The sequence below is a fragment of the Psittacula echo genome, assembly GCF_963264785.1.
Source record: "Psittacula echo genome assembly, chromosome: 4".
Taxonomy (NCBI): Eukaryota; Metazoa; Chordata; class Aves; order Psittaciformes; family Psittacidae; genus Psittacula; species Psittacula echo.
This window is the reverse complement of record NC_137738.1, coordinates 9,965,563-10,253,920: the sequence shown is the minus strand read 5'-3', so window position 1 is coordinate 10,253,920 and position 288,358 is coordinate 9,965,563. Positions and strand designations below refer to the sequence as shown.

The following is a 288,358-nucleotide window of genomic DNA, read 5'->3' as shown; positions in this document are numbered from 1 at the left end:
TGTTTTATAAATCTACAACAAATCAGACTAATACTGACATCTTCAGAATGATGAAGCTATCATGATACTTGGCTCAGCATGGCAATAGTGAGATGCATGGTTATGAACTAATTGTTACAAGTTTCTGTTTGGAAGGTAAGATAAAGTTAGGAGAGCAATGAGGAGAATAGCACTATGTCACAGAGGAAAAATTAATCAGTGCTTTCTTAGTAACGATGTTGCAAAAATGATGTACTGCCTTAATTCAAACCCATCCTTTTTGCAATCTTAGAAGTACTCTCACATAGTTTTGGAAATAATATTATGAATATAATGTGGTAAGACTACAATTAACAGCAGTTATTCACACCAGATTAACAGAATTGCTCCATATAAAATAGCAGATGCTGTGACTCAATATACATAGGCAAGAATTCTTGTTTAACAGTTAGATGGTATTTTTGCCGTGTGCGGTGGTGCTGAAATCCAGAGGAGGGAAAATTACAGGAAAAGCAGCATCTACCTAGCGAAACTGAAGGCTGAACTAAGCAAGAAAGAAATAAAAATCATATTAGGGAGAAATTTTTACTTTCTTTCAAGTTATTCTTTTCCTTATAGCCTCTTTCTTCCGCAGATAATATGCCAATGACAGCTGAACGTTTTTTCAATAATAAAATAACATCCAGTAAGACAACAAATTACTTTTCTCCCTGTCTCTCAAGCATTCATTTTCTCTAGAGATCTCTCAGACTTCACGCAAGAGGCCGCTTGTATGAGTTGTCAAAACATGACAGTTCATCCAACCACTATTTTGTGCCAACTGAAGCATGTTTTCTAACAATCGCTGTTAGTCAGTGCTTCAGTCTTTTGGCCAGGACTGGCATTAGAAATGCTCTTTCATTTATTGTTTTTGCTGCATGCATGGGAGACTTGGTGGACAAATATTTCTTGTGTGGAGGATGAGCCCTGTCACTTCTTAGAGCAGGAGGCATGAAGATGAGAGTTACTGCTGGTTGCTCTCCCAACACTCCCTCCTCACACCTCTCTTTGTAGCTGTCTTGAAAGAGTGTGCTTATAATTGATTGATAAAGGAGTCCTGGCCATCTTCTTTGTAGCTTGATTTCTACTGAACAAAGCAGCTGTCAAAGATTTTGGTGATTCAGTCCCTGGTGCACACTGAGGAGCTGGGTAGATATAAAGTATATGCTGTCACTTTACAGATTCTCTTAACACATAAATGAATGGTTGCATTATTGTCATTCTCTCTAAGTGGCACATCCAGCTGTGGCTCACTCCCCAGAGGATTAATTTAAACTCTTGTGGCACAGGGAGAGCCCTGCACTTAGTATTGAGGCCTGAGCACTCTTCCCCGGGGGTGATTCCTGCTGAAATGATGCCTCCTCTGGGGTACTGCTCCTCTAAAACATCTCTTCCCAGTGCAATCTAATAGCCCCTTCTGAGGGAAACCCAGGCTGGGCCTGTTCAGCCTGGAGAAGAGAAGGCTTGGGGCGGTCTAATCCATGTGTGTATTTGAAGGGAGGGTGTTGAGGATGAGGCTAGACTCCTCCCGCTGGTGCCAGGCAATGGGAGGAGAGGCACAGGAAGTTCCACTGGAGCGTGAGGAAGAACTTCTTTACTGTGAGGGTGACCAAGCATTGGAATTGGTTGTGGAGTCTCCTTCCCCGGAGATACTCAAGAGCGGTGCGGACACAATCCTGAGTGTTGTGCGTTAGGCGATCCTGTTTGAGCAGGGAGGTTGCACTAGATGATTCCAGCGGTCCCTTCCAGCCTCAGCCATCCTGCGGTACCGCCGAGCGCCGCGTTAAAACCTCTCAGGCCCGCAGCGAGCTCTGAGGGAGGAGTGCTGGCGGCCCGCCTCTTGCCGCCATGCGCTTCCCAGCCCACGCCCGGGGGCGATCCCAGCCCCGCTGGAGCTGGAGGGTTTCCAGGAAGCGAGGAGGTAGGGAAGAGGTTCTGGGCAGCGGTAGCAGATACAGGACAGGACGCTACCTTGAACGGGGCTTTTAGGCAAGCGGGGCCTTCCGGGGGTCAGCCTTCACCTGTGAGCCCCACCGGCACACCTCCCGCCCTCCTCCATAGCCTGGCTGGCCGAAAGGGCACGTCCCCATCTCCCAGAGGAGGGCTTGGCTGCCTCAGCCCGTTCGGGGGTTTGGCCGGGGGCTCGCCCGCCCTGCAGGGTCACAAAGTGGTCGCTGAGGCGGCCTGAGGGGAAGCGGCTCATCGGCTTTGTGAGGGAACGGCGGCGCTGCCGTCAGTAACTCGAGGCTGGGTGAGTGTACACGGAGCCTGCTGGTGAGGAGGAAGGGTGCAGAGCAGTAAGGTAACATGTGCTAAGTAGCTTTAAATTAAAAGGTGAACACAGGCTGTGTTTCAGAGCAGCAGAGGGGTTCGTCTGCTGCCTGTCTGTTCTCCTCGCTGCCTCACTTGCAGGTGGATGAGGTGCGTCAGGCAGGATGGACCCCAAAGCCATGGGACACTTCAGTGCCTCCCGAGTTCCTCGCCTGCCCTACCACGCCATGCTGCTGCTGTCGTGTTTGTCACCTCCCAAAGCAGCAACCCAAAGACCAGGCAGTTATGTCTGTGCAGGTATTTGCTAGGGGTAGTAAGGCCTGGGGTGCCTGGCAGGGGTATATGTGTCATACTATCCCTTAAAATGTAGCTTAGTGCTGGATAATGGAAGAGAGTAGATGGAAATGTCTCTTCAGGCTTGCTTTTGCTGCAGGAACAAGGCAGTTAAACCTTGCAGTTGTTTTTCCTCTTTGGTTTTCATGACCGTTGACACCTTTTCCATTTTCCCTTGGGATTTTTGGGCTTTTTCTGTGGGGTTCATTTTTGGTGCCCTTCCATCCTGTGATGGATTTGCTCATTTTATATTGCTGCTGCATGTTGAGCTGCATGGAGGAAAGGTGGCACTAGGGATGCATTTGCAGAGGGTTTCACCTTGTCTTTGTGGGTGCAGTGCTCACTTCCAAGGGTCTGGCCTGTATTTGGTGTCCTCCGGGGTATAGAGCAGGCTGTTAAGCTGACAGGCAGGGAGCACGGTTTCCTATTTATGTTCCGTTGTCGCAGAGAAATACTTAATCACTGCAGGCTTCCATGTATCACCCCACATGTACCCCCGTACTGGTGGGCAGAAGTTCAGAAGGGCCTGATGAGGCAATTGAAACGCTTAGATTGAATGCCCTGTGCCCTTTTCTACCCAGAGAGAATGGGGAAGGCTTTAGGAACTGGCTCTGTCGCTAGGATTAATAACTGGAAAATCAATTTGTCATTTCCCTGTCATAAATTAAAAGCTTATAGGCCTTATAACATGAGTATAATAGAGGTTAGTGCGTATTGATGGAGGTCTCAAAGCTCACTCAGCAGAGCACATCTCTACTATACAATTTAAATTATGTCTCCTCCACAAGGAATATCTGTCAATATTTGTATGAAAAAAGGGCATCCTGTGCAAGAATATCGTACACTGCTGCTGCGATTGCTGCCACTGGAGGAGGTGTGTGCTCGAGGGAGGTTGTGGTCCTGTTTTGATTGGTGTAAGTGACCTCTATATTGTGCATTTGTGTCTCCAGATGTCATACAAATTAGTTATGTTTAAGCTGATGAGCTGCCAGTTAGGAGGTCTCTAAGATGGTTGTTCTGAGAACAGAGAACCTGTACTTGCTCCCTTGCCTGTTGCAGTGAGGTAAGAAAGATACCACACCAGGGTGACCAGCTGAGAGTAATGGAGGAGGAGTGATTTGTACAAGTTGGTAGACAAGGAGTGCAAAGGACCCTTTTAAGTCAGCCACATGCAGAGTTAGGAAGGATCAGTCTAAGAGTAAATTACCTGCTGGTGAGATTCTTGCGGTTGAAAGGAGATGTGCTTCAAAACAAACCTAGTTTGTTGTCAGGCTGCTGAAGAAAGGATAATCAGAATAGTTTCTTAACAAGAACAGGCTTTTTATAGCTCTCTTTAAATTTGATTATTTTTGTTCTGAATAAGGCATCTTTCTGTGATATGTGGTTACACAAATGATCTAAGAGGATCCAAAGAGCGAATGATCCGTAATCTGACCCTGCAGCAACGTTAAAGCAGATTACTGTGTTGTGGTGTATTATTTATACTACTATTTTAAGTAATTTGTTTATTAGGAAACTCTAATCAGTTTAATTGAAACAGATGGAGTTGCCAGATATTTCAGTTGTTTGTGCACAAATCATTGCTGTTAGACATGTTGATTAAAAAGAAATAAATTGAAGCACTCACAAGACTCTACTGTCATCAGACATGCACAGATCCCACTGTCTTTTCAATTGGATAGTAGCTTAATTTACTTTCCAGTCTATGTTTGGTTTCCTGTATCTTCATATGTACCGGAAACTGAAATGATTGATTTCTACAGCCTTTCTTAAACTGGTGTTTATATTAATTTGATTATAAGCATCACTTTTGTTTCCTCTTTAAAGGTGTAATGATGAAAAAATAGATTTCTAATAAATAAGCTGTTCTGCCTCTCTGGAGTCCAGTGGTTGCAAGTGCTAAAGATTGTTGGAAAAGTAGTTGGTTTTTTTTTTTTTCAATATATTTAAAAACAGACTTCGCAATTTACTGGCACTTAAATTCCTTATACAGAGGAATTAAGCCTTTTGGATCTATAATGTCAATACAGTTGTGGCATAAATGCATATGCTGGATATAAATCTCTGTGACAGCTCTTTAAAGAAACCCACCAGAAATCGCAAATCTCTTCGCTCCCCCCCACCTTTACTGACAGGGCACACTATTGAAGTCCTGAAGCTTTATATCTAGTCAATTTATATTTGTAGTAGGTTTAAAAAACAATCACTAGAAGTTTTGTTAGATTTAATTACTTTTCTTGCAGTGTTTGCTGTTTTTCAGGAAATGCAGAATGGCTTTTATTCAGCTTCCAAAGGCACTTTGGCTGCTTCTTTATGTGCTTAGCTGGGCAAGGACAAAGTAAAGTGGGTGTTGCATTTAAGCATGTAAGACCAAGGTAAAAAAGGAAGGCAAAAGACCTTTTGGGGATTTTTTTTAATGCAAAGGCATAAAAAATGGCTGGTGATTTATGTCAGCAGTTCAAATATTGTGTAGGATCTGACTTTGCAAATCTGGTTTATATGGTCTTGTAGCAGCTGCCACACGAAGAACAGCTTATCTCTGAAAAAATGTATGTGTTCCATATAATTTTTTTTTATAAAGATGTTACATTGTCAGTAGTGAAGGACATTGTGAAAGAAGGAAAGCCTGAGGGTGGAAGTTAACATTAGGCTTGGAAGACTGGATGCTGTTTGCGTAGATTTTGCTGTGTTGCATCAGATAGCATTTCTTTGTCATCCTTTCTTTGTACTGAATAGGATAATAGCATTGAAATAGCCTGATGCGAGACTAATTTAAATAAGAGTTCATAGAGATACGTGCAGATATTCTGTTGATGTGGAGGCATTATCAAGTTCTGTTAAAGATGCAAGTATGTTTTCATTAAATCACAGACACTTTCAGATGTATGGGCCACACAGTCTTCTCTTCTTGCAAGGATTAACTTGTTGTAAAGGCCGTTCAGCTTGACCACAACAGGCATGTTAGATCATGTCCACTTCTCTGTAGGCTATTCATTGGAAGGGAAGGAAATGGTATTGCTACTTGCCTTTTTCTTTTACTTTTTCCCCTTCAGGCAGAGGCTTTAGTTGTCTGCAGGGGTCATAATGCTAAATGTGGAGGCTGTTATTTAATCACATATCCCAATTAAGTTGTCCCAATTGTAGGTCAGAGGCCTGCTGCGTTAAGAGCTCCACAACTGATAGCTCTCTTTTGACGAGGAGGTTCTGGAAAGTGAGACTGAATGGAGGAGCTGAGCTGGCTATTGAGTGCTTGTAGGCATTGTAATCAGGCTGTCAGGGTGGAGGAGGAAAATGAGAGTGCCTTGTGGATATCCCCCTGCTTGGGGGCAAGAGGGTAAGGGAATACAAAGGCTTCTGTTCCCAGCAGCTGGATGGGAGAGGAGTGGAAGCAAGCAGCAACTGCTGGAAAGCTCATGAAAATACAAGACTGATGGGAAGAGAAGCCCATGAAGAATTAAATAGTTGATTTGAAATGACTGCTCTTGCCACGTGTTGATCTTGGCCTAGGTCTTCCCTTCTGTTGTCCTTGTGTGAGCTGTATTTCACAGAATCATAGAATGGTTAGGGTTGGAAAGGACCTTAAGATCATCTAGTTAGTGCCCTAAAGCACATGCTACTCAAGGTGTTCCCCATAACTAAACTATGCAGTAATGATGTTGTGTCTTCTGCAGTTGAGAGTTTGGTTGTTCTTTTGTCCATTTAGGCTTTGACACAAAGTTTAAGAGACTCTTAACACTTTATAGGGTTAAAAAAAAGTGTGGTTTATTTTTCTTTTTTTTAATAGATCATCTAAGGGACTAGAAATAAGTGGTCTAAGGTTTTTATGATATTGCAGAAGAAAACTGTATAGCATGGCTATATCCACTGTTCCCTGCTGTCTAAATTAAAGTGTGCTTCATGTATTGTGAAATTTATATTGATAACATAGAGGCCTGGAGAGGGTATTTTAAAATTTAAAGAAATATGTAGAATCTTTATTACTGCTTGTGCTTGTGGTGTGTATGGATTCCTTGCATTACATGGTTCCCATTGTGTTGTGAAGCATTCAAAATGCTGACTGAATGATAAAGCACCTGATTAAGAAAATCAAATATAAATTGGAAAAATAGACTCTGCTCTTTCCAGCTTGCTTTTAGAAAGGCAAATTAGCTGGGAAAATTATAGTGGGAGGGTAACAGTATTAACCTTCAGATTAGCAAATGTTATATCACCAGGAGAATAGGCTGAACTACATAAATCTGTGCACACTAAGAAGAAATCGGATGCTTAATAGAGAATGTAATTGAAGTTTAAAAAAAATCAGTTAATTCCACTGATGTCAATTCAGATTATTTGTTCCACTTGGATACCTACGGCAGGACAGTAGAAAATTCCAAGGAAGAGATGGATTTTTTTGCTGGGCTTTTTCAAATTGATATTGCCTTTTCATAAACATCAAGTTAGTTCCGAAATAGTTTCTTTCTGTTACTGAATATTGTTATTGAGTGCTGACTGTGGTGACAAAAGCAAATGTATACTGGACATTCCAGAAAATTTAGCAATCCTGCCAATTACAAGTAAAATCCGTGCAGGTTATCACTGCATGTTGTGTTAAACAACTTGAGTTATGATGCGGTAGTAAATTGGACACTGAGAAGTGAATCATAGCAGCACCAGCAGGGTAATTGGTTTCTGAAAGAGAAACATCTCAAAAAGAAAGGTCTGTGTTGGAGGCAGATGCTGCCTGTGCTGCCTGGAGGCAGAACCTTTGCAGGAGCAGATCAAGCTTCTGCTGCTTCTTCTGGCTTGGTGAAGCATTTCAAACCCCAGGGGTCAGAAGGTTGCCTCGCAGGGTCCAGTCCCTATGGCTACCAGCATGTCCGATATGCCCAGGATTCATAACTTGCTTTGCAGAGTCCTGTGCTCACTCAGATGGAACATGCTGTGAAGCATGTTAGTAGTCTTTGCACTATAATGGTTCTGGTAGAATCTGAACCAGCATCCCCAAGGAGATTGGCTTTCTGTGCCATTTTATCAACAAAGCTATTTCCCTTTCAGTCGAGATGATGCCTTTCCCCGCTTCAGCCTGTGCTGCCCTTTTAATCTATCCTGAAGGGGAACTGCTGCCTCTTGGGCCTTCCTCTTGATTTGCTGCTACCTCCATAACAAACCTCTCTCTGCAGTCCATTTCAGACATGCTATTGCCTGTCTGTTTACGGACTTCCTCCATTTCTTCCTACCTCATTATGGAGAAAAACTTGCTAAAGTATAAAATGAATATGTATACACACCTTCGAGCACAGAGGAAGCTGGTTTTGATTAACTTGGTATGTTCTATGTCGGTTTTCTTTTTTCCAGTATTTGACTGCAATTTTGAATCTCCTTGTGAGCTGGAATACTCGTTTACCTCAGAAGATCAGGAAACCTCCAACCATGCCTGGATCAGACTGAGTGCAGAGGAAATCTCACAGCTAAACATCCTGGATGGGCCGGAGAGAGATCACTCTGAGAATACACCTAGAGGTAAGATGAGTACAACTATGTAATGCCTTCAGTGTAGTGGTTAATTTTTAAAACAAAACACCCTCACTCCACCCCCAAAGAAATCCCTGACAAAACCCCCACAAACCACAAAACCCCACCCAAACAAAAATGTCCTCCGAAAATACCCAAGACAGCTATAATCCTTCTTTTACTGCAGCACACAATGAATGCAAGCGGTGTGAAAAACAAAAGGAATCGTTCTGCACATGAAAGATCTGGTTTTTGTCTAAAAGCAATCTGCATCATGTATATGGGAAGCAAAATACCAAACACAGTATTCTGGAAAATCTGAATCAGGCGGACTCATGCTATGGATAGTGTTTGGTTAAGAATAGTACTATGGTGCCTGAAGGTCATTCAGTATTTGGAAGAGATGAATAAAATAGCCTGGGTTTACCTCTCCTCTAGATCCTGTTTATTGCTTACTATATATGCAGACCGCTGTAGGCAATATCCTTTTGTCCAGGGATTAGGTTTTCTGTTTGGTAAGGGAACAAAAAATGAGCTTTGCCCTAAGAAGAAAAAAGTTCCTGTCTCTCAAGAGACCTTGAAAAGAGTGGAGTAAACAGACTTTGCTCCTACCTTGGGAGAAAATTTGGGTTGTTGGAATTATTTTTCCTGCTTATGATCATATCTGTGAATAGTAGCATATTTATTAAGATTACAAGTTCTAAAAAGATTTTTAGATGCATTTGTGCTCTGCTAAACCTGGGAAAGCACAAAATTTCTTAACATCCTTCCTGATGTTAGTGATACCTGCTTGAAACTTCTCATGGGGGTCAGGTGGTGTTGATGAGAATGGAGCTACAAAATGGAAATGGGGGAGTTAGGGCTACAAGCTTTATCCAGGCAAACAAGGAGATACAGGGAAGGCCAGCAAAGATTATCAGGAATATGGAACAGTTTCTGTACTAGGAAAAACTAAACAGACAAAGATTCTCTGTGATGGTAGAACTTCTATAAAAATGCACATTGAAGAGCAGTGTGAAGCAGCTGTGAAGTTAATGGGTGCTGGGTATAGAACAAGCAAGAGGAGGTATTTTTTATGTAGTACCTGAATAAATGGTGGTAATAAGATGCATGCATGAATGAATGTTATGGAGGCCAAGAGTATGCATAAGGTTAAAGAAAGATCAGATGAATTCTTGCAGAATGCATTGATCACTGGTTCTTTAATGCAGTTGTCTGTTTACAGTCCTGATTCAAGAATTCTCTTATACAGTAAGCTGCAAGTGGAAGAATCCTTTCTTTAGTAGCAAGTGTCAAAAGATGGCGTTTGACTTTTCAAACCTGCAGTCTGACTGCTTGTAACAATTCTTATGGTCACACAGATACTGGGGCAAAGTTTCGGTGATGCTACATTCATACTCTTTAATTCTGTTTTCTCATTCATATCAATAGTAGAATCATAGAATGGTTTGGGTTGGAAAGGACCTTAAGACCATCCAGTTCCATCCCCCTGCCATGGGCAGGTTGCTCCAAGCCCCGTCCAACCTGACGTTGAACACTGCCAGGGATGGGGCATTCAGAACTTCTTTGAGCAGCTTGTTCCAGTGCATCACCACCCTCACAGTAAAGAACAACTTCCTTACATCTAAACTAAATCTCCTGTGTGTAAATGTGAACCAATTACCCCTTGTCCTATCACTACAGTTCTGATGAAGATTCCCTCCTCCCCTCCTAGTGTAGTACTTTTCCCAAGTAGCCATTATAATTTAACTTCTAAGACCCATTGTTTGAGTACTGCAAAACAAATCCTTTTGGTGGGATCTGTGTTGTGTGTAAAGCAGGTGGACCACGTTTGTAATGCATGCAAATACCTTCTAATATTCACATCAAAGAACATACATGTACAACTGCTACAAAGGTGCAGTTAAGCAAAAATTTAAGGTAAATCAAAATGTCTGTGGTTGTTCTCTTTTTTCTTAAATTCTAGTGCAAGCTAGCTGCTGCTGAAATTTAGGAATTAAAATGAGCTTTTTTTGATGTTAAGAAGGGTTGCTGTCTCCTTCCTGGAGAGGAGAAAACCCTTGACAGAATAAATGTACTGCTCCAGGTGAAGAGCCTGGCTGGGTTGCTGCAGTGCTGCATGTTATTGATGTATGTTTCTTATGGATTCTTTTTTGTAAAGTTATACCTTTGTCAGTATCCGGTTTTATATGTCTGTCAAAGCAGAAGGGGAGACTGTTGCCTGGCTCCATAGCCCAAAACAAATGGTAGTATTGGTTGATGATTTCTAGTTGCTTGTTGGGATAAAATTCCATTTCTAAGCCCAAAGCTTTGGGTTTTTTTTTTTCGTGTGGAAGATGAGCAGTTTAGGCTGAAGCTTCTGTTCTGCTGTTTTCTCCTGTTCCGAGGCACAAGTACCTAGAGTCACACTGTGTGGGTTTAGATTTGTGGGTTGCCAGGGTGGGGGTTTTTGGGGTGTTTCATTTGCTTGTTTGTTTGTTTAAATTATCAGGCATGTTTGACATTGTCAGTGGTAATTTTCCCTTAAGCCCCTCCATAGAGCTGTAGGTCTGCAGCTCATAGATGACTGTAACTCGTGTGTGCATAAAGACTCATTTGAAAAATCAGCACTTGGAGCTAGCATCTCTCTATTTTAAATCACTTTAATTACAGCTGCTTGGCACAGATAGTTGTGTGGTCTGTTTCAATCTGAAATAATTAAGCACAGTAGATCCAACCCCCACTGTTTCCTGCAAATTGTACTTCCAATTATCTCAATCTCATTTCATCTCTTTTGCAGACAGTAATGCACAGAGATAAACAGAGAGCATAACTTGATTTTGGGATGGTTTAAGCTTATCCTTGTCATTTGGCTATCATGTCGAGACATTGATAGAGACAAATGCCTTGGGTATGATACATTGTGCTTCATATACTTTTCTGTAAAAGCTTTAGTAGGAAATCACTGGGATGTATTGGATGATGTATTGAGATGTACTGGGAGAACTTCTGTGTTTTTGCCTCTGTTCCCACAACATGATAGAGCTCAGTCTCAACGAATCAGAACAAATCAGCATTGATCAAGCTACCTAGAGGAAGAACTAGTTTTAGGTGTCTCAGCGTTAGTTACAGTCACATCTGACTTCTTCACTCACTTGGCATATTCAGCATGCTTTGTCACACAAATCATTGATCTTCTGAATAGGTTTAGATGGTGGAGTGTCAGTTTGATATTAAATTATTCAGGGTAAAAGACTGGAGGTCTGGTTGGCAAGGAATTGAAGAATGATGCTTTAACGGGATAGTAGTGGCAGGTGAAATTTAGTGTAGGTAAGCTGAATTGAGGTGTTGGGAGAAACGGAGTTTGGCATATATAAGGACAGATTCTGAGCTGGTTGTAATTACTTAAGCTGATTTTAGGGTAAGAATAGAGCTGTGAAAACATCAACTCAGTAGCAGTCACAAAGTAAATGTGTTGTTGGAACTTAACTGGAAAGGCAGTAGAGAATAGGAAATGGTGTAGAATAAAGGTGTGGGGCAGCTGTACCTAGAATACATTATTCTGTTCTGGTTCCTGTGCATCACAAATCATTTAGTACAGCTGGGGAACTTATTAAAAGGAGGAAAACAAGAATGATCCAAAGTATGTAATGACTGTCTTTTATGAACACTTAAATTAACTAAGGCTGCCCTGCCTGCAAGAGACATCTAAAGGAATACATGGCAGAGTTTTGTAAAAATCACAGACTTTTATAAAATCTTTATATACGATGTATAAAGCTTTATAAATGTCTAAGACTTTATGAAACTCTGAAAAGATTATACAGAAGGAATATTTGATGCTACTTCTAATACAGAATTGGATGGTATCAGATAAAGTTAGTAGATGTCAGGTTCAAAACAAAAGGAGATCCTTCAGTATGTAACAAACAGTAAAACTGTGGAACCTTTTTTTGGTTCTGAAAGCTTCTATGGGTGTGCAAATTGACAGGATTCGTGCAGGGAAGAAAAATGCAGCTACTAAATTCTCAAAATCACCTTTTCTGGCTCAGGAAGTCTTTGTGCAATGGATCCCTGAAGGCCAGAAGTGGGGAAGTACATCTGTTTGCTCTCCCTATTCATATATTCTTTCCTATGTATCTGTAACTGTCTGTTTTCAGAGCCAATATGGCTGAAGTGAATGGATCTTTGGTCTGTGCTGCTGGGGTTGGTGTGCTGCTGTGTCTGCCCCTCGCATCCCAGCCCAGATTTTTTTTTCCTCCCTTTGAAAAAGGAGAGAAATGCACTATGAGTTTCAGAGCAATTTAGAGAGAAGATGTGCTATTTAAACACTTAATACTATTTGCTATCCTGTTAAAGCCTTGTGAATGATATCAAACCATGCAAAAATCAACTGGGCTGGAAAAGACTTTAAAGATCATCAAGTCCAACCATTCCCCTAGCACTGCCAAGACCACCACTAAACCAAGTCACTACACGTGTTCATGTAGGGCCTCATTTATATGGTTTGTGAACACTTCTAAGGACAGTGATTACACTACTTCCCTGGGAAACCTGTTCCCCCCCCTCTTGTGAGTGGACCAGTGGGTAATAAAATCACTAGTGTATCTGCCAGCTTGGCCCTTCACAGTGTGTAAGTCTGCTGGAGCTACCAGAATTTCCAAGTCACACTTGCATAACTTTCTGCAGCATCAGGGATTTAATGTTAAAATTCCACTGATATGCTGAAGATTGAAAGGGAAGTCTCCAGTGTTAGGATCTGAACCAGGCCTTTATGTGCTGTAATGAGTGGGCAATCCATTGTGAATTACTAGACTTCATTTAATTCATGAATAATCAAAAAGATGCTATAAAAAATTCAAGCATTCTGCATCATTGACTGCCTTTATTTATTTTGACAAGTGTGATTAATTCTTAATTATTTATGATCCTTCGTAATCTATCATACCAGCAAATGTACTGCAGTCTATTGTAATGAAATATGAGGAATTGCAGATCTTGCAACTGTGGCAGTATTTCCAAAGGAGGCAGGTTAGACAACCCAGTTTGTGGTTAGAATGACAGAGTTTGTGGAACAAGGAAGTTCCACTTCACAGCTGTGTGGATGTATGTGTTTGTCATGCTGAAGTGAAAGAGTCATTTGCTTCTTTGATAAACCTGAAATGGGTCAAACCAGCCATAAATACTGTGCCTCTCAAGTCTTGATTCAAACACAGAGGTTTCTGTACTATGAGGGCCAGAGTTAGCAGAGTGGTTTAGCAGCCATCAGAAAGTGTGCCTTTCCAGAATTCATCTCTCCTGCTACCTCACTGCAATGCCTATATTTTCCTTCTTCCTGAGAGGCAGTGGCCCAGCTTCCTGTCAGCAACACTGTTGCTGTGTTGCCCATGGACTTGTGGAGAGCAGTAATTGTGGTCCCAGATCTGGGAGCACAGTTGTGGCTTCCTTCAGAGTCATTTTACAAGGAAGAGGAAGAGAGGAATCACTAGTACACAGTTAATTTTGTGTATTTAAGGAAGAAGGACCAGCAGCAACTGGACCCAAAACAAGTACACAAAAAGTGGATCTAGATGTGTGCTCCATCAAATGTCAAATTAATCCCTTTCCAACCATTAATGAAGTTTTAAATTTAAAGGATTTGGGGCTTGACCACTCCTGACTGTAGTGATATGATTCTAGATAAAGTGAATTTCTGCTTCTGTGATCTAAAGATTTCAGGACCGTGAAAATATGCAGCTACTTGATAAAAATTTCAGATGAAGAGATAAGTTGGGGAGGTGTGACCACCATTTCAAATCAGAATTGAAAAAGTAATAAGCCACCCTGGAAGTGCGAACACCAGTTGAGACAACTCCTTAATGGAAAATGTGGATTAAAGTTTCATGAAGGATGGCAGGGGAAGTGAGAGATGAATGAGGACAATGTCCTGACCAGCACTGAGTAGTTGAAAAGTTCTTATGTAAGTTCTAACCCAAGAAGTATCTCCATGTTATGCTAATGTGGTTTTGATTTTTGTAGTTATTACTAAAGAGAAGGAGCAAGGCTCAGGCACCGAGCATATTAGCAAATGGGAGATAATGAACTGCAGGACTATAAAATGCTGTTGATTTTAATTTATGATTCCTCAGACAAAGAAGAATGAGGCAGATAATACAAGATAATAAATAATATTTTGTCTCAGATTATCACTTTATTAACAAAACAGTAGAGAATAAATCAATGTGGGCTTGCAAGAAGTAAGCAGTTGAGAAGTTATTTTTCATGTAGGACTCTTTAAGCAGAAAAAAGACTTGTAACACTTAGAATTCCACTAAAAATAGGGGAAAAAGATTCTCTCTGAAAAAGATAGCTCTTTACCAGGGTAAAAGATTAAGAACTCATGCTGGACAGACAGAAGTTTTCCCTTTGCATTAATCCTTAAGACTGGTTTGTGGATATGCCTTTATCTCACAGAAGTCCTCTATCTTATGTGTCTGTTAAACAAGGATGTATTCTTTTCTATAGTGATCATTATGTGGAGTTGGAGGATTTGACAGGGTGGGTCTGAAAAGCCCCAGAATTATCTTCTTGGGATATTTTCTGTTTTAGGGGGAAAATAGTTTTGGACCTATTGCAAATTTTGACAAAAATCTTGCAAACCTGAATGTTTATTGCCCACTTCTTTTTAATGCTGGAGAAGAATGTGGATCATCCTCATCTGCATAGATTCAGCCCAGATGGCTGAATAGTCCTCAGAAAGATACTGATGTGGTACGACGCCACCCTGGATTTAGTATTTATAAGCATTTGGATAAGCTACAGGTATTCTATGAAGATTTGTAAACTTTTGCACTTTCGTTTAGTAAAAGGAGGGTTCAGTTTTCTCTTAGTTATTTTCCTTTTTAAGATTTAGCCATTGAATTGGTAGGAATAACTGATGTGAGTTGAAGGATCAGCTATAAACCACAAGTGAAACAATAGAAGGATTAAGTGAGATCTGGAGCAACACATGGGCTGAAAATTACTCATCTCTGTTACTGCAAATGAGATTTATGAATTTTTAGGGATGACTCTCAAATTCTTTGCAAACAGAGAGGGTTTTAAAATCAGAAATTCTATTTACAGTGAATAGTTCTGGCTCTTCTAGTTGAGATTGAAATTTTGATACTCAAGTTGGCAACGTACACATATCAAGCATTACAGCACAGCTCCATAGGAACTTACGCAGCATTAATACAGCAAATACAAACCAAACTGGCTTCCAGAGCCTGTTGGGCTGTGAAGAAGGAGGAAGGGGGGTGGGAAATGCAGCCTTTTTCTGATGGTCAGATTCTAGCTCATGTTCTGTCAGTGCAAGGAATGGACCAGGTGTTCTTAGCATTTTGCAGCTTGCTCTTCTCATTAGTACTACACTTGTGCTTTGTTATTACAAAATGATTTCCCTTTAATGAGCCTGCTCTAAAGAGGCAAATTATTGTCTGGATGTAGGACAGAGTGTTTGTTTATAGAGTAGCTCTGTATTTATAGGGACTATGGGTGAGCACGTGGGTTTGTTGATTGTAGAAATCCTGTTTGTTCATTCCTTAATTCAGTGAAGACTTGCGTGCAGCTCGACATGAAGCATTCTGCTCCACAAGCTGAAAAAGAGAAATTAATTTCAGTGTACAACAGATGATAGCATGCTCTGATGGCTTGCTGCATACCTGTGACTAAGGTACTTTAACAAGTATATCCAAAAAAAGTACAGACAATAAAGAAGAAATGGGTTGTAAAACGGTCTCTTTCTCAGCCTTAATGATTCTTTCTCCTTGGCAAGATGAGAGGCACATTAAAAGGACAGCTGGAGGGAAGTGTATCCTGCTCTTGGCTCTGTTTGACCTTTTTTATAGGGAAAGACTACTGGATTAACACACATCTGTAATTATTTTTCCCCCCTCTGTCATGTAGAGGCATTATTCTTTATCCCCAAATGCTCATGTACATCCATGAGTACGTTGTGTTTGTTGTTTTAGTTTAGTTTTTTAATTGAACTTTTCAAGTCTGAAAAAATCATTCTTCTGGAAAGAATATGCAGTGAATTAAGAAATTGTTATTTGATAGCAGGCAGGCTAGAGAGAAAACTCCCTCTATTTTCTGTATACTTATGTTTTAACCATACTAGGGACAGCTTACATATGCAGCTGTGTACGTAGCAAAACATAGTGCATGAAAAAGGACTATAGACAAGACCCCGTAAGCCTTGCAGCCACTTGGCTGCATGCTGCCCCTCCTTCCCAGCCACAGCCTAATTATATCCATTGCCAGTTACTACAATAACCGATGCTGCTTTAGCACTTTACCTCTGAGGCTCTGAGTACTAAATAGGGCCCTTCATTTAAAGAATTGGGAGAAACGTTTCTCCATGTCATCAAAGAGAAATTAAATCACAGTGTGGTTAATCAGTAATCCAAGGTGAGTTGTGTTCTTAGATGTGCCAAACTTGTATCTCCTGCACCCTAACTAGTTCTAATAGTTAGATGCCTGTTGCTCTACAGTAATTCTGTGATGAAGTTGGTTTTGTCCACATCATCATATGGATCTTCTACAGATCTATTCTGTGAGACTGTATTAAAAGCATCAGTAAATTGACAAAAACTGAAATATATTTATTTTCACTGTTATTCTTCACATCAGTGATAATGGGTTTGTGTTGCAGTAACTAGCTTACCTATGCTTGGATGAATACATTAAAGAGAGTCACAGAACTCTGAAAGCGGAGACATTTTACTGCTGTGACTCTCGCCAAGAAACAAATCCAACTAATTAAACAGAAGTAAAAAGCTCTTAATTTGGAACTATGTTGGAGAAAATACCATGATTCAGTCAGGATCTTAGGGCAGGCTGAGCTAAACCCCAGTATCCCCCTAGACATGCCTTCAGAGGTTAAATCTTACAAGAATTGTTAATGCAAGAGCTGACCAGAAGTTGTTTAATTTACTGTTACCTTCAAGGGGAGGGAGACCTATGAGCATCGCTGTTTTATCTTAGAGCAGCTTAAACTGAATATGCTTATTATATCCTACTCAAAGTAACCAGAGAAGGTCACAGTGTTAAAGATGCTGAGGGAGAATTCTGGTTTGTATTTCTAAAACTAAATTTTTGTTAATACTGTGCATTGTCTGTTTAGCTGGCCCCAAGCAACTTGCCTGGATTCTGATGAATAATCATTTATTCAATTATGAGTGAGAAGCTATCCCTGAAGTTTCATCTGTTTTCTTTGTTTGCTTGTTTTGAGAGCACAGTAATTAAACAGATGGTATAATGTGGGAACATGAGAATGGCCATGTTGGGAGAGCAGGAGAGGGAAGCAAACACAGTCAGACTTCTCAGAATATTTTCTCATTCTACAGACTTGTGTGTCTCTGCTTGTTGTCACAGACTGTGCACTGAGGGGAACAATAGAATATAGCCCTCCATGTTACGTTTGAAGTCTGCTGGGATACGTACTACAGTATCGAGTTGTTGATTTGGGATCTCTAGTCTTCATTCCTCATCCCCCTTCCTATTTTGAGCCATGCTGCCATTCTGTGCAGTCAGTTACATTATGCATCTCTGTCTTTTCAAAGAAGGTACTTTCTCTAAGTTTCCTTAACTCCATTTAGTCCAGATGGCAGAGTCTTTCTTGTCTATCAAAAGCAAGCGATGTAGAAATGCTTGACCCTTGCATTTTACCTTCCCTGAATAACCAGAATTTAAAAGAAGGTAAATACAAGTGACTGTCTTTTGTTAAAATGAAAAGACTATCTTAAAGTTATTTTGACTTGATATTTATGGTTCATATCCCTTGTAAACCTAGATGAAAGTCAGCTTTGTTAGCTGAATGCTCCAGTGTCACAACAGAGATGAGAGAAGCAAGCACCACTTAATTCTGAATGGCATTTCCTTAAGAATTCAAGAAATGTAATAGTAAGCTTTTGTTTTGGCCATTGTTCTGTGTTTTCTCTTCTTATTCTATGACTGTGAGATCTTCCCACTCTTCTGTGTCAGGCTTTCTAAATGACCTGATGTAAACACAAGTAAACAAGATGATGAGTAGACTTCTGCAGATTTGAAGAGGTGTTCAAACATCAGAACCAGAAGGTTTGTTGCTTGCGTTGCCTGAGTTCAAAGAATAAATCTTACATAGGACAGAACTGCAATAACTCGCTTTGTTTGTTGCTTTTTGTGTGGGCCATCTTGCTGCTTTCCTGTGCTTCCAGTGGGGAAGTGGAAAGGTCAGGCAGTCATTTGGAGCCTTGCAATGCACATAAACAGCATAATAAAGGTTAGAACACAACTCTCTTTCACCTGGTGCAGTAATTCTGTTTGTCAAAGAAAAGCACAAGCTGCGGAATTCTGGTATTGATTTTGAGCTGCTGAAGTTTCAATTATGTTCTGGTTTCAAGGTGTTTATTCAGAACATTGAAGAAATAAAAAGGCCGCATTAAAACAACATTATCAGAAAGGTTTAATTCCACTCTGTGTTTTTCCTGAACGTGTGGAAGTATTTGAGGAGGAGGCAGAGGATGGTTTATGTTTGACTGTCCTAAAAAAAAATCACAGGTTTCTCAGGCTGGCAGCTGTGGATCAGGCATGCTCTGCCTGCCTTAGTTGATCCTGCATGTCAGCAAGGTCACTTTCACTGGAGGTGAAACTTTACTATGACATACAGATCTTTGAATTTTACATACTGAACTTCCTTAGATTGGGGTAAAGGAAAGATCTTTGTGGTAGCCTCACTGCCTAATTACAGAGTAGTGTAAAACCATCTTAATTCTGTAGTTGGTTTATTTATCCAGCTGATGCAGGGCAATATATTTAGTGTTACGTCACTGTCAAATCAAGATTCCTGAGGAATTAATAGTTTAGATAATTAATCTTTTTTATCATCAATTAGGGGTTAAAAGCAAGAGTCCTAGAATAAGATATTATTACATATTATGTGTCTTAGTTCAGAAGCAGTGGCTTCTACCCAAAATGACTTTTCCAATGACTAACCAAGCCAGAGGAGTACCTGTTAAGCAAGAGTAGATTCTAAAACTACTTTGTAAAGATGCCAAGCCATTTCCTTGTAGTGGCAGCAGCTGAATGAACAGCAATAATAAACATTTTTAATAGCAATTTTCTTAAAGGACATTTTCTTATGTATGAATAATAGTGTAGGATATGCAGCTGATTGTCTTACCCATCCACGGAGAGAGGTGAATAGAGGTGTGGAAGGAGTTACAGCTTTTCTGGAGTTGAGCACCTAATCAGAGAACAGAAAATCTGAATGCCAGTTACCTGTAACCTTCCTGGAAGACATAGTGATAATGGTAATGGCTTTGAAGCATTTGAATGGCTGAAAGGTACTCCAGGCCTTTTCAAGGTTGCTGTTTGACCTGCTGCAGGGAGTGGTCAGTGTGCAGAATGACTGGGTAATGGTGGGTGTTTGCTGTCCATGATTTTTATCATATGTAAAGCTGAATTGAATATGGACTATGAATAATAGAATGTTTGAGTGCTTGAGATCAGCAGTATTATTCCTGATTGCTTTAAAATCAAGGGAAACTGAAGAACTTAAAAGTCAAAATGTTGACTATATAGAAATTGAATTTGGGCTTCCATTAACTCCTTTGTTGTACAATGGTGTTTGCCAGGACTTGGGGACAGGGGTAAGGATATTTCACTGCAGATGAAGCTTTGGGGATGAGCATTCAAGATCTCCTTGTAGTGACGAGAAATGACTGCAAAGTCATAGGAGAGCTAATATGCTTTCTGTAGTATTGGTGTTGTGCATTTGCTTTATGTGCTTAGCTGTTTGGAGAATTTGTGTCATGGGTGACTGCTGTGTGAAGCTGAGCACTTCCAATTTGTTCCACTGAACTGGTGCAAAGGTCAGCCTAGACAAGGTGAGGGGAACTTGCTGGAGTAGGGGCAGTGCTTGAGTGATCTTTGTCTTGTGTTTTCATTGCAGCGTGACTGACAAAATGTAATTGAAATAACTGAGCTCCAACCAGGTGAGGTACCTCACCTGATGTAAAGCACTGCTTACCTCAGTGGAAAAGGCTTTTTGCATGGAGGAGTTTGGCTGGGGTAGCCCTGAATTAAGGCTTGGGAATTAACTCTGTGTAAAATATGCACATTACAGACAGTGTCTTTAACTGCTCTCTACATACTTATCTGTATGAAATGACATATTTCTGTGTGATTTGTGGGTGGGCAGGTGAAGTGTACTGCATTAGAACCACACATTGATTGCTGTGTGTTATTTAATGTTACAGCCATTAACTTGGTGAGGCACCAAAGACCAGCCTTGAGTGTGAAGCTGTTCATGGGCATTGCAGCAAGAATGACCTAAACGACTTGTAAAAATTAACTGACCTGTTGGTTTCTTGGTTGGTTACTTGGTTGTTACTTGGTATGCTACTCTTAGAAGCAAACCAGACTGTTATTTTTAATGAAACTGAGTTGCTGAGCAATTCTTTGTTGCTAAAATAGCTAATCATAATACCAACTGCAGGCACTTAGTGAACTGCAGATTACTCTTTCACTTGTGCAATGTAATCAAAGCCTTGTTGTTTTTATTTTTTCTTTCTTTGTTTTCTGAAAAGCACCTTCTTATTCCCTCCTCCTCCCCTGATCTTTAACAGGTAATGTCCTCTTGTTCTCCTCTGAAACCATCTTGGGCTTGCTGGATGACCACAAGAAGTGACATTTTGCTAGCCCTGATGTATTTGCAATGGGCCTGTTTGTGAAATTGCAGAAGTAGCTTCCAGTCTCTCATCACCTGGCTAAAAGAACATGTTAGGCTGAAGTTTGGGATGTTCCTTAAAGTCTGGCACTGTCAGAGGTGATAAAGATATGCACTGTGTCACTGCTGCAGGTATGAGAGCAAGCATAGTGACAGCTCTATTTTTTGTTACCATGGGTGCAATGCCTTTCTTACCTTGGAGATTTCAGCTGGGGTGGTAGTGTAAGGAAGTAATGTGGTGCCACTTTTCCTCACCTCTGTATACTTGAGGGAAATCAGTGCTTGCTATGTATGTGGATGTTCTGCGCTTCCTGCCTGGAATGTGGGACAGCCAAAAGACCAGAGTGGGGTTTGCCCCTGCAACAGGGCATGTCTGAGTGTGAGCCAGTTCATCATCTTTGGTGCCTGACAGAGTTGGCATTAGACCAGTGACTTAGACCAGCAGCAGCTTGCCAACCTGTACTGCAAGCTTGTGAAACAAACTGAAAAGGGAAGAAACATTATATTTTGGGAGCTCTTTTGCAATCTGAAAAATTATACTAAGGGTGGTGGTGGTACTCAGCATTTTATTTCTCTTCAGAATAAAAACCTAAACTAATAGCGTGTAGCTCAGGGAGAGGAAAACTAGGGGAACAGCAGGTGAGTTGTGTAGAAACATCAGCATATTTGGTTACTGCTGTAGGGCTCAGTCCTGCTAAGGACCAGTATCTGCTGTGTGACAGTAAAATATACAAAGAAGTTCTCTGTACTTCCCTACATTTTTTTTTTCTTACAATTATTTCTACTCAAATTCTTACAGCATATGTTTAAGGGCTTTGTTAGATTGAAATACAAGGCTTGCCTCTTTGCAGTACTGGGATCACAGAATGTGTTAAGTGTTTGATAGCAGGTCATCTCTCCTACTGAGACCTGCACTTTGGTCACCACAGAACATACAGAAGGAGAATGACTTATCACTGGCCACAGCACAATGGTGTTTCCACTCCTTTTCAGGTGGAGATAACAACCATAAGGATTTCTCCCCTGGAACACCTTTGGTCTACAAAGTACTAGCGCTGAGAAGAGGAGATCGTTTATCACCTTCTCCATATTCCCAGATGTCTCTTTAATTGATGGCAATCTTTTTACAATCACTTTAAAAAAAAGAAAAAATTGCTTTTGAGGAATTTCCCCCCCAATTGACAGCAACTTAATGAGGGGTTGTGACTTTGTAATCAATTTTAATTATCGTGTAGTTAATAGTGCTAAATATAACAACTTCAAGATTGGATGATTGATTTTGAAGCCACTTGTAAATAATTGATCTTTTGTTCCCTAAAGGTTTTTCTGTTAATGCTTTGTAAAGTAGAGAACATTTCAGTAGCTAAAGCAGAGATAATATAATGTGTCATAGAAACCACTGCTGGAACTGGCTTTCTGTAAACTGAGCTCTGTATTTTAATAGTTAAACCAGGAAACTGGAAATGTTTTCCCCTTTCCCTCACTGGCTCAGTAGGTATATGATCCCATATAGCAGCCATTTTGTCACTCATTTTGCCAGTGAGCAAGACCCCTTAAAATACTCAGCAGACTCTGTCAAACGTTGTAATGCTAATAAGGATCATTTCTAGTAAGTCTATTTTACAAAGAGAGAACAGAAAACTGCTTCATCCTGTTATTTCAAGGATACATGTGCTCAGTTTATTGATGACAGAATGGCATTTGTTTTTGCATTGGCAACTGTCAATCCAAAAGACCAGTTTTTCCTGTAATTCTCCCTGTTGTCAGCAGTTCTAGAAGGTCTCTGACTAGATGTGCAGTCTTTTTGGGCAAAGGGTGCTCTCTGTTGTTGAAACATAGCTGAGAACATTACTTTTAATATCTGAGGTGGAGGAGCACCCTTCTTCATTGCTATAAGTTGTGAGCCTTGTGGCATCAGAGATTTAAATGACGTGCTAGAACAAGGCTCTTTGGTTGCCTGTGTATTAAGTGAGGTGAGAAAGAACAAACCCTTTTTGGATCACTGTTTAAAAGTAGGGCCACATTCTGTATGTTTGCAAAGTACTTTGAGTTCCTTCAGAGGAAAGGTGCTATAAGTTGATATTACTGTTCTGTGTGTGATAGTGGGTCATTGGCAGTAATGGGACAGTGAAAATGGATTATCATTAATGTCAGCAAATACAGTTTTAACAATGTTAAACCCATATCTTTGTGAAGCTAAATGAGATTTCTCCTAGCACAGCTACTTATCTGTATTCACTATGCATTGTGCAGACTACCTCACTATTCTTAAAGCAGTTACCAATCACCACAAGGAGTCAAGCAGACGCTGCATTCTCCATAATTACTAGCAATTTTCCAATTGAATTATCCCATGATTTAATTCCTTACCTTGCATCTGGAGAGCTTCAGCAATGTGCAGCTGTTTTGGCTTTGAGAATTAATTGCTGCTAAATGCATTAAGAGTGGTCTTGGTGCAGTGATTTCAGAAGAGTTAAATCCAGCTCCTTCTAAGGTAAACTTTTACTTATTTTCTGTTCTCTTGACTCAATATGGTGATACAAGCCATGGGTTTAGTAGCATTTGTCCTGGGTAGTCATGAATATTAATTCAAAGTAAGTATGGTTAATCACTGAATTGAAATCATATTACAAGGAAACATGAAGTTTAATACAACCATGCCAGAATCTGTAAAGGCTGGAGATTAATGATGCATGATGTTAGTTTATACTGCTGGTATGATTGCTCAGCTGTGGTTTGCAAAGGAAAGAGACTGTAACTTTGCAAAGTACAAAGTACCCAGTGAAACAGGTATGACCTTTCACATCATAGGGGTCTTTAGGCAGGCCAAACACTGCAAATATAGGAAGAGCATCTTAGTTGTTTGTCCTTATGGGAAGGCTGGACAAGTATTCAGACTGGGAGCAGCATGAATTTTATTTCTGAAATTAGAAAAGGAAATAGAAGGAATATTGAGAGCTTTGTGAGGCTGAGATTATCATCAGGGCTTTCCAGAGTCTTCTGGATTCCAGTGAGAACAGTTTGTTTTACCTAAAGTCCCAAATTCTCTTATTTTCTTTTTTCGCCATTAAGTATAAAGAGTGTAGCTAGAGTCTTAAGAATCCTCAAATACGCTTTTGTGTTTTCATACTCCTGCAGGTTAATGAGGACATTCTTGAGCTGCAGTTATAAATAATGATATGAAGAAGATGTGGAACTTGTAAAGCTTGCATTAAGTTTCTAGTTTTGACCTGTGTGACCTTTAGATTGATTATTTAATGTCTAGGCCACTGTTGTAGACAAATACAGTTTGTGAAGTGTTATAAAGTAAGGTTGATACAAAGTATTCTCTTTGTTGACTGGTTTGTTGCATTAATTCAGTTAACAAAAAAAGTTAGATTTTTAGCAAGAAAATGTTATTGTTAAATCAATATGGTTTATGGGATGTCCATCCCTGTTCAGTAAAGGTTATTTATCCAATGCTCTGGAACATGATTATGTGGCTAAATGTAAAAAAAAAGGCTGGTTTAAGAATTCTGAGATCCTGCAAGTCCTGTTCATGTCAAATATGCAATGTGTATAGTTTGGCTGGTTTTACCCAGGTACTTGGACAAGTTTGGGCCATCCCATACTAAGTCAAATTAGCTTTTGGGTAACATCCTAAGCTACCTTAAGTTAATATAGCCATGTTGAAATTCCATGTTTTTTCGATTTACTAAGAGGCAGATCCTGCATTAGTATAGCTGCTTATGAAGAACATTAATTTAAGGAGATTATTTACTTAATACCAGCAGGATATTTGTTCTTATGCTATGATATAAAGCTTCTAATTATACTAATGATGGTGGACTTCAATGAACCTGAAATAGGAAGTAAGTTCTCTTTCAATGGAGAATGGAATGAAGTCCCAAAGGCAAAAACTGTAGTAAAAAATAAAGAGTCTTGTACATGGAACATAGTAAAAATTTCTGTTCCAAGAAGAGGCTTTATTGGCTGGAAAGGGTAAGAGCAGCTTGAAAGTTTCTTTTAGTTGCCACAGCAGACAGGTAAAGGTCTTCCGGGGGAAAGGAGAATATGCTGTTGCCATTGCATATAAAACAGTAATAGTGCCAAATGCAGACTGCACACCCACCAGTCTGGCCAGCTGTGTTTGAGAAAGGAAATCTAAAATGGGAATAGATCTAGAAAACGGCTCTCAGAATGGTGCTTAGAGAGCAGAGATTGTGCCATACCAGATGAGATTACAAAATGGCCCTTTTTAGCCTACTGACATGAGGAGTAGATATGGATATTTTAAATATCTTTGAAGAAAGGAAGGCAGATGTTGAATTACAGAAAAGTAAGGGTTGCTCTTCCCAGCAACATGCATACAGAAACATGGTGTGCTGAAAACTTCTGTACCTCAGACCATGCAGGTGCTGTAATAAATACCCAGCCTGCAACTGCACCCTGTGCCACACGGTAGCGCTCTCAATTTTGGCGAGGATGCTGTTTTGTAGGCATTGGAGCCAAGTATATTGTCATTGTTGTCAGCATGCTGGGTTTTCTCTGCTTGTCAGAAATCCTGCCTTTATTATTTTATTCTCATGTGGATTTGGATGCCCTGAAATATACAGCCAGTTTGCTGAATTTCTTTTACATCCCAGAATGATAGGACTTCCACCACCCCACAGCAGAACAGGGTGGCAGTAAGCCACTGGCGCTGTTTACTTACCTACAACGTGAAGAAGTAAAAGTGGGCACTTGGCAGCTGCACTGTTTCCCCCAGGCCCTCCACCAGTCAAGCACTGTGCCGTTTACATTTGGTAACGGAGCAGTTAAGGATGTTGTATTCTAATTACCTGGCCAATTATGTGCAGTGCAGAATTCCCTGCTAGTACTGCTGTGATAGCCTGAACTGCAGACAGTCTTTGTGATTAAACTGTCCCTTGGTGATGAAGTCGATAATTAACAAGAAGACATTTTGCTGAGTAGTGAGCAAAGTCAAAGAAAGAACAGCACTGAGTTTTCAGTGCTGTAATACGGTTTTAGTGGTGCTCTTCTCAGGGAGAATTGTCTCTATCCTCCCCTGAAATTAAAAATGCATACCCATGTGCAAAAATGTGGGCCTGATTTCTTTATACGGAACATAATTTTGATGATCAAAGGGCTGGAGAACCTGCTGTGTGAGGAAACGCTGAGGGAGTTAGGTCTTTTCTCCCTGGAGAAAAGAGGGCTTGGGGGGGACCTCATCACAGTATTCCAATACTTAAAGGGCAGCTACAAAGAGGACAGAGGCTTTCTCTTTACAAAGAGCCACATGGAGATGACAAGGAGTAACAAATACAAGTTGCACTAGAAGAGGTTTCGTCTCAATAAAAGAAAGACATTTCTTTTTTTACAATAAGAACAGTCATTCACTGGAAGAACTTCCCCATTGCTGGAGGTTTCCCAGATACGATTGGACACGGTGCTGGATAATCTCACCTAGGCTCCCTTTCCCCACAAAAGATTGGACCTGATGATCTTTTGAGGTCCCTTCCAACTTGGATCATTCTACGATTTGAATTTTCACTGGGTAAAGCACCTCAACAACATGTTTCCTCTGTGACAGCTTAAATCCTAATAAAAACCTGGGCAACCCATGCACCCCTCTTAAAGAGCATTCATAGTTGAATGTCTTTTGTGCCAATATGTGGAGCTTGCAGCCCTGAAAGTTTGAGTCTTGCTGTCCAGTGATAACTGAAGATGAAATTTTTATTACTTACTCATCCTACAGTCCCAAAGTAGGAATTAGACATTTACTCCTCACAGTCTTAAGTGTTGTGTGGGCATGCAGTAAACTGAACAGAAAGCCCCACAGCTCATCCGTGTCAGCCTATCATGAACCGGGAGTCAGGCAGACAGAAAAAACTGTCCTACATCACAGCATTTTACTTGAACTGCTTTTTCTGAATGTCTGCTTGAGCTGTACTCTTTGGAATTGATTAACTTTTATTGAGGGCTGCCCACTTAGAAAATGTAGTCCTTGCGAAGATGTCGGCTGAAACAAGTTAACCTCTAGAGACTGTGTTTTTCTCCCTTGGCAAATTCAAAATATTAACAGAAGCCATTATCCTAAATGAGCAAATGTTACAAGTTATCCTCAACACTGTGAACGGAATTAAATGATTGTAACTGGTTTAAATGAACTAAACCTAGAATTTTGTTATTCTTGCTCGAAGTTGTAGCAAGACAACTTAGAAATATACATGAACTTGTATAAGCATCCTTTGGCCTACTAAAAATTGGTTTTGTACATAGAACAAACCATTTTCCTTACATAAAAGGAAAATATATTTCAGAAAAAGATTAATTTCAGTCTAAAATTAAAATTCTGGTAAAGATCTTTTGAAGACAAGAAATCAGGGGCTCTATGTTCCAGCTAATGTGGTTCGTAAAACCAGCAATCATCATTTGGTAAATTAGTGCCTGAAAATGAGTTGACAAACATGGTATACACTATAATCCAGTAATTGTGATCTGTGGGTACCAGGTTATTATAGCATTGAGCTTATCAGCTAAATGAAATCTGATTAGTTTTAGATGGTTTTTAAATTCTCTGCGTAGAGTCTGAAAATTATGCTTATGGTTGAACATGATACCATCTTCTGTAAGAAAGGAACGCATCCTCCTCTGATTTTTTTGAGCGGCATTTGTCCTTAGAACATATACTTTGAGTTCTCGTGTGTAGCAGCTTCTATTTTGATGGCTTTTAATGGCCTTAAAGGCTGGGAGATCTGCGTCTGATCTCACTGTGGTAATTCTTACTATGCTGTTAATCGCCTTAATAAAATTAGTGGAAGCAGAGAGAACTTTGACTTACACGAAATACACTGATAAGCTCAACTTTCCTTTAAGCAAAAGCAAATAGACATCAAAACTTGGCTGGACTTTCGAAAATAATACTTTTCACTATTAAATCTGGCTACAAGTCCTGAAATGTGATGATACATAGTTGTTCTGAAATGTGGTAATACATAGTTGTTCAATTTCGTTTTCCTTTCCTATCTTTAACTTGGGTCAGAAACATGTGAATGTAAAGCATATAAGCTCAATTCAGGCTTTTCCCTAGAGGCGTGTGAAATGTGGGGGAGATTAACATTTCTTAGATTGTAGGAAATTTCTCTAATTATCCTACAGAATTTCATCAAAGCACAAAAAAATCTGTAGGCCCTTAGATTGTTTTTATGCTTTGGTTGTTAAAAGTATATATGTTTAGGTGTCTGTGGATGGTATTTTTAGAGAAGCTTCATAAAATGACATGTCTGACCCTGAAAATTGTTTGAAATGAAACCAGAATCTCCTACAAGTGCTAATTTTGAAGAGGCTAAAAGTTAGTGGTGTGACCTTTAGTGAACTAACCCATGGGGAGGCCCTAATTTGGCAACAATAAAGATAACATGTCTAATATTGTTTGAGACTGAAAGTGAGTGCTCTCATGCCACGAAATGAGCATTTCATCATGTCTAAGATACTATTGCAGACACTAGTAGTCTACCACACTCTTTGAGAGACAAGAAGCACTCTAACATGTAGGTATGGAATAAGCACCTAAACACAACTTCCAGCTGTATCCAGCAGGGATGGCTTACATTGTCATAACCAAGCATTCGTATCTCCCCAGAGCTGTGGATATTTTTATCCCTAGAAAAAACTAGTTCTTTTTCTCTTTTTCTTTTCTTTTTGTTTTTAATGCTCTTGGCTTCAATACTTTGTTGCAGTGAGCACCAGAAGCCAGTAGTGTGTTTTATAAAAGAGTTTTTCCTTTATCAGTTTTCAAACTGATACATTTCAATGACTAGACTTGTATTCATCCTAATGTTGGTAGAGATCTATTTAACATACAGGAAATTATATTCTTGATTAAAAAATAAAAAAGACTAGATCTATTGAATTCTATTTAAAAAAACCTTTCAGAATTTGACTCCTTTATCTTCAGGGGATTGAGATACCTGAGCACTGTTAGGTTCTTAACAGTCTGTAAAAAAACCCCTGTGTGTAGCAGATGTGTGCTCTTTATTTGAGCTTTTTCTTTAAGCCTTGCCAGACTATAATTAGAATGTTTCATACAAATGTTTCTTTATCTGGACAAAGCATTGCATTTATTTGGTGGACTTCTTCCATAGTTTGCAAAGTGATTTGTGCTTCCCTGTAGAGTGAGGTTTAACAAAGAAAGTGCATGATTGTAATAGTTTAATGTGTATGAGTTTTTCAGATCTGTGGTGCTTCAGAAGCTCGCTATTGAAGTAGTGTGGCTTAATTAACTTCTCAGGTAAAATAATATATTGCTCTTAGATCATTCTTTATTAACCAGTTTTCAAAGAATATAGATAAAGGGTGTTAATTGGTTTTTATTAAGAGCGGGCTTGTAGCTGGTCATACCAGTATGTGACTGGGACATCATTTTATAATTGACAGTATGTTTCTAACTACTACGCAAAACTCTGATTTATGAAAATCAGGAGCAAAGTAAGGAGTTTTCATGTTGCAAAACTGCCTTGGAGAGCTGTAGCTTCTAGGAAATTACCTAAGTTAAACCTGAGGGTTTCTCCATGGTTTTTCAAAATGGGGAGATGAGAGGAAGACTGAAAACATTGTAGACTCATAGACAGGTTTGGGTTGGAAAGGACCTTAAAGATCATCTAGTTCCAAGATAAGTAATGATTTTGGTCTGCACATCTTACTGTGAACTTAATGATTAAAAGGGCATGTACAAATGTTGAGGGATGATGCTCCTAGAGCTGAAAGCTTAGAGCTCTGGTGACATCAAGATAAAACCAAGTCCTGTGCTCAGGTATACTCCAACTTTTCAGAGTATCAGAACTCGTAAAACTTGGTATTCAGTTGCTATAATTTTATCTGGTGTTTAGGAATAGACTCATTACACTGGGACCACAGAGAGAAATGAATCAACATATGAGCCTTGTAAGAGACAAGTAACTAAGTTGCTGGGGAAACTGGGAATTGTTCCTAGTAATCTTGTTTACTAGTAAGTGCTGTAGACTGTAAAAGCAGAGACATTTTCCTCTGCCAATACAAATTCATTAGTTTGCAATTTACAGTGTAAGTTGATCCAAAGCCAAATTCTACAAGAACAAAGTTGATTTGCAAAGAGATTGTGCCATCAGAATGGTAGCTAACTGTCTGGAAAGCATATTCTCTCTTTTCTGGAAATTCTATTTAAAAACATAAATAAATGCATGTGGATTTGTACCTGTCGTGGTTTAAGCCCAGCTGGTAACTCAGAACCAATGCAGCTGCTCGCTCACTCCCCCTTTCTTCCTCTCCCTGCACCCAGAGGGATGGGGAGGAGAATCGAAAGAATGTAGCTCCCATGGATTGAGATAAGAACAGTCCAGTAACTAAGGTGTAACACAAACCACTACTGCTACCACCAATAATAATAATGATAAGGGAAATAACAAGGGAAGAGAATACAGCCGCTCACCACCCACCGACCGATACCCAGCCCAATCTGAGCAGCGATCTAGCCCTTCCGGGTAACTGCCCCCCAGTTTATGTAGTGGGCATGATGTGCTGTGGTATGGAAATACCTCTTTGGCTAGTTTGGGTCAGGTGTCCTGTCTTTGCTTCTTCCCGGCTTCCCCTCCTCCCTAGCAGAGTGTGAGGCTCACAAAGTCCTTGATCAGAGTAAACATTACTGAGCAACAACTAAAACATTGGTGTTATCAGTGTTGTTCCCAGTCTGAAAGTCAAAAACACAGCAGTGCACCAGCTACTAAGACGGAGAAAAATGACTGCTACTGCTGAACCCAGGACAGTACCTAAACAAGAAGTTTCATAAACAGTAGGAAATAGTGAAAGTGGCAACAGATTTCACACTCTAATGTGAGACCAAACTGTGTTTCTCAAGATCTGTTCAAGGGAAAGGAGGAAGCTTAGAGAGACAGAGGGGAGAGAGGTTGGTTGAAATCACAAACTGTGGCCTGTTGTGTCTGCTGCCACTGCATGGAGCAGCATTGTCAGGGGACTGAGCAGATGTTGTGACAGTGAGATTTACTGCAAAGGAAATGGCCTTTAGCATAAGAGCTCTGGATTTGCAAAGGTTAGGGCATTGCAAATGGAAAAGGGAGCAAGCCGTCAGTGACATAAAATGAGCATACTGACTGCAAATGAACTCCTGTAACTGCTCCTTTGTGGGAACCTTCACTGGCATACTCTGCAACATATACAAAGGCACAGAACATTGGACCCTTTATATATCTAAAATGTTCTAGGAAATAAGTTTGGGTTGGTTTTTTTGTTTGGTTGAGTTTTTGTTTGTTTGTTTGTTTTTTAAGGAAAAAATACGCCAGGTTTGAGTTAGGGTGAAGAGACCCAGAAAACCTTCGATTCTAAAATCTGGATCATTAACTTTTCAGGAAATAAACATAAAAAGCAATTGGCATGAACAATTGAGAGTGCTTAGAGTCTATACTTGGAACAGAAGTGTTTAAAAACTCTGCCTGTAACTATTCATAGCTTTCATGTCCTTGTTATCTCTTTAATACAAAAACCCCATTCAACTTCTGTGTACGATGTATTGTCTCATGCTAGAGAAACAGAAAGTTTCTAAATGACTTCATATGAAATCCGTATAAATGCAGAAATGTAATTATTTGTTGGACATGCAAGAAGAGTACAGTCAGTCACTGATTTATTTTTGATGGAGGCAAAACATGTTGAGGTAACACAGTCTGCAGACTGGAGGGATTTTTAATTATTCCACAAAATGTTCTTGTTCTTTTCATGGACATGGCTTTAAGTAGCAAAGAGCTCATGTAATATTTTCTTCCCCCCACCCCCTGAATATAATTGCATTGTTCAGACCCTCACTGTCTTTGTGTTCTTATCAAATCTGGGCAGTACTGCTTCAAAACGTTCTTGTCCTGGATGTGGGGATTTACTCCCAAACCATTGCCAGGCAGTGTCCAGGAGCGCTTCACAGGATTGATGGTACTGCACAGCATTTTAAATGATTGATTGAGGTTCTGGGCTTTTCCCCTATGCCATGCTGTGGCAGGTGTGATCCTATAAAGAAATCAAGCCACTACTGTGGCTTAAAAGCCTTTTGGGATGTAGGCTTTTCATAGAATCATAGAATGGTTTGGGTTGGAAGGGACGTTCAAATGGCCTGGGAGGCTTCCTCCTAATAGGAACCTTACTTGTTGTTAGGAAGAGTAATTGCAGTATGTTCAAGTCAGCCTCCAGAGAGATTGCATCTGCAGGCTGTTGTTTTAAGCTTGGGAAAAGCTTTTGAGTGACATGATTGTCATGATATTTGATTTAATGCATGAAGTTCTTAAAACCACTGGAAGTAGTTAAAGATGATAGATACAGTAAAACTAAATGAATGTCATCATGTACAGGGTAGTTTATATAGTAACAAAGCATTAAAATGGGTGAATAAGTTCAGATGAAAGGCTAGGCCTTGCATATCTTAATTGAAGTTCACATTCTCTTTAAACCTTTTGCTGTTCCTTTTAGTAGTAGTGTATCATAGTAGCTTCCAGCTTTCTGGGGAAAGCTGGTATATCACAGTTAAGAGATTATTTCCCATGGCTAGTGAGCTACTGTTGAATTGCACACAAGACACACACTTTGCTTTTTATGGTCTGCCACAGATCATACCCAAAGGGAGGTAGACTAGTGATCACATTATGCATTTTAAATCCAAGTTCCCATATTAATCACATTTACTTTGGACTTCTCTGAGGTTTTTGGTGCATCTTTACTATTTTTCATTTGGTCAGCCTCTGCCATGGATATACTGAGAGACTTCAGGGTTTTCTAATTGTATTTGCCATAGCTTTTCATGTTGGAAAGGACAAAACATTTAAGCTAAGATTCAGTACTGGCAGTATGCTTGTCTGGGAGTACCTCACAGACATCTAGAGCATCAGTGCAGGTCAGTCCTCTCAGATACCACATTTATATCCCAATTTATACCTCCACTGAATGGCATGAGTTGAAAATTAACACATTCTAATAAAAAGCATTTCCCTACGAAGGTGGCTTCTCCCTTTCCTTGTCCAGGGTGGTATAGACTGTCAAGACGATTCTTGGAGTCGTGTTTGGTTATCTGTTGAAAACAAATTAGCCAATAGATTTTAAGGCCAAAGAGGACACCATTAGATCATCTGACCTCCTGTGTACATAGTGTGTAGGAGTTGATCTGGTAATCTCTGGTATTGATTGCAGTATGTTATTTATTAAAAACATACCTTGGTGAGTGATGGTTAGCATTTGCTTTGCTTCTGGTGTTGAGTGGCAGTGTGCAAAGCACACTGAACATTGTCAAAGTCTTGCATTGTTTCAGTTGTTAGAAGAGGAAGGGTGAAAATACCACCTTTCTGATAATGGCAGTGCATTGCACTTGTCATTTATGTGGGGATATCAGCAAGTTGACAGATAGTAAAAGGGTTTTGGGGGTAGAAGGGTAATGCGCAGATTATCCTTTATACAGCAGTTGTCCTGAAAAGAAATTAATTACTTGGCTAAAAGTGTTTATTTTTGCCTTTTATAAAAAACAGTTTTAAAAGATGCCAAGTTCAGGACCTCTCTGTTTAAAAGGGTTTAGTTGGCTACAGTCAAATTTCTTCCAGGCTCTGCTTCCTCTTGCTGCTTGGCCCAAAACCCTTTTGCTGATCCCGAGAGCTGTACCAGCTTCATGAAACTTCAGCATGACTGTAAGCCCAGTGCAGTCATAGTGTCAGAGCAACAAAGATTGGGCGCTATTGCCAGGTCTGTCTTCCTGCATGTCATTTGGCGCTGAACTTTGATAAAATATAGGTTGCTTGTACTGGTTTTCTTTTTAATCAATGATTTGACCTTTTATTTATGATTACCCTCCCTTTATGTCAGTTGCAGACTTTATTGCCTGTTGTAATCTTCTTGATGTATATTATATAGCAGGACCTGTTCCCCTTTCCCTTATGAAAATATGTTCACTTTGTAATCATCTCCTGCCTATCGTGTTGTAAGACTCGTCAATCAGTTCTGAAGCCATTTAACCAGTCACTGTTGACTCTCTGGTTTTCAGAATGCAAGGATAACCTCTCCAAACCTTTTAAAAATACTGGTGTAATGCTGAGTTTCTCTTGGGAATTCCCTGCTAGATTTTATGTTTAGTAACTCCTGATATTTTAAACAACTCTTCTAGCCATGTCTTCCACAACATGTGAGTATTATCCCTGAGTAGATTGACTGTGTTCAGAGGAAAAAAAAGGGGGTGGGGTGGGGTGGAAAAAGTGCTTGAATTCACTAGTAAAATATCTGTGAATGAGAAGAAGCCCCTGCTGAAATGTTAAAACTGTTGCAATTAGCAAGCAGTCTTCTTACACTTCACACTTTCTTTGGCACCTGAGAAAAAAGCCAAGCTGTAACTGCTGTTGCTGAAGACTACTTCTGAATCAGGCCTTGAGTATGTTGGTTTAACTGTAGCAAAGTGCTCAGAAGATGAACTGTGGCTGAACAAGCTTTTCAAGGCAGTCAGCTGACCAGTGTCTTGGCAAGAGGCTTCCATTTTGAATGTATTCAAGATTATGATCAAGTAGTCTAGCTGCAACAAGGTGAAATGGGATCTCTGAAACAGAAATAGCTCAACTGCTCGCTTAAATTTGTTTTAATAATATATTTGCTTTTAAAACGCATGCCAGCAGTTGGACAGTCAGAACAGGAAAGGTATTTATACAGTGCTCAGCAGAACCTGAGTGGCACACACGCTCGTGGATCTTTTCTGATAGCAAAACCTCACAGTTTTAAGTGACTGCACAATGCTTGGATAGACATCAAGAAGGTGGGTCTTCTCCTTAATTTCAGTTTAAGGGCATTAGAGTTACAGATACAATTGCAGAGTAAATTTAGAGTTTGGAGTCTTTTGGGGGTTGGTTTGTTTAAATATTGTGCGTATGTTTGTATGAAGCTTATGTATGTTCCTAAAAGTAAATTACAATAATTTATACATTGTTGAAGCATCAGAGCAGAATTTTAATATTTTTTCAAATATTTTATGCTATTTCTAGATTTAATTAAACATCTCCTTCACAAAATATTAGTGTTAAATTCTTGTAGTATTTGTCTAGGGGTTTCACACACCACACTTAACAGGCATGTTGCTAAGCCAGTGGGTGTTCTTGTATGTATTATGATACAGTTCTTCCTTTCTTCTTTGCGTTCTCACTTTCTCCTACTGCTTCCAGATCCATGGTGAAGGATTGGATACTTCACTATTTCATCTGATGGAGTGAAATGAACGCTTTCTGGAAGCTTTCAGCATTTTAATTAAACATGCAGATAGCTGAGGAGCAGTATATATTGAATTTTTTATTAAAAACATGGATAAGGTACAACGTTAATCAGTGAAAAAGATTTTGCCCTTGCTTTTCTTAATGGATTATATTAGTCATTATATCATTAGAATGAGTTCAAAGCGCTCCCTCTTTGTCTCATACTGTCACTTTGCTAATTCCACTCTCTTATGAGTCACCTTCCCTTTTAGGCAGTAATAAATTTTACCTCTCTTCTCCTTCTTTTCTTCCCAGCACCCACTTACTTGATTTGTTGTGTAACTTTCAAGGAAAGGCCATGTTACCTGGCTGAGGAGATGGAGAAAGATGCAACTGAAATGAAACAGCTAGGCAGTGAATTAGCTTTGCTGGTTCATATTCTGCTTTGATTTATATTCTTTTAGATGCTTTTGAAGCACAAAAGATGTTCTGGTCTCTGGAAATGAACACTTAATCTCCTTCCCACCACTTCCCCCAAGGTTGACATTAGCTACTTAGGTGAAATCTGATTTATGCAATTGGCCAAGGCCTCTATTTAACATCTCTATTGCTTTCCAAGTGGGGAACTCAAAACAAAGTGTTTGCAGAAGTGCTCTTTGCCTCCTTGCGGGTACTGGTGTGTGCTTGAGTGCAGAATGGCGAACTGGTAGGACTAGCTTTCTGTCTTCACAACTATAAAAATACCAGTAAGACAGGAGACTGGTAATGGGTTTGGGACCTTTTCAGACCTGGGTCACTGGTTCAAATGCAGCCAGTCACAAGATGCTGGAAGTCATTGCCATCAGCAGGGTGTTTGGTAGTGGGAAATGTGTTAAAGAGTTCTGTCTTTTCCATCAAAGAACTGTCTGCAGGAGCTGGCATTAATTGGCTATCCCTGTTGATAGCTTCGGCAGTGAGGCCAAAGATTCTGAGCTGTTCTGTCAGTCAGCCTCTAGAGCGGATTCATGTCATGGTAGCAAGGTAGTACGTGGGGGACGCTTTCTTAAATTTTGACCTATACACTTGTCATAAGGAAAACAGTGATTTTCATACTTGGAGCTGGGAGTTTGGCCACAAACACTGCATTTATTCCAAACTCTTTTCAAGAAATACAGGACAGTTCTCAGAAACTGTGTTTTCCTTTGATGCAGCTGAAGAAGGCACATCCCCACACCCGGGCAACTGTGGGAGTAACACAAACTTGTACCTGCATAGCTGGCTAGTGGCACTAAATCAGTAGTAGATGATGGAGTGACTTATAGGATAGGATCATGGTAACGAGGATTTTTGAGGAAAGCCTGCAGTCCAGGTTCGAATGATATTCTGCACCCTGACTATTAAAAAAGAGATCTCCAGTAGTAAGATGACCATCATGTAGTGAGCAATCTCTTTCCTGGAGATTGTCGAATGGAATGCTTTACCAAACAACATCGTAGTAAGCCTGCTGCTTACTCATCTAAAGAGTTCTATTTGAAATGGGTCATTTGTATTGTGGCTTATTCTTCTCCTCCTGTCTGACTTTTCTTAGGTGTGAGCTGTGTCCCTTATATTTTCTTGCTTTGCACAGCAATGGTGCATTCAGTCAGTCTGTCCTAGAAAGGAGCCTTGCCTCTAAGAGTTAATTCAGTCAGAGGGTGTATTTGCACTACAGTGCAAACATAAAAGTTCAAGCAGTGAATTAAGCACACTGAATTTGCTAAGACGTATCCTTCCTGAGCAGTGGAAGAGCAATCTGTATTGCACACAAAACATTCATCAAATAATTTCCAGTACACAGCATGTTTGTAAAAACTTTCCATCTGTTTGCAGATAATTCAGGGCTAAATTAATAGAATATTACTACGTTACTCACTTATGGCAACGTGCACCTTAGAAATGCCTTGATAAGATGCACTACAAAGGCCAGCTGTATTTAAAACAAAACAAGACGCACCAGATCTAGTGATGCACCAGAGGTACATTTCATAATACATATTATTTGTAGTGCAGTAATTTCCAGGATCTGTATTCTTGTGGAAGAGAAGGCCTAAATTCACTCAAAACCCACTCCTATTGTAGAAGAAGATTACATGAAAAAGGTTATTTCAGAGCTCCCTGAAACTCATTTTTGTCATATAAAGTTCTTTGAAGAAAGTCTAGTTCTGATTTTTACAAATTAAGTGTGGTGAGGAAAATGCTTTTTGAACACTCCTGCTTTGCAACTGTTGTTGCGATACCACCACCTTCCTAAGGAGATTCTGTAGTAGAGAAACCTGCTTGTTTCGGCACGCCAGTAGATCTGCACGTGATGATTGTCTGTGCACCAAATTCTAAGGTTCAAATGTAGCTGGGAATAAGGACTCCTTTCTGCCAGGGTAGGACAGAGGACTGAGGCAATATTGTGAGATCCAAAGTATACTGAAAAACTTGTAACAGAAATTGATCTGAAGGATTTGGGGCATATGAGTGGTCAGCGGGCATTAGCAGCCTGCTGAAGTGCTGCACAGACCCAGCATCATTTTAACTTTCTCACTCTGTTACTGCATTCCTTAGGATTCCTTCCTCAGTTGCTTTTAGAAACAAGCAAACAGAAAAGCCTCACCAAAGACCACAAAGTGTGCTTCAGAAGTGGGATTTGAACTGCATGGTAGCTGTACTTCCTCAAAGGCAGCATTTGCTGCTGGGTGTCTGCTGTGCCAGAAGCTAGATTGCATTTGGTTATGGCCTTGTCTTCTATACACTTTATTATGCATTTATTAGGCTGTGTACCCCTTCTAGCGTAGCTTGTTCACAGAGAGAAACTGGGTGGTTGTCAGAGGTTTCATGTTTTCTCTTTTTCCTTCAGCTTCCCTCATTACAGGCAATGGAACATGCAGCTGTGATAAATCTAATCTGATAGTAATGTGTATGTCTGATATTTGATTTACTTTTGATTCTTTTATTTTTGATTTCATGGCTGAATCCCAAGGAAGGGAGCAAGAAAGATGTTAGGCGAAGGTCATGGTGGGAAGCAGGATTTAAAAGCTGGTAGAGATTATGGAGTATCAGTAAGAATGCAGCAGAGGTGTTAGCTAAAGAGAAACCAGCATGCGCAGACGGAAAAATAGCAAAACTGGAGATAAGACACATGCAAAATTATTTCAGGTGAAGAGTGTGAGACCACAAAAGCGCTGCTGTGTGTGAGCAGCTAGAGCAGGGAGAGGGACATGTACAAGAAGTGATATTGATTGCAGGAATTTGCTCTGTGAAACCAGTCCAGTTGCACCAACCAAGTTCGTTGGGTTACCCCCTTTACCTCTCCTAGATCACTTCAGAGAGTACGAATACCTTTGCTGCTGCCATTGTACGAATGGTACAAATACCATTGCTGCTGCTTTGCATTGCCATCATGCTAAATAAATAAGTTAATCCTCTAATAAAATTTAGACATGAAATAAATAGGTCAATCCATTTAGTCTCTAACCAGAGTTCAGGAAGATAATGAGGTTTGGCTGAGGGTGGCATGGTGTGCTGAAAGCACATTGCTGTTTAGCCTGTTAATGATCTGGTGTGTTTAGCGCTAATTCATTTTAAGCCATTCTTTTGTTTAGGTTTCTAAAAATTAATGTTAGGAAAATACTAAAGAAATATTTTGAGACAAGCCCACCAGCAGCCAAACCTTCAGTGTCCTTCTGCTTAGAATAAATTAAAGCTTCTGTGAGTGTGGTTGTTTTGTTCTGTAGGTACCCACCTTGCATTCTATTACTGTTGCTCTGCTACCTTTGTAATTTAGCTGTGGCAGGTCCTCAGGCAGATTACATCTTCCTGTCTGTGCGCTATGACAGTTACGTGGCTTTTAGCCCCTCCATTCGTTTTGTGGGTGGGCACATTGCTGTAGAACGTCTCTATGAGGTGTGCTGGCAGTCAGAGTAATGCTCTCTGAATGACCAATCACAATCACATCAGTAACATTTTGTTTCATTTCCATCTTTCTCCCTGGGGCAAAATAAGTCAGCCTGTAAGTCAGTGTATTATGTACTTGCCACGGCGAGGACATGAGTCAAGGAGGTGGGCTGCCTTTAGCAGCAAAATGGCAAAGTGTAATCCTCGTGTTTGAGGATTTGTAGTCTAACGTTTATGAGAGTGTAAGAAAGTCTTACTTCTCCTGCCTAAGCAGCAGACAACCGTCTTTCAGTAAAAGGTGGTTGGGGGTAATAGCTGAGGTCTTGACATGGGAGGTATGTTCCCCTCTCTATATCTCACTTGGTTGGATAAAAGCATCTTCATTTCTTACCCCATTTCCTAGTTTTACTTGACACCATTAAAGGCTTGCTGGCTTCTTCTCAAACCTTGATGCTTTTCCAGGCAAGCAAATTAAATCCCTATATGACATTTGCTTACATGAGGTAGGTACTAAGAATTAATGTATTATGAATCACATTTTTAAGGTTCAGATAAAAAGTCCTACAGGAATGCAAAATATTTATTACCGTTTTTATGTACAATTCTGTTGTAATGTATGCATACTCACTGCAAATTCATATTGACATTTATTATCCACAAATTTTCAGACTCTTTTTTTGCTGTTAGTGTTGTAGGATTGATTTCAGTTCAGTCTAGTTTTTGAAAAGCTTTCTTTTTAGAACTGTAACATGCAAATCACAGCAGTAGCAGAATCTCCAACTTCTTTTTCCTTCAATTGAATTTAGCAATTACAAAGTCATGGCACCTATGTGAACTACTATATGTTATTCATCTTTCTTATTGCTCTCAATTAGAGTGTTGTCTGCTATGGGTTTTTTGGGTTTTTTTTGTCTGCTGCTTCTGCAGTGATTAATATAATAGAGTTGTAATCTCACTTATAATCAAACTTTCAGGAAAGCTTATTGGATTTGAGGTGACTTGTATGCAAGCAATTTCCCGACAGCCAAACTGGATGCTTGCAATTTATGGATGTCAAACCTTTATCATTTCATGACCAGATTACTACTACATCTAGTAGTCAGGCTTCTGGATTGGTGGGGTTTGGTTTTGGTGTTCTCTTCCATTTTAGGTGCAGTATCTGTGCTTCATTAGCTACAGAGTAATTTTATAGGAAGAGATTTTTTTTTTTTTTCCAGATACTTTATAATTGACTTGTTATCAAGGTAGCACAAAGCAGTTGTCTGTCAACATGAGTGTTCCAGGCACGGTGAGCTAAGGAGAGCTGACTGGAAGAAATGATTTGCTTTAATGAAAAACCACAGATTTCTTTTTTTTCATATATCCTTTCAGTGTACCTGGAGGATTACATTTATAGAAATACATATTTAGAAACTACCTCTGCATGCAATGGGAAGAGCAATGCTAAGTTATGGGTCAACACAGTATACAAGTTGTGTTTATTTCAACCTTTTAGGCAAATCCAGGAGATAGATGAAATGTCCCCAGATAGTTGGGATGTCAGAATTTTGTCTTTTAAGTAATTTTACCGCATCAGCAGGTATCAGCCTGGTGCTGGAAATTCTTTATAGAAATACAACTTTTATTATATAACTTTTTTTCTTATATACATTTATAATACAGCTTTTATTTATATTGTATATTATATACAAATATAATTTCTTTGTAGAAATAACTTTGTCCAGTTACACACTGTCATGGTTTAAACCTGGTGGGCAGCTAAGGACCACATAGCTACTCCTTCTTCTCCCATGGGGGAAGAGAATCAGAAGGGGAAAACACACGGGTTGCGATAAAGGCAGTTTAATGGGTAAAGCAAAATCTCCATGCACAAGCAAAGCAAAACAGGGAGTTAATTCACCACTTCCCATGGTCAGGCAGGTGTTCCACCACTCCGGGACAGCAGGGCTCCATCACATGTAACCATTCTTGGGAAGACAGACACCATCACTCTGAACATCCCGTCTTCCTCCTTCTTCCCCCAGCTTTGTATGCTGAGCAGAACATCATATGGTCGACCTGGCTGTGTCCTCTCCCAACTCCTCGTGCACCCTCGGCCTGCTCACTGGTAGAGTGGGGTGAGGAGCAGAAAAGGCCTTGACTCTGTGTAAGCACTGCTCAGCCGTAACAAAAACATCCCTGTGTTACCAGCACAATTCAAAACATAGCCCCTTACTCGCTACTGTGAACAAATTTAACTCCATCCCAGTCAAAATCAGTACACACGCAATCTCTGCATTTGCTGATCTTCCTTGTTCTTCCCTGAACACTGGGTGGTGGTGTAGTTAGTAGGCGTGGTACTTTGTATATGAAAGTGTATGCTAAAAAAGGGAGAGAAAAAGTGTGGATTGTTCCTTTGCTTATAAAAGCTTAAGATGAATTTGATTCAGGAAAGAAGTAGGGTAGTTTGCTAACTGTAGAAGAGGAAAAGTAGGATAAATGTATCTCTGTTTTCTCAATATGTAAAGGTTTTAGTTTCAAGTGGACCCTGATACTGAGGATACCCACCTGGGTCGGAGCAATCCCAGGCACAGCTACAGGATGGGCAGAGAAGAAATCCAGAGCAGCCCTGCAGAGAAGGACTTGGGGGTGTTGGTCAATGAAAAAATGAACATGAGCCGGCTTCAGTGTGCACTCACAGCCCAGAAAGCAACCGTATCCTGGGCTGCATCAAAAGGAGCGTGACCAGCAGGTCGAAGGAGGTGATCCTGCCCCTCTACTCTGCTCTCGTGAGACCTCACTTGGAGTATTGTGTGCAGTTCTGGTGTCCTCAACATAAAAAGGACATGGAACTGTTGGAACAAGTCCAGAGGAGGCCACGAGGATGATCAGGAGACTGGAGCACCTCTCATATGAAGACGGGCTGAGAAAGTTGGGGCTGTTCAGCCTGGAGAAGAGAGGGCTGCATGGAGACCTCATAGCAGCCTTCCAGTATCTGAAGGGGGCCTATAGGGATGCTGGGGAGGGACTCTTCATTAGGGACTGCAGTGACAGGACAAGGGGTAACGGGTTAAAACTTAAACAGAGGAAGTTTAGATTGGATATAAGGAAGAAATTCTTTACTGAGAGGGTGGTGAGGCACTGAAATGGATTGCCCAGGGAGGTTGTGAGTGCTCCATCACTGGCAGTGTTCAAGGCCAAGTTGGACAGAGCCTTGGGTGCCCTGGTTTAGTGTGAGGTGTCCCTGCCCATGGCAGGGGGGTTGGAACTAGATGATCTTAAGGTCCTTTCCAACCCTAACTATTCTATGATTCTATGAACTCTGATAGGACATTAGTGTGTTTTTTCCCCTACACCCAACAATTATCTTAAATTGAAAATCTGTTAAGTCTCACCTGATAATGCTGAGTGATAAGGCAGGAGGGATCTTCCTAATCTATCTGAAATAGTAACTGAAAAGTTGAGGATGGTGTCAGCTCCTGTGAGTGAGTGCATCACTGACAAAACAGAAAGGCAGATCTGATTTGATTTTTTTCTTTTCGAAGCAGCTGGCTGGGGAGGAAAGGTACTACATTAAAAGTAGCTGAATTATATAGGCCAAAATTTACCAGCTGTGAAGGTTTTAGGATGATCTACATGAAATAAACAGCAGCTGCAACTCAGTTTCCAACTGAGTAAGTATCCACATGGCAGAAACCTTCCGTCATAAATTGATAGCCCTGCTGGAAGTCTAGAGGCCAAGGAACAAATTGTCGCTGTTATTTCCATAAACCCAAGATTATTCTGTATGCGGCAGTGTAGGTGGTGCTAGCTTTACCCAGTATTTATGTTCCCTAGAAAATATGAAATATTTTGATTCTTTTGAGTGCTGTTATATTTCAGAATGGTTTATATTCTGAGTGTTTATGAACAGTGATCCTTCATCAGCGTCCATCTCCCCCACACGACATATTACAACCTGCAAATAGCAGGCTGATGTCAAACCCTTGAACACCCTTCAGTATTTCCAGCAATAGCATCAAACTGAGTTTGCTGTATATTGCCCTCTTAATTTTGAGGACTGCAGACTGAACTATATAGGACTATGAAGGTTGTCTTTTATGGCTTTGTATATCATTCCTCACCACCCTGTTTGGTGTGGTTTGGATCTTGTGTGCTTCGTTTAGTACAAACCTGGTGCTTTGCTGTAATACAAGGTGTCATCTGATTTCCGTCTAGCTGTACCAGGTTAGTGTTTTCTCAAGAGAACATTTTCTTGGCTCTGTGGGCTGTGTGGTGATGTAAAATGGCTGCCAAGTTCGAGGTGTCTGCTGTTTCCAATAAAGAAAGACATTCCTCCATTTAAAGGCATTCTGCAATTTGTGTTTGAAGCCTTCAGAAGTGGTAAAGCTGATACAATATTTTAAGGAATAAAAAAATATATGCAACATAATTCATGATTAGGCTCCAGGAAGATATTAGAGTAACCTTCCAGTACTTAAAGGGGGCCTATGAGAAATCTGGAAGGGGACTTTTTTCGAGGGTATGTAATGACAGGACAAGGGGGGAATGGCTTTAAACTGACAGAGGGGAGATTTAGATTCCATACAAGGAAGAAATTCTTCTGTGTGAGGGTGGTGAGGCACTGGCTGTGGCTGTCCCATCCAGTTTTAATAAGGCTGCTTCTAAAAGCCTGTACTGTAAATCACCATATTATTAAGAGAGGAAGGAAATGCTCAAAGCCAGTTTGGATGGGGCTTCAAGCAACTGGTGTCCCTGCCTGTGGCAGGGGGTTGGAAGTGGATGAGCTTTGAAGTCCCTTGCAACCCAAACCATTCTATGATAATTTGTTTCAGGGTGACCCTGGAAGTGTTTGTGGATTTTCAGTAGTTTGCTTGCAAAGTAAGTTGAATGTACTGCATTGGTATTTTTGCAAATAATGCCTCTCACATTCACCAGACAAGTTTCATTCCTGAAACAGCAGTGACAACTTAATTTACTGTTGTGCTTCAAACTTGACCTCAGAAACTGTCCTTAGAGTCTCTACAGTGTGTGAAGGCCTTTGTCTTTGAAACAGAAGGCTAGAAAGTGATCCCAGGTAAGAGCCACTGCAAAAAGAACTGTTGGAATAGTTTTATTTAAACTTCCTAAGTCTGAGGCCCAGTGCTCGTACTGCCCTTAATACTGTTTTCTATGCAAATTTTAAAAATGAATGAAGATTTACTGACGCATGTATTAATGTTCTGTTTGGTTGCAGTCTAGAAGGTGCCGGTGTCTATAGGATAGCAAGAGATGGTCACTCTAATGGTGGCTGCCATTTTTGACTGTCATGTATCACAGGTGCTTAGCTTCTGGGAGAGGCTTTGAATATCATGTATCTCAAACCACAAAGGTCCCAAGATTTCACATCTCATCTGAATGCTTGAACCCTCAATTATAGTCCTGAAGAGAGCATGCTGGTGTCATGCATCTCATCAACCTTGTTCTTGTCTCTATCTCCCTGTGTAAAGAGTTCCCATTCAGTTGATTTTTCCTACAAGAACGCCAAGAGCTAAAAATAGGAACTGTACATGTTCTCTTGATGAAGGTCATGTTGGGGGGCAGTTGTTCAGTGTTGAAGGCTGCCAAAAGAAGGGAGTTTTTTTCTGTTTCAGCAGTTGTTTCTTTCTTTCAACACATCTGTCCTAAAGGAAAAATCTACCAACTGTATATAGACCAAGAGATACAGCCATACTGAGACTTAACTACATAAAGTACCTTGATAGCTCATCTTCAAAGATAGAAATGGTTTGAAAGCCTCCTTGGTCTGAAAGTCTCTGCAGTGTTCCCTTCAGGATCAGTTCTGCATTTGTAATGAACGGAAAAAACCATGTTATTCCCGTCTTCTAAAAAACTGTTTAATAAAAGCCATTAAAACCTTGCCAGTTAGGATGAAAAATACTGCCTGCAGGAACTGTAAAAGTGCATGCTGTCAGATATGACATATGTGCACAAATACCTGTGGGCTTATTAGTGCCTCCATAGTGGTTGCTGTCAGCAGTGTATTTCTACTGCATATGACCTTGTGATATTTACCTTTATCTAAAAGGAGAAGAGAGAGGGAGAGTTATTCGGTCAAGCTTGGGTATCTCCTGTAACCTTTGTGGAGTGGCTGCCAAGCCCTTCATACAGTCCATTGGCACATTGGCTCTGTGTAGGACTCAGGTTATTGAAAAGCCATAGCAGTAAATCCTGTGTGGCTGCATGTCACAAGAAATAGGAGAACTCTCTGTTTGCTCTTCAGTGTTGTATTACAGCTTACATGTCTGCTGCATCCACTTATTCCTAAGGGAGTTTATATTCTGTCCTTAAAAGAAGGCTGCCGGACTGATTTAAGGCCAGAAGCGATGCTTTAAAATAAACATGGGTTTATTGAACCTTGGATCATTTGACAGATGGTCATAAGGTTTTGTTTGAAGTCAAAGAAAGCAGGATCTTGTCTTGAGTTTAAATAACGTATCCCTTGCCACAAGTTTTGGCAGCTTTGTGCTAGTGCTTCCAATTAGGAAAAGGAGGCAGCATAGTCATGCAAAGAAGGCTGACCTGCACGTGAAATGCAGAATGTAGGTAAATTATGTGGATGGGGTAAAAGTGAATTAACAGGTAGGATCTTTCCTCTCTTAATAATACAGTGATTTACAGTACATGTTTTTAGAAGCAGCCTTATTAAAAGTAAGTCGTAAGCATCTTGCCTTGTCGCTCTGTAGAACATCAGTGACCTTTGTGAATTTAAAGACAACATGGGTGGTTTCCCAGAAGTAACTTAAATTCACTCTGCTTAATTTTGACTTTCATCTGTACCATAATGGGTAAAACACTGCACCAGTTTGTGAAATGAGGTGTGCTTCACCTCACTGAAGCTAGTGCTTCACTAGCAGGTAACTCATCTGTTGTCAGAGTGAAAGGCTGAGGGCAAAGACAGTTGTGTTAAGGTAAGCAGTCCCTAGTGATGGGTCTGATCTCTTTGGACCCCTAGATCACTTCTCTACCTCTTGCAGTTGCTATCTGATGTACTTGTCAATTTCAAAAGTAACATTCACTGTGGTTTTGCTCCATAGGGGTAAGTGCTGGGAGGCATTTGGGGCTTAGTGCAGATAGAATGAGACAGCACTGAGGTCAAAATCCACTGTGCATCTGCAGTACAGGAACTACATGGGTTTCCCACCACCTCACCAAAATGTCTCGCTTCAGTACTGCTAATGGTAATGGCTTTGAGACGAGGACTCACTGAAACCATTAGCTGGAATCACTCTGTCAGGCAGAGCCAACTCCTAAACTCGAGTGCTGTCCTGGGCTGTGTAAAACCCACGTTATGAGCCACAATCCATTTCCAATTCACCCTGCCATCCAGTCCTTGTTCTGTTGTTTTAAGGCTAAAACTAGACTAGGGAGGTAGTCTTTTAATAAGGCAGTGGTTCTCTCAGTTTACAGCCAACAGCAAACAAATAGAAGTGAATTTCTCATTTATGCTGTATCTTAGGGAAGTGAAAAGGGGATGGAATAATTGTAACCAAGATTGATACACAAGTCATAACCTTCTTAGCATAACTATGCCTCTTTCTGGAAAATTAGAATGTCAGTGAGCTAAAGGTAATTTGTTCAGGATGCCAACAGAATGTTAAGTCTGACTATTTGATATTTTTTTTCTCTCTCATTAAGTAGCTTCAGTAAGACTGAAAAAGTGAATATAGTTGGTCAAAAGAGCCGTGTACCCTTTTGCAGATTTGTCTCCCAGCAATAATGTGTGTGACTTTCTCAGTTTGATTTTGAGGCAGAAATCCTTGGTAGGGCTGTGATGACATTTTGGAGATGCGTAAATGTTCTTTTTCAACTGCCCCATGAAGAAGAAAACTCCTATGGTGTATAATGGTTAGTGCTGTTTAATTGAATTGCATGTAAAAATTACCCATTATTGCTGGGCTTTGTGGTGTCCGAAGTTGTTATTTTTGTAAGATGAACATATCTTAAGGATTGATGTAAAAGCCATACTGAAGGTAGGATTACAACCTGTGAGATGATTGGCATGTCCTGTTCAGTGGGCAGATCCTAGTGGCTGTGGTTTTTGTTTTTGAAGCAAGAGCTGCACTTTCATCCGTTATGTTCATTGAAAGCTTGAACTTCTGCAGTCTGTACTCATGCAAAACCAACATCAAAGCCCCATGGGTATTTGCCTGCAAGAAGAGTGAAGGGCTTGGTTGTCTGTGCTGGAAAAAAGCAGTGGCCTTATTACATTCAGTTCATTGTATTCAGATCCCAAAAGAGTGATAGATAGTTTGCAGAATAAGTAAAGAAGAAATGACTCTTCCTCAGCAGAAATGTAATTTCTAAGTGACTCGCAGTGCAATCACAGGAAGAATAGCAAACTGAAGAGAAAAGACAAGGCACAGGAATTATGGTTTGGTCTTGTAGTGGAAATACTGAGATACGTGTGCTTTAATGGTCACTGTTGACATGATTGAAGCTCCTCTTTGTTTTCTTGTGTGCCATTGTCACTGCCTGTCCATTCATAGCTGCCAGCTGTCTTGTCCCTTATTCTCTTGGACTCTTTTGTGCAATGACTTTCTAAGGTATTATCTGCAAAGAGGTCTGGCCTTCAGTAGCACTCCTAGGCCCTGTAAAAAGTAGTAAATACTATCCACTGGTCTTCCTTGGTACCTATTAAAGCTTTTTTAGAAGAAGATGATAACACAACCTAGTGGCAGGTGGTACTGGGAAGGTGGAAATAGTGACTTTCTTCTGCATTTACACAGGCCAAGGCAGTCCCCAGACCTTGACATGTAACAGCGCTGGTTTCAAGAAAGCGGCAGCCAGGATGGGGAGAGCACAAAGTTAGGGACTACTTAGAGAAGCTAGATACATTCCAGTCCCTGGGACATTTGGGTACACCATGGTCAGGTAGAAGGAGCTGGGCTTGCTTAGTCTGGAAATAGCTGTTTGAGAGGTGCCCTAGTGCTGCCTACAACCACCCGATGGAGAGGTACAAAGAAGGCAGAGCCAAATACTTCTCAGCTATAGCAGACGATACAAGAAGTGGTGGTGACAACTTGCTGTTTAGGAGGTCCGAGTTGGATTTTAGGGAAGACATTTTCACAAGGAGGGGGTGCACTGCTGGATCAGGTTGCCCAGAGAGGCTGTCAGATCACCATGGCCAGAAGGTTTTGAGACTTGGATGGACAAAGCTCCGGCCACCCTCATCTAGTGTTTGTGATGGTCCTGCTTGGAGCAGAGCATTGAGCAGACACCTATGAAGGGGACTTCCAGTTTGTGGTTCAGTGATCTTGTTTTAAAACAGTGACAGCAGTGGACAGGCCATCCCCTTGTGTTGCAAGGCCCTCCAGAGGCCAGAACCGAGACCAGATAGTTGGAGTCCGGATCATTGAGGTCGGACCTCACCAGGACATGTAGCTTTCATCTGAACCATCTGCTGTCCTTCACCTGTGCCACTATCTCTAGAATAGAAAGGAGAATCTGTTTTAATTTGTGAAGAAGGCAGATTAGGTAGAGCTTTTAATTAAAGAGCAAACCTCAAGAAGCAGATGAAACCATCTTTTTCACATGAATGTTGCCATCATAAATAGTATTGTTGGCACTTAAGCAGTTCAAATTACAAATTCTGTGTGGTGCCTGATTTTGCTGCATTAAGGAGGCAAGCCCCTCACTTCCATGCAGTTTTTTCCAGTTGGAAAAATGGAGTTTTAGAGTCCTGAGGTTTAATGAATTAATGTTTGTGCAATGTTTTGGGTTTATAAAATGCTATCAAAATGTGAAGTTTAACTGTGGTGTTGAACACTTTTTATAAACTAACTGAAGGCTCAGGGAAGAGTCATTCTGTGTAAGCTCCTGGACTCCTGTTTTCTTCCACTGATTGCCACATCATTTTTCAGTATGTCTGTCAATGTTCAAAGGAGTTCTAACCTATTATTAGACCTAGGGGAAAGGGTTGTTGCCCCCTCACTTGTTTGCTTCTTGAAGAGTGGTGTGTGGATGAAGCTTGCTTTTATCTTATACATGGATGTCAAGTGGGTTTTTTGAATCAGCATAAGGAAAAACAGCAGCCAGTGCAGTTTTCACAGAAGAGCAGAGTGGTCCTCAAAAGCTTTCTACCATTTGCATTTCTTTCCATCCTATATTTAGTGTGCCAAGGCACTCTTCTCCCTTTTCATCCTTGCAACAATGATTTAGGAAAGCACAGGATGAGCGGAAAGGGGTCTGCCAAACAAAACTGGCATATAGAATTGATAGTGCTGAACTGGTACTGAAAGGCAGATTTGGGATGGAAGGTGGTGTGGAGGGTAGAGGCAGAAAGGATGGCTGGGCCTCAGGATGGGCAGGGATTTGGCAACAGATGCTATATCCTGTCAGGCATTTATCAAGCTCTGGGTGCGATTGTTGCCTTTCCCAGTACTTCTGGGGAGAGTTGGGCAGGTAATTGTCTCCTTGCTCTGTGTGTGTGGATGTACATGTATGTGTGTAAAGGAGAGGCTGACAAGGACAGATTAAAATGTACAAGACATTTAAATACATCATCTCCTCAAGATTTATCTTATTTATATTATCTGTGGACCAATTTGATGATTCTCTGACGCTCTGAGTTACGACTCTTGTGTGCTTAAAGCTGACATAATGGCAGCCCCTATGTGATGAGTTTAATCCTGGCACAGAATAAAAAAGGTGGAGGACTTAGATTTAATTATGAGCCTTCTCTTGTGGCTTTTGTAGCTCTTCAGGGGAATAGCTCGCAGCACTCTCTACTTGCTTAGTGTGGTTTCTGATGTTACTGAGCTGTGAGTTGTTGCAATACCCGTTCTGTCCCAGTCGTTTCTATTCAGGTACTTGTGTGTCAGAGTATTGTCAAACTTCTTAATTTTTAAGCTTCTAGCCTCCTGAGTGCAACTGAATAAGCACACTTGAGAGCAAAGTGGCAGCTAGAAGTGTTAGGCTTCCTTTCACCTCCTCCCCTTAACTACTGCACACACTGTGAGGTGCTGAACAGGCATCTGCCTCTCTGTTCTTATTGACGCTCCCAGCTTCCTCTTAGCTTTCCCTTTAGGTCTGTCTGTCTTGCTCACAGTGACAGAAAATTCTCCCATCCTCTAGTCTCAGAGCAGAGATCTCAAAAGTAACTTGCCATTCGCCTCTGTCAGCAGCAAAAGAGAAGATGCATATTGGTTAATCAGCTGTGCAAGTCTGAATTATTTAAATGCTCTTCTGTCATTCTGTAGGAAAGATTTTAATTTCAGCATTGAATTTGAAGTTTTTAATTAACTGACTACTTTTTTCAGTTCAGTGCTTTGCATCTGGGAGCAAACACTGCTGAGTCATTTAGGAATTGGACTGTAAGAGCATCTGGCTCTAGCTCCCATTACAGGAGGCAATACCTGGAGCTTTTGTTTTCTTCATTTTCTTTCTCACTTCCTTTGGAAAAACTGGATGCAAGAAGCTTTGTAAGAAAAACATCCTTTATTGGTTTTCTATCTAAAGTAAGTAGCATGATGGGATTCAGGTTTTCATACAGAATATGCTAGGGATTGCTGGAATTAAAACTGATAAATAGGAATAACATTTTCTAATAGTGTTCCTTTGCACTTCACACACACACACTACACCAGGATTCAGGGAAGCAACAGGGAAGAACTGTAAAAGAGCTGTGTGAAGGTCGCTGCTGGGAGACTGCTCCCTCTGCATGTAAGGATTCAGGGCTGCCTCTATGAGAAGAAGTAAATTAATAAAGAAAATTTCAAGGACTGGAGTATGAAAAGAGGGAAGACTCCTGCCTTTTCTAACTGCTGGTTATGTTTCTGTAGCACTGCTTCTGCTCCCAAGGGTCACAGTGAATGCAGGTTATTTGAGGGAGAAAGTTTTGTAGGAGTGAAGTCTTTGAATTGAAAACAAATCCTATGGGGCAAATCAAATTTGCCTGATGCCTTAGGAGGAGGACGAAAACTGTCTTTATTTTGCTTTAATGGATTATTGGCCTTCCCCTTTGTACTTAGGAAGTGAAAAATGCTTGAATGGGAGGTAATTTTCGAGACCTTTGACTTGCATATCTGCTCTGATACCAATCTTGGCCACATGCTGTTTGCAGTTGTTTAATGTCTGCCTTAACTTGTCCATTTGTGAAATGTATTACATGCCCACAAGAGTAAGTATGAATTCATTAGCACTTCTGAATTGCTCTTACATCATCTAGAGAAACGTGCTCACATACCTGCTAGGTATTAGCAGTGAAATCCTGGTTCTATTTAAGCTAATAGCAAGAACTCTGATCAACTTCAAAAGAGGGAAGTTCTCATTCAATTACCATAATTACATTGTTAAGAATGTTTCAGCTCCAAATTTTGTAATGATTCAAAGGCTTCGTGAATTTAAAGTCAGATGCAAGTATAGCATGTTGCAAATCTTCTGATGCTTATGCAGTCACATTGCACTCAGCACTGGAGACTATTCACATTCTTAGCATTCAGCACATTTCAGAGCCTTCATGAGGCAATTAGAAAAGCCATATAAATAAGCCTAGAAAAAGTAGAGCAGTATCTTTTCCTAATGTTGTCACTCAGGTAGTGCCCAGTTTTACCAGCTGCTGAGCTCCTGATATAAGAGTTTTGCTTGAATAGTTAATTTGGGAGTTAAGTGTAAAATGAAGGCTCCAAAGACCAGCTCTGTGGGGTGTTTTGTGACACCAGTGGAAACGTTCTCTCCAGTCAGCATCTCCAAAGCCCATAAAACTTGATTTAAATTTTTTTTTCTACTGTACAGTCCCCAACAGACGTTAACTGTTAATACTTTTTACAACTCTAATTTAATCTGGGAGAGTATTGAACTTGGCCGTGAAAGGTAATAAAACCCTTTTAGTAGGAAGATGGAGTTTATGCTCAGAATAACAATCTATCAGTTTTGCAAAGGATTGTTAAATTGCTGCTGCTTTATAACTGTGATCAGATTGAGGCAGCCAAACTGTGTTTTGAGCCTTGCTTTTCAAGAAAGTAAGTTAAAATTACTAAACTAAGGTCTTTAGTTATCCGGGAAGAAATCTACTTGAATTGGCATGGGGATGCTTTAATTTCCATCAGGTAGCCGAGTGGCTGCTCTGTGTGTATTACTGGCTTGGCTGTGTTGCTAAATATTATTTTTAAATAATGTGAACTTCCCTCTTCATGAATCCTAATGCATGCCACCTTTGTAACTGAATTGTATGTTCCATTGCACTGCTTGATGTCATGTCTTTAGGATCTTATTTGATGGTGCGATATCAGGTGTACAAGAACATCTCATGCTGGAAATCCTAGACCTCGGGTGCAGGTTGAGGAGTTGCCTCCATGTGTTTGTTCCAGAGAAGCTGGTTGCTGTTTTCTGCAACGAACACTCTTCTGGACAACCTTATTTCCCAGTGTAACTTATCAGGCTGTCACCTTTTTGGGCTGCAGCCATCTTTCCTACACTGCTGCCTTAGGAAGGTGAAAGGATGCAATAGGATGCATTGCCCTCACTGAGCATCATGAGGCTGTTTAGCAGAAGAATCTGACCTGGCTCTGAACTGTGTTTGCCCCAAGACTGATGACGAAGAAGGATTTAGGGTATAAGCAGGTAGCAGGGTGCCTTCAAAGCTATTGGGCAGCTATCAGTGACCAGCTTTTAAAGGGGCTAGCAATAAGACACTGAGTTTGGCCAGTTCCTGGGGCGTCATTCACTGACATGGAGTTTTAGATGTTTCATGCATCTGTATTAGACAAGGATGTTGGGCCACAGATTGTAGCAATGGGCTTCGTTGTCAGTGTAGTTTTGATTTGTAGCCTTACCAATGTATAGCCCTTCATTTGAAAACTTTTTTGGACAGGTGATTTATTCATAATGTGTCTGTACATGCATAGTACATTAGCATCAGTTTTCTTGTTTACAAATATCTCTGTCATCTCATTAGTCCTGAACAGTGCAACTTGAAGCTGTCTTCATCATCTCAAAAACATCTTGCTGCTAAGCTGATAAGCCATCCTTCCCTTCTTGTGACATGAATTTTAAATGTGGTAAACAAGTTTTCAAAGGATCAACAGCAATTTTTCATGTAGGGTATATTAATTTGTCTTGTAATATTCCTTTTATGTCAACTGCAATAATTCCCCGTGCTTAAGCATAAGCATTAGAAGCTGAGTAGTATTGATAGGTTTCTTCCACAGTTTGTGAGTGTGGAATTTTGAGAATGTGGAAAAGAAGTATTTTCATTTAGACCAACAGTTTCTGAGACACCACAGAGCAATACCAGCTAGTGGAGTGTCTGTCATACAATGCAGAAGTGTATTTGGTGCAAAATACTGAGTAGTCTTCCTACTTCAACCACAGAGTTCTATGCAATGCCGATGGATGAGCTCAGGACTCAGAAACTGCTAAGTGCCAGGGTCTGTGGCTGCGTATCTAGTTACAATCTCATTATTTTAACTGTGCCTCTTTAATATCAGCATTGGGCTGTGTAGCTAGAGTCCAATATAAAACCTGCAGCAGAGACTCCTGAAATGGCTCACTGGTGAATATCTTTATGAAAAGCAAATAGACCCTTCAGAGTCCTGAGCAGTAAAACATGACACTGGCAACATGTACCATGAAGGGGCCTTTCATCTCTCCTTATGTCCCTTGATATCTAAATAGAAGCAGAAGTTTGTTTGAAGCTACAGTGCTTTTTCTAGCTATTTATCTGGGAAGATCCAAGAGCCTTATTAGAGCTGTGAGTTAATAGGAGAAAAAAAGTGCAAGGAAATTACAGCTGGAAGCTTGAGTCTTCTGGGTCTACACAGTAATGTCAGGTAGAGCATGCCACAAGGATTTCCTCCCACTTGTGGGGCATACCAGTGAACAGGTAGCTTTTAATTTTGTCCAGAGGGTCCATTGGAGTGAAACAATATTATTCTGTCCCTCAGTGTGTTTCGGGAATTGATACCTATGTGATCTTTTAACTCTAAGTAATCATCTCTAATCTGACCCTGGAAAGAGTGCCCCTGTTGGTTCCATGGCAAGCCACTACTTGAAGCAGTGGCAAGCAGTGACTGGGAGATTGTGCCCTTGAGGGAAGGGAAAAGTATAAGGATTTGTGTTCAAACTGTGTAACTCTTCACTTCAGACTCATTAGTTAAACACATTAATTATTCCTTTGTGGGTGTCATGGTTTAACCCCAGCCATCAACTAAGCACCATACAGCTGCTTGTTCACTCTCCCCCAGTGGGATGGGGAACAGAATAACAAAAGTAAAAGTGATAAAACTCGTGAGTTGAGATAAAGACAGTTTAATGGGTAAAGCAAAATCTCTGTGCACAAGCAAATCAAAACATGGAATTCATTCACCACTTTTCATGGTCAGGCAGGTGTTCAGCCACTCCAGGACAACAGAGCTCCATCACATGTAACCATTACTTGGGAAGACAAACGCTGTCACTCTGAACATCCCATCTTCCCCCACCTTTATTTGCTGAGCATGCCATATGGTATATGGGGTCAGCTGTCCTGGCTGTGTCCCCTCCTAAATTCTTGTGCTCTCCTAGACTGCTCACAGCAGCAAGTGTGGGGCTGTTCCTCCCATCCTCCTGGGATGTGTGCTGGGGTAGCCCCCACCATGGCAATTGTATTCCTTTTAGCAGTGTGATTTAGCAGGGAAAACTGGCCATAGGATGGGTAATAAGCCACAACTGCAAAGTGTGAGCCTTGTAAACAGAGTAGGAATATAAAAGCCAAAACAAAGGGCTTAGTGACTGTCTCTCAAATGTGCTGTAGCATCTAGCCTTGTCTACTACTAGACTTTACTCATGTTTCAAACCTGGCCCCAAGTCAGGGCATACGCATAAGAGGGACTACCCTTGGAAGCTGTCTTTATTTAGAGCCACTGGAAGAAAATGAGTGCTGCCTTTATTTATTTGTTACTTCAAAATCTGACTCCCTGTTGCAAGGCAGTAAGATAAGCAAATGGCTCTTGCACCTGGCAAGTTACCATCAGCAGTTATTGCGATGCTTAGTGTCTTTGTGCCTCCAGCAGAAGTCTCTACACTCCCCTTCATGTCACAGATTTCAGTGTTCTTATGGGGATGGTACAATTAAAGCCACAAGATTTAGTGCTCTAATTCTCTTTTGTTTGCAACAGAAGGGGCAGACAGGGAAAGATGATACATGTGGCTGGGGTTTTGTTTTTACTTTACTGACCAGCAAAAATACTGTATATATGTAACCAGTGACAATAACAGAGTTTATTTAAACTCATCAAACCATTCCATTAGTGACTGGATTAAAGGCTATTGTTACACATAAAGAAATCCTGTTATTAAAAAAACCCAAATGCTGTGACTGCATGTCACTCCTCTGTTTACAAACCTCGAGCTAAGCAGACTGTACCTCATGTATTTCTGTGTGTTTCTTTCGGTACAAATGTTTTCTAGTTTTAGATATGCCAGGGTCAAGAACACTGTTTTTTGACAAGTATGTCAAAAATGCTGCCTATGAGAAATGTGTGTATAGGAGGGAAATGCAGTTGGCAGGAATCCAGGATTCATTTTTAGCCCTTCCAATATTACCCTGAGATGAGTTGCCAAATTAGACTTTTTCAGAGGGAACCTCTGTGAGCATGAGCACGAGCATAATTCCCCTGTTCTAAACTGGCATCTGGCAGGGAGACATTCCAGTCTGTGCTCTTGACGCTCAGTTCAGTGGAGAGAAGTGGGAACAACCAAAGGACAAGTCACCAGATCTGTTTTAGGTTGAGGTGAATTACCATAGGAGCTCAGAGTGGCTGGTTTATACCTTATGGCCCACAACTTAGACACCAAGGTGAACGTGAGCAGGATCCATTTGTGGCCCTGCCATAGGATTTCTTAGACGCCCTGGATCTCAGCTGAGCCATGCTCAGTGATTTGTAAGATCATTTTCCTGAAGATTCAACTTTGGTATTTTCAAAAACAAGCTGCTCCCCCTGCTAAAATGTATGCACAGCACACTGTTACAAAGAGGTTTAAATTACAGCCCTGATAAGCCTTAGTTTCTCCCTCTATGAAATTAAACTGTTCATCAGATCTTCATGTTTTAAGTGTTAATGGAAAGGCTTTATTAATGGAGGCTCCAGGAAATGAAATCTCGTTGTCCTGATTATCTGACAGGTCTTGCTAATATCTGTGGGATATCACAATTTTTCTTGCTTCAGGAGTTGGTCCCTTTCATTTGCCTAACTGCACCTTACACTTACCAACTAAGTACCCAGCCCAGTGTGCTTGCTCTGTGAATGAACTGGTAAATGAGTCAGATGCCAAAAGGGAGCATTTTGACTTACCTGAAAATGAGCAACGGTGTGATGAAAATGCATTATCTCTGTCCCAGTGGATAAGCCTCAGATTGTATTGAAATAGAATTAGGCCAAGGGAGTCAATGTACTGGATAATAATGAAATGTGTAATGTGGATTAGTTACATATAAAATTAATACTTTAGAATGAATTGCTGAAGAAATAAAACTGTGTCAGGCCTTTATCCTGGCTCTAATGACTTAAAAATGCTGCACTTCTCTGTTTATAGAAGAGCAAAAGTAAAGCTATTGAATTTGTTCTCTTTATTTGGGTAAGAGAAATGGATATAAAATGTCATCATATCAGAACTATCAAATCAGGATCCCGCTGACCCAAGGCCATAATATTTGGGCCTGGACCACACCTGAGAAGTTAGAGACTTGGATGAAGTGCAGGAAGAATAGGCACATGAAAGTAAGAATCTGAACCTAAAACTCCTTAATCACCTGCCTGGATTTAACTTTGGAAGTCTCTTGGTCGATTGACTTTTATTGTTACTGTTTGTTACTTTTCCCTGCCCTTGATATTTATGGCTTTTCCCATTTCATGCCTTTTCTTCTGGGAGGTAAATCTAAATGTAATCGTTCAAAGGTGAGTTGAAACGTTGCCTGCCTGGGAGGATCTCAATGGGCTTAATATAAAACGGGCAAACTTTCCAAACCAGTTGACAAAGATAATCTTTGAGTGGGAGGTATGAAAGGGTTGCAGAGTGAGCTGTGGCATAAAAATTACAAGTGTTCATCTGCACTCTGTGAAGATTGTGTTTTGGTTTTCTGTGTTCTTAAGGCTTTCTTGTTGCCTCATCTGTTTAGGTTCGTTTCTGTTTCTCAATGCATCAGAGAGGCCAAGCCCTGTCATCCTGAGCCCTTGGCTGAGAAGCAGTGGTGACCAATGCACAGTTCAGGTGGCTGTTTATAAGTTCTACCAGCAGAGTGGAGAATATATTGCTCGTGTCGTTCCCATTGATGAAAGCAGTGGTGAAATCTTATCGGTGGAGAGTCCAGAGAAACATGGGTAAGTCTCATCTTCTCATTTGACTCACAGCTTGACTGAGAAGAATCACGACTGTGTAGCAGTACAGCCACAAAATGCATGCTGCACATACTACTAAGGGGAGCAAGACACCACACTGAGTAGATGCTTGTCTTGCATGTGTCTAAATTATTGTAGAAGCTGGAGATTGGTACTTACTACACAAAGCATCAGCAAAGTACTGGATCCATGTAACAGTGAGTCTCTAAGTCAGCATCATCTTTGTTCTCAGTGCTTGCAAGTACAGATGTAGTGTGGATACTCATCCAAGTTTAAAGCTTTTCTGTCTAATTTGCTTCAATTTCTTTTTACTACTTCTTTACCCGTGTATACATTTGGCCTTAAAATATCTCCCGAGCCTTTGCAGTTTCACCTGTCTGCATACATTTTAAGTATTGTCTTGCACTTGTGATTTTTTTTTTTTAAATGCTGTGGTTTGTGGTTTGTCTATAAAGCAGCTCGGAGCTACTGAAAAGCTTTTGCTCTTTCAAGGGTGCAGCTGTTTGAAATGATCTTTCAAGGCTACAACTGTTTGAAATGTTTTATCCCCTTTGTGCAGTTCATTTTAATTGTTGACGGTGTCTTAATTTGTCAGACTTCCTGTGCATTCTTGAAAGTTTTGGTGAGCAGCAAACCAGCAGGAGCTGAACACTGTAAATGCTATAGTAGCAGGCTAACAGAGAATTGAATTTGGATGTATGTGAGGCTGATGTTCTACCTGTTCTATATACTGGTTTTTTTCTTTTTGTATTTTACTTCTGCTGTGAAATGTGTGCTAAGAAGCATAATTCTTGCCGAGCATCTCAAATGTTCTTTGTTTTGATGTGATAGAATAGAGTTGCTAACAGCAAGTCCTGCTGGCTTGTGCTTGTAACAAGATGTGATTATGTGATTACTGTCTGCAGCAAATTCTGTCTTTTCCAGTAGCAAAAGGAAAATGCACAATAAAAAAACCTTACAGGAGATAATCTAATTCACAGGAACAGTTTGAATAGTTCTAATTTTCATGTAACACATGGCCTGTAAAAGTGAGGAGGGGAGCTTGTGTGTGGATCTAGATCATACTTAGTTCCAGCAGCATTGTACAAATTGTAAATTCCGGTTGCTGTCTGGGGAAAGGTAATTAGAGGAGTTGCAGCAGCTGTCTTCTTCCTTAGCAACTTGCAAATGTTGTGCTCTGTGTCACAGCTAATAAACATGCTTTGTGCAAAGTGCCTCCTGCATTGGCAGTGCCACTGTTCCTTGGCACTTGCAGGGAATACTGCTGTGTGCAAAATGCTTTGCTGTGCTGCGTGGAGTAGCTCAAGCTTGGATCTGTGGGCAGGCAGAACTCATAAGGAGCACAGGCAAGTGCCAAATGTAAGGAGCCTTGAAGGGAAAGCAAAGATGACTTTAACTACTATAACAAATGCCTACCTTTGCCATCTGCTGGAGATAACACTACTCAGCTGTGTGTTGCAGATGGAGATCGTCACAATAGTAAAGAGGGACTGTGCTTCTAAAGAAGGTGGTTTTGGTTATAGCTTGGCTGTCCCATGCACTTGCAAGAAATGTAGCTTGCTCCCCAACAGCATTTATGTGGCTTGTAGGGTAGTAAGGTTGTGTCTGTGGCTTTCATTGTTTTGTATGGCTCCTTGGTACTCTGTGTGCTATAAAACTGCAGTTGGAGCAACTTGTTGGTTAAGTTTCTCCCCTCTGGTCTTCTCTCTTCACTGGGAGAGGTAGTAGCTCTTTCCCCAGCCCAGCAATGCAGAAAGGCTCTGCTGTTGGGCTTCATAAATGTCACACAGGGATAGTTAAGTATCTACCCCCAAAGTGTTTGGAGCAATAATATTGGATTATCCCAGCTCTGATAACAAAACCTGCACTTTTGTAAAAACCTTTTCTTTAGATGGGAATCAAGAATAGCTGATCAGAAGCCAAGAATAATTCAGTAAAATTCTTAAATGGGCTAGAATTTCCTACAGTGGAAATCTGTTCTGTTGAATATTTTATTTTGTCTTGGAAATTGCAAAGGATTGTATTGTTTTGTAATGAATTCTTTGACCCTGCTATAACCAGATGATTCCTAAAATGCTATAAGGATTTTAGCTCAGAGCACAAGGTAATTGAATTCCCCAGTGATGAGCCTAGTGATGTGCTAGAAATAAAACCACTTTAAAGTTTCACAAGTGGCTTCTCTGATTCTATGCACTTTAGGTATTGTTTTGCAAACAAGAGGTGTAATGTGCGTGTAGTTGCCAGTGACTTGTATGTGCAGTAGTAAGTCCATGCCATTGCTTCAAATCAAGCTCCTAGCAGGAAGAGGATGTTGTATTGAAACAAATGCACCTGAAGGGTGGTAAAGCAATAACTTAATTCCAGGGTGGATTTTTTTGTATCTTGACCTTTGCACATGGTCAGTGTCATTTTTATTCTTTTTCTTTTTTTAACTGCATAACCTGAATTATATAAATTAATATCTTTCAAGGTCTTCACAGTTCACCTACATTTACAAGAGAAAAAAAAGTAGATGCCAACAGGTATTGCTATTTCACTCATGATGAAACTAGGCAAGAAAGGTTTTGTTTGACAGCACTTGGTGCTGATTTTAAGTAGAACATACGTAAAGCTATGAAATGTCATTACTCAGGTAGACACAGCATAGAACCCACTATTTATTTGTTACCAGGGTTCAGCCCTGATGTGTTTGTGTGCAGAATACCAGGTGTGATTTCTGCAGACACTCGGCAAGCATAAAGCCTCAAAGGTAGCCTCAAAACTAATGATGTTCTGTTTGGTCCTCTGGTATCATTCTCTCTAGAAAAGAATAGCCCAAGCCTGTGGACTAGAGTTGTACAAATTCCATAATGAGCCATAGTCGCTACAGAGATTGCTGTCTGGAAGATGTGTATTTGTTTTATTTTCTTACTTGACATATTTCACTGCAGCTGAGCTATTGCATGTAGGAAGAAAGCTAACTGATTTAAGATGCTTTACATAGCAGCAGGATAGGGCAGATGGAACAGACTCCAGGAAGGATATGCCAGAAGTGATAGCTGCAAATGGTTCTTCAGTGGTGAAACACCAGAGAAAGGCAAAGGAATGCTTGTTTTTGTATTATACAGAAGCATTGCAAAGTACAGTAATAACTTTCCTACAAAATATTTACAACAATGCTTGCTACTTGGAAGATAATTATGTCTTTGTTTTTCAGTTCAACACGATTGTATACGTATTTTTTTAAAGAGCAGAAAGATCTTACTCTGTATATTTAACCTATGGGGTTTGGAACACCTTTAGGTAGACCTTCTCTAATGTAATTCGTAAACAATCAGTAGGACTCCTCTACGAGGAACAACAGATCACTGTATTCTCTTAGAATCGGATTTGTTGCATGATAGAGCCTCCAGATGATCTGACATTGTGGATGTGGTTTTGATATGGCTAATCTCTTCTGGCATCTCTTGCAATTCTGTTGAGTTTTACAAGCACTTGCAGAAGACACAGGGAGGGAATCAGTGCAGTGCTGTTGATCCTTTGTAATGGCACAGAGTTGCTGGAATTCCTCTGAGGGAGCACAGCACTTTATGATTTATCTCAAATGCTACAAGATGTGGGATACTGTCTTTAGCTGTTTTCCCACTCCCATGGTGTGTATATAATCCTTTCTTGTTGCTACTTAGTGTAATTCCTTTCCTGTGTTACTGGAGGTGAGAAGGCAGCAAATATGTTTACGTAGCATATTGGTTGTTTATCAAAGCAGTTACTTCCACAATTAAAATGTTGAATTCTGGGTGCTTGTTCGCCTGTCACTGTGGCCACTGATCTCATTTCACCTCTTATTTGTTTTCCCATCTGTTAAATTTATAATTGTAAAGTCGTTATACAATCACATCTCTACCTGCACTATTAATAGCAAGTTGCATTTTTCTATACTGTATATGAAACCAGCCTTTTTAGTAAATCCATAACAAATGACAGCATAACTTCAATTTGGTCTTTCAGTTTAGTCCTCCCTCATCAGTAACTGTTATATTCTTGCCCCAAAAAATAATGTAACACTCTTCACATGACTGAAGGTAATTGAGGCCTTTCTAAAGAGGGCAGGTGGGGAATATCCTCAGATCAGCTGCTTCAGCAGGAATATGAGGATGATGGCATTTTTCAGATTTAGGTTCAAAAGATAAGGTTTGAAATGCTGGATTGAGTTCACTTCTGACATCTATCCCACATTTCCTGCTTGATTTTAGAATTCCTTTTATAGAATTGTTGGTACTAACTATACATCTTTTGTCTTAAGTATAACTACACAACTACATATAGGATTTTGCAAGCTATATGTGATTTTTGAACTATGAGTAGGACCTCTAGACTAGTCTAGAACCTTAACAAAACCTGGAATTCATCTGAAGACTTATGTGTAAACAGGTGAATTAAAAGGTCTCTCTTAAATAAAATCTGAGATCTGAACATGCATGCATGAGCAAGGATGCCATAAAACACTACTACTACAAATAGCCAGTACTTTAGTAGGTACATGTATATTTCTGCACAGGGCACTCCCAACAGAGAAAGAGCACCTGGTTTTGAAGGTTACTACAAATCATGATAGGCTATTCCCTTTCTGGCATCTACAACTTCACCTGAGATTGATTGCATTGATAGATGTCAAGAAAAATATATGAAGGAACCACTAGCTTCTGTCACATTTGACCTTAGGGCTTGAAGTCTGAAGGTTATTTCTTGTACTAGTGTACTAGTGTTGTTCCTTCCCCCCTCTTTCTCTGCTCTTCTCCTCTCTTTTTCCTCCTTTTTTCTCCTTTTTGATAGCTTTACTAGTTTGTCTCGCAGACCATGGGCTTAGTAGAAGGCATTTACTTTCTTGGAGCCCTTTAACCTTAAAAATACCTTCCTCAAGTTAGTGGTAACATGAATTTGCTTGGCGTTTCTTTACCTTCTCCTCCTTGGAAAAATGCTTTACTATGTTCAAGCCTTTGTTTTGAACATACCTGGGCTACAACATAGTCCAAATTGTCCAACAACAAAGACCAAATTGTGTGTATTTGGGGTACTTCTTATGGGCACTTGAGCTCATTTTTATGCATCAAAATGTCACAAAAAATTTATAGCACGTTTTACTCTCAGAGGATTCTAGATAAGGAGTTTAAGTCGTTCAGTCTATACATTAAAGAAATTCAAGTAATCCAGGAAAATTATCTCTATTTATGGATTCATTAGAAACTAAGCTCTCCTGTCTTGGTGGCCAGGCACCACTAATCCTTACTTTTAGAGAGGAAACTTCAGTTCTAGATAGAAAATTAGCATTTACTCTTTTCCCTTGCTGTTATCCACTAGGCAGCTTTCAGTCCATTTCAGTCTGTCAAATTATATGCAAAGAAAGAAAAAGGGAAGGAGAGGCAGATGTTGGTGTTTCTTTTCCCCCTTCGCCTTTCAAAAGGTACTGTCCTTAATACCTGTGAAGAATCAGTCCTTTCCGTAGCAGATGCTTGTATTTGGAAAGAAGTTTTTCCTATCCACCTGCAAAACCTTGGGTTTGTATCTCAAGTCTAGATCTGAAGAAAGCTTTAACACTGTTGGTTGTGGCACCTTGAGGAGTTCATTGCTAGTTTGTTTTCAGTAGATGAAGAGATTTAAATCAAAATCCTTCAGAATGCGTAAGGTAAAATGGAGCCTTTCAAAGCTTTATGCAGAAGTATGAACCTGATAGACAAAAGTCTGCAGATGTGGAAAGATTGTTTTCCCATTCCACTTGAGTGCTAGATTATGTAGATGAAGTTGTTACTTTAGGACTAGAGGTAAATACACTTCTGCTTTAAACTTCTTAGTGGTTTTGCTGCTGATGAAGTGTTGTATCATTGGATCCTTTTTGCAGATTTTATGCAGCACTGGTTTGCTTTAGAGTGTGCCTTAATTCAGCATGTAACCTCCAGTACAACAAAACAGGAGCTTCAACCTGCTCCAGAAGAATTTACTGTGTTGTCAATAGAGATTGGACTGTAGCAGTTTATTTCCTCTTACAGACATGCATATGGAAGTGAACTATTTATTACAAAGAATAATGTATTAATATTTCCAGAAACTGACTTTTGAGTGACATTCGCTATTGTGGTATATTATATTGTGAAGCAACAGTATTGTACAGTCTCTTGAACGAACTGAAGCCAAACAATGTAATTTCAGTAATGAGTAATTGCAGTTACTTTTTGGGGGTTTTAGCAGTTGATTACAGTCCCAATCAAACTGATTTGAAATCAGTTTGGGGCATTAGGGGAGGGAGGAAGTGTTCTTTCTTGCCTTGTAATACATATTATCAGACAGTTATTATGTGGCAGTGCTGTCTTTTATTATGTTTGCCGGATTCAAATGCAAATGGGAAGGCCAAAGTTGTGTGGTCTGCTTCCAATTACAATGATAAAAAAGGACAGGGGAAAAAAAGCCATTTTAAAGTTGCAATGAAAGTAGCAAATGAGGAAAATTTTTGTCAAACATCAAAATTTGCCTTACTACAGAAGCAAATTACTTAATGTGTAAAGAATGGAACAGTAGAAGAAAGATAAACTTGAGGGTGAAATTCAGGTTTGTGGTTACATAGTGGAGTAGCCTTTTCTGTCTCTTTAACGTATTGTTGAACATGCTGTCATGGAGGAGGGTGAGCTGGGTGCCCAGTGTGCATTGGCACAAGGATCCTTGTGGCTTACCAAACAAGCACAGCAGCTGTTGGTAACCTCCTTGGGCTCTGGGAGCTGCTTCAGTGCATGAAACCCCAGAGGGTGGAACATCTGACCCTGTAGAAATGGTGCCAGAGTCACCATGGTGAGAGTTGAGGCATCCGTAAAAGTGGCTGGTTTGGGTATTTGTTCTTTTGAAACCAAAGATTCCTTCAGGCTACTCTGAGCACCCTAGTCCAGCTTTTATACTGTCCAAATCCTGGGCACAACAATCTTAAGTTTTTATATGTTGTGCCCTTCAGAATTGTTTGCAGGCTCCTCTTTTCTGCTTGTTCTGCTATTCTTACTTTCCAAAGTCTGGATTTCTCACTCTCCCCCCTTCTCTCATTCCTTTAACTTGTTTCCCATGTTTTATAGATCTCTTGTTTTCTTCTCTACCTGAGGCTTCTACTTCAATTTTTAACAGTCATCCCAAACTAATCTTTACAGCCCTGTGTTGATGCTAGTCCATGTTGCACTCCTGTCAGTGTAGCCATGCCAGGGTGAATTTCAGCTTCTTAAAACCTGAGCAAGTAACCAGCCTGCCACACATACAAACACCACTCATCCTCCTCTTCCCAAGTGTGCGCACGTGCACGCACACTTTGTCATCTTTCTTTTCTGTTCTTCATTTAGGTGTCCCCTCTTACTATACAGCATTGCAAGCAGTCTTTTCAGGACCCTTTTACTATCTAGCATCCAACAGCCAAAAGGCTTCCAACATTTGTTTCCAGAAACTAGGCAACATGCCTCATTAATATTGCCAGTCTTGTTTCTAGTTATTTTTCTTTTCTCCTCAAGCTAAGCTCTCTGTCATTATGCTGTTGGCAAAGCTTTGTAACTAGCCTGCGGTATAATTGCTTTCTGTATCTCCTACTTATTTTTGACCTTAAAAACCTCTGGAGTTCTGTGCAACCTTCTCTGTGGCTGTCCCACATTGCAGCAATTTCCTTGGGGCTTTCCTTGCTAATGCTTCAGAAATCTCCTCCTTATCCAAGGCAAATCTACTCTGCTGTAGTACGTACTATAAAAGATTTACAAGATAGTATTCCTCCCTTCAAATTCAGAGAGAAATTATGAACTAGGTGCTGATAACCTTGCAAAACTTAAAAATGATGTCCTTGAACCATCCAGCTGCTAAGAGTCTCTGTGTAGTGGTAATGCAGTTGTGTCTGCATTCTAGACCAGGTTCTCTGGTATCGCTCTTAAATTCTCTCAGTTTTGTTTCTTGACTCGCACCACAGGGTTACAGAGTCACACAAGCATAGAATGGTTTGAGTTGGAAGGGACCGCAAAGCTCTTCCAGTTCCACTGGGATACCTTCCATTAGACTGCGTTGCTCCATCCAAGCCCCATCCAGCCTGGCTTTGAATGCTGCCAGGGGTGGGGCAGCAGGGAACGGCTTTAACCTGACAGAGGGGAGATTTAGATGAGACATTAGGAAGAAATTCTTCCCTGTGAGGGTGCTGAGGCGCTGGCACAGGGTGCCCAGAGAAGCTGTGGCTGCCCCATCCCTGGCAGTGTTCAAGGCCAGGCTTGACGTGGCTTGGAGCAAGCTGCTCCAGTGGAAGGTGTCCGTGCCTGTGGCAGGGGGTCAAAACTGTACAATCTCTAAGGTCCCTTCCAACCCAAACCAGTGTAGAATTTGTTGAGTTTATGAAAAAAAGAAAGCAAAGATTTATTCAACAGAAATTTGCAAGCTAATTCTCAGTAAATTCTTAGGTGGAAATCAAAGGAAATAAAGGCTAAGTAACTATTTAGATTCTGATGTCTCTGAGGTGGCAGAGGAGGACGTTTTGGGGTTCTTTTCAGTGGTTGAGGAAAGTACTGAACAGGCTTACTTTCTGCAGGAATACAGTAAGGACTGTGGTGTTTGACACCAGTGTGAAGGTGAGGCATTTTCCAGGGTTTTTTGTTGTACCATATTGGTTAGAGTACTGCTAATGCCTGAAAGCATTTTTCTGTCATTTTTCTGTCAAACAGCTACCTTTGCTTTGCAGTTTTGTTGTTTTCCATGACACATGTCTGGTATACAGTAGAAATTAGATTCCTGTGACAAAATACTGTCTCAAGGGCTCTTTTGTACTGGCAGTGGCAAACCCTTAATGTCAGTGGCTGGTCTGGCAAAAACCAGCCAGGGTTGTCAGATCTGCTTTATACACTGCTTTATACAGCTTATTTCTTGACTTGTGCACTCTGGCACAAGGTTTTTCCACATACTGTGCTGGATAATGCTTTTTCTTAAAATGAATCAACATAGTGAAGCCGTGAACATTCATGGCTTGCATAGTAACATTTTGGTTTCTTATATACTGAAATGAGCAGTCCTCCCTATCACATTTGGAAGTACTTGCCTTTTCTTTACCTGTTTGCAGGGCTTGTGTTCATCTGGTTTTCTTTATAGACATTGAGTTGTCTGAATTGCCAAGTGCAGTTGCCAGCTCTTCATAAACGTCAGTCCGTAACCTTATGATATTTATTGCCTTCTCTATCAGGCTGACTAAATATGATTTTCTACTGGAAACAGCAGCAGTGAAGTTTGTTTACTGAATGTAATTGGAGCTTTTCCTGCTCACCCCTGGCTTGGTGTGCTGTTCATGCTGATGGATTGAGGCCACAAAGACACATATTAAAGTTCCTTTTGACAAGGCAAAGCTATTCTAAACTGGGACTTGAACCAGCAGCACAGTCTGCCATCCTTGATGAACTTCTCATGAGGATGAGACTGCAGAAGATTGGCTCAAGTTGAAATCTTTCACAAGGCACTAAAGGTTTTAGGACTTCACTTCATCTAGCAAAGAATACGAGCAGCGGAGTAAATGAGACCAGCTCGGCTGTCTCTTGTATTCACATCAGTGGCCAGTTATTATGATGCCTTTATAATAGAACAAAATTACACAAATGGGAAGATTTTATCAAAATATGTAGATTGAAATACTTTTTAATAAGTCAAATAATCTGATTTTTCTTCAATAGAAGAGATACAAAGTGCAGAAGAGCTTTCTCTGTGTAATGTTCTTGCTCAGATATGAGGATAACTTTAGTTAGAAAATTGCTGAGTGTTAAGTGCAGTGGATGACCTGATCATTTTTAGGATGTTAAACATCCTAAGGGTGTCTAGCAAAATGTACTACCACACCAGAGAATAAAACCATGGGATAATACATCTGGGTATTGCTGTAGTTTGAATGGAGGCAGTCTTTTTGACTCTAGCAATTGTTTTCTGCATCTCTGCTCCTTTCTTTTTCTAAATGCCTGGCTTTCCAGAGGCCGTGGTATGGGAAGTATGGGCTAATGCTTTTGACAATTCAGATCCATATCAAACCCATGATGATTGCAATTTGTTATTATTTCTTGCCAGATGAGCTATTCAGAGGCTCATTTCTTAGAGGTCTGGAGATAACATCTGACACAGGTTCATTCCTTTATTTTTTTTTTAAGCTAGCTGTCAGGAAACTTGGGCTCCTTTCATTCCTTTACAATTTCTTCAGGTCAAGGCTGGGGCATGTATCTGGGCCGTTGAAAGGGAATTGACTCTGTTCTTACTATTTCTGCTTTAGATAGGGGATTTTGATTGCCAGTATCAAGTCAGTGCCTAGTAAAACAGGCCCTCTCAAAAAGAGAGATACCATCAACTTCAGTGTTTACCAACAATCAGACCACTATCAGTTACTATCTTATCAAGAACATCTTGTTTTCTTTTCACTTATTGCTTACTGCCCGTATTCTGTTACAAAAGGGGGGAAAAACCTATACAATTGTACTGACTTCTTTCCCTAATAATTTGGAAACTTAGACAACAGAATTTCTGTCTTTCCATCAGCTCTTTTATATCTTCACACTTGTTCCCTGCTCCCTCTTTTTCAACATATTCTTCCTTTCCAGTTTTGTCTTCCAAGCTTTTCTTCTAAACAGGCTTTCCAGCTCCTCAGTAAGTCTCATTCTCTCTCTCATCTTCACTCCCTGTCTCTTAGAATCATAGAATCATAGAATAGTTAGGGTTGGAAAGGACCTTAAGATCATCTAGTTCCAACCCCCCTGCCATGGGCAGGGACACCTCACACTAAACCAGGGCACCCAAGGCTCTGTCCAACTTGGCCTTGAACACTGCCAGTGATGGAGCACTCACAACCTCCCTGGGCAACCCATTCCAATGCCTCACAACCCTAACAGTAAAGAATTTCTTCCCTATATCCAATCTAAACTTCCCCTGTTTAGGTTTTTACCCGTCACCCCTTGTCCTGTCACTGCAGTCCCTAATGAAGAGTCTCTCCCCAGCATCCCTATAGCTCCCCTTCAGATACTGGAAGGCTGCTATGAGGTCTCCACGCAGCCTTCTCTTCTCCAGGCTGAACAGCCCCAACTTTCTCAGCCCGTCTTCATATGGGAGGTGCTCCAGTCCCCTGATCATCCTCGTGGCCTCCTTTGGACTTGTTCCAACAGTTCCATGTCCTTTTTATGTTGAGGACACCAGAACTGCACACAATACTCCAAGTGAGGTCTCACAAGAGCAGAGTAGAGGGGCAGGATCACCTCCTTCGACCTGCTGGTCACGCTCCTTTTGATGCAGCCCAGGATACGGTTGGCTTTCTGGGCTGTGAGCACACACTGAAGCCGGCTCATGTTCATTTTCTCATTGACCAACACCCCCAAGTCCTTCTCTGCAGGGCTGCTCTGAATCTCTTCTTTGCCCAACCTGTAGCCGTGCCTGGGATTGCTCCGACCCAAGTGTAGGACCTTGCACTTGGCATGGTTAAACTTCATCAGGTTGGCATCAGCCCACCTCACAAGTGTGTCGAGGTCCCTCTGGATGGCATCCCTTCCCTCCAGGATATCAACCGAACCACACAGCTTGGTGTCATCGGCAAACTTGCTGAGGGCGCATTCAATCCCCCTGTCCATGTCACTGACAAAGATGTTGAACAAGAACAGTCCCAACACCGATCCCTGAGGGACACCACTCGTTACTGGTCTCCAGCCAGATACTGAGCCATTGACCACAACTCTTTGCATGCAGCCATCCAGCCAGTTCTTTATCCACCGAGTGGTCCACCCGTCAAATTGATGTCTCTCCACTTTAGAGACAAGGATGTCATGTGGGACAGTGTCGAAGGCTTTGCACAAGTCCAGGTAGATGACGTCAGCTGCTCTACCCCTGTCCATCAGTTCCATAGCCCCATCATAGAAGGCCATCCAATTGGTCAGGCAGGATTTCCCCTTAGTGAAGCCATGCTGGCTGTCACCAACCACCTCCTTGTTTTTCATGTGCCTTAGCATGCCTTCCAGGAGAATCTGCTCCAAGATTTTGCCAGGTACAGAGGTGGGACTGGCTGGTCTGTAGTTCCCTGGGTCATCCATTTTCCCCTTCTTGAAAATGGGGGTTATATTTCCCTTTTTCCAGTCATTGGGAACTTCACCTGACTGCCATGATTTTTCAGATATGATGGCCAGTGGCTTAGCAACTTCATTTGCCAGCTCCTTCAGGACCCACGGATGGATTTCGTCAGGTCCCATGGACTTATGTACGTTTAGGTTCTTAAGATGGTCTCAAACCAGATCCTCTCCTACAGTGGGCCTAGGGTCTTCATTCTCACAGTCCCTGCATCTGCCTTCCAAGACTTGGGTGGTGCTTTCAGAGTCTTTGCCAGTGAAGACCAAGGCAAAGAAGTCATTAAGAACCTCAGCCTTCTCCAAATCCAGGGTAGCCAGTTCTCCCAATATCTTCCGGAGGGGGCCTGCATCATCCCTAGTCTGTCTTTTATTCACAACATGCCTATAGAATCCCTTCCTGTTATCTTTCACATCCCTAGCCAAGTTTAATTCTAACTGGTCCTTAGCTTTCCTAACCTGGTCCCTAGCTTCCTGGACAACATCCCTGTATTCTTCCCAGGCTGCCTGTCCCTGCTTCCACCTTCTATAAGCCTCTTTTGTCCTTTGAATTTTCCTGAGCAGCTCCTTATCCATCCAAGGAGGTCTCCTGGCCCTCCTGCTGCACTTCCTTCTAGTTGGGATGCAACACTCCTGAGCTTGTAGCAGGTGATCCTTGAGTAACAACCAACAGTCTTGGGCCCCCCTGCCCTCTAGGGCTATATCCCATGGAACTTTGCTAAGCAGGTTCCTGAAGAGGCCAAAGTCTGCTCTCTTGAAGTCCAGGGCAGTGAGCTTGCTGCACGCTCTTCTCACTGTCCTGAGGATGTGGAATTTGACCATCTTGTGATCGCTGCATCCCTTGCTCCTGTCTTGCTTGCCCTTGACTCAGGTATGTTTCTTCTTCACATATTCTGGGTCCAGAGGCTGCAGGAAGCACAGAGCAGGTTCTTCTGTGTACCCAAGTCTGGTAGTGACTGCTGCAGTCCAGGGTGAGCACTGGACAATGAGAATTCCCTTGTGCAATTCTGGAGGAACATCTCTGCCAAGAGAACGCAAATATCAGCTCATTAGAGGCTTGGAACCTGTCCTCATTGAAGTGAATTTTCACAGAAAGGCCCACGCAAATGAGGCAAGTGATGCTATTGCTCTCCAGCACTGCTTTCATCAAGTGTTCTGAAGGACTCTTAAAAACATGAAGACCCTGCTGAAGTAGGTGGTACTATACAGATGGACAAAATCCAGCATTAAAGAGATATTCTAGCAGATCATTAGTGAGGTTGGTATTCAGTAGAAGTGCAGCTGAGCAGCACTGCTTTTATGGCATTATTTTGAGTAGAAAGAGTGCAGGTTTTAATGGGGAGAAATCATGTTTATGTCTGGGTTTTCAGAGTCAGAGGAACTGATTCCAGCAGAGATGTTAATGTGTATCTACTTCACCTCAGATGAGTTCTCATCATGAGCAGCACATGAGATACATTGCTACCCGTGCAGGGGACAGTCATTGCACACACTCTTCCTATGTTCTCTTCCCCATGCCCTTGCCAGCTCTTCTTACTGCATTGATGCTCTGCATTCCTAGGACAGGGATGCCTGAATTGGGTCTAACTGAACTGTGAACATTTCTTTCTCAAATTAATCACTACCCAATTCCAATTACATGTGCCTTTGATGCTTGGTTTTAATTGCCTTAAAGTAGAAAGCTTCAATGAGCAGAGAAATTAAAATTGCAAAATCCTGATGGCTTTTTTTTCCTTTTAGTTATTTGCCTCTGCAGTCAACTTGAATATTATGGGTTTGAGTTGAGTTTCTTTCTGTCTCTTAAAGCAAGTGAATGTCTTGCTAGCTTTCTGTTTCTGACATTTCTGCAGGCTTAACTGCAATGGATAAGCTACATTTTAGTTCCAGAATGGAGAATGTGTTCTGCGTTGCCTACATTCTGGGAGAGATGCTGGAGGTCAGTGGAAAGAGCTCTCCCTTTTGAAGTGTGACATCAAAGCTAGGGTGGAAACTGTCATTTGGGAAGATTGAAACCCCTAATATGTAATGGAGTCTCAGGGATGTCATGGAGGGGGCAAAAGCATGAATGAAGCATGTTGTATCCACCTGAAAAGCCAGAAGTAATTTAGGAAAACAGAACTATTTCTTTTATCTAGAAATTGCATCTTCTATGAAATCAGAACTTTTAATTGTAGAAATTCAATTTTGATTAAGTGTTTTCCCTTAGGGCAGGCTAGATGAAACATTGGTTTCTTGGACTGACCCCAAATACCTTCTTTCCTATCTGTTCAGTATGGCGTTTTGCTGCCTTAGTTCATGAACAACCATGTTTGTATGTCCTTTTTCACAGGGATTGTTCTTTATCCCTCTGATGGCACAGCATGTCTTCTTCAGCTGTGGAAGTTGCATGTCTTGAGAAGCATCTTCATGAGTGCTCATAGGAAACCCTTTGTACAAGGAATAACACCACTATTTGGGTGTCCGTGTATGGCTGTGCCATACATGAGTATGGCTTCATAAGAGGGTGCAACTGAATGGTGAACTGACTCTGAGGGAAATACTGTAGATCAGCTATATAAAGCATAAGGAAAACATGCTGATAAATCAATAGCCATATTTTGCTTTAAAATGCAACTGTGATGCGACTTTACAAATTGTTTTTTGAGCTTAATGAAGTGTAATTAATATCAAAGCCAAAGGGTCCCATATAAAGTAAAGTTAATTTGTGGAGAAAAAACACCCTAGTATAGGACAAATGTATTAATTTTTGCATGAGAAAGAAGTTGTCTGTCAAATTGCTAGATTTCAAACCTGAAATTTGTTGTCTTTTACTGACTTGTTTTCTTTCTAGGACTGATTTGACTGCTTTTTCCCAGTTTTGACTTTTTCTTAATGACTTCTGCTTGTAGTCTTCTATAATAATTTATGCCATGGTCATGCTCAGTTATTATCTACTGACTGATATAGAGTTTGTTTTACAAATAACATTCATTGTAATGTGACTGTTCAGCACTGGCACCGCAAACTGTGGTAATAAATTCTGCAGGTTAATGTGATTCTTTACTCAGCTGTTGTTCAGTTATCCATCAGGAAGTCTCTTGTTTTCTGTTCCTTGCCTGCAACAGCCCTAGGGAGAGTGGTTTGGGTTTGTGGTTTGTTTTCAGTGTTTAGATGTTAAAATGGATTTAGATGCCTTTTTGCCACAGAAAAGTGTTTTAAACATCCTCTTGGAAGTTTCAGGATGTTCTTGAGGGGCAAAGACATAGCCTTTATCGGTGGTCTTTTTATACAGTTACCCTTTTTGACCAGAGTAGTTACTCAGAGCTGAAGATCCACAGGTTGTCTTTGTAAGTAAGAAAAGTTGGCAATGAGGCCAGTGGTTTTGGTCATCCTGTTGATTTGAAAGCCTTGTGTTCCTGAAGACTGGAGACATCAAACATGATGAAAATGTGGTATTCATAGCTCATGTAGCTGAGAAGCCTCTCTAGTCTTATTCCTGGGCCACTCAGTACTTACTGAGCTATGTTTGATGTTTGCTCTTTTCAGTATACGATATTCCTGATTTTCTTCCTTGTTGTGTGTCTCCCTCATATATGCATTATACTAGACACAGTGTGTGTGTGTGTACGTGTACATGTGCCTCATCCCTGGCAGTGTTCAAGGCCAGGTTGGACGGGGCTTGGAGCAACCTGGTCTAGTGGAAGGTGTCCCTGCCCATGGCAGGGGGTTGGAACTGAATGAGCTTTACGGTACCTTCCAACCCAAACCATTCACTGACTCTGTATGTATGTGGCCTTTCCTCTTTCACTTCCTATAAAGTTACTGTTTTCTCTCTCTTTTTTTGGTTGACTTTTTATGGAGTGAGGGATTTTTCATTTATGGGCTGGTCATAGCTCATGCACCTGATTTGCATATGTGCGTGTGCTTGACACACTCATGTATACATACTTTTTTGCTTTCTGACTGTTTCAACAGTCTGGTACTGTATCTCCTTACATCCTTCACCCTGGAATGACTGCTGAAGGGTGACTTTGCTGATCCTTATTCCCTTTTGGAAAAGCCATCAGTGTTACAAAAGTCCCATCAATCTACTAGGGAATGCGGTTGTATGGTATAGAAGAAGCATAAGCTCAATATGTTTTCAACCACAGAAGGAGGAGGAAGTGAGGGAGTGTTCCTCTAGCTCATTAATCAGAATGCGAATGAGAAATGGAAACAGTTTCCTAGTCATTTACTATTGGCTCTAAAGTAAATCTATCTAAATATTAGTGCAGTGATGATAGTAAAAAAGGGGGGTGGCGGGGGAGGAAAGAAAAAAGCCTTGTCATTAGCTTGTCATGCTCTGTAGCAAGTTACACTGGAGACCAAAGATATATGTACTATGGCATTTCTGTAATGAAAACTTGAGCAATAAAAGTAGTTTCTGCTACGTTCTGGAAAAGGAACTCCCAGAGGAAACACATTAACAGTATTTCACATTGCAAATTATTATTGCATATTCAGCTATTGTTTCAAATGAGAATTCTGTGTATTAAAGGGCAAGGAAAAAAGATACAGTTAGTATTTCTTCTGTAAGCAGAATTAACATTTTATGCATATGACTATATCAGTTCTACCATATGAATTTAAGTTAATACTTTCACAGAATGAGGCAGCAGTTGTCCCTAGGATGCTTGATGGATTTACATACGTAGTTTGGGTTACGCTAATAGTAGCTGAATATGTGAATATCTTCGCTTTCACTGTGCTTAAGTGGAAGAAGGTATTCCACTGTGAAAATGATACTTGTGGGATGTATCTAGTAAAGGATGGTTTCCCACACTGAATTTACAAACCTTATGTTTTAAAGTTGGATATTACTAAATAACAGTATTTGTGCTCTGAGTGCAAATTGCATTTTCCCCACCATGCCTAAACATTTTGAATTGTTTAAATGCTTTGTTTCACCCACTCCCCTCTCTCCACGCAGGAGGGGTGTGTGTTTGGAACGCTGGTTATTTTCATTATCTTCTTACACTGTAATTAATTTTATGACCTTGCACAAGAGGTCATGGTTGTCTTCAACAATTTAGAAGAAAGTTTAAAATGTCATTGAGAGTTTCTGTATTAACTTGTTGCTGCTGGAAAGCTATTTCTGTGTTAGACTGTTTTTGCTTGTTCTTCCTCTAGCCTCCTTCACAGAGGAAAAAATGCCTCTTCATCTTCATCTACTGTCCTTCCTTTAGTGGAGACCCAAGTGGTCCACCACTTGGCTCCCTTTATGCTCCTAAGAAACAGCTTCCAGCTCGTCTGTGAGAGGTGTTTTGTTGGCTCTGACTGCATACCTCAGTTTCCATCTTCTGATTCCTGAATGAAATTATTGATACATACTTGCACTTTGCAATTTGGCTTCAGATATGTGTGAAATACGTTTGTTTCAAATATGTGCAGAAGGGAGAGAGGGAAATTATTATTTCTTTTTTTTTTTTTTTTTTTTTAGTGTGTTAGTTTCTGATTGTATAAACTGAAAAATCTTGGAGATAACAATTGTTCCAGAAGTGATGTGCCACCAAGTTCCTGGCTATTTGTTTGCCCCATTAAGCTGCCAGAAACCGAGTCAAGGGGCAATTGGGTCCTATTTCTGATTTTTGCATTAGCTTATGTAAAAGGCAGGAGGAAGAAATGGTGTTTTATTTTAAGGTTCTTCAGTTTGGCAGACGGTCAAGCTGGCTTAAGATGGGGTCAAAGTAACACCTTAATACTTTCTGAACTTAGAGAAGACCTAGGCTGATGTTAGCAGAAATCAAGAAATGCAGTTAGCACTGGTTTCATTCTGCTCTTACAATTGCTGCTTTTGTAGCCTGGCAGAATGGGAAGCTGGACATTGTTGCCTTGGAGAAGTCTCCAAAGAACCATTGTGCAATGCTTGCCTTTTAAATCTTGCGTACTACTTAGGTTTGTGCCTTAATGATGTTGCATCAAGACAGTAGGATGTCTAATCAGTGTCAGCAATACTATTCCTGTATTTATATTTACATGAAACTTACCTTACCAGTATCATTAACATCCTAGTGATATTATAGTGTAGCCTTATCAGTGTGTTTTCAAAATGCTTCTTGTTGAAAGAGATACGAGAAGTACTTTATTGCTAGTCAGAAATGGTTCTAGCGAAGCAGTGAAACACTCTAATTAAGTGAAAGTTAACTTCCCTTTTTCTTCCACTGAAGTTGCAAGTCACAGTGGCATCCCCACATATTCTGCCTTTGTACTCAAAATGGGTGTTTTTTTCCTCTTCACAATTGTCTGGCAGAGGATCTAAGCCACTATTTCTTTGCAGTCCCATGCTGTTGAGATGCAAGCCCTGAAAGTTCTGGGGTGAGAGTGAAGCTCTGTTGTGGAATGAGTAACTCAAGTGTTCATTTGCCATGAGACTGCCCATCTGAGGCAGGCTAATGTTGGAGCTCAGGTGTGAATGAGGACATCTTAGTTAGCACTGCACTGAAGACATACTGGGACAAAACTATGCCGTTTTGTAGAGGAAATGTGACTGCCCAATCTGTGATCCAAGTACAGTATTATTACATGGTGCTGTCAGTATCCAGCTGACTGGAAATAAAGCAGCTTAACTCAGAAACTGATCTAAGAAAGGTCTTTGTATTTCCCCCTTTATTTCCTTCAGCATTCCTGATTTTTGAAATTAGATTTTTCCCATTGTGTTCATCATTCCCGAAAAAGAGAGACCAAAACAGGCTTGCTACAAATACTGTTTCTTTTAAAATTGCTCTTCCATGACCATTTATTAGCAGTAAAGATGTTAATAATGATATTTGTAGGAAGCACATAGGGAGCAGGTACAATTTGAATTAAACCAAAGTGATTTTAAAAGATGAAATAGCTGTTGAAAAGATACTTGTTGCTTTCTTCCATAGATAATAACCTGTCAAGTATGGTACTGTAAGGCTAAATTCAGCAATGTGTGTAAAACACTTGAAGTACTGACAACTGGAAGAGTGTCATCAGGTGTGTGTAGCACCAGTTAATTGGAGCCTGAGGGTTTCAGTGTTTAGAAAAATGGGCGTCTTATGGTGTATGCCTTCAACAGCCAGCATGAGGTCTTTTCAGTGCCAATTTCAAGCCCTCTTGATTATGAATCTGTCCATAGAGTTTACTAGTCTTTCAGTCAAGTCTTAAATAATCAGCCAGGAGTGCAGCCACATTTTAGATGTATTTTGCTCTCTTAATATGCTTATTTTGCTTTCCTAATATGCTTTGAGATATGTAGAATCAGGGGCTGCATCTATGAAGTATTTTTACATCTTTCTTTTTTAACCTATGCAACATGTGGCAGTTAAGTTCAGTGAAAGAGAGGAAATATCTCACCTGTCTAAATGTCACATGCAGAAAGACAAATGGCTACAGGAACAAAGAAGTTATGCTGATTTATTAAGTTATAATTTAGTGCTTTGCACTTCAGCAACACCCTTCAGGCAAAAATCTGCAGAACTTTACCAAATAATAAGTTTTTTGATGACATCTTTTCTGCTGTCTTACAAATAACTAATTAGAAGAGTAGTTATGTTAAGCGACTGTTCCCAATTCAATTCAGAGCCCAGTAGTCCTGTGTGTGGTGGTGGTGGTAGATAACTTCATTTTTGAGCTGTTGTCCTGCTGAACACTTGCTCTGAACCTTTTTGTCATCACATTGCTCATACTGCTTTTTTTTTTGTTCTCTGGGATTGCTGCTTCATCATCACGGAGTGGGAATGATCCCAATTCTTCAGCCATAATTGGGATCCCAGCCTTCAGCTTTCCAAGTGCTAAAAGCAAATTTTGTAATGAGAGATTTTATGGCTTCTGTCTGATAAAATATTGCAACAGATGGAACCTCTTCACTGTTCAGGATAAACTGTTGCCCAGAGCAGGTATCGTATCTTAAAGTATCTTCCAGAGTTCATTGGGAAACACTAACAGAGACAGTTGTCTGCATGAAGTGAAACCTGCCCTAGTTCCAAAATTGGGCAAGCGTGGTGTTTATAGCCGTAGTTGATTCCTAGAGAGAGAGTTCCATACTCTGTACCACCACCACCACCACCACTGAGGCTGGAGGTGTTTTGTGCCTTCAGACAGACTAGAAGAGGCCGGAAGACATGCCTGTGCCAGTTTCATACTTCATTATTATTATAATCCATCTATCTTGCTATAGTGAGTGTAATCCCTTCAACAAACTATCAGTGGTGGTGGTGTTCTCTTGCCAAGTCTGGATACAGGTTGCCAGCACTATGGTGACATGGATATAATATTTTTCTATTAGCTGAAAATGCTCACTTGACTTGCTGGGATATGCTCTTCCCAGCATTGCTCATAACCTTTGCTGTTGCCTTGCATGAGAAGGTGGTAGTCTTCAGATGTAAATACCTGACAGTTGTACAGCATAGGGAGGATTAGATCAGAATGGAACAACTGGCTCTGTTGTTCCATTTTGTACTCCTCTTTCTCCTAGCATAGGGAATCTTCCCCCCAAGCCAGAATAACAAATAAAACTCAGTAATTAAACTTGAGACCAATCCTGAACAGTCTGTGTGTGATCTCTGCTGCCATAGACTGGAAGATTAATCCAAATCTCTAATTATAACAGCTATTGACATCCATCTCTGAGTTGTGGTTGATAAAAGTGCCAGATCAATCCAGGTTTCCCTGAGCAAAACAAGTGGCAGGCAAGCTGTGTTCTGGAGAGAAAGGCAATACCAGTGGTGCAGAGGTGCAGTTGCAAAGAGTTAAATTTTGAAGTTGTCTGAGCTCTCTTTTTATTCTTTAGCTCTTTTTCACCCACTTATTATTACCAGCTTTCTAGTTCAGCATGATACGGAAGTGTAAGGTGATGCTTCATAGCACAGAGTGCTGGTGTTGAAAACTTTCATGTCCTTAAGTTACATACGGTTTCTTCAAATCTCAAGTTGTCTCTGGAAAAATCATTCATTCGTTGCTCTTGACTGAATCAGTGGAGATGTGACCACTTGAAATCAGCTAAATTAGGTATCCTTCCTTTCTACCATTCCCTTTCTTGTTTCTAGTGTATAGAGTACAAATCTCCCACATGGCATTCAATCAGAAATGCATACAGCAATTTTGGAGGGCATTTAGCCTTCTGTATTGCATTCTGCAGGCTGCCAAGATCTTATGAGCGATCCAAACACACAGGTGGTAGGACTGTGCTGATGTGCCACATGGCTTGCCCTGTTTTCCCATGTGGACTGAGAGAGTTGGCCAAACATGGGAATTGGCCCAAATGCGAAAGCTGAGATTAGGCTTTGAGGGTAACTGGGAACAGGCTGGATCAAATCTTTCTCGGTCTAATATTGTGTTTCCAGGAGTGGAATAGGCTTTTCAAAAAACTGCATTAAGTTGATGCTGGATTATCTGCTTTTCTGTATCTTTCCATTTATCCTGGTTTTTAACCCTAGTATTTTCTATAGCTAGAAACTGCTTTCAGCTTTGAAAGACTTAAGTTAAAAAGCATCTTGGGAAAGGTTTTGTTTGTCATTGGTTCATTTTTTTACCCGCAATGGTTTTATGTTGTAATAAAGCCAATACCTTTTCAAGTGTTAGGTGTGTGTTTCCTTGTCAGGCCCTTCTCTTCTGCCCTGCAGAACAGCCTGGGATATATCCTTTCACACACAGTAGGCCCACAGCCCAGACCACTCACTTTCCCATAAGTTTCAGCCTTGTAATAGTATTTTGTCTGGCACATGGCTGGGATTTGTCTATTCTAGTGGTGTTTGGGGTGAGGTGAGTATTGATCCTTCTTTCTGCTAAAAGAAATTCCACCATGAAATAAAAAACACTTTAGAGATAGAGATATAATTGAGATATGTAGATTTCTATCAAAAGGTTTGTTCTGTTACATTTCCATTTTCAGATGAAAATGTCTTTAGCCAGAAAATTCCCAACAGTGTATCCTTAATAAATTCTTCTTAATAATTTTAATGTTAGATACTATTATGAAGATCTAGTCCTTTTCTGACCTGGTAGTTTTAATGCCATGTATTACAACTGACAGCTCGTTTGTTAACATTACTTATCTCCCAGCTTGTAATGTTTGAAAGTATGAATAATTGTCATTACTGTGGAAGGAGGCTTTGAGTTGTGACAACTGTTATAGCTGTGTGTTGGTTTTATGGGGAATGAGTAAATGTCTATGCAAGTGAGTTAACAGCTTAGTCTGCTTCCTTTCTCCCAACATGACTCACTGGAGCATTTCTGTATGCACTGCTGCCATCTCTGTCCCCAGTTGCTGCTTGATTGACAGTAGTCTGAGCTGTCCATGCATGTGTTACCCTTTATGTACCATGCAACTTTTGTCACGATGCTGATGCCAGTGGCTTGAAGGTTCTCATGTGGAATTGCCCTGCGAGAGGGTCTGACTCAGACCCCTCCTGAGATCCATTTAATTAAATTCAAGTAGCTTTTAATGCTTGTTAGCATCTTCTATCTGACTGACTGGGATCTTACTACTTAGTCTGGGGATAGTTTGTAACATTTGATGTGTACACGGTATATCACAGATTTATGCCACTCCAGGGTCCCAGTTGCTTTTTGGGTTGGTTTTTCTCACTGTGTCTCCATGAAAAGCTACAGAATATGTGGTGTACCAGAATATGTGGTGTACCCTTTACAGTATATCTTTAGTGTACAAACATTTCTCTGCTTGCTTTCTTAACTATTCATGCTTTTGTAATAACATATTGTGCTCTCAGTTTGGCATACAAGCAGTGCATTCCGGCATCATTGACTGAGCTGGGAAGAAAACAAAGGTCTGGGGCCAGCTTGGCTGTTGACCTGCTGGATGATCCTTAGCGAGGCTTTTTGTCTGTATTTCCTCAGCCTTTATGAGTTTAGGACCTTGTTAAAGAATATGTGGTGTTGGGACACCCAAAGCATCAACTGCAATGTCTTCTGGAAATGTTTGAGCACTCCCATGTAGTTTTGAAATGAGGCCCTAGTTAGGAGTTACTTTCTTTGTTTCACAGAAATCATGGTCATGAGGTGTAAAGCACACCTTTATCGGCTAAGTCTACCTAACTTTTTGGTTGGCCAGCAATGCCTTTGGGGATTTTCACACCACTTCCACAAGCTCCAACCTCACTGTCTGTTTATGGTTTTGAGGGTTTGGGTTCCTTACGTACATCCCCAAGTTAAGTTATAGCCTAAGCTTGTGTCAGTTCTTGCCTTCAAGTCAAATTGTGAATGCTCACAAAATAATGAGCATTTGTGAAAATGTTGACCTAAGTAATTCATCCAAACTCATATCAAACCTGATTTGTAGAAAAACTCTAAGAACTCGCCAACAAAGTGTAAGTTGACAAGCACGTATTCTTTACTGCGGTGCTGAGAGACATGGGGGATAGCTCCTCCGAGCATGTCTCACTTGAGCACCAAACAAGCCGTGATTATATTGTCATTAATCATACATATTCATTACATTGCATACAAATTCATTAAGCTACTTATACATTGCATCATACTTCTAGACAATTCTTCCCGCATGTGCACTAAAATGTGGTAGTGAGCTTTGGGACCCCTGGTGATTGTTTCTTCATCATCTTCCTCTTCATCACTTCATTCTTTGGCTGAACTTTGGAGTTGTTGTCTGTTTGCCAGCTCCTTAGTTGATTCTAACTGGTTTGCCTAAACATTAACTGAAGAGTTCTCTTTCTTATCATTGTTACAGAGTCCATCTGGGGTCCAGGTCACTTAGTTACAAGCAAAAGGTTTATTCTATATACTATGAGCTAGCCTTCATTCTGTCTTTCTTGTTCTTTCCCCATCTCAAACCCCAGCTGGAGATGAATGAGTAGCAAACGTGAATGCTAACAAGTAGTTACTTTAGTAGTACAAGGAAATTCAGCAAGAGTGTTTGTCCACTGGTAAGAGGAAAAGGCAAGAGTAATGAATGTGTTTTTTGTAACTTGAGTCTTTATAAGCAAAACCTGATTTGATGCCTGTGTGCATGTTAGTACAGCCTGGAAAGGAGAAGTGCAGCCAGCATCAGAGGAGCAATAAGTCAGGGACTGCTTACAGAATATGGATGTATTCAAATCTGTGGAGCTGGATGTACCCAAGGGTCCTGAAATAGTAGGATGATGTGTTTGTGAGGCTGGTGTATAATGTCTGTGTGACAAATTACGGTAATTGGGAAGGAGACTGGCAAATTCCTGGTGATGAAAATAACAAGTGTTACACCATTTTTTTCAGAAAGGCAAGAAAGTGGAGGAGAGGGGAACTCATCAACTCCACTCCCATCCCTGGACAGGGCATGGTGCCCATCATCTTAGAGTCCGTTGGACTAGATGAATTCCAACCAGCATTTTTATGATTGTCTTGACTGAAAAGGGAGCCCTGATCTCTGATTTTTGTCTCTTCATTTCAGCTAAAGCTCTGTTTTGTATCCTCAACTGTGTTCTCCTTAAACGTTGTGTACTTGTGATGGCCTCAAATTGATGTTGTTCACAGTCAGAATTTCTGTGAACTCTCAGAAAATTAAGTCAGATCTGAAGCTACACATTACAGCTTTGGTAGTTTGTATTTGGTCTTTATTATCCTTAGCAAATCCATATTCAAAAGGGAAATTCCTCTTGGTATGAGGCTGTTGAGTTTGAGTTCATCCAGTACCTGGGAAGAGAATAAATGCAGGGAACTTCATGTCTTGCAGAGGTCAGAAAAGGTTGATATCTTTTCAGTTTATCATGCTGTAGCAATTACTTAATGTGGTTTTTATCTGTTTCCAGAGTATTGTGTAGTAGCTGTGTTTTAGAGGCAGACTGCAGAACTACTGAGATCAATAGCCTGGCACATCTAATGTTCAGGTGATAGCAAGCAGATAACCACATATTGCACTTCTAGAGCACAAAGTAAGCTTATTTACTGCTATTTTTGGTGTAAAAATATGAAGTTTGATTTTGCCAATTACATATTACAGTTTCATATTGTTAAATGTTTCAATGTATACTTAAGCTCTAGGAGCTCTGAAATGAGGAGAGGCTTCTCAGTTTAATGAGAAGGACATTTTTACTGCTGTTTGTGCACTTTGATTAAACAGAAAATATGGAAGTTTCAGACTGATGATTATATTTTCAGGATTACATAATTAAAAAATAATTTGCTGTTTTCCTAATCTGGTGAATACATTTAAGAGAGAATATTTGTGAAATGCCAGAGTTCTCAGTGAAATGAAGTCAGTGTAATCACGCCAAAAAGTTAATTTCACATTCCAGGCCTGTTTCCATTAACCCTAAACAACTGCCCCAGCAATCTCTCATTGTAGCTCCTGAGCCCCTGTCTTTTCCACACATCTTTTACTGTGTTGTGGAATGTCAGAGGACACAGCAAAGTTAGGGCTCCTGTCATCTATGTCAGAGCTAACCAGTCTTGGATGAATCAGCCTGCATGTGAAATGGAAGCAATTAGTACTGTAGAGATGTAGAGATTAGTAATGTAGAGATTCACTGGAGAAGTTGGTGTGGGGGTGGTTTTCATTCTTACACTTCACTCCTCTTAAGCTCTTTCAGGTGCCTTCTTTGTCTTCTGCTTTAATACAGGCCCTGGTATGAACTGGGCAGGCAGACAGTCCATGGTGGTGTTTGCCACTGCTGCGGACCTGCAGGCCTCGGTCTGGGTGGGGGCATGGCACTGAGTCTTACTAGCAAGCTCAGCTGAGGGCAGGATTTTGCAGTGAGTAGGAGTAGGAGTTTACATGTGCTGTGGCTGAGGGTGGATGAAAGGATGGTGAAACAGTTTGTGCCTGAACGTGAAGGTGTGCTTGTTCTCTGAGAGTGCAACTCAAGACATGACTCTCCCAGGAGTTATTGTACAAGATCATAGAATCATGGAATGGTTTGGGTTGGAAAGGACCTTAAGGTCATCTAGTTCCAACCCCCCTGCTATGCGCAGGGACACGTTCCGCTAGACCAGGTTTCTCAAAGCCCTGTCCAGCCTGGCCTTGAACACTGACACCTCTAGATCAGTGCCACCTCTTGGCTGGGAATCACCCAAACTGTCCAATTCCATAAACGTCCTTGCTGCAGGAGAGGACGGGTACTGTTTTCCTGCCTTGTGTGCAACTTCACTGAGAGTGTCTTCATTTTTTGAAAATAATAAAAACTAAAGACAAAAAAAGAAAGCAGCAAAACAAAACACAACCCCGAGGAGCTCTCTGCCGTTATTGATCAGCTTCAGAGTGATACTGCTGCTGCTGGCTCTGATTTATGTTCCCTCCTACCCCATATATTCTATCAACAAGAGTGGTTTGTGAGGGTGGAGACATGGGCAAAAATACCTATAGGGTCAGCATGTCATTGTGGAGGAGAAGGAATCATTGTCTTTTATCAAATCGTCAACAGGTTGGTCTGCTGAGGATAAATGTTTTTCCTGTACTGCTCTCTGGAATCCTGGTATTCTTCATCCAGCATAATCCCGTGGTGTGCAATTGTACTGAGATTCATACGCTGTGGATTGCCATCACAAAGGCTTCTTTGAGGAGAATTGCCTGAAAAACTTGACATCTGAGGGGAGGCATTCACAGGATAAATGTTTTCTCCAGCCTCAATGACCTTCAAAGCTAAGTCAAAGGTTGCCAGACCAAATGCACCAAACTCTGTCAGGGAAGTACCAGCGCACCTGTGGTATTGTTGCCCCTACAGGCAGGAGTCTGGCCTCACCAGCCGTGACTTTGGGAAGCCCTGGCTTGATTTAGTCATGCTTTTTCCTAGAGAAGACTTGGGAAAATGCTTTAGGTGCTCTAGAGCTGTACATCAGTGCCCTTAGCACTGAGTTGTGCTAAAATGATCTTTTGAGAGTTTGTGGCAGAAATCTGGTTTCCTTCTTGCATCATTACAGCAGTGGTCAGAATTGGGACATTTGATGAAAGCAAAGTTAATTCTCACAGTGGGAATTGTGCAGCAGTATATTATTTTTCACTTATTTCACTACCACAATTCAATTTGCAGCTCTGGAAGAAGGAGGGGCAGGAGCTACCCAGGCATCTGCAGCTAACGCCTGCTGGTGTTGGAGGTTAATTGTCAGATTGCCTTAAAAATATCTGTGATTTATAATGATTATTAATGGACAGTGAGGCTCTGGTTTGGGTTCTTCTATATGATTATCTGCTCAAATTATTTGGTGTACCTAGTACTCTTAATTAGACCATGAGCTTTATAAAGCATACACTTTTGTACTACATTTCTCTCTTGTTTCTTTTTATTAGTAATATTTCCACTCCCTGGTGTTCATAAATCATGCATCTGGCTTGAAAATAATACTGTTGGCAAGTTCTGTTAATTTGCCTCAAGCTTTTAAAACCGTTCCTCACATTTTTAAACATTTTTTGCCCCAAAGCAATGATGACTAGAAACTTTTAGACATAAATAGTTATTTGACATTGAGAAAGACGTCAAATATTGCAAGGCTTGTAATGAATTCACCAGGGATGGCAAGGCAGAGCATTTTGAAGACGTAGATGACTACGTACCTATTACATCCACTTTTCTAAATTATTAGTAAGTAGCTGTGTACAGAAAGTGTCACTCAGTAGTTGCTCATTTTCACATCGAAGTATCTGTCTTGGTTGTAGCCTGAGGGATCTGTTTTGGTTACAAATGAGGCTTCCACATTTGAAAGCCTGACTGAAATCTATCATGCGATCAAGATTTTTTCCTTATCGCAACAGAAACCATTTGTACTTAGTGCCAACACTGTTGCTTGGGCTTTTCTGATGGAAGACCAACATACTACATGATCAGCAAAGTGACGTTCTTATCCTCTAACTGCTAAATTCCTCGTGGACTGCAGCCCAGCACGGTGTTCAAGCACTGTATCAGATGTCACTGCCACTGTGCAGCCTAGCATTTCATCTCTGCTGCTGTCAACACATGACTGCATCTGGAAAGACACAACATGTAGCTTCAACAAAGGGAGCTTCACTTCTGCGTTAGCACACAAATGTATATTTATATATAAATATACATATATATATAAATGTATATAAATGTATATGGACATGCATATAAAGTGTTGAACCTTCTGGATCTCAATCCCAGAGTTCCGGGATAATGTGAGAGGAGCAGGAGTGCCTTAATACAGTCCTTGTAGGTGCTATGGCAGTACAAATATTAGTAAGTAATAATTTGAATGTTTCAGGGATTAGACTGAGGTTTACAGTCATGTGCTTTGTAAGGAATTAAGGACAACTTGCATTTCGTTTTACAGCTGTCTGTTCATTTATGTGGTTCCAAGTTCAAGGATAAGTTAAACTCTAACCATGAGATGAAGCCATTTGTGACACTGTGCTTTTTGTGTTTCGTTTTGTTTTTAACAAAGACATGAAAAATGCGATTCTTTGATCAGAACTGACTTAAACTTATTTTCTATTAACAGCAAAGGAAAGCAAAGTTAGGCTCCTTCTCTTATTCTTTGCACTTTGCAGCTCTTAGTGTTTAGTTTCCAATTGCACGACGTTTTACACTTCCTGTATTTAATTCTCACTTTAACAAAAATACCCTAACTTCTGGGAAAAGAAAATTGAGTGTAAATATCTGTAATAAGGCAGATATGGTACTAAACATGATTATGTGAAATACATCATTCTGGTATACTTTTAAGTCTTTGCTTACTGATTTTAATATAGTATTAGACTACACCATCAGCAAAATGTTTGTTCATTCTGTGCAGTATCTTGTGTCTCAGCGCAGCCTGGTTCAAGCTGCAGTGATTTAGCAGGCTATCTAAAAGTGTGCCGACTCTGGTCATAAACACAAAAGACATGCGATTTAAAACTACTAGTAAGTGTTTGACTTTCTGTCCTTCCAAATAACTATTGAAATGGTAAGATTTTGGCCTGGATACCAAAACAGAATAAAGCTGATAAGCATTTTAGTCACCTTCTGCAGCTACCAGAAATCAAGGCATGAAAAGCAGAGAATTTTCTAAGGTCTCACATGCTTGAATGGCCACAATGTAATTGATACTGGGTTTTTTTCTAGTTCTCCTTTCATATGTCTCTGCTTTATCTTTTAATCTTTATCATAGAATCATAGAATCATAGAATAGTTTGTCTTTGTTTTATTTAATCTTTTCTTCAATAGCATTTTTTTTTTCTTCTTCAGAAATTGCTGAAGGTTAGTGGTAGGGTCTCAAAATCTTGGATCCAATCGCTTGAACACTTCCATATCCTGACATCAAATGCCTCTGAACTTCCTTTTAGTGAGCCCAGTCTGCATGTTCAATGTGAACATCTCAAACTCGTTGACTGTATTCAGTTTGCATTCAGAGCAGATTGCTGACCGTTTGAATTCATCTACAGTTAAAGCTGATTTGAAAGAAACATCAAGTACACATGTCCAATTAAACTGAAGGTATCGTGTAGCATATAAATTGCAATCCATCATTCACTGCCCGTATTTAATTCAAAGCAGCTATCTTTGTAGTTAGTAGGGCAGAGGAGAAGTGAGCACAGATCTCTGTGGTGCTTCACTTTTGGTCTCAAAATGAGGGGGTCTTAATGTACTTGTGGTTAGCTTAACAGTAGAATGGGTAGCATATCAGTTCTTTTCTCTGCTGTCCTGCTATAACCACATCCTCTCAGCTTGGGGCTCTGATGGACAGGTCTCTCTCTTATCTGCATTATATTCTTTTACCTTTATAGATGCATTTGTATACATCCTGGAGATGAAGCAAAATTGGTCTCTAATGTGAAATGTCATTTCAACAGCCTCTTTGTGCTGCTTGTTCATGGTCGTGAGCCCCAAGCAGCTGCTCAAATAAGCATTCCAAAACCAGAATTTCATGCTTTTTTTCATAAATCTTCTGTGTGAAATGAGGATGAAGAGGAGATGATGTGAATCAAGTCATGTTAATGTGAGCAAAGTGTCTAGCTGGAGGGGAGGGCTATGAACTTCTATGATCCATGCTCACCTGAAAGGGTGATGGAGAAAACTTAAGTATCATAGAGTCATAGAAGGGTTTTGGGTTGGAAGGGACCTTAAAGCTCATCCAGTTCCAACCCCCCGCCATGGGCAGGGACACCTTCCGCTAGACCAGGTTGCACCAAGCCCTGTCCAGCCTGTCTTTGAACACTACCAGGGATGGGGCAGCCACAGCTTCTCGGGGCACCCCATGCCAGGTCCTCAGCACCCTCACAGGAAAGAATTTCTGCCAAATGTCTGATCTAAATCTTCCTCTGTCAGGTTAAAGCCGTTCCCCTTTGTCCTGTCACTACAGGCCCTTGTCAGAAGTCCCACACCAGATTTCTTGCTGGCCCCTTTAGGCACTGGAAGCAGCTCTAAGGTCTCCCCTTAAGGAGCCTTCTCTTCTCCAGGCTGAACAAGCCCAGCTCTCTCAGCCTATCTTCAGAGCAGAGCTGCTCCAGCCCTCAGAGCATCTTCATGGCCTCCTCTGAACTCATTTCGGCAGATGCACATCCTTCTTGTGTTTGGGACCCCATAACTGAACACAGTACTTAATGTAGGGTGTCAGTGCATGATGTAAGCCCTTTACCGCATGCAGCATTCTACTGCACTTTCATATTACTTGTTTATTTGCATATCCCAGATGTCTCTACCATCCTATTTCGTTTAGTGTAACTGCATCATATTAATCATGCAGAAAAGTACAGATTTCAAAGAAGATCTAATCCAAATTGCTGGAGTCAAGAGGCTGGGCTGTGAATCACTATAGAGTTGAATCTGTCCCCTGTTAAGAGAGGGAGGTTAATAGGAACAAAGCTGAAGTTTTTTCTCTTGGCCTGTTGCTAGTGTTTCTCTAGCTTGCAGTGACTGAGTATTTCCAACCCCAGAGCAAACTTCTCTGAAACAGAAGTATTATAGGGCTTGCCTTGAAGAGAACTGTAAGTAGAAACTACTCCCCAGTCTGTGAGTGAAAAGGTCTGGCTCTAGTGGCCTGATTCATTGTAATCTTTCTAAACAGTAATTTAAGCAAAGTAAAGAAACAGAAGGAGGAATTTTAGCCATCTTTAATTTTTTTCCCCAGCATGTTTAAGACAACAAACTGGGGCTGAGAAATATGTAAACTGCATTCTAATTAAAGTAGTTCAATATACAAAGGCTTCCTGGTGCTGTAACTTTAAGGTACAATATGTATTTAATTATCCCCAAGGCAAAAATGACTTTTGGAGTGGTGTAATTCTCCCCATCCACAGGATAATACGGTTTACTGAACTGGACCAGGCTGTAGAAAGGCCTGCAGCAGCAGTAATTTTAGTGGCTCCTTGGAGATTACAGAGTAAACATTTTAAAATCTTATTTACAGGAAATGCATCATTATGGTTTTGGTCAAGCCTAAATTATTGTTAACCGGATTATTAAAGTGATGTAAACTGAGGATTGTTCCTGCTGGGTGTTACTCACCCTCTGCTCCCAGTATGGTTGACCAAATTCAGCATTGTCATTTCACAACCTTATACAGAGGTGTAAGACTCTTACGAGAATACACTTAATTCTTTAACTCTTCTATAAATACAATACCTTATCCCAAAGTACCCCATGTCTTGTTTGCTGTAATGTCTTTTGCCTTGAAATTAGAACTAAACGAGGTGTGAAAGGTGTATAACTATCTAATAACAATTATTACTGCATGCGCTGTTATGGCTACCCTTTTAACATCTATTGGATTTTTTAATGTATTCAGCATTTAATAATCGCAGATCTTAAGATTTTTCAGGAACAGGGTCTAAGTTGCTTTGAAACTTCAGAGCAGACATAGGTTTAGGTTTTAGTTGAACTGTCAAAATCCAGACATAATATTTGTTCTTTCAAATTCCATTTGTACTGTTAAAGCATGTCTCTTTTAAGGCAAAGAGTCTGAATCTGGTTACAAGTTTGACTCCTGCTGTATATTTCTGGGTTTAGTCCTTCTGTTAAAATGGCCTACAAAGCCATATTGAATAAAATGTAAAGAGCCTGGAGCAAATACCCTATTTTAAAGTATCTTAGTGCTGTTTGAAAATAACCAGTAGATTTACTGAGGGACATCAAAACATTCCATGTGCTGTGTTTCTTATTTACTCATTTCAATTAAGGAAAGGGGAAGATTTCTGAAGCTACGATTCCCCCGGGCTTTGGGAAGTGAGGGTGTATAGAATCATAGGGATTGGAAAGGACCTTAAGATCATCTAGTTCCAACCCCCCTGCCATGGGCAGGGACACCTCACACTAATCATAGAAGGGTTTGGGTTGGGAGAGACCTTAAAGCTCATCCAGTTCCAACTCCCTGCCATGGGCAGGGACACCTTCCACTAGAGCAGGTAGCTCCAAGCCCCGCTCAACCTGGCCTTGAACACTGGCAGGGATGGAGCAGCCACAGCTTCTCTGGGCACCCTGTGCCTCACACCCTCACAGGGAAGAGCTTCTTCCTAATGTCTAATCTAAATCTCCCCTCTGTCAATTTAAAGTCATTCCCTCTTGTAACAAGTCATTCTCCGTATTTCCTGGAACCCCCTTCAGGGACTGGAAGACTGTTACAAGGTCTCACTTGAACCTTCCATAGCAGCTGCTAAAGTCACTAACCCATTGAGGTGTTTGATTTCTGGCTCTTGTCTCCTTTATGCCTGGTTCTTCCTGAACTCTGTTTAGTATTGTATTTGTTCTTGCCAGCTGATGATGGGAGAAGTAAGTTACCCAGTTACTTCTAGTAAGGTACGTCTAGTAACGTACCTTATAGTACATTAATAGTAACTGTGACCTGTCGTGGCTGAAGAGGGTCACACAGGGTCAGGTCATTCATTTTCCAGCTCACTGTCTCTTAAGTCAGCTAATAATCACCTGTGGAAAATTGTCTTTAGCTCTTTGGTGTCTTTATGTTCTGGGTGGACAGTTATCACCCTTTCCTCCTGCATCAAGAAGAATGCATATGCACACACATGCATACAAGCAAAACTAAGGAGTGATTGTGGGGTTTTGTTTTCTTGTTTTGTTTCTGTGAAATGTTCAGAACTGTGTAGTATCAGTCTATTGTGGGAGAAATAAAATATCTAACAAAAGTTCCCAAGTGCTCTAGATATAAATAACATATGCACTAAAGTCTCCCTGGGTTTGCATTGTCTCAGTGTATTTTGAGATTTATTCCCTTGTTTTATGCAGTGGTTATTAGAACCTCAATGCAATTGGTAATGTTACTGGTCTAATGAGAATAGGTGTTAACCTTGAGAATGCAGGAAATGAACTGGTCAGGCAAAAACAGAGTCCCCAGTTTTTAATGTCATTTCTGTAGTAACATTTAATTTGAAGCATGTCTTAGACATTTCATTCTCTGATTATCTGTACCAGGTATTTACCCCTCTCTGACTTTGCTGCTTCTGGAACTGGAGATATATCTGAAGTTTTCTTCTGGATGCTTCTTAGCCTGTTATAAAGGAATGCAGAAGCATCTACTACACTGATTTTAGGCTGTTGCCACCAGCAGGCCTCTAGATACAGCTCCCAGTGCAGGTCGTTGCATCTGATGCTCTCCTAAATCAAGGGTATTCTGTAGCCAAATGCTTAACCTTTGACCAAGGGCTGTCTCTTCAAGTTTCTCAAAGAATGGGCATAATTCACAGCATACTGTTGATTCAACCACTTTCTGAAAAGAAAGAGTCTCTAATGCGCACAGAAATAACCTCCAAGCAGGGGTTCTGAACATGAGTGTCCTCTAAGAAGTAAAACAGGAGCGTGCCAGAGATCGAAACATGACTGTGAACCTGACAGCCCTTTATTCAGCACCTGGGAATCAGTGCATTGTCCATCTCTGTTGCCTCCAACTGTTTTGCCTTCTGATGACTCATATCCCTCTGTGAGTTGTGTGGTATCCTACTGACGGGTCGGTTCTGTTTGGCAGGAGTCAGGCTTTGATTCACAAAAGGCAACCCCTGCTTTGTACCACTAAATACCTGAACAAACAGAACATAAAATCCTCTTAAACTATCTGCTGAAAGAAAGGGATCACGGTGAAGGTTTCATCTTAGTGCATGTGTTTTGGAAGGAGACAAACATATTCTTGAGAGCTAAAAGTCTGAGTTTTCATTAGAGCTGCTCGGAGACTTTTGGCCTCCAAGTCACTGCGAAAGACTGGATTTGGACAGAAAAAGAAAGGGGCTTGTGGAAGCTTTCGAAAAACCTGCATTACTATTTTTTTGATAAGCTGTAGTTCCTATATAGACTAATACAGTCCATCTTTATTCACTTTTGGGTCACTTTCTGAAGCCCAAAGCATTTAGGAACAGTAAGTGATAAGATTTTGAAAAGCATGCCTAGCAGAGACAGGGGCTGTATTTCAAATCAGATTTGAGCAGATGTAGGAAAGTAACGAGGTGTGGCTGTATTAGACCTGTTCCTGACAACAAACCAGAGAAAATAATTTACCTGAGAATATTTGTTTCTTTTTGTTCTTCACTTGAGGCAAGTGGTTATTGTGGAAAACCTCAGACTGGATGGGAATCTACCCCCAAGATTCCCCAAAATTGAAATTCACATTTATGAGAGATGTTGGAAAATGTGAATAAGTCATTCTAGTATCTCCAATCATAGTTATTGTAAACTTTTTAATAGTTCCTGCTGAATACAGGCATTACAAAAGTGCAGCTTATCTTAGCCCTTATCCAATAGCTTTGTCATTCCAAAGTTTCATTTTTACGATGTCTTTTTTGTGTGGGGAGAAGGAGGATTTCTCCTTCAAATAAGATTCTGCTGGCATTTTAATTTCCCAGCTGAACAGTATGTTCATAGGAAAAGCTCTCGCTTCAACAGAACAGCACTTCTTGTAAAGGAATTATTTCTTAACTGGATCTTGGCTGGCTGTATTGTGCAGTTCGTTTGAACTGCTCAGTAGATGAGGCTTGAGGAAGCACCAGTGACACACCTCTTACGCCTCTGTCTTTTCCCTTTTATCTTTCAATGGACTGATTGAAATTGCACCCATGAGCTGTTCCACTGTAATGTTGGCATTGTAACTCATGTTTTGACTTCCTGAAAATGGTTTCTTACTTTTTCCTTCACATAACATTGACTGCTAGTTTGGTGAGTGCTTAATTCTTTGTCCCTGTCAGCATGAAAATTGTACTGGCCTGATTGTGATCATTCTGCTTTAAACAAAAGTATGAAGTCATTAAATACCTTGAAAGCAAAGATATTCAGAACTACGTGATGTTGTTCTCTGAGGTGATACTGGCTTTCCCTAGAGCTGCATGGTAGGAGTTTCTGTTTCTGACCTATGCTAAATGCAACAGTTTCTGCAAAGGCAAAAACACCCACTAAGCTGCTTGGAATCCCTCCTGGCACAGAAGAGTTTTGCTTGAAAAAACAGAATTAGGTTTGTCTTGTGTGATCTGATCTTATCTTTCTCACTTAAATGAGAGAAAAAAGTAAATCTCACTTTAAATGATGGGGAGAGCAAATTATGTTAATAATTTAAAGTCTATTTACATAGTGTGATTTTTTCACCTTAGGTGTGCTACATTTTTAAGTACAGCCATTCTGTCATTGCTCTGTCTGTTGTTAAACAGGTCTAAACCCAGGCTGAATCAGTTAATGTGGTCCTTCTTTTTATGATAGCATGATTGAAAACAGAACCTGCCATGTTTAATGCACAGTAAGGCCTAACTGGAAGCTTTATTTCAATGTCTAAGATTTCAACAGTGGAAACAGAAGACATGTTAAACTGAAGTTTAGATTAGATTACATCTTTCCCTATATAGCTTTTCCCTATACATTTAGGACTGCAAAAATTGAGTAATTTTGGAGATGTCTCTAATTCTTCTCCAATTAGGACACTTTTTTTTCATTCTGTGTTGCTGCCATTCGCTTGCAGTCTTCCAAAATAGGAATTGTCAATGTTGTAGCACCAAGATCTTCAGCCAAGTTTTGTCTAAGGACTGTCAGGGAAATTGCCCCATGCTTTTTACCCCACGTGCATGTTGCTAACCCTATTATGAACTGATTTGTACTGCTCTAAGTTCTGTCTTACCCACAATCCTTCATCTGGAATTTTTCTAGACTAACAAATGTAGTTTTAAAAAGATTGAAACAGATCTTCATTAAGAGTTTTTGAAAATGAGTGATAAATCTGAACACCCAAATGCCGATCTAAGTGTTTCCTCTATATCCTCATCTTTTCAGAACTCTTGGCAGGGGGCGTGACAACTCTCAGCAGCTTTCCAGAATTCTCGCTCTCCCTACATGTCAGTAGGGAAAACCCAATGTTAGAGACAATGCAGTCCACCTCAGTGGAGTCCCTCAGTGTATGCAACTGGGTATAAATTGTTTGTGTAGGTGCAAAGCAGCAGAGGTTTACAAAGGTGTAACCTGTGGCAGAGGGCAGACTACTTTGACATACAACCACAGCAATCCCCTAGTCTGTGTTCCTTGTTGTATTGCTCTGCTTTTTGTTATGCTTCTCTTACCAGTTGGTGACATTTGCTTAGTTTTCAAGTCAGTGATGATACCGAAGAATCCCAAGGTGGTAGGGTAGAACACTCCACCTTGGAGAATTCTATCAATTTAGGTTTTGTTAATATGTTCAAGGAGAAGGTCAAGTGATGCTGTAAATCGCAGTGGTTTCAACACCCTCTGGACTTTCTTTGTTTATAAATCAATTTCTGAATTTCCCTGTGCTGCCCATGGAATCTGGTCTTCCTTAGTACTGAAGTTCATCATGCAAAAGGAGCTTAACCTTAATGATATCCTAAGAGGGACGCATCTATCAACCACTGTCTCCTAAACAGCATGGCACTGTTTTCAAAGCAGCTGAGACACTTCTGTTTAGGCTAGATGCAGAATCATTTTTTTGGGGAGTTGAAAAGTTCAGGAGGAGAATGAATAAGATCATTTTCCCTCTGTACTTTACAAAACCCCTACATAATAGGCTAGACCTTCTTGCTCTTGCATCATTATGAACAGAGAAATGTTAGCCTTTCATTGCAGCCTTGCTCAAGGCACATTATGTGAACTCCAGAAGAATGCAGGCTTGAAATAGTCCAGCATGATTTTCAGGAGAGAACAGCAAGAGCAACAAGAAAATAATATAGACTTGAGGAGACGCTGAAATAATGAGTGGTATTCTGTGTTTCAAAGCCCTGAAGCAGATTGAAGTCATCAGTCTCTGCCTCACAGCCCCCATATCCATAGTCTTCTTGTTTTACCTGCATCTGCAGTGACCTGTGGTACTTGAGGAAAGGATATTATGAGAGACCTGAGAACCCTGACAAAATAGGTGGGGTATGTTCTTGAGCTGACTCTCTTCAGAGCTACAGAACTGTAACTGGACCCAAAAAGAGAGGAGAACAAGCAATTGGTATCATCTGTGAACCATGCAAAATCAGATACGCTACAGGGACAAGCAGTGTGAAGACAAGCTGAAGAGCTTCCTGAAAGCTGTTCTTCCTTCCCAGGGCATCCGCATGCTTACCTACAGCTCCTGTGGGTAACAGAGCCGCCCTTCCATCAGCCAGTTTGAAAGCAGGCTGCCTCGTTCCTGTTGTGCCAGCAGCAACTCCCTCCAAATCTCTTCAGCCTCCTCTGTTTTTATCACATGTTGCCTCAGGAGCACTTGGATTGTGGTGGGCGCCCTGTATTAGTTCAGTTTAAAGGCAATGAGTGGAGAGAATCACAGAACAGTTTGGGCTGTAAGTTTGGGTTGGAAGGGACCTTCAAAGCTCATCTAGTCCAACCCCCCCCTGCAATGAGCAGGGCATCTTCAACTAGATCAGGTTTCCCAGAACTGCATCCAGCCTGGCCTTGAATGTGTCCAGGAGTGGCACATCCACCACCTCTCTGGGCAGCCTGTGCCAGGATTTTACTACCTTCATTATAAAAAATGTGTTACATTCACTACTTTTAAAGAGCATTTACTTTCCAGTCCTTCCCTCCTGACACTTTATAAAGGGAGGGGTAGGGTTGTATTTCTGAGGTAGCAGAAAAGCAAAACCAAGTCTTTATTTCTTTATCTTTTGGTCTGGAGAAACCCTGTTATGACAGTTGCCACAGCTGCAGGTTCTTCAGCTGAGTGGTAAGACAGCTTTTGCAATTTTTTTCCCCTAAACCTTGTTTCTCAAGAGTTGAAAATAAACCTTGTGTCTTCTTGACTTAATATTCCCTCAGGGCTGCTTCTGCAGCAAGGTTGGAGCTTTTGTGGAGTCATAACCTACTACCCAATGAGCCTTCCAGCACAAGGGAAGGCCTGATCTTGTAATGAAAGATGGGAGAGAAGAAACAAACAAAACCCCTGAATAAAAACCTTCTGGAGTTTCTCTGTTCCTTACAGAGAGATGAGTCACTGACCAAACATTTCTTCTGTTTTCAACCTTTTGGCTGTTGTAAAAAGAGCGTGACAAAAACAATGTCATAATTAGCTTTTAATTAAAAAAGAAAGTTGGAAGACAGTTTTATTGCCTGATCCTACTGAAGTGCTGATCTACTTCTCTTCCTCCTTACACCAGCAACACTGGAGAAAGAAAAGAGGAGGAAGAGAAAGAAAATGCTGAAGAGGAAAAAGAAAGAACTGCTTCTGACAGCCAGTAGCATTTTCCTAAGTTATAATCTATGAAGTTTGGATAGGGCAAAACTTAACTTGTATTTTAGAGAAGGTCTTGCCACCACTGCCAGTGTGTGTTGGACCTACAGCTCTGATTTCTCCTGGCAGCAGTATCAGTTTGAATAACCAATATTGGGCACTTGCTGAACCAGGGAATGAATATTCTAACCAGAAGAACCCTTGTCACTGTCATGCTTGCTTTCTCCTTGCAGGTATTCAGTATGTTATGGAAACTGAAGCAGGTACCCCAGAGGGGTGCATTTCAAAATGCTCTCATGCTGATGATTGGTTTTATTTGACCTTCTAAGCCAAAAAAAAAAAGGGTTTCAATTATCATTGTAGCCACTGTCCTTAGCACTGTCCAGCAGTGTTCCAGAGTTCTGGGCAAGAACGTTGTTTAAGAAACACTTTACTATCAGCATTTTTGAGATCTTAAGCAGCCTCAGTGTAGTTGCATGGAACAGACTTATTGAGGACCACAAATCAGAGTAGCTTAATTCTGTGTCTGTGTTGAAAGGGACATGGGCAAAATAGCTCCCATCTTCCCCTGCCTCAGTGTGTTCAAGTTCAAAGTCACTCAAAAAGTGGAATGATGTGGTAGAACTATGTGTAATTATTGTTCATTTTGCTTTTCTTCTTACTTTCTGTTTGTCCTAAGACTGAGAGGTTAAATTCACAAACAATAGGTAGAAGTGTATCTGATAACATTATTAATCTAAGGATTTACTTGCAAACTAAGGTCTTTTCTTCTAGGGTAACCTCCCTTAGGTATTTAATTTGTACAGAACATTTTTTTCCAGCCTTTCTTTGTTAGAACATGAAATACCAACTGAGCATTTGGCTTTAGCTTCTGGCACACTTGGGAAAAGATGGTCAAAATTCTGTCCCATCCTCTTGCTCCCAACACCTAAAAATACAGTAACTGTGTTATGTTCTTGCTGTACTGTGGGAAATTTTGCCATTAAAGCCACAGCACACCTCCTACACAGAATTTCTCAGATCTTTATTTTCCTATTTTAGAATGAAACCGAAGGTAACAGTGCATGTTTACTAGAGGGAAAACTGTTTCCTTCCCTCAGGAAAGGTGATTTTTTTATTTGAAGAATTTTTCAACATACAACTTTTATTCTGAGGCAAGAAAAGATGTAAAGGTTTTATGAAGCAATGAAAACTTGGAAAGAGTAGAGCATTATTGGATTGATGGCTTCGAGAGCTGTGTTTGCCAGCACATTCACTCACTAACCAAGTTTGACACTGGCAGCATAAAACTTCTGGTCTTAGGACACTGCCTTGAGGAAGAAATTCTTCCCTGTGAGAGTGCTGAGGCCCTGGCACAGGGTGCCCAGAGAAGCTGTGGCTGCCCCATCCCTGGCAGTGTTCAAGGCCAGGTTGGAGGGGGCTTGGAGCAACCTGGTCTAGTGGAAGGTGTCCCTGCCTGTGGCAGGGTGTTGGAACTGGATGGGCTTTAAGGTCCCTTGCAAACCATTCCATGATTCTATGATTTAAGCAAGATGTGTTACAGAAAGACATGTTCTAAAGCCTCGTAAAGCAACAAAATTTGCTTTCCTTCTGTCACATGACAGTATTGTGAGCATTAACTAACTATTGCGGTGCTGGAATGGATCCTTGTGGATCAGAAACAGGGATTATGGTTCATGCCCTTTATTGAAACTTCATATGTCTCCCTGAGCTGTGGTTTGCAGCATGATACACCGATTACCACCAGAGAGATTGGTAATCAGTGCTGATTAACGACAGAAGGCTTCCTGAACACTGAATTGTACAGAGGGAAACATGCCCAGCAGGTGCCCCCTGTAATCTTTAATTATAAGAGAATCAGATGGAGAGAGGTGTTCACAGGGCTGGCTCTGGATTGCCTGCAAGGGGGTTTCTCACAGAAAGGGTTTAGGAGAAAATGCACACCTGTATCAAATGAAGGGTAGGCCCCCAGCTCAATTAGAGCTAACTAACATCCAGTGTGTGCTTTGCCATTTCAGCCATGCTGCAGAACATCAGTTATAGTGCTTCACTGCATGAGAACTTTTTGCTGTGTGCTGAAAGAGTCTGATTCTTAAGTGCCTTGAGTCAAAGAACTCCAAGATACTGCCTACTGTAAGTCATAGTTTGTAAATGATCTTTGAGAGATTTAGAAGGTGTTAAGGCTCTGACTAATGTTGGTTTTCTGGGGTGTGTATGTTCACTTAAGTGCCATATAGATGCAAGAGGTATTGCAGTTAATGGATTGATTTGGTTCATTGTAGGTGTTTTGTTGAAGTTCAGGATCAGGTTGTGAGCTGTTCCCTGATGAGCTAGGTTAGAGTTAACTGGGAGTTGTCCTGGTTTTGGCTGGGATAGAGTTATATTTCTTCTTAGTAGCTGGTGCTGTGTTTTGGCTTCAGTCTGAGAACAATGTTGTTAATGCACCAGTGTTTCAGTTGTTGGTAAGTTATGCTTACTCTGATGAAGGACTTTTCAGTCTCTCATGCTCTGCAGTGAGGAGAGGCGCAAGAAGCCAGGAGGGAGCAGAGACAGGACAGGTGACCCAAAGTAGCCAAAGGGGTATTCCATACCACAGCACATCATGCCCAGTATAGAAACTGGGGGTGGGGGGAAGTCACCCAGATGCGACCAATCAGTGCTCTGGTCAAGCTGGGTATCAGTTCATGGGCAGTGAACAATTTTATTGTTGTTTTTTGTTTGTCCTTTCACCTTCTAGTTTTATATTCTCTCCTGTTGTTATTTCTCTTATTATCACTATTAGTAGTACTATTATATTGTACTTCACTTACTGGACTGTACATATCTCAACCTGTGGGGTTTACAGTCTTTCTGTTCTCCTCCCCATCCCACCCAAGGAGGGGGGGAGTGTGAGCAAATGGCTGTGTGGTGCTGAGTTACCAACTGGGCTTAAACCATGACAGAGTTAAATAGAAAATGGAAATACTGTATTATTTATGTGAGGAAAATGGAGAGGTTTTGAACACTTGGTTATTTGTTGTGCAGAATGAAAATTGGTTTTCTCCAAAGGCTCTTCAGTTTGTTTTGAAATGAGTTGGTGAACTTGGCATATCTCTTAATGAACCCAGGTGGGATTCTCCGAAGTATGATTATTTGTTTGATTCTTGTCCCAGTGAAGCAGGTGTGTTTATGGCTGGCTTCATCTGGGGTGAAGTTCAACCACATCTCACTTCCTGCTTTTGAGAAGCCTATGGCTTGGTGCCCAGATCACAGCAATCTCCCTTACACCTGACATAACCTGGCAGTCTTGTTAGCAGTGCAGGTGGGTAGGTCAAGGAATAAAGAGTTGCTGGATGCCAACCCTGCTTTCTGCTTCTTCATAAAAAGATGCTGTTAAGGTCATAGCTGGATCAGGCTGGTGGGCAATGCGCAAATACTTGGTAGTGCTGCCTCTACTCCATAATTGCTCTAAAGATAATGGCCAGGCTTATCAGTGAAACACAACCAAGCTAAAAATGATCGAGGGGGGCCGAGGGAATTGTACTAGAGGTTACACATAAAGCTTTCTCAGAGTGAAACTTTGCAAAGTATTTTCTCCTTTCAAATAAAAGCTGGGGAAGTAGGAGCATCAGTTTGAATAGATTTCCAATTGAAACAGGATAGCTGATGAAAATGTGAGAGGTAGCAATGGCAATACAGTGCTGGATTGTGAGAGAAAGGAGACCTGCAGCCTCCTAGTTCAAGTACTTGGGCAAGTGTTATCCTCACAGTGTCTTTACCATGTTTTCCACACCGAGGTGACTCAGACTTGATTAGAACATCAAGGTATTGCAATGCTGTTAGTGGAAATGAATTATTCCCACCCTCTTTTTCTCTCTCCTTATTTTGAAGATCATTTAAGATGTCTTTTGAGTCACACAGAAGGATAGGACACAAACACTTGAATTACTGAAATATCTGTGTGTCTGTGCAGTGGTCTTGATGTGTACATTTTTATGTATAAGGCAAAAAATAAAGCATCTTAAACCAAAGTTTCATTTCAAGATTTTGGTCAATTAAATCATTGCTTGAACATGTAATGAGTATTTGATTTTCACTAGAGAAATGTTAAGAGGATCTCTGATCCAAAGGTAATGACTTTGAACTCAAGCTGCATTTTGCAGTTTGTTTCACTTGTCACCAGATTTGCTTGTACTTTACTGGCTACCTTCACTGAACCGAATCTGTTAAAGTTAGAAATGAGCTTGTTTTGAGATAGATACAGTTTGTTTTTTCTAATACTCCTTTAAGCAAAAAGAATGAGGATTACCATTGAGCAAGCTGAGTAACAGTGAGGAAAATGAAGCATATTAAATAAGAACAACGAACATGTGAGGAGTTACTATGCACCTTGCCTGAGAGACAGGTGAACCAGGGACAGCCTAGGGAGTGATGCCTTTATCAGCTGCATCTATCTCAGAGCTGTTTGAGTAGCTCGTAGTGCCCGTAGCCTAACACCTCCTGCTGAGCTCATGCCAAACACAGGGCAGTTCACCCATCCAGGTGCCTGCTCATATATGAAGTCCACCAGCCTGTTGTTTTGACTGCATCTAGTCAGGTACGTGAAGGTGAGAGGTTGTCTGCTGGAGAGTGTGAAAGGTGGAACTTTTTCCTAGCCCACCAGTACACTCATAACCAGCACCTGTTTGGAATGAGCCTTTGTAACTCTGGATGAAAAGCACCAAACAAATGTTGGAAAGGACTATCTTGGCACGCTACAAATGATACTGAAGCTTTCCACATTAGTTTTTTGTTAAAGAAGAAGTCAGTGATGTGAAGCCTGAAGTTATGCTCAGGAAATCGCTTTTCATCCTACAGCATGGGTTCTTGAGCAGAGGCGGGATCAAACAATATGTTGAAAAGTATCTTTTCACAGAATTTTGATCAAAGTACAAATGTCCTTGCCTGAGGAAGCAGTTTGTTTTCTGCTGAGAAGTGATGCTGGGAAAAGCAAAATGAGCAACGTCTGCTTGCTGACCAGAATTCACTTACGAATAAATTGCATCACAATGCTACCAACAACATCATGTTTTCAAAGACCATATTGTGCTGTTGCTATAAGAACAGGGATTTGTAAAACTCAGCATTGTGTGTGGATTCTTGCCATATTATTAGAAACTATTGTTGTTTATAATGCAATAGGGTATAGATATCTAATAACATTTGGTCTGATTTAGTGGAATCTGGACCTAAGCCAAGTTGTGCTAGTTTCATGGTTTGCCTGGTTTGGAAGTTTCTTTTAATTTTTTTCTCTGGAATGATGTTGAAGCCTTTTGTAGGCACATACCTATATTTAGTCATCTGTTTAGAAGAATTGTATTTACTAGTATGTGTTTGAATCCTGAAGCATCCAAAATGAATTATCCAAATAATGCTAAATGCCCACTGATGTGTCATTTTACTACCTTTAATTTTGCTTGTTTGTCACAATGCTAAGGTCAAGGCTTCTTTTTTGCTCCTTAAGACAAAGTTTTTCGTAGTCGGGAATCCTCATGTGTCAAGTGCCTCTTAGTAGGTATAAATAATTGTGATGTTATTTTTCTTTTCTCTTAGAATTTCCCTTATATTGAAAATACCTGGTTCTCACTGACACAGTTCTAAATAGCAAAGCTGTGGTGAAGAACAATTGTGACTGTTTAGTAATTCTGGGTTTGTATCCAGCTTAATTTTGATGCGTTTTAACATGTTTTGGAGTGTCTTAACCCATCCCAACTCTATCTGTAAAGGGACACCCTCACTGCCAGAAGAGTTTCAAGGAGTTGAAACTCAAGTTCAACTTTCATTTGTCATCCCCTGAAAAGAAGGCTGCATCTGCAGCTGAGAACTTTAATGTGTTTGGCTGAAGGAATAAATCTGTTGATAGTGGTGACTTCATCCCTAATTCCACACCAGATTGTAATTTTAAGTGATACTGTTGGAGTCCTTTTCCCAGCAGATGGTGAGTGGAATCCCTAGTGAGTTACTGGTGGGTTTGTTGAAGGAAAACTTCTCCCATGTGTGTTAAGTTTGGTGCTGGCAGGTTTTGCTGAGTGTTTAGAGTTGTAGCGTCTGCCACAGGCTGGGCACAGCTGCTCCACGCTGTCAGTTTGCACTTTCTTATCAGGCTTTCCTGAAAGAAGATCTTAAAGTGCTTTTCTGGCCACCTGTTGCTTTCATACATCATTCCTGCAGAAACCCACCTCTGCAGAATAGAAATGATTCAGCTGTAGTTCTCTGCTCTATCCAAGTGAAGAGAATATGCATAAGAAAAACAACTTAGGAGAAAACTCTGTTACAGCGCTCCAAAGGCCCTGTCAAGAAACTTGGTTTGGATTAGGGCTGGGGATAGGTAAATCTATTCATATGAGAAAGAAGGATTTAGATGGGAATCTGAACTTTATGGGAAACTTGTACAAATATTTGCTGAGTTTGTCATTGCCCCACTTGTGATGGTTGGCACAATAGAGCATAGCTGGTGGTAATCCTAGAGCTGGCCAGCAGAGTCATGCCCCTTTTCATCATTCTTCATGCATGACCCTAAAGGCTGCAGACATTCAGTATGCTTCTGGCACTTTTTAGCTGGTTTTAATGCATTAAGTGGAACTACCCTCTTTGAAGACTTAAGTGTTCCATTTATTCAGAGATGTCTTGCTGCAATGCCATTGTGTTTTAGTGCTAAAATGCAGGAATAATTTTTAGTGGCAAGGAAAGGATTTAGTCTTTACAGTCTGCACAGATGCCCGGCATAATTTTCAAGATGACTTCGCCCTGAAATGGGGGAGGAATAGCTTGGGTGAGAATGTGAATCTTCATCTTTTGTACTTCAAGCATCACATAAATATGAATACATCATCCTTGTTTGTTGTGGTTAGGTCTGTGTGTGTCACTTGTTCCTGTCTTTGAGCCTCGCCTAACTTCTTTTGACTGTCACCTCAGCTACTCTGGCCCTGTACCTACCTTTCTGTTGACACCTTGACTTTGTTGCTGATGCATAATCCACAAATGCTCGCTACTTTTTCTTTAGGATGCTTAGAAATGAGAGATTATTGAACTCAAGTGAATTTTGTAGTTCTTTTGCATAAAACCAGGATTTACTTCTTTTTTCTTCATATTTAGAATTAATTTAGAGACCTGGTGTCGTGGTTTAAACCCAACCAGGCAGCTCGTTCGCTCACTCCCCCCCTTCCTCCCCCCACTCCTGGAGAGATGGGAAGGAGAATCAAAAGAATGTAACTCCCACGGGTTGAGATAAGAACAGTTTAGTAACTAAAGTATAACACAAATCACTACTGCTACCACCAATAATAATAATGATAAAGGAAATAACAAGGGAATAGAATAGAACACTTCACGACCCGTCAACCGATGCCTCACCCCCACCCTGCAGCGAACCAGCCCTTCCAGGTAACTCTCAGTTCTACATCCTGGGCATGTCGTGCTGTGGTATGGAATACCTCTTTGGCTAGTTTGGGTCAGGTGTCCTGTCCCGGCTTCCTCCCAGCTTCCCCTCCTCCCTGGCAGACCATGAGACTCACAAAGTCCTTGGTCAGACCAAACATCGGTGTTATCAGCACTGTTCCCAGGCTGAAAGTCAAAAGCACAGCACTGCACCAGCTACTTAGAAAAAATGACTGCTACTTCTGAACCCAGGACACCTGGCTGAAACAGTAGTGCAACATATAGGTCCATTTTGTCCTCAGAGGATGAAAACCTGTATCAGGGTTAGTAATATAGAGACATGACAGTTAAGAAAAAGAAATAAAAAGGAGGGGGGGTAGAAGGCTTTGGCTGTGCTGAACTCTTTGACCCTAAAAAGCTGTTAGAAGCAAGCAGCTTTTGATCACCATCAGCTTTTGGCCGAGTTAAAACGTATGACTTAAAGTTAGGAACATAAGACTGGGAACAATCACTAGGACTGCAGGAGCTGGAGCATTAGTCTGTGCCTTTCTGGTCTGTAATGGAATTTTTTTTTCCCTCTTCAAATGAACTGAAGCTCACTAGTCTCACCCATTTCTACCCAGATTGCTTATTTCAGGAGGCTATGTCCTGTCTTTAATCTGCTGCCTTCACCTTGTCTCCATTCTTTTTTCTTTTCCTTTCTCGTGGGTCCCCGTCTCCATCCCCCCATTTCCCAGAAAATGATTGTGTCGAAATTCACTATTAAACCTCCGTTTGGTATAGTATTTTTTTCTTCAGGCATTTTTAGATGGGATTTCTGATTCACACCGCTAAGTTTCAGGTCCGTGCTCTTCCAGATATCAACAGACATTTCTGGGAAGGTTGTAAGTACAGCATTATTCAGAAAGATTATCTCAGGAAAAGTACAGCAACTGAGGTCTCCTCTGCACTGTAATTTGTGCCGGTCGGTTTTCCACCTTAGAAAGATCACTCTGTTTTTCAGTCGCTGTCTTCCTCAAATGTTTCATGGGTTTCCTGGTGCCCTTTAGAGAATGCTAAACAGAACAGAGAGTGATGTTCTGCTCTTGACTCATGGCTGTGCCCTGGCATCCCAAGGGCTAAAGAAAAGGGAAAACAATGCAAGGCTGAGGCAGGAGTTTACATAGAGCAAGAGTCAGTCCATGCTGTTCTTCAAGGATTTAAATACACTGTTTAGTTTGTCTTGCGCTGGGCTGTTGTTTTCATCCAGAAGTGTTCAGCGAGCACCTGGTTTCCCATCTTGTGTGGACCACAGGCTACAATCACAGTGTGAGTGTGGTCACAGGCTTGGCTGCCTCTGGGGCACTGTGTTTGAGGAAGTGCTACTGACTGGATTTTGTCCATCTTGCTCTTACCATGTGCTTGTCTATACTCTGATACATTGCTTGCCAATGCTGTGGTTCTCCACCTCCCCCTTTGTCCTTCTCGCTGGTTCCTGCTCTTTGAGATCTGACCAGCAGATGAGCTTTTTGTCTTGGATGTGATCTGCCCATGTTCTCCAGGGGCCTGTTTCCAAATTAATTTCAGAGGGGACGAAGGTTTGCAACATTTAATGACAAGTAATGACGAGAAACAACCTTTTCTCCTTTCTTTCTTCCCTACTAATAGAGAATAGTGGCCAGAAAAACAAAGTGCAAGGTGAACGAAGCACAGAGCAGAATGTCTAATAGCGTCTGAAGTGTTTCCCTCCAGGGAGTAGCTGCTTGAGACTTATTAACTTTTGCACATTTAACAGGAAAATGCTTCTTTCACTCTGCAATTAATTTCAGAGGGAAGCAAGGTGTGGAACATCTGACAGAAGCTTCATTGATAACTTTTGATGATTTTCTAGCTCTTTGCATTTTCAAGGTCTACATCAGCAGGAGCAAAGCACAGATTACTTCAATAAACTGATAATAATATGCATTTTCTTATACATGCGTCCTGTTTCAGTGCAAGTTAGGTTCATTCAACCAAAGCTCTGAGTCTATAGCTGAAAAAGAAAACTTGAAGATATGGCTGCTATTGAGCCTCCAGTACCATTGATCAGGGAGCACCAGTAATTCAGCAGGCTTTGCTAAAGAAAACAGCAGAGAAGACAGATCTTTGCGGAGCATCTTCTGCTTTTGCAGGGTCACAGAGTAATTGAGATTGAAGGGTACTTCTGGAAATCATATAGTCCAGCCCAAAGCAGGTCGTTTGTACATATTGGCAAGATGATACCTGAGCCTTCTCTTCTCCAGGCTAAACAGTCTCAACTCTCTCAGCCTCGACTTGTCAGATGCTCCAATCCGTACTGTTATTACCTAAGCTATTCATCTAACATCTCCTTATCAAAGTATCCGGAAGCTATTCCTCCTTGTGTGGCTGCAGAGTTGAGAAATCTTTATTCTACTGGCAGAACTCATGTCTGAGTTAACTGGAGGTGTGGGGTGTTTATGGAGACAGTTCAGGGCTTCTAGCAGAAAAGAGACTGCCCCATCCGTCCTAGGAAGTGTTGCTGTTCAGCTTGCCACATCCACTGCTTTAACCTCAGGCTGTAATTTGTGTGAGCCTTTAGCAGAGTCTTATAACGGACTCCTATGTGTTGCATCTCTGCTTCCCCACTTTCATAGTAAGTGGATATCTGAAGCTTTTTTTAGTAGTATGTTGAGGACTTCAGAGGGCCTTTCCCTGACACCTCCAGTTGAGGCTCAGGAGGTTACATAACACGGTAGTGCTACACTGACAGGTCTCCTTCCAGAAGTAGCTACATTATGCTGGTGTATCAGTAGGGTCAGAGGAATAAAACTGACTTTTTTTGTTTAGTCAGAATTTAGTAAAATTGAATTTGGTTTGTCTGCTCAGTTATGTGTGGTTGAACAGAAATTCCCTCAAGGGAGGAATCTTTGTGTGTGCTTTTGAGCCAATTCCATTATTTTCTGTATAACCATTGTTGCCTGAGAACTTAGATGTCTGACTAAGAAAAGCTCTAACACAAGTTCTTGAATTTACATGGTTTGCATCAGCAGGCATGAAATGTAATGCATAGATTCACCGTTTCTCTTGTTGTGATGAAGCAATGATTTAGGTGGGACATTACCTGCTTAGAAATGAACTGTTTGCATCCACTAAGTGCCTCGGGATACAAACTTGTCTCTGTGAAAGTAGGACAGGAGAGGAGAAGGCACTTAATTTTTTTCCTTTTTTCATGAAGTACGCCTTGCAAAACATGTAAAAGAGCAGGGTGGGAATGCTGGAGTTGCTCGTACTTGGCATACTCTGCAAGGAGTTTGCTCACATTTGCAAAGCAAACCCAAAAATCTGGAAAGCTGAAACAGAAAATGACCAACTGCAGCCAGAGCGTTTGCTGCCTGCTTGCTCAGAATGTGCAATTGGCCTTCATCTTTTAATTAGAATCCATAGAGATGGCTCTGTTCCTTACCCACCTCTGGGCTTCCAGAAGCACTGAGTGCTTAGGGCTCGGGCTGCTAATGCTATAATTGAAACAGCTGCTCTGCTCTCTGAGTACTTTATTCATTCACCTTTGAAAATGTTGATGGATCTGTGGCATGTTCTGGGCCTTTTCTGTAGATGTGAATCTCAAACACAGCCACTTGTAGATAGAGCTAATGAAGAGAATTTGCTGTGACTTTTAGTGTGTTGTCTCAGTTTTCAAAGGAAGAGAAAGGGAGGGGGTGAAGGAAAGGCTGCTCTTAGGCCGTAATGCTCTTTGGACTAAATTCACTTTACCTACAAGACCAGACATCCTAATTCTCTATTATTCTCAATGACTTAAACTACAAGTGAATATAAAATATGACTAGGCCGAAAGGTCATTATTCTTACATTCTGCACTGTTTTTTAAAGTAGCACATAGAGGCAAGAGCCTCTTGGAATTGTGCTGTAATTGAACAGTGTTCGGAGGGGTCTGCACTAATTCAGAAGGCCCCAGGCCAGTGGTTGCTCTGCAGCCTCATATTTCTCTCTTGCCTTGGAACTGCAGTGAAAAGGCTAAATTGCTGTTGCAGTCCTTGTTAAAGCCTGAAAACCTCATGCAGTCAACAGAAACTCCAGTATACCCATAGCCTTTCTTGATAGACCTTCCTGTACCCATTGTTTGTCCTTATCCTTGTATTCAGCTGATTTCTGAACTACTGTCCAGGAGAGAAGAGTTTGACACTGTGTCAGATGAATGCATTTAACCAACAGAAAGTCATTCTAGTGTGGGCTAATGGCAAAGCTGGGATGTAGCTGGCAGTGGCTAACATGGATGTATTTGGTAGGGTTGTGGTGGAGGTGGAGTTACTGATTAAAACACAATTGCTGCCAGCCCATTGCTCATCCCTTCATATCCCACAGACTCAGGCAGCTTTAACCTCCTAGTGTCTAGAGTTTGGTATATCCTGAGGCAGTTTACCCATAAAAACAGGAGCACCTGAAGTGCTAATTACCCAGGAGCTGGTTCATCCAAGAATAAGCTGAAACTGCACAAAACCTTTGAGCAAGGCAGAGGCAAGGGCCGCTATGGTCCACAGGCTGCTTTTTATTCAACAGTATTGATTGTTCTTGGCAGATATGGAGCCTGAGAGCTTTGTGGCTATGTTTGTTAGGGAAAATAGAGGTCATTGTGAGACTTGGAGGGTCAATAAATCTGAATTTTGATGAAAAAGGCAAAATCCTTCTCTGAAGCAAGCACTCAGGCAGCCCTTGTGGCAAAGCAGGGAGGGAGGAAAGAAAGGGCTGGAAAGTTTGCTGTCTTTCCTATCAGCCTGTAGCACTCTGATTATGTTGTAGTCTTTTCAGGAGATGAGGAACAGCAAGGAAACAGTCCTAGAAGATATTACATTGAAAAAGCCTCTTGATGTGATATGAAAGAGATTATTAGTGTCAGGAAACGCAGCCTTGGTGTTGCTAGCCAGTTTATGCTACCAGTAGGTGAGTCAGCAATAAGTACCCTGCATGGATGCTTGGCATACCTGCAGCCTTTGCTGAAATGCTCAAAGGTTGTTGTGGGTTCAGATAACAAACCCATCCTTTTTCAGTTTCATTTTCATGTTCAAAATAGGGTTTAAGTCAGACCTTAGGAATGGGGCCTGGATTAATCTGGGCTTTTTCACTGAGCTGGGTGTTGTTAACTTAACGAAGCCTTATGGTATCCTTGGGCACCAAATACACTTTTTTACACCTAGATTTACAGAAATTTCACAATGTTTCTAGAGTCACACTGGAATATCATAGCAGGGACTGTTCTCCCCGTTTCTTCCTTGCCAGGGAATCATGGAATGATTTTCTTTCCAGCCTCTGCCTAATGTGGGCGAGCTTGCAAGTGAGACTTGCTCTTTGAGGCCAAGCTCATGTTTTTGAGCATTCCAGGCTGCTGCAGCGCATGGGCTCCTTCCCAGAATGGTGTCTAGAGGCAAGAGCTATCCCACCAAATGGTATTGAATTTCAGTTGATGACTACTTGAATTTAAAAAACAGTTTAATGTGATGCTGAGACAAACAGCATTGGCAGGACTGCTGTGGTTTGCAAATGCATGAAAAGGTCTAGGTATTTTCTTTATCAGTAAACGCTAAAAATACTCATCATGTTTTCATGCTATTTTAAAATCACTGTTCAAAGCCACCTTCAATTTCATTGACAATATTAAGACAAGGAAATAAGTTTCTTGGTTTAGATACCTCTTTCTTTAACTGTGAGGAGCCAGTAAATTATACTAGAGCACCTTGTGGAGTATGTTCTCTATGTGTGTTCCCTGTCAAGGCTTGTCTTATTTGTGCTCAAAGGAAGTGTGTATACCGAGTGTTGAGACTACCAGGCATATGTATGTGGAGCTAAATCAAACATCTCTGTGCTCAAAGTTCTGGGGAGTTTTGATCCTGGAGAGTGGCTTAAACTTGTGTTTCCAGAGAGCAGCAGATGTGGTTGGCTACTCTCAGATTCCCTTCTGGATGTCCAGCATGGCCTGCTGTGATTCTGTTTCTGAAGAATATCCAATACCAAATGAGGGATAAGATCAGTGGCTCAGTATGCGTGACAAAAATTGGACTTTGAGTGTAGGCAGCATTTCTTTTATTTGGACATACACAGCAGATTTTATTGTCATACATGTTCCAGACAAGGTAAGATAGTGAGGACATTGTTATCAACTGAGAGCATTGCTGTGGCTGCTGCTATGCTGAAAGCTGTGCAGACTTCACTTTCATGGTGTTTCTCTTGCTAAAGGTAACATTTCAGTTGTGAAGTGATGTGGTCTTTCTGACTTCGGACGTCCCATTTGCTCTGACAAGTAGATGCTAGCCTCCCAAGTTCCAGTTCTTTGAGCACACCAACCAGGTGATGGTTTTGTTAAGAACCGAGAGAGTGACTATCTTTCTTCATTCAAAGTTGAGCCATACAACTCAAAGGCCCTTTCCCCAACAGAGTAACTCTTAGAATACCTGCTATGTAAGCAGTAATGGACACAACCTTTCCGCATTCCAAGCCTCATCTTTCCCCATTCAGGTGCTTCCTAAATGTTTGAAGGAAGCAAATTAAATTGGAAGTTGTTCATTGGAAAGTTCATTTTTCTTCTTCATCCTTGCAATTTCCTTTCATGTCACCACTCACTTATGTATAGACACCCCTTGCTTATGTACAGACATCTTCTGTATTGTACAGTTTTATGGGAGACATTTATTTTTTTTTATTTTTCATTATGTTTCATTTAGAGAGGGGAGATTGAGATGAGACATTAGGAAGAAATTCTTCCCCATGAGAGTGGTGAGGCTCTGGCACAGGGTGCCTGGAGAAGCTGTGGCTGCCCCATCCCTGGCAGTGTTCAAGGCCAGGCTGGACAGGGCTTGGTGCAACCTGGTCTAGTGGAAGGTGTCCCTGCCTGTGGCAGCAGGTTGGAACTGAGAGAGCTTTAAGGTTCCTTCCAACCCAAACGATTCCGCGATTCTGATTTTGCGCTGCCTATAGCACACCCCATACCCAATGCAATCATAGGCTTACCGCTGTGCTGCAGGCAAACACTGTGAACAGCTGTAGTTATGGTGATATTTGCTGAGGATTATTTGCCACCCTTTTTGGTTTCTGGGAATCTTTGAAATCCAGTCAGGCAATTTTTTTTTTCTAGCCGGACAGCTTTATATGGGGTTTGATTTTAGGAACCACTTAAAGGAGGTTTGGGACTGTCTTATAGTGGGCAGGAATTCCTGAAGTAGATGTCCTGTAAATCCTTCTGAACCTTATGATCCAGACAGTCCTTTATCTAGTCCTTAATTTTCCTTTGAATATACTGATACTTTATTTTGAAGTCTAGATTATTAAAGCTGCTAGATAATTGCAATATATCCCTAAAGAATACAGAGTTATCCTTAAAGAGAACAGCTGTTCTCTTAAGTAAAACCTTCCCTCTTATATGCTCTTTCAGCCTTTGAACCTAAAATACTTCATGGGGGTTTTTTTTCCACCATGTAGATGGTGAGCAGCACAATAGTTGTACTTCCCTTTAGCCGTGCTGTGAAGAGCCATTGCTGAGGGCTGAGGTAAAAATCCCACTTTAATTGGTCTCCAGACATGGCTATAAAGAACTCAGTTCCTAGAGAACACATTGCAACTACTCTTCCTTTTGAAAAGGCAGCCTGTGTTTCTGAAGCCTTCCCTGTACTTGCCTGTAATTAAGATTAGAGTTTTTACTTTCAGTATTCAAATAAAAAATGAAAGCTACTCTTGGGCACACCTAAGCAGTGCTGCATGTTGGGTTGAAAAGATGAAATTTCCTTTTGAACCTCAAAGACAATTAAATTACTCCCAAAGCATAAAATTTAATTACCCTCATCAGAAGCAGCATGATGCAGTGGATTAGGACATAGGAATAAGAATCAGGAAACTTTATCCTTGATCCTAGTTCTACCATCTAGTTATTGACTAGATGAGTCATACAACCTTCCTGTGCCTCCTTTTGACCCACCTGAAAAATGAGGTGTTTGATTTCTTTGCTAAAGGGCTTGAGGTCTGTAGAAGCATCTAAAGATGTCATGGTTTCTGTGGATGTGAAGCATTCATGGGATTGCCTTGGCTTACATGCTGCCAGCAGTTACTGCAATTTGGTTTCATACAGTGAAACCTCATTTTTTGGCAGTGCTAGTTCCATTAAAGGAAGTGTAACCAAGCTTATCTGCAAATAGGGAGAGGACTACAAGAGGAGGTGACAGTAAAGGACCATTGTGCATCAGAAAAGTATGCTGAGCTATTCTTTTCACATCAGTTTTGATGCCACATCGTGGATAAGATTACTAATTGTAGCATCCCAGGAGTGCCTCTAACATTAACTTTCTCAAGAGGTGGAAGAAAGTTCCACTTTGCATGGTTTAACTGGGGAACAGAAAGGAAAGTTCAGTGCTAGGTGAACATATTCCTCTGTGGAAATTGTTTAGCTCTACTTTATTTTCATTTGCAGTAGTCTCCTAACCCTGCCATTTTTAGTGGGTTATGTTCTAGCGCAAAGGTGCCAGATTACTCTGTTGGAAAGACTCTTGCCTTCCACCATAATACATAATTTTATTGTCTTTGAATCCCTCTGCAGTTCTGTGCTCTTTCTTCCAGGGTGTCTGTCTGCATTAAATTTCATTAAAAGATTCTCATTTGTAATCACAAGAACTAGATTTAATTGCTGATTCAGTTCTTTACAGCACTCAAATGTAAGTCTTCACATTTTCAAAGGAGGGAATTTACTTTAACCAGGTTAGTAAAGCAAACTCTTTGTAACAGTGACTTTTCAAAGTGACACTCAGGAAGCAGTTGCAAAAAAAAAGTTAATATTTTAAACTCTGTGAACGTTAACAGGAAAAATAGGTATTTGGTTTTTTCTTGGTAGGTTTTATCTTCTGCCGTTTTAATAAATTTGCCCATGTAGAGTAGTTGTGTTGTGGCCTTATAGTATGCTCTAAATATAGGAGGAGATTCTATTACCAATGCAAACTTTCATTGTTATCTAAGAGTAAGCGTAACAGAATAATATCCTTTGTGGGCTACTTGCGTCTCACTGAAGCCTAAAGCAATTTCTGCCATATTATGATATAGAATCATAGGATCAACAAGGTTGGAAAAGACTTATAATATCATCAAGTCCAACCATTGCCCAGCACTGCCAAGGCCACCAAGCCATGTCACTGAGGGCCTCATCTACACGGTTTGTGAACACTTCCAGGGACAGTGACTCCACCACTGCCTGGGCAGCCTGTTCCAATGCCTGACTGCCCTTTCGGGGAAGAAATTGTTCCTAATATCCAGTCGAAAACTCCCCTGGCGCAGCTTGAGGCAGTTTCCTCTTGTCCTATCACTTGTTCCTTGAGACAAGATACCTGCCACCTTCTGGCTCCATCTCCCCAGCTGTCCAGTTCTCAGTAGAGCAGCTGCACAGAAGAGCCCAGTATTGCAATCTTAAAAGACGGGTAGAGTTAGCTTCCTTCCCAGCACATGTGAGGCTGTGTCATTGCAGCCTGAAGCCCAGATTTTGTTGGTCTCCTGTTGCAGGGAAGGAACAGACACACCGTGTCTGATTCATTGGTCAAACCTAGCAGAATTACGGAGTACTTTCTATGAGCATTGGTGGTGTTATTAGTTTTATGTTGGAAGCATTAAAGAGTAAAAGGAAAGAAAATAATTACAATTATTTAATCTTTGTAGTCTGAAGGAAGGGCAGAGAAGCGTTCTTGGAACCAGTGACAGGAATGTTAAAGGTCTGCTCCAATAAAGGTCTTAACTGTATTTAACCTATCACTAACTGTTCTGTCTTGCTTACGCAAAAGGCCATAGAGAAGGGTACAAAGACCACTGGCATTAAATCAATAGGAGAAAATGTATACCATTTTTCTTTCTCTTATTAACTAGAATGAGGCATGAGCAAGAGAGTTTGCACTGCAGGCTTGCACATCAAGAATTATCCCCTTAATGCTAAGTAATCTCTTGCATTAAAATACAGTACCTTTATTTGTTGCTATTTTAGAAGGTAGATCTTTCTGAAGACTGCTTCGTCATGTGTCAAGTTCAGGCTCTGATGTCTTTTAAGTAATTTTAAGATCAGTAAATGGAAATTAATTCAAAGTTGATGATTAAAATTAATGACAAGACAGTGTATTGTATTGTTTAAACTAATGAGAAGAATTTACACAGCCTCATGGGTCATTTTGTTTTCTCCTTCTGTCTCTTAGAATTGTATGGGCTTCTTCTTGAAAGCATTTTGTCATTTGCTTTATGTTGCAGCCTGAAAAGGTGTAGTCTGGTTCTTCCTTTTTGCAGTGCCCATTGATTGCTGAAGGAAAAGAAAGTCTGGAGCAGTATGGAGGCAAGATTAAAACCTGTTATAAACTCTTATATAACAGTGCAATGGCATGTGAGAGGGAGAAAGTTACATTCTTTCACCAATTCATCTAGTAAAGGGGAAAATTCTCTTTTGGATTCCTACTGATAGTTTTTAATTCCACCCTTAACAAGGTTTCATTCTCAAAAATCAGCTTCTAATTTTTTCCCTACCTTTATCGGGTCACAGGTGGATTTTGATGTGAAATACTCTGATGCAGCTGCTGTTATTGCTATTTAAGTTTATTATTCCTCAAAGACTGCTAAATCTTTTACCAAAGAGATAAAACTAAGTTCTTGTCAAGATAGATTGTGCTTTCCTCCCAGGCATACCATGATAAGTTTTGGTAACAATAGGAGCGTTTTAGGTGGGAGAGAGCCTAGACCTGGAGAAATAAAATTACACAGTAACTCAAGTTAGGTATGAGAAGTCTATTAAATTCCACAGGGGTTTTTTTCTGTGGTAAGTGGAGATGAGAGAGAAAAATGCAGCCTGTATTTGGAGAGCTTTTTTCTTAAGGAGAGGCAATAGTTTGAGGTTCTTTTCTTCCCTCAGCCTCCTATTAATAGCTGCTGAGAGCGCATGTGCTGAATTGTGACCCAGATAGGGCCATGCAGCTCTCCATTTCCCACACCACAGCTCAAATGCATTTTGGCCTCATTTACTATATCCAAGACAACAGAATTTAAGGTTTACTTCTTTGGTTTTTAATAATTGTTTCCATACTCTTCTCATACATCAAAGATTTTTGCTTTCAAATTGGCCTCTAAATGTGAGAAAGCAGTGGCTTGATCCAAGCTAGGCTGGGATAATGTTCTGGGTGAAACTTAACTTATGCCTAGGGGCTGGTGCAAACCGACAGTGCACTGTACTGAAGGTGGCAACAGAGGTGATGAGGCTGGCTGACAGCAAGGAAATTAATTCTACCTTCCAGATGTAGATGGATGTCACAAAGATGGTTGCTGTACGTGGAATGTCAAGTCCCAAATCTTGCTGGAATTGAACACTTTGAAACCTCTCTTTAGCAGGATGAAAGAGCACCCAGTGAGTATGTGTGTGTTAATTGGATTCAAAATCCCTTATCCATGAAGACAGCCAAATGTAGGGTGCAAATGTTCTGAGTTGAGATTTTACTTGTGAGTTCTAGCAGTTAATTAGTGCTGGCATTACCCAGAGGAGCATGCAAAATGGCATCTAAAGCATTAGTGTATTGATTAGAATTAATCAGGAATGTGTTCCTCCTAGAGCTACACATTGCAGGAACAACTGAAGAGTGTCTGAACTAGAAATATCTCTTGGAAATTAAATTTCCATGGGAACTGGATTATGACTTCTGAAACTGGGTAGCTACATGTGAAATAGAAGCCAGGGAGCAAAACCTGGTACCTGGCAAATTGAGTCATGGCAGGAGGTTTAAGAAAGGTTAAGTTACAGAGAAGTGCTCTGGTTTGTTCGGGATCTAACACGTAACCCTTGCAGGGCTGTGCGAGATCCAGTGTGGAGAATAACGAACTGTGTTCAGGTCTGTCAGACACATTTTCTATTTTTGAGAAAACCAACACAGCCTTGAAAGAGAAACTCTGGGTGTCGCTTAGGCTTTCTTTTAAGCAATAAATTCTCTCTAGATAATATACCCAGGTCTGAACTTTTCTAAAGTTTGTAAATACTTGAATCTAGGATTTTAAGCTGCTCTGTCACTGAAGACCACACTGCTATTAGCTTCTGTCCAAATCTCATTATAGTGCAGATTAAAGACATCTGAGCCGACTTTCTTACTGTAACTTCAGTTACCTGTTGGGTGGATCTGGCTTGCTGTATCAAGACACTGAGCAGTGCCTAAACAATGCAGTATAATGTGTTGCTGTACAGCATAAGGGCTTAAATTAAAATGTTAAACTGTGGTCTTTTTTATTGCTTGAGGCAGTATCTAGAGTGATTATCATGGTCATTATAGCTAGTGTTGTGGTAAAAAAAGGTTTTGCTGTTGAAGGCTGTGTCAAGATGATAGCTATGTGCGCAGTAACTGGTGCCTTTGCCCTTGCAGTTGTCAGCTTACCAGGCTGATTCATCACTGTGTAGAGCGCTTGGAGGTTATGCAGAGGATAACAGGAGCAATCTGTTATCTGCTGTAATTTGCTTTTGGGACCCACATTTCACAGAATTACAAAATGGTCGAGATTTGAAGGAACCTCTGAGATTGACTAGGCCAACTTCCCTGCTCAGTGCAGGGTGAGCTAAAACAGGTTACCCAGGACCATATCAGGTTTTGAATATCTCCAGGCACTCCAGATGTCTCCTGAGTGCTGAATGGAGAGGAAGAATCATCCCGGTGCAGCCCAGGAAGCTATTTTCCTTCCTTGCCACTGCAGACATATTACTAGCTCATGTTCAGCATGGACCCATGAGTCTTGCAAAGGCACTTTCCAGGCTATGCTGGTGCATGGGGTGGTTCCTTCCCAGAGGCAGCACTTTGCATTTCCCTTTGTTGAACTTTCTGACGTTCCTGTCAGCCCAGATTTCCAGCCTGTCAAGGCCCCTCTCAGTGGCAGCCCAACCATTCTGTGTATCAAACACTCCTCCCAGGTTGTCTGGAAGCTTGCTGATGGTGCAGTCTGTGCCGTTATCTAGGTCATTAATGAGGACAGAAGACATTACTGGCCCCACTTTTGGCCCAGAGATCTACCACTAGTGATTGTCAGAGGTATACCACTAGTGACTGGCCTTCAGCTGGACTTTGTAGCACTGATGATAACCCTCTAAGCCTGGTAGTTCAGCCAGTTTTCAGTTCACCTCACTGTCCACTCCCATAGTCTGCACTTCCATCATTTTCTCACTGAGGACAGGATGGGAGACAGCACTGAAAATGTTGCTAAAGTCAAGATAAGCAACATCCACTGCTCCCCTCATTAACCAAGCTGATCTTCTTGGCATAGAAAGCTATCAGGTTGGTTAAGTATGATTTATGAAGAGGTTCTACATGTCATATTTCCCCGAATATCTCAAAAGATAAAAAAAAAAAAAAAAGACTGAAGTAATTGCTAAAACGCTTTCTAAAATTAGATTTGTAACATGTAGGCCTCTAGTACAAATTTAATAAAGCTACTACTACTTAACATCTAATGTGTATCTGTTGTGCTGAAGTAGATCTTGCTGCTGCCAGGTAGCCTTTACTAAGAGTCTGTTAAATATTATATGTATTATATGGAAAGGTCTGGAGGTCAGAGACCCTGTTCTGCCACGGAGTGACAGCAGGGTCGACTCCCATCCAGATTTGCCTGTGGGTCTCTACTACCCAGTGGCTATTTTTAATGTCCCTGATAAATCCACCAGTTAGCATAATCTTTAGTTTATTTATTTTTGTGTCTCTGAAGAAAGAGGCTGATAGTTGGGATTTCTTTTCACATGAATCTTTGACTCTCAGACAGCCTATTGTAGGAATTTGTACCACAAAATGTGAGTGTATTTTGTAATGAATCTGGACTTGAGTGAGTCTGCCTTTTCCAATCATGCATTGTGGTGATATAAAATACCTGCCTGGCAACCACTCTGGGAGTTAATAAAGTTTCTGTGGTAAACTATGAGAGGCCTGAGAATTTCAAACTAAAGTTATTGCACCAGTAACTCAGAAAAGCAATTCCTAAAACTCCTGGCACATTTATCCAGAGGGTTAACAGTAGCACAGAAATGGAAATCATTGTTGAGAGCCACAGCGCACTTGGAATTAAAATCCATCAGTCTTCTGAAGCTGAGGAGAACGATTTTCATGACATACAGATGCTTCTGTATTTCATAATCAAAATTAAATCTAGGGTGGATTTCTACTCTATTTGTAGGGAAATTCAAATCCTCTAATCCCTATAATGTGCCTAACTTGAGATGACATGAAAAGAAATAACACACACAGAAGCGAGGCCTTTATAGTACTCTTAATGCTTTACTTAATTTCATTCCCGTTAACAGCAGATTTATCTAATGGGGAAGGAGGACAGAAAGAGAGTGAGGATGCCAACAGCCCCTTCCATAAGCAGGAACCTTGAGCATAGAAGTCAGAAGATGAGATGTGAGAATGAAAATAACTGTAAACAAAAAATGAAATTTAGCAGCCTAGTTTCACTTTTCTTGCCAAAAAAGGAGGGAGGTAGAAACCAAGTAAATCATTAAAAAGCAGTGTTTGTTTTCAAGTTGCAAGTTGAACTGTGTTAGGTGTTGGCAGGGTCTTTATGCAGCTCCTGCTGAGGACTTTTCTGCAGGTCCTTAACATACCTGTTGGCAGCTTCCTTGCCTACTGGGAAATTTGGCCTGTTCAGCAGAGTATAACGACACTGTTGTGTCCCTGATGAGATATGGAGCAAAGTATTCTAGCAGGTAGCAGTATAGGATCTGCGATTTGGGGGTTGATTCATGCTTGTAGCACACACAAGTGATGGTTGGTTGGTGCAGATGTCATTCACATATGTTGTTGTAGATTCTTTCAGAAGTGTGTCTTAACCTGATAACATCCAGATTTTGACATACTTTTGGAAAAAGAGGTTCTTGTAATGGATGCCAGATAAACTGTGTAGTTTCTTGTATTCAGAACATCTGTTCCAGTGGGTTCCCTTCCCCAAGAAAAATGTGTTCTTGTGCACAGCCCATGTATAAGCACAAACCCATAAAGCACGGGATGATGTCTTCTTGTGTCTCAGAGTAAATTACGCTGTTACAGACTGCTTGTTCTCATTTACTCTTGGCAGCAAGCAGACTAAGTTGAAACACTTGGAGCGTTGATGTCAATCTCCAGGGTTGCTAATGCTAATCCAGTTCCTTAGGTCCTTAATTAACTTGGTAGGACTTTGTTTGTTTGGGAGCCATGGGGGAGAGGAAGAAACGAAAGGAGGAGAAATGGCATGTTTTAGTTGTAGTGCTTCATGCAGGTGTGGACGTTCCAGCCAGCTGCATGAGAAGCAAAGCATGTTACTTCAACCAGCCACACGGTGGTGGGAATTACAGCTATTGTGTAAGCCCTGGAGGCTGGTTTATTGCCTGAGTGATTAAGAAACTTTACCGGTGAGAAGCAGGAGGAGTGATACTTAGAGGGGATGTGTGTGTACAGTGCAGATTCCACAGCTTGCTTAGCAAAGAAAGTTAGGCTTCTTTTAAACAGCAGGCAGACATCTGTGAAATCTGAGAGCATGGAAGTGTGAAAGAAGAAAGCAATAAGCTACTATTTAGCTGGGTTTTCCACACCTTAACTGAGTGAAAATCTTGGTGCTTAGAAGCTTGCTGTTGCAAAATCCATGGGAGGTTAAGGCCCTGACCATGGAGCACCTTGAGGGGAGCAAGGGTTGTGGTAGGAGGCACGCTATGCCTAGTTCTGTGCCGAGCTGCTGCTCTGGGGGATGTGGTCCCTGTAAAGTAGCCTTTCTTACCGCTCTTCTTTGTTTTTCCCTCTCACGGCATGGCGAGACCAGATGGGTGCTGCTTCAAAGGAGAGTTGGACATCTAGAGAAACCATTTCGGATCTCAGTGGAGTATGTTGCTCATGGGAACAAGAGCATAGCGGCTGTAGATTCCTTTGCAATGAAGAACTGCAGTACAGGTAACGTAGAGTATTTTATTGCTTCTAGCTCACAGTCTTTTGTTGCCTTTCTGGAGAGGAGCATGATTCCTGGCTGTTAGAGAACCTTCACAGAATTGAGGCTTCTTGTCAGATCAGCTATTTGATTGTGATGGCTTTTGACCTTCCTAATAACAAATTTCAGGGTTGTGTTTTTAAACAATGGTGGAAAGCATGATTCTAATAAATGTTTCTTTGGCCATGTTCCAAAGCAGTTATTGCTGAGTAACCCCTAATAGCTCAATGTAGTGCATAGAATTTTAATAATAGGCAACCTTAGTGGGGGTTACTTCTTTAAATACAAGCTCCATTATCAATTCAAGTACGTAAATTTAGTGCTTCATGCCAGAAACAGCTGCATTTTAGTTTTGCCAGCTTTATGGAGCTTGTGAATCATACTGAAATCTTTAGGTGGAGTGTCAGTGAAGAATATTATTACTTACAGCACATTACATTTTGTCCATTTTATTTGTTTGGAGTTCTGCTGAGCCGAGATGTATACCCTCCTTTTCAGTCTGTGTGGGACAGGGAAATATGCTGGAGAATGTGTTATTTTGGTTCTTTACGTTGCTCTCCACAAAGGTCAGTGGTATTAAGGGGTTCGTTGCACTGTCCATATATAAAAGTGATCCCTAAGTTCCAGCAAGGAATAGCCTGACATTGTGTTGAAAGCACAAGGCGTGTCAGACAGGAAGAACCTGTTCTGCTGCTGATGTACAGAACACATCTTGGTAGCTCTCTGAGGCTGACAAGAAAGTATTTCAGCTCCCCGGAACAAAAAAGTGAATGAGACAGAAATCATTCAAATCCACAGTGCTTTGGAAATTCATTGCAACAAATTTTATGGCAGACTGTGGGAGATATTCAGCTCCCATGAAAGTACAGGAATTATTCTCTTGGGAACACTGGAAGGAGAGCTGTAAGTGATGGACAGCTGAGTGACAGGATAATGTTAGCTGAGTGAGCTCGTACCAATACTGGGCACTGCTCTGCAGATGACAGATGTCAGTTGCTGAGGCTATTAAGACATATTGTGAGCAAAAGAACAAATCTCCGATTTTGTCTACAGATTTGTAGCAATTGGCTACTCCCCTGCTCTGCGCACAGGACACAGTATATGGCTAACATCACCAGGGAATAAAACCACTTGTTCCTTTTTCAGTGGGTTGATACCACTAAGCGTTCTACACCCGGCTGAAGATGTGGTGCTGTGTCATTCTACAAGAACAAAAGTGGTGATGAGCAGCCAATGGCAGTGCCTTAGGCTTAGAGAAAATAAGAAAAGCAATAAGAAAAGATTAATTTAAATCTAATTTTTCTGTGGCTATTAGAAGCTTTCAGGCAGCTTAGCTATTTTGATACCTTAATGTCAGTAAAACACCTAATGCATGGGTGAACTTTGGAAAGAAACATGTGAGAAACAGTAAGAAGCCTGCAGCCTAATTTTTCTAAGCCTTTTGAAGACCACAGACACAATTTAAAAATAAATTAAGGTACCTAGACAGGAAAATAGGCTGCCATTTCCATAGTGAATACAGGTTTGGATCTAAATTAGATGCCAACAGGGGCTTGAAGAAGGTAGAAGTTTGATGTTGGGATTTGCTTTTGTGCATTGGAAATTCCATTTTTTGAGTTCTTTAATCATGGAAAGGTGAGATTTTTATTGCACTTGAAGTGGAAAAAAAATTCAGGTACTGATAAAATTCTGAATTCTAAATCTAAGAATTCTAGATTCATATCTCATCTAACTGAAAATTGTTGAGTTGAAATATAACTGTCATTTCAGTGTCTTAATTGTGCTCCATATTTCCCTTTCTTCATTCAGTTGTGCAGCAGATGAGAAAATCAAAGTGATCTGTCGTTTGGATATCTTCATTTTTTCCAATTCCCATTATATAATGCTCCTTGATTGGCTTAGCTTGATAGAAAAAAGAAAAACACGTACAGATTGTGGGGTTTCCTTTGGTTTTGGTTGCTTATGTGGGTTGGGGGTTTTTGGTTAGGGTTTTTTGGGGCTTTTTTTGGAGGAGTGGTGAGGGTTGTTTTTTGGTTTGGTTCTGTTGGGTTTTTTTCTGCTCAGGTTAGGCCAAAAGTTTATTTGGTGCATCTTTTATCATTGCTGTAGCTCATCACCACCATTCTTGTCATGCTGTCCATCCTCTGGCTTTAATTCTTTTAGAGCTTGTTAGCCCTTGACACATGTAAGTGCTTTTGGTTTTATTACAGAAAGTTCCTGAGCCCTAGGATTAGATTCTGATCAGAAAGCCCCTTCAGTCAATAGAAAGGCTGCTTGGAACTTTATAGGTTTTGGATCAGGACAGCTGAACAGGTAGCATTACCCAGCATCCTACAGCCAATTGACTTTCAATTACTCTCTTAAATGTGAAACAGATCGTGTTTGTCAGTGTGTAAAACCTAAACTATTGATTATCTAATTTTCTTTCTTACAACTTATTATTAAATAAGTGCCATATCCAAAGCAAAAAAGAATAAATAAAAAATAGTAATTGCAGAGAAGTAATATATTAATTTAATAATGCAAGTTAAGAATTTGTTCCTTCTGCAAGTGAAGTAATTATTACAGTGGCATTTGATGGTAATTTCTAGTAATAAAAATAGAGTTAATTTCCTAAGTAATGTATTGACTTATTAATTATATTTAATGGGTTTCCTACTGATTTTTTTACTGCGGTTGTAAATGAATTAATTTGCTAACTTATTTCCAAAAGTCTTATTTAAAGTACTTAGTAGTAAGCACAAGTAAATGACAAGACATTGTTTTACTTAGCAGTGTTTGATTTACCAGTTCGAAGTAACTTTTAAAATAAGGGGCATGGAGATCAAATGTTTCTAAAATGTGTTAAAGGTTTAATGATGCTCTGAGGCTGTTAAAAGCAGTTATTTCAGACATTCAGCCTGTCCAAGAGGAAGCACTTAGCTTTCAAGTTTTCAACCTCAGTAAGCAACATAAAAAACATATTTATTTTGGAGAGGAAGAGACGGTGTAGTGTTGATTATGTTAATGGTTCTGTCTACTCAGCAATAGCATTTTTCAGTAGCTATTGAAAGTACATAGAAACGCACTCATCGCCTTCAGAGTTGGTAAATAGTTAGTAATGATCTCATGGTTGTACATATGCAGATTCCTGAAAGTTGAAGTTAAGGTTGTACTAAAAGCAAAATCCTTGATCCAAAGCAGAGGACCTCTCAAGAAAGGAAGAATTTTGAAGAATTGAAGGTGATTTTGCTGGAAAAAGATAGTGAGGGAAGAGTATAAATATGGACTTGCAACATATATGGAGAAATATGAGCAACTGTTAGGTAGAATTTTTCATGATTCTGTTTGATAAATCATGTAGCAACAGATTTATGAATCAACTGCAGGAAATCAATAAGGGCTTTCTCCGGGCGGGATTACTTACGTATGTGAATCATTACAGAAATCATGTTTTTGTGTATTCGGACAAAACCTGAATATATATCATTTTGGTTTTCCCACATAGGCTCACTTTCTGCAGTTTGTCTTATAAATTAATTTGCTGACAGGATGTTGTGGTTAGCTGAACTTAACAAAATACCAGTGAGGCCCTTTTCAAAATGAATTCTTGATGCTTCCTACTGGAAGATTGCCTGGAAAAGTTAGTCTTTGGAACTGAGAGCAGAAATAATATCAGAGTATCTAACAGAAACATAGAAGACCCCAGGTTGGAAAGGAGCTCAAATGATCTGCTTGTGGGATAGAGAGCCTAAGTGAGATTATCTGGCACTCTGACCTGCTGCATCTTGAAAACCTCCAGTAATGGGGACTCTACCACATCACTGGGGACGTTGTTCTAGTGATTGTTCTCACAGGTTTCTAATTGAAGTCCCACATGACACAAAGCTAATTTAGATGTTAATAATTAATAGTTCACAAAGAATTTTGTGTAACTTTTAAGAAAGCTTTACTTGAGTAAAATTGCAAGATGTTTCCAGAAGATTTATGAAGCAACTAACTTAATGGTGTTGATAATTTTTAATTATTAATTATTTGCTTAGTTGTAATTATGGGACATTGGGAGAAGACATATCCCTTCACAGTGGAACCAACAGTGTCATCTTGTGTGGTCTGGAGATCCACCACTGCCCAGAAATTCAGGGGACCAGGTGAACACAACAATGAACACAGTCAGTATTGTGCCTTTCTTATAAAACTGAAAAATGGACATGATTAACAGAAAGAAGGTAGTCTTAAATTACAGAAGTAGTTGTCTCTATTTGAGGTTTTGGACCAACATTTACCATAATACTTACTTGGTCTATCCAGGTCATTTCTGTGTATAGGAAGCTGGAAAACTTCCTTGGCCATTCCTGCCATGGTAAAAGAGCTTACGAAACCAGAGGATAGATCCAGAATTAACTGAAGTCAGTGAGAGTTATTCAGTATGTTTGGATTAAATCCTTATTATCCTTCATTTGAAAAAAATAAATATATAAATGAGGCAGATTGGCAGCATTTTCCTTGGAGTGGCCTGTGCTATTTATACAGTTCCACTGAGCTGGTTTTCCTGTGGAGTTAATTTCAGTAAGTAGGCATTTGGAAAAGCCTTACTATTTTAAGAATATTTGCCTCCAAATTCTTTGGCAACCACCTTTCTCCCCATTCACCTCTGCTCTCCCATGAAGTATGACTGATTACTCTGACTTCAGGTTGTGTGCCAGAAAACCATCCCTAACTGGTAGTGTTTTAATCCTCTAGGTATCTCGTGTTGGAGGAAAAAAAGCTGCTTCACAGATGAGTGTGGTGGCTGTAGGGAAGTTAAATCATTTTAAGATAGTTCCGAAGTGAAAATTAGTTCACTTGTGGTTTGTGCCCATTTAAGTAGAATAAATTTAATGCACTTGTTATGGGGCTTATCTTTGTTTTCATTTTTCATTTCATCTTTTTTAAATTAAGTTATAGTAACGCTAGGAATAAAAAATTAAGCAAATTTAGTCTTAATATTGCTTCTAGAAAAGGCACGGTAACTCAATTAGTGGTGGAGTAGCTTCTTACAGTAATGAATTAGTGATTATGCATTTCTGTTGCTGACTGTGAACGCCTGCTTTTTGCGGAGCCAAATTTAGACAGTTATGATTATGTTAAATAATCTATTTAGAACATTAGTGTACTCACTAAAAGCAGGGGGAGGGGGAAAATGAACCCAAATATCTAGAGCATTTGGTTTTCATAGGTCTGTCATGTATGTTGGTGAGTGGGACCTAGCATTCTGTTGTTTTATGTAGTAATCTACTGATGGCATATGTGGGGTTTTTAAGATATGAGGAGGGGAGTTACAAAGAAATCTTTTAGACAGTGGAACAGCGCTTATAATTTGGTCTTTGAAACTGATGCCTTTATACAGAAGGTGGAAGGGCTGGATGGAATCTGCCACAGCAGGACCCAGTGTGGGTGGTTCTTAGACAATCTTGCCAGAGTGGGCAGGTTCATCTAACTCTAATTTAAAAAAGGTTAGGTGATTTGGGTTAAGAAACAGCATTGAGAAATCTGAGCCTTGAAAATCCAAAGCTTTAATAACCAGAAGAGAAGGGCCTGCTCAAAGGAGGTACTGGAAACTGTTGAGAGACACTGAAAATCCCTCAGTTGCCCTGCAAACGTTGTCAGTTGTGGGTCTTAAGTACTTTTTAACACCTTGAAGAATTGGCCAATACATTATCTTTTTAATGCTTTATATGATTTTTATCCTGACCTTCTCCCTTAATTAAGGCTTATTTCAACAGGGGAACCATTGATTCAGTGAAAGAAAATGAACTCTGTAATCTGCTTTCCCCAAATTGAACTTATTTTTATTACTATTAATTGCTGCCACTTAGTTCTTGTGATGTTTTAACTGCTTTGATTTATTGAAACAATCATAACATTCACTATTATCACTTGAGAAATGGGGAGGACAATGATGATTTGCAGATGACCCAATGATTTTAAACCAGTATTACTCCAGATTCAAAGATTTATGCAAGCTGATTCCATTGTGTAAGTAGATGACAGTCTTATCTCTCCCTTTTTCTTTCCATAATAAACCCCTACATTTCAAAAGACTTCTGGCCTGTAACAAAGGGTGTGCAGAACCTTGATTTTGCTCAGAGTTTTGTTTTATATAGATCCATGAAGGTCCGTGTTAGCTGTAGGAAAGGATTTTAATTTAAACAGGACTTATGTTTGAAGATGTTAAGACCTGGCTGTGCAACTTGATTCATGCTTGTGAAGAATGACAGTGGTCTTTGAGAAGAGGTGAAAGACAGCAGGGAAGCTTGGAAAGTCAGAACAGAAGAGGGAGATGATCAAGCAAAAAGTGTAGGAGTCAGACTGCACGAGCAAAGGGATAAATCAAGAGGGAGAGATGAGGAAAGGAGAGACGGTGCTAAACCAGTAACACTGGAAACAAATGACAGGATATCAGGCAGGAATAATTGGTCTAGATAGTAGAAGTGATTAAAGCATTTGACAAGTTAGAAAGGAATTGGAATAAATGTTTACAATCCAATTAATTAACTAGAGCAATCAAACTTTATCAGATAGCCACTCAGTCACTGAGACTATCAACTACCAACTATCTAGAGGGATAATCTGTTGAACTGGCAAAGAAACCAAGTAGGACTGAGGGCAATTCAGTGAATTGTGAAAACTGAATGAAATGCAAAAGGATTGATAATTAACATCTAAAATTATCAAATGCAAAGGTAAATATGTGGGATGTTCAGGTGGAAGCTAGTCCCTTTTTCTGGCATGACTCAGCAGAGCCTGAGGGGGCACTGATGGGCAAAGTAGAAGATGAACAACAAGAATAAAATGATAGGACAAGGAGGAGAGAAAATTTCCTCTGTGTGCTTCCAGGTTGTAGAAGATTAAATAATGTCAGAAGCAAGAATCTTATTTTTCTAAAAGCCTGCATAAGTGTCATACATACCCACACTGGTTCTGAGGTATCACTGCTCTTCAGTGGTGCAACACATGAAAGATTGAGGACAGGCAGAACTCCTCTTTCTTTACCACAGTGAAGTGTTCTTTAGAGTTTGGCTCAGGGCATTTCTATACCTCAGGGCTTATCTTGTGCAGTATTCAGGTTCAACTTGTTCTCTGTGTCTGAGAGGTCTCATTGCACATCTGCCCCAGTCTTGGTATAAGACCCAGTCCTGTTCTTCTCTTTCCTTGTCCCAGACCTTCCTCTTTCTGCCTCAGGGAGCTCTGCTTGCCTTGTCATGCTGTTCTGTTTGTGCATGGTTTCCTGCAGCCTTGCTTAGCAAACCAATCACTGCAGCAAACCACAGGCATTCTGCACTGTGTACCATGGGAGAGGTGTGGTGCGTTGCCATCAGCAGGGATGGACACAGTGAAGTAGATGCGCTACAATAGAACAACTGAAACCAAAAAGCCTTGACCTTGTAATTCCAAATCAAATACATAATACACAAATAGAAATACCATAAACCCGATGCACTGATTTTTCCCTGAAAAATTTAAGAATCTGTAACAGGGGACCAAAGTTTTTTGAGAAGGAGTGCATGCCTTTTCAACAAATGAGACTTTTTTTGTGCTGTATTTGGAAACTCACAACCAGTAGCTGCGCATCAGAATCTCAGCCGGGATCATTAAACCTGTATGTGGAGATCCTTATACTTTGAAGTCATGAAAAACATGGGGAAAGAGAGGAACTTTGAAAAGCTGCCAGGGGACTTAGGAGCACAAATTAATGGGAACCATGCTCCTTAGTCCCCCAGGAGTTTTCAAAAATGCTATCATTACAGAATTGCACTGAGGATGTGAGGATGAGAAAGGGCAGACTGTGCACCGTGCTTCCACAGAGGCAGTTTTATGGAGTACCTCCATAAATGAGGCATACAGGGCTTTTATGAATCGAGCCTTTGAAAGCCCTGCTAGTAACGCACATTGATCCCGAAGTCAGACACGGATGACAAGGTATTAAATTACAGTCGGGTTTTATTGCATGAAAGAAATTTTAAGAATACCTTTTCCCCCCATTTCTTTAAATGATTGCAAGCTGAAGTGCTGAAGTTTTGTACAACTGGGAGATTGCAAGCACTTAAATGAGTCAGCTGGATTCTGGGTCCAGTCCCACACTGAAGTGTATTGTTCATGGGGCATGATTGATGAAGCATCAGCAGATTTGTAAGCAAAATAAGAGGTTTGAAAATGTTTTTCAGATCTACAAGGAAATATAATTTAGTCAACTCTCACGGAGAGATTTATCATGTTCCAAAAATAATATCAGTGCTGGATTTCTTATTTGATGTGAATAACGATGAACAAACCTATTATTTTGATACATAAAAACTTTGAGGGTTGAGAGGCAATCTGTCTGTTTCTGTGAGATGATGGGTTGTGGCATACTGGAATCTAAGCTGTTTTGATTGATTTATGTGAGCCATAATCTAGAGTAAATGATTCTGTGGAGACTACAGCAGAATATTCCATGCACTTATGCCTAATTTATGTACTGGATTTTTAAGATGTCATTTAGAGCTGTAAGCAACAACTGCATAAATCCAGCATCATGTTACACAGTACCAAAAAAAACCTGTTAATGTGAAAAGGAGCTCAATATTTCTGTAATATTATCAGACTATAGAAATTCAATGTTGACTCTTTAAGCATCTCATGGCATAACAGTGTATGTACATGTGGTTATGAACATATATGTTAATGAAACCATAACAAAAATAAAGTAAGCAGTCCAAGATCAGAAACACTAAGTGTAAAGTTTGGGCAATCGTATTAATTCATGAGGCACTTTTATTGTACACATCCATAACAAAACAGCAGTAAAGTGACTCACCTGTCTAAAACAATTGCCAAGTGGCTTAGACAGCAAAGTAATGGAAGTATTTACTGAATGCAAGCTATTTCCCTAATTAGAGGAAGTGAGTAACACTGAAGTTACTTGAGCGGAGCTTCTGGTAGTAAAACTTGTAAAGCACATTGCACATCATCCTGTTTATTGTTGGAGCTTGAACTACTTGGATCAGTTGAAGATCTGCCCCTATATATTTATCAAAGCTTTTGAAAAAGGAGGAGGCAAACAAGACAAATCACTGATTTGGACTTCACTTTGTGTCATTGGTGGGCTCTTCAGAGCCAACAGAAGAGTTTGGTTTGAAAAACAGAGGAGTTGGGTTTAAGTTAGAGCTTTTCTTTCATTGTAGGTAAAGGAGGCTGGAGCTGATGCTTAGTGTTTGCAATGATACATGTTACTATAAAGCTACATTGATATTTTTTTTTTTTTTTAAATTGGATTACAAAGTACACTTTGTACAAAGTATGTTTTCTAAAAATATAACTTACAACTGATTAAGAAAAATTAGAAATGAAAATAAGCTTCCTTATTGTTATGCTGGAAAAAAGTTCGCTCCAGGAGATGTTTGAACTGGTCGTCTTTGCACAGAGTGCTTTGTAGCGGTCTTCTGTGCTTATGGTGGTTTTCTTCTATTTCCTTCTAATCTCATCTTTGGAGTACCTCCAACTTCCTCTGCTCCCAAGTGAAATCAGGCAATTTCTCTCATTTGGACAAGCCTGTTTCCTAAAGGAAAAGCCCTTTAGTCGTAAAACATTCCTCCCTATCTAATCTCACCCTGAAATCTTTAGGGCAATTATTTCTCCGTTGTAAGTTTAGGTTGTAACAAATAGGCTTCGTTTTAGTTGTTGATTTGTGGAATGTGGGCTAATTTGTGACTTCACATGGCTCCCCTTAAATGATAATAAATGTGCTTCTATTTGCTGCTTCTGTTACTAGCAGTTCCAGACATCAGGAGTGTCTATAATGCATTACAGTTGCCTTTCTCAAGTACAATAGCAGTTAGAGCATTTTCTGGTTCATATTATTTTTCTTTTGACTTTTTGAGTAAGCAGTGTATTTCTTTCCTGGACAATTAAGGTAATTGCTGAAATGAAACTAAAGTGTCATGACCAGGCAGGATGCCACCAAATGGAAGTCAGTCAAGCAAAATAACTCCTCCCGTCCTGCAAGCCCAGAGTGACACTGTTCTGTAAATACTACAGAGGAGTTTATTACTGCTTCCACTTACTCATATTGCTATATCCCCTCAGAGCAGTCCTCACAGAGGAGTCTGGTCTGTGCTGTGTGCTAGGTACAGGCAAAGGAGAAAGAAATGAGATGGTGAATTCCTTACCACAGAGGCAAGCAGCAACAGAAGAGTTAAGATGAGCAAGACCCTTTGGCTGGGCTGTAGTGAATGAGCATTAGATTAGCTGACATGTGGGGTAGAATTAGTTGGGAGGACATGGGAACAATTTTAAGTAGCCCTTTCATCAATCCTAGAAACAAGAGAGAAGTAGTGAGTGAACAGAAGGTGGCCATTTGTGGCAGCAGCAATAACCAGCAGGTTACTGGTGCATCTCTGACATGTTTAAGTTGAGGGATTTGACTGATGAAACAGAAAAGCGTAACCTTGCTGTCAGCTTTGAATTTTTAGTTAATGCTGGACATTTCCAAAGCTGGGACCATGTTGGTATAGTTGTCTGCTGTCCCTGGAGACTCCTCTTTAGGAAATTGCACTCATTCCAAAAGTTACTTGGGCAGAGAGCTTGGTCAGGGGAGAGCTGCTATGTTTGCCTAAGGAATCTTGCTATACTGTTGTGGGTTTTGCTAAGTGCCAAGTGTTCATAAAGAGTGCGTAGGAAAGGCATTAGGTAAAATGAAGACAGTTTCTTTTCCAGTTTACAAAGCCAAGCACTAGACCTGTCCCTTTATTTCTTTATTGTAATAGTGTATAGGAGACTTCTTTTTTTGACACATCTGTGTTCTGATGATGCTGGCTGCTTTTCTTAGTATTTGAGCAAAGGCCAGAAAACACTTTCCATGGATAGGAGACAAACTCCAACTTGCAGAGCTAATTCCCAAGCAGTTCAGCACGATTCTCAGTCTTGACCTCAACTGGACTGTCAGGGAATAAAATCTGTATAAAAAAAGTAGTCATCTAATTCACAACATCATGGGATTCAGTCTCCCTAGGCAAGATTTAGTTCAGACATTTCATGTGGCTTTGTTGTATGAAGTTAGACAAGGTGGTATTCATCTCTCATGACTTCAGCTATCTGAAAGTTAGGCATCATGTCAAAGCTAGTCTCTGAGGTCCCTTTTTAGTCAACAGAAAGAAAAAGAGACACTTCAGAGAGCAATTAATTCCACCTTTAACATCATAGCAGCATCAGAGTGTCAGAACAAGGACAATGCTTTGCTTGAAGAATTGTAGACTGGAATTTCTAACAGAACTATCCTTTTAAAGCCAGTGGGTGCTTTAATACCTGTATTCAATAAAGTCTGCTCACCAATTCCTCACTTTCAAATGAATAGTGTCAGGCAAGGAAGCTTTAGCAGACGGGTTCTCTATTGAACATCTTCCATGCTTACTGGTTAGCATGCTAGATAAATCATTTTATAGTAATTATTTTGCAGGAGTTTATTCAGTCTGTTAGGATAAACCCTGAAAAAAATTAAATGGCTGTTTAGTGCAAGATTAATAGTGCTATCCAGGAATACTTTCCAATATCAGCATTACCAAAACAAGCTTCATTCCTGCAGCTTTGACAGGATGCTTCCAGTCTAAACCTAGACACCTGCCTGCACTAAAACTAAAACCACCTGCTGTTCTTGGAACCCTGTATACATTATAAACCAGAAATTAGCCTTAGGTTTTTACCCTCTGTATTTTATGAGTGGGTCTAGAAAAGAAGGTATATTTCTAGGAAAAACCCCACAGTTCTTTCACACAGAACATTCAGATACAGGAGTGGTTTATCAAAAGTAAAGTGGCTGTTGGCAGAAGAAGAGCTACATCAGAGAGTCTTCTAATGGAGCCCTGTAGATCATGTTGCTTCTCTGCATCCTCACAAAATCACTTATATGTAAAAGCTTTGAATTTTTTTTTTATTTATTTTTTTATTTTTTGCTGTTGTTGTTGACCACATTCGTTTATGGGAGACCTCAATGAAGGCATTTTGGAAAATCTGCTTAAATTGAGTTGTGTTTGGACACTGGATCCCATGCCACTTTCCAGAGGGCGGTAATAGAAGACCTGCATTATTATAGCAGTAGGTGCAATTTGCTCTCTTGCATTATCTTGTTTATTTTTATTACCCTTGTGAGTGACTCTGTCACTTCTGTTTAAGCAGAAGTGGTAACTCAATCCCTTAATAAAGCCTTAAACAGCATTGCTTCTAAATGAGGTTAAGATCTGTATTATGTGCAGCATTTGTCTTGAACCTTAATTCATCCTACTTATGCAAGGCTATCTGGTTACATTGAGGAGTTAGTAATTTTAAGTCCAGTTCCTGGAGATCATTGAGTTCTAGCCTAGATTTTAACTGACAGAACTTCTTAAGCATGATATGCCATTAAGAATTATGTCAGGGTATTGCTTTTCCATTATGTTAGCATAATCAGTGTTTCTTCTTTGCCAGGAAAATTTAAAGCAATTGTTTTTTCTGAGCAGAAAACTGTATCGGGTGGGTTTTGGGGGGTTTATATGTGCATTGTGTTTTAATAATTTTAAATACTGTTCTGCAGAAAAAGCTGCTGTAATTTCCTGTACATAAACATACCCTTTTATCTCCATCTTTGATTAAAGAAAGGTCCTTCTTGTGTAGTTGTACATTGAGACAGAATTTCCTCTGGACTTGAGCATACTTGCAGATGCTTTTTCCATTCTCCTTGTTTTAGAGGCAGATTGGAGCTGAGTATCTCAGATAAAGACCAAACTGTGTTCACAAGTTTTCCCACAGCTGCAGAGGTAGTGGGATTTAGCAGCCTGATGTTCCACAGAATGCCCTATATCTTCTTTAGAAAAGAGAAAGGGAAATACTCCCTTTTCCAGAAATTGCTTTGCATGGAATAGTAAGAATATTCTCACGTATCAGAATTATCTCACATATTAGAATGGCATTTTTTAAAAGGGACTAGAGCACAGGCACTGAGTTGCTCCCCTGCCTTGTAGCACCACTGTATTGTGGCTTTGCTCCTCTGGTCTTCAGGCAGGTCACAACAGTCTGTAGATGTGTTCGTGCAGCCTAGAGAGCAGCTGCCACTTGAAAATGAGAGGTTGACAGCAGATCCTGGAGTAGGTAAGAACTGTTGTTTTGGTCTCACTTGACTGACTTTGCCTGGAATAAATTAGAGAGTACTTGCACATGCTTCTTCACCAGATGACTGAGAGGAAAAGTGGTTCTGAACAGATGGAGGCAATAACCTCTTCTGCCAATTCAGCTGGGAAGGATGTCTACCTGCAACCAAAGGGACTTACCTGTACCACAGCTACAAATAACTCCAGAATCTCATTACAGTCCAGTTTAACTCATTAGTGTTGACACCCATGAGATGAATTGTTGCTAAGGCTAGAGCCTCACATTGCCTGGGATTTGTGGAGGGGAATACCTTCACCTTGTGAATTTATGACTGTGTAGTTGAAAGTAGTCAGGGTCTGTTGACTCGCAGAGTAATACCCGTTGAAAAACAGGAGGGGGGGGAGACTCTACCTTGTTTGCGTAGTTATGCAAACTACTTACAAGAGATCTCAGGGCCTCTCTGTGACATTTCTTGCTGCAGTTTCTTCAAGCAGCAGATCTGAATTGCATTGAGTGTATGCAGAATTCAGAGATAGATATTTCTTGAAAGCACCTTTTTGGGAAAATAAATCACATGTCTGAAGCATCTCTCCACCTTCAGATGCATGTCCATGAAATGGACCTTGGATCCAGACTTGGTGCTGGTAGGCTTCTATTACTATTTTCCACTACAATGAAAAGCAATTTCTACTTGAATTCTGGAAATCTGAGCAGTTAGAATAGTATCAAGTACCCCAGTGACCAAGTCTGGAAGTAATTTTGGTCAGAAATTGAAAGTCTCTGTTCATAATCTCATCCTACAACTGAACTAGATACTCAGTTTTGCCTGTGGAAAATTTAATAACTTCCACAGCATCAAAAATGTTTGACACCACATATACATTGCTGAGTGAAGTTTGTGATATATGATATCGCATGTGAGTTAGTATCTCATTTACTTCATTAATCAATGAATGCCATATCAGTTTGCAGATTGCATGCAGATCAGTTTAATCTGTCATCTTAATTGCCAGTGAAATTGTTAATGTTGAGTTTACCTTAACTGTTTTTCATGCTGCTTCTCACTGAGAAAGCAGTAGCAGTAGAATACCTCGATAGTGCTCATGCGAAAATCCTGGAGTAGGTGAGGTCATGCTGCTTCTCACTGAGAAAGCAGTAGCAGTATAATTACCTCGATAGTGCTCACATGAACCTATGCAGGCTTTATGGTTGTTTTTCCCTGCTCTCAAAATCTGAGGTTCCTCCAGTTAAATCTGTGTTTTGCTAGTATCTGCATGTTTTAATACATGCTAAGTGCAGAGAATGCTGTCAGTCTTGTCAGTGCTAACATGGTAAAAAGGTGTCTCTTTAATGCGCTATCTTGAGTGAGTGGATTTCAGGGGACAGGACCAAGCCAAAATGACCCAGGGCTTCCTCAGACCAATGCTGCATTAGCATCTGGTGATGGCTCAAGTGATTCTGTCATCCTCTGTGCTTCATGTTTAGTGATGCACTCAGCATAGCATTTCACTTGAGAGCCTCTATGTGTACACAAGGATAAGCTGCATCTCCATTTTTATTTTGAACAATAGCAAGTTTCCTGGAGCTCACCAGGGTTTTATTTCAGGTCAGACAGAGTCTTTTGGAGTAATGCTGAGCAAACATTTTTCTTTGCAGGGGACATTTTCATTTTAGATAGGTCTTAAAAATAAGTTGTCTCTTTTCTGTGCAAACACAAATACGCTATTCACACAGTGCTAGTCTTAAACAATAACAAGGCCACATTTTCCCCACAAAGTGTTATTTCCTTCTGTCATGAGAGATGGAAGCTTGAAGAAGTTAAGAGACTTATCCAAGGTCACAGTGGAAGAGCCGATTTGGAAATCCTGACCGTCAGATTCCTGATTTGGTAGGCAGAATTTCCAAAGGTGATTTGCTAGCAATTCAAGGTCCTTGCACACACAAATGGAGTGCTGGTTTAAAGTACCTCAAAATTTATGCTGGGCTGCTCTGTTTTGGCTGTTTGTGCTCAGTCCCTGGTTGTTTATTTTTTTTCTTTCTTTCGTTGGGTATTGGGAAAAGGATGCCAGGTTTTTTATTTCTGAAAACACGCTGGATGAGCTGGCAACTTAGTCGTGGTCTACCTGGAAAAGACCAAGTGACTGCTGTGAGATACCTTTCACTTCTACTTTTTGCTAGCAGAGGCAGAGTTGTCCAGAGCTCCTCCCGGCAGGATTATCATTGGACTGGACAGGAGAGAGAGAGATGAAAAATAGGATGGATGAGTTCTTGCAGTGTGGAGAAGACTTGAACTGCTACATCTGTACTGAAACTACTTCACACATGTCTTTGTCAGATCTTGGTTTGCTTAGCTGTCCTATCGTTCTGCTGAAAACCTTGCAGTGGCATTGCCCATAAAGACCTGGCTGCGGTGGATGCAGAGGCTTCTGAGCTTTCTGACTATGTTGCCACTTGTGGGACAGCAGATCATTGATTTTTATCCACATTAGATAGGGCAAGGCACTTTTATCATCTCTGTGATACCTCATTGACAGACTGTTTAAAGTTATATTGCTCACTAAAAAGCAGCAGTAATTACCTGTGGGACGGGAAGTAAGGGCATGGTCAAATTAGAGTTGAGAGCCTTTACTGTAACTACTGCCACATGCAAGTCCTACTGCTGATTGTCAAGAAATCCTGGAAAAAGAGGCAAGGCATTTTTCCTGGTTTAAGTACAGATTCCAGTGCAGTTGATTTTGTTGATAGTATTTTACTAAACCTCCTGAACACAGGCTGAGAGAGCTGGGCTTGTTCAGCCTTGGGAAGAGAAGAATCAGGGGAGACCTTAGAGCAGCTTCCAGTGCCTCAAGGGGCTACAAGAAATCTGGAGAGGGGCTTCTGACAAGGGCCTGTAGGGACAGGACAGGAAGGAATGGCTTTAACCTGACAGAGGGGAGATTGAGATGAGACATTAGGAAGAAATTCTTCCCTGTGAGGGTGCTGAGGCGCTGGCACAGGTTGCCCAGAGAAGCTGTGGCTGCCCCATCCCTGGCAGTGTTCAAGGCCAGGTTGGACGGGGCTTGGAGCAACCTGGTCTGGTGGAAGGTGTCCCTGCCCATGGCAGGGGGTTGGAACTGGGTAAGCTTTAAGGTTTTATAATCCCTTCCAACTCAAGCCATTCTGTGATGCTATGATAGATTCCCCATGTACTATGGGCTACATCCCAGGCTCTGAGGTACTACAATGATGTGAGTAGCTGGCCAGTGACAAACGTTATAACTGGTGAACTGTATACACATCCCATTAAGTTAAAGCCTCGGGAGGGCTGGAAGTCAGGAATTTCAACTATTCTCTTTGTAAAACATATATAGCAGATAGCTAAAACCTCTGCACTCGGTATAACTTAAGTATACCACAGAGAGGACCATGTGCAGCTTAACGTGAATGGAATTACAAATGCAGACCAATGGATTACAGTAAAAAACAGGAGGAGTTTGTGCTCCCCAAGATGGCCCCCGCGCTGAGGGAAGACTTGGTGAAAGGCGTAAGAAAATCCATGTTAATCATTATTTGGTCTTTTGAATTGATACTTCAAGACCAAATGTAGACACAGGTATGTATAGAGTACCTTTTAGGTCTCCCTTCGTCCATTTTATGGCCAAAAGAAAGTTTGCTGGTTCTTTTTCATTGTTCAGTGTGTTTGTGGAGTTTGTGCTTTCGAGTGAGTCCTGTCCAGTGCAGCTTAACTGGAACCCTCCCCTAACCTGATGGGGTTTTTCCAAAATCTCCTTGGAAACTGCACCACAGTCCAGTAGATCTTTGGTGCAGAGTATACAGGATTTCATTATTTCTTAAAATTGGTTTATTTTCCTTGGTTCCATATATGCCTAATTATTTTTTGATTCCAGGCCAGTCAGGATACGATGCATGCATGGCTAGGCTGGGTTCTGTATGTCCTTTCCATGTGCTCCACTCCTCCTTCTGGAACAATTATTAATGGATAGAATACTACACCTGTTTGCCTCAAAACCAGACTGGCCTCATTTACTTTGCAGTGGGGCTAGAACACCCTGTTTCATATTCTCTTTTTATTACTTGTTTTGTACCCAAATGTTTGTTTGCTAGGCCTTGATGAAGAATGAGCAGTAAGCTGTGTGTCCTCCTACTTCTGTATTTTGTATAATGAATTGTTCTGCAGTTATAAAGGATTTACTTATAAAGGATTAGTCTGTCAGGAAGAGGTATATTTGCACTGAATAAATAGATTTATCTAGAGTCAACAAGGTGTTACGCTTTGCTGAGATCTGTGCAGCTGGGAGGAGCACTTTGCATAATAACTGCAGTAGCAGATTTGTGAGAATTTAATACTATGGCTGAGGATAGGTGAGAGATTAACTAAAAGCCTAATGAATCAGTCAGCAAAAATGGAGGGAAAAGGGTTTGGAAGAAGTTGGAAGGGGAGCTTGCACTCAACAGGAAGCCTATTCACAAAGTGGATATAAAGGACTGTTTTGTGGTGGCATACAAATTATGGTGCCAAATTTGAAGATAAGAACTGTAAAAGAAGTAACTGTCAGTTCTGAGTAATTGTGCAAAATCTTTTGAGAGTTTGGTTGCACAGTCTACTCACTGAAGAGTAAAGATCTTAAAGAAAAGCTGGAGAGAGGGACATAAGTTATGTTCTGTCTCCTTGATCTGTCTTTACACAGAACAACGGTTTTAAGATTCCTATCACACTAGTAAAAAATTAAAAGCCATTTTAATATTATTTAACATTTGCCTGGCTGTTCTGTGGCTAGCAACCTACAGGCATCTCATCCTCAGGGTGTGGTAATTCTGAATAATGATATTGGTCAAGTCATACAATTGTCTCTGCACCTCAGTATATGTTTGGGAGAGAGATCGTGCATGGAAAGTGTTAACCAAAGTGTCTTCTAGTCCTGTCTTCTGCAGAACAGTAGAGAGACTGTCTGAAACCTGGGTAGCTTTCTTGGAATTGTTTTATCATCCCTTCTTGTGTTTTTTCCCTGTAACTTCAGCACATACCTTAGCTTACACAGAGCTATGCAGTGCATTTATTCACTGACATTTGGTTTTTTTTCTGTAGTGTTCCCAGTTCATAAGTCTTCCACATGTTCAAGGGTCAGCTGAGATCCTCTGCGAAGACATGTACTGCAGAAAGGAGTCTTTCTGCAGGCTTTTTTTTTTTTGATGTTGAGGGCCATTGACCTTCAGCAGTTTTCCTCCTGGAATAATTTCATTCAAATGTAGGAAGGCCTTGAAGCACAGCCTGGTACACAAGAGCAAGGATAGGCTACTTTTCCATCCCTTTGGACTGGCTTCAGAGAACTGAGATGTAGGCGTTTTCAGTGCATTCATCTGGAAGAGTCACCAGTGAGTCATAGCATTCACCAACATACTGATGTTCAGGGTTGAGTGGAGGTGGGGTAGCACTGCAGTGGTTCCTTTTGTTTTCCTTGAATTGAAAGCTGGATAGAAACCATCCACATTAAGTTCCTTCCAGTGGCAAACCTTTTAGTGTCACCAGTGTCTCCCTTGCAGCAAGTCGTCATGTGCCAATTTCATTTTGCTTATGCTTTGAGTTTTTGAGGTATTGTTGCTCAGTTTCCTAACAAAGTGGAAATTGGCTCCTTGACAACAATTTGTTGCACTTACATAACTGCAGAGTTACGCAGAGGCTGGCACAGTGGAGAGGGGCACAACATGAACCTTCTTTCCCCACCAAGCTGCTGCTTCTACCTGGAACAGCTGTTACTCTTGCCTGTGGGCCCACTGCTTTGCCCAGTAAAGCACTTGGCTGTGATGTGAGGATGCATTACTGCATCCACTGAAAGAGACCACCACATGCTCGTGTGATTGTGCTGATTTGTGACATTCCACCCACCTCCTCCACTAACTGATCTGCAGTAAGGACATAAATCTTCATTTAATACTGCAGACAGCGAAAGGAGAGATACTGCTTTAAACAGCTATAGAAGCAGAATTCCATTTTAGAAATGAAAAATATGATTCCCATCTAAAATGGTGATGTTAAGGGTCATGCATCTATTTGTGTTTTTCATGACAAAGCATACAAATATACCTCTGTTGACTGGCTTGGCAAAGCTGAAAGTGCATGATTGAGAGATTACTGAGATGCTACTTCTGTAGAGTTCAGAGAGAGGTTATGTCTGACCTGGGTGGAATCAGCTTTTGAGCCAAACAATCTTCTCCAGTCTCTGCTTTCTGTGGCTTTTTTTAGTGGACCTGGGCAACTTCAGTCCAAGTGATAGAGGTTGCAACAAAGTGGGTGAGTCTGGTTGGAGCAATTTACAGTCTCATTTAAGCAATGATAATCAGGTGATGTGTACCTCAGTTTCCTCATCTTTAAAATACTGTTAGTGGGGTTTTGTTGGTTGTGGTTTGGTTTGGTTTTTGGTTGGGTTTTTTGGTTGGTTGGTTGGTTTTTGGTTTGTTGGGTTTTTTTTTTTTTGAGGGGGTGTTAAGAACCAAGAATTGGAAAAAAAAAAATCTTCTGTGTATAGTGTCAGTGTTGGCTGTGCTTGGAACTGAGGAACTTGAGCAGGCAAATGTAAAACTTACCTTACTAATTGAAATTGGATATGAACCAAGCCTTCTAAGAAGCAAAATGTGGAAAATTGCAAGTGTTTCCTATTTAATCAGCTCTTTAGTATACCCAAGAGGCACACATGAAGTTTGGAAGCACTATTTTCATGGCCTTTCTCCAGTAGCCTTGTTTCATTTCATATTCAGTTCCATGTCTGATGTTGAGAGTGGCCCTGCATTAAATCTACTCCTGTTTTCTATAAATAAGCTTAGAGATCTTAACCACTTCATGATTCTGCCAGCATCCATCATATGTGGCAAGCAGCATTCATCTTCCAGTGAGCTAGCAATCAGTCTGGCCAGTGTTTCCTGTGGGTGAGAGCTGGTCTCCAAGCCTACAAGGGGGATGACAGAGCTAATAATAGAAGTTGGAGCTTTTTATTTTCCCTCTCCAAGGTTTGTATTTTGAAGATTTCACAGAAAATCACAGAAAAGGGGTTTTTGGTCTTTTTTCTTAACCAGTTGCTTACTGTTGCAAATATAGTGATCACTGCTTTTAGGAGAGGTATGACAGCTGGAGGCAGGGAGGTCTGTTGTTTTGTTGGGTTTTTTTAATCTCATAAATCTGCAGTGGTACCTTAGAAAAAAAGGGAGTCAAATGCAGTCTGATACTGAAACAAGAACAGCAAAAAGCAACCGAAAGAAATGAGATTTGGAATTTTAACAAAATTCCTCTATCCCATTGTATTGTTCTAAGTCAGGATGTTCATATTTGGGGATGGAAAACTTAAAGATGTGCTGTGTAAGATAAAATTACAAAGTCCAAAGTCTTTGCATACACAGTGTTCCATAGGTATGTGGGAATAAGTATTTTCCATCTCTTTTGGCCTTTTTCAATTTTCTAGCTACCACAGAATATGTAGGGATCACTGCATGCTGGAAAACCACACTTCCTTTATAGAACTTGCTGCTGCTGTTTACTTGCTTAGTGTTAATTTTTGCATATGGTGTTGGAGCTGCTTATTCATTAGTAAGCAAGTAACAGGAAAGAATATGTATGTTACCATGAGCCCTAGCAAAAAAAAAACGGAAAAGCATTGAGATTTTGTGCAAGATTAATAGGGAAAAACATTATCATGTCATTTATTGCTCTCAGCAATTATCTGCTGTCTCAGGAGCCATGAATATAAATATTAGATCCTCAGTCAACTTCCCTAATTGAAAAATAAGAATGTGTGAAATACAGCTAACTTTTTTTATTCCAAATTCGTACTTCATTGTAGTCTTAAGGAAGCTAGTTATTGCTGTAAATTCATTAAAAATACATCACGCCAACATTAACGTTGGGAAGTTATTCAGTCAAAAGGTACGACAAGTAAGTATACCTGGTCAAAAAGGTTTCCAAGAGGGGGGCCTGGCTAGTCTGAATGCTGCATGGCTCTGGAGAAAGTTCATGCTGCTGAAACATGCCAGTGAACAAGTGCTGGCTCCTCAGGTGTGCTGTGAAGCTTTCTTCAGTGTAAGCAATCATACTGGCACTAGTCAAAGCTGAAGGAGCAGATGTTTTCAAATCTGTACACTGAGCATTGCATCCCTACTTTGAAATGGCAGCAGCACAGAGGCAGAGCACTTTAGCACTGAGCTGGCTGAACTGTCGACAAGAGTGAGTTGCAGACCAGTGAGTTTCCACTTGAGTTTCCTGCCTCACATTTTATCTTTGTCTGAATTCACATCTTTTCAAATTTCCTGGGTTTATGACAATATTTAGTTATGTGTTGAAACCTCTTTAGTCAGTATTTTCAACCCAGAATTGTTTTGAAACTTTCTGAGAAAATTGGGCATTTTTATTTTAGAGGTAGATGCATTTTGAAATGTTGACATTTCCTGTGAAATGAAAATCCTGTTTCTACGTGGCTCTAATGAGCAAGATTTCTGGTGTTAGGGTAGCTCACTGTGGGAATGCTGCACCCATAAGCATGCAGTGTAGGGGGAATGCTCCCTCAATGGGAAGTTATTTACAATCCTCTGTCCTGCTTTCATCAAATGCATGATCCTGTTCATTTTATACCAGAAATTATTCAATCTGTACTGTGAAGATATATAATAAAGATAAATAATTTCCTTACAGATTTTTTTCATGGCTCTGTTACCATAACATCTTAGTTCCTTACAAATGTTAATGAAATGAGCATCACAGAGCTCTTGAGAGGAGCTTATTCCCATTTTATGTATAGGAAGTGAAATAAGATTAAAGCCAATTTATCTAACTGAAAAAAAAATGGGCAAGCTTTCAGGCATATCTAAACGTGGGCTGCTTTTTCTGGCTGATATAGGCAGTCTAATAAAAAGAGATCACTTCCTCCTACAAATGTGGCTTCACTTGCATCCTTAGGCAATGACAGCAACAGTAACAATGCTGTTGCAAAGATTAAAGTCAGAAATTATGAAGTGTTGAGTAATTTTGCTTCCTTGGTGTAAGAAACCTGGAGTCCTATCTTTATTCAAAGTGTTTTTTGAGGACATTCTGTTTTCCAAGTCTCTTTCTTACTGGTCTCATTTGCAGCTGTGACCGCTTGGCTTCTTTGCAGATCTGAATACAGGTGTCCTGGGGTGGGTGCCTGGAAATGAGGGTAGTGTAGCTCACTGTGCAAGTTTTGATTTATGTGATCTGCCCTATATCATGTTGGAGTTCAATAGCCATTTGCCAAGGATGGCTTCAGTTCTCTTAAACATGAACTCGTTTTTCTCTTCTTTCACTTTCCTACCTCTTTTGTTTCATACCTTCCAACTTCTCTAATGGCGAAAGCAAGGCTATTAATGACTCGTAGTACTAGAAAATGGTCTTTGTCCTGGAGCAGGGCTATCCTCAGCGCCAAGTGAGCCATCAGCCTTCAAACCTCTGTGCGGCAGTAAGGCTGGAGGGATGGAGATGCTGAATGAGGAAATTATGTGCCTGGGAGAAAAATCAATTATCAGAAACTCACCAGAATTCTCACTGTCTTTTTCTAGCTAGACAGCAGCTTTTCTGTGTTTTGCACAACCTTTAAATCTCCCAAATACTCTCTTGATCTGAGTCGAAGCCTTAAACCAAAGAAGAAGGAGAGGAAAGTTAGTGACAAATACTTGTGACAGATAAGCATTGTCAGTAAGGTTGCACAATCCCTTGTTTTTGGTGGAGGAATGTTAGACTAGCAGTGCTAGCCCATTAGAAAATAGTTTTAAGAGCTGTAATTAAGTAGTAGGAAAATTTCTCTTTTTTGAGAGGTAGCACACATGGTAAGGCAGATGTGGTGGATTTCCATGGATAGATATTTCTTAACTACATATATGCACTTAAGAATGGAAGTTTTTCACCTTGTGTGCATACAGAGTCTTGCCCCAAGAACCACTGGAATCAATTCAGCTGTGTCCAACCAGGCTTCTCAGGGATAGCCTAGAGATTGTTGGTAAAACATGCTCATTCACCCCAGGTCTTTGCAATTCTCTTCACCTTTTATTGCAGAATACAAATGACAGGGTTTTTGAACAACCAAATACTGTCCTATTAAGATCTCTTGTTTTAATGTGTGCTGAGTGGGAAGGCTTTACTTGACTGTGTTGGTCCCAAGAGCTTTCGGTAGCATTATAAATTATGGCGTTGAATGTAACATGTGAAGGTATAGTTATGTTCAGCTTGACTAGTCCTGCATAATAATTAGCATTGTAGCCATGTTGCAAGATAAGGGATATCTTTGTGAATGACTATAAAAATTTTGGTCTTCCATCCCACCTGGCCAAGTGTAGTGGCAGTAAGCTGAAGGTTCCTATTTTGTAGTGATCAAACATCACAATTTTCTGGCCACATTCCTCAGGAAAGGATCCTCCAGAGTTTGCCAGCTCCTCTCAAGGGAAAGGGGAGGAAAGAAGAGGCAACTCAAGACAGAGAGAATCTGCTGAGGAGTGAAATACATCCCCTGTGGCTCCACAGTCTGAGCAGTAAGTTGTTTACCCTGCGTTAGGGTAAGCCACATGATTTTCCCCTTTCCATACTGCTATATGGAAACTAAGTTCAAAAGCGTGGGCAGTAAAGAGCCCAGGCTGTCAGTTGTGTCCAGAGTCTGGTACTGGATTTAAACACTGCCAAGGCTGGACTGTGTTCAGAAGCAGAACCTGTGAGGTATAGTCAACACGTGTTCCCCAAGGAGTTGTTTGTTTCTCCTTCCAATTTAGAGCTTGAAATGCCATTTGTTTAATGCTGCTGTTTAAATAATGATTTATAAGACTCCAAGCCAGCCGTGGTACAGCTTAATGACTGCTATAATTTATGGATGCCACTGGCTACGTAAACACTGCTGTAAATATAAAGGATGTCTCCCACAAATTTTACTTTGATACTTACTTGATACCATTCATTTCCTTTCTTTACACATCTTCTGTGTGTGAGTAGAGGCCACTTCACTCAGCAATCCAGGTCATTCTGGCTCGCCTTGCCAAGAGCAGTTTGGGCTGGGAAATGAAAAGATCAGATTTCTATTTTTGTTGCAAAATATTTTAATTAAAAATTAAATTTCCTTGAGCTTGGATGCAAACAGCTGCATCAAGTGGCCCATTAAAAGGGTCATTTGTGTTTGGGTGCTTTTTTGCTATCTATTTGTTTTACTAGTTAATCATCTCCTTTATCCTATTCATTTTGCCTTTTGTGCACATGGTAAGCAAGCAAACAGGAGGCAGGAATGAATCACGTACTGTCACAGAGCCCAGCCACTCCCTGGGCTGCAGCTTTGCTATTTGTGTTCTCTGTCCTATACAAGGAGCATGTGTATATGGGTCTAATGCAAATCTGAGCTAATTCAAGCCCGTCTCCACAGGGATGAATGAGCATGTAAATCTGCTCTTTGTTTTGGAGGAAAAGCTCCTGGACTTTTAAACAGTACAGTCGGTTGACTTTAGGAGATCTGTGCTCCTGGGCTGTAACAAAGACATCTGGGAAGACAGTAGGTGCTCTTGAATGCCTTGGTTCCATTATAATTCATAATAATGCAGTCATGTGCTTGGAAAACTGAATTCCTTTACAAGGTTATAATGAACTGAGTAAACAGAACAACTCCATTGTCTACAATAACCCCTCCTCTGAATCTCTGCATATCTTATCCCAGCAGCTGCTGGGATAAAACACAGACATTGCGGAAAAGATTGCAGATAAACAGAGTGGGACATGAGAGCTGGTAATAAATGTGGGATTCAATCTGTGAGGTAATTCAGAGAGACAGAAGTACTTTGGAATTTGACTAGGACTTAAAGGTATTTTTTTTTCAAGAATGTCATGATGTTACTAACCTCATAGAAGTGCCCTGGGACTTGTCTCTTAACTTTTCTTTAGGGGTCCTTCCAGCAACATGGTGCTGCGCAGGTTCATTGCATATGCCCAGGAGAAGGGGACATCTCCTGAGTTACCAGAGTGACTTCTGACAGCTCTCTAGCATCCATTTGCACACTGGCCTGAGCCTGATGCATCCAGCTTCTGACATGCGAAGAGCTTTGCATGTAACATAAGGAAGGCTCTCAGCAGTGTCTGTAGGAGTGCATTTTTAGAAGGAGCACAGCAAAGCCAAGGAAGATAGATACCCTCTCATTGCCTTAAAGCCTTGCCCAGAGGCCTGCAGAAATTGTCAGCAACCAGCTCTGAGTTACTTGGTCTATTTTTCCTGCAAAGCTATCCTCTGTAGTCATGCCTTGACCCTGCCTGAAATACAAGGGCACTGTGCCGCCTGTATGCAGCAAGCCAGAGTTGCTCTGAGGCACTCAAAAACATTGAGCTGACAGCCACATAGAGCACCCTTTTCAGGAGCTGGGGTCCTTTATTGAAAAGGTTTGGCATGTATTCCCCCCACTCCTGAATTGATTTGCACCATAAAATAAGCTTGAAGAGAAATAGTGGTTGCTTTCCTACATGCTTCATTAATTTTTACTTTTGGCAGGCAATATAAATAAAAGTATCAAGTGCACATCTAATTGAATTGCCAGTGATTCCCAACTCCCTGTAGTACCAGAGAACATGATGTAGCTGTGCTGTTCAGCAAGCACAGATGAGTTAGGCAAACAATGGCTCACTCTGCCCAGAGGCTTTGGTTTAATCTTGAGCATTTACCCATCTAATATGAGACATGGCAGGAGGTGTTGCAGTGGGGAATTTGCAGCACAGGCCTCTTTGAACTTCTGGGTTTGCCTTCTAGGAGTAGTGACTGGAAGCAGATCTCTCTGCAGAAAGTCAGGAAGGTTTTGGTGAATTGCATCTACACCCAAATTCTTGTGGAAGGGGCTCTGCTGCTTTTTGAGTTTATCCTCTTCAATATGTACTGGCTATAGGATGTTGTTGAACTACTTACTGCCTCTTGAGGTGGCTGATCTACAGTATGGGTCTCTTAAAAAAAAAAAAAAAAAAAAGAAGGCCTTATTCTTAGTATCTCAGCCACTGGGGATGAGTGAATTCATAAAATCACAGAATGATTTGGGTTGGAGGGGACCTGAAAGCTCCTCTTGTTTCAACCCCCTGCCACAGGCAGGGACACTTTCCACTAGACCAGGTTGCTCCAAGCCCCATGCAACCTGGCCTTGAACACTGCCAGGGATGGGGCAGGCACAGCTTCTCTGGGCACCCTGTGCCAGTGCCTCATGACTCTCATGGGGAAGAGCTTCTTCCTAATGTCTAATCTACCCTCTTCCAGTTTAAAACCATTCCCCCTTGTCCTATCCCTGCGTGCCCTTGTAAGAACTGCTACGGTAAGGAAAATCGTACCCATCAGGCTGGATGATCTCTGACTTCTCAGCTATCAAAGGAATCAGGTGCCTCCAGTAAAGGACAGTGCTAAGCGACAAGTACTCAGGATCATTTCTGAATGGATGATACTGGCCTCTAATTGTAATGTTCAGTGACCTTGTTTTGTAAGAGTTGGCTCCTTTCCACATTGCTGACTGCCTTTTGGTGCTTAGCATAGGTAAAATTAATTAGTGATTTTATCTTGGTAAATGTAGTCTGCTGTGAGCTCCCTGACTTGAGAGGAAGGGATAAAGGAGTGGGTGCAGAAGAGAAAGAAAACTACGAGCAGAAATCAGACTGTTTTCTGTCTTGCAGAGAGATGGCAATGTTATACACCCAAGTCATAGGTAATACATGTTGACAGGAGAGCATGATGAAAGCTTGTATTCTTTCCAGATCCTGCAGCTATGTTATTCCTGAGCTAGACAGAGAGGGTATACATCTTCAGGACTGTCAGTCTAGCAGTAAATTCATACACAATTAAGAGTCTGTCATACATATTGTGTTGTTCTTGGGAAGTACCATGAAGCAGGCTGAAGGATTTCAGCCCTCTTTTCAAGGGTCAGAGATGCCTTCCAAGTTAAAACACTAGAAATGCCTGGGGAACTGAAATTCTCTGTTAGGTGTACCATTAGATATTTGACAAGATCAAACAGGTCAAACAAAGTAAGTACTTTATCAAGTAATTATTGGAAGGAGGGGATTTCACAAGGTGTTTTCCAGGATCCGATGACCTGTTGGTTAAGAAGAAGGTAATTCAGTAATCTGAAGTGGGTTTTGTTTCCTTTTTCTCTAGGGTCTGCTTCTGGCTCAAAAATGGCTCTGGAGGGTTCCTTCAGCTGCTGGAATGGAACAGAGATCAGGCTGGGGCAGGTGTGTGACTTCACCAAGGACTGCATCGAGGGAGAAGATGAGGCAGATATATGCAGTGAGTAAATCCAGCCCCCAGGCTGCACCCTGCTTTTGCAAAAGCATTGACTGTTTTGAATTTTAATGCTCAAATTTAGCATTAATAGACTAATTTGGTGCTATCAAAAGACTGGTATCCTCCATAGTACATGCAGTTACTCTGAATGTCTGCCTAGAGCAGATAGACTGTTTGATATGCTGGATGTGGTTCTGAGCAACCCGATCTGACTGAAGATGTCCCTGCTTGTTGCAGAAGGGTTGAACTAGATGATCTTTGAAGGTCTCTTCCAACGCAAACTATTCTATGATTCTATGTTCCTGTTTATGCCCACATTACTACTTCAGCAGTTTCTTAAGATGCTCTTAGTGCTTCATCTCTTCCAAAGTCTTGATCAAAAATGCAAAGGAAGTACAGCCTGAATAGCTAGATGCCTTACAGAATGTGAAGTTTATTAGAGCCTTTAATCAAAATGTAGCACTGCATGTGGCAGAAGGGAGCAAAAGGGAGAGAAACGAGAGAACTTTCAAAATGAAAAATTAGTAGAGCCAGTAGCTAGTCTTTGGCCATCTCCAGTGTCTTTGTGATTCCTCTTGTTTTCTATCCTCTCCTCAGCAGTCAGTAGTCTAATAAAATACAGCAGAAGATAGATAGCAGCCTGAGTTTTCCGAGAGCTTGCTGTGCCTGAATACTTTGTTATTGTGCTGCATAGTCTAGATACTTTAGGACCTTCCATTAACCATCTTAAACATGCCTTACTGCTTTTTCTATACCTCCACATGTTCTACTTCCAGAATCTTCCCCTTTGTCAGTCTACAGAGAGTTAGGAGTGGTGGATTGTCAGCCATGTGGTTATCCACAGGGCAAATATATCAAGAAAAATAGCCTTTGAGAGTTCATAATTTACCAATTTGAAGTGTATGTGTCACAGCTGATTTGGCCTATGGACTTTCTTGACAGAGCTGTGTTCATTTGGTATGCAAAAAATGTATTCCCTGACCGAAATATCTTTACCAGAAAAAGCCTCTGGAATAGAAGAGGCAATTATTCTCAGTTTAGCTTTCATATGTGACAGATAGAGCAGGGGAGAATCTGAGTAAGGTAATTCAGACAAGCTCTGTTGATACAGGTAATGTCAAGGCTTAGCAGACTTTTGCAGTTTCTAGCATAAACTTAACATAAGTGTGATACACAACTTCTAGCAAATTCCAGTTCTTTGCTGCTAGTAAATATAAATTAACAGATTTTATTGGTGTGGAGAAGAGTGGTTTGACCTGAGATCATCTAATAAACTAGTTAGAAGTTAGAAGCTTGAACTGATTTGCTACTCCATCATGCTAGATAGATGTTGTTACAATTTGGAATTATGTTTGTTAATGACAAACTCTGAACATTAGATTCATTTTCTTAGAGAGGGTGTTATCACTGCAGAGTTGCAGCTCCTTAGAACCAGTAATGCTTCATATTGGTAGTGCTGAAACCTTTTTGTCTAAGCGCTTTTAAACAGAGCTCTGAAGCCTCATAATGGTATTTCCATTGTGCTCTAGACTTTAATAAGAAAAACCTTGGTATATTATGATAATCAGTAGGTTGAATGCATTTCCATTTCATTGGAAGGAGGAAAACATGCTATTTACCATCCAGATACTGTTGTGTCTGTCTGCTATAAATGGCTCTGCCTTGGGAGGGTAATCCTGTCTATACAAGTGGGAACAGCAGAGCTCACAAGGTGGAGTTGTACCAATCATGGATGCAAACTAAATACCACCATACGGTGGGGTAAGCCTAGAGGACCATGCTTACCTGTTAAACATGTTATTTTCAAACACTGGGTGCACATGTGGCTGGTGTCTCATCCACATTCATGTATCAGGAGGCCCTTGTATCAGGTAAGCCAGCTGGTAAAGTGACTGATCCCTCTCACACACACACATTATCCACAGAGGCTGATTTGGTTGCCTTTTCCCTCTCCATGCAGCATTCATCTGTAGCTATTTGCATAAAGCAGTATAGCACTTACAGATGTGTCAGCAAAGAACGTACACAGAATGTAAATGAGAAAATGTAAAAATCAGAAGATATTTTAACTGCCTATTTAGGGGATCATCAGTCCCTAGCTTGAGGAGAAGAGCACATGGCTTGTATTCCCACAGGTACTGGGAATGAGGGTTCTTAGTCCCAGCCAAAAGGCCCCAAAAGCACCATTTTCCACCCAAGCAACACAAAAAGACAGGCGTGCCTTAGCAAGAGCTCAGGTTGGGTGCATGTCTGTGTATCCACCGACAAGCCTACTCAGCCCTATGGCTAATTTCTCTTTTTACCTTTTACTGTGTTGAATATTGTTGGCGTAAGAATTCTTATGCAAAACAGAGAAAGGATCTAATGTTTTATATGTTACATCTGCATGGCAGACTAACACAAAGCATATGTCAACTTCCAGCGTTTAAGTTGTTATTTTAGTCCTGAGCAACATTGATGTTTTCATCAGCTTTTGCAAGTGTGGCAAAAAGTGATTCAGATACTTAAAGCAGAGAAAGGGGGTTCCCAAATGCTTCTGCTTGCACAGAAGAGCTGTCAGAAAAAGATGTAGCTGTGCTCAAACCTGAGGAGAGAGCTCCTAAGATTACTTTTAACCAAAGGCTTCTATCTTTGAGTTTCAAGGAGATATTTGGGGGTTTTTATCTTTCACAGTCGTTTTGTTGTGCAGGTACTGATTTTTTTTTTTTCCCCAGTTTTTTGCTTTTTTTCTTTCTTTCTTCCTATTAATTTGATTTTTGTTCCTTTCTTAGCTGGAAAAAATCTCCCTAAAGCCTGCTGTTTGTTAACATCTCTTTATTTATTAATGGCCAAGGAAGTGTCATGGTGCTTGTTCTGCATGCAACCAATTAGTCTGTGTAGAGAGTGTAAAATCAGAGAGGGATGACCCCTAGAGAAAAACATGTTGCTATTTGAGTCATAATCAAATAATCTTGCAAGAGCAAACGACAGCTTCAAAGAGGCAGATGTGGAATTAGATGACAAACTGCGTTGATTTGGGATCAGACATACAGATTTAACAGACTGATGGAAGCATGGCCCTGGAAACGACTTTGCAGAAGCACACTTTGCAAACATGCATTAAAACTTAAGATAGTGGCTGTCTTATGTCTTTGCTAGTAACTTCATGCTTTTACGTGTATGGAATTTATACATGCAAGCCACAATAACAGGGTTTAACTCTAGGTTTCTACTGAATTGATAAGCCAAAAGATCATAAAATCATAGAATCCCAGGCTGGGAAGGACCATAGAATCGCAGGGTTGGAAAGGACCTTAAGATCATCCAGTTCCAACCCCCCTGCCATGGGCAGGGACACCTCACACCATGCCACCACCCAAGGCCTCATCCAGCCTGACCTTGAACACTGCCAAGGATGGAGCATTCACAACCTCCCTGGGCAACCCATTCCAGTGCCTCACCACCCTTACAGTAAAAAATTTCTTCCTTATATCCAATCTAAACTTCCCCTGTTTAAGTTTGAACCCGTTACCCCTTGTCCTGTCACTACAGTCCCTGATGAATAGTCCATCCCCAGCATCCTTGTAGGCCCCCTTCAGGTACTGGAAGGCTGCTCTGAGGTCTCCACGCAGCCTTCTCTTCTCCAGGCTGAACAGCCCCAGTTTTCTCAGCCTGTCTTCATACGGGAGGTGCTCCAGCAACTCTGAAAAAAGTGCTTTTTATTAATAGCTCAAGTAGGGTGCCTCTGACAAAGAACCTCGAGCAAAAAAATCTACGGGCAATTATTCCCTGACAATCTAAATTCCTACCCTTCATTTAACAGAACAGGCCAGTATTATTATTATTAGGGCCTGAGGTCTTCCCATTCCACATTGGGTCTTCTCATTGTCTCTAGGGCATTTTTTATCTCAAAGGTTGCAGCTTCTGTTAATGAAGGCAGCTTCTTTATCTGGTGGCTAGAACTGGCTCTTTTACTTAACTAGCTAAAAGTTCAGTATATCTAGGTAAAAGTCCACAGTTTGCAGCTTAAGACTTCAGCAAGTTTAATTACTTACGCTAAGCAAGTTATGCTAAACGAGTTCTATATGTAGTATAGGAAATCCTACAATGTATGGATTATGTTAGGAAAGTAATGGATATATATATATGAAAAAAGAAATAAAAAATAGAAGTGCTGATAAGAATATTTATTATGTAGGGACCCAGAATTTAGAGGATTCACTTAGGATATTACCAACCCAGGACTGCTGCTTCTTCTGCCTAAGTGAATTTGAATCCATATTTCCTCTTTCCATGCAGAGTTTCCAACACTGTGGTCTGAAATTTTGGTCTAGTTCAGAAGAAAATGATTATTCAAGTCTCTCCTGGGATTGCTCTTCCACATTTTATAAGTTATACCTGGAATAGGGATTGAAAGTGATGTCCTCCATCTTTCAGATAAATCTCATAACCACTGGGTTATAGAGTAATTTTCACTCTTTGCCTCAATGAATATTTAAGGATGTTAAACACATCACCAGGTGAGATAAGGAAGACTAGTATCTGATTCATGAAAGGAGTGACTCAGTCTGTGCTATGTGGTTGGAAGAGTGCATGCACACATCTGTCAGAAGACCAGATGACAGCTAGAATAGGAACCTGTAAAGTTTGAATTTGTGGTAACATGAGCAAGTGACCAAAAAAGCATAGATAATTAATTCTACAGGGGCCAGTTTAATTTCCAGGCAAAAATGCATGAAGAAACCACTGGATTAATTTATATGCTAGTGATAGATACAGCCCAGCAGAGTGTCCCTGATGAAGCAGCAACCTGTTTCTGTTCTCTGCTCTCTTAAGGTTCCTATCTTGCATACACTAATCCTTGTGCTTCTTTCTTGATCAACAGCTTACTTCTAGTAACAAATTCTAACCTCTGGCAGTTCTGAACTCAGCAAAGCCTTCTGGCAGTAAAGGATAACTCTTTGTTGACTGTTGAAAAGTATTTTGCCTTCTTATGCTTCATTTCTGGTAGAATTTAGCTGCCCAACTTTGCTAGCATGGAGGCAGCCACTGAAACAAACTCATGTTTAAGATTCATGTGCTCATTTGAATTGTTTGAGTAGCTGATCTATTTGGTTGCTGAGATTTCATCCAAAATTTGGTATAGGTCCACACGTACCAGAGTAGTCTTTTATGCTTTTGTCCTTTATCATATCGGTCTGGAATCTCACCCAAAAGTTTAAACTGTAGTAGCTGGTTCATTTACACCTAGTTTTGAATCAAGAACCTACTCCATCTGCTTTATAAATTATTCCAGTTAGTTGCTAATTTTTCTTGCTATTAATGGATGAAAAATCTGAGATGACAAAAAAAAATGAACTTATTTAGGTGTTGCTTAAAAGGTAATTCATTCTGAAGGCTTGAAAATATTTACTTAGGAACAAGTTTAACACCCTACAGGTTTTCTCTAATTAATCACTCAAAAGCAGAGACTCTCACATTCTCACAGTGCTCCAGTCTCACTGGATGACTCTGTCCTCCAGCCCATATCCACAAGCTGCATCTTAATCTTACTGAAGTCTAAATCTTTTAAGGTTTCTGTCACTAATGATAATATCTAACATGGCAGGTTTCAATAGATGTAACTCCTGCCCCCTCACTTACTTGATTTTGCAATGAAGTCAGTTAGCTTTCCCTGATCAGCCCCATGTCTGCACTAATGTGAGTATGAATTGTAAATATGCAGAAAATTGAGAAGCACATGTCGACAGAGAAGTGCTGGCCAAAGAGGTCTTCGTGGAAGGTGCTGTATGTATTCAAAGTGAGAAAGAGCAGCAAAGAAAATGCATCCAGTGCACAAGACATCTGAAAACCCATAAAAAATAATTTGTGGAAGGGGAAGGAAATTTTCTGGGAAAGTAATAGCTTCTTACTTATGTCCTTACTTGTTCATCAGCAGTGAACTTTTTCTGCTCTCCAGGCAGGGATTGCTACTTAAATGACTCCTCCTGCTGCTCTGACTTATTTACATCATCCTAGACAGCGTATGGCCATGAAATTAATTCAGTTGGACACCAAGCCAAGCTGTTGCAGTAGGAATTCAGGACATATTCTAATTTGTCATTTCCATTGGATCCCAGCCTCAGGCTGCGCTATGAAATATAATAAAGTTCTGTTGAAGGGTAAAACACAAGGAAGCAACTCTCTGCTTAACAGCTTCACATTTAAAGCCCAGGCTGAATGAGTTGGGAGATTTTTAAACGGAAAAACTTGAAAAAGCTGTAACTGCTGTCAAGGTTTTGATCTTTTCGCAGCAGATTTGCATGCTTGTAGAAAATAACAGTAAAGTATGGTTCTCGCCTCCATGTCAGGTTCCAGGTTTAGATTTGGCCCTACTAAAAAGCCAAAAATGTAAGATTTGTTTCAGTTTCCTCTGTGAAGTCAGTTGTGATTCAGTCTCCTAGAATATTAAATATTGCTGGTCTAGACGCTGCAGTTGGGATGTGTCTTCTCAGGGTATACTAAGGAGCACATGCATGTGTCACTGACAGTGAATTGCCTTTTGAGATGTGTGAGTCAAAGCTAAGCTTTGCGAGTAGGTATTTAATTGATCTGCAAACTCAGCCAGTGAGTTCTGCAGATATTTACATTTTCTGAATTATCTGGAGTTTGAATACTGTTGCCTCAGTGTCTTAACAGCTATAAATTTGTATATATAAATTTTCCATATAGATAGAAGATTTCAGAGGGAAAATTTCTTAATAATCACAGCAAAATCTGAGTTCAGGACCATCCTATTCTCACAGAGAAGCTAGTGAAATTGCTGGTATCATCTGATGGGCAAATTCTCTTGCTTTAGGAGTTTGTAGTCTATCCTACATTTTGTAAATGAAGACATTTTTACTCTAAATTTAACAACTGATTGAAAGAAAAAATTGATTTCCTGGCTATGGAGTTTCATAATGTGTTCACATATGAAATTTATTTTTAATCTTACAATTTTAAATATATTCCTTGTATCATTTACCTTTCTTTAAAAAAAAAAAAAAAAAAACCCAAACAAAAAGCCCCCAGAAAAGAAAACCCACACACAAAAAGACCAAAGATAGGTTTAGGAGAAGTTCAGGGGAACAGGGAAGGAAAAAACCAAATACCAAATATAGACTGAAGGCTAAACTGGTTTTAGTACAGAGTTGAGTACACAGTGGTGTAAAAGCAGTGAGAAGTCAAGAATATCATCATCATGTTTGTTGCTACATCTGTTCATCACAGGAGTTTTTCTAGTTTGTTGGAAGAAAGACCAACTCCACTGAGCAAGTGTGTTCAGGGGCTTTGTATTGCCAGCCCCAAGGACTGGTTAGTCTGTATAGCAGGATATATAATGACTGGTCACTTTGCTTTACTTCTGGTATCTCTAATGCCTAATGTTAACTATGTTAAAAGGGACATCTTTTTCACCCAGGCTAGCTTTGTGCTCTACCTCTTTTCCCATAAACCCCAGTTTGTTCCCTTTTATTACCTGGCTCACCCTTTTATTACCTCAGCTGCACCCTGGGTGCAGAATATGTGGTAAGAATCATTAGTGATTCACCAGAAGTGAAAATCATGTTATAGTGGTAGTGATTTTACATGGCATTTTACAATGTACTTAATAAGTACAGAATCTGGCCTCATGTTGAAGAAGAGAAATGCAAAGGTGGAACGAGACAACAGAAGATATTAGGGAGGAGGCAGTGAGGGTTTATTGAGATTGATGGGAAAAAATATTTTATGAGCTTTGAAGGAAGTGGGTGATTCACGGCCAAGCAGATGATGTCCACATATGGCAATATAAGCGTATGGTGCAGGGCAAAGGGAACAGTACTTTGCACCCTTTGTAAGAAGAATTTGCAATGTAGGTATTTTGTATGAAAGTTACCTTCTACTTTGAATGAGATGACTGTTACTTTAAAACCGATTAATTTAAAGGCAAAAAGCTGGTGTATCTTTATTGTTTCGAGCTGGAAACTTGCCTGAAATCTTAAGCCAGTGACAGAATGAGTGGGCTTCAAAGCCTGAAAATATGGCTTAAAATAAAGTATCTTTTTTTTCATCCATTTATCTCACCAAACAGATCCTCAGGTGCAAAAACTGAGGCACAAAAGGACCTCACAGAGAAGAGATCACATTGCTGAGCTGGGCTGACTCGAGACCTAGACTGTAAGAAAGGGGAATCATGTTAGGAACTTACCCCTCTCCAAGATTTCCTTCTGTGAGGCTGGAGAATCAGTGGTTAAGAAATCATCTCCAAGATGTAACCTTGAGTAGGCTCATACCTGTGGAGCTGTAGAGGCCGGGTACTTTAGGAGACCCTACAATGTACACTGAGATGTCCTCTCACTTGGGGTTGTCAAAGTGTGGGAGGAGTCAGTCACAGTTTGGGGGCTGTTTCCCTTGCCACCACCTTCTTCATGGTCAGGCATGAGCATGATTCCACATGAAAAGACTGAGTAGCTGTGGAGGTGCCCACATGCCCTGAACAAACTGGGTCAGAATAGTCACTGCAGCTTCTCTGTATGCCCAGAAGTCTCCTCCTCAGCTCCCCTGCGTTGTTCTAGTGTGTGTGTCTGTCTCTCTGTTCCACTTGCAGAAAAGCTTCCCTCTGGCTTTTACTGTTCATTTGAAGAAGGGGACTGTGGCTGGATGCAAGGCTCCTCTGTGTCCCATCCTTCTCCATGGCGGATTGGAAGCCCAGAGCACAACCGTTTTCCTTTAGTACAAAAGCCACCTTTCTACTGTAAGTGCTTTGAGCAAAAGACTATCCTACTCACTTCCTTTATTGAGAGTACAGAATGCTACCTCAGGTCTCCACAACTGACACTAGATACGAATGCTGACCCCTCCTAAGCAACTTCACACAAAGTGTTCATCTGCATGATCCTTCTCCATCCTGATCTGCCTTTTTTCTTTCCGATTTTCTCATTTACTTCCTCTGTTTCTCTGTACTGCACCTTTTTACCCTCTCACATCCTAATTTTCTTTCTCTTTGCTCCATTGTCCATTGAATTCCACTTCTATGTATGAATACTGTATGTTTAGTTGCCCTACCCAATCCCAGTAGTTCATTTCTAATCCTTCTTGTACAAACCATTGAAGGTTTATACTTCAGGCACTGAACTGTTTCTGGTTGAGTTTTGGCAAATGGGCTACCTGCCAGGATAAGCTTTTTCCCACTGCAGTAGTGTAAATCATTGAAGGCATTTACTGCTGGGACACAGAAGCATCTAAAGGGATACAATAATAACAGTAATGGTGTATAATCCCAACATTGCTTTAGAAAGTTAGATCCAGAGTTAAACATGAAGAACAAGATTCTTTGCTGTTGTGTGAGCTGGTGTAGGCTACAGTGCAGTTAATCTGATCTAGGCCATCTGGTGGTTTAGTCCACAGTATTACAGACCACAAAGCGATGGGAACATAGGTAAACACAAAGGCAAAGAGACACAAAGAGGATAATGTGGGGAGCTGGCAAGTGCTGCTCATTTATGATTTGTCTATGCTGTAGAAACAATTTCAATGAAAGCCCAAATGGGCTGTAAGTAGTGGTACCCTCCTAAGCTGGAGAGCAGAGCTGCAGCAGTGCTGCAGCTCATGTAAAGCTGCCAAGGAAAAACCCTAGTGTTACTACTGCCTTTGTTTTTCTTGTTACAACAAATGATTAAAGAAGCAAGAGGCTTCTTTAATGCAGCTGCATTAATGCTACTCTGGTGGTGTTTTGCCATAGCTGTATTTTGTTTTGGTTTTGGCAAAGATAAATATTCTCTTCCAGGTTACCTTTTGTTCATAAAATAAACATTTTGTTATTCAGTCTTGCAAGGAGGATGAACCTGAAGTCATGAAGCAATAAAAGATAGCTGTAGGGGGAAAGTAAACATGTTTCCTGAGTGTATTTGTTGGGTAGGTGGAGTAGCATCCCTAACGTATTGAAAAAGTCTCTGCTCTCTGGCGTTTTGCTGTAGTGGGAGCCAGGTAACATGGATTCTGAAGAGGTTTCACAAACCCTGAAACCAAAAGGTGAGTGCTGCAGTTTGACCTTCTTCCTGTTCTTTTATGCAGGTTGTGCACTCCTCCTTAACACCAGCAGAGCACCAGCTGTAGCAAACACTGTCATGACCAGCAGTGCATTTCCTGCTCCTTTGAGGAACTCCCCCTGTGAGGCAAGTTGTGATACTTCCTTTTCTTTTGCATTCACATATCTTTTTTTCTGTGTTTGACTCTGGTTTTCAAATATAGGCACTAGGTCAGTAGCACAGCAACTGCTTTCCAATGGATTATCTATAAAATGCACTTATTTAATGTCCTTCTGTGCAAGGGAAAGATATGATTATCTGCTTGAAATGCCACAAAAATATGCTCTGAAAAGCTTGGCATATCTTGTTCTTATTGTATGGCCTCACATGATGTGTTGCAATCTTCATAATTAGGTGTATATGCCGTAAGGGTAGGGCAGCCAGTGTTAAATAAACACGAAGATGCTGGCTGCATCAGCAAGCATTGTATTTGCAAGATCTAAGAAAGAATAGGCTTCAGGACTGCCCCTGAGCTGCTCAGGAAATATGGTGCATGCTTTCTCTAACACAGCTGGGATTTTTGCTGGCAGGTCCTCATCACGCTGTACTTCAAACCTACCAATCTTCAGGTAGGCCTTGTTCAGAAGAGTGCTGAAGTTAGCAGCAACAGAGATAAACTCATGTAGAATTGAATCAGGTTCATAGAAAAGCTATTGACAATCATAAAACATCAATTGAAGCACGTACATCATGGCTTGCCAGGCAATCCTGCACATGATTGTCATTTCTGAGTCAGTTGTAGTTAACCCTTAAACTGCAGCTTTCAGAAAGATGACCTGTCTGCATCTTTTTACTCCAGGCTATGGCTTCACAGATTATATTATCGCTGATAGGATTTATTTATGGCTTACAACTTTGAACCATGGCTGGTGACTTTGAGCATTTCACATCTTGAGTGGTCAGCCTGAAATGTCGCATATGCTCTCAGATCCTGGAGCCAAAGGGATTTGGGAAAATCGATCCTAACAAAGCACAGTTTGTTGTCTGCTGGTTGAGTACTGAACAGACAAAAGAATCGGATTCTCTCTATTCCAGTGATCTTAAAATCCAGAAAGGACGAGAACAGATGTGTTAGAAAATCCTCTGGAATGAGAGTATGTAAAGATGATGTTTCTTTGGCTTAAAATTTGGTTTGATTCACCTCTGATGTATATCTGGGTTCATATAGCAAAGCGCATCTGGTTTTGCTCTCTTGATATATTCGTGTCCTTGTTCTCTAGGAAATGCATTCTACCTTGTTTTTCTTCCCTTCTGTGACAAAGGTATATGCAGGTTCTGAATATTTTAAGACCTTGTTCTGCCACAGACCAGCAAGAGCAAGTGTTTTTCATAATCCACCTGACACAGGAATCAGTGAATGATTCCCCAATATGTGTATATTTTTTTTCTTGTGTATACAACAGTGCAAATAATTAAACTTGCCGTTGGGGGAGAAGCTGCCATGTATTTCATCTGCTCACATGCCATCCCACCTCCGTCACTCCCCTTGGCACTTAGAAGGCATCCGGACGCATCCAGCATTGCAGCTGTCGGTAATAAAGAGTGAAGGAGTTTGGCAAGGGTTTTGTCTCTTGCCTTTTCATATAGTGTAAAAGCTTCTCTTCTCAGTGAGCCCCTTGTGGCTTCAAATTCTATTTTACTGGAACAATCTGTCTGTGAGCAGAATAATTTAATTCCACTTTTCAGCACAACAAGAAGAGAAAGGAAATATTCTCCCCTACGCACTTATTCCTTCAATAGGTGCCAACAAACTTCCTTACATTGAAATTACAGTCAGAAAAGAGGTTGTGAAAATACCATAATGCTGTTCTGTATTTATTCATTCTCAATCATTTCCTGACTGAACTGGCTCAAGTTCAGGCACTAAAAAATGAGTTTTCTTCTACCTGTTGCTGCTGACAGCTCCACCTGGCGTGTCACAACCAGGACAGATTCTCTGGCACCTGAAATCCCACTGACAAAACTCATGATTCATGTGGCAAAGGGATCTCAGCAAGTGTGTGCAAATTAGACACATTTATTCTTCTGTAGCCATTAACCTGCCCTCCCTCTTGTATTTGATCGAGCTCACATGATTCTTTGTATATCTGTTTGGTCTCCTTGTGTGTTCGCTTACATAGTGGCTTTCTCAGCTGGTTCCAATACCCCAGAGAGATTTAGATTCACATCTTGCACCAATATGTATTATAATAGAGGCTGTCCTTAAGCCTGTCGTTTGACGTCCTTCCTCTTCCTTGTATGCCATGTCTGCCCCAATAGCAACATGCCCAGTTCAGCTGAACTCCACACCCAAGTTCAGCTGCTCTGTGCACAGGACTGTCACAGGGCTGTCACAGGCCGTATGCTGCAAGCCCCGAGAGTGACAAGCAGGCTAGCAGATGTCCCCAGTTTGTTCATTTGACTCCCCTCTCTTATTTCCCTGCTACGCGGAAGCTCTGGGGCGCTACTAGACCCCCTGTTTACTGAAGCTACTGTTTATTCCTTTATTTCTTAATGCACTTTTATCCAGTCATATTTGACAATTACACCCACCACAGCAAATGCCTTTTAGCCTGAGGTGTTCATAGGAATTAATCACTTCAACCTGAGCATCAGGAGCATTAACTGCTGCAGTGCTGTTTACCAGGCTGGAGGATTCTGGTTTTTGGACAGAATGTCCATGAAACCAGGACTCAAATGCTGATAAGGTAGCAGTCAAGCAGTCCACAGTGGGTGCCAGCACAAGAGTTTGCTAACGCTTCAAGCTTGTTTTTTCTCCTTCAGCCTGGTTGTTTAATCTTCCACTGTGATAGACTGGCAAGAGACAATTGGACAGTCTGAGAAAATGACTGCTAACACCCTGGTGACTTGTGGGGTATCCTGGCCAAATGCCATCCCTGCTGACCTCTGGGCAGCTGTGTGCAGCAGGGCTACTGTGGGCATTTGGACCCTTCAGAGCCTGGATTATCTTTGGCACATGGATTGCCACTGAGTGCAGGACACGTACAACTATCCGTCTTTGTGGAGCTTGAGGTGGTCACCAGGAGCATGCTGGGCTGCCTTCCAGGCCGTGTTCCCCTCATGTTTCCCATGCCTTGCAGGAGGCTTCTCATTAACTGAGAAAGGGAAAAATCAGCCTGACATACTCTGTGCTGCCCCACATGCATCAGAAGATGAGAAGAGGGTAAAAATGCATGCAGGAGATATCATAATAAGCACAGCCTGTTCTTCTCCACACATTTGGGATTGGCCTTGCGCTTTGTGTATAGCTTTGTATTGCATTTTGCTCCCGTTTGTTTTGAGCAGCTTTATATTTTCATTTTCTTTGTTCTTCAGTGCTTTTGGCAGGTCAGAGTGGTTAGTTTGTGATGCTGCCCTTTGTTCTTGGTTCAGTTAGTTTTTCTCTTTCTTTTTCTTGTTTTATTAAATCTTGGCTGAAGTATTCTGGCTTCAAAGAATCTCTTTTGTTTGCAGTCCAGACAGTCTTTGTTACCTTTTTCATGTTGCACATTCAGTAGAGTCTTTTGCCTTCTGACCCCATTAACTCTGTGTTTAAAACTCAATTTGTATGAAAGAGGGAAAATGTAGCACTTTTAGTAAATCTTGAGGGAAAGCAGGAAGTGGTACACAGAGTCTATGAAGAGATGCTCCATTACCCTGAAGTAGCCAGAAAAGGGAGATGCAATAAAAAGCTCAGGAAATGCTTCAGGAACTGAACTGAATCACAGTAATCAAGAGTGAAAATCTTTAAACCTGTATGTAAAAGTTCACTGGAAACAAAGCAAGTGTAATTGAGCATAGGAATGCACATAAAGTGTGAAGAATTAATCCAAACAGTGGCCTGATTTAAAGGCAGAATTTATAGAGCTTGGACAGTAAAGCACAGCATTATTCACCACTTCTCTTCGCACTCAGAATCAGTTGGCCTACACAAGGTGAACAGGGCAGAAGATCGTGGGGTGGTTAGACATTTACCCATTTTGAAGAAGAAATTCGTATGCATATCATTAGTAGCTGTGCTGCTGTTTGGGAATCTGGGAAATCACATTACAGTTAAAGTCCAAGTGCTGTCATCTCAGACACCACCTATGCAAAACTGAATTTCTTTGCTGCAGTTGAGAGCCCCTAGGTGTGCCCAGTTTCCAGAATGTGATGGGCACCTACTTCTCAGTTCTTTGCAAAGATGTCAGAGAGCTGACACAAGTGTTGCAGATGGGCAGGGAGCGCTTGTTTTCATGTGGAAACTGGAGACTCAGTTCTGGTCCCCTCGTCCGGATAGTTAGGCTATCCTGTCTCCCTCAGTCCCAGCACTGTTGCTTTAAAGTGCAGAGTCAGGTAAATGGACTTGCTTTTCATTCTGTTTTTCGGAGATGCTCCCTGCTGTCTGCATCCTCAGGCTTTAAGGGATGCTGTGGTTCCTGTAGGTCATAAGAGTCATACTTGTGTCTCTCCAAAAGTGTTCAGGCTTGTGTCGTAAAAAGATGTAAGATCAGGTCCAGGACTATTGTGAGTGCTTGGTATCGTGTACCTCTTGGGCAGCAGTAGTTGTATCTATCCTGTGAGATTTTGAGTTGTGGTGGATTATGACTATGACTTCTGTTTGGAAGTCACTGCAGAAACAGCAGTCTGGACACTGGTTTTTAGAAAGGTTGTGGTTTGCTCAGCTCAAGAGAATCTGTGATAGGCCTTCATGCCGTATCTGAGAAGTAAATGCCATGGAAGCAATTTTCGTGTAGGCTATAATAGAGGAGAGTAACAACAGGGTGGTGTTGCCTGGATGGTAGTGAATTTGGAATTAGCCTTAAATGTTATCACATCTCTACAGAAGAATGTGACTCTGCAAGAGGGACTACATTGTGATTTGGAACCAGATTATTTCAATTTTATGTTAGATTCTGGGTCAAACATTGTAAAGGGTTTAGTTGCGCTGAAAACCAATGAGAACAGATCCCTGTGAAAGTAACAGGGCTTTGTGCTTTGGCCATTTTTAATATGATGAAAATCTTTTTCTGATGCTGTTTTGACATTTCAACTGGCTATTTCCTGAAAGGCACCATTATGTTATATAAATAAGCACTGAACTGAGCCTGGCTTCTTTTAGGCCTGAAATTACTTTCTGAATGTAAACACACTCTCTCTAGAAAATAAATATGTCGATGTAAAAGAGCACAGTTGAAGCTTGCCCTCTCTTTTGGGTTTATAGATGTAAAGATGCTTTCATCCTCTGTGGTTATTAATTCACTTCTCTCTTCTATGCAAGGGTGTTGTGTTATTTTAATGCATGTAAATCAATAATATAAATCATTCCTTGAGTGCATTCTGGGCTCCACGCTGACACCTGCAGAGCGTGTCTCTCTCCTCTATTCCTTCAGTTTTAAATAACTTAGAAAGGTACATGGTAATAACATTGACTCAGAACATTTCTGAGTATGAAAAATGCAACATAGATCCGCCTCTAGCACAACCTTTCATGTGCTGTATTTTGCAGAATGTTGTTAGCATCCTGTTTTATTTTAAAGTGTTGTTTTTAAAATCTGGAGTTTATTCACTGTTACCAGGCTTTTATCTTGTTTCCTTTGCCACTTGGCTTCCATGTCATTGGATTAGAGGATCTATAATAGCTGAAATTTCTGGAAGGCCTGGTCACTCCACAGTATTCTGGCAGCAAAATTGGGAACTCTTTCTCTTTTGTTGTTGTCTTTATTTTCATGTTTGCTTGTTTCCTGAAATGAAGGTGCTTTTATTAGGTTCTTGATTTTATAGAAGTAAGAAATAATGTGGGAATAAATAGCATGAGAATCTGTTCATATAAAACACAAGCTTCTCTTCCCTGCCTGGGTATTTTAAAGCTCTGTGATCAGACAAGTTAATTATCGTTTTAGCTTTTACATGAGGTGTTTGCTTGTACATCTGAGTCCTGAGCAAATACAGAAGTGTCAGCAGACTCCAAGTGTACTGAAGTGCCGGCAACCGCTTCAGGCTGAACAAGCCCACCTCTCCCAGCAGGCTGAGAGAGCTGGGCTTGTTCAGCCTGGAGAAGAGAAGGCTCAAGGGAGATCTTAGAACAGTCTTCCAATACCTAAAAGGGGCTACAAGAAATGTGGAGAGGGGCTTTTGATAATGTAGGGACAGAACAAGGGGGAATGGCTTTAAACTGACAGAGAGGAGATTTGGATTAGATATTAGGCAGAAATTCTTCCCTGTGAGGGTGCTGAGGTGCTGGCACAGAGTGCCCAGAGAAGCTGTGGCTGCCCCATCCCTGGCAGTGTTCAAGGCCAGATTGGACGGGGCTTGGAGCAACCTGGTCTAGTGGAAGGTGTCCCTGCCTGTGGCAGGGGATTGGACCTGGGTGGACTTTAAGGTCCCTTCCACCTCTAACCATTCTATGCTGCTGTGATTCTACAAGACAGACTGATCATGTGCAGTGGGTGATCTGGCCGAAGACCAGGTACAAGACCTTTTGGTCATCTTTCTTTATAAATAAGAATCCAAGTCTAAATTGCTGAGCAGGTTTAATAGATGTCTTTTTGTATTCTGTTTTGTAAAACCATTTCTCATTTCTAGAAGAAAAACAATATTGCCAATGTGATAAACTCCATGCTTCAAACGTTGTTCATGTACAAAACTTAGAGACTTGGCAAAGGTTTCTGCAGCTGTTGTCTAATTCTGTGTAAACTGTATTCCAACTTGTGGCTTCAGTTTCTGTGCTATCATGAGGTGTTTTCCAAGCTTCTTTAACACTTGACTGACATTTACCAGGTCAGTGCATTCCCGTCTGAAAACAACTTCTACTGTTTCCTGCCCAGAAATTTCTGGACAGGGAATTCCAAGACAAGAGTTAGTTTTTTCAGAAAAATAAATGTCTATTTCAATAATACAGAGTTCTGGGTCAGGAAATTTTTGAGCAATTCCTTTGAGCAAGTATTATAGACGGGGAGCAATGATTTTGGGCAGGAATGCCAATTGGTATGCTCTCTCACAAGATGTAAGCCTGTGCTGCAGAGTTGGGTGTGAGCAGCAAGATAGCCATCAGTGGGCTTCAACTTCTACAGTTCCTTGGGAGTGGATGCCTGTTGGCCCTTCTCCATAAAAATATCTTACTCCAAGCTCTAGAATGTGTTCATTGTTCCCCTTTTCTTTAGTTACTTCTGCTGAGAATGGACAACCAGTGTTTCCTGCCAGGTAGGACCATAATGTTAATAGTCAGGGGCATTGCCACTTAGAAAAGGAGGAAAAAGAAACAGCAGCTCTCTGGAGCGCCACTGAGGAATGTTGATATTTATGTTTGTCACTGGTCCTCAGTCAGACATCTAGACACTAGTTCATACTGGAATGCTTCTAGTCATTAAATTAGATTCACAGGTGTAAGCCAAAAGTCACTCAGAAGGTTCTTGGTATTTTGGTTCTTTTTTACATAGGGACAAAAAAAGCAAGTCTCAGTTATCAGGTGGTCTTGAAATTAATGCAGTTTGTGCTGGCAAATCTACCATCCTTGTTTATCTTCACCTCTCTGTTAAATTGCCAAACCTTGTTTATACTCATAAGGATTAGGTTTTTATTCTTTTTGGATTGAGTCTCCTGTTTGTTAGTTCAGAAATTCCACAAACTCAGTGGCTAAGGAGAAACTTGGATGCTAAGGTGGTGTTTGCAGTACAGTGCATGTGGACGTCTGACCCGAGGTTTGCCTCAATATGCTGTGTATTTACCACGGGCAATCTCTCCTTTTAATTTTCCCCAAATCAGATTAGAGTGTTTCATTTACTGAGTCAGTGCATCTGAACAGCTAATCACCAGCTCTGGTGGGTTCTAAAGCCAGAAAGCAAGGTGCTGTTGAGCCAGTGCCTACCTGCAATGCTTAATTAATTTCTCAGTGATGTTTCTAGCTTCTGAATATTTTGCTGCTGATTTAACAGAGAGAGATGTTTGATACATAATGTTAGGGGTCTGCCACCCACAGCCCGCATTCAGATTTTTCCAAATATGCCACTGCACTGCTTAAAGGAGGCATCGTGTGTGTAGTACCATCTGCCATCATTGATGCTGTATTGTGCAGAATGAATGCCAGCCCCATTCAGATTTCTCTGCTATGGTATCCAGCCCATCATCTGCTGTGGTTCACTTCAGCAGGTGTGAAAAGGCCTGGACTGCCCTGCTGTGAAGCTTAGAAACCCTGGAAATCACAGCCAAAAATGCCCATTTGGACACAGTGCCAGTCGATTCACTCAGAGCCAGTCCATTAGAGTCTGCACGTTGCACTTTGCCAATGAGCTGATCTCCACATCTAATGCCAGCTACTTTTTTCCTTTGAACAGCTGACATGTGTGCAAAGGCATCCATTCCAATTTATCAATTGCTTCAGCTTTTGCTCTGGTGTTATGTTAATAACTATGAAAGTCTCACTCTTTTCTCCCTTCCGACCATGTAGATGTTGCCTCTTGCAGTCTGGCACTTTTCCAGAAGAGAAGAGGTCTGAAAGCTCCTGTGTGGTAGGAGCTTCAGGGCTTTACCTCTCAAATTTTGAACAGTCAGAAGGGCACAGTGAAGTTGCTCCAACTTACCTGTGTTAGAAATTTCACCTAGTGTGTTATAGTAGAGTTGGCATTAGGGTCCTAAAAGTGCTTCACATGTAGACTCTGAGTAAGAAGAGTTGCTTTCCCTGCTGTAGAGTGCTTTAAATGTCTGCTGTTATTGCAAAGTTATTTAAAAATCTCAACAAACTTTAGTCCTGATGTTTTCTCAAGGGAAATGACTTAAGTGGGTCTGAAAGGTATTGCAGTACTGTTTAGGGGAGAGCAATTTTCACTGTGATTTCAATAGCCTCACTTCATAGGCACTTGAAATATAAAATGCCCAACAAGTTCTTTCATCTTCATTGTCACCTGTCATTAAGACTGTGCATGCACTAAGAGTTAAGAGTAGCCTTGTAGATAGCAAGTTTGAAGGCATCAGCCTCCTACACCATAAACATTTGTCAGCAGCCTTTTCCACCAGTGTTGGTTCTGGTGAACTTGCAGGCATAAACTCAGTCCTCCTCAGCTGCTTCCCCAGCCATTGCTGTGTTATATCTGAAGCGTTCTTTGCAATCCTGCTCAACTCTGCTTTTTCTTTCTGGTGTCTGTGAGGTGAAAATCCTCAATTCATCCCATGTTTCCACTGTCATTATGGAAATGGACATGGGACTCTGTCAGTGCTTTTCCAAAGATGAGAGTGAGCTGGTAGTCAGACTTGAGCAGTGGCTTGTCACCAGAAGGGCTATGCTTTGGAAGGCCCCTGTGATGGTTTGCTGAACCACTCAAAACCTTACCCATCAGTCTTGAATGTCTGGTCATAATGTAGCAAAATGGATTCATGGATCCATACTTGCATATCAGTTTGTACATCTTATCAATGCTTGTGTCATACACACTAACAGTGCAACAGGCCCAGGAATTACTCCAGGCAAGTGCAGTGATTTTTGGACTGGAGAGAGAGAACTACCACATTTAGATTTTTCAGTCTCTGTGATAGTTTTGCAGTGTAGTCAAAGTCACTGCTGTCTTTGTAGCTTTGGAGACAGAGGGGTGAACTACATTTTTTACCTACAGTCAGTACTGATAATTATTACAGTGGATATCCAGGATGTTGTAAGCATCAGCTAGGAATAATAGCAACGCTTCTGTCTTCTCAATGCCTAAATCTGTCTTGACTGCCAGGACAGACTTACACCATGAGATAGGAACAGCAAACAAAATCTAGAGAACTAGAGAAATGGATACAAATAGTCTGTGCTGTCAAAGCAAGAAAGTAAATACTGTTACCAGCCATTCCTGTGTGAAATATAAATTCAGTTCCTAGCCTCCTGACTGAAGAGTTTGCTTTAAAGTGTTAAAAACCAGAGGGCTGTTTTTTAACATGCATGGATGCTGGCTACTGTGTTGAATACTTTCTTACGTCCAAAAAAGTCAATTTTAATGTACTTTTGACAAACGTGTCCCTTCAGGATTCTCACCTCTACTGTTTAATTGAGATGAGACCCAGCTCCTGCATGTAATATATTATGTATATTTTACTTATGCTCATTATCAACAAAGAGCTAGGTCATCTTCCCAAGAAAATTAGAAGACTATGTTAATATAATATGGATTCTGACACTAGCCTGATGTCTGAAGGATTGGTGTTTTTTTTTTTTTTTCATACAATGAGGGAGAGAAAGTCATAAAATGAGAAAACTACATGAAATAATTTTACATACAGGGATAAATGCATAGAAATGGACTCAATTACATTAAATGTAACAAAAATGTTAGGGGAAACCAGTTCCCTCAGGTATTTTAATTGATAAAAAATGCTAATTATTACTGAACTTTAATTGGAAAGGCTGTAGAAACTTGGAAAGAGGTAAGGAAAAGATGATTTTTGAAAAGAGTATCTGGGGAATGAGGATGTGATTATTAATAGTACCTGCTTATTGCAGCTATTATTCCTTGTGGTTTGGCTGCTGCCAGAATATAAATGTTTATTGCTGAAAAAATTGTTAGTCTTAACTTGAAACTCTTAAGTGGCATCTTAGGGGGGAGTGTGATCTTCATACTGCACATCATAGAAGTATTAGCTTACCCTTTCAAAATTACAGACACATATGTGAAAGATGGTTTGGACTCAACTTTACCAAAGAGAAAGGCCAGTAGCTCCAATATGAAATAGCATATACTAATTATTACAGGGTTCCACATCTATGGGGTTTTCTAAGAGGATTACATGAGATAAGGGAGAGAGAACCAACTTTTTGGTGATTAGAAAAAGAAGAAATGAAAGAAGAGTTGGGAATTTTATTAACTTTTGAATAATGCTTATGTGATGTTTAATTTTATATGTTCTCTTTCTTCTAGCTACGAATGTCATGGCTCATCCAAGGTGTGTTGCTGGGAAATATATCCCTGGTGCTGGTTGAGAACAAGACAGGAAAGGAACAGAGCCGGACATTCTGGCATTCAGATAACAGCCAAGGTTTGGGAATATGGCAGTGGATGATCTTACCTCTCCCAGATATACTGGATAGGTATGAGTCTTTTCATCATTCTCCTTCATGGTGATCAGTCCTTTCACTGCTAGCTACCTGGCAAAGAAAATAGCCAACATCATTCCTGGAAGTTGTTTCCTCAGGGAGAGGAAGCTCTTGTATCTCCTGTTAGAGGCGGGGAATGAGAATAATCGAGTAGTTAAGTTAGAGCAACGCACCCAATTTTAGAACTCCTGAGTGGTGGTCTTGGTTTGCAAACTGGGTCAATGGGTAGTCTACAGCAAGGTGCTTAAACTTTTGTGTCTCCACACATACTAATTTATGTAACGTGTTTGAGCCTCTTATGTGGTTTGCTAGAACTGGATGTGAGCTTCATGTTTGATTTTTCTTCTGGGTATCACAGTCCCCAGTGTTCAGTGAGTCTAGATGTGAGGATGAAGGAGATGGGAGAACTTGCTGCAAAATCAAACAAGGATGCATCCGAACACCTTTGTGTTAGCTATAGCGGGAGGCTTAGCTTAATAAAGGTCTGTCTGAGTTGTGACTGTATTCTGGCTTTAAGCATAAAAGGTTTATCTGACAGCATATGCTTATTTATAGTGTTGTTTTAGCTGTGTCTTACAAGTCAGCTTTAGGGGAGCACTCTTGTTCATGGTTTGCTTTTTGTGTGTGTTCAGGCTTATGGGGTTTATAGAGAAGAGAGAGACAATACTTCACCTCCTGCTGCCCTGGCCCTTAGGCTGTAAGATGGATCTACAAACTATGTCATCACCACGGGTGACCTTTGTCTTTTTGGAAATTTGTGCCCTAGAAATAATGGATTTCATTAAGGGATAGTTTGCCTCATAAGAAGTTTGAACAAATATTATATGAGTATGTCTTTTATCTTCCAGCTCTTGGGGATGCATGTAGGCTACAGATACAACAAGGACACTGCCAATACTTCAGTTCTGAATGTATAATTAATATGTACACTTAAAATATTTAAAAAATACCAGCATTAGGCTTATTGTGCAGCCACTGTTGAAATACCATTTGTAAAAATACCTGATTGCTTCTTTCCCTTCAGCTGTGTTTCCTTTGAAGAATGGTATATTCTGCCATTATTATTTATGTGATTTCTTTCCTGATGTTGCCAGAGAAATGTTTTGTGCCTGAATTATTCTGTACTCATACTACTGCTTTCGTTTAAATTCTCTCTGGTTGCACAGTAAGGCAGAGAATACTTTGATCTTAGGAGCCAGGCTAGGAGTGGTTCATGTGGAATCATAGATTCAACTGATAACATGGTGCTGACTATATGTATGAGGTGCTGCCACCCTTAATTCCCATTACTTACAGAGAAAGCCAGCTGGGTTCACTGAGGGAAGGGAGCTTGTTGGAGGTTAAGACATAAGCAAGAAAATCTTTGAAGTCTTGGTGTCTCTTGCAAAGTTTTTCTCCTTATTTATTCACAAAAAATGCACTGTTTAATGTTGGGTTTTTTTTTTTTAAGATTAATTTAGTTGAAACCACTCTTTCCTGAGTAGCAAGAAATCTCCTGTGAGACTTGGAAATGCTGCAGATGTCTTTTTCACTATCTCAAAACCTGCTTCTTAGGAAATATGGACTGATGTATAAATTAGGAGGGAACTCTGGAGGTGTACACTGAAATGGTGCTGGGGAGGCTGCAGTGATAACTTTGGAGATAAATGGCAGTTTTGCTGAACCATAAAAAGTATTTAATTGATGTGAACACGGTGCTGGTGCTGCTAAAAGCTTGCTGTGTCTCTCTTCCTAATCAGTTCCTGTGTCAGTAGCTGTGAGGGTCTGTGTTAGGAGAAGCATGATATTGCAGATATTCCTGCAGGAGGAGCTGAATGTTTAAATCACCTCACAGGAGTAAAGCTCTTGAATAAAGCACAGTGCACCAGTTCCACAAAAATTAAAGCATGTTCCATTGTGATTGGGAAGCTGAATGAAAAGTTTTATTAATAACAAGATAATATGCTTTAAAACGGCTTAAAAGCTTGCTTGTTCAGAAGCTGCTTAGCCATAATTTCCATGTTTGGCTTATAGCACTTCAAAGAATCATTAGGAAGACTTCCAAGAAATTAAATCAGCTCTATCTTTAGAAACAGGTATTTCTTAAATATTTTATATCCCTTGGGCTGTTGGGGGAAAATTATATTTTGGCAGAAAACCACAGCTAAAACATTTCAGGTGAATTGGCAGGAACAGAAAGGAGGGAGAAGTATGACGAAGAAGCAAAATTGGTGCTGAGGGATGTTAGATGTCTAGCACTGCAGTAGCCTGGGCAACCCTGGACACATGCTTAATTTCCAAGAGTAAAATGAGGAGAGGATTGTCTTCTTTCCTCCCATTTGATCCATAGCAAAGAATCCAGTTGCAATTTCATCCTGCGTGAGGTCTCACCTTTTCTGTGTGAACTTAAAAAAGGCTGAAGTTCTGGCTTTATACATCTTCCCAAAGTTAGCTATCCTTCCTTTCTCTGGAAGGTGTTGTCAAAATGGTCTGGAGAATCAGCTCATGTGGTATGGGTCACCAGAGCTGTAACCCAATTCCAAATGCTCTGTCTTTTGTGGGTGGGTGAGGGTGGGCAAAGGCTGGTAAAGGATATGCCATCAAAGCAGCTACAATTAAAGAAGCCACTCTGGGGCAAGAGCTCCTTGAACTGCTGGATTGTGCCTACCAGAGACAAAAGGTGAAGTCTCCAGAGGTGCTGTATTTTAACTTGCCACTTAAATGCACTCAGCATAAGCTAACAATCCTTGCTGTGCTTTGTTTGGCAGATGATAATCTGTACAGAGAATTGGTCTTCTTACTTACTGGAATTTACACATTAATGCAGTGCTAAAATATTTGGGTTGAGAGTAGTGTAAAGAACCCCATTATGGTAAAATGGTTGTACTTGATGAAAAATTACTGTTTGTTTTCCAGTTATAAGTGATGAGCCTGTTGAGGGTTGTTCTTTTTCAGCTTCACAGAAATGTAAGTAAGAAATGGAGTCTTGAAAGCTCTGTTGTAGTTGGTAGTTTGGGCTTGCTTTTTTTATACATATGTTTTTAGGTAGTAAGTAATGTGAGTTTAAATTTTAGTAATTATATAGTCATGGGGATGTGACAGCAAGAGCAAACAGAACCCTGATGTAGGTGAAGATGAGTGATTTGTGTAGCTAATAATTAGACATCCTGTTAGTTTAACAGTATGGTTAACGTATAGCACATAGATAAGATACAAGCACATGTAACAAAGTGAGTCTCTGGAGCTTACTGTAGGCAGATGCTTGTCACCAATCCGCCTAGATACTCTTTGCTATGCAGTGTGAAAGGTGGAGAAGAATTAGCTCTAATAGGCTGAAGCTGCACTGAAAAGTTAATGCTTTAAGACACAGGTCCCAATTCTCTTGAATTAACTGCTCTCTTGGTGAAGCTGAGGCCAGCCACCTGGAGCAGTGTGTAGACCGAATGTTCTGTGCATCCATCTACAGCCTGGCTGGAGTTGCCTGGAAGTGGACTCAACATGAGCCAGCCCAGCCAGTCTCTGGCCTTTTAAGACCTGTACTCTCTACTAAACCTGTCCTTTCCTTTAAAGATTTCACTGTAACTTCTGTGAGAGAAACAAGTCAAAATTCATGTCCAGGTGATTATACTTCCTTTCTTTAATCTGGCTTCTCTAGCTGTTCCAGTCATGCTGGATTTTTATGAACTACACTGCTGGTACTCATCAGTTCTTCATCTGCCTATCAAAGTGGGATTCTCTTTCAGTCCTCAGGAGTGAGATCCTTTGTTCTGTCTGGCTTCTACAGCAGCTCCTATCCAAATGGCAGCCAAAGCAGCTGGGGACCCTCTAGCTCATTGCTGCAGTAACAAGAGCAGTAGAAAGTAGTTGTCTCATAATTGTACCCCTCTGCTGTGTTCCTACCAGCTGTGGCTAAGAACTCTTCTTTTCTAGTAATTTCTTCTTGCATTGCTCTGTCTCTTCCTGAACAGCTCCTTTCAGATTTTCTTTCTAATAAGAAATAACTAGTAAGTTTCTGGGCATCATGTTTTCCATGAAGGAAGAAAACGAAAGGAAATGTTCTTGGCAACATTTTATAAGCAGAGGCTTGTTTGACTCCTGTTATTCCTGACCTTTCGTCTCATTCTGCCATGAAGGAACCGGGACCCTCCATACAAGCTAGATATGTGTCTCCATACATGGGTATATATTAAGTGGTCATATCTACACCCAGATCTCTTTATTCTTTCTTCTTATACTCATCCTACAAGCCTAGCCTGCGTTGCTCTTGACGTGGTCCCACATTTGTTAAAAGCAAGTGAGACTTTGATGCCCATATCACTCCTCTTCTGCTGTGTAGTATTAACTGTGTCTGCCACTGTCCTCCTGAAATATTCTGCTGTTGGCTGTTCTGTTCATCTGAAAAAGGGGGTTTTGGTGACAGCGTATTCAGAGTACTTTGGTGACTGTGTGCAGAGTACCTGTGACAGGTTTTGTACGTGTATCTATTCTGCATGGTTGCCTTTAATAACACCTTTAAAACACCTTTGAATCTCATCCTTTGTTACTAGCTATTAAGTAACTTCCTGCATAGCAATTCTGTCACTGTGAGTTAACATGCTTATATTGCTACAAATAATCTCATTCCAACTAAGTATGCCTTTTATCCCAAATAGTAAGTTTTCCTTTGTGAAGTGACGCTTACAATGCGTCATTTGTAACAGAAAAGTTAATGGGAACCTGCATGAAATAAGGGTTAGTGACCTGAAACTTCTCCATTTGGTAAGTGCCTCAGTCTCAAGCAGGTTCAGTCATAATTATCTTAGCTAGGTAGACAGAGAAATCAGTTCCATCAGAGGCAAAACATTACAAGTTAGGAAATGGGATCTGTACATACAGGCACGCTGTGATTGTGTCACTGCATGGGGGATTGAATACAGAGGAGATTACGTTCAATCTTGGTTAATAATCCCTATCTTTATGATAAAACGGGAAAAAAATTATTATATAAGCCTTTCTAAAATAATGGCATGAAGACAGCTGCCTGAGTGGTTAATGGAAACCTGAACTGTCTGTATGAGCCAGGGACAATATTTGAGGTGGAATTTAGAGTTGTTACTGAAGGGAGGGAGCTGCAGAATTTGCACAAAATTGGCCTTCTGAGGTCTTCAGGAATGGTTTCTATTTCCCTTTAGAGGAGGATATAATACACCTAAAAGCTAATATTTCTGTTCAGTGAAAACCTAAGGATAGGTGACATAAGTAAACCAGTTTGTCCTCATGGAGGCTATACTAACATAACTGTAGATGTATTTTCATATTTTTAGCTCTATAATTTCCCTGTATCAATAAGCCCCAGACACTGGGGGGAGAACCAGTCTTCTGTTAGGAACAAGAAAAAAATTAATAAGCAAAAAGACCCAACTGAACAGAAAACCCAGGATGATGTGATGAAGCTCAAATACTGACTGGTCTGAAATACAGCGATCCTGAGGAATGGGGAAGATTATAGCCCAGAAGCTTTGATGTATCCTACTTCTGTCAGCTCTGAGTTGGAATATGCTTGGTCCTACCTTTCAAGGAACTGTTTATCTGGATTTAAATTTCACAAAGAAATTTAAAGAAACAAACCCCGAAAAGCTCATTTGTTGTGCCTTTGATACCACTTCTTATCTGTGACTCTGAAATAATTTGATCAGTAATCACCCTTGAGAGGTTTTTGGATTTCTCTAAAACTTGTATCCTTCAGACAGCTGAGCTGATGTTCTCCAAAGGGGAGGTTGGAATGAGGTGGGGGGGGGGGTGTCGGGGTCCACCTGGTAGAGCATTTTCCATCTGCCTCAAACAGATTTGCAAAGCAAAAAAAAAGGCCTTTTTTATATGAGCTGCATTCAAAGCTCGGCTGACACTCAACCCTGTGGGATGTAACTTGTACTTCCCAATTGTCATACATCTAAGGAAATTTTTTCTACCTGTGCTCCTGGGGTCAAGCAGTGCAAAGGAAGAAACAGATAAGAAGTAATTCCCACCAGTCCTCAAGTAATGATTTTTTTGACTAGCCAAGCCATTAAAGCCTTTCACCGCTGTATTTTCATTCTTGTGAAGAAATGTAGCTTACAAATGCAGGCCCACCTGATGAGGATTTGGATTCCATGTAAAGAAGTTGCTGAGATTTATTAAGCAACAAGTTCATGACAGACTTGCCAGCACCAAGTTTGCTGCTTCTATAGAATTACCTTCAGAAATACTCTTCCATGGCCATCCACTAACATGGATCATCTACAGAACATTTGTGTTTGTAGTGAATATTTTCCAAAGTGCTGTAGACAAGTATCTGTGCTGAACAGGTGCAATTTGAAGTCCTAGATGTGCAGTTAGCACACCCTGCTTTGATGGAGACCTCATAGCAGCCTTCCAGTATCTGAAGAGGCCCTACAAGGATGCCAAGAGGGACTCTTTATTAGGGACTGTAGTGATAGGACAAGGGGAGTAATAGGTTCAAACATAAACAGGGGAGATTTAGGTTAGCTATAAGGCAGAAATTCTTCACTGTTAGGATAGTAGGCACTGGCACAGGTTGCCCAGGGAAGCTGTGGCTGCTCCATCCCTAGCAGTGTTCAAGGCCAGGTTGGACGGGGCTTAGAGCAGCCTGGTCTAGTGGAAGGTGTCCCTGCCTGTGGCAGGGGATGGAATTCAATGATATTAAGGTCTCTTCCAACCCAAACTATTCTATGTTTGTATTTGTGCAAAAATATATGTGAGACTGTCATCTTCAGCATTACACCAAATCACTGCAGTGAGGTGCTTCTAGTGTTTCACTATCACCTTCCACCGAAGTCAGTGGGAGTTGGTTCACTGATTTCAGGGATCAAGCAGAAAAAAAGGTAATGGAGGGGGCAAGGGGATGAGATCGTGGGGCTCTTTTCCATATCACTGATGTGTGACATTTCCATCTTCAGTTTTGATTAAATTTCCCTTAATTAGCCCATTAAGCTAAAACCACCAAAGCTAATGATTAAAATGTTGGCTAACTCATGATCTGGTTTCAATGGGATTTGAAAGACATTATATTTCTAAATGAATAGTGGCATTAAACTGGAGAAGGGAAAATGATTTGTTGAAGAAATGCTGGTCTCAAGAGAATGTTTGTACTAAAACTGCATTCATGTTAGGAAAAAAAATCAGATCAATAGGCAACCAGGGCAGCACTGATGGTCCTAACAGTGTTTAACATTACTTTGGGTTTTGTATTTTGGAAGCATTTCTGTCATTTTTTTCATCCCTGGTGAACTTCAGGCAACTTCTCAACTGTTCTGGTCCCAGTGTTCCTGCAGGTGAAATCAGCAAGGCTGTCTTTTAACTTGATTGAACTGAAATAAAAGTAAAAAGCAATTTATTGTGTTCTTATATGGACATGTTAGATAGCACTCCCTTCAGTGACAGAAATCCTGGTTTGTATCATGCCTGTCTGTTCTCAGGGGCTGGTAATTCCCATAAGAACAATCCTTTATTGTCTGAAGAGGCATGACAGGAACAGTGCATCAAAGGATAACACATTGGGACACGAAGCTTAGGTTCTGCCAAGGAAATTGCCTGAAGCTGTTTTCAGAAGTGTTTAGTTGCCTGAAGGTACAAAGGTGCACAGTAGTCTTTGAAGAAGTATGTCTCTTTTATGCAACCTGAGGTAAGAGTCTGCAGAAATGGAGGGAAAAGCTGATGTGGAGGAGCTGCTTATGTCTTTATACTTCATTTCCCAACCTTTAGCACTTCACAGACGTAAAAGTACATCAAAATGTGCACATCTCCAAGTGGCATTTAGTGTGCATCCCCAGGAAACAGGACGAAGATCAGATGCATCAGAGACTCAGTTCCAGTGGTCCCTTCAGTGTAGCACCAACATTCACTGTGTGCAGGATGTTGATTTTCAGATACAGCCAACTGAAAGTCGTGTAGCTGAATCTTACGTTACCTCTTCCTGGAGCTTTCAGTAGCACGCAACAGGGAGGGAGAAGCTGCTACTGAGCTGTGGCCTGTAGTTTAGAGTTTTGTAGGTCCTGGTTCTCCATAACATACCAAACTGGGACCTCTGGTGGTTCAGGACCTGTTTCACGTATGATTCATCTCTGCTGCTGGCACAGTAACTTACAGTAGTTCAGAGCCCACTTTGTCTCTCCAGCAGCTTCTATTTAAGACTTACATGGCATGTCTGGAACTGAAGAGCTTATGTTTATGCTAGAGCTTGTAATTTCAGTTGAAGTGGTATGGGATGTCAGCTGTGGAGCAAATGAGGAGGAGGCAAGGGGGACAGCCAGTGTAATTGGAAATGGGTTCAACATCCAAGGATTTGACATTCTTTCCAGTTTTCCTCCTAGACGTACCCAAAATGTGTTTCAGATATACCAAGTAAGAGCTGTGAGGCTTCTGGCAGTGTCAGACTGCAGTTGCACTTTGTATGAATTGAGAAGGCAAACAATAGATTTTTTTGATCTTCAGATTTGTTGGGATGGAACTGCCACTTTTTGAGTTGATAAAGACAGATCATTTAGCAATGAAAATAATGTTTTGCTATTTGGAGTTCCCTTTGATGCTAGGGATATTCTTCCATCACCATATTCACTGTTCTTTATGTCAATCACCTGCTTTTTCATAGCAGCTGCTCGTATCTTTAGAACATAAAAAGTCAATTCTAGGAATATCTCCCCGAATATCTCCAGAGAGCAAGAAATTTCAGTATTGAAGCATCATTGTTTTGCTTTACCAAAAATAAAGCAGAAGGAACATAGTAACTACATCAACTCTTCTCTGCTGTAGGTGGACCGTGTTCAGTTCTAAACCCTTTGCACCTTCCAGGGATTGCCAAGACGGTTTTCTGTTGAAGTTTTTGCTTTGGTTGGATCAGCTTTTCTGACTGTGTATCCATCTATAGCTTAGCAAGAACACCAGTTGCAGAAGAAGAAAGTGTTTTAGATCCAGCACTGTGAATAAAGCACTAGAGTCTGTGAGAATTAAAAAAATCTGCTCATGTTTAGATGCTTGCTGCAGTGAAGGGACAGGATTTCTACAACTTACTTAAATAAACAGAGCTGCTCCTCAAAAATACCTTGTTCTGTCATCAGTTTCTTGTCTGAACTGGAACACATGCAAGAATTCACTTTCTGGCTGAATGCTTATATCTAGAAGACAGAGCAGGAACCATCAGCAATAGATCTACATTAAAGAGACCCATGAATGGCTTAATTTCTCCTGGTGTAAAACATCAAGATAAAACAGAGAATGAGTTTTAAATAGTATGTTGTGTTCTCTTGCAGCTTGTTCTGCAGCATGTAGTAGTTTCATGTTTTTATAGTCTTGATGCAACTTCTCAGCATTGTATCTGACTTCAGGGCCATGGTTGGCTGCTTTTAGAAATTGTTCTCCTTCCTAAGCAGAATATTACGATTTTATGTGACAGATATGCATCAGGAGAACATGAACTTGCTAAGCTACGAGAAAATCTAAATCCATGAGTGCATTAAATTAATGCGTTGTCAATATGCTACCACATTTGAAGTATTTCATTGTTGGTTATTTTTTCTCTTCCTATTGACTTGTAATATCACTGAGGGTGAATTTACAGTGATCTTTCTTCTGGTAACATACAAGTGGCAGAACTTCCTGGCAAAAGCCAGCTGAGAGTGTGGAAGTGATTTAAGGCAAACCTACTTAGCTTCTACAAGGAGATAATGAGTTCTGCTCTTCCTATGGACTACCCATAGTGTCAGTTCCTCTCTTTTGTGACTGCCAGAACTGTTAGATATCCTTTTCTTCCTAGAGGGTGGATCAACACCATATACTTTGTAAATTGGTTTCAGCCTTTGATTGCCAGTTCCTTTTAGAAACTCCAGATTACTTCAGGAGCCCGAGCCTACTTATTTTTCTTAACGCTTTAGGGTGTAAATCATTTGTGAGAATAAAGTCACTCAGGTGCTTGATTTAGTGTGTTTGTGTCAGAAGCCAGGGGCTTTATTTTCCGTCCTCACACACACACATGCTTGCATCTACTTTCTGTCTATATACATCCATGTACAGGTTCCTTCAGATCGTCTTTGAGATCTGGTGAGGATACTTTCTCTGTCAATTTAATATTTTTATATTAATAAAAAAAGAAAACCCTTTCTTCCGCATTCTAAAAGTGCTTTAATTGTGAGAGCTCTGAGTTTCATCTCTTTAACAGAATTTAATCCCTGTTCTTCCAATCTGTGCAGGTTTTGGTTTCAGATCATCGCTTCATGGGAAGAAGGGTCTGATGCCATTATTGCTTTTGACAATGTCTCCCTTAGTCTGGACTGCTATTTAACAAGTAAGTTTTCCTTTTATCTGCAAGTGACTTGTCTTTTATTTCTCATGTAATTGAAATTTGGAAAGGGGATGAAGCTGTGGGGAAAGAATTTGGTGCTGTTATCTTCAAAGGAGTCTTGAAATTGTAAAGGTATGTTTCAGAAATAACTGTGCTTACCTTATTAGTGGAGCTGACCAAGGAATGGCTTCCAAGTTTGGCAGTAAGTGGGCAGTAAGACATACGGTGTGGGAGAGTCAAGTTCCAGCTGAGACAGTAGCATCACCTATCTGCCCAGCTTGATGCAGGAGCCAATTTGTGATTATAGTGTTCCACATGACCTGGTTTGCTGTGTGACAGTTATCAAAATGAATGGCAGTTGGACTCTGGCTAGGAAAAGACGCATCCTGTGATTGACACTAACTTCGCAGTAATGCTGGGCACAATTCTCCAATTAAATTAGACCATGGTTATTTTATTTGGACTGGCATACATTTAAATCTGAAGTGGAAACCTGGATCTCCACTCTCTCTTGGGAAAAATTTGGATTCTGATCCAGACTTTGTGATTGACTGGCCTCTAGAATATGTTCAGTCTATACCTCTACTGCCAGATTTCACCCCATTTAGATCTTTATTGAACATTTGTGTCTGGCTTCATCTTTCATAATCTCATGCACAGTGAATTGCTTAATTTGTAAATATGTTCAATGATGTGTCACTGTATGTCTCAGACCAACAACTTGCATGAGGATTGGAGGATTGCTGTTCTGAACACTTGAAACTTCTTCCTTGGGTAGGGGTATTGGCTGGGGTGTGACTTTTCCCATTTATGCAATAATACCTCTTTGTTTCTGGGCAGAAGTACAATGTACCTCAGGTTCCAGTATTCTAAAGACTTCTTAAAATTAGGCTGTAATTTAAAAAGGTTGCAATACTTTTGCTAGCTAAGAAAGAAACTTTCTAACAGTTGCTAAAGATTGTATTTTGCATTCCTGCTTTGTATTCACTTGCTGGTTTGCCCACAGCTCATTCCTGTTTATATTTCTTTTGTCACAGTCCCCATACAGCAACAAAAAGTCAGTCTGTCCTTTCGTTTTAATAGTGTTATATCCTGTGACTTCAGGCTCTTATTCTTAGCAGAGAAGCCTGAGCGCTTAATTTAGCTTCAGTTTTGTGTTACATACTGACTCAGCCATCCTCAATGATAAACCAACCTGTAACTTCTTGTATTCTAGTCAGTGGAGAGAAGACTCCTCGAGGTACCCCTACCGACTCAAGCAATTTGCTCACTGGTAGAGGTGGCCAGAAGAAGTTTGGATGGGAACAAAAGCTTCTGGGAAATCTGCAGCTCAGCAGCGCCCCCGTTTCTGGTCCAGCAGGTAATTGTCTGGTCTGTGAAGGATTTTCAGAGGTTTCCAACTAGAACAGATTGCAGTTAGATGGGGCTAAATGCAATGTGATTCCTTTTTTTTTTTTTTTTTACTTTTTTTTTTACCAAAGCCTTTGTTCAGAGCTTTTTTCAAGTCCCTTACAAGCAAAACAAGATCTAGAAAGCAATTGCCTTTTGCTGTTTACTGTAGCTTGGATTTTGCTTGCAAGCTGGTGAAAGAACCACAGGGAGCCTCTTCATGAAGTAAAAATTGCTTTTAAACTGTAAGACAGGTTTGTTTGGTGTTGTGGTCATATAAAAATAAACAGGAATGAAAGCAAAGTGTCCAAATTGACTGAGTCCAGCATGGGGAAACCCGAACACCCATATCTAGTTAATATGGACTTGGTTTAAAATAACGTAGCTTCACTTCTTCAGTAAGATTTTCATTGCCCATTTGAAAGGGTACAACATTGGAGTTTTTTTAAAAAAACATGATTTTTATTTAAAAATGTCAGTGTTTTATGGTCAGTGTTATTTCATAGAAAAACAGAATAGTTTGGGTTGGAAGGCACCTTAAATACTATCCATTTCCACCCCTGCCACAGTCAGGGACACCTTCCACTAGACCATGTTGTTCCAAGCCTGGTCCAATGTGGCCTTGAACACCCTCAGCACTGTGTTCAGCTGTTTCTCTTCACTTCGGGCTAGCTAGTTATCTGCCAATTTGTAATACCACCGTTAAGGTAGAGACCAGGAATGTGGTTGCTATATGCCTTCTTTAGTTTGCCAGTAGACCCGGGGATTTGTTCTTGCTGACTCCTTCTCTCCCACTCCTGTTAGACTTCTTTGAGTCTGTTCTGTTCTAGGTTGTGTTTCACTTTGCTGCCTTGCAGTGTACTGTTGAAACACGTGTGAACTGGTGGTGTTAGCTCTGATACCAACAGCAGTCTGGTCAGAGTGGTCAAAAGCTCCACACAGCCTTCAAAGCCTGCCTGAAAAGCTGGATGTACTATCCCACTCCATGCTGCTGTGGCAGGGCTGATGTTGGTACCTGAACTTCCTTGTGAAGCAAGCTCTGCCAGTGGAGGCTGATGGTACAGTCTGCAGCATAGGCCAAGAGTTGCCATCAAGTGGAGTTTATTGATGTTTTATGTAGCGAGCATCAAACAGCAAGAAAAGTGCAGGAGCACTGACAGGAGTCTCAGGAGACTGAGATATAAATAATTAGCCCATGAGAGGATGCTAGGCTGGGAGGACCTCCATAGCTATTAAGATTGTGTCTAGCTCTGTTACAGATATTGTGTATGAGCTTGGGCTGGTCACATAATGTTTTATGTCTTCTTTGAAGATCCGTTGAAGTGTTCCTTTCAATATCTGTAGCTTCATTTCCTGCCTGTTTTTCAGAGCCACCTTTCACTTTTAAGTGTTTTCAGTATTTCTCTTAGGTCAGTGATCTTGATGATCTACACAGGTGTAGATTATGAACTTCTGGCTGATTTTCCATAGGCATGTCAATGTTTAGGTGATGATGTAGTTCCTTAAGGCAGCTGTACATTTCCTTTTGGGGTACCTACTCTTTTAGTTACATAAAAGCCATCAGATATTGGGTTCAAATTGAAGGATGGCCTGAAGTTTGAATGTAGAGTTAAGTGGGTGTGGGGGTGTTAGTCTAGAAATCTTGTGGCTGTAGGACTGTTTTATGTTGAATGAGAATTTTGTTACTTCCTGCTTCTCACTAGACCTGAAATGATGGAACATCTTCTAGCTCTTCTGCTCCCTATCCTGTCTAAGGAACGCATTTTAAAGAAATACTTGGATAGTAGAAACAATGGGAGTTAGATTGCATGGGTGTAGAAGGCAAAGTCACCAAGGTACTTTGAGCAATTCAGATAATTTTTTATGACCTTAGAGTGAAAATTCAAGTGGTATCTAAGCCAGCTTGCCTAATTTGTGGGCTTGATCCTCTGTCCTGTTCATGTTATGTCTAAAATTGTCTTCAGCCCTTAAGGTTTGGAATCAGTCCTACAAAAACTTTCTCTGCTTTGTGCCCTCGGTGTATACAGGGCAGGAATCAGAAGGTACACTGCAGCTTCTTGTAGTGGGAAGTCATTGCATGTCTGAGTGTCTCCACAGCACTGAAACACCTTTTTCTTTTGTGTTGCCAAGTTCCTGCTCTCAGTAAACACTGCAGATACTTGTTTGGTCCCTGGGCTATGCATTTTACCCAGCTTTATTCTTGTATCTTTCTGCATTCTGTAATGTATTTAAGAAACCTCAGGCTGAGTCTGTCAAAGCTGTTACTTTGATGGCCGTGTATGTACTGCTGTGTGAGTGAACCATCAGCATCAGTGCCACCCTGAAGTCCCAAAGACTGCATTGATCAGTGTGAGCTCAGCCAAAAGTAATTACAGCTAATGTGATCTTTGGCTTGTGTGATAGATCACATGCTATAATATTTCCTTCTTAAGAAATCATATTAAAACTAAGAACTGTGTTCTTATAGCTGAAGAGACAACAGGATAATAAAATGCCCTCTGTAAGTCCTCAAGCCAGCTCAACCTCCAGAATAGGAACTACAATCTGAAAGGTACTACTTTGTTTATATCACAGGAAATCCAAAGAGGACCCCAAATTGCTACAATTAATGTGGTGTTGGTGCTCTCCCAAGTTCCTGGGTGATGATCAGCCCCAACACAGAAAAATGCCCATAGGTTTCAGATCACACAGTTACCTGCAGTGCAAGGTGACCATTAGGTAGATGGACACAGAGCATGCAAATGCTTTCCTTTTCCATTAATGAATGACATGTTATTTGCTGAAATGCCACCTTCTTGTTGAAAAGTTGCAGGGAAGCTTGAGACTAGAAGGAACCTGCAAAAAGACTGTAAGAAAGCCTCAGTATGCTAGAAAATTGAAGCAACTTTAGTGGCACTAGGATTTTGGATTGCAATGGTCAAGTCTGTACAAAAGGCTGTGTGCTGTTTATTTTGATACAAACAAAGTTTACTTTAGCTTTGTTTTTAAATTGATTAGGTATTAGTGTAAATAAAACTGAAAGTCACTCAAACCACAGCATCTCTCTACAGGGAGTTCAACTACCAATTAAAAAGCCAATTTATGTCAAACCAATGCAATTTCCTTTTATAGACAAGGCTAAAGTATGAGAAATTCAGGCATACAAAGATACAGTCAGCAATAATGAGGAACTCTAGGTAAACAAATTACTATCGTGGAAACTGGAGGAAACAAAATAGGATTCTCAGTAGGAGAAAGGAGATAACAAGACACACGGCAATCAAGCTGTAATTAAAGATTTCTGGTGCTTCTGAATGGGCTGTAAATACCATGAGGATAGCCTCCCTTTTCATGTTTCAGATTCTCACCTGTCCCACTGATAACTTAGTGCACACAGGACAAAAATGGTGTGTTGTGAAATGTACAAACAGTTAAACCTTTTTTTCCCTCAAATCTTGCATTGTTTTGTCCTCTCTGATCTGTATATTCATCAGCCATTGTGTGACCATGGTTTCTTGCATGGAAACTGTCATAAAATCATTTTCTTATCCCAACCAGATTACTGTTTTCCTTCAGCTCCAGTCTGTTCCCCACAACACTTAGTGGTTGCACAGATTTTGTCTTTTGCATGAGGGAGAGTCCTCTTCCGAGTACTTACATGGCTGTTTCTCGGAAGAACTCTGGGTCACATTAGTTAATCAGATGAAGGAGCTGAAAGGAACAGTGGAGTGAGTATTAAGTAAAAGAAAATTACATTTGGTTGCTCTTTGTGTGCAATTATACTAACTGAACTGTTGGCATAATGCAATAAAGGTATCTGCAGAATTGTATTTTTGTATTAAGCATCAGTTAACACAGTGAATAACAGCTCATTGCCCACCTCCCACCAAAATCAGCATCCTGAATAGTGATAGAAAATGTTCAGACACTGATGGTGGGATCTCAGATTATGTAGGCATGAAATTTTTTATTGCATTTACTTTCCCTGTAGTACTGAAAATGGCAAAGGTGCAATGCTGAAAATCAACATGCAAACAGATCACAGCATAGCAAAGTTGGATTGGCATAACTGTTCTCCAAAGTTAATCATACGATTGAAATAAACAGGGCAACTCACATTTTAGACCTAGATTTTAAAGCTCCCCATACTTAATAGCACTTTAAACTGTGTAGAAACTGCTATAAATCTCTGGAAAGGTTTTGACATAATTTTGCCACCTCCACCCAACTTGGACTTTGTTATCTAACATGCATTTCTACTATCTTTTGTAATTGTGAACAAATTGCAGAAAGTTAGTACATGTCTCAACATCCTTTGTGGAGGACTCCTGCTATCTCTTTAAGTGAAACATAAAAGAGAAAAGAAATTAGTTTTCTTCATGCTGCTCTTTTAGTTTCTGGTTCCAGAAAGTAGCAAGAAACAAGCTGTTCTCATTGTTGTTCAAAGTCAGCAATACACTTGTCCTATTATACTGACCACAGATAATTTCCTACAAGGATGCCCCGGTAATGTTCCCTTCATATGGACACTTAAGATGAACCTAAAGCCTGATTCAAGCTTTGAGTATTTCTTTGAAATGATACTCAGAGTCAGTCTGCATACAGTTGTCATCACTGCAGATGCTCTTCTGGTTGAACTGAAAACCATGTCCAAGTTTTCCATTATTGCCCTCATTTAGAAAGTAGAAAGACAGAGGTAGAAACAGTAACTCCATAAATAGTTGAAAAGCTGGATTTCTCTTAGTCTAGCTGCATTTGTGTAAACGGTACTGGTATTGCTGGCAAGACTCACTAATTTCTGTGATTGTATTATATCCCATCAATATCATTCCGTAGACATATTGTCATTGTGAGCACAACCTGGTTCTGCCATTTACCGTCATCTTTCAAACCCCTACCTCATTAATCTCTGGCAAACTTAATCCTGGAAAAGGTATTGATCTTAAATTGCTGCTCACAGGACATGTTAAACAACAGAACTCAAAGCAAAATTAAAAGTTTTTTTCCTTCCTTACATCAATGAACATGTTCCTTATGTATGCTTGTAGTATATTTTGCCTACAGACAGACCTTTTACTGTGACATGCAGCATAGATCAATTTTGGAATTACTGGTAATACATAACTGATGTTGCTCATGCACCCAGTAAAAGGCATATCCCTTTACACATACCATGGTGCTAACAGCAGCCAAATGTTAGTGGAGATTAAGATGGGCAGTTGACTGTATCTGATTTCCTGTATTGGCCAAATATTCTGAGGGAGCTTGTGAATATTTTTTACAAACAGATGAAGCGAGAGTTCTGTTTGTTCATGGCATCAAGTTTGAGGATATTTGCCTTAGAGGAAGAAGTAAAATAAACTAACAATTAATTGCCTTCAGAAGTTTAGCCACGGGGGTTCTTATGCCCTTGAAGCATGAGACCTTATAGCCCTTATTAATGTATTTTTTTACTCTTTTGGAAGTAGGAATAACCTCTTGGCCTGAATAGAGGTTGTGGCAGCAAGTTCCACAAACTGCCTACACATTATTTGTAAGTATTGATGCATTTCAGTAGTGTGTTACTCTAGATTCCATAATAAGGCAAGTACCATGGTGGCTTGGTTGGTAATTTTCTCAAATCATAATAAAGTTTTGGTTTGGAAAGAGTTGAACCTTGGTTCAAACCAGCTTAATTTAACAAATGCCAGTTAATACGTTCAGGCCCTTCAGGAATAGCTAAAATGTCTATGTCTGGTTTGTGGTATGGAGTTTATGTGCTATATGTACCAGTGAAATTGCCTTCTATGTTAGAAGGACAAATGTGCTTTAGACTTTGCTCCATTGTTTTCTTTCGTTGTTGCTGGTTGCTGTTGGCCAGCAGTGCTGCCCTGGGCTGCAAGTAGTATCAGCGCTTCAAATGAATTAGTCATTTTAAGTCTTGCGGGGTTTTGTTCTTTGTGTTTTCCAAGAGCAGAACATCATTCCCCTTGCAGTGGCTGCAATCCAGTGCCTTGATTGCTGTATATTTTAGATAGCTAGCCAAGCTGTGTGAGAAATAGAATTTCTGCTGTGCAAAAGAAAATGAGCATGAGTGGCAGTGTGTGTAAATGTATCAGGAAATCTCATTTGGAAAGGAAAAATGGGAAGAAAGATTTTAAAAAAAAAAATAAAATAAAAAAATCTGTTCTATTGCAGCCAAAATGTCATTTCTTGCAAAATGTTGTTGCTGAGACCTTAGAAATGTGCTGGGGAGATTGCCAGGGAGCTTGAGGAGGGCAGGTGTGTGGGTGAAACAGGCAGAAGACCAAGTGCTTCCTCTGCCATGTTTCCTGTGAAATTGGGGATCATAGAATCACAGAATTGAACAGGTTGCAAAATACCTGTAAGATCAAGTTCAACCATTTCCCAGCACTGTGAAGTCCACCCCTAAACCACATTCCTCAGTGACACATCTTTTAAATATCTCCAGGGATGGTGACTCCACCACTGCCCTGGGCAGCCTGTTCCAATGCCTGACTGACCTTTCAGGGAAGAAATTGTCCCTAATATCCAGTTTAAACCTCCGCTGGTGCAGCTTGAGGCTGTTTCCTCTGGTCCTGTCATTTGTTCCTTGGAAGAAGAGCCCAGCCACCTCCTGACTCCATCCTCCTTTCAGGCAGTTGTAGAGAGTGATAAGGACCCCCTGAGCCTTCTCTTCTCCAGACTAAACCCCTCCAGGTCACTGAGCTGTTCCTCATCACACTTGTGCTCCAGGCCCTTCACCAGCTCCCTTGACCTTTTCTAGACTCTCTCCAGCACCTCATTGTCTCACTTGTAAGGTAATGAACTGGTGTAGAAATTATTCACTGAAACAAGTACCCCTATTCTGAATCTCAGTGTAATCTCCACTCTTCTTTTTCACCCACCTTAAACAGGAATTTCCAGTTTCTAATCCCCGTTAACATTTTGCAATTGCCAATGACAGAATATGTAGGGGCCCTACATTTAATTACCTGTTAGTTTTTATCATGGAATGCTCAGCTGTTTCTGGAAACTGGACATCTGTAACTTATGTAAAATTGGGCAGACTTTTGAAAATACTAGTTGTTTGGGAAGATTTAGACTGGAGAGTCCTGCTTCTTTTTCCTATCGTGTGTGCATGAGGTGCCTGTCATATGCTGCAGAAGGAAGCTCTGAAGTATGCGACAGACCACAGTTGTGACCAGTGAAAAAATCTGTGCTTGAGGATTTTTCATTCACTGCTGCTGCTTTTTAATCTTTGGTGATCAAAATAATGCTTCAGATTGAATTACTGTAAACTGCTGTGGCATGCAACAACCTGTAGAAATGCTCTCTTTGAGATCATGAGACATGCTGTAGTCATTTCTAGAATCAGTAGAAAATCAGTACTTGACAGGGAGTAAATGGGTATTTTTAGTTAAAAAAATTGGGGTGGGTTATCTAAGATGGGCAGTGCTGTTTTGCTATTGGGTTAGTGGTTTAAGATCTTCGGCTCCTCTTATATCTGCAGAATGAGGATTGGCTTTGTGGAATGTTTAGGAGAGCAGAGGGAGGGAAGTGCAAGGTTTTTAGTCTGTACCCAGAATTGTAACTAAGACCCATCTGTCCTAGTTATATTGAAATGAGGGGCAGCTTACTCACATGTCATATTCTGTCCCATTTAATTTAGCAGCAAAGCTGTTACGTGTTGGACTGGCTTTCAGTATCGCATATCAAAGTGCATATAAGCAGGAGGAGGACTGTTTGCAAGTCAGTGCAGGAGTGACAAATGAGGAGATCATGCAACCTGGCTCAAGATTTTGCTGAAATCCTTGCTAGTTCAAATCAGGTGCAGTCTCCACATAGACTTCACTTGGGCCAGACCTCCTCCTGCATGGATTACCCTGCTCTGCTGTTTCTGAAGTATGTCTTCTCCCATTCCTGCCTACCATCTACCTGAGCAAAGCAAGTAAATACGTCTGCTAGTACTGACCTCAGCAGCTGCAGAACCTGGGAGGCTTTGCATATAATCTTGTATATATCACAATATATGCAAGATTACAGTAGGACCACTTTTGAAATTTAAGGTAGTAGCTCCTGTGCTCAGTCATTTCCAGGTTCCTTACATCATAGTCCCTGACATAACGTATCTGTGGTTCTCATTTCCATTAGTATCATGCTTTTAAAAGCGAGATTCCAAGAGTTTAGGTGCACTTTCTCTTGCTTTTACTCTGAGACTGCTTCTTCACTGGAAGTGAGCCCCCTCTTGGCTGTTCAAGAGGCAGAAAATTCAAGAGTTGTGATTACTTCAGCTCAAAGTCTGAAGACATAACATTTGCAGAAGGAGGACGTTTTTCTTCTACCACAAGCATTTTGTTCTACCAGAGCATTGGGCTTTTAAGGAAACAGAGGGCCACTAGAAACAGAGGGCCAAAATGTGGAATAGTTCATTGATCCCCTCTCCCTGGAACCCAGTGGGAGTCAGGAGCTGCCAGTTTCAGGGCCCGCTGTGCTGTGTGTTACATGTGTGATAGTCTAGAGATACTTTTGCCAAAGCCAGGTAAGCAGATACGTAAGGAACAAGATTTATTTAAAGAGAATCAATCAGAAATGTAAAACTTGACCATAAGCAGCCGTATACACATGCTGTGGTCTGTCCCAGGTTTTATCACTTCCGGTTTTCCATTTTGATTCTCTCATGTTTTGAGCTTATTGTCCCCTTGAAGGTCACCTGCTTCTGCCTTTGGGAACATGTTTGATGTTTCACCGGAGACATGCAAATGGCTTCTTATTGTTTCAAACAAACACACTTACCTGCCTGCTTTACTAAACATATGTTTCAATGCAGGTGGCTTAGCCCACTGGGATATTGCAATGTTATATCACTCTGATAGCTGACAGAATGAGTCTCTCATCTTCCATTTTGTGTGAGATTTTGCTTTGGGTTTAGGCTGGGTTTTTTTATTTTAAGAATAAACATAAGTAACTTCTTGTGCAAGACTGTCAATATCAGAGCTACTGAAGCATATTGCTTTAGGAACTTTTAGACCTTGCTTTCTTAGGTGCTTTTCCCCTCTTACCTGTTGTTCTTGTGGTTTCGTGGGGTATGTGGGCATCAAAGGAGGAGAAGGAAATTCTTCCATTTGCTGTTTACTAGTTTTAAGACTTTATACTGCCATCCATTGCAGAAGGATTGGAAAAATAAATAAGTATGTAAGTATCCATATAAAATAAGTAATGGTAGCAAAATCTCTAGAGGGCCCTAGCAGGAGAGTTTTGAGGAGGAATGGCATAGATTTTTGCAGTAAGAAGGAAGTTATTCTCTCAGCAGTACTTAAATTGGGAAGCTTTCCTAAAGTAGTAGTTTTGCATTGCTTCTAGAAGTAGTAAAGGCACTATTACAAAGATTGGGGTTTGGTTTGGATTTTGGGGGTTTTTTTGGTTGGGGTTTTTTGTGTGTGTGGTTTTGGGTTTTTTTGTTTGTTTGTTTGTTTTGCTATTTGGTTTTGGGTGGGGGTTTTTGGTTGGTTTGTTTTGGTTTTGAGGTTTGGGTTTGGTTTTTTGGGTATTTGGGTTTGGTGTTTTTCCCAGAAATCCCAGCCACCTCATTTTTTAAACTCCTGCCAAATTATTTGCTCTATTTCATGCATTGCACTTGTTTATAAGAAGGAATTTAGCTCAATATCAGGGTTAGTTTGTGAAAAGTGAATTCAGACCTTGTACTTGGCTAAACTCATGTCTTTCCTTGTATTTCTGCTGGGTGAACCCCTCCAGTAGCATTAATGGTAGAACTGCTGGCCTCGCTCATCCAGACACATGCAGACCATCTTTTCTAGACCAGATCAGCTTAGGCAATAGCTCCAAATTTCAAGAAGCAGATCAAGCTCTAAGCTAATCAGTACCAGTGATGGAAGAGTCTGTGTGTGTTGTGTTACATTAGCTGAAGCTGGGGAGGAAAATGGTGCCCTTCGAGAAAGCCATAAGGAGGACTGGCTGGCCCAACTTCAAGTAGAAATAATGTTCTTTATATATATTTTAAGCCTTTCAAGTCTTAAATGGCAGTAGAATTAACAAACAGAGTTCATTAGTTTGTGTATATTAGCTTGTTAATGAGTGATAAGTCATGTAACATGCACCAAATGCTTAGTCCATTTATTTACCATCTAGATCTTCGTTTGGATGGCATGTGAAATATTTGCTGATATACTATCAAACATGTTAGGGTTGGTTTTACAAGAGCATTGTGGGCTTGCAGCTGTGCCAGCCCTAATAATGAACCTTTAAGGCAAAGGACAGCATTTTCAGCATCATGTATTCAAACTAAAAAATCAGATTTTTGAGGCACAGATTAGCAAAGCTTTGTTCTAGAAATCTATTTGTACAGGGCTAGTACTTCCAGATGGTGAAAATGGGTTTAATAAAGATGCATTGATTTACACCCACAGAACATGCAGAGCCGAGTGCTGGTTTTACAGGCCTTAGTTAGGTGTTTTGCCTTCTCAAGCTTAACTTGCATCTCTTGTAAGCAAGTAATTATTCAAAGTGCGATTAATTTACTGTTATGTTTTAATCACTGAGATGATGTTGTATTTACAGGGTTTTATCTAATGAACAGTTACTTTCCCATATAAAATAAATTAAGTAATCAAATGTCTGTAGAAACTGAAGGGGCTAAAATGCACCAGTCTTGAGGTTATGAGTGTGTCATTTAATAGCCCAGAGAGCAGAGCCCCAAACTGGGTGGTCTGTGTTGCATTTTTTCTCTACTCTGTGATCTTTTGCCTTTTTGAGCATTGAGCATAGTTGTGGTAGTTTTCAGGAATTGTGGACGAAAAGCGGTCAAATACTGAGATACACAGCACTGAGTCTTTTAAAAGAATTGTGTATTTGTCCTTGCTAAAACCTTAGGGGCCAGATTCTTCTTTGGTCTGACAAGAGAGAGTGAATAAAGAGCAAAACAGCTATTTGATCTTTGGATGTTTGGGTCATGCTTTGTATATGTCCTTATTTCAGAACACTGGTTATTCACAACATGTGGTGCCAGTGGACCCTATGGCCCCACACAGAGCCAATGCAACGATGCCTACAGGAACTCCAACCTCAGTGTAATTGTAGGAGCTGAAGGGATTCTCCAAGGCATTCAGATCTGGAGAGTACCAGCAACCAACACGTACAGGTAAGGGAACCATCTCTGGTTGTCATGATATATCTTTGTGTTCGAAACATATCCAAGCTGCAGATATATATGCTAGGCATATATGAAGTATTATATTCAGAAATTTGCCTTGATCTGCTTGGGTTTTACTTCTCCTTGATCCTGTTATTTCCAACCTTTCCAGTCTCAGATTTGTTGTCCAAAAGATGCAACTTGTTGGTGAAAAAGAGAAGAAAAGAAAGAGACCATCTGAGGCAGGCGCATCTTTAGCCTAAATGGTTACAGGTTAGGAGAGCTCTAGAAGTATTTGAAAATCAGGCGTTTTGACCTACTCAGGCCAAGGGGTGTGCATATCTTTTATGCCATCCATTGAATTCTGGGATCAGCATGAGTTTTTCCCACTCTTCACCTAGCATAGGGGGCACAATCTATGTCAGCATATCTTACAGCATGGCTTGCATCAAGCTCTGCTCAGCATCTTGACTTTCCTGAATCTAGGCATGGTAAGTTGAGCCTGAAGCCTGGCTCACTGCTGTAGAATTGATTTTGGAAGCCAGCCACCTAGATGTTGGACTCTGTGATACTGAGGGTTCTAATGCTTAAATCCCTCTGTGGAGTTATTTTCAAAGGGAGATGATCAGATACAGTTCAATGCTCCTTAACAGATTTTTACCAATCATTTTTCCTTTTTGCTCTTGCTGGGGAAAGAAGTATATCAAAGATCAGTTCACTGTATCTGAAGGGTAACATTAAGCCATTACATGCATCAGTTTGTCAGCAGAACTGTTTGAATCAATGACTGACTAGTGGTGGGGTTTTCATGCAACATTCCCTGTTGAAACCAATGATGGTATCATGGATTTCAAAGTAGAACACTCCACTGAAGGCTTTGAACAAATTTCATTTAAAACCTACTGGCACCTTCCTTTTTTTTCTCTTTATTGAAAAAGGATATTAGTGTTGAGGATAGATGTCAGTCTCTAGCAAGCCTACTGCAGTTTTGAGAAACTGGCTAGACTAGGCTAGGCACAAGATCTGCCTGAGTGCCTATTACCACAAGGATTGATGGTAATGAAAAAAGCATTAATGATATTTTACTCTGCTATCAAAAATGAGTTGCCTGAGGTGAACAGAATTTTTCAGGACCAGCATTCAGTAAATACGGTTATAAAGTATAGCCCAAAAGAGAAGAGGCAATAAACTTACAACATTGTCATTTTTTTAATATCACAGTGCCCAAGAAGACCCAGAATTCCAGTGCAACTGTAGGCTGATTTTTGCTACACAATACAAACCACAGGTCCTGCAGGGAGGGCCTGTCTATTTAAGTCCTGTAAATGACCTAATAGACTTTTAGGTTCTGTATAGTTAATAGATGGATAATGTCACTGGTAACCTATATGTATATGGATGACATTCCCTTCTGCACCTCTTAAGGCTCTGGTAGAGAATTCACAGCCTGGGGAAAGATGGAAATTGTGAGTTTAAATTAACTTGACATCTTCCTGATTCTGTGCTTCTGAAGGGGCAGCAGAGTCCCCCAGTACAGCATAGCCCTTGGAAAATGTCAAGTTGCAGTATCAGTTCTAGGGCTTTCCGGAGTTTGAACCCACTGCCTGTATTTAGCTCTCTCCTGCAGGCTTGCTGCAGTGTGGATGCTGTAAGTTATCCTGATAGCCATCTCCAATATAGCTGACCCTGAGATAAAACCCTCCAGCTGGCTGTTGGGCTCTTAAGAAACTTGTTGTGAGGCCGTATCAGTGGGTTTTGCGCTGTGTAATGTAGAGCGGTGAGTTACGCTCCTGATAATTGCATGAGAAGGATAGTGTTTGTGTAGACACGAGGCAGGATATATGTTACTAAAGTGCAAAGACAGAAAGCTCAACTTTGCACAGAACTCTACTAGCACAAGCTAACCACACCCAGAAGATCCCACCGTGTATGAAGGTCTGCCAAACACTGTAGGTGGCTTCATTTGAAGACTGGAGTCCTGTATGCTGCAGTGCTGATATGGACAAAATCATCTGGTTTGCTCTCAAGGAGCTGCACATTGTGTAACAATAAAATTAGGCAATATAAAAGAATATTTTTCTCTTCAGATTTCCTTCTAAGCATTCAGAATGTCTTGTCATCACATAGCTAGCCCTGTGATTAAGTATGAGAGAAGTGAACTGTAATAAATTACACATTACCATCCATTATCCAAATTCTTCCAATTTTTAAGGCAAGAGTGTTTGGTTCATTTTGCCAAGTGCTCCGTTTGTTGTTATTTCCACTGTCCTCTCTTTTCTTTGATCTCGTCTTGTAAGGTAACACAGGAACACAGCACAGTGGAATGCAAAAAAATGTCCTAAGTTGGCCAGCCCAGGCACTGGATTTTCTCATATCCTCAAAACTAGCTCCAGTGTCTACCATGACTTGTCTACCTAGAGGTGTTTTTCTTCTCCAGCCCTGATTTGCACAGCCAATGCACTCTGCTCATCCTGATTCTTCCTGAAGATAGTTTTCTTTTTCATTTCCTACAACTATCATAGAAAAAGAAAAGGAGGAAGACAGTGGAAGGTATTCTGAGTATAGCTACTCAGGGTGGTCTGAATCTTTCTTCAGGGCCAATATGGTTAAATGAATTCCTCCTGTGAAAGAAAGTTTTGCCTAAGGAAAGGGATCCTGCTAAAACTTGGAAGTCAAGATAACCCATCTGGTTAAATAGTGACACCCATTTTAAGGACTGACGGTCACCTGAATCTACCGGGTTTTATTTGTGTGCAGCTTTTGAATGAGGCCAAAATGGTTTCTCCTGACCTCATTGCTGGTATGCAAAATCTGTTCATACACAGAAAAATATGGCCCCTACTTGCAGCCAGTTAGCCCTGCCAGCTTGCTGTGCCTGACAGTGCACCTCATTAGCCATTACAGAATTCTACAGCAAATCAACTCAGCCTTCAGATTCATGCAGCATCTGTTCAGGGTAGCCCAGTGCTATGTGACCATCACTTTTCCTGCTGGCTCCAGTACAGCCTTACTGAGGAATGATTGCTTTGGTTATCAGCAGTGGCATGAACATAATTGTGTCACACTGTGAGGATCTAATGTGCTTTACGGAGCACTTGGTGCTCCATAGTTGCTTCAACTTCAGAACATGCTGGCTGCCTCAGAGCAGTATCACAAGGTGAGTTCTTCATGCTAATCACTAAGGCAAGTTGCTGGCTGAGAGTGAGCTGGCTGCCCAACCTGTTCAGGTGCTCATGTGTGGTGGGCGCTGCTGCTGTGTTCTGCTTGTAGCCTGTTTGCATGTGACTGTGCTGGGCAAAGCCCAACCTGGTGCTAGAGGAAAGGAAGAGTTAAAGCAGGACAAATATATTGTAACTGGTTGGAAGCTGAGAAGGCTGTTTTCAGCCCTGCAGTCACTGTTTATATGCTCCAGGTTGAATTTTGCTCTCATGAAAATAGCTGCAAGCTACTAATGTCAGTGGAGAATCACCTGCTTATTTCAGATCTATGTTGAGCTTGTACCACCACTGAATTGCTCAGGATGTTGAGTAACTGTGTCTTTTGTTGCGGCAGAGATGTGTGTTTTATCATAATTATAAAGTGCTTTGAAATCCTTTGACAAAAGCTGCAAATTTTTTATGTACTTTGCAAGAGGGAGGAGGAGCTGAGCAATACAGTGGTACAGACAAATCTTTGGGACCTTGGAATCCTAGGTCCCAGAGCGCAGCAGTCTGTATATGCAACCTAGCCACCCTTTGCTGGAGACAATGGGATGTTCATGGTGACTCTGAGTTTAGCTGGGAGGCTTTTGCCTTTCTTGTTTACTGCAGGTAGTGTTGTGTCCATCTACTCTTCTATATTCCTCTGGTCCTGGGAATAGGAGAGCTGTTTCCCATCTGGTCCATGCTACCAGGACCAGTTATGCTGTCTGCTTTCTCAAATCTCCCCCGTCAATCTAGTGCTTAATGTTCTCTTTAGCCATATGTGCTGTACTTAACCAGTTCTTCTGCTTCTGTTCTTTCTCTTCCTTGCTGAAAAGCTCTCAAGGGTATGCCTTTTGAGATACAGGATGTGTTTCATGTGTTAAGTTTGAAACTACAGGGACTTGCTCACTCTGTCCTCAGTGAGTGTTTGTCAAAGAATCAATGTGAAAGAAGCTGTTTTATAGCTACCTAAGTTCATAGGTCCACATAGAGTAAAGAACCTCAGTCTTCAAGCTTTGGGTTTAGATTTATTTCAAGTATCAGGTCTTCAGGGCACGGCTCTGTGACAGTGTGTACAGTTCAGGTGTGCAAAACACTCAGTGCCCAGAAGCGCTTCCTTTACCTTCCACCTGTCTGGGACAACTCAGTTGCTAAGCTCATGTTTTCTTTTCCTGCAGCATCTCAGGCTATGGAGCTGCTGGTGGGAAAGGAGGGAAAAATACCATGGTCCGTTCCCATGGCGTGTCTGTACTGGGAATTTTTGACCTCCAGAAGGATGATACTTTGTATATCTTGGTGGGACAGCAAGGAGAAGATGCTTGTCCTAGTGTAAGTGATTGCCCTTTCTGTGTTGTCCTAATCCCTTCTACGAATCTGTAGAGTTTTGTCTCTTTACAGAGAAAATTGTTTTCCTTGAGGGGGTTGAGGTTATATGGTTCAAGGGATAGTTACAGTTTTACTGGGAGGGCATGAGTATGAAGAGATGAAGTACCATGTCACTGTTCTCACTTCCTCTTCAACATTCAGGCCTCATTGATAATGCACTACAGGTTCCTGACTGATTTGCATATCTCAGAGCACCTGTGTGGGTTTTCAGAGAGAAAAGGCAACCTTGCCTTCCTTTCCTCTGGAGATCAGTCTTCAAGGTTGACTTCACAGTGCTTGGTCTTTGCTCTGCTGTTAAGCCTAGCCCTGCCATTTTCATAGTACTCTGCAGCTCTGGAGACACCCACCTCACAGGGCCTGTTTGGTTATTCTCTGTATGGAAATGGGAGAGACAAATTAACCACCACTGGATCAGTCCTGATTTTTGTGTTACTAGCCAGTTGTTACTGCAGGTGCCTTGAGAGAAAGGAGCAACTTCCACCATTTGCAGGCACAATAATCTATTAATTGTTTAGTATTCTTTGGAGGATGAGGGAACAGGAGGTTCTTATGGAGGGAGCTAAGCATTATCTGATGAAATTTCACCTGCAGGTTTGAGCTGGACATTTAAATGCTGTGCATTTCTCAGCTGTTAATGGATGGCGTCCAAGAGATGGAAGTTTAGCAGTCGGTTACAGCAGGGAAAGATTGAAGGATGCAGAAAAGAAAGAGGGGGTCTCAAGGCTAGGTGCCAAAGTAAATAATGTTAAAACTAGTATTATACATATCTACAAACAAACCATTAACACGAAGCCTCTTTGAAATGAGAAATGCCCTAACTCAAGCTTCCATCTAATGTCTGTAACTAGGACATTCCAGCTCAGTGTAATATATGGACTCATTAAATTGCAGGCCACTGTAATCTTAGCGAGAATTTATTGAGTGCTAATGCAATTCTTTCATTGAGGCAAAGAGATTGCATTGACTTGTAGAAGGGACTTTTACTAGATTGAATTGTAATCAGTTATGTCTTTGCCATGAAGGATTATTATTTTTTTAATTTAATTGTAATGTAGTGGTTCCTTTGGGTCATTGATATTGTCATTTTATTAATCATTCCTACCCAGCCCCAAATCAATTATGGAGAGGGAAAACTAGGGAAAGGAGGATTATATAGTTCCATAGGCAAGTTTGCACACACAAAATGGATGCTGTTTATTCTCTGGCACAACCTAAGGACGCGCTTTGTGGTCAAGAGAATAATTTGTAACTAGGGGATGCTTTTATCAAGTTCTTCTTCCAAAAGAAAATACATACTTGGAAGTAGAAGGAAGCAGAAGGTCAATCCTACTGTAACAACTGTTAGTGCATTTTTCCCTTAAAGTGTTGTTGGCTTAGTGAGTTCAATGTGTATAACAAGAACATGTTACTGAGATGAAGCATATAAGATAAGCTAGAAGCAAAGTTTGCAAGCTGCAAATACTCAGAGCAGAGTCTTGCTTGTTGTGCACTTTAGTGCTCCAATTTAAAATTGAAGCAACAGTTAGGTCATAGTCCAGAAGTACTTATAAATGTTTTGTTTGATATCAGTTAGTGAATTCAGTGATTTGCCTAATACAGAAAGTTCATTACATCTGGTGCTAATTGTTGGAGGGGAAAAAATGCTAAGTAGGAAATACAGGGACTTATTAGTGAGGTATTTGTTTTAACATCAGGTCAGCATTGCAGTCAAAGGTGGGATTGCACCTATTTGCTATGCTTCGAACTGGCTAGCATCGGTAATTATAGAAAAAATGCTGCTACAGCGTATATCAAGTAAACACCAATACTTGCTTGGAAGTCTAGGTGGCTAGTCTGTGTTGAGCTCATTGCTACTGTCCATGCTATGACTGTCTAAAGCTGGCTCTGGTACATCTATGTGTGCCACTGATACACCTGATATTCTGGGTAGATGCATGCTGGCTGCCGGGCCCCAGCCGATAGGGCATTGGAAGAGAAGTAAAGAAGCTTGGGTTCTCTCTGTATCTCTGCCATTTGGCTGTTTTGTGACATGGGGCAAGTCACATAATCTGCTGAGTTACTCCCTTCTGCCACTTATGAAATACAGATAGTTTATGCTAGGAAGTATTTGCAGTAAATTCTGCTACATCCTGTATGTTAAAAGTTTATGGAGCTGTTTTACATGGTAATAGATACCAGCACTGAGCTTGCTTCAAAATAATTCAATTTAAATGGCAACAAATTCTTCTGACAAAGGTTGAAACAAAAAGCAAGATTCTTCTAGAAGAGCATTCATTTGTTTCTGCTTCTGTAATTTCACTGGAGGACAGTTTATTGGCTTGGGAAGGTGAAGGATCCACTAGGCTTGTGTGTGTACAAGGACATGGAGATTTCTTACCAGAATTCAGACCTGGTCTTCTGTTTGCAGACTAATGAAGTTATACAGAAAGTCTGCATTGGAGAGAACAATGTGATTGAAGAGGAGATACGTGTGAACAGAAGTGTCAATGAATGGGCAGGAGGAGGTGGAGGAGGGGGAGGTGCAACTTACATATTTAAGGTATGGAAACATAGTCCTTGTGCATCTTCAACATGAACACATCCTGCCACTTGCCTCTAGTGTCACAGCCTGAAGTTTCTAAGAACCCTGTCTACATTTCTGGGAAAGAGTTCACAAAGGAAGCTCGGGGTATCCTTCATCTCCAGTTGATAGCTGTAGAGAGCTGAGTTGGCCCTTCACAACTGTATGCAGTAGCATGGCCACATTTGCTTCAGTGGCTTGGAATTTCCTTTGCAAACATAATAGTTGGACCTGGATTTTTTTTTTTCAGTGCAAGTGGAGATGCTCAAGCATAATTTTACAGCAAATTCCTCATGACTTTATTCAAATCTATCCTTGTAGAACATTAGATTTCAGCTACATTTGGTCTGTACCGTGCCATGACAAGAAAAGTTGAGGATAGCCTGTGTGTTTTCTGTTTGCAACCCTATAACTAGAGGCCGCTGATCTTTCCTGTCATGTACTAGCTGAGAGAGTACTCATTCCAAACACCAGTTTCAGGCATTAACAATATGTTTAGATCCCTCAGTTTCTACATAATTCTACATGACCCTGCATGCTTATGTAGTCTCCAGTTTAGCAGACTTTATGGGTGTAGAACTATATTGCACTGTGTAGAGCAGCGTTTCTTAGCTGTTTCATTTGATGAAAGTCATCTCACAGTAACATTACAAGCTTTCCAAGAGCCATCAACACTGTAGGTACAATTCATAGAGCTGCTGATGCCACTGTTCTCTGTTGCAGAACTTAGGAGGACTAGTGCTGTTCATTAATCTTTTGAATGTGGGTACATAAATAATGCAATGGTAATTTGTAGTGCTGAGTGGTCCTAGATGCCTGCTTAGTGCAACATGCAGTAACTTGCATGTGGTTGAATTTCCATTTGTGTGTTTCACTCAGTTTGAACACTGCCTTTATTTCTGAATTTGTTAAGATGGAGAATGGAGAACCTGTCCCCTTGATAATTGCAGCAGGAGGTGGTGGCAGGGCCTACAGGGCCAAAACAGACACATTTCATCCAGAAAGGCTGGAGAATGATTCCTCTATTCCAGGGCTGAATGGAAATTCAGGAGCTGCAGGTAAGGAAATTTCTTCTTTTTAAGAAACTGTTTGTGAATATGTGATACTCCCAGATTCCTCCTCACAAGTAGGTGAGGCAAAAACACAGTTCAGGGGGAACATGGAAGTATAACAGATGCATATAGGATATAACACAGTGCAGGATACTTCGCCTAAATCATCAGAGATGGTATAGCCATAGCAATGGCAACATTCTCCCAAAATAACGTAGTGCCCTCATAAGCAAAATTGTTTGATTTTTGATGTGGGAGTTTGAAGTGCCATCCTCTCATGGCCATCCTGCTCCCTGCACTGTTTTGTGCTGTGTAGACATACTCACAGTTTCCCTGACTTATGCAGAAAGAGCATAATTGCACCCTGGCTAGAAGTCTCTGTGAAGAGACCTTGGATTGAACAACCAGCAGAGCTAAAAGTGAGTCACTGGTGAGTATATTATATTTAGAGCGGGACTGGGACATGTTTTCACATCCCTTTCACTAAATTCCTTTTGTTCCACTTCAGAACTGACATAGGTTTTTTTCAGAAGTACTTTTTGCAAAGAGAAGGGGAAGGCTCTGTAAGCCAGAAACAAGTGGTTGGGGAGTAGACAAAGGATATCTTTATACATTTTCCATAGAATGGCCTTGTTTGTGTCATGGAAGAAAATTAACTCTATCCTATCTGAAACCAAGACAATATGTCAGGTGAAAAGAGGTGCTGATGATGAATGTGGTCAGAAACCCTACAGAAAGGTCAGTGTAGCACTGTGTAGCAAGCACAATCTCCTCTTATAACCAAGGCATTGAGATTCTTACTTTCAGCTGAGGTGCTTTGATGAAGTGTTTGTTCTGCAGATACCAGCAGTGCTTGTGGGTTTTGCGTTTTTTTGTTTGGTTGCTTTGGTTTGGGTTGGTTGGTTAGTTTGGTTTTCACAGAAATAACCCCTACCTGTGCCTTTTCTCTTCTCTTAACTGCAGGTGGTGGAGGTGGCTGGAATGATAACACTTCCTTCCTGTGGTCAGGAAAATCCTTGCTGGAAGGTGCTACTGGAGGAAGATCCTGCCCCCAGGCCATGAAGAAGTGGGGGTGGGAGACAAGAGGGGGTTTCGGAGGGGGTGGAGGGGGGTGCTCCTCAGGTGGAGGAGGCGGAGGATATATAGGTAAAGTGGCTTCGTGTTCAAGGTGTTCCTTCCCCTCCTTTAGTGCTAATGATCAGCAAAATGCTGATAGATAATTCTCCTGTAGCTAGCATATTTGACTGTTATGTATTAGTATGTCTGTGTGTTGCCTTTTTAGCACTAGATGAACATATGCCATTTAGTCTTTGAGCACATAGCCAGATGTCAGTGCCTCAGCTGTAACTCTGGCTTTGCACTCTGCAAAATGGACCATCAAGATCCTGCTGTGATTCTTGAGCCTTCTATTTGGGGTTATAGTGCTGAAGAAGGAGGAGCCACAGGCTGTGTGCTCCCATTGCCAGCATCATGGTTTTGAGGACTTTGTTCCTGGAAACTGGCAGCCAGGCTTTATGCCTGGGGAGAGATGCAACTTCTTCTACCCTGCCCTGCTGTGGGTGAGCCTTGGTCCTGTGCAGATTTTCTCTGGGGGCAGAGGCTCAGGCTGCCAGCCGGGACCCCTCTTAATAACAATGGTGGTGTTGGCTTCAGTCAACAAGGAGCTAATTTCATGTGCTGCAGGTCTCAGGGCAGCTGTCAGATGGCATTATGTTGATTATAACTGGTGTGGGCCAGATTCAAGATCTCTACTAACACGTAATCTCCTGGGCCACATAGATTTTCCAGCCATCTGCACTGTGGTGGACTTCTTAACCCCTGGTTCTCCACAGCTTATATCTAGTATATGATAGACGAGAAATCCTGAGAAGAAGTAATAAATTTAAATAATTAAGTGCATGTTTTGTACCAATGTCACTGTGTAATGCTTCTTTTTCCAGCATAATGCCTCACATAACCTAATTTTCATTTCACTGAAGATGGTTAAAGAAGAAAACCCATTTTTGGGTGGGGTGGGGGAATCTTTGCATGCTTGTAGTACAAAATATATGGCCCATACTGTGTTTCTAGTATCTTGTATGTATTGCCCATACTTTGCTCCTTATACATTCTATATGCCCAAGCACAAATGTGCAATTTGTAAATTCCTTCAGTGTCCACTCCTGGTGGACCACCCTGCTTTCAGGGTGCAAAGGAGAGGAAGATTCAGCTTATTCATTCCCTCTGCTGACAGTACATACCTTGATCAGCAAGGGTACTGGACCCTAGAAGACTGGTGTTTTCCAGACTTTTGGCTACATTAATTTTAAGAAAAGCTTACATGTTTCATAGCATCCAAACTGTTAAAGATGAAGTTTGTGCCTTAGTTTGCAATAGCCAGCCTAAAACAGAGCTAAGAATTTGATTGTCACAAGCTGCTGCTATTAAAGTTCTGGAGATAAAAGACCAGTGGTTCATGCCACAACTTGCTAAGTATTCCCTATATGTTAAATAATTTTATTTATTCTCTTTTCTCATTTGGATGTCTCCCTAAATATGCTGAAGTAATGCATGTTGAAATGCTTATCTGTATTTTAGTGCCAATGAGCCTCCGTCTGTTAAGGTAACTTCTGGTTTGACATAGGTGGCAATGCTGCAGTGGACAATGACCCAGAGATGGATGGGGAGGATGGTGTGTCCTTTATTAATCCAATTGGTACTTTATACACTCCAGCACTTAAAGGTATTCATATTAGTCTGAAGTCTTCTATGGGTTTATTTCATGTTAAGAATAGTTTGCATCTGTAGGACACTTTACAACCCTTTGGGTACACCTTACTGCCATAATGAACATGAGGAGGCAGAAAGATAACATAACAAAGTCCAGTGGAGAATAAACAGAAGTAGCAGGAAGAAGCTGGGTAGAAAGAACATCAAGGCTACTAGAAAACACTTCCCAACAGTACTATATTCTAGTATAGGTATACCTATATTCTATAGGTCTACCAACCTATAGAATAATTTTGGCCAAGGAACGTGGTAACAGAACCTGAATAGTTAAGATAGTTCAGGAAAGAAACAGACAAAGCATGTGACTGTTCACTGACAAAAAACACATTCCTTAGAGCATCCCTCAGCAAAGTATCCAGGTTGGACCAGGGAGTTTCTAGAGAAAACAGTACAGTGCTGCCCAGCAGTGGTAGTGATAAATAGTGCAATTCCAGTCTGTGTTTGCTCAGAAGTGCTGAAGGGGCTAATATAGCTTGATGTTGTTCTCCTACATGAGAATAGGTCAGGAGCTATGGAAGGTGGGGAGAAATCAGCCTCTTAGATGGGGCTCACCCTGCCACATCTTGCAGTTGTGAACACCATGCTCCCTATTTCTGTTAGTGCTCAAAGGAATATAATGAATGATCTTCACAGTAATTAACACAGCTTCTTTCATCCACTCCCTAGTGACAGAGGGGCACGGAGAGGTGGATATTAGGTTGCATCTTAACTGCAGTCACTGTGAGATGGACGAGTGCCGTGTTGATCTTGAGACTCAAAAAGTCATTTGCTTTTGTGAACCAGGCACAGAGTTGGCTGAGGATGGTGTGTCTTGCATAGGTAAGTAGGTGTATGGGGTAGGCTCCTAATGTGGGAAACAGAAAATGCATGGCAAAAGTATAGTTTGAACTGTAAGCCATCCTGAAAATGTTACCGAGTCTTATTTAAAACTGGCTCTTGTTGAATGTTACGTTCTGCTGGTATATGCTGCAGAGTTATTTTGCTAGAATATAGACACATCAGTGCTGAGGAACGGTGCACAGAGCAACACTGCTGGTTTGCTTTACCATATATGTTTGGCGTGCTGGGCAGCACTGAGGAGAGTCAAATTTTGTGTCTGGTTGTGCTGATACTCACATTTTGCTCTGAAATCATGAAGGCTTGCTCACTGAAGGAATTTTCTAGCTAAATTTAAATACCAGGTCAGTCCTCTTAAGAAACAAGGTGAGAGAGAATGTAATTCCTTTGGATTTGGACATACAAGGTGCAATTGCAGAATCTGTGTGAGATTCTGAAGACAGTACCTGTACTTGTCTTACTTGAAAGACCAAGTGCTCAGAGCTCCATTACTAGATTTGCTTCATATTCTTGCCCAGCAGTTAGAGCAAGTGACTCCAGGGTTTTGGGATCCTGCTCTTAGCTTCATCACTGGCATGGGAAAATTGTTCTGTATTTTTACCATTCCCATCTGTAAAATGGGTAAAAAGCATGGTCATTTTGCCAGTGTGAAGTAAACCTTAATAGATGGTCATTCTGTGCTTTGTGATCCCAAGTGAGGATGCAGCTATGGAATACTTCAGCCTACGCTTACCGTTATCAGGTTTTTGTGCCTAGATTAGATGCATTTAGGAGGTGATATATTGCAGTCCTCCTTCTGCTTTTGTTGTGATTTGGCATTGATAGCAGCACTTTAACCCTGGCAATGTAATGTTCTTTCCACCTCCCCAACCTCCTGCCCCTGGTTTTATGGTCTTGTTTTCAATCCCAGGGAGTGCACATGTTAATTTGTTGATAGCAAACCATCTGTTTTAATGGCTGGATATTAATTGAGGAAAAGTGAAACAATGAGGTATTAGAGGTCAGAGATCCGGGGAGCAGATCGTGCCAGAGGTTGTTCCCTACACTATAGGAACAGCAGATGAGTAAATGGAAGAAAGAGCAGAAAAATCAGTCTGCAAAAAAGTGACTGCTGGAAGATCATTTCAAACATGTAATTCCTTCTTCTTCTGCTTCTTTTACAGCTGAGCCAGTGGTTCATCTCCCCCTCTCCTTGGTCTTGTCTGTAGTGACTTCAGCGTTGGTGGCTGCTTTAATTTTGGCTTTTTCAGGAATCATGATAGGTGAGTGTTTCTCTGCAAAAGATATTTCCATATGAGGGCTGGATATGAGCCAGGGATAATTGGACCCTGGGAAGCAAAGAATTCAGGTTTTTAACTACTGCAGTATTTAATGACACCTTCCCACACACACGCCTTAACTTCAGATTTCAGTAGTTGTTTCCAACCACAATTACCAATTTGAGGAGGTTTCAGTTACTGACTGCATCTTGAAAGAGACGTGATTCCTTGTGTTGTAGTGTAAAGCTGCCAGAACACAGCTGCCACTGTTTTTGTGAGATCTGGTGTTGGTCCTTAATGCCTAAAAGCAAGATTTTTATTTGTGTGCATATATACAGCTTTTGTCTCTTAATGTATGACATTTAGGCTTGAAATTCTCACATAGGCTCCCCTTTTACGAGCTGCTGCTTAGTAGGATTTGGGCATTTTTGGCATCTTTATTTGAAATTCTAAAAGGTACTTCTCACCCTTTAATTTTCCTTTTTTAAACAATTGCTCACTGTCATTCGATTGCAAGCAGAATAGATTTCAGTCAGTGAAAAGCGGCCAGGGATTCAAACCACAGCTCTGCCACCTTTCTTTGACCACACTGTATACAGCCTGCATGAGAGGAAGGATGTACCCAGAGCAGTAAATGGCAACTATTAAATTAGATCTGTGCAGCTGTTTCAGTTTTAAAAATTTCAGGAGTTATCAGTTGCACACACATGGTCCTACATGTATGATTTCTGGCCCAACAGTACCCCTTTAAAATTACTAATTAGTTCTCAGGGAACGGAAGAGTAATCCTCTTTCCATCCAACTACCCTATCATTGCCATCTCAGGAAAGAGCAGTGATTTAAAAAATCAAAGCAAAAGCAATGAGGAAGAAAATGAAGGACAGAACGGGTTTGTGGATAGGTCATTACATCCATCTGCCTTTGCGACTGCATGTTTACCCCTTAAATTCTTCCCCTGAGCAATGTCTGCTGGAGAAGATGCAGTATCTATTACCATCACAGGCTTTGGGCTCAATCAGCTCCCTCAGAAATCAATACTAAAGGTAACAGTGGTTTAACCTGGTCATGATTGGCATCTTGCTTTGAAAAAAAATACTGCAATATCAATTACTATTTCAAGAAATATCCACAGGATGTCTTCTTTCAAGGCGTGATTCCTTAATGATGTTTCAGAAGTATCAGTTAAGTGATTGAAGGAATATTACACTACCATAAACTGATTTCAAATGTAGTCCAACCCTGTTGTTTAGAAACACGCAGTTTTGCAAAATAAGCTTGTTTGCTGTACAGTGTGTTATTCTGAGGTAACAGTTTATTCTATCAATTTTTGAACAATATGATGCAATAATGCATTTCAGATTTTAGTCACTTCTGTGTGATTTAGGAAAGCAGGTTATATCCCAAGTTTGCAACTGGATTCGTTCTTGGAAGTTCCAGTTAAACTAAAGAGTAAACTAAACAGAACTAACTAAACTAAAACAAGAACTTCAGAACTGTGAAATTAGAAATCTCCACAAGTGGAGTTCATTGTACTTCTTCCAAACAGTTCATGAGCAAGCCTGTTTCTTTGGAAGATGTATAAATCAAAAGTTCCTGGAAACTTCAGATTCCATCTGTATTTATTTGATACACAGAAATATGACAGTCTGGTTTGATTCACTGAAATTTGGCCACATAGCAAATTCCAGTGAGATGTGCTGCACAGCTGCTGTCTTGCTCCAAAGTCAATCTGTGTCTCTGGTGTTCTGTATTCTCCATATGCAGTATATCGTCGGAAACACCAGGAGCTACAAGCCATGCAGATGGAGTTACAGAGCCCAGAATATAAGCTGAGCAAGCTGCGTACCTCCACCATCATGACAGACTACAATCCCAACTACTGCTTTGCAGGAAAGACTACATCCATTAGTGACCTCAAAGAGGTGCCTCGAAAAAACATCTCTCTTATCCGGTAAATTCATCTTTGCCTTACCCGTGCTTCACACTAGGCACACATGTATGCTGGCTCTCTAACATGAGCTCACATCTTTGTGCAGGCACATACAAATTCTAATGCTCTTTTAGGCTCATGCCCCTTTTCATAAAGTTACAGTAGTTAAGCCTGTGTGAAGGGGACTAGACATTGGCAGTCTTCTTGACCTTTTACAGGTGCAGTGTTAATCTGGGAGTATGAGAGGAATTGAAGAGTCACCATCAGTAACCCCAACACATCTTTTGCAGAATGTGCAATGGATGGGCCATTTCCAGTATTAACTGATGAAATGCTGGGAAGGCTGAGGCTTGTAGGAGGCTCTTTTAAAGTCTTTGGTAAAGATAATGACATCCTTAAGTAAAAGAGCAGGAAAATCAAGGGGTTTGGGACTGTCATACAGTATGAAAAAAAACTCCAGGAATATAAAACCAGCACGGTAGTCATGTCTACATCAGAACTTCTGGAGAGTTCAATATAGTCTCTTAAGAAACACTTGAAAATTCAGAGTTCTTTCCCACGTTGCTGTTCTGCAGGGTACAGTGTGTGCCATTTGTCAATGTGACACTACCCTGGTACCATGCAATTTTACACAGAAAACTGGGAAATTGAAGCAGGAGAGCTTAGAAGACTAGAGAGCTTATGCTGCTAATAACGATGATGCTCAGAGCAGTCTATGCAGTCTGCAATGCTTTGCTGCCTCTTATCTCACTCTCCCTTACCTGCACAACTTGCTGGACTGCATCTGGAAGTTTCCAGTGTACCCTGTGCTGCTGCTGCCTTTGACACTTGGGCTCTGGAAGGATTTTTGAAGTATGGCAAGCTGCAGAGAGCTGAGAGTTGATAAGGGCAGGGACTTTTTGGGAGGAGGTTGAGTTATGAGCTGTAGAGATCTCGTTTTATACACTCAGTTTTTAGTAAGTTGGTCAGGCTTAGCCAAGAATAGTGTTTCAAGCTGACACCTACAAAATGTTATTAAAAGAAGTGGCTGAGTCACAGGCAGCACAAGTCCTTCCTGTGGTTTCACTGGCCTTTATCCTGGTGAAACTACAGACAGAGCTTGTGCAACAACAGAGCAGATTGCCCATAGCAGCACCTATTTGAACAGCCAGAAGGGCAACAGCCCATACAAAAAGAGTCCATCAATGGACCAGACAGCAGAATCAGGGAGGCTCTGAGGCCAGATCTGGCTCTACCAGGAAGGTACCTGTTGTAGAAGAGAGCCTTATTGACAGCCTTTTACCCGGACTGAGATGCAGGAATGTCTCTTAGATGCTTGAACTTACTGCCCAATGTGCAACCCACGCAGGGTTAAGAGGGACTCAGGATCTGGGAAGCAGCCTCATTCTCTGAGTTATGTCATTAATGACATGCCACTTACGTTGTACAGCTATTGTTGTACCAGTTGACTTAATGTGAACTGAGTGAAGACTGAATGGATAGGTATGCAAAATCTGCATCACAAGGACATAGGACAGGATCTGTTGTGTGATTACTGTATTTCCTTTCTCTTTTTCTTATATCCTTACTCAAAATAAAACTGTAAATTTCATAATATGGTCAGTGCCAGAAACTATTCTCAGCATGAGTTCCTAGAGCAGAGTGCTTTACAAAGCCCTATCATCACCATTTACTGGCTAAGGTACTTACCCAGAATTACAAAATAAATCAGGAAAAGATCTTGGTTTAGAATTCAGGTCCTTTGAGAACCATTTTGCTCGTAGTTTCTCTTTCAATGTTTTCTTTAATGGTGGTGCATAAATATCATGGGAACTGTTAATGTGTTTAGGTTGTGGGAACACCAAGACTTAAGATGTATCTTTATTGACCTGCTTTGAAGGGCCCACCACTGTATCACTGACACCAACACCATAGAAGAGTGCAGTCCGCTCAGTGCCAGCAGCTTGATTTCACTGGTGACTTTGGTTTTGAGGATTGCTTTCACTACCAATTAAATACATTGTAGGTCCAGGAAAGATCACATCAATGTCTGGTTCCGGGCATAGTGTCCATATCCAGTTACCCTTGTTTCTCTGGTGTGAAAATTGTGAGCCCCTTCTGTGATCTGTGACCACAGTCTTATAATGTGTGTTCTCTGTAGTAAAACCTTCTTATCTTCTCTGGTCTGTCCAGGGGTTTGGGCCACGGAGCCTTTGGTGAGGTATATGAAGGTCAGGTGGCAGGGATCCCCAGCGACCCCACTCCCTTGCAGGTGGCTGTGAAAGTAAGTGAAAGTGTATGAGTTATCATGATGGTTTCATGCATCTTTCACCCTAGAGTCCCAATGCATTATAAAAATGAAGATGAATTAAGCATTACTGTAGTACTGAAGGATGTGGCTAGAAAGGTTACTGCTCTGTTGCAACACTTTAATCCATCATAGTTGATGGTACAGCTTGTAGCGTATGGGCTTTGTGAGACTATTAGTAGAGGTTTGTAAGTAGTAAATAGCAAAGATTTCTCACACAGCTGCAGTTTGATAAATAAATCCATCCTCTGTCCATCTTCCACATGCTATGCCTGGTGTGGACATCTGTCAAAAGCTTTTGAGTCAGAGGCCAAAGTTTTCACAGGGCCAAGAGCAGCATGCATCATGGAGCCTGCAGGTAGGAAATAGCTGGTTTTCCAGGGATCTCACCACTCCATTACAGGATGGATATGGACTGGATGTGTAGCTGTATCCTAAGAGGCCCTGATAAGGTTCTTCAGGCCTTCAGCAGCCTACCTAGCTTGTTTTTTCCTAGAGGTTACATAGCAACATAGTCCTACTGCTGATTATAGTTCATAGTCTTGCTGGGAGGTAGGAGTACTGAACTGTGAGAGAACTTGGGAACTGTGGTCTCTTTCCTCATCCTTTGTACCACGGAGTCCCATGTATTGAGCACAGTTCCCTGTACACTCTGGGCTATTTCCTTTGCTGGAAGGAGGATGACTGGTGTTGATGGGCCGTGTGTTCTGGTCTCCACCTTTCAAGAGACTTCACAGTCTAGATTAGTAATGGTCTAGTTGTTACCTTAGAGTGAGGTTTCTCTTAGAGAAACAGGGATTGCTGCAGAGAATGTTAGTGCTTTTGATGTGCCAGGTGTTCTGCATCTGTAAGTTTAAATATCTTCTCCTTGTCAACCTGTTCTGTCTTTTCCAGACATTGCCAGAAGTGTGTTCAGAGCAAGATGAATTGGACTTCCTCATGGAAGCTCTCATTATTAGGTGTGTATAAATAAGATCAACAGCACTTGTATAGGCTTGGAAAGCTAGCACTGTAAAGAAAAAAGTTGCTTTAAGAGGTAATGTCCACGCAACACAGCTAGTTGTTTTAGTGCATAGCTGTGAGTATTTTGCAAAGAGGATAGGCATTACCTTCCTGTTCTGTTCTTACAAATAAAGAGGCACCAGAGAGTGAAAGGCTAAATTTTCAAGAGGGTCTACACTGGCTTTCATTACTGAAATGAAACTCTTTAGGGCTAGTTTTCAGAATTGATAATAGGATCCTTTTATTTCTGTTAGTGATCAGAACATAAGGTAAAAACAAACTTTAGGAATTTGGGGTTGCGTGGTCAGAACTAAAAGGTGGCGTTGACTTAATGCTGCTCTCATGTCACATATCAGTGACATGTCCATTTCTCATCACATTGTTGAGGTCTGGAGAAATAAGGAATTATCAGAGACTAGACCTTGAGGAATAGCCCCTGCGTAAGCAGATCCCTATGTCAGTATGTTACTTGGAACAATTCTGCCCTAGCCCAGCTTCTACCCTTTGGATAGGGAAATTGAAAGCAGACTTGTCATTGTTATTATGCATCCTTCACTTTCTATGGCACACAAGTCTTACTGTATCCCAAAAAGGATGCAAAATACAGGAAAAGGCAGGAAAAGCAGCACTCCCCCTCCACTTCTGTTCCTGCACTATGAAGACCGACACAAAGTGCAGGGGTAGCACTTTATCCAGTTGCCCTATCTTTACCTTTGAGATTCGTTACTTTCTGGAAATAAAAATAAAAAATCCCCACAGCAAAACATTTGGATCCTTTTCTGCACCTTGTGCTTTTTGGATCAAAGCTGTTTCGTAATTGAATCTTCCTGTCTCCACAGCAAGTTCAACCACCAGAACATTGTGCGCTGTATTGGGGTGAGCTTGCAGGCACTGCCCCGTTTCATCCTGCTGGAGCTTATGGCTGGGGGTGACCTGAAATCCTTCCTGAGAGAGACACGGCCTAGACCGGTAAGAAAAGAGAAAATCTAAGTCTATTTAGTAAGCTGCTGCCACAAGGCAAATACGTAACTGTAAAAGAGCTGATCCATGCAGCTACTGTTTCCCAGCATTTTAGAGGGTCAGAATGTTCCTATTGCTGGAAGACCACTGAGGAGCAGGACACAGATGTATAGGGAGTTACACAAAGATGCCTCATCCCTGAACTTTGCTAGATAGCATTGCAGATACTGTCTAAAAACAGAATTAAATGAAAGAGGTTTGTTTGTTTGTTTTTAATAAGTTAAACTCTACTCTTAGCTTCCTCACACCAGCTGGGGGCAAGCTAGGAGGAAGCATTGAGCTAGTAATGCTAAGCCCGTTATTTAAACTGCTGATCAGGTGCATTTCTGTGGATATCTGCCAGTGCAAGTTTGACACAGGGAAGGAGAGAATCCAGCCTGGAGCTGTTGACTAAATAGCAAATACCTTTAGTCCAGAGTTTTAAAGATTTTTTTCCCACTGACATCAGCAACAGTAAGAAATGACAGTGAGTTAGAAATGTGAGAGAAATAAATTACGACTTCTAGAGAGGAATCACTATTTCAGAAGAAGTTTGCTCTGAGGATCAGAAAGGCACCCAGATGTTGTTAAGCACGAGAGCACAGCTTCATACTTTGTCTCTATGCTTTTTTGACATGGGGCAAATTGTTGGATTTTATCAGTACAAGAGACACAAATTGGCTCTAACAGATATAAATAAGATTCTTCCTCAAGGCATCTTGAAACAGATTGACTTTGTATTTTTGCCTTGCAGTCTGGTTTTCAGACTTATAAGATGCTTTGTGTTGCACAGGAGCACCACAGTCTTGAATAGGTTGCAGTAAAGTGTCTTCTGCCTGGTTAAGAAGGTTAAACACCCAGAAAGTGAAGATGTTTGCAAACTGAGCAAGCAGTCTTTATAAATAGAGGTTGGTTTTCTGTAGCACCTAGAGATGCTCTTGTCAGCTCATGCAAATGGGCTGAACTTGGTGGTAGGTGAATGGGGAAATTAAAGTTTTGCAATGTGGGCTCTGCTCTCACCCAGTACAGAGCAAAATGGCATGGGCAAGGTATGCTGCCTGGTAGGTGATTTGTTTAACATTGCCACCACAGGCTGTGCTAGATGTGTGAAGTGGCAGGTGGAACAGGATGGTCCAGGGCAAGGCATCAATCGTTTTGTAATGGAAGTATCTTTTTGGCTTGCTAAGTTAGGGAGAAAAACAAGCTCAGGATCTTGTGAGGAAGCACCAAGAGCATTAGTCCTGAAGGAATTTTTACCTACTTGCTGTAAAATCATCCAGTTACTTTTGTGGATGAAAACCCTTAATCTTTATAGGATGCAGTCATGGGAGCCTTCTCAGCTAAGGGGTTTCTCTTTGCCCAGTCATGAGGTCCTTCTTGAAAGCCAGAGCTTCAATTTCTGTTAGTGGTCACTCTCTGCAACCCCTGTGAAAGCTAACATCAGAAGAGGTGGATGATTCACTCAAGGCACAGCATACTTGGTATTTTGCTTTCTGCCTTCATAGTCTGTCCTTCCTTTCCTCTTCTTCCCTTGTCCTTCCTGACCTATTTGAAATTATCTGACACAGGGGCTGTTCACAGCACCTTGAAGATCCTCACCTATTCCTGCATTTAACTTGCTCCCAGGATTGAAGCAAACCTGGGACTCATGCTGCTGTTTTCTGCTTTGTCCCAGGCCTGTCACACTTGGGAAAAGCTGAGGTTCAAATGCAGGTGGGCAGTTGAAAGCCATAACTGATTCAGAAAAACAGTTTCCAGTCCCTCTTAAACAGTTGGGTGAATGTGAACAGCCTGACTTTGTGCAGACACAGACCCACATGTTTCTGCTCCACTTCTAACACCTTCCTTCTCTTTGCCCCCTATACCTGCTTGTCTTGCTTCTGCTGACATCCCATCTGGTGGCTGCCTGGCAAGAAAGACAGGATAATTCATTGTCTGGCTGCCAGGGCAGCTTCTGAGGGGTTGTGGCACCTGTGAGTCCTGAGAAATCAGGCTCTGGTGCACGTTCTACTGCTGGATCAGAAACTATGAGGGTAGGAGACTTCACTGATGAGAGATGAGATGTGTGCAGGGTGTTGTGCTCTCTAAAGTATGGGATCAAGCTGTAGAAGTGGATTTACCCTCTGCATATACTTGAGATGTGACAGTCTGTGTACGTGAGACCTGTGTCTCAGTACTGCTGATGTATCTTTGCACTGCTGTTAATGAACCCTGAGCTGCTTTGTTTCTGCTATCGCTCATTCAAGGAAGACAGGCAGAAGATAGGCATAGCAGACTAGACATCTAGCTTTCCAGGCCCATTAAAGGAAAGGGAAGACAAGGAACAATGCAGAGTAAACAGGCTTCAATAAGCTTTGTTTCCAACAGGAATTGATTGAACACACAAGACCTAGCTGACTGACTCAGTAACAGAGGTGCACTGTTACTGTGCAGTAAGCACTGTATGAATTACTGTTGTTATTTCCCCTTGTTTTTTCCCAGTTTTGTATTTTCCAGCTGATTTCCTTACTACCTTATCTTTCCCACCTACTTCTGCTTTCAGCCTGATTGCAAAGGAGGGATGTATGTGTTCATTCTCTACCTTCATCCCCCAGTTGCTCTCCCCACTTCCCTGCCAGTAATTTCAAATTCATTTGCTAGTTTCAGTCAAATTTAATAGAGGTGTGAACGGCATTAACTTGGCATTAATTCTGAGACTTGAGGGAAAAGGAAGTAGTGACCACTAGAGTGACCACTGAGAAAAACAGTTGTCTTGCTTGGTTTGCCACTGGCCTGTGAGAACCCATGTGACTTGAAGCAAGACACATGCATCATGCTGCCATACAATGCCACTGAAAAACGTGGAAGGGAGCAAGGGAAATGGTGGAGAAGGTAGAGCGAGGGAAGGGGGAACTTCAGACATTGTAAGGGACATGAAATGAGAAGCTAGAGCTACCACAGGAGGTGTCCAAGACATGGGATTCTGTTTAATGGGAGATTAAGATACTGCCAGCACAGGTTATTGCATGTTGTTCATCTGTGTTCTTCATGTGAATAATGGAAGCAATGTTCAGCCAAAATGTTATGATTTTTCTGGACTCAAGGCAAGAATGATCATATGCATAAGCCACATGTTCATCCATCATCAGTGATAAAATACCAGTGATTTTTGTGGAATTCTTTATGCCAGGTCTGCTGCATAAACTCAAACTCATACTACTTTGTAAGGCCAGGGTTTACAACCCTGAAGGGTTTCAGTGTTCCTTTTCTAGTAAGAGTTTCACATCTTCCCCCTCACCTGGAGAGAGGCAGTCTGTTAGATTCTGAGATGCCTGGAATTGGAGCCTTCACTCATAATGAGCGTTGCAAAATTGTCCATTCTGAGAAGTTCAGTGCTGATCTTCCTCACACACAGCACAGCAATCAAAGAACAGCTCCGGAAGATAAATCGTATACAGATAAATGATTCCTTCCTTTGTGTTGTGCAGCCTGTTGCACAGAGCAGTGATTACACTGAACAATACACAGAATTTCCATCACCTTTAGCAAGATTCAGCCTCACTGTAGGAGGTATCACACAGGTGCTCTGAGCAGCAGTGCATTGCAGCTGGCATTGTCTGTTCATCTGGGGAGCAAAAGCTGTAAAGGGAATCCTTTGGTGTCTCAAGGCTGCTTCCCTTGCAAAATGAATCCCAAAGCTCCGTTTTTCAAATAGATTACACAGCTAAATTGTCCTTGGCTGGGCAGTCACATCTGTTTTGGGACTGTATTTAGTCAAATAAAAGGTGGAAGGAATCCATCCAAGGAGAGGACAGGAAGGGGGGAAAAAGTGAAAAGAAGAAAAAGCTGTGCCGTCCATATGAGCTTGCAGCTTCAGCCTACTGGCTGTCTTGCAGTTCATCTCAAGTCTGGAAACAACTAGTAAAGAATTGGGCTTTTTACTTGGTTTTCACTTAAGGTTACTGACCCTTGTTAAGAAGAGGAGGAAATAGGTAGATAGCGGTACTCATTTCCCTTTGATTATGCCCTGAAAGGGTAAAAGAAGGCATCTGCATCCTTTCTTACTGTAGCCATCTAGCGTAGCTGGTGAGTCACTTCAACTCACAGAGGTAGAAAGATTATTCCTCCTTCCTCACAAAAGGCGGGTGGGGAGAGAGGCCTTATGTTTTCAGGAAATGATGGCTCTACGAAAGGAAGAGTTTAGGGGGAGACCCAGTCCAGTGTTTTAAAGAATCAGTTAAGTATATATATGCAATGAACTGTACTGTGCAAGTAATGAAAACCAGGCAGGTGATACAAAGACACAAATGGTTTTGTTTTATGGCACCACACTGAAAACAAATAGGCTTTGTTCACACAGAGATGCAGTATTTTTCAGTTATGTCATTAGTCAAGAATTGAGGCCAGGTTTTTCCTTGTCTCTTCAGAAGACGTTAAGCCTTTTTTAGCTTTTACCAGCCAGTGCTCACCGTTTCAGTACTGGCTGCTGCCTGCCACAGAGCCTGAAGTTATTTCCAGTCCCAGTTAGCAGTGTTTTAGGTCAGGTAGGATGGCCAGCACAGCATCACATCAGTCTGAAGACACGTCTTGTCACAACAAACGGGCTGGCAGAGCCAGCAGTTCCTGTCACTGAAGGACCCATGCTGGTTTGTGTGTCGGTGGGGGAAACCCCATGGGCAGGTGTGCCTTTTGGGCACTGGGCAGAATGGTAGGTGTTAAAAGACAGAGCTTAGAGGGTGGGATAGGCTTGTTTGGTTCAGTAACTAAGGCTAATGCACACTTAGCTATCATCTGTGGGATAAGCAGTCACTGCCACCCCATTGTTTGACATCACCCTGATGGCATCAGCAGTTTTCTCCTCCCCCACAGGACTGGCTGCAGGGATCACTGATTCACACCTCAGTGCAGAAGCTGATGGGTTGGCTTCAGAGGCTGGCAAACACAAGCCAGGGCTAAGCCTGCTCTTTTCACTATAAAGCATGTGGCTCCTGCTGGCAAGAGCTGTAGACTTCATCAGAGGGGCAGGAGCAAGGAGTTGGCAGCTTTAGTCTTCCATAGCTGCACAAACCTGTGTCAGTGTTCTAAGGGACAAGATAAAACCTACACAGATGTGGAGGAGGGAAAGAGCAAATGTGACTCATGCCATTATACAAAATGTCATTCTCAGTGTTCAAGGTGACTTTAGAGAGGAGTTAGCAATAATAAAAAGAAACTGAGTGAGGACCAGTTCAGGCTGCAGATCTCAAAACTCATGCTGAAAATCAGAAGTATGTCCCATGAGAACGGGAGGAAGTTCTTACAGGGGCATCCCAATGGAGCTGGAAAATAGGATCCAGCTGTTCTGATTCTGTCCCTGGGATTTGTATAACATTGTATCTGCACATCCTTTGCATAGTTCATGGAAATGAATTCTCTCACGCACATTTTTGTTATCGCTTTGTGTATTAACATCTGAGCTATGTCACTTGTTTGAGAGTTCCCAGTGCTGTATCACTGATGAATCATGCCATGTTCTTGCTTTTAACCTGCATTTGTCCCTTGTCTTTTCATAGAATCAGCCCTCCTCCCTTTCCATGCTGGACTTGCTCCATGTGGCTCGTGACATTGCTTGTGGGTGTCAGTACCTGGAGGAGAACCACTTCATTCACAGGTAGGTGAGCACATTTGTGTCAGCATGGACAAGCCACGACAGATCAGCACAGACTAATGCCCTGCTTTGTATGTTTATGTCCTGCTGCACTCTAGTGGCTGGATACCTTTAAACAAGGTAGATAGAATAATAGCAGCAGTTAACAGGAAAGCTGCTATAAATCAGGTTGCAGAGGTCTGTAGTTTTACCAGAAATTCTGAGTTCTGTGTCAGTGCCTGCCTTGGATACTCTGCAAATGGAAGCACAATCTTGTGACAGAAGTCTCTAACTCTCTCCCCATTGTCAGTTTTGCTTAGTTCCTTCCCGCTCATTCTGGAACCCTTTTCTCTCTCGAAGACAAGTAAAGCCAGAAGTGCAACACCTTGTGACTACTGTTACCTGCCCCTGCAGGTAACTTAGCTTACCCTGCAGGTAACAGGGCTGTTTGGCCATTGGGTAGAGACAGATTGTAGTTCACTCTTCTGAAAGAGTTACCTGCAAGCTATGCCTGCATGTTATTCAGATCTCGAGGTTTACTTCAGCCCAGCAGAGGTGGAGCTGGAGCTTTAGCTGCATACACAGGTTCAGGCCCATACCTTGTCTTCAGAGCAACACCTGCACATTGCTGTTGCCTCTGACAACAGCATTTGACAATATTTGAACAAGTATGCAGGTCAGTGGCTCATTCCCCAGGCAGCTTGATGTTGATACTAGTACAATGCTGAAATCAGCCCTACTGCTTGAAACTTCTTAGAGACTTAAAAATAGCTCCTGGGGTGAAGGGAGGCTCACAGGAGGCCAGGCCTTTCAGCTAGAAGATGTTATGTGAAGTTTAAAGAGGAAATATTAAAGAGCAGAGCTGCTCCTGCTGTTGGGTAGATTGGAAATTGGGACTACAAACACTGACTTTTCTGGCTGCTGTGAGCTCTCTGCAGCTCAGAAAAGCAGGTACTCTTCTTTGTTTTCTTTTTGGCTTGCAAAATTGTTGAATGATTAAGTGGATCTTCTCTTTCTGTTGCTTTTCTTCCCTTTCCTTGTAGGGATATTGCTGCGAGGAACTGCCTCCTTACCTGTCGAGGGCCTGGGAGAGTGGCTAAAATTGGAGACTTTGGAATGGCCCGGGATATATACAGGTAGCAGAGCTAAGTCCAGGGTACCCACAAGTGGCAGCTCCCTAAAATGAGGGAGGAGCATTGTTTGTGCAGGAGAGCAGGCTTGTGTGCTGCTCTGCATGACCCTATCAAGGCCAAGAGCCAAGAAACCCACCCTGATGAATCCCAGCTAATCCTTTTTTGGTGGTCACGTGTAGCGCTCTGGACACTTTTCCCATTCCAGACAGCTTTCTTTTGGATAACGAAGTCTGATGGTGATGGACATTTCCTTCCTCTTGTACTGTGTCCTCAGTTTCTTTACTTTCTCCACATTGAATGGCATTGATGTGCTCTTCTGTTCTATGGTCCCAAGTAATTCTGAGTTTAATGTCTTTCCTTGATACTACCCCTGCCCCTTTGGTTTGGTATCATCAGTAAATCTCTTCAATTTACTGCTCATAAAGGAGGAAGGTGCAGAGGAAGGTCACGAAAATGTAATCACCCAGACTGGAATTCAGCCAGGACACAGGGTTAACCACTCTGCTCTTGCAAGAAGTGCCAGGAAATCTTTAATGACCATGAGCAGTCAGGGCTGCAGTTTGATATCTCATCTTCAGATAGCACCTCCAGAAGTGTAGCACCATGTCCTGCTGTGCTGAGGAATTGATTTGCCTCTGATTCAGAGAAGGGACTACCTTGTACTCAGTCACCCACACCATTTATTCCAGTGCCTTACCTTCTTTTTTTTCCTTCTTGGGGATTCTCCTGTGCAATTACTAAGCCAGGCCTGGCTCTGCTTAACTTGAGATCTGACAGTATCGCAGCCTGAGATGATGCAGAGTGCTACCTTCACAACTGAAGTGTATCAGAGATGCTTTTTTTCCCCCCTTTTCCTCTTTTCCTTCACAAAGAGGCCCCATTCTGCCCCACTGTCAGATGGTACTCTGCTGGGACAAAGTAGCATCTGTCACACACACAATCAGCAGAACCGACTGCCAAGATGAATGCCTTGGTGCTGAGTTTTCAAAGGTGCCTTTGAAGTTTGCACATGTTTCTGTGTCCAGGAATATCTTTTGGATGCTCAGGCTGTGTTGTTACGAACAGTGATACCAGCAGGCATGAGCAGCCTCCTGCAGCCACCAGCACAGGATCTGGGGCTTGTAGGTTTTGTTTGAAATGGCAGTGACACTGAAGGACTGATGTAATTTCTGTCTCAGGAAGTGGAAAGCACAGGAGGTAGGTTTTGTACTACTGCCCCAGCTCTAGTGGCCGAGAACCCTCCTTCTCAAGCTTCTTATTTTAAGAAAGAGGTTTGGATTTCACTTGCAGTGCTTTAGACTGGATACCTATGGGATGGCCTTTATTTTTGGTGGAGATTCTCAAGGTGCAAGGTGAGGTAGAGGTCTTGCTGTGGCTGAAAAGGACAAGAAGACAGCTGTGCCAGCTGTGCTGTGTGATTAATTCACTTAGGAGTATGCAGAGAAGGATAACTTGGGTTCACCAGATCAGGCCTAAAGTGAGGTAGATTACAGCAGTCCTTCCATGGTCTGCCCATTTCCACTACTTTTGTTGGAAGGAACAGCGTTTCACTTCATTCCTTCAGCATTTTCTCAGCCACACTGTTTTGCTTAAGTCAGTCATTCCTCTGGCTCACGATTTTAATGTTTGTAATTATGAAAAACCTGAATTAATGACATCTTCTGAATTCCTGGCTCTTTGTTTTGTTTGTTCTTTGCAGAGCCAGCTACTATCGGAAGGGTGGGTGTGCAATGTTGCCTGTCAAATGGATGCCTCCTGAGGCTTTCATGGAAGGGATATTTACATCAAAAACAGACACATGGTGCGCTTCCTTTCCTTCCCTGTCCAGTCTGTCTGTGTTGTAACTCCTTCTGTGAAGTGTGAATGTTTTGTAAAAGCATGTTCTGGTTCATTGCTTCTTTACTAAAAAGAGAGCCAGTAACCTTGGAGGAGACAAAGCAACAGGAATGTCTGTAGTGTTGGCTAGGGAATGGGGAATGTTTTTATTGTACTCTGAGCTACAAGTGAGGGCTCTGGAGCTCAGAGCATCAGTGGGTGTCTCGGGCATGTTCACACAGGATAGCTTATCCAAGAGGAAGAGTCTGCCATAAATGATCAGGCCCCTGCTCCACTCAGTCCTGTCTCCAGCAGTGGCTGATGTCTCAGAAAAGCGTAACCTGACTTTTGCATTTGTTAACATCCAGTTGAACAGTGCTGAGTACAAAGACAAAGCAGCTGTCTTTACCTGCCTGTATTGTAGACTTCACTCACTGAATAGTCAGCTGTTGATATTCATTTCAGGCTGGATCCATGGGCTGTGGCCAGTGGGATGATGTTCAAGAAGGCAAAGTGCCAGGTCCTGCACTTGCGCCACAACAACCCCCTGCAATGCTCCAGGCTTGGGGAAGAGCAGCTGGAAACTGCTCATGGGAAAGGAGCTGGGGATGCTGATTGATGGAGCTGAACATGAGCAGCTTGTACCCAGGCAACCAGGAAGCCACCAGCATCCTGGCCTGTATCAGCACCAGTGTGGCAGCAGGGCCAGGGCAGTGGTTGTCCCCCTGCACTGGGTACTGGTGAGGCCACACGTCGAATCCTGTATTCAGCTCTGGGCCTCTCACTACCAGAGAGACATTGAGGTGCTGGAGCGGGGCCAGAGAAGGGCAATGGAGATGATGCAGGGCCTGGAGCACAACTGTGATGGGAAACAGCTGAGGGACCTGGGGGAGTTTAGTCTGTAGAAAAGAAGGCTCAAGGGGGACCTTATCGCTCTCTACAACTGCCTGACAGGAGCATGGAGCCAGGAGGGGGCTGGGCTCTGCTCCCAAGGCACAAGGGACAGGACAAGAGGAAACGGCCTCAAGCTGCACCAGGGGAGATGAGGAACAGTTCCTTCTCCAGAGGGTGCTCTGGCGTTGGAACAGGCTGCCCAGAACAGTGCTGTAGACACCGTCCCTGGAAGTGTTCATACACCATGTAGCCAAGGCCCTCAGTGCCATGGCTTGGTGGTGGCCTTGGCAGTGCTGCGGAATGGTTGGACTTGATCTTAAAGGTCTTCTCCAACTTGGTTGATTCTATGATTCTGTGATTAAATGATTAAATTCACCTTTGCAGCTGTGCAGCTTATTTATGTCTGAATCCTGCAGCAGTGATTTGCACAAGCTGCTGAGCACAGACTGCAAAGGGCAGTGGTGATGGTACTGCACCTAAGGGCATTGCCCCTTGGTGATGGTCATTCCCAAGTATCCTTCACTGTGTTTTCCTTTGCTTCCGTATTCAGGTCCTTTGGCGTGTTGCTGTGGGAGATATTCTCTTTGGGATACATGCCCTACCCTAGCAAAAGTAACCAGGAGGTTCTGGAGTTTGTCACCAATGGAGGAAGGATGGATCCACCTAAAAACTGCCCTGGCCCTGTGTATGAGATTTAAACTTCTGTATATTCATGCAGATAATTTCTATTTCAAATGCTGTTCTCTAGTCAGAAGTTAATGACTTTTAAGATTGATCTTATCATGGCTCTTCTGCCTTATTGGATTTGAGTGCCAGTGACTTCTCTACTATTTAATTTTGCTGTCTGTTCTGAATGATTCAGAATAATTCAGGGCCCCTTTGAGAAGTACTGGCCGCTGCTTGCTTGGTCAGAGATGGTACAAGATTTGTCTTAGGTTAGCTCTGAAACTGCAAGTGCATAAGGGTGTTCACAGATAGGGAAAACTGGGCTCTGTTATCTGTAGCCCTGCCTACCTTTAGTGAATTGTTCAAAGTATTCTGGGTAGGTGAGTTATTTCTCTGATGTGCTGTGAATTTCACCCCACTATTGGCCACGTTTCAGTGGTGACCAGGACATCAGTTGTCTGACTCCAGGGAAGGCAGATCACTCTTACTTATTAGAAGTCAGAGTCATGATGGGTGCTTATGGGTTTTAAGCTCCAGTGACCAGCTGTTATGTACCAACAGGATCTGCCATTTATGAGTATCTCCTGTTCTGCTCTTTCAGTTATCGCATTATGACCCAGTGTTGGCAGCACCAGCCTGAAGACCGGCCAAATTTTGCCATAATCCTGGAGAGGATTGAATACTGCACCCAGGTATTGCCTCCAGCGAGATGGGTGGACAGGGTTCTTCTTGAGGAATGGTCTAGGCAAGCCAGAACATGAGATGAGAAGGCAACACTACATTTCTGCAGTCAGCAGGCCAGGCAGACTGATGTCGCCAGGGACCAGTGGCCAGGATATTTCCCTCATTGGGTGATTGATCCTTCTTGTCTTTCACTGCTGTGTGTAAGACACAGGCTTACACAAGCTTACAAAGCTTTACAAACAACAGACCTGTAGCTCTGCTTCTGCTTATGAAGGAGCAGATTCCACCAAGCAAAAGAGCTATGACAGGCCTGAATCATACACACTTCATGTGCTCCATGTCAGCCACTTCGTCCCAGTGTTTACCCTTAAGACATGGTCAGTACTGTGCAGAAATGGTTCTGGCTTAGAGCACCCTTTGGTCCTGGCTTAGAGCAGCTGTCCTGGCAGTGGAGACAGCCATGCTGCCCAGGGAGTGGGGATTCTGAGGCTCGGCAGTGGGAAGGGCTGTGGCTGACTTTCCAGGCGAAAATCTGATTTTTTTTTTTTTTTACCGCTATTTTTAGCTTGTGAGGAGTGGAGCAGTTTGGGAAGTGTTTTGCTGCCTGCATCAGTGCAGGCTTCTTGTGTGGCATCACACAAGTTTGCCTTCTCTCGCTGTTTGGATAGCTTGGTCTGTGTTTCATGTGTGTTTGGATCCTGCGATTGGGAGGCATTGTTTTCTGTGATCTCCAGCTTGCCAGGGCGTTAAGCAATAACTGAAGGTTGCCCAGATCACCACATTTTCTCTCAGTTTAATTTTCAGAACTGCTTAAATAGCTCAGAACCACAGTCCCTATGGAATTGGGCTACAAGGGGTCTGCCAGGTTGCCTTCTGCATTCCCACCCTCCTCTGTTGTGTGGAGGCAATACTTTCATGGCCAAAACTCTCTCAATATTATCTGTGAACGTTATGAACTTCGAGATTATATAGATTCCAAAACAACATTCCCACAGGAAATTTGGCTTGACATAAAACGTGTTTTTCATTCTTTTTGTGCCTCTGCTGTTCTGTGGCGAGTTTTAGAGTTGTTGGGTTTTTATAAAGAGTTCGATTTTAAGGGTATCCCATTGCATCTCACAGCTAACTGCATTTGGTCAGCATCCTCTACACATGAAATGTGGGCTCTGGATAGTGGGAGCGATGCTTTTTGATCATTGCTGACAGCTGTCAGCTGTGTTGAGTTTTTAATCAAGCTCAAGGATACGTGATCGTAGCAGACTTTTGAGAAATTCGTGTTGTTCTCTCTGACAGGATCCAGATGTGATCAACACTGCTTTGCCGGTAGAGTATGGCCCATCAGCTGAGGAGGAGGAGAAGGTAGCAATGTGCCCCGATGATCCAGAAGGAATTCCACCTCTCTTGGTCTCCACACACCAAGACAGAAAGGATGACAAGCAAACTCTGCCATCTCCACCACCCCTACCATCAACCATCACTGCTGGGAAACCTGTAGGGAAAGTGGGAGCCTTGGAACCACCAGTGCCAGGGAAGGTGCAGTCAGCATCAGCAGGAGGACATATCAACATGGCCTATGCCCAATCCAATCCCCCTTCGGAGCTGCGCAAAAGCCGGGGCTCAAGAAACAAGCCCACCAACCTCTGGAATCCAACCTATGGTTCCTGGTTTGCAGAGAAGCAGGCCAGCAAAAACAGTTCTCTGCTGGAGAAGGAGATGCCCGAGAGGGAAAATGTGGGACAGGAAGGAAACTGTACTGTGGGGCCCAACATTGTGACTGGCAGGCTGCCAGGCTCCTCCCTGCTATTAGAGCCATCTTCCCTAACAGCAAGCGTTAAAGAAGTGCCTCTCTTTAGGCTCCGCCACTTCCCCTGCGGGAATGTCAACTATGGATATCAGCAGCAGGGCTTGCCCTTGGAAGCCTCCACACCACCGTGCACTGGCAGTTACGAGGACCCTGTCCTTAGAAACAAGAGCCACATAACCCAGCAGGGGCTGTGAGAGCCCTCTACCCTCTTGACTTCCCCCCCACCATGGCCCCTGAGCCTTGAAGAGATGTCCCATTACCCAATACACCACGAGCAAGGGATCTGACAGCATTACCTTCTGTTTTGTGCCAACTTGCTCCAGAAGTGCCACCCTTGAAGCCGTAATTTCAACTATCCTGAGAGGCTTCAAATCACTGGAGCCCAAATACAGCAAAAGAAACAAGGGGGAGGGAGGATACAGGAAAGATGTTACCTGCAAGGCCCAGCTGCTGTTGCATCAACTCATACGCATGGTTGTTGTCATGCCCTTCCTGTGAGCTTTTCCCAGTTGTGCGTTCTCTGCTTAAGTGTAAAGCCGCGGCTCACTGCCTTGAGTGTTTCATGTCTGGGCTTTTCCATGCCAAACTTGTGGTTGCTGTGGAACACCTGGAGATCTCCTGCAGCTGGCAGAGGTTGTAGTGGGTTTGGGGAGAGCATCCTCTATCCAAACCGAAACAGGATACAGTAGTGCTGACGGGTGACGCGATGGCACGTTCCTAAGTTGTGTTCCAGCTACAGTCCAGTCTTTGAAAGTCCTTGAATGGACAGCAGTTATGGGGGTGTTGGCAGGGCAATAGAAAGACACTGGTTGCGCTGCTTCACTCAGAAGAGAGAGAAGAGGAAGCCTAAAGGATGCATGTAGATGCTATGAGGCATTCTGGGTTGGGGGAGCATTGATAGGCTGAGTTTTTTTGGTTTTCTTTTTCCTGTGCTTAAGCACTAAAACTGAGTAAAGCCCTTTAAAATTCCTCTGTCCTACAAAAGTAGGAATATCCTTCATCAGGAACTTGTGCGTGTCAAGTGGACCCAAGGTGAAGTTTTGGAGGACGATGCCCTGAAAATGGAGAGCCACCTGCATACCTTAGAGGTTTACAGTAGCCTTTGACATACCCTGTACAAACAACAATGTAAAGGCAGAAGATGACATCGTGCCACAATCCGGATGCCAGACACTGTATTTGAAGGGTTTAGAGCCCTTGTTATTTTAATGAAACACATGTGTGATAGTGGTTTAAAGACAAACACTGCATTGACTCATTTTGTACACCTTGTGCATGAAAAGTATTCCAGTTAAGTGTATTGTCAAAACATAGATGTAGAAAATAATTCATGTGTAAAGATGTGCATTAGTAACTTCAACTTAGGGTTGCGAGGAGCTGTTTTAGCATGAACACTATCCAAAAAAGAGGTGCCTATTTCCATAGAAATGGGTGTACTGGAGCATCAGCAGAGGAATGTGAAGGTGTTCTTCAGTCCAAGATGCTGAATCTGGCCCTGGATTCAAACACTGAGGTAAGCTTCCTTCCTTCATTAAGGGGTCAAACCAGAATCCACATACACATAACTGCGAACCTGGGAGATGTGCAGATTGAAATCAGAGGGCTTGGGCTGGGCCACCACCCTTGTGGAAAAAACCTAAGAGGAGGGAGGTAGTGTGCTCCCCTAACCTGCCTTCCTGACCTCTCCAGTGCACATAACTAAACCCCTTCTCTAGACAAATGACAGAGCTGCGTGTGCTGGTTGGGTAATGGGGCTGTGCTCCTGTGTTGGAGTCCTGCTGGAGTCAGAGGCTGCTCTGATTTCATGTTGATCTGCTGGGGATCCATCTCACTGCCACAGCGCGGGCTTGGTGGGGATGAGGAGGTTGCCCTTGGGGTGTCCTGCTGCTATGCACAGGCTTCTTTCGCTTGAACTAAGTGAGTATTTGTGATCTCCAAGGTTATTAGGCTCGCAGATCTTGTCATGAATTAGCCACAGGGGAGGGATTCTGCCTAGGTTAGGACTGTGTTAGTGTCGCACTGGTGTTTCTTTTTCTAGCTTAGTAAACTCAATGGTGTAGTTTTCTAGAGTCTCAGGAAAGCTGATTAATTCAGGAGCAATTTCTTACACTCGTATATTATTCATGTATATTAGCAATTTTCATTTGACTATTCCAGCCTTCTCATTTCCAGAAGGGCTGAGGTTCCACATGGCTTTTTTTAGCTCTTCTCTGCGTAGGAGGACACGCTAGAGTTTTTGCTACCCTGCCTCTTATGTGTCAGGGCGGACAGAATCTAACCTGTATCCTGACAAGTGTTCTTAAAGAATACATGAGAACAGAAAGTTACTAAGTTAATGACCTGTGACTATCTGAAATCATTAATGCTTGGAGCTGGGGCAGCGGCTCTGACACTGCCCAAATGCAGATAAGCCACCAGGTTATAGACACATAGAATGGTTTGGGGTTAGAAGGGACCTTAAAGCCCATCCGGTTCCAACACCCTGCCACGGACAGGGGCACCTTCCACTAGACCAGGTTGCTCCAAGCCCTGTCCAACCAGGCCTTGAACACTGCCAGGGATGGGGCAGCCACAGCTTCTCTGGGCACCCTGTGCCAGCGCCTCAGCACCCTCACAGGAAAGAATTTCTTCCTAATGTCTAATCTCAGTCTCCCCTCTGTCAGGTTAAAGCCATTCCCCCTTGTCCTGTCACTACAGGCCCTCGTAAGAAGTCCCTCTCCAGATTCCTTGTAGACCCCCTTTAGGTTATGGTGTTAAAGGTAGCATTTCTAATCAAGTCTTAAAAGCACAAGCACCAAGAGGTGATTTTAAGTTTGGGGATGAAGGAGGAAAGGGTTTCCCCAGCTGTGGTGATTACTGCACTGCAGCTTGTGTGAAGTTATTTTTATCACAGCATTTCAACTGAAATAAAACTCTTTACAGAATGGGAGTTGTAAAAATTGAAGGAGCTAAACACATTACTGATTCATACCTCTGGAATATGTGAGGAGATGATTCTGGTCTGGGGAAATGCTGAATTACTACTGAAATTCTCTAGTCTGCTGGGTATGGTGCACTGCGATAAATACTGTTCAGCACCAGCAGTTGGGTTTAAGGAAGCTTCCTTTCACTGTCTCCACTGTCAAATGTTTTGTTGCAGGGGTTTTGTGTTGTGGTTTGGGTTTTGGGGGGGTTTTTTGGTTGGTGGTTTTTTGGTTTTTGTTTTGTTTTTAAATCCTCCCTCTGAACTGTTGGAATTCAGAGGAATTAGAAACCTAGTTTGGGCTTATGTTTAATGTAAAAAACATTAACGTCTCTGAGCTCTTCCACAGCAAGCACTTAGTTTGTTACCTTGTGTGCTGTGCAAGCACAGCACCCTGGTTTGCAAAAATTGGTCTGTAAATATTGACACTCATCAGATCTTGCCAATCCCCCGTTAAACCCTTCCACAGCAGGCTTTGTGTTGTAAGAAGAAAATTCAAGCTACTTTAAGCCTCTTACTCGATTTTATTTAAACTTGGTTTTTAAAAATGTAGTTTATTGAGACAACATCAGCTTTTCAAAGGAACTTGCTTTTAAGACTGTTAACTTTTTTCACTTGCAGTATTTTACATCCTGGTCTTATGTGTCTTCCTCACTCTACAGTGGAAAAGCAAGAAGCAGTATCATCTACAGGACGCAAAGCACGACCGGGGAAAATCTTACACTACCACCCTCACACTCTGGAAATGGCTTATTCCCACATGGATGTTAACCCGTTTCCTGTAGATTTAGGTAGGTTTCTGACTCTGTAAGCTGGTGAAGGTGAACTAGGTTGGGGTGCCTGCTTCTCTGTCCTGTGCTAGGAAATGACACAAGACAAGAAGTTTGGGTGGTTCTGATTCCTTGAGGAGTGGTGGCAGGCGAGTAGCAGAGGACACCTCTGCTATGAGGAAAGGCTCAGAGCATTGGGGTGGTTTTATGATGCAAGAGATCTGAAATGGGCTATGAAGGATTTGACTTTTCATGTCTGCTCCTGTTACTGAGCCTGACTTCTGGGTGACAAGAACCTTAGCATAGGAATAGCATAAAACAGCTTTCCACAGCAGCAAAGATGGCACCGTTTGTCCCAAAGTTAAACCACATTTACAGGAAAATGTCCAAATTGTCTGCATCTGGCTTCTTTTAGTAACAAGCTTCATTATAGGAGTGTCTGTCTCATGTACAGCAGTTTATGCAACATTGTTTATAAAGGAAGGGCCTGTGCAGTTCAGGGATACTATGAAGAAAATACTAATATATGGTCATTGAGTATTTTGTATTGAATAGTGTATTTGTATTGTAAACAAGTGTAGTGAACCACAAGGCATGAAGACAAATAAAATGACTGTAGCTGGCTTTCTTTGTGTGGGGCTGTGTGGTGATTGGAGCAACATCAGTGGAAGGGCTCTGGGCATCACTTTTTTACCTGATGAAGCACACACAGGAGCAGGCAGGGTGTTAAAGCATGGCAGCCACTCCTTAAGCTTCATTGCATTGTGTCCGCGCAAAAGAAGGTGTGGGTCTTTCTAGTGCAAACCACCAAGGCTGGCTTTTACCTACAGGCAAGGGGCTGGTATAAAAAGAGAACCAAGTATATATGGTTGAAGAGAGATGTGGGTGCTTTTGTTCCTGGAAGTGTGTATCTTAAGACAGCATTTGTCTTTTCAGTCTGGACATGGAATTTGAGTAGGTCTGATTAGAAGCTGTATTTTACTATAGTGGAGTGCCACTGCTGAGTCCTGTGACAGACATGGAAGAGGTGGCTCAAGCCCTGCAGTGCTCACTTTTTTACCCTTCCTTGTACCACTTCTCTGCCAGAGATAGCTGCTTTCTCAAGAAATGCTCCTTGAAATTAGGACTGACTTATCTACAAACCTTCTTCTTCACTTTCTTATCTACATGCTAATTCTGCAGGACAGAGCTTTGGTTTAATTAAATGGACTTCTTTCCAGAGCAGGTATCCAGCAGGCACCTCTCCCTCCATTACCCACACTCCGTTTCCTCCTTCTGTTAACTGAAAAGGGAGCTCCCCTGTGCTAAACTGGTTTGGAGCTGGCAATCTTTGCTCTAATTTCCATTTTTTCCAGAGGTGTCTGTCTGCAGCAAGGCAGGAAAAAGGATGCAGGTGAGTACTTGGATGTGTGGCTTTCTTGGACGGAGTGTCAGTTTCCACCTAGTGTTTGACAAGGCTTCTGCAAACCGAACTCCGAAAGTGGGGCTGTAAATGCTGGCCTTGCCACCTATGCAGCACTCTCCCAGGTAACTCCACTAACGTAGCAGAGAAATTAGGTTCTGTTTTGCAAATCCTTGGTGCCAGTTTTGGATCCTTGTGCCTCAGATCTTGCTGGACAGCAAGACTTTTAAAGCACAGGCTTCCTGCCCAGAAAACCATAAACTGTAAAACAGTCACTGAATGCAGCTGGACTGAACTCACTAGATATGAATTCCCCATTCTGGGACACCTCAGGGAAGTTCTCCTCCTGCCACACTGATGACCTTTCTGGCCAGTGTCCAACAACTTAGAAGACTTCATTGCTAGGATCACTGAAGTGCATTTTCTAAGGAGAATCCTTGGAATGGTTGTTTATGAAGGAGGTAATATTTTAGTTACATGGTTTATAGGGACTTTGAGGATCATTTGTCTTTTCTAACCAGTCTGGGGCTCTGATGGTACACACCTCAGCACAGCACCTAATTTCAAACTTCACTGACAGTTGTTTTCAAAATCTTTCTTTATGACCTGCAATGTCCCCCTGCCAGTTGGAGAAAAGGATTATGGCAACTTACCTTGGATTTAGGGAAGCACAAACCCCTTCACATCACCAACTTGAGACAGCCATCAGTAATCCTTTCGGGAATGGAGGTACTGATTTATTTCTGTTTCAGGCCACATGAATTTACAGTGCTGCTTGCTTTCTCACAGAGGATTCTTATTGCTACCAAACCAGCTCCATACTGATCAATAATGGTCCTGACTTGCTCCCTCTATCCTACATTGCTCTAGCTGATCTTGAGTCAGAGCTTTCAGGAGAAACATGTAGCTAGCAGCTGCTGAAACTGAAGGGAAAAGCATGCTACACTAATGCTCAGATGGTATCCATGCCATCTTCTCTACCTGTCAGGATTCAATCAAGTCCTGCAGTCTTTGCTAGACCACACCACTGATGCTGTGTTTGACAACTGGCAGCCTCCGCCAGCGAGCTGGGAGATAGATGAAACACTTCTGGGTTATATTCTACAGCTCCTGTTCCATGCTGTGTCCTGTTACTGTTAACATGTACCTAAGACCAGACATGACAGTATGTACGTTCTGCAGTGACCTAAGAAAAATTCTTTTTGCCACACTACTCACCAGGGTTTCATTTTACTGAGACCAGCAAGAAACAGGTATTGGACAACATAAAGTTCAGCACATCACTGAATATCTGCATCTTCAAATATAAAGCATTAATTTTTTTACATTTAAAAATGTACAGCTTTTATATTCAATTAAAAATTCCCATGAGTTAGAATACAATATGCACTATTTTAAATACAGGTCAGGAAAAATAGCTACAGCAGTTACTGAAAATAAGTTGGTAGCAGCAGAATTCTGTCTAAAAATAGGATATTATGATGTAATTTAAAGTGTCACTTCTTCCTGACTCACCCTAACTATTCTATAATTCTTCAAGTAGGTAAAAGCAAGCAGATCACTTAAGAACAACATGACAATTCTGAAACACAAAATTATCCTGCTAAGGTAACATTTACATATGCTGAGCAATTAAAATATATGGTATGTTTAAAATATGGACAAAACATTATCTGTTTCAAAAGGCTGATATGCAAATAATGTCACATCGAGGCATGTTACAACACACTAAAACCATCCTTAATTTATCATGAGCCTCTACAATAAATTTCTACTACAAACTGTTCCAAAGGAAATGTATCACAAATAAATCAAATCATGTTGATAGCTTGCTTGAAGACCCTGCATATAATCCATACCTCTGGCAGGAACTACCATGCTGTATTTATACAGACTTTGTATTTATGATGAGGCTATTAAGTAATGTAAGTAAAGTACAGGTTTATCTGCATTTAAAACCTGATACTTGCAGCTTGCAGCACCCGAAAGGGAAAACACTTCAAAACTGAGGGAAAGCTCTCCAGGAGAGTGCAAAGTGCATTATTTTAAAGAGTGCTTCTTATACATTGCTCCTTCTACAAATGCATACAGCAGAAAGTGCTTTGTACCATACAGCCTGACATGCAGCATATTTGTGCTTTTTAAAGGCATTTTGTTTTACTGCTGCTGTTCACAAAGTCAACCACAAATCAGCCCTTTTGTGTTCTGGAGGGGAAAATAAGAGGGGGAAAACCAGGAGGGATCTGAATGGGAAAATGTAAAAATACTTCACAAGTGCTTGAAAAAGGGGTCTCATCTTTTTTGCTTTCTTATTGCTAGCAACTGGTACTGGAACTGACAAAGTCCCTGGTACCCAAACTAATGGCACTCATTCACCACCTCCTCTGTGAGAAGCATTATCAGTTCATAACCACGGAGAGGAACATCATTTAAATACTGCTTGAATCAGTAAATGATTCATGAAAGCAACATTAGAGAATGCTGGACATACTGGAACGTTACTCAAACAATACAGCATCTCACACCCAAGACACTTTTGCAATACCCCCTTCCCAAGCAAGGGCTGTTTCAGTAAGAGAAACACAATAGTGGTTTTACTTCTTAATGTGACTTTTTAAAATCTCTAGATATTTTTATATATCTATAAAAATATATTATATACACATATATATGCTAATATATATGTAAAATGCAAATTCAGATTTAATAATTTAAAAATAAATTTGGATTCTAGATGGGGTTCTTGTGTGCTTTAAAATACATATTTCCTATTGTATGAGCACACTTTGGCTCAGCAGATATCATCAACAAGTTTTGCCCCATTAATCCCACGATAGGTTACTCTGCTAGGTCGAACCAAGACCCCGTGGTTCAGTTTACAGGTGAAGTAACGCTTCTCCCCGACAGAGCCATCATTCTTTCCCTTGGCGCTTCTGAGTTCCAGTCCAAGCCATATCCCAGGTGCAAAGTCTGCAGGACCGATGTACCTGATGGTCCCCATTTCGTTGGAGCTGGTCAGAAGGACCTGGGAGCCTTCATGCAGCTTCACTGGTCCCTCGGTGTTAGCTGTAGCGGTGCTGCTCCAGCTGCGCCGTAACACAGAGCTCTTGGATCTGGGTAGGAAAAGAAAACGAAAGTCTTTCTTTTTCTGTGAAACATCCGAGGCAAAGCTGTAATTCAGTGAAGTGATAGGGGGAGGGAAAAATCAACTCCCTTTTTTTAAAAAATAGGGTTTGGTCTCATGTCACTAATAAAATATGTAATAACATTACCAGGCTTGTACACATCGCACTCTGAAATACCTGGAAAATCCAAGTTCCTTTCACCTGATGCTAGGACTGACAATTCTAACCATAGGTGATAGGAGTGGTAAGTTAAGAAGCACAAAATATTTTATTTGCGGCTTGAAATTACTTAGCTAAAATAACTTTTCACATGCAAGCAGATGACTAGGACAAAGTGAAGTCCTTTCATAAGACCCTCTGAACTTCACCCAGCTGTGTGAAAATACAGAGATTTGGAAAATACACAGTGATGAATGATTGGAAAACAATTCTAATGCCACCTGAATTCAAGGACAGTACTCCAGGATACCCTCAGAAAAAGTTTACTACTGCTTCACTTTGGAAGGAAAAATACTAACGCAGAGGTCTAAATACTACACATCATAAAGATTTTCTTTTGAACAAGAAACAATAAAGCTAACAGGCAGCTCACCCAAACATTTTAAACTCAAAACACTCACCTAACAAAGGAGTTTCTTCTGTTTATCTCCTTCTGTGAAGATGCAGAAGTGGTGCTCAGACTGCGCCTGAAGCCTAAGTGGAAAGGTTAATGAGCTGCATAGGACTTCAGAATAAAAAGCAAACAAACCAACCCAACAACCAACCCAGCTTTTTCTGAACTCCTATTCTTTATGTTTTCTTTTACACTGCTTCCTTTGCTTCACATTCTCCCTTCCCATTTGAAAATAGTGATGAAATGTCTTATGAAGCTAAGAGTCCATAACATGTTCAAACATGTTCAGATTTTCAAAGACAGAAATGAAACAAACCCAACAAGGGTAATGTGATGCAGCCTTTTACAAAGAGCTTAGGTAAGGAAAAAGAAAAATAACTACTATAACTACTTTGAATATCTCACAAATGTCCCAGTAATTTCATACAGCTCCCTCCTACACCAATCTGTTTAATAATCTCAATTTAGGTTAAGAAGCAGGTTCAGTTTATGGTTAACACTGCTTAGAACACAATACAGCAATAAGGAAAGAGTATCTTCATTGACACCATTATTTCTGCCAGTGTATGGTTAGTAACAACTAATAACAGTTCCTTCTGCAGGCTACATATTTAAGGAGGGACAGGCCAGACTGACTGGCGCTTGAAAATCTGCGTGAGAAGGTGGCTTTGTGCAGTAGGTGAACAGTAGCCTGCAGTAGGCTACCTAAGCCAAATCACAGTGTCTTACACTCCTACCTGGAAAAGTGCGATTTATTTTATTCAACGAAGTCTCTGAGAGAGAATCCAGAGAACCTGTTAGTCTGCAAAGCAATAGCACAACAAAGAAGTCATTTCAACTCAAATCTGAACAAAGCTACTGCTGGGAATTCTTGTCAAATGTGAGTTAAATTCTGATTCTTTCCCTTCTCCATCTGCTCCCAAGAGCCACAAACATTTCAGCTGTAATCGGGCCAGTATGTAACAGAGCAAACTAGTTTATTTGCCTTTTACTCCACAAGAGAGCATGTATAATTTTGAAGCGAGTTCTTCAACAGTTTGCCTGAGCAGGGTGTTCAGGGAAAAAAAGGCAAGAACACATCTGGCAGATCAACTAGTTACAAATACTAAACACAAAGGGCACAATACTCCTCAGGTGTTCTTCCTGACAGTTCACAAAGATTTGATCCTGAATTTCAATTTCAATGAACACAGACTGTATGAGAGATGGAGGCCCTGGCATGAAAACACTTGAAGTGGCTGCAAGTGAAACGGGGGGAGCTGCATTTCAAATTCAGGCTCTTGCTTCCAAAGAGCTGATCTAAAACCCATCAGGTTTTTAATGGAGATTATGAAGTTCCATTAGCAGAAGAAAATACTTCTGTCGTATCTGGGGTAAAACTTTGTTTCCTGCCAGAAATGCATTAAGAAAGCATTTGGCAACAAATATTAAACCAGTTTCAGTGCTTACCTCTGTACACGAGATGGTGGTGCAAATATACCATGTCTGGGAAGGCAACTGAAGTACTGGATGCCTCCCACGGAACCATCATTCTTCCCATGAGGCTTGTCCAATTCAATTCCACACCAGAATCCTGCATTTCAAAACAGTAAAATCATGGTATTTTGAACAAAGAAACACAGGCTTTGCTTCATACAGACAGCTGCTACAGTTGGGATTCGCCCACATCAAGGAAAACAGTTTCTAGTTAGAAACTGCCTAAATCATAATACTAAATATATATATATTATAAAATATCTATGTAACTATACAAAAACATAGAGCAGAATAAATCTAAATATTATTATCTTGATATTTTTATATGCTTTCAAGAAGTTATTGATATTTTAATTAATACAGAAAATGTAAACCTGTTTAAATATATATGTACACTGAAACAAAACAGAATGTTACTGAATTTAAAGGTGGCTATTTGCCAAAGAGGAGTCAGGAATGAAGAGCAGTGGTGGTTCAGGTTTCTCTCTTCAGCCTTCTGACCACATGGTTTATGCCTCATCTGAGATCATCAACAGTAAAATTAGAGTTTTGATATTAATTCATTTCTCTACTCCATCTAGCAAGTTATAATTAATACAAATTGCAAAGCTGGCTGTGTGATATTGAAGGAAGGGTGTAAGAATCAGAAGTGGTCGGCAATTCATCTCTTACCCGACACTGAACAGGCATCAAGATGTTAATAGGCTTGATCATTCATAACCTGTGATAAATGGGAGCTAATTACGTAAGGGTGCTAAATTTCACATTCCATTAGTCGTCCTTATGCTATCCAGCCCCAAAAGATTCAAAATTTAATTCAAGTCACTTGGTACTAAGGCACTGGATAAAATGGTAATTCTAATTATCAGCTCAAGAAACTTGGGAATGACAGCTTATGAATTAGAAGGGCTCAGTACATCAGGAGTTCTCCCCCCTCCTGTTTTCAGAATTAAAGAAAGCTCCGCACTGCAGCAAATGAAATAAAAGTCTGGGTAACTTCCAGAGCTTTGATACGTATTAAAATAGAAATACCTAAAAATGTACCTGTTACCTTTTCTATAAATGAGTTTACAAATGGTGAGGATTTGGCACCTTTCCACCCTCACTCCTTACAATACCATGTTTTCTCAAAAAATAAAGAAATGTTCCCCAATTTAAAGCAGAGCAAGCAGGAGGAGGCTGTTGAGCAGCTTTCTGATTTTACACTTGTTTACATTTGCAGTGTATTTGGACAACCAGTCCTCACTGTTTATTTTGTAAGCAGCAATGTGAAGGCTGAAGCCATCACACCAACGAGCAGGATCAGTTAATCACAGTATCTTAAGCCAGGACTGCCTACAGCAAAACTAGGGGAAAGGGGCGAGAAGGAACAAAGCATGTACAGAGCTTGTGCCCCAGCCTCCCATTCTGCCGTTCTATTTTTTTGCAAAGTATTGATGCCACCAAGTGTCGCGATGGAGTATTGCTGCTCACATACCAGTCAAGTGGACCTCATTTAAAGTAGGTACTAGCACCAGTACTTTACCAACTGGTTTTGCAGTGCCCTTGCAGTAAGATGGTTATAGGTAAGGCCATAAACATTATAGAGTACGGTTACAAGAAACAGAATTCAGAAATTAATTTCTAGAATTTAGAACAATTCTCTTTGTATCTGAAAACACCTGGCTTCATTGCAGAGTGGTTTATAGCAAGGGGAAGGGTGGGAGGAGCTGAAAAGGAGAAGGATTAGAAAATGATGGTAGGGTTTGGGGCTTTTCGAGATGCTTGAACTTGTCATCTGTCCTGTGACCTAAAGGTTTGTTAGTTAAGCCTTAAATGGTCACAATTCCCTTCTTAAAGATGCATAGAAGGTCAGAACAACACACATGTATGACATTGTAAGAGTACCAGTATTGCAAGAGATGAGCTGTGTCAGAAGGCGCACTACAAGAAGTAAGGAGTAAAGGCATGTGATCTCAATAAATGGTACCACTTTGGAGACTAAACAGAGGCTTTTCAGAAAGCTCTGTAACAATGCCTACTATTTCAACATCAAAACAGTGCTCCTAAGTAAGCTGGTTTAGAGACAAGTAAAAGTCACCTTTTAAACCAGTATTTTTCCCTGGCAGTTGCATTAAAGTAAAAAATATTCAGTGAAATGTAGGAGAGGAAGAACATTGAAACAAATCAGTAAATTTGCATATTTTTTTTTGGAGGGAGGAAAAAGATGGGAGTTCTCTCAATGTTCACATTTAAGCTATCCCATATTGGTTCTACAACATACACAAAGAGCTTTGCAAATACCTGGTGCAAATTTTGTCATCCCACAAAATCTAACGGTGCCTGTTCTCTGTCCTACCACCAGTACTCTGTCTCCAACCTGAATTTCTCCTTCACCAAAAGCATTTTTCCTTGTAGCTGGAGAACTATAGAACCCTGGTCAACAGAACAACAAGATAAGCAAATTAGTGACACTATCTTTAAAATTTAAGAAAGTCTTCAATAGTGAGCCAACGGGCAAACAGAATACCCATCTTTAACACAGTGTGCCTTTAACACATGGCAACACACCACAGATTTTGCTTAGACAAAAGAATTGCTTTGCTTCAGTGTGACAGCTGTGGACTGCAGCCTTTTCTCTGCAGCTGAAAGGTACAGTGACCAACTACGAGAACACTTTTTTCCCCTTGAAGATGTGCTTAAAAATGTTTTAAAAAGTTAAGTTTATGGAAGTTAAGTGTCTGGAACCATCTCAGTTTCTGAACCAGCACAGGCAGCTGTACACAAACACTCAGTACAGCAGCAAACCCCTGCCTGTGAAAACACACCCCAGTACCTACAGACCATACCAGCACTGATTTTAGATGAGGCAGAAGACACTCGGGTCACTGCCTTCTTACTGCTGCAAGTCAAGTTCCGCTTCTTGGAGTAATTCTGTTTGCCTTCCACGGAGGTAGTAGAAGAGGAAGAGCTGGTGTACCCAGGAAAACCTGAACGACATAAATGGAAATAGCCTATTAGAGGCCAGCATCAGAAAAGGAAAGATTAAACAGAAGGGAAAGCTTCTGTAAGAAGGAAGTTAACTGTTCTCCACAGTGGGCAGAATACAAAGAGCCAAAATTAGAAGTTGTTAAGCAGCACTTCCACAGACTCCTGTCAGGAATGACACAGGTGTGTCTGCTCCTGCCTTGGGGCTAAGGTGATGGGCGAGTGTTAGAAGAGGTCTCCATAAGCCCCTTCATTATTACTCTGTGAAAGTTCTTCTAAACAATCCCAAGTATAATTAAATTATGGGAGCCTTACTTAGTAGAGAGATCATTCCACCACATTTCCAGCATCCTGCCTATGAAAGATCTGATGAGAAGTGGAAGGAAGGTGATACTACATGAGTGAATTATTGCCTGTATTAAAGCCTACGAGATTCCATTACACGCTGTATTAATATTAAAATCTGTACTATAAAGTAAGAATGGGAGATAAATCACTTTTATCTCCATTCGCAAACTCTGATGTCTCAACTGTCCTGTAAGACTTATGATCAGCTTTCCTCCCATGATTCTATGATTCCTTTTCAAGGCTTTCCCAGATCTTCCCTTTCCTACCCCTTCTGCTCAAAACGAGGCAGGGTACAAGAAGACATGTATGTTTTTCAATGTGAGAAATTAAGATAATATTGTTAATCCAACTTTCCAGAATTCCAGGAGGCTTAATTCATTAGTTTTTGCCAGGCATCTTGATCTCAGCACAGGATTAGCATGTTCAATATAATTTAACTTCTCCTAAATCATGTCTTATACCTCCCAGTTACTGTGGTGCCACTAAGTGTCCTCCATGATCATACAAGAAGTGCTGAAAACCTCTGTCTACACAAATACTAGCTTGCTTCTGAAAGAGTATCATACAGGACAGCACGTAAGTACCTTACACTAGCCTCCTTCCCAAGTCCCCTCCTTGCAACTGTACACTGACGGAGGATATAAAAAGATGCTTTTCTTTAAAGAAGGCATACTCAAATTCACACTTCAAATTATTTCAAAGAAATACTGCTTTTACCAACACAATAAATAATCTCAAAGGAGACCCCATTTTTACGGTTTGTTAAAGAAAAAAGTGAGGTCTCTTTATGTTCAAAGTTCAGCAAACAAAATAGTGACGCAGTAGAAGTCACTATCCAATGCTGGAACTAGATAATTGCACGGCATGATTCATATGTAAAAGGGACTTTTTAAAAGCTAGTTTCAACTTTTGTATTTGAAGCCTGTTATTAGGAGTATTCTGTGACACGATGCCAAGGCTCAAGCGCTGTTAGATGGCAACACTTGATTATACAAGCTTGAACGTATGATACAAGAGAGAATAAAAATTGCAACAGAACATGCAAAGTTCTTTATTAAAATCTAAGCAGTGATGATACAGGGCAAAAGGTCTCCCTCAGAAACCTAAGAAAGTAACTCTGGAGCTCCACTCTAAGATCACTTACTGTCGTCACGCACGGAGGGAACACATGCACAATCAATATGATTGGTAAAAGTGATCCCCTTATTGTGCTCAAATAATGGGTATATATAGTGTCAAACTGCCACGTACACACAGCTTCCCATAGTGATTGGTTGGCATATACAGCATTGGGTACATTCCAGGTGCATCTCGGTGATTTCCCCTGCTCATATACACATCCTCCCCTCAAGGTCTCTGTTCCTAGTTCACAGACAATTTTTAGCTACAAGGTTGGCCGGCTGGTCTTCTCTCTCTATTGGTTAACTTCCAGGGTTTTTCCACTGTTGGCAACTGTACACAACTGGTGTTTTTTCTCACTTTCACAGAATCTGTGCTTAATTAAGCTCAGACATGGGAACATGACCTTTGCTTGCTAACCATGTCTCCACAACTTACCAACAGACAGCTTCCAGCTTTAATTGTCCATATTCTTGTCCATGTATGTGGATAGAAGCTGTTCCCAAACCAACACAGAATGCCAGAGAACAGCCACACAAATTTCACTTGCTCCGACTAAACCGTGTACAGCCTGCTTGGGACTTGAATACAGAGAGGCAAGGCGCTTTACACAATGTCAATACAGGACTTCTACAGAGGTAAGGCAGCAGTAATACCTCTTCTGCCCTAAACCAAACATTCTCCTCAAGATGTTAAAAGATAAAAGAATATTTAGTTACCATCTTTTGCAGGTACAGGTTTTCCCCTGTGTGGAGTCATAAAGTTGGTCTCCAAAGCACCCTCTTTTTTTGCCGTGTTTAGGCCTATAGAAAGAACATGTACAATTAAATACATACATCCAACAAAGAACAACACTCTTTTCAGAAAAGTCATGTTTAAAACCAATTTGACACATTTGCAGATTAAATGCAGGGATAAAATGGATACAACTGTACAGTTCCTTAGACTCTTGATAAATGGGTAAAAACGGCTGCAGAATTGTTTTGATGGATAAGCACAGATGTTAAACCCCTCAACACATTAAAACAGTCCAAACTATCTTGCCAAACAATAACCAAATTGTCTGCAAAATATTAATGTTTCTATTGAAGGAGGTCTATTTAAATCTTTCAAACATTTACATCTATTATATACACAACATTCACTTTTATGATACCTAACACCTACTATTCACTAGGATTAATTTCACCATTTCTGCATTAAAGGTTACCCATAAAGCTTTTGAGAGGGTGATTTGAGACCACATCTTCATTTAGTCTACAAGTAATGAAGTAAGCACAGCAGTAAGATTTTTTAAAAGCCTAAAAGAGCAACGGTGTTGTGATATGAACTAGAACAGCCATAGAAGTTATGCCAGTGAACAGCCATTCTGCATTCCTGACAGTTTCCTACCCTCATTTAATGAAGAACAAGTTATCTATAATTTATCCCCTCCCTGTCATGAAAGGAATAAAAGTAATAAATCATGTCATCTTTATTTAACTACATCTCTCAGCTGAATTCAGCTACAGGGACTGAAGGAGCTTGCAGATGTACTGTATTTTCTGAAATGTTACGGTTTAGCCACTAAGGCATCAAATCAAAACCCTACTGTTTGGGACTGAGAACACATCTCTCAATTTGATCACAGTAATCCTCTTCCTAGAAACTTGAAAAAGACCTGTTGTCATCAATCCAATGGGTTATTCAAACCCAGCAGAAACAAACCGAATTTGAAAATCTCTACACTGTATTTTATTTACACTTTGCAGCTAGTACCCACATCTACTCATTTTTCTTGGATCCTTACATACCAGCATATTGCAGAGATGAAGTTTAAGGGAAAGAAATGTAATCTGCCACATAAACACTGCAAAACACAGTTCTGCCTCTGCAGCTCTGTCCTCCCACTCCAGCCCATGAATCAGCCGAGCACATTAATTCTAATGGACCTTTCAATTCAAGAATACAAGCCTCCAGATTACTGTTAGTGGATGTAAACTGCTGGGGAGATGATACGTACCTCACTCTGATTCTTACCTGAAGCAAAGTATCAAATGTTTAAAATTTACAAAGGCACAAATGCACCTTTATGGTGCAGAAAAAGGTGGTTTATGACTAAAGTGGAACAGTCTGTGACAAAGGAAACAGTACTTTTATTACAGCGTAATGGATTACAAACAGTTCACAACAAACTGAATCAAACACTGAAGAATACTTAAGAGAAAAAGTCAGCTTACATCTGCTCTGAGCAATACTCCTAACAAACCGATTATTCCCAGAAGCTTTTTATGCAAGATGTCCATTTATAAATAGCTTAGATCTTATGCTTGTTGTAAATACACAGAACTAAAGCTTACTTCCCCCTCAATCTGTGTAGAGCAGTGTTATGTAAGTCATCCACAATGCTGCCAAAATGCCTCTTTTCCACCAGCCCTACACACTGTCTCAGTCCCCTGTGCATTACTGGTAAAGTGTGTGGTGTTTTAGGGGGATTAAGTAAATCCAGTGAGAATGTATGCGTACCTTCCACCCCTCAAGCTGTGCTGCCCCAGTATGAGTCACCGACAGAGGGTCCAAAAGGCAAAAGAAATGCTAATGTAATATATTTAATGACATCATTATGTAGCCAGGCAGACATGGGGCCAGATTATGCATGGGGGGCACTGTATGCAGCAAAGAAGTCTGTACTCCAAACACCTCAGAGCCCAAACAGGCAGAAAAGATGCCTCATTCTTATTTCAGAGGGACAGGAGTTACACAGATAATCAAGTAATTTGAGTAAATTACTAAACAACTGAAGCAGAGCCAAGGATTGAGCTTTTAACTCCAATCAGAAGACTGAGACCTTATTACAAGGGCATCCTTTTTCTAATTCGCCTCTGGTTTTACACAGATAATTTAATTAGCAGATAGAACACAATCAGATAAGTAGTTCCTTGATCATTTTGCCAGAAAATAAATTAAATTTCTTCAATTTCTATTCCTAAAGGTGTATATAGATCAGTTTCTAGATTTTCACTGATTTCAGTGAAATGTTTCAAGTTACCCAGGGAAGAAGATCTTGGTAAATGGAATCACATAAAGTACAGACATGTAACTGATCCCACAGGCAATCAGAAATTACTTTAATGGCTCAAGACAAATGTGAACTATTTTAAATAGAGTATGTAAAGACTATAACCTGTCATAGTACATCAGATGACTACAATCACTAAACAGCTACACAAAACATCCTTCCAGTGCCAGTTTACAGGCTAGTGAACTTCTGGTAATGAGAACACGTAGTTAATAAACATCTCCTTTTCATCCCAAGTGATGAACTAAATCCAAACAAGTATTTTAATACCAAGACTTACAGGATTAGTGCTAATTCCTGAGGATTAGGATCCCTCTATCCTGTCTCAACTTAGAAGAAAATACTCACCAGAATTCACTTTGGAAGTTATGTGCGTCACATCTATTTTCTTGGATTTGACCAAAGGTGAAGACCGCACGGAGGAACTTCTTAAAGAGCTTTTTCTGTGATCAGAAGCCTTGCTTATCTTAGAAAGAGGTGCAAAGATACCTGGAGAGACAATTGTAGGTGCCAAAACAAAACCAGGGCTAATACTAATAAAACTCTGGCTACTCATTCTTACATCAATTAATATAGGTGTTTTTATCAGCCACAGTCACAGCTTGCTATGCTGCCAAAGCACTTGTAGGGTAGGAAGGACCAGCTCTAATGGACAGTGAAACAAAAAGGCTTAATCAAGCAACTTGAACAGAGTAATTCAGGAAGTCAGTAAAACTATCAATTAGAATCTCCTTTTTGTCCTAACAGTAACATTCGGTCTCCGCTGTTACAAAACACAAGGCTTTGTATATCATGACTGTCCATGAAACAGCAATTAAAATACCTCAAGCTGAATGTCAGAAAACAATTACAAGCGTGCATCTCTTAAAAAGAAAGGCAAAGCAGGTAAAAAAACATGGCCATTATTGCTGCAACACAAATACTTTCAATAAGATAGGTGGAAAACCAGGAAACATTTTGTCACAGTTTCAAGGAAATAACCAGAACTAACTAGAAATGTTGACTGCTTGACTGTTTCAGTGGTCTTGCAGATAGCTGCAGACAACCACTAGGAACAGTTAAAGAATAAATCAAGCAAGCAAGCACTACAAAGAAAAGCAACAGAATCTGTTATCTTGTTTTATTCTCCCAGAAAGTTCATCTCTTCCAAAACTATTTTTAAAATTAAGGAAGAATTAAAGGCTGTACCATGTTTCGGTGCACACTTGAAGTACTGGACTTTTCCAACACTTCCATTGTTCTTTCCTTCTGGTTCATCCAGCTCTATGCCAGCCCACTGGCCACTGGCAAATTCCGTTGTGCCACAAAATCTTAATGTGCCAACCTAATCAAAAAGCACCAACACAGAATGACTTTGTTACACAAGTATTCGTGAGAATATAGTACAGATTATGAAGGAGAAAGCAAGTCATCTCCAAGCTTTTGATCAGAACAATGAAATACAAACGTCATTATCTACCTTGATTATTGCCATGCCTATCTTTCCATGCCAGCCAATGCATCCTCCAAAACATCTTAATCCTCCTGGGTATATTTTGCATTCAACAAAAGCAGTGCTTATTGACAGATCTCACAACAGACAAGCACAAGACAGGAAGAACCACAGCTCCAGGTCAGCAATGTACAGGAGTATATGCCTAATGAGAAGTTTTACTTCCAGTGTCTCCCACAATGGTAATTCCAGAATCATGGCTAGATACCTCGCTGAACTGGAGATTCCATAGTAATACTAAATTAAAAGATCTACAAATGTATGTGTGCGTATATAAATAAATATATGTAAGTATATATATATTTTTATATAAGTTGCAAAGGTTCAAGGGTAAACTTCAGAGCAGATTTTTTATTTGGAGAAGATTCCAAAGTCTTTTATTCCCTCCTTAGGATTAAACAACATTCAAAAGCCAGCAAATGTTTTAAACATGTTGTTGTTTCACAGGTAAGTATACCAAGAATATCAAGACAGACCAGTCTTGTTGGTGGACCTCAGCCTTCACAAATATACATTATATATAAGTTCACACACTTCAATCAATCAGGGGAGGAATAACTTAACAGAGATGCATTTAACCCCGATTTAAATTAATTTTTATGCTTGATTTTTAAATTAGCTTTAGTACTAAAAACCTTTGATCTTTCAGTCGCTCAGTTTTCATTATCACATGTGACCTTAATACTATTAGTTTATTTTCTACTTCACTCTTCTACCAAACTTCACTGTCTAAAGCAGCACTCAGAGGGTAAACACACAAACTTTTTCTTTACTCTAAAACCTTCCAGCTACTCTTTCTTAATGTTCTATAAAGAAACAAATGTCATCCAGAGCCTGTTCCTTTTTTATGCTAAAGATTTCCTTTAAACTTGAGTTATAGGCAGGTACATCACACTAATCTGGACCCAGACTTTTTAGCTACAAACCAAGAGATCAAATTCAGCCAGAGGAAGCTTGGCCATGCAGCCGCACAGATTCCTCCATTCTCCAGGCACCAGCCAAAGGGCACTTACTGAGCAGACAGGAGAGACAAGCAGGCATCTTAAATGGGAGATTGAAATGGCAACACTGAGGCTCCAATTTTGCACGAGCCCTAGGACTTTTGCAAGGAAGGAAAAGAGGACAGCAGGAATGGGAAAAGAGTTTTCTCCCAGCTACTAGTTTCCCTGCACTCACATTTCATGGAGTGTCCATTCAGCTAACATGTAATGTAGCACAGGAGGAATCAATGAAGGACCCCAAGTCGTGTTCACTGCTCACAGTGAACACCTGCTTACACAGCTTCCTACCCTGTAAGAATATTACAATGACAGTCACAGTAAGAATCAAGAGAGGAACCCATTTTTCCTCAGGCATTGACTGTCTGGCTTTCCAGATTCATTAAAGCTGAAGCACTAGGAGCCTGCAGAAGCAGGGAAGGGAAGAGGAATCCATAAATAGTGTTTGTAAAAATGCTGCCATTCCAGTGCCTTCGTCCCAGCTTCCGTAATCTGGAAATTAAGACTGATCCAAGAGGAGGTTAAGAATGGGGTGCAATTGTCACCATCCTGTTCGCACTCTTGCTCCACCCTGCACACAGTTATGAGCATCCAGGGGGCGGGGAAGACAGGGCTGAGATCAACTTCTCCATTCAGAAAAATGGAGAAAGTAGGTGGGAAGCAATGTGGGAGTAATGCAGAACAGCTCCTCTCACACTCTCACACAAAGGAAGGAAGGGAGGAAAGCAAACATGGAAAAGACCAAAAAGCACAGTCACATTCCTCCTTCCCACCTGCTGTATGACAGCTTTGGCTCCCTTAAAAATAAAAGCAAGCTGGAAAGCCCTGCTGGCCTTTGGCAGCAGGAAAACAGCTTCCAACAACTTCTTAAAAAACACTGTAACAGCATACTCCATTTAAAAACACATAACCAGATCCAGGAAGCTTTATCCATCTGTGCCATGTTACAGTACAGTTCTATGGGCCTTACTTGGAGGAAGGATAAACAAGGACTAATTTCTTCCTTTTCCTCCCATAAAGCCTCAGCTGACTCGCAGTTACATTCTCACTGCTTTCACTGAGCAATGGCTTTCTGTAAAAGAACCTTCCATGAACTTCTTAAAGAATAAGCAGCTTCCTGCCTGTACTTCAGTTAAAAATCGCTCTGCATAGCTAGTGATCTCTTCACTTTGCTGACCTAACTTCAAGTATAGCAAATGAAATACAGAATAAAAGCTGCTCTGCCCTCTCAGTGGAGTTCACTTTACAACACTTCAGATGTGACAATAACAAATCTGAACTTATACTAGAAAAATCACTGAAGGTAAAGCTATTTATAAAATTTTGCTCACAAATGCCTTCAGTATTTACCAGAGAAATATTTGAGATGTTTAAAAGAACTCTAGCACTCTACATGATTGCAGAGCCCTTGCTGTTACAGCAAATAAAAGGTGTGAATGCTTAACTGCAATATCAATGTATTTCTAAGATGTGCCTAGCCAGGTAGCTTCTTAACAGCTGTTCACATACAAGCTGGGCCAGTACTGACTACATTCTTATGCTCCCACAAAACCATGTAACTACTTTGCTAGCAGAGTGCTGCTTCCAAGATTTTAGCTGCATTGCACCAGTGAAACTGGGTTACTAGAAACTAAGCAGAATTGAAGTTTCCTTTTACTGCCTTCTGCAAACTGTCAAGGGTAATTCATGAATGCACACTCCTAACTGAAAGCTGGGCAATTCACATCTGCAACTTTTACCATCATTTTAATGTGACACCAAATATGTTAATAAAAGCTGAGCCATGCTGAGGTACTATAGAAGACTTGAAAAACTGTTTACAGATACAAAATGCAGAGTGTGCCTGTCAAAACAGCTTCTCATAATAGTGACTTTCTTTAACACATAACTGTTTAGCTTCCTACTTTCTGTAACCAGATCCTTACTGCCATCCAGAGTTCGTACCTTCCAGTTTTAGACTCTCAGGTTTGAGGGGTCTCCAAAGGGATAAGTAAACTGACTATCCAGAAATTATAAGAATAGCATGAGGTTGCTCATCATACCTTCTGTCCTGCTATAACAACACGATCTCCCAGTTTCAGGCCAAGCGACAGAAGCATGGCCTTGCCTGTGACATGGTCATAGTTTGGAATCATAGCTTTTGATATGTCACACGAGAGAGGCACTGCATCCAGCAGTATCTGCTTGATTTCTTTTGCACTGGCTGCTGCATCTGCCATTTCCAGTGGCATATCTACTGGATCAGGAACCACATCTGCTGGAATCTGCCCTTTGTCATTCTGTAGAAACATAACGTAGCACAGGATTTAATGCTGTGACACAAGAAACCTGATCAGGCAAAACCATAGCAGTTTATGAAAGTTTTTAATCTTCTTTATTAGCTATTTTTCCTACAATACAAACAACTATAAAAACATCTGCATTTTCAAATAAGGATGCCAAAACACCCTTAGATATATAAACTAGCATTTACAGTGCTTCACTTTCAAAAGTTACGAAATCCGAAGAACATTATTAGTATTCAGAACACATGAAAAAACAAAACACTGTAAGTATCTGTCTACCTGAATATAGATCTGGGAAAGTACGCAAGAATTCTGGTCTGCAATGCCAATAATGTAAAGCTAACACCTGCCTAAAACATAAAAAGAATTTATTTTTACCCAGTGCACAGTATACTCCTTGGTGACGCTTATTCCAAATGTAAGAAAGAATTAATGTACGCTGCATGTATAGAATACACAAAGTTGATATCCCACATAAATACTTGAGTAAAACTCTTCAGGTTTATTTAGACCCAGACTGTTCCATGAGAGATGAATTAAGGACAGAGTTCTTTCCAAGCATTCCCCATTCCCAGAGAGCAGTGACTGTAATTCCCAGTATGTCCCATTTGACACTCACCTGAGGCCAGGGTTCTTGGAGCACCAGCTCACCTTAACTCCAGGCCAGACAGCAAGTAAACTGTTGGGCTGTCAGGCTGCCATAATGACAAGTTCTGCCTACGCATTCTTCAGCAAACACACTAGTATGGATCTATGCCTATCTGCCAGTTTCACTAAGTTTGTGGAAATAGGATTATCTCTGTCTTCCAAATTTGACTCAACTAAGCTCCTAGACTCAGAAATTTCCAGAAGCTCACAGAGTGAATGACGAAGAGCAAGACTGTATTTGCTTTGTTTCCTTAAGAAAGTCTAAAAGTTCAGCCTTCCCTGAGCCCCCAGAACATCTCTGTCTCAACTCTAGAAAAATACCAATCCTTACTCAGCATTTACACTCTGCTGTCCTTGTATAAGCAAACTCTACCCACTGCCTCTGGTCAGAACTTTATTGCAGGATTGAAGAACACCAGCCACTCCTTAAAAACCTACAGTCATTCTTTAAGTGAAAGTTAGTCTCATTCAAATCCCAGTGCCTTAAAACCAGGATATAGCTGGGTTAAAGCTGAGCAGGGAGTTTGCTATGAGTTTTTAGTCATCGCATTAGCGATTGTTTCGGTCACATCAGTCCCACAATTCAGCCCACCAGGTCCCCCCACTCAAGGACAGGAGCCACCTTTTGACAGCTCAGGATGCTTGTGCAACTACAAAGCAGTATTCCCTGCAACAACAGACTCTTAAACATGCAGCTGCCATAGAATCTGAAACATGTATGTGCACACAAAATGACAAGACAAAGAAGAAAACCAGTGGTTTTAAAGAGATCTAGATTGAATATCATGACAAACTGTATGAACTGTATGAACAGTGACGTTCCAGATTTCAAACCATCAGTGACACCTGACTTTTGAGTACACTTAAAACAACTGTATTTTCTCATTTAAAAATTAATTTGAAAATGCAGAACAGATACTGCCTATGCTACAAAAAAAATAACACCACAACAAAAACCAAAACCAACACAAAACACCACCTTAACTCCCTCTCTTCCAAAAATAACATATATACCACAAGATCTGTGGCCAGACATACATGACTTTATAACTCAGACCTATTATTTGGTTAGCAAACAGAGCAATTGTTTTTTCATTATCCAAGCAATGAATAGAAGAACACCTTAAAAGCTAACTAACAAACTAGACTGTGACACAAAAATACAAACTGCAACACACAAGTATAACAAAGCATATGAAATCATCCACAGTGAGTTATAAATCATCTTTCCTCATGTACTGTCTCTCCATGTAACACATTTGTAGCTAAGCAAAACCCCAGACAGATTGTTCCGGTTTTCCAGGTACTTTTTTCACCTTTTGGTTAATCTACAACCTAACTCCTTACCCTAAAGGCAGGATTTGCTCCATGCTCCAGTAAACACTTGACAGCTCCTGTACATAGGTTAAATGCAGCAATATGCAAAGCTGTTCCAAAATCAAAATCACTACAGGTGGCATCCACATCTGCAATCAAACATCATAGGTATGTTAAGTCTGTTACTTGAACACTTCCCCCAACAGATTCCTCGAATGAACATTCATTTGTACAACTTATGTTAACATTTATACAGAGACAATTATTTATGCACTAAATGCATATCAGAAGTAATTCTACATAGAATACCAACCTTATCTTCATCTGTTTATTCACACCATGAACCAATCTGGAAGATGAGCATTTACTTTCATTCCTTTTATAATACTGATGACCTAACTGCAAAATAGTTGCAATTCAGGATGTCCAATCTACTGTGCCAAGGTTAACAAGTTTGTAACTTTACGTCTGCATGTAAATTAATGTTTCAGAAATTTTTATTTTGTTGCTCCTAGGTGTCAAATTCTAACATGAGATGCATCTTCAATCAGCTGGTTTCCTTTGTGAGTAGGTAGTGGGACAAGGGAAAATGATTATACTTCTGCTTTACATGAATTTAATTACTCGTGGGCAGGATGGAAGTAAGAGCTATCCATTTTCATAATCTGCTTTCAAAAACTTGCACTCCAAAGGGTATTCCATTGATAGTTTGAAAAATGGAGCACTGCATTTAACTACAAAAGATGTAGCATAATATGTATTTCCATCACTTATTCCCAATGTATCTTTCAATCTGCTATGAAGATACTACTGTTCTAGAAGATTATAGAGTTTTAATGTCTATTTGGTCTTTGACTCCTCTCCTAAACTACGTAAGAGAAACGTCAGTTTGAGTCAATTATGCATATGACCCTGAATTAAAAATGCCAGCTGATTTAATACACAAATGAAAGCCAACAAATATCGGCAATAATGTTCCAACCTGAACTAGTGAGGAACATAAAACCTTCCACCTCAGGGCTATATAGGCTCCCAGTATTTTCCAGTATCAATCTCTGGCCCAGAAACCACCACCCCTTCTCACAATGTGCTAAACAAACTATACCCAAACTGTATCAACATCCTCATGCGTTTATACTACATTTATATTTTGGGGGCAAATAAAACATCACCATATACAGAAGATATATAACTATATATGTCTGTAACATATGTCAACTTTATACATACTAATACAGATTGAATTTTATAAAGATACCTTTTATATACCAAATGTCAAAAGACCATCATCAGTTTAAAACCGAGTACAAGCTGTGTAGTTGTATATAACCATTAAAACTTCCATGTTTAATAAGGCTATCAAGTAGGTATTTTCTGCACACATGGGAACCAATCTTAGAAAAACTGATCATTACTTTCAGCTACAGAGTCAGCAACAGCTGCTGGTTTAAAGAGTAACTGATGTGTGGGGGTTTTATCACTTTAATTAGACTAGTGCGACTTCCTCAGGTTTGCAAGCTCCTGCTTGGAGTTTTTAACACTGTTTTCTTACAGCTTTGTTTTAGGTTTAAGTTGGCATAGTACAGGTGACAAAAAGGAAACACATATACATCAAATTTTAGCCAGTAACTACCCCCAAACTATCTCAGGGAAATTAATACACAGCAATGATCTGTCATTAGCAACCCATGCAGGTTACAGTCATTGTCTAATGGCACCACACATTGCTAATTCTTAAGCCTTTAACTATTTTTATATTTAAAACCTCTAAAAATGTACGAACAAGCTAGCTCTCTGTTGTAACAATTTAGGAGTAAACCTGTACAAAGAATTTAGCTGCAGAGTGTCATAAAGGAAACAGCTGAGCAGTAAATCAAAAGGAAACATCTATGCTACTGGATGTTTCACATGGGATCTCTCAGGGTCAGTATACACTGCCTTAACAAGTTCTGAATACATTAACAACCATTTGTTCTTGAGTTCAGTATGGATCCATCCAAGACATATTTGCCTTCTACATACGTCCTCCCTTCTCTGCAAATTGCCTGATGAAGTACAGAGCTAAGAGTATTCCTTCTATTAATTCAGACCACGCATTGTTTTCATGTCACAGGGCAAATCATTTTATACTTTTACTGAGATTTAAAAAAAAGGAACATTTGCTTATCCAAGACCTGCCAACTGCCAAGGCATTTAACTAGAGTGGTTTCCTTGGAAATCTGAGCAAATTCCCACCCCTTCTGTAGGCACTACACAGGAGGAGATGGTACACCAAATGCAAATGAGGTCTAAAAGAAGGCCTAATCTGCTGATGCAAATTATGGAGACTGGACTACTGAAATGCAACGTGGACTTAACCACTGTGCAGTCTTATTTTGTCCTGTTACAAACCTACGCTTATTACCTCTTCAGGTATGTCATACCAATAATAACAGTGCTGTTTAGTAATTACCCCCATGGTGAGGCAGGATGTGGTAAGCAAGTCTTATATATTCCAAAAACCTGTTAGCTTTTCAGAATTTTGAGCCTTTAGCTACAACCAGCTAAAAAAGTATAAAAAAGTATAGGTTGGGGAACGACCTGTTAGTGAGTAGTGTAGGGGAGACGGACCTGGGAGTCCTAGTGGACAGCAGGATGACCATGAGCCAGCACTGTGCCCTTGTGGCCAAGAAGGCCAATGGCATCCTGGGGTGTATTAGAAGGGGGGTGGTCAGTAGGTCAAGAGAGGTCCTCCTTCCCCTCTACTCTGCCCTGGTGAGACCGCATCTGGAATATTGTGTCCAGTTCTGGGCCCCTCAGTTCAAGAAGGACAGGGACCTGCTGGAGAGAGTCCAGCGCAGGGCAACTAAGATGATTAAGGGAGTGGAGCATCTCCCTTATGAGGAAAGGCTGAGGGAGCTGGGTCTCCATAGTTTGGAGAAGAGGAGACTGAGGGGTGACCTTATTAGTGTATATAAAATATATAAAGGGGGAGTGTCACGAGGATGGAGCCAGGCTCTTCTCAGTGGCAAACAATGATAGGACAAGGGGTAATGGGTACAAACTGGAACACAAGAGGTTCCACTTAAACTTGAGAAGAAACTTCTTCTCAGTGAGGGTGACGGAACACTGGAACAGGCTGCCCAGGGAGGTTGTGGAGTCTCCTTCTCTGGAGACATTCAAAACCTGCCTGGACACATTCCTGTGTAACCTTATCTAGGTATTCCTGCTCTGGCAGGGGGATTGGACTAGATGATCTTTTGAGGTCCCTTCCAATCTCTAACATACTGTGATACTGTGAAAAAAGGGCATTAATCATTCTGCAAAATGGCACAATCAGAAGGGTATCCAGTAAAATAAATTAACATTTGTACAATTTTAGTATTAAAATTACTTACTGGTTTTGATATCCTGACCAAATGGTTCTGGTCAGAACCATTTCTGTATTTCCATTTGCATTAATACAGAGAGGGCTCCAATTACCAATCCTTCCTATCACCATTCCAAAAGGTATTATCTGTTTATGCCAAACTTCTCCTTACACACAATCTTCTAGATAGACAAGTGGGAAAAATGAGCCCATCAATGTTGCTTAAGTCACTAGCTTGCCACCTGCTATCACCAAACCCCCACTTCTCCTTTACCCTTCTCCCAGCATTTCAAACATATTTCTCAATGTTTAAGGAATCTTTAAAACCTAAGAATTTACCAGAATAGTTACATCTTTGGTTTTCTGCATACATTCTCCTAGTCCTCAACAATTTAAAATTAGCCTATTTTATTTCTGTTCTATTATGCTTTTCTACCGTCTTGTACAAAGCTCAAGTTTAAAAAGCAGTAATGGAATAAGTGCAATAAACCATAAAAAAAAATAGGTTAAGAAAAAAAATAAGCCTATGAGGCTGACTAAAAGAATAAGAAATTAGAAACTATTTATGTATAATGGATAAACAAAACCCACATTTAAAGACCACTACACACCAGCTTAGGGTCAACAGAGAACAAAATATGGACAACTACATGAAATTAAAGTAACAAGGCCTACCTTTTGGCTTTGCATTTTTCAAAATAACACTAATAAGTTCTGGAACATCAAAGTAGGCAGCATAGTGCAAGGCATTCATGTTTGTCCAGCGGCTGCGTAAACTGCTATCAGCACCCAAATCAATGAGCTGCGTCGCAAATTTTACAGCAGTTTCAACATCACCTGCAAAGTTAATTTTGTAAAATATGGATTAGAGATGTTTCTGACCCCAAAAAACATGCACGTGCTTATGTGCAACACATAATGAACATTAAGATGTATGCCAGAATAATTACTGTGCCCTTCTTTTTAGGATTAGTATGAAAAATCTTTGACTTTTATCATGAAGGGCTCAAATCTCCACTACAACATATAATAATACCACCTGTTTCTCTCTAATATAAACTGCAGGCCGCAATGCTGAAGTTTATGTTAAAAGATCTGCCCACACCAGGAAAGCTAACCTATGCCAGACCTCACTTAGAAACTTAGCCCAAACTCACAGGGGAACAGCCAGTCACCTACATAGTCTAGTTTCACTCATAATTACACCTCACTCTGAAACAGCCTTTGCTATGTTAAATATATGTTTAAGTTGGTACCATTGTTTGCAATTCCTGTTACCACTAACTCAAGTTATGTCACAGCCGTAACTGTATCTTCCTTTCTGAAGGCCACAAGAAGAGCCAAAACCAGGCACTAAAACAAAAATCTACTGCAAGCAAAAATTCTGTAATAGGCAGTGCAATTAGCCTTTGTGCATGAATTAGGGTTTTACATCTATAATGACATTTCTTTACTCACCAATGCCATGAGCCCCTGATTTGCAAGTGTAATGCAAGAGAGTCATATCAGTCAGTCCATCTCTGTCATTCACATTGCAACCCCTTTTAATGATCTGACAGACAAATGGAAAACAAGCACATTTTAGCTTTGGCATATCTCCAACATCTGTATTATTTAGTAAGTTATTTCAGATATATTGACTCATGGATTCATTTTAATGGTTAATAACAAAGAAGCCTTCCAGAATAGACTATAACTGCAAGGACTGAGCAACATGCATAAATGCAATAAATAGCTTTATATGAGTATCATTAACCTTCATTGTTTAGATTTTAAAGCTTCTATATATCACTTCCAACATAAATTTCACATGCTGAGAAGTTCACATGCCTAACTGAAGAATAGCAAAATGACATTGTTTATGAAGTCATTCTCCTTTTGTTCTCTGATCTCTCAACAATCCTTCCCCCCAAAAGAAACCCAGAGTTTTACTATGGTAGGAAGAATCTTTACTATACTCCCCATCTGCCTAGAAAAGTCTATAATCCTGAAGAACAGTAAGAAAGAAGGATGGAATTACTAGAAACAAAGTGACTTCTGAAAGCAGGCTATTACAGGTTGCAAATATATTTCAGTTCCTAATTAATTTTGTGCCTTGGAAACATTACCCTTAGGGTCAGGCTTCACTTAAACTCCAATATATGGAGTTAAAGATTACCGCTAAGTAACTGAAACACCATGGGTCTCTGAACAACTGCTTTGAGAAGAAACATTGTTCCTGCCATCTATCCAAATGTACTCAATTTTTATCTATCACCTTTCTCTTTCCAAATGAAAGCCGACAGCATGTGGAATACAAGACACTGATCAGGATATACTTGTTAAAAGGCAGAAACTGTATCTGCACTTAGGATTAGTTCTGTTTCTGAGTGAACTGTTTTTATTTGCTGTCACCATTGTTCTTTAACACTGAAAGTATTCAAGTACCTTCATTTATACCTCACCTCATTCCCAATAATATCAATATTCTGCTGGACCTGTGGAACCCACTGCCGTAAGATAGCAAACAATTCAGAAATTGATGTTTTTGGGTTGAAAAGTATTTCTTGACATGCTGCATCATTGGGATCAAAGAAGGAAAACTCTGTTGAAAAAATAAAAAAGGAATCATTAGGTACAATTTTAAGTTTTAACATACATCTCATTTTTCAAACTCAGAGGCAAAAGACCAGCAGAGTCATGTCACTACTGATCACACTGGAAAATCAATGTTGAATTAATTTAGAACGTTTTCTTTAACATCTGGTCTATTTTTCCTTTAATACTAAGGTCTTGCTTACACTCCTGAAAAAGCTTTGAATGAGCAACCAATACAATGGTACTGCAAGACTGATTTTAAGTTTAGGCAAGGACCAAGAGAGATGTGCAGTGATTATGCTAATAAGGACTTTCTCTTGCTTCAAGCTAGCCGAAGACTGCTGATTCTAGGCTGTTCCCAGGAACACACAAACCTCTTGATCCTTCAGTGATTAAATGCATACACGATTTCTCCATTAGATACAAAACATGTCTTTTCCTCCCTCTTCCATCATAATTTACATAAAACATACCAAAACATCAATACATGCACAAATCAGGCAGGCATTCTGTGGCCTCCCTTCTTTTCAGACAGTTCACAAATGTACCAATCCCAGCCGATGGCAGCTGCAGGTAACAAACATCTTCAAAAATTAAGCCCCTGAACCAAGATCAGAAAAAAATACCTATTTTTTAGATTTTAAGCTTCACATCACTTCAGGTAACCCAAAGTACAAGTTTGAAAACCACCTTGTTATTAAAGCATGATATTTCATGCTATTTATATCAATGTGTGTCCATTTACATACATATACTGTATTTTAAATCTGTGGAATTTCTTCCAACTCTGGAAAATTATGTAAAAGAATCTGGATAGCAACAGCTATTAGGAGAGGGAATGGAAGCAGAACCTACTGTCATCAGCAAATGACTGAATCATAGAAAACACTGAACTTTTAACCCCCGCTGTAACTATCAAGGAGTTGCCTTTTCAAAAGGTTTCAAATGGATGTATAACGTCAGCTTGCATCAATCACAGACAGAAGGCTCTCAGAAGAGACATGCAGGTTAAGTAAAACAGAGCATCTAGGTGTATGGCATGGTATAAAGTACCTCTGAACGAATCACCATCACCTTTCCTCAGAAAGCATACCACACTTCTAGATTCGATTAACAGATAAAAGCACAAATAGAGCTCACTCCCTGGCTACCTAGAGTTTTTCTAACTGTGCTGCCTTGATTCAACAAGAATGAAAATGAGGACAACTTCACTGATCCTTAGTATGAATTCTTATATGCACCAAGCATACAAAAATCTCAAACCCCTCATCTCCCAGCACTACGCAAAAAGTGCTTCTTACCTACATCCCATGCACTGACACAGATGTACTGATTTATATCTGAGTTCCATATGAACCACAGCTGACATATCGCTGAAAGCTATGAAGTAAACAGACAACTGAGCAACCTGATCTAGTTGAAGATACCCCTGCTCATTGCAGGGAGACTGGATTAGGTGACCTTTGAATGTCCCTTCTAACTCAAACTATTCTATGATTCTATGAACTAACCAATACGATTAACAACCTTACGCAACATGCATGATTCTTACCCTACCACGAAGGTTTCTAACTGCAAACCTGAACCAACTTATATATCAGAAATCAACTCTAGCAGACTCACAATCAGCATGCTAAGGTAAAACACCTGAGAACATATTAAGTATTAATAACAACCATTGTAAGTGTTTAACAGGGATCAGCTGTAGTGTTTGCAAACATTACAGAAATATTACAGAAAATCTGTTAAAACAAAAAACTCCATAAAAGTAGACAATGGCATCTAGATACTTTAAAATACTACTTTCTCCACCTTTCTCATGCACTTAATGTATTGACCAAAAATCTTTTCATGTGGTGGTTCAACCTTTTTTACCCAAATTCTCTAATATTGCTGTTACTCAGGTGACAGCGACCTCCTATAAAAGCATTTTTTTTATTCAGTGAGTAGGCACAGACCAAGTAGGACAGATAACAGTGATATTGCAGTGTTATTAGAAGATATTACAGCACAAAAATGTTTAAAGAAGGGCAAATGAAAAAATTTTCTAAGGGATACAAAAGCAGAACAGAATAAATTTTGGCAGTACATAGAGTAGAAAAGGATGGAGAGGTTATGAGAACAGGGGTAAACCATGTAAAGACACATGCTGTGTACTAAAATACACTGTATTGAACTGTTGAATTTCCAACTTGTGCTAACTCATCAAATGGGTCTCAAGAATGTGGAGTCTGTCAAAGACAAAACATTACATATATTTACGGTTCCTGATTATAGTTGATTGCTGTAATCAATGCATGGGGGAAAAAAAAAATAGGAGGTGGAGGCAGTAATTTTTAAGGTGTATAGATGCTATTGACATCTGCAATATTCAAAGACATTATAATTGTAGCTCTCTATGAAGATCCTTATCTCGTGACATTTAAATGTTATATAACCTGCTTAAAATATTGTAATTTAAGAAGCCAATTCAACATTATTTCGACAGCTGATCACTTGACACTTGCTAGAATATTCTAGCACCGATTTCACAGTCCTTACCACCACAAGCATCTACACTTCCAACAGAAATACCCCTCAGTCTATTGTTTACATACTGAAAGCACAAGAAAAAGCGTACCTCTGGAGGTTTTAAATGTGATGTGGATGCTTACTTACATTAAATGACTGAAATCTTATATCTTAACACAATACCCAGTTGTACGCTGAGATGTAAAAAACCTAAAAGTATCTAACCACACACATATGCAGAAGAAACAGTAAGAAGAAAAAGAATATTACAATTTAAATTTGATGCAATAAAATAGAAAAAGCATGGGTCTTCACCTTTCATTTCCTTCAAAAATAACAGAGAATTCATTTGATAAGCAGTGAACTTTTTCTGAAAGTAAAGAATAATTTCAGAGTTGACAGCTTTTCTTAAAATTCATTACTCAAATCTATTCTCTACTGATCATAAATTTACTGTTCAAAGTACATACCACAGTCTGAAGGCATGGGTGCTGCAGCCACAGAAAAAGTAACAGATGTTTCAGAGTTTAAGAACCTCTCTCTTTCAATGAGGGAATCTCCTTCTAAGGAAGGTTCTGGGAGATCCTCTATAGTCATCTTCTAAAAGCCACTTTAGAAAGAAATCATATATAACCTCATTAGAAATACTCTGGATTAGTTCTATCGTAGTATGATATAATATGCAATGAGACTAAAATCTTTCCTTTTTGCAAGCACAAACTATTACAACCATTTACTTTCTTGCAAACTAATACAATGAATTAGTAAAAGCTAGTAGAGCATGGTGTCAAGGATAGTCAGCCTCTAGTTTGGACTTCATCACTAAACTTGCATGCTATTAATGGAAAACATGGTATTTCCCCCCGGTTTTCCACTTGAGCAGTAATAAGAATAGTAATGCTGTAACGAGCAACCACAGGGTGATGATGAATGGATTAGTGTGTTTTGCAGCTTTATGAAAATGTGAAGCATCAAGTACCTGTCTTCATAATCTGCATGCATATTCCTTTCCTTCACCATGAGCAAGAACATGCTACCAGCTACCGCTCTCTCCTCTTTTCAGATTCTCAGCTCTTTCATCTTCCCACGCAAAGCTGCAGACAATTCATCACTAAGTGACTCACTCCTGGACTCATGATTCCATATCAACTCCTTTCCCAGCTTCTCCCGTTTTTGAAATAGCTTACTTACCACAGTGTTGTAAACCTCCACCCCAGTGTTGTTTCCAGTCAACTTCTCCGGCCTTAGAGCAACCTAGAAGAGAGAAGAAAGATTAAATGGCCATACAGAGCTATAGTGACATTTCCTACCAACCAGGCCAAGTTATGTTCTAGTTACAGTTCACAGGCTAAGATCAGGAGAGCTGCTACCACTTGTAAGACATCTAGTTGGGAAATTCAGTAACAAAACACATTCTCTTAATAAAAACAAGCATTACTGCACTATTGGAGACTACATCTCACAACTGAAAACCTGAAGTTCTGTGTCTTAAATTTTTATCAGGGTAAAAGCAGTGCTTCTGCTAAACAACCTAAATTTGTATTCTGCAGGCTGCTATACAATGCTCTTTACTCAGGAATTTGTTTAGCCACTTTGCCTGGCAGAAAGAATTCATGGAGCTTTAAGGCATATTTGGGTTTTTTTTACACTTAACCTTTATACATGAGAAAACAGGAGAAATAAAATGCAGTCTGCTTTTGAGAGTTAATTTGGGTTTTGTTTCTTACACACAAGCAGTTATGTGAATTGATTCATTCTAACATTCCCCCAGATATTGCTGTGCTATTTGGGAACCTCACATAATCTACATTGTAATATAAAAGGCATTTTAACAGTGGATTACAGATTATAATCTTGAAGTAAATAAATGAAAACATCCTCTGCTTGCGCACCATGCACAGCTCACCCTGTCCTTAACTTTGAAAAGAAGTCCACATGAAAAATGGGTGGTTTTCTCCAACTGATTTATTTCTTCAGTCTTATGCAGCTGTACAAACGCATTTGCTGGCACAAAGGGAAGATCAAGGAGGAGGCCACTGGAAGAGCACGACTATTTCTTCCCACAGCATGATCAAATTGCGTTGGCTTAAGCATTCTTAGATACAACAAGGCCAAAATATCACTAAGTTATTTCAATTATTATTTTCATCCAGTAAGAAAAAGTTAAAGAGTTTATATTCTGGATGGCTTTACAGTCATGATAAACATGAAGCAACAGCTTTCTTGTAAGAGGGACCAGAAAGCCTCTTAGGCTGCAAGTCACCAAATCTCTTTGGTAGGGCAATAGTGAAATAAATTGGCTACCATCTGATATTTGTTCAGAGGCTATGGCAAAGCAAAACAAAACTTTGTAAAACACAAGAATCCACAAGTTTTCACAGGTAACACATCAGACACTCTCACCAAATGCACAAAGGAACAAATAATGTGCATGAGTATAGAAAGGAGGACAGCTGAAACTTAAGTTAGAAAAAGACATGAAAGGAATTACAAGCTTTTTGCACAGCGCTGCTGGTGTAACACTGAGGAAACGAAAGAAAGACAGTGAAAAGTAGCCAGACCTGATTGAGCAGATGGTAACAGGGAGAGGTGAGATGTGTAAAGTACAATGACAAAAGTTGCCAGAACTAGCAATCAACAGAGACATTTGAAAATTAATACAAAAAAGACAGTTTACTGCACACAGAAAAGCAGACTGAGCAGAACAGAAACAATCTGATGCAAGTATTCAGGGCATCTTTTACTAAGGAGACAGGCAGGAGAATACAATCTGTCACATGAGTGAAAGGAGTTCAGCACAGACACTACCAAAGCAAAGCAGGCAGGGAAACAACCCCTGTTGCTGGGTAGGTGACACCCAAGTGCTACAATGCATGAGCTAACCCATGGCTTCGTATGTCTGTACCAGTGCCAACACCCCCAGACCTGTGTGCACATCCTTACACCATGGGATTTTAACTTGGATCTAGGAATATACTACCATGTCATGACACAGTACTCAACTATGCAATCAAGGCAACATGTTCTGCACCCATGACTACTTCCAGAAACTGCTAGCTCAGGTGTAAGAACATCACAGCCCGTTAACATCAAACACATACACCTGGAAAGCAAAAGGTTGAAAACTTTCAAAGAAAGTGAAAGGCAAACAGGTATGATCCTAATAGTGACTTCTGCTCTCCGCAAACACATAACTGCCTGATGTATTAAAAATATCCAAGACATATAGGCTTAGGTGGGAAGTCCTGGAGAAATGGAACCAAAGGTCTTCCAGAAGAGTAATGATTTCTCTACATTAGTAAGATGAGTTTAGACAGAAAGAAACAGAGAAATTCAACGAACGAAAGGACAGAATTTGCCTGTTCACAGCATTGCCAAACTACCAAGAAGCATAGTTTAGTACAGCAGAGAGCATGAGAATTACAATTTGCCAGCCATACGTTCTTCTAGCTGAATTAAACCTGAAAATAAAACAGAAGTAACACTGGGAAAAAAAAACACTTGGAAGAGCGCTCAGATGCACATCCACTTACACTGACAAGGCTGAAAAGCAGCTACAGGTTTCCTGATATCCACACATTACAGAGAAATGCATAGAACCTCCGCATAAAAAAGGTGTATAATACAAGATCCAGCTTTTTCATGTACTCCAGATTTCTTAACTTGTGTTAAAGCACACAAAGTTTTCTTTCAAGCCGTATAGAAAACCTGGAAAATGCTAAAGCACTTCAAGTGCTGAAATGCAGTTGTAACAGGGCTTCCGACAGTACAACAGCTACAAACGTGGTGCTGTTTTTGACAAACACCACGTATAACAGACTACTTATAGTGTACTTTTATGTGCTCATGAAGCAAAACTGAATTCAGAGAACAAGTCCTGCACATACACTGCCTCCTCGCTCCGTAGGACGTACAGCGCGAGTGGCAGACATGTTCCGTGTGCACAGGTACACTCAGACCGGTTTTTCCACCGGTGTGCGGGGCCCTTTTGCAACACGGCGCTTCGTTTTGTTCAGCTGAAGTTTAAGCAAGCCCGGGTTTCAGAGCTGCCCCGTCTGGCTCTGCTCGCCCAAAGCCTCCCGCGCTACCTCCCCCGGCAGGTACGGCTCGGACGCGACCACAGGGTGATTTCACACCGAACCCCCGCAGCCGGCGGGGCCCGGCCGCCGCCTCAGCGGGCTGAGGTGAGGGGGAAACGGAGACGCGCTAAGGCCTCGCGGAGCCGCGGCCTCCCCGCCTCCCCGTTCCCCACACGGTGCTCCCGCCCTGCTCCTCGCAGCCTCGGCCCACCGGGCGGTCCCGCGAGGTGCCGTGTGTATGGTCGCAGCTGACAAGCAACAGCAGCGGCGGGGGGCAGGGCCAGCTGCGGCCCACCCTCTGCGGCGGCCCCCGCGCCACCACCCCGTGCAGGGGGATGGCGGGCGATCGATAGGAGGCCTCCGGTGCCCACCCCGCTCCCCATGGGAGGTGTGGGGACACGGTCGCCACCCTGTCCCCCCTCAAGCCGTACCTGCTCTCCGCGGCCAGAGGCTCGGCCCCACTGGGGCCTCCCGCGCCCGCCCGCAGCTGAGGCAGCCGCGCGAGGCCGCAGCCCGCGCCCACCCCTCCCCTCCCCGCCCATCGGCCTATCCGCGGCCAGCACCGCCCTGACAGCCCCGCCCCTCCCCGCCCACCGGCCTATCGGCGGCCAGCACCGCTCCCCTCGCCCCGCCCACCCTGCTCCCCCAGAGGGCCCCAGCCCCGGCGAAGGCGTATCGGAGCGCAGCCGCCCCCAGCACCGGTCGGAGGGAGCTGTTTAGCCCAAGGTGACCGCAGCCCGCGTTCGCCTGGGTGAGGATGAGGCTGGAAAGCGGCCAGGGCGATGCAGAGGGCGGATCTGTGGCCTAATCCTGGCGCTGCCCACGGTCACACAGCAGCGGGGCTCGGAAATAAAGCCAGGGGAAAATCAAAGGCGGGGGAGCTGCAGGTCAGGCAGCCTCGGTCTGCGGGGGAGCAGGGAAGTAATCCCGATGCTCCAAGATGCTCGCGCGCCCGAAGGAAAATAGGGGTAGGAAGTACGACGGGAAGAGATGGGGAAGAAGGGGGGCTACAGGGAAGAATCCTCCTTCCCTGAGGATTCCAGGTGCCGGGTATTCCCGAATGCTTCCTGCCATAAAATGTCCATGCACTAACAGCTGCATAAAAAGACTCGCTTAAGGTCACGCATAGTCACTGGTAGATTTAAGCATAGAACTCAGAAATCTGGACTTCCCAGTAATTTTAGTAACCATCTGGAGGAACAAAAGTAGCCACGTCCAAGAATTTTTTCCAGGGGTGCCTGTTCAGCGTCATAAACTGAATAAGGATCTAAATCCAAAGACTGATAATCTTAAAGAAAGCCACGCAGTGATAAATCCATTTTCATACCAGGCTACTAGAGGGGAATTTGTCCTGGATAAAACCTTAGACAAGTGCTGCTATGTGTTTATGCTCAATGTGGATCACTATTACATAAATATAACTAACGTTTATAATCAGGTATTTGTCACTGCTTTTCCAGTGATAATTGTGGGGTGAGGAGGGAGGAGGCAGGACAAATAATGGGAATGACAAGTGGAAATTACCTCAAGCGAAGTATCGGGAAAGTCAAGATGTGCCAAGTGCTCTCGGATCCCAGAGACTTGAAAACTGAAAGCAGTGGAACATGGAGTTGCAGTTGTAACAGTAAACATGATACCAGATGGCTAGAGAAAAGCTAAAAGAATTCTTCCATTTCCTAGAAATGTTCCAGGATTCAGAAAAGCCAAATGAAAACTGTTCTCCAGGAAAATGCAGGCCTGCAACTTTCACCTCAAGGGTACTTAAGAAAAAAAAGAGTTTAAAGTATAACCAAGACATGGATATAAGCAAGATCAAATGGGAGCTTAGTATTGGCAGCTGATGTCTGCCTTTTTTGAGATGCTCTATGTGCTGGGCAATGGAAATGTTTCATGGCTGATACTGAATAATGGGCTTCAGTGAAATGCCTGAAATGGCAATTATTACTGGTTCTGGAAAAGACTAGGGTATAGGAGAACTTCAGTGCAGGTAAAGTACAAGCACAAGGGGAAAACAGCGTTGAGCTGAATGGGATGTACTGGGCTGAGGGAGGTTACCGATGACAACGTGGGGTATTATTGTTGGAACTAATCTTTTCCTTTAAAGATTTTGGAAGAAAAAAAAAAAAAAAAAAACAGGGAAAAAATTACTGCTAAAAAGGAATGACCTGACAGATTGATACACGAGATCATCATATGGAAGTGACTGAAGAAGAGAAAGATATGATTGTAGTCAACAGCTCCACAATAAGCATCATTACCAATACAATGCAATGGCAAGAAAAAGCAAACACTTATCTTAGGATGTGTAACTGGAGAGCGAGAGGCAGCTAATCTAGCATGTGTAGAGATGACTTGCTAGTTAAGTAAAAGAACAGTCTATTTTAGGAGGTTATCAGAGCATGGCTTGTTTAATTCAGCAGAATGAAAGCTGAGCTAGTTGCCATCTGCCATGGAAAACGGTGTGTGAATTCAAGGGAAATGTTGAATATGAGGATAAAACTGTGTGATACTTTTATGCTAGAAAGTTAAGGTAAGCACCTAAAAAGGCATCTCAGGTTCTAGAACATCCTTCTGGTTGGAACAGTAAAGACAAAACACCACACATTTTAGCTCAGAGTGAACCCTGTGACCTAGTGCTACAACCGCAAAGAAGACTGGACACTTGCCTGACAAAACCTGTCCTGACTTCCAGTCAGGACAGGTTTAAAAGTCTCCTGCAATTGAGACTTTTAAAAAGAGCTTTAAAGCTCACTCTGTACCTTTCACAATATCTTTTTCCGCCACTCCTGTGTGCCAGGATATGAGTCTAAATAAAAGTCTGCTCAGCCTATCCTGTCTGACTCATTCAGTGCTGCCATGGGCAGCAAAGTTGATGAGCACCTGCAGAACTCAAAACAATGGGCTGCAGCAGCTCTGACCACCTTGGAAGGAAGATGAGGAAACAGTGCTTGTGAACAACAAGCCTGTTTTAACTAAAATACTATTTCACTTCTTGTTTTTCCTTTGAGCAGAAATAGGGCATTACTGACCAGTTCCTTTCCACAGATTTACATGTCAGAGGAAAGGGATCATTTGAACAGCTTTGCAGCTTCAAGTAGAGCCACTCTAGAGCGAGAACTAGGGCAGCAGAAAGGTTCGGGAAACGAGCCTGCTTATGTACCACTTTCACTGCAGCCTTGGGACAGCAAGCATGTTCCAAAAACAATGGATGCACTGGGAGCTACCCTCAGAGTTGGGTGTGCAACAAGAAAGATGCATATCCACCCACAGTCAGGACTCCCTCCTACTTCGTCTCCTACAAAAAAGACTGGTCATTGTCAGACTTTCCAGCCCTGCCCCTTATTTCCCAAGGGACATGCCACCCTTCCTTCCCTCCAAGCATCAGTCAGCATCCCACTGACTTTAAATTGTCCTTTCCAGTTTCTGCTAGGTCTGCCAACTGCCAGCTCCTCAGATCACTTCTGCTTCTGGATTCACAGCCTTGAGGAATGCTGTATTTATCTCAATTTTCAGGGAAACACTGAGACACTTAAAGTGAGGCAGCTCACTGAGAACTGGAAGAGGCATGAGACTAAATAGCTGCATCCTATTCCATAGTGCTTTGGGATATTTTCCAGGAAGACAAATCACTGGACCTCACTCCTGGATCCCAAATCAGCACTACCACCCTGGAAACGACAGAGGCCACTGCTGCCTGCTAAATTGCCAGTCCCCCACCTGACAGCAACTTGCTTTCCTTGAAATTGCTCCACAACTCCAAACCTGCTTCTTCTTCTGGGAGCTGATGTAACCACTGTTCAGGCTAATGAGACTGTCCCCTTTCAATTTTCTAGATTTACATAACTCTGGAAATCTATACTTAAGGCTTTATGCTGTTTCACACAGTTCTTGGTCCTAACTCTTACCCTCTTGTAGTCACTGTCTTAACCATTGAACCAACAGTGAACGGATTAGTTACAACAGACAGCAAGCTTTTAAATACCCATGAATATCTTAACAAAGAGAAACTATGACTAAGTGCCCAGAATACACATTCCAAAAATTATAGGCATATGTAAATATATCTTACAAAATTACTGCTAACCTCAAGTGGTCATACAATTTTTCTCAACTCCTTTGAGTCATCCAAGTGTACCAACAGACCGGTGCAGACAAACACCCCCCCAAACTTAATTTTCTACTTATATTTCTTCCTAATTCCCTTATGTATTCCTTAAGTATTCTTGCTGGAGAAGGAAATCAGTTTCCAAGTGTCTTCTCTTGTCCTGCTGCTGTTTAAAAAGGCTTGGTTTTTGCAAAACAGGTTTTGAAAGCACTAAGTTCGTATTTACTGTCTCATGCAATAAGTCTGAAGCAATTTAATTACATTAAAAAGAGATGGCAGGAGTTGAGCTTCACACAAGCAGTTCTGAAAAGTTAATCCTTGACCCAGAATCAAGATGAATTTTGTCTTTCACTTGCACCATCACCATTAATAAAGGCTCTATACAGACTCGCTGGTTTCATGTATTCTTTTGCAACTATATTTCCTTTGAGCCATGATATTCCTATTCTTTACCATTGTCACCAGGTAATTACAGAAAGGAGAGAATCTACTCCCATCTCCTAGAACAGTGCCAGCTCTTCAGAAGAAGTTGAAACAAAAAGCAGCAATTTCTTATTTAGATAGTGACATCTAGACCAATAACGTGAACAGCTCCCTGGTTATGTTCAATTTGCTGATATGAAAAGAAGAAAAAGCAGATTTCTTTCAGAGTAAAATAGCTTTTTTAAGTCGTTATCACTCAAGCTCTCCATAGTACCTCAGGGTGCAGAAATTCAGTTTCCGTGTAAGTCATCCAGATACAAACCTGAAGTTTTAAAGACCCTGGTATGAGCATTTATGCATATTCCTCTTTTAAAGCCTGTCAAAAGCAGTCCTTCCTTCTCAATTTTCCTTGTTTCCACAATTTTTAAGCTTCTGTCAGTAGTTTCACACTGACATTTCATACAGTTTTTAAATCACATTATTCTTCCTCCATAAAGCCCTAAAATCCATCCCATGGTTACAGCAATGTTAACAGCTTTGGGCTCTGAGTAACACATAACTCCACCCAGGTTCAGACCTTATTCTTGCCTCTTCCAAAGCACTTCTTGTGCCAGTTTCAGACTAGTCTTAGGTTTTCACCAGTTGTGCCTCATGGGGTTTGAACATTTAAGTTCTTCCCTTGAGGAATGCTACATGACCAGGCAGCTCCCTCAAAATCAGAATAGTGCCAATTCTAACAGTAGAATCATAGAATAGCTAGGGCTGGAAAGGACCTTAAGATCATCCAGTTCCAACGCCCCTGCCACGGGCAGGGACATCTCACACTAAACCATGTCACCAAGGCTCTGTCCAACCTGGCCTTGAACACCACCAAGGATGGAGCATTCACAACTTCCCTGGGCAACCCATTCCAGTGCCTCACCACCCTCTCAGTAAAGAACTTCCTCCTTATATCCAATCTAAACTTCCCCTGTTTAAGTTTTAACCCGTTACCCCTTGTCCTATCACTACAGCCCCCAGTGAAGAGTCCCTCCCCAGCATCCCTGTAGGCCCCCTTCAGATACTGGAAGGCTGCTATGAGGTCTCCACGCAGCCTTCTCTTCTCCAGGCTGAACAGCCCCAACTTTCTCAGCCTGTCTCCATATGGGAGGTGCTCCAGTCCCCTGATCATTTTTGTGGCCTCCTCTGGACTTGTTCCAACAGTTCCGTGTCCTTTTTATGTTGAGGACACCAGAACTGCACACAATACTGCAAGTGAGGTCTCACGAGAGCAGAGTAGAGGGGCAGGATCACCTCCTTCGACCTGCTGGTCACACTAGTAGAAAGAAAGTATATGAAAGGAGGAGCAAAGGCAATTTACACACAATCCACATGCGAGGGGAAACCTCATTTGATCCTACAATAATATTTTTGGTGCTTTCCTAAGGTCTGTTTCTCAAACACAGTTTTCTGTTCATTTGGGGTATTTGTAAATCACTCGAGTCAGCAAGTACACACGTAACAACACTTGGGCATCTACTTGAACATGACCAACTCCTTTTCAACTCATGTTCTGCAAACAGTAGCACTGCAAGACAAAATACATTACTGTAGTAACTGACATCAACATACAGAAATCATAACCTACAGATTTCAAATGCATCTAATCCCCTTACATTCAAAAATACTTCCTTGCCATTCTCCTCATCAATATTCTCTTCTACCAGTGTTTTTTACCTAAAAAACCATTTTGTCTTCTCTTTTTGTTGCATGACCACTAGACAAAGCATTTTCCATGAGGTAAAGCATTTGGGTTTTTCTGAAGTGCTCAGAAATGCAAAGCAATATGTAACTGCTTAATAACAAGAATATTGATGAGAAAAATGCAGTTTCATAAGTGGTTGGAAACAGGCAAATTAAAGATCCTGCTCTCACATAAGCTAAAAATTTGCTGCATTAGTCACATTGCATATACATGCAAACTGCAATTGAAGTTAGGATAAAACAGGTGCCTTGTTTAAAAGCATTTTCTATGACCCTGGACCTCTATTTAATAATAAATAAATAATAAACTGAATATTGGCTTACTCTTAATATTTAAAATAATAAATGAGTGCATAATGAATAATCATAAGCCAGCATTTTGCATTTTTCAACTATGTATGTATTTCATGTAATATGTTAATGCTTGGCATGAAAATAACTATAAAAACAAAAGCTAAACCAAAGTGCCATGACTGTGAAATTAAATTAAAAAGAAAAAGAACTTCCCAAATACAACAGACAATTCACATGAAGTTAATGGCCAAAATTCCCAGTGCAAGGAATGGAACTGTTGGAGCTGCTTTTTGAAGAAAAGTCATAAGAGATCTTATAGCACAAATATTAAGCAGCTACATAAAGATGTCTCTCAGTTCCCACTGTAAACAGAAGGAGGGAAACTAAGGATAGTTGCTTGATACGCTGTGTTTTCCTTGACTTACTGTGGAGGGCTATAGCACCCTGACAATTAGGATCACTAGGATGAAGCAGCACCTTAAATCTGCTCCATTTCTCCCCTTTGAACACTTTAGATTACGCCTAAAAGAAAATGCAGAAAGGGCTGGGACTGCTGTGTAGAAACTGGTGGTGAGACACAGAAGCAGACAGAGCATGAGCTACATGACTTGCAAGAAGCAGAGCCAACAAGTAATTACCTGATGCTCTCCAGAAAAGCACTGAGGGAAATTACAATGCCATAATGTATATTCAGCTATTGCACTCCAGCACCGAAGAATGAAACATATAAGCAGTTCTTTAAAGTCTGAGAATGTTTTATAGGCTTGGCCGCATGCAGAGATTTTTGGGAACTGGACAAGATACTTATGACTATGCAGTTGGAAATCACATTGCTAAAGAGAAGCAGCTGGCCAGCAGCCAGTGTTAGGGTTGCCCACTGTTGCCTATAACCTTTGCAACACCAAGAAATGGCCACTTTGCATAGAAAAGCTGCATCTAGAAATGAAAAGATGAATCTACTTAAGCCAGTCTGAGTAATGAAGAGGGATATTGGGGGCGATTGCTATTATCACCCTCATCCACATGCCGCCTTTCATAAATAAATACTTGGAAAAGATAAACATCTTCTGCTTCATCCAATTCCTACTTTGGCTTCTCTAATTCCTCTTTCAGGGTGGTATTATTCTGTCCTGACCTCAGAAGTGATTCAGACAACAGCATTTTGTGTTTTATTGTTGTGATTTTTTTGGGGAGAGGGTGTCCCAGAAATGCATCTGCATTTTTGTTAGCTTTTTTTCTTAAGAGTTTTAACCAATAAGTCATGCAGTTAAGAGAACTGAGCCCCAGCTGATGAAAAAGAAATAAAGGTAAGGAAAAAAGAACTTTCATTTCTTTTTTTTTTTTTTTTAATCTGAAATTCTACAGGTTAGAATTCTACTGGTGCAGACACCATCTTAACAAAACCTGCAAAACTTACTCTGTTATCACACAGCTTGGATTTTCAGCAATTTAGAAAAGAGAAAGAAAAATACTTTCCAAGAATGATCATCTGAGGGGAAGGAAATAAATCTAAATCTTGTTGGGAAGTCTTAGAAGGAAAAAGCAAACAGCTTGTCACTTGCAAGTAAGGGAAAGTTTTGAAGACCTTCAAGGCAGAAGTCCAGCAGCCATCTCTAGCCCATTTGATTTTCTGTCTCTCCAGGGGGTATGTGCTCAGTGAAGGTCACCTTTGTCTTGGTTAAGGAGTATCCAGTGGCATTTACACGCCTGTTCAAGTAGTTTCCCTTAAAGGTTGCAAAACCTTTGGATCTCTCCCTTTGGATCTCTGCACTGAATTGTATGTTACGTTTTTGCAACAGGGGAAAAAAAGAAAACGATTAGGTTCTAAGACCTTTTACCTCTGAACATAGTGCAGAAAAAACCTGCCTTTATAAATACAACATGGATGCTGACTGGCTAGTGCCTGCTTACCCTAATGAGCTTAAAACCTTATTTGTGGAGGACATCTGTCAAGACAGAAGTGAGGCATGCAAGTCCTCGTAATCCATTAGCTCTAAATCCAGCAGAGCTTTCACACTCCTTTTTTGAGCTGAAGAAGAAAACCTGACCTGGACTATAGAATGGAACAGTGCACAACCTCAAGAACAGATGTTAGGGAGTGAGCATGGGAGATTTCAAGGCAAAGAGCAATGAAAACTGACAACAAAACTGGGATCATGATGGAAAACTCATGAGAAACTGGCCTGTCTGCAGCTCGGGATGAAACAGTGAGTTTGACTTTTTCTTTTGTTTCCCGTTGTGCATCTGATTTTAAATAAAAAATACAGCCAAAGACAGAGAAAGGATGGGCTGCACACCTTCTCACAGTGAGATTGCTAATACTATTGCAAGAAGTGGTCTTAGGGCTTTGAATACACCCAAAAGTATTTTGCATATTGATCCAAGAGATAAAGGAATCTCTCTGCTGGTTAAAAGTTCATCTTGCTACAATATTGATGAATTCCCCCACTGTGAGACCCAGGGGAAAGATTACCTCAGGGAAAAGGAGGTTAAACCACCAGAACAGGATAAAAATGATAATTTGCAGTTATCTTCTGAGGCTCATCCAGATCCCCAGATTTCCAAGGAAGACAAGAAAATTCGGAGGACAGACACAGATGCTGAGACTGTGATGTCTGAGCTGATTGAATCTCAAAAGCACATCACTGAGGCCATACAGATCAGAAAGCAAAGCTCCTGTGAATCAGAAGCATCAGCTTTCATTTGGGATGACAAGAATGAAAGCAATGTGAAGCAAATCCCAAAGAAAGGAAAGAAGCAAAAAAATCATAAGCTGGCAAAGCAAGGTCGACCTAGTAAAGTTAAAGAGAAGTCCATTTCAGCCCTATGTGAGACAGAGAAAAAGGTAGATTTCCCTGAACTGCTTGTTAAGGCTCACCAGAGTGCATATGCCTACTTAAATCCCAACCTCTCCAAGTATGAAACTATACTTCACATGGCCAGCCAGGCTACCCAAACTCAGCTCTTCCTGCAGCAGATGGTAAGCTTTCTCCTTCTTCATTACGATGAAATCAACCAGCTCCTGGAAGAAATCACCAATGATGGGGAAAATCTTCTCAGAGATGTAGGTGGGAATTTGGCCTGGCCAGCAGAAAAAGGTGATCTGAAGGAGCACCCTGATCTTCTGCAACAACTACTGCAGTATACAGTCAATAAAATGCAGTTACTGAGTGGGACACTGGCCTCCCTCACCTCCGATGCCCTGCAGGAGACATGCAACTACTTACAGTCTGCTGCAAACAATTTAGAAGGAAAACTGAAAGTGAAGCAAAGCTTTGATGAGCGACTGCTACGGACAGTAAGGCTGCTTGAAGCCTCAACAGTGGGATCCTCTCAGTCCCATGGTGATGACAGGACTCTCTATTCTGAGGACAGTGGCATTGGTGTGGACAATGAATCCCTCAAAGAATTCAGTGCTCTCAGCCAGCATGGAGGACAAGGAAGCTGTGATTCCTGTACACATGGGCATTTGTCCCAAAAGCACACCAGTACAGTGTCACTGGGCACAGCCGCATCCCGTGGCTGTGTACTTGAAAGGCATTTTAAAGATACAGTTTATTCATCCATGCAGAGTAAGGAAGCAACATCTTGTCAGGGTGGAGTACCGGGAGGCATTTCTACCATGCCCCAACATGCAAACTTGAGCAAAAGCCATTCCTACAACTCCTTCCAGTCTGACTCTACTCAGGAAGGTGAACATTTCAAAATCTGCGAATCAACAGATTTTCCTTCTGAAGATGACGATGAAGAGAGCACCCTGGGGGAGGATGACAATACAAGTTCATCAGAAATGGGGAAGGATGCTTCGCCAAGGAGGCCCCTGTCTTCACCTGCAGTCACTGATAACACACAAAGGCAGTCCATCAAAAGGACAGAGAATGTGGAGACAGAGGAGATTATTCTGAAGATGAAAGATGCCATCAGTGAAAAAATCAAGTTTGTTCCAGCTAAATCTGGGTGTAAAGAATGGATAGAGGATGACAGTGGAAGAGCAGTCCAAACAACAAGGCCCAGTACAGCAACGGGCAGCCAGAAAACTGTCAGGAAACAACGACGGTCCAGGTCAGAGGAATCCCTCAGAAGCCAGGCAGAGGACCCAACCCTCTTAGAGCTTCAGAGAACTCAGAAAGAGCTCAGCAAAAGGCTAGAAATGTTTTATGAAAAGGATACAGGTAACAACCCAGAGCCTTGGAAATCAAGAACAGCACTTTTTTTGCAGGATGAGCAAAACACACCTAGGTCCTCCAGCAAACTGAAGGCGTGCCTCTCAAAAGATTTCAGCATTCTGCCTAACCAGGATAAAGTCCCTTTGTTCATGGTCGACCAAAATCCTGCCCATCAGCTGGATGAAGAAAAAGGCAGGAAGCCTTTGAGAGCTGCTGTCCCCACCCAAGAGACATCACGAGGCAATGAAAAGGAGCCTCCTGGAGCACAAATGCTCAGTGGCAGCAGCTGTGCCCCCCGACAGTCTGTCAAAAAGCTTATTGAAACATTCAGTCCTGTTGACAATCTTGTGAAAGATGCACATTTAAGATCTTTAGGACCAATAAAGTGCATCAGAAAATTTGGACTTCCAGTCATCCCACCCACCATTCCCTTTCAGAGAGGCCTGGTACCTTTAAATCTTAAGCATCGTATTTCACCAGTAGAAGACACAAACTCTTCAAACACCAGTGGAGTTTATTCTAGCTTTCCAAATGCCTTTCCTCTTGCACCAGCTGCAGAATTAAGCAAGAAGGACACAAAGAAAGAGATTGATGTAGACACTGAGAACCTGCCACCACCACCACCTGAAATGTTAATGGACACTTATTCTGACTTATCTGAGCCTGAAGAAACTGCAAGAATAGAAGGAAACTCTTCAGAAGATGCCAAAAAGCTCACCAAAACAGAATTTCACGCTACTAAGAGATCACAAGTTTCCCCAAAAATGAAAGCCTCCCTTCAGTCCATTGACTTACTGCCAAATAAAAGTATCAGCGGCCCCAGTGTGATTGCTAATAAGGGTCTAAGGACTACCAGAGCAGGGGATGAGAAAGTGCAGAAGTACTCCCTGGAGCTGAACCCTACCAACATGCACATCCCTAGCCAGGAGGAGATACTGGCAACCCAGAGAAAAGAAGCTGCAGATCTGTACAGGCAAACCCATAAAATTATTCCTCTTCAAAATCCCAGTGGGGTTTCAAAGCCACACAGTAACAGCTCAGAGAGCAAAGAGCCGGATTCACCTGCAACTTCAATGCAATACCAGAAGCGTGGTTCTCCAGACTCACTCAGGAGAAACGAAAAAGGCTCAGCGTTTGCCAGGAGGGTCTCCCCAACAAGAACGCCTTCTCCACCAACTGAGAAACGGGTTTTCAGCCCCCCAGCGCACCACAGGCACACTCTGCAGCCTTCTAGCAACCCGCAGCTGAGCTCACCCACCATGCAGAGGAAACCCAGTCCCCCCTCTAGCCCCAGGGTGCCCAGCCCACCCCTACAGAAGAAGCTACCCTCTCCACCACCCCAGCGAAAACCCCTCAGCCCTCCCATGAGGCACAAGCAGAGCTCCCCAACGCCACACCAGCTGCTGGGCTCCCCAGCCTACCGCCGAGACGCGAGCCCTCCTTCATTCCCCATCACTCCTTCCCCACCAACCTCCCCATCCTGCTCCTACAGGGGGCCGAGAGCTGGGCTGGATGCTGGGGACGAGCACCAGCTTTCCTCCTCCAAGAGGAGCAGCAATGTCCGTTCAATATTTTGCCCAGCCACATCTTCCTTATTTGAAGCCAGAACTCCACCGGTACCCACAAAACCCGCTGCAGAGGTGACCAGCCAGCCTGAAGCTTCACCACTTTCCCAAAAGAGCAATCTGTTTTTCCGGCAGCCTGGAGACCGGGCCAGAAAGCTGTCCCTGAGCGCTGCCAATCCTCAGCCATTCGTGAGGAGAAGTTACTCTGACCGCCGACCAGGGGTGCAGTTTCGTCTTCCAGCTCCTGTAACATCTGGCAGTGAACCTGCACTTAACCAAGCAAGGTAAGAAACTCTCCACTTTAGGCCAAGAAAGCAGAAATACAGCACTGTGTTGCCTTTCTAAACTCCCTACGGGACTTTAATGTCGTTAAAGAGATTGCCCAGAAAAGCGCCCTGTTCATATGGAGGTCACATGAACATCATGTGCAGATGTTTAGGCAGCGATAGCATCGTAATTGGACTAGACGATTGTTGTAGGTCCCTTCCAACTCAAATATTTTACTCTGTTGTCGTGCCCCAGATTTCAGAATACTACCAGTCTGAATCCCTTCCCTTGATTCAGCCATTCCATAGCTTGCTCAAGCTTGAAACTTACGCATCTGCTGTAACAGGCACCCCAGGAAAAATTCAGTGTTGGTTTCAGGGCACAGAACCCCCCTTATTTACATGGAGGACCAAGATATTCACATTCAGTTCTTAAAAGCTCTGAAGCAACCCTCAGATTACAAACATCTTTAAACAACCATGAGAAGGTAAGCTTGGACCAAGAAGAAGGGTATCTTTCCTAACATCAGCCTCTAATCCAGTAAACTCTTCAGCCAAAATCATAGAACAGTTAGGATTGGAAAGGACCTTAAGATCATCTAGTTCCAACCCCCCCTGCCATGGGCAGGGACACTTCACACTAAACCATGTCACCCAAGGCTCTGTCTAACCTGGCCTTGAACACCACCAGGGATGGAGCAATCTGTATCAGGACGTTTCAAATCAGCTGGCAAGAATGACAGACAGATAGTGTGCAGGCAAGGATCTCTATGGATGTAATTATAGTTTGAAATTCTGAGCTTTTTGGGTAGACTCTCAGATCTAGGTGCTGATTTCAAGTCTGATGGGTACACAGCCCAAGCCCAGTTTTCGAAGTGGGAAAACCTCCATGGCTACTGGAGAGTCACTGCTCTGAAGAAGTCAGTTTAAAGATCAACACATGAACACATGCTAATTCCACGTTTGCAACCACTGGGTGCAGAATTCTAAAAGATCCGGGCTTAGCTTTAGATTTTATCTACCACTTTAAGAAAATGAGCACAAAACCAGCCTGGAAACAGAAATGGGTATTTGGGAATACTCAGAGATCAGTGTAGCAGCCTGGCAGGACAGAGCGTTGTTATTCTAGTTTCTCAGCATCTCAGGATGTTCAAAGCCATTAAGCTCTAAGCTGCACCAGAGGATTAAGACGCTTCTCAGATAACCCTTCCTCATGTGAGGAATATTTTTGCTTTTCCCACAGACTAACTGAAATCACGTGAATCATCCCATGAGTAGGGATTGCAAGACCAACCCTAACAGGAGATAAAATTGCACGTGTAAGTGCACAGGCTCTCAGTGTATTGCAAGTACAGGGACAGTCATAGAAACTGAAATTGGGTGTCCAGGCATTCCCTCCCCAAGGACCAAAGTTTTTCACACTGAGAGTAATGGAACATGCTGAACGAAACATGCAAAAAACCACTGGGAAATGCATTCCCAGATCTAATATTGCGTTATATTCTGACATTTGAAGATTTCCTAAGAGCCCTGTACATTGTTGCTGGGTTTTCTATTGTTGCTATGTACTGTGTAAAGTCAGCTTTGCCTACTCCACTGCCTGCGAGCAGAAATAAATCTTTTCAAATGAGGCTTTATGTCAAACCTTGCAAGACAAAAGTCCTGTCAGTTTTACAGATCAATTTTAAAACCAGGCAATTACAAATTGTTAGCTAATTTATGCTTCAATGGGGTGCATTACCTTCCTATTGTAGTCTGCCAGAGCGTACAGATATAAATATCATTTATAGTGGGGTTTTAATATAAAAAACCCACTGTAAATAAAATCATCCCTTTCATGAAAAAGATTATATATCCTGGTGTCATGATATACAGCATTCTGGAAGAACAAAATGTATCTTGAGCTAAATTTGGCTTACCAACAGACATCAAAAGTAGTCCTACTTAGTTAGTCCAAATTTATATCAACATAAGCCCATTGATTACCACATGCACTGATTTAAGGTGTGTTTTCTTACACTTAAGCTTCCTGGAGTAAACTTTTACAGACCTTGCATTGAATGGCCCAATAGAAATATCACTGCAAATGTGCTGGCAGGCAGAGAAGGACCATTTTAAGAATCAACATGTGGCATCACTGCTGGCTGTTTCACCAGAGCAGCTGCCACAGCTGTGAGCACCACATCCCCATGCACAGATGCTGAACCCTACTCTTACAGGGCTCCTAACAGATAAACTACTGCACTCTGCTCCATCTCCCTCCTTCAAGTTCACCAAGCAGCCAGGGCTTCCTCTCCTTTGCAGTTCATTCAGCTGACAGAGGGAGACTTCAAAATGTCTCCCTAAACCAGATGTTGCATACCTAAACCTCCTCATTCTGGCGATGTTTGTATCTGGTCTCAAATCCACAAGCTATTCCCACCCAGCTATCAGTCTCCTTTCCTTCATTCCTTCCCTTGCTCTACCTCTCATTTCCATATATAACAATGTGTTGGGTTATTTTTGTCAGGGGTGTGTATTAGCAACTTCAAGCCCTAGTCACAGGAGAGAGGGAAGACAGAATCAGACGTGCCATATCATCATTCTTTTATAGGCAAAATCAGTTAGCCAGTTTCTCCCATGCTCCCAAATTCTGGGAAATATCTCTCCACTTTCTCCATGCCCAATTCAAACATCTGTTTGCTGAGAAGCAGATTGCTAAAGATAGTCTGGCAGGAGGTTGTACAAGCAACGTTTTTCATCAGGCAGCTGAGTCCCCTCTTCCACCTACCCCATTTTAGCAGAAATTCTAAATTACTTTTGGTGAATATGGCTTCCATCTCATTTTCCTAGCTAGCACTGCCAGGCATTAAATGTCAGTATTGTGTGCAGATCTGCGTGTCTCCTGCACACTCACTGCTCCACTAGAAGGCAAAAAAAGCACTTCGTTCAAAAGCACGTGTTCTGTCTGTCCCATGCTCTAAGCAATATCAGGACTTAAAACATTGTTAGCCCTAACTAGGGCTGGAGATAGAGCTTTTGTTGTTAGTCTTAGGGTACCTGGATGACAGTTTCTGTTTCAGTGCTCAAGTCAGTACAATTGGTTCCAATTTGGACAGCCCGCGGATGGACAAACTTTGCTGGTTTCTAAGCTTGGTCATTGGAGAGCAATCAACAGTTCTTGCCATCCTATTGAGGCATAACATATACAATTGCTCTGCTCATAGAAATCCTGTTAACCTATAACAGGATTTCTGCATATGCAGTTAATTGAAATAATATTTCATTGAGACTTCTAATCTTCCAAGAGGTAGAGCAGAGACCAAATACTAAATGTTATTTCCTTTAAGCAACTGTTCAAGGAGGGTTGAGAATGGACTGGGTTGACTGGATGAGGCCCAAAGTAAGTAGCCCAAGTGAAACCTTCTGCAGCTGGGGGATATTTGGATCTAAATTAGTTTCATGACCAGTCATGTATCATAAATCTCTTCATTCTGCAGCTCAAATCACTAAAGTCCTAGCAGCCAGAATAGCAACATAACAGCTTGTTTGTAGTTGAAAGCTAATTCAGTTTAGCAGCTGATGTATTTAAAATACAGTAATGATTCCCAGATAACTGGCATATTTCCCCACACTGATCTTAAACCATTTTAATTAGTTACAGCAACAGAGGGTACATTTCAGCACAAAGGCCCATGGCATGAGCTATTCATGACTAGCTCCACAGCTGTAGTCAATCTTGATTCATAAAGTCCCTGTGCCCCTAGAGATTGCCAGTGCGACCTCAGGAACATCATTTACACTTCTTGCCTCAGTTCTCCTGCCTCCAGAACGGCAGATTTATACCACCAAAATACCCATCTCACAGTCATGCTGCCATACTCAGAAATCACAGTAACCATGCTAAGCAGATACGTAAAAGAGCAAAGACCTTTCCTCCAGCAGAGTCCGAACCAAGACTTTTCACTAAAATCTGTCACTATCTGCAAGTGAACCCAGATTCACATCCAGCAAACAGACAAAATGTTTTCTTCCCAAGAGAGTTTTAGGGTGGAACAGTACAGTGCATTTGGCATCACAAGAAAAAAGTCTGGATGGTGCATATAAAGAGCATGTATACAGGAGGAAACAGCGAATGACACAGGATCATGCAGCACTTGTGCTTCAAGGGTTAATGTGGCCTAATCAGTGCTGTTTTTAAAAAGCCATGATTCATTAGACTCTTAACTTAAGCATCTTTCCTTCTGCAGCTTGGAGGAGAGCCCTAGGAAAGCAAGTGACTCCTGGAACAGCCTCTGCAGTCCTGAAATCAGAGAGTCCAACAGATCTGCTTCTCACCCTGACCTGTTCATCGTGGGCCAGGGGCTGCAGAGGGACTGACAGCAGAAGCACCTGTGAAGGCAGAGACATGAGCAAGGCCAGAGCCCCCACAGGGAGGAAGCAGCCTTACCCAAGCCTCCAAAATGTGGCTTTTTTCCTCACAAGGAAACAATATAATGGCATTGGAGCTAAAAACCCAAACTGGCCGAAGAAATCTAATGGAATACCAGCAGAGCCAGGTGCTTCTCCTTTGATTGCGTTTCATGGTTTAACTCAAAGATCTACACTGAGCCAAAGAAACACTTTGCAGCTGGGTGAGCCAGGGGCAAATTGGTTTGATAAAGACAGCACCTGTAGCCAAGTCCTTTGTTTCACTGTTTAGATAGAGTAGTTCAAAAATTATCAGAAATGATCATTATTTGCCATGCTATTTATTCAGGAGGCATCACAATTTTAGTTATGTAAAAAATGTTGTGCTGTTGTGACATTTCTGGGGGGAGGTATCGTCCTGAACCAATTGAGTTTTACTGCAAAAACATCAATGACATCAGCAAAGCCACATCTTTAGGTATTTATCAACGTGTAGTGAGAGAGTAAGGTCAAACACAAGTCAAAACAAAGTAATCCCCTTTAAAGGAATAAAATTAGGGATCTTATTCCCTCAAAAGGCTTTGTTCTTCTAAATCACCTTTATCACATAATCTCATCACCTCTAGTTCCCAGGGTACAAGGCTTAGATTAGAGTAGTTTTGTAACAGCCCAATCAAACAACGTTATAAATGCTGAGGCACCTCAGGACGTGTATCTTTTTTCCTCATAAGAGAATACTACCATAGAGAATCCTGTTGTCCCCAAAGCAGGTTCATATTCCAATTTATGCAGTTTGAAGGATTTATTGTAATTCCACAGAAGAGCCCAGACAGGTTCTTGTTAATAAAACCACACATTATTTAAAGTCGATTAATCCTAGGGTTTTACAGCACCCACTGGAATACAGGCTCAAAATTTACTGGATCTTGCTCACCTAACTGATTTATCATCATAATTAAAATTTAATTAATCTAATTTCTTTTACATGTTTTCATATGCAACTTTAGTGCAGAACAAGATCCAGAAGAAAGACATTTTTAGTCTTATTTTGATAGGAATAGTTTCGATTTTTCCTACAGTTTTCATGATGGTGGTATCTGGGGCACTTCATTTTCACACATGATTTTTAACCCTTCCTGCCCACCTTCATGATGGGGGAACTGAGGTTCATCTAATGTTGTATAAGGGACCCCTTCAGATGCTGAACTACTGAGTTTTAATCTAGTGCCTTAATCACAAGCATCCTTCAATAAGTTCAGTGCCATTTTAAGCCACAGACACAAGGAAACCTTAATTGCCACGTCTAAGGTGGGTGTTTGAATATAAAGAAGTAACTCACAGTTAATAGATGCATTGGATTGTCAGGGGTTTGTGAGCTTGAGGTGGGAAAGCAGCCAGCCATACCCATAGTGAACAGCAAGGATATGTCAACAGATCCACCTTGTAATCACACAGGCAGATGTACCATCCCCTCTCAAGCTGGAAAATCTCCAGGGAGATACTGCAGAGTTTACCAGCAGGGCAAACTCTGAAGGCTAGTCTTTCCCATCATCAGAATTGTAGTTCTCTCCCTGCTGCATGAAAATACAAGTACAGTCTTGCATGCATTTCAGATTGTCTGTTCTACTGGCAGTAACCACCAGAACAGAAACAAACCAGAAACAAAACAGCAATAAACTGGCACTTTGCATGCCTAAATGTAGCTTTGAAGATGAAAACATAACACAGTGGGAGGACAGCTTCTGCTCAGCTACTACAATAATTTTCTTTCTTCATGATTTCATGCTGAAATTTCCCAGCACTGTGATGGGCAATGAAGTATTTATTTATATCCACAAGCACCAAATTCTGTGGTGCAAGGCTTCCAGCAATCAAGCTGGAAATCTTCTCACATGTGTGCTAGCTGGATATGGAGTAAGACAAAGTATCTTTCCCCAAAACCCAGGCTCCCTTCAGGATGTGGTACATGAGCTGGCATCCTACCACAGCATCTCTACCACTGAGGCCATGGTTGTCAGGAGGCTTACTGCAAAAACAACCCCACCTAAACACTGAAGCTGCTGAAGGATTCTGATGCTGCCCTAATGATGCTGCAGCAAACTGAGCACTGTATTCAAGAAACAGAACTTCTCCAGGAGTGATTTGCAAGTTTGTAACATGAACTCATGACTACGTATAGCAAACTGATTCTCTTCAGTGCAGTTAATGTACAGGACTCCTGCAAATAAGGTATTTACCTTCAATTTGTATTGCAAACATGAGATTAAGAGTAACTGTAGCACACAGAAAATGATGGTTTGGCTCATCACTTTTTGGAAAAAAAAAAAGTAATTCTTTTTTTACATATTACAGGTTTTTTGGACAACACTTCCATTTTTCATGAATACAACATTTATGGAATACAATTGTTTTATAAGACCATATTCAGCTTTAAGATTTATTTTTTAACTGATGTAAATAAATCAGAATTTTTATATGAAAGGTATGAGTTTGATCTTTCTTACATTCTGTGTGCAACCATCTTAAACCTTAGCCCAGTGTTACACTCTTGATTCCTTCCTTAGTACTCTAATTAGTGCCCCTTGCTATAAAAAATTTGCTGCCTTTTTCTCACCCCAGCACAAGCTTCTCGTGTTCTGTGTTTTACTGGTAGATCAGTTAATCTAGCTTGCGTTTCCATTAAGCAAATAATGGCTTTTAGGCTGTAAGATCCCACCTGGACACTGAAAGACCAGAGCACAGACCAGCTGTGCTTCCCCCCCTCCCCTAAGCTTGACCTACCTGGCAATTTTGTACTCAGTTCAGTAGAGCTTCTATGTACAACCACAGCTACCTCAAGCACAGGGCAGGGGGTTTGTCCTATGGGTTAAAATCAGAGTGCACTCATTGCAGTGGAGTCTCATTGCAGAGGGGTGGAGCACAGAATGGAGCAGTATTCCCTTGTCAGCCAGGGCTTCATAGCGCTTTATCTTAAGTTTTCCATCTCAGATTTCCTTTTCCTCCTAAACTTGCACACAACTGAGCCAAAGATGCAAGCTATATCTATATTTAGTTCAGTAAGCCAAGCACTGACAGTACTCCAAAGCATCAGGAGGACCATGCATCATCCACGCTTGTTTGAAGACTGATAAATGGTTCTCAGGAAAGAGCAATGACTTTAAGGACCTCCAAACAGTGGGTATACAGGTAGGTACAAAGTTTCACTGCCTTTACCATGATCTATTAAAAAGATCTGAGGCAATACGGGGATGCAGAGGCAGATAAATACGTAATTTATTTCCCTACTTTTTTCTTCAAAATTAGGGAAATTTTGGAAAATCCAAAAGGACACTTTCACTGTTGCCATGGCAACCCTATAAGCTCACAGAACTGTTCTTCCCTGCAACATGTTGCTCTGCCTGGGCTTTACTAGGCCAGGGTTAGATCCATAGCTCAGCAAACACACATAGCCACATGAAATGTTGCGGTTTTTTTTCCTTCAGAAAGCCTAATGAAAGCATCACATATGCATTTTCTTCACTTACATCAGAAACTGGCAACTACACATACTCTGCTGCCAAAACAGCAGAGTTTTACAGTTAGCACCAGGCTGCAAAGTGTATTTTCCTAAAGCAGAGGAATATCAAGTGTTTTTCCCTAAGGTGGAGGAATAATGGCAGTGGCAAATGAAAATGTAAGTTTAAAAGATTCAGATTATTATGAAATGAAACTGTTAAATAATCTCTTGAAAGGCAACAATGACAATGATCACACAGTCCACCAAGAGTCAGAGCTGAACCCAGAAGTGCTTGTTCGAGCTATGCAGGAATTCATTATGCTGGTAAGCACTGGCCCACAGCAATAAATTATCACATAGCTCTGGGCTGACTGGCACCCAGACTGCAGTATAAATAGATCTGAGAATCCCTTCTCACCTGTCACTGGCCTCACAGTCAACTCACCCTTCTACAAACAAGTTACAAACAACACTACTTGCCTGCTGTCCTGGATAAATAGACATATATATGCCTTTTCAGAAGCAGTGCAACTTTTCGCATGTTTCCTCTTCTTATATATAAAATCACAATTGGAGACAGCTATGAGCCAGAATGGACTCAGATCGCCAAAGAGCAAAGCTTTGGAATTAGGGCCAAGTTTTCTTTGTTCACGTCTATGTTAAGCACAGAACATATCTAGTAAGAAAACTTTATACAGAACCTTTGGGTATGTTGCCCCTCAAGCATGTGCATAAATGACACCATTGTAATGCCAAATAATCAGTATCAGCAGCAAACAACACAAAGAAGTAATGGCAAAAGGCGAAAAGGAAGAGAGGGCTTATGAGGAGAAAGTATGGAGGGACATTGAAGCCTCATTGGAGTTGCACTGAGGAATATTTTAGGCCCATGCTTACTGGGACAAGAGCAATCTCTAAGTTTGGAAAAAGCAGCTTTCTACAGCTGTGCAACAGGAACTACTGTCAGCCCTGGGCAGGACCAGAAGAGGGGCATGCTGTTATCATTACCTTCAAATGGAGTATCACTGCAGGATCTCTGGAGAATGAAAAACCAGCAACTGCCGAGCTGTGCAGTGAGGTCCCACAGCTGCAGAGGTCCTGCTCCTACCAGAGCCGTTGGGCTGGCTTAGCTGGAGGGCAGCTGTTGCCTGGGGAAGCAGAAGCATATTTGAGTTGTACTGGGTGATGCTGACAACAAAAAACTGTCAGAATAATATAGCACGTAAAACAGTAGAGATCCTAATACTGGCACGATTCTATCCCTAGGAAAGTCATCTTACTAGTACGACCAATTTCCCTTCTTGAAAAAACACACAGGCTGTTTGTTGCCAAAGTTACTTAAATGTTCAGGTCAACCCTAATTGGCTAGAGATGTTTTCTCAAGTCTGCCTGTATCAAAGGCAGTATCACAGTATCAGGATTCAGTGTCAGCTGTCAGAGATTTGGTAGCAATGCACCACTAGTATTCCCATAATCACTATTTATCATGGATGAAAATAGCCACCTCAGTGCAGCCCCCCTCCCTTTGCTGCAGAGAGAGACTTCAGCACCTGGCTCCACACCCACCTCTACACTGGGCAAGAGCAAATTCTGCCAGAACCTCCTTATTACACTTTACGACCCAGCTGCATCTCTCACACGACAGCTCCCTTCAAGTGCATTCTTTACTTCTCTGCTCTACCTCTCAAAGCAGCACCACGAGGCAGCATTGATACTGTTTACAACAGGAGCCTTCAGCCTCCCCACTGCACTTTGGCTCCATTCTTCCCTCCTTGTCCTGCCTCCCTGGCCACCGTCCCTATTTGCCATTTGTTTTTCCAAACCATCCCCAAACTCTTCTTGGCACTGCCAAGCTCATGCATTTACATCCCTGCAGGGGTTTGAGGCTGCACCTCCAAGAAGATTCGGTGTTCAGCTAACACATTTGCACAGCACAAGCAAACCCTGAAGAGCAGACATCAGGCACATGCTTTGTCTCTTGGTGAGAAGAAATGCCCATTTGAGGAGATGATTAATTTTGAAAACTGGATTCAGAGTACCTGACACCAGTGTCTCTGCTCACGTAACTCCAGAGCTCTAATGACCCTTGGCACAGGAAGGTGGCACAAGACCACTCTCTCCCTATTCATCAGGGAAACATAAGCTTTTTTCAGTCCTGTGTGGCAGAAGCCATGTTACATTTTATCCCCCACCTTCCCTTGATGACAACTTTTCCATTCAGCAAGCAGGAGGAACCATCTCTGAGAGCCAGGGTCTGTCCTGGGGCTCTGGCAGGATGTAGGCTAAAAGTAAGTCAATGTACAAAATGGCCATACATTTCTTTTGCTGTACTAACCTCTGCAGGTTAGCAGCTACACATTAAATGCAATAATACAATTCATTACACTGGCCCTGCAAGTGCAGCTTGCAGCCTCCTCTCTGGTGAGATTTCTGTCATCAAGCTATAACAAAAAAAAAGTTAGGAAAATTAAATATTCTTACCAATACTGGAGAAAAGTCCAGCACTGCTCTGCCTGTTGCTTGTATCACCCAAACGCCTTAGTAGCTTCTTAACAACTTTTGAGACATTCACCTGTGCAAACCTGTGGCAGGAGAGCTCACCTGAGCTGATTTAACCATTAACCTGAATTAACCCTCTGCTTATCACTGCAGACAGTCATACCTTCAGCTAAACTTGCTCTCCCTGTGGTGGGAGAGGCCCTCTCATGGGAAAAGTGTTTCAGCTTGAGCATTAAAAAATCTCAAACACTGAGACAGAAACTAGTACTGGCAGGCAACACTTTATTCACCTATTATTTTCTAAGTATGGTTATAAATATATTATTTTATATATTATAAATATATTATTTTCCACAGTTACCAACTGAATTTACATAACAGGGTTTTTATTTTGTTGGTACCTATGCAAGCTTCTCAGTGAATACGAGCTCAGGATACAAAAATTTTGAAAAGTACTTTATTATTATTATTATTATTAATTTTTTAAAAAGTCAACATCAAAACATGCTACAGAAATCTGTAACCATAAACTTAGTAAGTAAATTAGTAGGTAAATTGCACCAGCAGCTACCAGAGACTTGTAAAGAGGTCACCCAGTAGCTTGGCACATATGGCATACACTGGCACATACAGTGCGCTGCACATCCTCTGATAACCCCACCACACCTCTGGGCCAGCAGGTCCTGCTCTCTCATTCTCTGCTTCCTAAATCAAGCCATCTAATCCTACAGCCTCAATGCTTTCAAAACCCCTTCTCTTACTTTCTAAGTAAACATATATAAAAATATACATGCATCTACTACTTTGTAAGTATGTATATAAATATAGTTTTCGTTTCTACAGTTACAAATTGCATTTAGACATGGGTTTGGTTTGGGGTGGTTTTGGTATGTATGGAAGCTTCTCAGTGAACATGAGCTCACAATATAAAAATTTAACTTGTTTTTTGTTTTTTAAAAGCCAACATCAAAACATGGTTCATAAATCTGTATCGATATACTGGGCAAGGTAAATCCTGTTCTTCAATCACGTAGAATGACACAAATGCCACTGCCGCGTCCACCTTTGCCTCCACCGCTCCCACTCAGCATCTCTCCATCGCCTTCCTGGTGCACACCAAGCCTTCAATTAGCATTTAGGTCCAAAATGTCCCAGAGGGTTTTCACCATGTGCTGGGGCTGCATGGCAGCATAGTCCTGCAGCCTGGAGGCCAGCACTTGATGGAAGCTCCTTGCAAACCTGGTAACTACAGCCCAGACACTGCCATATCGGACAGGCAGGGCCCTGTTTCCCAGGAGGAACCAGAGCACAGACAGGGAGTGGTGCTTGATGGCTTGGGGTTTCTGTGGATAAACAGATGCCACAAGCACTGCCAGGCGAGAGAGACAGGCTTCTTAACAACCTTAATGCAAACAAGAATCTACCTTTATATTTGGCGCTTGGAAGCCTATTCTGACAAATATCAGCAAGCACACAGAGCCTGATAAACCAGAAACAGCCACCAGTGGCTGAGCAACCACTGAACATAACAACCAACCTCTGAGGATCTCCTTTTGTCCAAATAAGAAGAGTTGATTCCATGACAGGCTTAGCAAAGTGAATCATACACATTTTGTAAATCATTTTACTATCCATTTCTGCATTACTAAGAGAAAAATGTCAAATCACTATTTATTTCTATTAAGAAGTTGTCTAAACCAGCTGCTGGAGCTTTTGAAATGCAGCACAGAGAAGTCACTGAAAGATTCCTAATAAAAAGTATGATTACTTTTTGGTGACCTTTGATGAGAAATGCCTAAGGTCTAATCTTGCAGTTCTCTTTGCTCTGTGGCACACAAGAAATGGAAATATTAAACCACCCTTCAAAACTCCAGCCCACAAAAGATGTGTGCTGCTTGACAATGGAAACATCAGTGATTAAGTCAGGTCTTTGGCAGAATGGTTTCATTTGAGCTTTCTTTCCCCTCATACTTGGTAGCTCCTAACAAACAGCTCTTTGAAACTTCAGGATCTCTTAGATAATTCCCCAGACTCCATTGCCATGGCATTTGAGCATCTCTCATTTTTTTATGGCATTTACGTTCACAATGTTCCCTGAAACAGCGGAATAGAGATAGAAAAACCTTACATTGGCTGAAATGTAACCAAAATCCAAGCATTCCTTCTCATTCTCTCTGAGAATGTTGCTCTTAGCTCATTTCCTGAGCTGAACTATACTAAATACAAACAAAAAACTACTACCATAGGCTCCTTGCATCACAGATTTTGCTGAGATCAAAAGCTGAAATGGTGTGGAGATGGAGTTCTTGTATTCTGTTCAGTGGAAATGCTATGCAGTAACTATTTCCTATTCTGTAATGGAAGGACCTTCATTTTCTCTATCCTGTTAATCTAGCATCAGTCATCAACATTTAAACAGCTCCTGAAAGTACCGAAACCCAATTCTGGTAAGCAGGAAAAGGGTGATGGTACCTATTCTAAAATGGGAGTTCATTTGAGTTTAAATGCTATTAAACACAGCACTCACTACGGAGCTTCCAAAGAGAAAAAGCTGTCGATTGCCACTAAAATCCCTGAGATAACATCTGCTCTCCCTCGAGTAGCCCCAATTTATGGTCAAATGATTTATATGAAAAAGATATAAAAATAACTGTAAAACTAAATTCAATGTTTATAAGGATTTACTTTATTGAAATTTCTTTAAAGGCCCTTTTACATTTGCTGTGGCTAAAAATACCTGTCTGAGATTCATAATGAAGAAGAAAAATTTATGGAACCTTGGATTAAAAGATGCTGGCATAATTAGCAGTGGATTTACCCTAATTAAAGCAAGGCTATGAATAGTCTCCTGAAGTATATATTAAGATTAGTTTTTTCCAGTCCTTGGCTATCACTGACATTGTAAACTACTATTATAAATCAATTATCAGCTGCATTTGCAGCATGTTGGACATCACTGATATAAAAATAGACTGCACATCCTGCAATGTTCAGAGTCCAATGTCATTACTGCAACACAGGCAGGGAGCCTCAGTGGCCCCACTTCAGCCCCACAGCCCCCAAATCCTGCCTTGCACAAAATCCTTGCCTATAATATGGGTGTTGATTTTTCACCTACACGATCACCCCCAGGCTCTATAGGGTTCTGCCCCGATGGGAAAACAAGAATCATGAAAAAACGAGAATCCTGTGATGACAAAACAATCAGATTCTCACAGTACCAATTGCCGCACATTTTGTCTAAAGGATAATCCTTTGCTTTAGAAAAGGCATCTCTTACAGACCTCCAGGATCTTTACTGTACTGCCCTTCAAAGAGCGGAGCCAGCCAGGGTATTTTTAGCCCGGCTGTTTGCTGGAGGTGGGTCCTGAAATGCCCCAGTGAGAGCTCAGTGCTGGAGCTCGAGCGCCATCTTCATCTCACACACTGCATGCCTCTGCAGCAGCCAGGCAGAGCACTGCCAAATACACCTATTACGTGTATTTTGCAGGAGGGACAAGATCAGGACCTTCTGGTCTTTGATCAGTCACTGCCCCGTCTATTCAGAGGCATTCCCTCTTAAATATTTCCTCTGAAGACTTCCTGACTTGGCAGTGGAGATTAGCTGAAGTGGGCAATACCTGAGAGATATTCTGTGACATCCAGCAGAGCTTGGTCACTGAGGTAACACACTCACTGGGCAAATGTTATCTGAGAGAGAAACATTAATCTATGCTCAGTCTTCTGAGGTTATCAGGAAAAAAAAGGGGAAGGGGCTGGGAGAGAAAAGGCAGAGGGAGCTGCATTTTGTGAAATCAATTTCTGCCAGTTTCTGAGTCCTTTACTTCTTCAAGCTTTCTTGCAAGGATTTCAAATTCAAAAGAAAACCTCTCATTTCACATGTGTAAATCCAAAAGTGACTGCAGTACAAGGAGCTGTGTTAAACATTTCACACCAGGGCCATCAAAATTAAAATCACATGTAAGCAGTGAAAAGATTTTGTGTCCCAGAGCTTTGCAGAAGTGAACCTCACCCTCCCCTAAGGAAAAGGGCAAGAAGCCTCAAAAGTCCACATATTTATTCACACTTTAATGATAAGCTGCTGCTAAATCTTTACATTATCTGTTGGCAATTATGGACAAGACTCCATGTTACTCTTATAAAAGACAGAATTACTGCTCACTGCCAACACCATCCACTTCCAGAGGATCTTAAAGGTCTCTTTGGTTAGTTTGGCAGAAAGACTGGAACACGAACTGATTTCCCAATACCTGACTGTCACATGTATTTTAGTTTTTCTGTGTTGCCTGTTGTTGATTTGGGTCTTGTTTTAACTTATGAACTGTTGTCTGGATTGGTCTGCAAGCCTCCAGTCTTACCACTTTGATAAACCAAGCAAAGTTTCTCTTGGAGGCAGAATGTGCATGGGATGTGCTACGATACCTCTCACAGTGTCACCAGGAGTGGCACCAGTAAAGCAGGCAATCTACTTCTTTGTGAACCACTACAGAGCCAAATCCCAAACTGGCTTTAAGTAGCACTAATGCTAACAAGTGCTCCTTTTTGTATGAGATACAGGAATGAATTTGTATGAGATACAAAAAGGAAGTCTCTAATGATCCTCTTGCAAGCATGCAATAAAGAACTGATCCTGCTATCCTCATTAAGCTTTTGCTTTGGTAACTATGCTATTCTCATTCACCTTTTTCAACAGACACTTGACTTTTTGTCTCACACTCTTGCAGTATTGGCAGACACTGTTTCACACTTGCTGTTCCTCCCCAGAGAGCTATCTTACAGCTGCTGCTTTGAGAAAAAACCCACACTGAGATCTGGATATCTCGAAGGAACACAAAATGTCAATGAATCATTAGTATCGGTATCTACATAGATTTTCAGGGGAATGCTTGTGTTTTGGGTGGGTTAGGGGGAACTGTTTGTGTGGTTTAAGTGTATAGGCACTATTCACCTTTCAATTTAAGGGTTTCAAATGCCCTGTGCATTTTGGAAGAGTAAAGCTTGAGTCAATAACAAATTTACACAGCCATTACTGTAACTGCCTCAAGAGACCTAAAGACAGAGCAGATTTTAATGGCTGTTAGAAGAAGCAAAGTGGCAAGCAGTTCAACTTTTACTAACTCAGCTTTAATTCTCTGCACTACATATTAGCTAAACCAGCTGGCCACAGGATGAACAGTCCAGCATTTGCCATATGAGTACGAAGAATCTGCTTCTCCATGTTCTCATTTTCACTGTGGTCTCCTCTTTGCTACATGAACACCTACAGCGGCAATTCCCCTTCCCCTTTTGCAGAGGGCTGGTTCCTCTGGGAGCTACTGGCACTGCTGGCCTGACTCCCCAGCCTGGCATCAGGTATTGAACATCTGAAGGGCATTTCTTTCATGGCAGAGGACAGGGTACGACAAAGGTCAGAGTACACCAAGGTCTATATCTTGGTCCAATTGCAGTCTGGCTTGATTTGCTGATTGGCCCCCATCTACGAGGTACCTCCCTCCAGTGGAATTAGGATCCCAGGTCACAGCTAATGAATGTGTGTGGCCTTCAGCTGGGACATCCAAGCCAATGTCAAGGTTAAGCTAAATAAATGAATCAGGCAGTATTCGAAAGCAACTTAGTCTGTAGGTAGAATTTTGGCCTCAAGGATGGGGCTTGTTTTGGTTTGGGTTTTTTTTTTTGGGGGGGGGAGGGTTTTTTGTTCATTTTTACATTGAGTGAGCAAGCACTTTTCTAACCAGCCTGCATTTTTGCATGGATCATTAAAGGTGACATATGAGGAAGTCTTGCATAAAACTTGGAATATGAGGCTTGTCAATATAGAATCTCAGAGCAATGGCTGGGCTTTTAGCTATTAAACCCAGTGGAGCGATGGGGCAAGACACTTCATTCACTTACTCTAAACTAAGAGTGTTGCACAATCCTCCAGAGGTCGGGAGGGGCTTGT

At 41.2% G+C, this 288,358-nt stretch overlaps 3 protein-coding genes across 5 annotated transcripts; 2 read left to right on the top strand and 1 right to left on the bottom strand.

Moving 5' to 3' along the window:
• Positions 1-167,554: 167,554 nt before the first annotated feature.
• On the top strand, positions 167,555-222,535 carry ALK (ALK receptor tyrosine kinase; the record flags this gene model as incomplete). The annotated part of the gene is given in 22 exon segments (XM_080615008.1): positions 167,555-167,718; positions 177,924-178,018; positions 179,232-179,375; positions 190,358-190,520; positions 194,872-195,022; positions 197,487-197,618; positions 198,553-198,697; positions 199,655-199,837; positions 201,315-201,413; positions 202,127-202,279; positions 203,461-203,559; positions 205,321-205,507; positions 207,659-207,749; positions 208,668-208,732; positions 209,615-209,744; positions 215,306-215,403; positions 216,423-216,515; positions 218,212-218,313; positions 219,772-219,906; positions 220,489-220,579; positions 221,865-222,507; positions 222,510-222,535. Coding segments are annotated over 22 exon segments (3,189 nt in total).
• A 5,731-nt stretch (positions 222,536-228,266) lies between these two features.
• Positions 228,267-259,990, bottom strand: CLIP4 (CAP-Gly domain containing linker protein family member 4). Of its 3 annotated transcripts, none has more exons than XM_080616479.1 (18): positions 259,903-259,990; positions 256,584-256,646; positions 256,372-256,503; positions 255,863-256,002; positions 252,749-252,888; positions 251,763-251,856; positions 250,980-251,141; positions 246,986-247,104; positions 244,748-244,984; positions 241,404-241,539; positions 240,564-240,704; positions 237,877-237,960; positions 235,552-235,692; positions 235,007-235,138; positions 232,697-232,820; positions 231,985-232,049; positions 231,255-231,327; positions 228,267-230,622 (listed from the first exon to the last, which is right to left on the bottom strand). In XM_080616479.1, the coding sequence occupies exons 4-18, from the start codon at positions 255,987-255,989 to the stop codon at positions 230,301-230,303; spliced, it is 2,097 nt and encodes a 698-aa protein (XP_080472605.1). In that variant the 5' UTR covers positions 255,990-256,002; positions 256,372-256,503; positions 256,584-256,646; positions 259,903-259,990; the 3' UTR covers positions 228,267-230,300. The 3 variants fall into 3 exon arrangements, with proteins under 3 accessions (XP_080472605.1, XP_080472603.1, XP_080472604.1); XM_080616477.1 differs by having other exon boundaries at positions 256,372-256,486; XM_080616478.1 differs by lacking the exon at positions 256,372-256,503.
• Positions 259,991-268,320: 8,330 nt separating this feature from the next.
• On the top strand, positions 268,321-276,392 carry PCARE (photoreceptor cilium actin regulator; the record flags this gene model as incomplete). The annotated part of the gene is made up of 2 exons (XM_080616088.1): positions 268,321-272,051; positions 276,263-276,392. 2 exons carry the CDS (start codon positions 268,321-268,323, stop codon positions 276,390-276,392), a joined length of 3,861 nt encoding a protein of 1,286 aa, XP_080472214.1.
• Positions 276,393-288,358: the final 11,966 nt, after the last annotated feature.

Bases quoted from the DNA above. Each gene is read 5' to 3' on its own strand.
- CLIP4 (XM_080616479.1), bottom strand. From the start codon at position 255,989: ATGACTATAGAGGATCTCCCAGAACCTTCCTTAGAAGGAGATTCCCTC. The intron at 241,540-244,747 runs GTATGATGAGCA...CTTTTTGATTAG, and splicing joins TTGTTATAGCAGGACAGAAG to GTTGGCACATTAAGATTTTG. The intron at 235,693-237,876 runs GTAACTAAATAT...TATGTCGTTCAG, and splicing joins ACCTGTACCTGCAAAAGATG to GTTTTCCTGGGTACACCAGC.